The sequence below is a fragment of the Dermacentor albipictus genome, chromosome 2, assembly GCF_038994185.2.
Source record: "Dermacentor albipictus isolate Rhodes 1998 colony chromosome 2, USDA_Dalb.pri_finalv2, whole genome shotgun sequence".
NCBI lineage: Eukaryota > Metazoa > Arthropoda > Arachnida > Ixodida > Ixodidae > Dermacentor > Dermacentor albipictus.
In genome coordinates this window covers 61481132-61769489 of record NC_091822.1, presented here as the reverse complement: position 1 = coordinate 61769489, position 288358 = coordinate 61481132, and the positions used below count along the sequence as shown (strand labels likewise).

Genomic DNA, 288358 nt, shown 5'->3' with positions numbered 1-288358 from the left:
GGCAGTGGCACGCTGGTCGACGAGTCGATCATCAACCAATTGTGCCGAGCCTGGGACAGTGGCCCTGGCAAATTTGCCAGGGCACTTTTGCGCCACGTTTTCTCTGAAGAAGAGTTGCGGGGCAAGTCCCTCTTTGGAGGGAAAAGCTGCGTTCGGGGCGAGACTCGACAAAAGGAGGCCCTTGATCCCGTACGTGTGGAGGCTGTGATAGGTGCGTACGCTATTGGATTACAGTGATTTTGTTTAAAGTAACTAAAAACATGCGTGTAAGTTGCCATAGCAAGCAAGCCTATTGTGGTTATACCCACTGTGCCATTAGCAACTAGCTGAAGTATAGTAAGTGTTCCTAGTAATTTGTGTGGAATGACAAATACTTCACTTGTATTATTGCCCTTGTGGCTGCAATGTTATGCACAATTTTTAGAGGCTTGATAAAACAAATGACTGGTTGAGCTGTCGATTGATCTTAGCTGGCCAGATAGCACACGTACAGTCCTAGGCCTGCTTCTGGTTCTCATGGCACAGTTTAAACCATGTTCAGCTGTGTTTTCTATGTGCTACCTATTCCATAGCGTTTTTTTTCTTTATTAAAAAAGCCTGCAAAATTTTTCATTACTTTAATTTGGCCTCACATAGTGCTTATTGCTATCACAAAGTGGCAAATATACGTGACTCATGTTGCATGCAAGGCTCACTCTAGCAGTACCTTAGTGACTGCACAGAGAAGAGCCCCATCAGATTCGTGTGAAAGTCACATTCAGAATGGAGGTGATTTAGTTTGTTCACAGCATGTCTGACCAGCACTACTGTGATGTGTCAGCAGCAGGCTGCACCTACCTTAAACATGTTGCATGCTTTTTCCTAAACTAATTAAAGAGTTTGACAGAAAGTATTCGGTTGCAGATGCAATGTTTTCATGTTATTTTCAAGCCTTGCATTGCCATAGTGACCATTAGATAGCTTAACAGCTAATACTAATTGTAATAAATATTTAACCAAGGAGAACACAAATATTTCAGGTTTTTTTCAGGGCGATAATTCACACATAAAGGTAGTTTATAGTTTAATCTGCATAGAAGCTGATTTAGTTAAATACTTTGCCTAACAACTGGGACAAAGCTCTTGCCACATTTACCATGGCTCATTATACTGTTATAGTTCCTTATACAGAACAACCTGGATTAAACCCGAAAGCTTCAAGCAGACATTCATTGCTTAGTCTTCTGGCTTAAGTAAGCATCCTTTGCTGATTAGTTTGCTAAAGCTGCACATTGTTTATTTTATTTATTTCTTTTTCAGGATACACCTGCACAAAATTTCCGGGGGTGAGTGTGCCATACCTCAAGAATAGTCTTTCCTCTCTCCTCTCCAGAGAAATAAAATGAGTAGGATGCCTTGTTTCTTACTGCTGCGCTTGATCAGCATTACCTGGCAACATGAAGTCATTACACTGAGAACTAAATGCAATGTAAATCCCACGATAAACAATGCTATGGAAATCCCACAAAAAGACAACGCCATGGAAATCCCATGGAAATCCCACGAAAAAACAACGCCATGAAAACCCCATGGAAATCCCATGGATTCACGGTGGCCACTTTTCATTGATTGTGCAACAAATCCTACATAAGATATCCATGGAACCTCCACAGTTTTTCTGTTGTACGCACCATGAAATATCGATGGAAAACCAATGGATTTCCAACATTTTTTGTAAGGGGCAGATGCGCGGGCTTCGCAGCAATACTAAACAATATCATGTAATCACGATGTCTCAATGCATTACCGTTGCAAAAGTCATGTTAAAAGAAGTTTATAATGAACTTCGCAAATTGGGCCGTGAGGTCGAATTGGCTGCTTTACCGTCTTTTATGAAAATAAACATGATCAGGCCAGCCAAATGAGCTGTTCTCATCAACCGCGGATACCGGCTGCTGCCCAGTTCTTGCGCGATTTTAAAAAAAGGTGAGGTCACCTTTATCGCTGCCTTCTACTTGCTTTTCTCTGCTTGGGCTTCCTGGGGCTCTCATACGGTCTTGCGAGCTAGACGTCTGGCGATGCGAAAAAATATGTACGCATTCTTACGGCACTGCAAGAACGCACTGCAGACACGTACGAGACACCAAGCCATTTGCGATCCATTTGGAGTTTATGAGCACAAACACATTCTCGCTTGAGGAATCGTCGTGCTTTATTGGACAAGTTCGGGTGGCCGCGCATCACTGCAGCGCGCCGGCGAGAAGGCATGTCATTTCTGACTTCGCGTTTAGAGTCATTGACTGCGACCTGAGGTGCCTTCTTACCACGGTAAAGGCGCCAATACACTCCGACGTAACGCGCGCGCGCGCGTCATGGCGACGTTACGTTGGCGAAAACACGACCCTCTACAGTCCGGCGGCATTCGGCGCGCTCGGACGTCGTCCGGCGCCGAATGCAACCGACTGCATTTCGCGCCGACCGCGCCGAGCAAGTTTGCGCCTAGCGCCCTCTCTCGTCGAGGTAGAGACTCTCTACCTCGCCGGGCTGAGCCATCTCGCCGGCTGAGCCAGAACGAGATGGCCTCTTCGCAAGACAGCGTGCCCGACCTGTGCGGCTCCGAAATTGAAAGGTTTCTGGACGCCGTCCAGCAACACCCGTGCGTCTACGACACGAAAAGAATGGATTACCGGGATGCAGAGCGGAAAAACAACGCATGGGAGCAGATACGCGTGTACTCCGGCCTCTTGACAGGTGCGTAAATGCTTCGCACGTGTGTGTATACGTCTACGGACAAGCTATACACTCAGCGCCTGTTTGTTTGTCTTGTTTTCCCTGTTTCAGTCGAAGAGTGCCTAAAATTATGGAAGCGGCTCAGGGACCGATATACCCGTGAGTTGAAAGACATTGAAGCTACAAAAAGGAGTGGCAGCGGCTACGTGTCTCGGCGGGCCTGGGAATTCACGGAGTCCATGGCCTTTTACAAAGATTGTGGCCGTCCGAGGAAATAAGTTATGCATTTTCGAAGTGTTCACATTCATACCTGCTTAGTATTGCGTTCACTTAGATGACTATGTTTTGATGACTTGGTTTGTTGCTCACGACAATTATGTCATGCAGTGAAGCAGACGGAGTTTGCTGGGCCCTTTACGCGATCGTGATTCGTTTTGCGTTTTCCGAGTGCTCATCATTTTTTGTGTATGTGTTCACTTAAGATATAGAAGTTTGTTGTGCTTGCCTCCTCCTGCGGCCATTTATTTTTCCTCCACAGACTGTTCAGGGTACTATACAACTGTCCCTTTAATCCTTGCACGAAATATCAAATGAACACTGTGTACTTCGACTAGATTTCCGGTCTCAATGGAGTTATCCGCGTGTGGACGGCGTCTATGACTTGCACGCGACTTCTTAAACCCGCTTTCTTTTAAAAGCGAGTAAAGCGATAGTATAGTCTACATATGATACTATTGGCCCAAAAAATCCTTCGGCATTCTGAGCGAGCTATAAATCCAAATGTAAAGGGGACAGAAGCATGTCTTTAGTTGACAGTCGTGCACCTGCTTCCCTTTGCAACAATGTAAGCCTTTTCTCTGCAGAACGGCATGCAGCCTGGGGCCAGCCACTTGTGGTGATGATGGTGAGACCGCCGAGACCATCTTCGCATCTATAGCTAATACGCCGCCATCACCCTCAGGCGTTGAAAGTTTCGAGGAATCCCCACAGGAGCTACAAACGCCAGCAACGCCGCCACCATTGGCAGAACGACCGTCGGTAGCCGGTAAACACGAGGCTGCAGCGAAGCACAAGAAAGTGAAAAAAAATGACCCTTTTGAAGAGCAGTTGTTGTCTAGACTTGACAGCAAGATGTCAGAAAATGAGGCGTTTGGCGTATCTATCGGCCTCAGCCTGGACAAGATGCCCCGTAAGGTGGCACTGAAATGCAAAGCCCAGATAATGACACTAATTGCAGAAATGGAGGACGAAGACAATGGGCAAACCATCAGCATTAATTAAACTTTACTTGTGATAATTCTGTGATATTTTTTTTCTCTGTAAGTAGTGCCGCACTTTAAAAATTAGAAGTTTTCAAGAGTTGAACGCGATAGCATAAATATGCTATGTTGGCTTCGGAAATCATGGAAGACTTGCTTGCTTGTTTGTTCGCTTGCTATTTTTGCTCATAGGCAATGCCGACACCGGATTTTCCGCGATACGATCTCCTAAATGCGATCGTATTAAAAGGTAGCTGATGAATACAAATTCAATTTATGGCTGGCTACATTCCAAAGCCATGATGTCATCATGAGGCACACTGTAGTATGGAGTTAATTTTGACTGCCTATGATACACTATGAAGCCGCTAAGTTAAAGTACACAGGTGTTCTGGCATTTCGCCCGTATCCAAATGCGGCCACAGGGCCTGGAATCAAACCCTCATCTGTATTCGCAGAGCGACACTTCACCTGCTAAGCTTCCATGCCGGTTTATCAGTACAGAGAATGCAAATGTGATATGATGTAAGTGTGATATGCTGTTACCCAAAGCTGTGATGAAACATTTGGAGTGCCAGTATACGGACAATTGTTCCTATGCAAATAATAGTATATGTTGAACACTACATAGTATGTTACTGTGAGCATTTCTTTCATGGTGATGTGTATTCGATCCATTACTATCCAAGATCTTATTCTTGCGCTAAGTGTGGTATTCTGTTTTTTTTTTGCATTTTCAGCACGACATGCTTCAGAAAGTGCATTTGTTTTGCATTTCTTGTCGGTCTTTCTAATGTGGGAATATTTTACAATATGTGATAGATATCCTTACCTATTTTTAATGTCATTGTGCACCTTACAGAAAGTTTCATTTTTGCCACGCGCAAGGTATATTGAGCACCGTATACAGTAGTACAAAATGTACAACATCAGTCTAATACATAGGCAACAGTTTGCATGCAGCATCAAACAAAAGGCTCAATTGCACTATGACGATGAATATGTTATTCTCAGGTGTTTTTCCTACACATTTCAGAGGTTTGTTCAGATTATTGCAATGCAACATACTAGGCCAAGGGAACGGAGGACACAGGCTGGCAGTTGAGATAACACACACACGTGTGCGGACACAAACCACAATTTACCCAAAGCAGTAGCCAGCCACTTTAATGAACATGGACATATGTTTGACAAAGCAAGGCTCTATATACTACAAACAAATTTCCGTTCCCCTCGCGAAAGGAAGTACATGGAATCATACCTCATACACAAGTTTATTTGCCTACACCTGACAGGAATTAATTTGGCACGCGGCAACTTAGAATCTTTAAAAGCTGTAACTTAAATCTGAAACTCTCATATCATCAACCAATACACAAAACACATTAGGCCACCAGCCAACTTTAATTCTTAACCTCACCTACTCTTCCATTTCGAAAAAAAAATTTTCCTGCCTACTACTCAATTTAATGTACTCTTTCAGGTTTTTTACGTCTATACCAACTGTACGATCCCCTTCTTCCATGTACACTTGCCCCCGCCCGCTTCTGCACGCGTCACCCTCCTGTTTGTTATACCGATTTCGTCCTCCCCTTCCCCCTCCCCCCCTTTTTTTAACGTTTTTTTTTCTTGAAACCCCCTCGACAACACATTCCGAAGTGAATATGCCTTTTTCGGCGCCTCAACCCAGAGTATCGCTACAGAGGCTAGAAGGTTAGCCTTCTAGCCTCTATAGTATCGCCTTCTAGATGCCGCCGTAACGCCACCTACGTTAAGCGCGTGGGGCAGTGCCCCTTGAAAGACCATGCCGCTGCCTTTCAGTCACCCCATACATTGCACCGCAGACTCCTTGTCGCCACCTTAACTATTTCAAAATTACTCGACCTATTATTACTATGCTACTCAAGTCACTTTCAACTCATGTTTTTTTTTGTGTGTGTGTGTGTCTGTGTGTGTCTGGGTTTCCTCCTTTTTTTGTCTCTTGCGTTACTCGCGCACAGACCGCTTGACCGGCCGTTCTAATGCCTCAAAAACATGCCGCCAACGACTTCCCCTGAATACCTCCTAACCTTTCGCATCCCCAACACGCTCCCAAGCCCCCGTATTTCTTAAAGATTTCATTTTTCTCTTTCTTTTACTCCACCCCCCCCCCTTGTTGTGTCTTGGTGCCGCCCTGGCTCCCCCCCCCCTTTTTTCCATTTTTTTCTGCTTCTATTTCTTTTCTTTTCTCCCCGCGTGCCCACTCTCACGCTCTTGTCCCCTCGTCTTGAGAATGAGGCTCACAGACGTCGGACGACAGCACCTGTTCCATCTTGTAATCTCTCTCTTTAAAACCAGCCGCCAGCGACAACACCCGCACGTGACGTCACTGCACTAACCCTTTAAAACTAACACGCCGAGGATGACGAGGCCGCCTTTGACGAAGATAAGTCCTCCTATCGAAACGTTGGCCAGCCTGTCTGAGGCACTTCATCCCTGTTTACAAAATTTTATACCACAGAACACGTGTGTGTGTGTGAATATCTGAATATCTGCATTTTTGTTTACACTTGCTGCATTTTTACCTTTGTGTTGCACACAAATATATCATGTTATTACATACGTAACTGTAACTGCTCTTGGTTTTTTGTGCACTCCATTTGAACCTTATCATTAAATATCATTTTTTCTACGTGATGCTCTCTGCGTTATCTATGCATGCGATACATGTTTTTAAACAATGTGCTCACAGACCACTGCAATGTACACTTGATATAAAAAGACACGTGGTTCAAAAATTGGCTACAGCGTGCTTCTGGCTTATTTATAACAAAATAACAGCTTGTTGCTCATTAATTTGCACTTAATTGCTGGCAAATCCTACGTAAGAAGGAGTCAGTTTGAGATTAGGGACTTTGCTGTGGCCCACTTTAGGTGACTACAGCAACGCGCAGGATGAGTTCGCACCTGCTGTATCAGCCAATAACCAGAAACGAAGCACGCATGTGGGTTCCGTGAAGAGGGGACGCGGGAAACAGCCACGCATGTAAAGAAAACAGATTAATGGCTTCGCCGTAGAAAAGGCACTAGATCTGCACGCACGCTCGGATCAAAAGAGTTCGGATCTCGGATCTCAAATATCCCTTCGAACTTTTCGGTCCCGGAAATTGGGCGACGCGACACTGCCCAGCCGGTTTGATGTTTGGTATCCGCGTGCGCCTCCTGAGAATGCACGTGATAATGGCGGTAGCTTTAACACCACTTGGCCGGCTACGACCGATGTATGGTTTTATGTGCGATCGCCAGGGGTCCCAATTATGGTGTTTGGATTTCAAGCGAACCGGCACACAGCTGCATGGGAGGCAGTTTTCTCAGTACTGGCAGGGCCGCCAGTACTGAGCCATGGCTTCATGGAAACATTCTCGCAGCTTGCAGGTGGGAAGAGGAGGACATGTGGGGACGATACTCGCAGCCCAACGTAGGGGAGGGGAATTGGATTAGTTCAAAGACGAAAGAAAGTTAACGCTTTATTTGTTTATTTCAAGGTACTTTAATAAGGGGAGCACCACAGAAAAAACACATAAGAGCCAAAAATGCTTGCAGTAATAACGCGCTTGAAGAAGAGTGTTACAAATACAACTGAATGAAGAAAAAATAACGTTACTCAGAAAAAGAAAGAAAAATACAATTCTTGGTAACATAAGAAGCAGTGGATTGCATGCGTATAAAACCAGCGAAATGTGCACGTAGTTAAAATACATAAACAGCAATCAATGAGCTACAAAAAATCAGCTTGTAAGGCAGTGCTAAACATAAGAGAAATGTGGGAAAAAAAATTACATATAATACAGTCTTACAAAACCCAGCACTCGAACAGTGTTCTGCTAGGAATAAAGAGAACGCGTACAAACTATGCATGCATATTTACAGGATATTTTAGCATTGCCTGACAACCTTCAGCTGCCACGGCAGTGAGCCTTCTGCAGACATAAAACAGTCTGCTAATTCATCCCTCATTGCCATGGCAGCTGAAGTGGGGCGGTTGTTTGACGGCACTGTCTTTGTGCCAATTTCAGTGACAGTGCGGCGCCATTCTCCGTCAGACACCGTCTCGCCGCACAGCGTGTCGCTGTACTCATCAGGGCAGTAGGCAGCGTGCAAACACACGGCAAATTTGTGCAAACACACGGCAGCCTGAATCATGTTATTGAGGAGCTCTGGTGCGCCTTCCACCGTTCCAAGAAACACCCGCCAACGGGAGACTAGAATGCCGAAAGCATTTTCAATGCACCTGCGTGCCCTCGACAAGCGGTAATTGAAGACCTTTTTTCTATCATCCAGCTTCCTCCCAGGGTAGGGCGGCATCATGTAAATCCGCAAAGGGAAGGCTGCATCGCCAACCAAACAAGGTGGCCACTTCGAAATATTTGAAGGCAGCCCCAGAGTACCCTCTTCAAATACTGCCTGGAGGGGACTCCTCTCAGACTTGATCAAAGATGACCGTGAAGAAAACAAAAAGGAACATTTATTGAAAATAAATGCATGCGCCTCGAGCACAAATACAAATACTTGCATAGGCGAGCTGAACATGAGCAAACTATGCAGCTTCTTCGGCTTAAAGAAGCCTACCAAAAAACAAAAGCGGCAGTTCTAAAGCTTCAGCTAGAAGCTTTGAAGAAAAAGTAAACGTCTTTGTTGTTTCTGTGATTTTGTCTCATTCCATTTACGAAAAATACTGTGCGACTATGCGATCTCTGATCCTGAAACCACTTGCTGTGTCTGGCAATGGAGACATGCCTGGTCGCGTTGGTTGTAAGGAGGGGTGGGAGCTCGCGAAGCGGCGTTGTGTATTGCCTGGCTTTGCGCAGGAGGTGGGACAGGGTCTCTCAGCAGGTGGCCGAAGTTGCGTAGTGCAGCACAAGCTGTGATGACGATGGGAACTGATTTTGTTTTTATCTGAAGAGTCATTTCAAGGCAAGGAAACCTTCGCTTCCATACTCCAAACGCCCTCTCAACACAGCAGCGAGTCCTGGAGTGGCACTTGTTGTACCTAAACAAAGCAGTTTTTCAATTAAGTCCTTATTTTCGAACATAATTGTTACTTGGCCGGATTTTATAGTACTGTTGAAACTTCAAATCACCTGTGCTGAGGGCTGCTTTGTGTCTCCCGAAAAGGGGTCATGACATAGGACCTGCAGAGGTACCCCTTGTCACCAAGTAGGATGCCAGGCACATTCCCTTCTTCGTACTGCGCTCTGGCTCGACTATTATCGAAAATTCGGCTATCATGTGCTGAGCCGGGCCAGCTGGCAACCAAATAAAAAAATTGAAGCCGAAGCCCTGTGATTGCCTGCAAAACAAGCCACATTTCCAGCTGTGTTTAAAAACGGCTAATAATACGACGTCACACACATCCCCAGAATATTTCATTCCAAGTGCACTCAAAAGGTAAGGCACGAAATGTATAAACGCCTCCTTGATATTGCAGTTAGCTAATTGCAAAATGTGTGGTCATTTGGTATATGCGAAATCGGTAGCGTTGCTTATTGCACCATTATCTATAGCCCCGACAGTTTCTCTCGCAGCTCCGTACATTGTACGACAGCGTAATAAACATACCTGGACATTGATGGAGAAGTACCCCTTTCGACAGCGAAAAACCTCCGCTTCCTCTCCTCCGGGACTTCTGATGGGTACATGAGTGCCGTCAATGCACCCGCTCACACGAGGAAACCGTGCGATGGTGTAGAACTCCTCCATTACGGATGCCAAATCATTAGCATTTGGCAACTTCACGAGCTGCGGGAACAAAGTCTCGGCGATCATTCTTGACATTCGGGCAATTATTCTAGACACAGTTGCTTGTGAAACATTAACGAGGTCCCCGGTGACAACCTGAAATGTTCCGGCGCCGTAGAATCGCAGCGCGATTAGAAGCTGGAGCAGCGGCAGCACGGGGTGACCGCGTTCGTTGTCTTTTGGGACCAGTGGCAGCATTTCCAACAGCCGCAGCACAGCTTGCTTGGAAAAGCGGTACCGCCACGAGCATTCTGCGTGGTTGTATACTTCCATGGGATTCTGTCGATCCTTAAGCCGTGGTCGTAATGGCGACACGTATCGGTATGCCTCATCCTCCGTAATATTGCGCACACGTCCGGCGAAATCGGCAAAGTCGGCGAGGCTGCCGCAGCAGGCGACCATTACGGCTGTGCCGAGACAATTTGCACCACAGGAAATAACAGGCGTAAGGCGATGCACACCGGGGTCGTCGCCACTGCCAAGTGATTGCAGGAAGCGCAAGAAGGCTCCTTTTGTAGCTCTGGAATGGGTGACGTCAGACCTTTGTTGCAGATATCAGCGCCGCCGAAGAGTGCCGCGCCTCCTGTTGTCGATGCGTGCCCGAGTAGCGCGTCAGGTCACGTGGTCTCGGCCGATGCCTACGTGGCGTACAACTGCGGCTGCGCAGAGACAATCTGCACCAAAGGAAATAGCAGGCGTAAGGCGATGCACACCGGGGTCGTCGCCACTGCCAAGTGTACATCCATAGCGTAATCGAACTGCGTAGGTGCGCGCACTCAGGAAAGCTGTGTGTTTAACAGGGATAAGCGGGCTAGTTTGTGGTCGTTATTGGAATGCATCATGTAACCGCACAAAAACAAGGGACAAAGAAAGAACACACAAGACAGGCGCGCCTGTCTTGTGTGTTCCTTCTTTGACCCTTGTTTTTGTGCAGTTACATGATGCATTCCAAAAGCTGTGTGGTTGTGTGCCCGTCAAAAAAGCACGTGTGACAACCGGTAGTCTACATCTTATCGTCAAACAGAGGCCATTAGTTTTCGCAAGTGTAAAAAAAAAAAAAGCAATGGAAACACATGCACGGCGGCATCCTTCCTATGCGCACCCTTGTGAGCACTAAACGAGCGAGAAAGAGTCGGTCGCCCTTTGGGCGATTACCAACGTGCAAGAAGTACAAGAAGCCCAAACTTCCCGCGGAACAAATCCAAACCCCCCCCCCCCCCCCCCGCGCGCGACAATGCGCGAGCGGTAGTATATAGACGCGCGGGAGCAAACTAGCTCTAAAACAAACCGTGCAACGAAAACCAAGAGAGGGAGGCGTGCGAAAAAAAATCCCTGTATTTCCACATAGTGGCAGCACATGACAGAAAAGAAAAAGTTAGGAATTTGGCACGCTTTTTAAACGTACAGACGGCGCCGTGAATATAAGGCATTGACCATTTTTGTACTTCTTCGCGGTGCCGTATATTTACGTCATTGACCCTCAAAGGTTAACATTTGTTAGCCGGTGAAAAGAGGTCACTGGTGAAAAATAAGCAAGTACACGTGCCAATATGACTTGACCAACATATACCGTATTCTAATTCTTAAATTGTTTCCAGCGGTAAAATGAGCCTCTCAAATGTCAAAACAACGCCAGTAAAAGTTGACCGCAGCAGAAAAAATGCGATTGACACAAATGCAACTCACACTTTGCTTTTCCACAAACTCCTCGGTGACGAGTCTTGCGTCGTCACTTTTGACAGTGTTAAGAAAAGTCAGGCACGAGTAGAAGCGCCACTTCCCAGCGTAGACCTCCTCGGTGCTTTGGCCGCTTTTAGTCGTCTTTGTTTTCACTCCTGAAGGTGCCGCGTTTGTTTGCGAACCCGGTTTTAGGAACTCTGCAGAGGTTCAATCAGATGAAGGAAACATGATAGGTCAAATCTAAAAGAGCATTCCCAAAAATTAAGTAAAAGTTTCAACCACATGGTTCATATTGAACTGGTAACGAGCTGCTGACCACAAAATAAAAAAAGGGAGAGAGGGCTAAGCGCAGAAAGGACACAGCGCCCTGCCCCCCTCTCTCTTTTTTTGGTTGTGTAGCACATTGTTATTCCAAAAATGAAGTTCTAGCAAATTGTACAGACCGACAGAGTAAGGTGCCGATTCTGCATGCCGCTGAGCCATATTAATACGCGATATCTTGCCTGTTACGCAGCTTCGCGTTTGTATAATTGGCGTGCTCTATATTTCATAGCGCTGTGAATACCCTAACAAGAGCCAAAAAAGTGACGGTTGCTTCATCACTTCTGATATGACAAATAAAAATGGGGCCCCTTGGTTAACCCCCTTTCTTCTTGTTTATTACGTAACGAGGGTCTCGAATCCGGCAACACTGATGCCTTCAGGTAGCATGTGCGGGTTTATTGGCCAGTTGCCTTCACCCAAAAAGACCACGTTCTCGCGATGCCTGCGGCAGAAAGGATGTTCCACGTCCCCCGCCAAGGTCTGAGACTGATGGCGCTGGCTAACACTCCTAGGGTTCTACTAGGAAACATAAATACCCAAGAAAGTGGATAGAGAAACGGCGCTGCGGTAGCTAAATTGGTAGAACCCCGCACACGAAATGCGAAGGTTGTGGGATCGTTTGCCACCTGCGGCAAGTTGTCTTTTCATCCACTTCTATCTCCATTAATTTATCGTCTCTTTATTTCATTTATTAAGCACAAGTAATTTCCCCTATGTTGTCCTTGGTTGGTTGGTTGGCTTCTTATTATATGACTAATAAAAATTGGGCCCCTCGGTTAACCCCCTTTCTTCTCGCTCAATGAAGCTGAGGCATACAAAAGTCCAGACTCCTACAATTTTGCAGAGCGGCTGGGTGGGCCAGGTGCTTTGTAATGCAATGTTAACGCGGACTTAGTGTACCTCAAGGCGAATGTTCGAGCGTCGCAGGCCATAAATCAAAAGCCTTGGACAGCATGGGCTTGCGTCAGGCACACCGGACAGGTGTTCACTGTTGGCTGCTCATGTATGGCTGGGAAAGCAAGGGTTTGCAGCCATGTTAGTACACTACTGTGAAAAGTCGATATGGCTGTCACCTCAGAAATGACCGGCACATAGTGTACTGACCAAACAGCTCAGTGGAACAGGGGAACAAAGAGGAATGTGAAACATGTCCTGCTTGAAGATACGGGCTTTAAGCTGCCAAAACAAACTGTGGACTTCGAAAATAAGGCACCAAAACCCACACGAAAGTTTCATCACTTCGGAGATGATGTAGAGCTGATAAACCACATTTGGAGAAAACCATTTTCGGATCTCTTCAACATTCCTGGTGAGGGCAAATTTTTTCCAACACGTGAAATGAGCGAATTTGTGTTAAGCGAAATGCCTTAAAATGACAGCGGCAGCTGTTTCTTAAAACCGATAAGTATGTCTTTTTGGCACTGGCTCACATATGTTAGGAGACTGATGGGTTATTTGTTGCCACTTATTGAACTTAATGGCAATGCAGATTGTTATAGTACATTTTGGTGCCTTTCAAATACAGTACATATCATGCTTGGTTATTGCACATCATTATACATACAAGTGGTGTTAGCTGGCACAGTGCGGTTCGAATTAGTTGTGTGTAATTGCTTTATATCATGCAGGTACTTTGCATCATAGTGCATTGAATTCGGCTGCTTGAGACTCCTGTGCTACTCATCTACCAAGCAAGCCTCGCCACTCGCATACAGACCCTTTGGAACTCCCAAAAAGCTGCGACCCTTGCAAAGTATTTTAACAAAAGCTTGTTGTGCTTTTGAATGAAGGACGGACTTCCCTTGAATTTGCCACTAGGAAACAAGAATGCCCGCTATGGCACATAGCCAGGCACCTTCGCATAACTGCACCAAACGTGAAGCGGGTTTCTAAAAGGGAAAGCACAGACCTCTCGAAAGCTATTTCTGCACTTTCAAATCCAAGCCTGACTGGTAATGCAGCCACAAAGCATGGGATGAAGTACGAAGCCATTGCAAGAGTGGCGTTTATAAGGAAGGCTGGTCTGGCTGTGGCACACTCGGGTATGGTAGTGAGCAGCAATACAAATCCTTGGCTGCCTGCAAGCCCCGAGGGCATTTTTGTTGATTCCCTAGTTGAGATCAAGTGTCCCACTGTTTCCGATTGCATGGCACTAATTGAAAAGGGAAAGTATGATGTTAAGATTGTGAATGGCTAACCTGTGCTTTGTCCAGGTGGCAAAAATGGTTACTATGACCAAGTGCAGTTTAGTAAGTTTTGCTGTGGCAAAAAGCACCTGCTATGTTTATGTGTGGTCGGCTGAAAGTGATGTCATTGTAAATGTGCCTATTGACACATGGTACATTGAACAGAACATCATCATCATCATCAGCTTGGTTACGCCCACTGCAGGGCAAAGGCCTCTCCCATACTTCCTCAACAACCCCGGTCATGTACTAATTGTGGCCATGTCGTCCCTGCAAACTTCTTAACCTCATCCGCCAACCTAACTTTCTGCCGCCCCCTGCTACGCTTCCCTTCCCTTGGTATCCAGTCTGTAACCCTTAATGACCATCGGTTATCTTCCCTCCTCATTACATGTCCTGCCCATGCCTATTTCTTTTTCTTGATTTTAACTAAGATGTCATTAACTCACGTTTGTTCCCTCACCCAATCTGCTCTTTTCTTATCCCTTAATGTTACACCCATCATTCTTCTTTCCATAGCTCGTTGCGCCATCCTCAATTTAAGTAGAACCCTATTGTAAGCCTACAGGTTTCTGCCCCGTAGGTGAGTACTGGTAAGACACAGCTATTATACACTTTTCATTTGAGGGATAATGGCAACCTGCTGTTCATGATCCGAGAATGCCTGCCACACGCACCCTAGCCCATCTTATTCGTCTGATTATTTCCATCTCATGATCCAGATCCGCCGTCACTACCTGCCCTAAGTAGATGTATTCTCTTACCACTTCCAGTGCCTTGCTACCTATTGTAAATTGCTGTTCTCTTCTGAGACTGTTAAACATTACTTCAGTTTTCTGCAGATTAATTTTAAGACCCACTCTTCTGCTTTGCCTCTCCACGTCAATGAGCATGCATTGCAATTGGTTCCCTGAGTTACTAAGCAAGGCAATATCATCAGCGAATCGCAAGTTACTAAGGTATTCTCCATCAACTTTTATCCGCAATTCTTCCCAATCCAGGTCTCTGAATACCTCCGGTAAACACGCTGTGAATAGCATTGGAGAAATTATATCTCTCTGCCTGACGCCTTTCTTCATTGGGATTTTGTTGCTTTCTTTATGGAGGACTACGGTAGCTGTGGAGCCGCTACAGATATCTTTCAGTATTTTTACATACGGCTCCTCTACACCCTGATTCCGTAATGCCTCCATGACTGCTGAGGTTTCGACAGAATCAAACGCTTTCTCGTAATCAATGAAAGCTATATATAAGGGTTGGTTATATTCCGCACATTTCTCTATCACCTGGTTGATAGTGTGAATATGGTCTATTGTTGAGTAGCCTTTACGGAATCCAGTCTGGTCCTTTGCTTGACAGAAGTCTAAGGTGTTCTTGATTCTATTTGCGATTACCTTAGTAAATAGTTTGTAGGCAACTGACAGTAAGCTGATCAGTCTATAAAGCTAAAGACAAGAGCAAGCCAAAGTGCGCCAGCTACACCACAGTTGAGATGCTAGTAGCTGAGACGATGCTGCCGGCAAAACTGACTTTCATGCTATCAGTTGCTGAGCAATTGAAGCCATTCCTGACCGAATTTCAAACGGATGAGCCAATGGTCGCCTTTCTTGCCGCAGCATTAGAGGCTGTCTACGATCACTGTTGGGAAGGATCATTAGGCAAGAAATTTTGCGTGCTGCTGACACGCCGTTCAAGTTACTTAATATAGATTTGCAGAAGCCCGAGAACATAGTTTTTGTCAACGCTTTTGATGTTGGTTTTGCTGTCAAGAGCGAACTTCGAAAAGCTGCAAAAGCATCTCAACTTGCACTGCTTACATTCAAGAAGGAATGCATTTCTTTTTTGAAGGTGTGCTCGCAGAAGATTATGGAAAGGTCGCCTCTAAAATACAGGCTAACAACAGGAGTGAGTTGCTTCGATCCAGTCTGCGCTATGTCAGTGGAGGTTGGCAAAAAATGACTAGCGAGTACACTGGAAATACTCACAAAGCACCGGTGGCTGACCGGCTTAGAAGCAGAACGGGCGCACCGATCCTATGTGCAAGTCTGTTTGCCGAGCTCTGCACAGCTTCTAAAGAACTTTGATAGGATGGCACAGAGACTGGACACCTTGTGGTTTGAGCTGTGCTCACGGAACCATAAGGAGTTGCTTATCTTTGTCAAGATCATCCTCACCATGTCCCATGGCAATACTGCTATCGAAAGAGGTTTTCCTGTAAATAAAGAATGCCTCATGAAGAACCTGAATGAAGAATCTCTGATTGTGCAGAGAATAGTGTATGATGGAGTTTTAGCAGCACGTGGTGTAGCCAATGTTGACATTACAGACAGTATGGTGAAATGGTGTGTGGCGCAAGTATTCGGTGGAAGGAGGAGCTCACGAAAAAGAAGCGAGACAGGCTGGATGCATCTGAGGCTGAACAAAACAGGAAAAGGGCGGCCACCAGCATCAAGGAACTCCAACAAAAGAAGGCTCATCACTGAAGCACACAACGAGGCTTCTCTTCTCCAGGAAGAAATTGACGCTTTAAAGTGGATAAACGTGCTTGTAATCTCGCTTTGGTGCTGCAATAAACTGTTTTGTGAATGGAATCGTCTATGTGAATTGTGCCTCTGTTCGACTCTCAAACCTTCTTTAAAATTCAGGGAATTTTCGTTGGAATTATCAGAGAAAACCGGGAAAATTCAGGAAATATCTATTAAGTAATTTAGTAGACGCCATGGAAGACAGTCATGCTGTACTTGTTTAACAGAACATGGAAGTGCGATTAGCATTCATGCTTCCATTGGGGGCTACATTACGTGGAGCTGTCTAATGATGATGTGTGGTGTTTTGTGGCGCAAGGGCCAGGTTTGGCCAAAGAGCGCCATGACAGGTGGTAGTGTTATCGATGTATTGTGGAAGATGTGAATTGGCTGTAAAGAGGCCTAAAAATAGTCGCTGTAAATGGGTAAAATCTATGTACTATAAAATTATGGCGATGACTAATGACGAATACTATGAACAATAAAATCTATCGTAGAAGAATGATGCAAAATAAAAATATATAGGATGGTAAAAAAACTTGGAGCACAACTGCCTCGCCAGAGCCCTTGAAACCCAAGGGCCTAGAGGCATGTGCTATACTAAAGAGCTATCGCAGCGGCATCCTCTGAAGAGAGGACCCGCTACGAACATGTGGGGCTAAAAACATGCAGGACAACATCTTTCAGGAAACTTAGGACTGCGTTGGTGTCAAATAAAGGTTCTGGGCCGAGTAGCATTACGGGATGTAGGGGGATGTGCTGCCGGTATGCTAGCGAAAAATGTTTCCTTCTTTCGGATTCGGCTGCCCGACACTCCAGGAGGACGTGGAGGACGGTCAGCCTCTCCCCGCATCTACCGCAGGTTGGAGGATTATTTTCAGTGAGTAAATAGTTATGCGTGCCAAATGTGTGTCCTATTCTGAGGCGACAGAATAGGACATCTGTTCGCCGCGATTTTGTTACGGAGGGCCAAGAACCTAACTGTGGCTTTATTACGTGCAGTTTATTATTTACTTCTGCGTCCCACATACGTTGCCAGTGGTTTCGCAGTTTTCTTCTTAGGAAAGGCTTCAGGTCTGTGACAGGGACCGAAGCAGTAGGACTAACTGAATGCAATGAAATGGATGTGGCCATCTGGTCAGCTAGTACGTTTCCCTCAATGCCCCTATGACCAGGTACCCAGCATATAATCACATGTTGGTTTGATATATATGCTTTACACAGTGCGGAGTGGAGTTGATTAATTACCGGATTTTTGTGGCTACAGAAAGACATCAAGGCCTTCACAACACTAAGGGAGTCTGTATATATAACTGATTTCTGGAGTTTTGACTTATTTATATGCTTTGCGACCGACAGCAGTGCGTAAGCCTCAGCCGTAAAGATACTAGTTTCCGGATTCAGTACATCGGTTTCAGAGAAGGATGGGCCGACGGCTGCATAGGACACCCCGTCGTGTGACTTCGATGCGTCTGTGAAGAACTCCGTGCAGGAGTATTTGTGCTGGAGTTCCCGGAAATGCATTTGGATTTCAATCTCTGGAGCATGTTTTGTAACTTGCATGAAGGATATATCACATTGTATCAGCTGCCACTCCCAAGGAGGTAGCAGCTTGGCTGGATGCATTGGGCAAAGCTCGAGGATTGGGACACGCATTTCGTCACTAAGTTCCCTCACACGCAGCGAGAAAGGCCGTCTTACGGAAGGACGATTATTAAATAGTGTAGCATATGTCGTATCGTTAATGATATTAAAACACGGGTGTTGAGGATTAGAGTGGACTTTCAAAAAATATGTTTGGCTGATGTATGTTCTCTGCAGATGAAGTGACCACTCATTTGATTCTGCATATAAGCTTTCAATAGGACTTGTTCTGAAAGCTCCAGTGGCCAGTCGGATTCCTAGATGGTGGACCGGATCTAGCATCTTTAGCGCGCTCGGGGCTGCAGAATGATAGATCACGGTACCGTAGTCCAACCGTGATCGGATGAGGCTCTTGTAAAGATTCATTAAACATTTTCTGTCGCTGCCCCATGTTGTGTGGGATAGCACTTTAAGCAAGTTCATTGTTTTTAAGCATTTGTCCTTGAGGTACTTTATGTGTGGAATAAACGTTAATTTGGAATCAAGTATGATGCCTAAGAACTTGTGTTCTTTTTTCACAGGAATTCGCTGACCATACATTTCGATAGTGGGTTCTGCAATGAGCCCTTTTTTCCTTGTGAAAAGCACAGAAGAACTTTTGTTGGGGTTAACTTTAAATCCGTTTTCTTCTGCCCATTTGGACACTTTGTTCAAGCCCTGTTGAACTTGCCTCTCACATACAGTAAGGTTGCAGGATTTGAAGCCCATCTGTACGTCGTCTACGTAAACAGAATAAAAAATGGCTGGCGGTAATGAAGCACGAAGGGTGTTCATTTTCACGATGAAGAGCGTGCAGCTAAGTACACCTCCTTGAGGTACACCAGTTTCCTGTATAAAAGGCCGCGACAATACATTGCCGACTTTCACGCGGAATGTACGGTTGGACAAATAGCTTTCTATTAGGACGAGCATATTGCCACGGATGCCAATTCCCGACAAGTCTCTCAAGATTCCATAGCGCCACGTAGTGTCGTACGCCTTCTCCATATCGAGGAATACGGATAGGAAATATTGTTTATGTAGAAAGGCGTCGCGAATGTTTCCCTCAATGCGCACAAGGTGATCGGTTGTGGACCTCCCTTCTCTGAAGCCACACTGAAAGGGATCGAGGACATTGTTAAGTTCAAGGAAATGTACAAGTCTGCGGTTAACCATTTTTTCAAAAACCTTACAAAGACAATTTGTAAGAGCTATCGGACGGTAGCTTGCCGCCAAGCAGGGGTCTTTACCCTGCTTAAGAACAGGGACCACAATCGCTTCTTTCCATGCGGATGGGAGGCATCCCATAGCCCAAATAGCGTTGAAAAGCGTGAGTAGTGTAAGTTTGGTGTCAGTGTGTAAATTTCTGATCATTTCGTACATGACTCTATCAGGTCCCGGTGCAGAGCTTTTGCATGTGGTCAAAGCAGCTCTCAACTCTGCAATACTGAACGGCCGGTTATAAGGTTCATTCTGTCTGGATTTTTGTATTATTGGCTTACATTCTTCAATTTGTTTGTATTTCAAAAATGATTGCGAATAGTGGTTTGAACTCGACACGCTCTCAAAGTGTTCTCCAAGTGTGTCTGCCTGATCTTTCAGTGTTTCACCTTGTGTGTTGACCAAAGGAAGTGAATATGTTTGTCGCCCTTTTATCCTATTAACCCTGTTCCAGACTTTGGCCTCATCTGTATAGGAGTTGATACCAGATAAAAACTTCTGCCAACTCTCTCTTCTGGCTTGTCGGCGGGTTCGCCTGCCTTGGGATTTTACTTTTTTAAAATTGATAAGATTCTCCGCAGTGGGGGAGGCGCGTAGCATCCCCCACGCTTTGTTTTGTTTCTTACGAGCGATCCTACATTCGTCGTTCCACCACGGGACTCGCCGTTTGCATGCCAATCCATTTACTTGTGATATACATTTAGTTGCGGCATCTATTATAAAGGCTGTAAAATATTCCACGGCAGCATCAATTCCTAACGAGGACATGTCATCCCATGATATACTAGTTAAGTTACGGAATTTCTCCCAGTCTGCTGTCTCAGTCTTCCACCTAGGAGCCTGTGGTGGATATTCGTCTTCTTTAAGTGTTCTTAATAGTACGGGGAAGTGGTCGCTTCCGTAAGGATCGTTCGTAACTTCCCATTCTAGTTCAGGCAGTATGGACGGAGAAACTATGCTCAGATCAATTGAAGAAAAGGTATTGTTTGCAAGACAGTAATATGTGGGTTTCTTCTTATTCAGAAGGCACGCACCAGAAGAGAAAAGGAACTGTTCAACGAGACGACCTCGCGCATCGATACGAGAGTCTCCCCACAAGGTGCTGTGTGCATTGAAATCGCCAAGAACAACATAAGGTTCTGGCAATTCATCTATGAAGGACTGAAATTCAGGTTTCTTTAATTTGTAATGTGGGGGTATGTAAAGCGAACAAATAGTGATGAGTTTGTTCAGCAGGACAACTCGAACCGCCACTGCTTCGAGGGCCGTTCGTAGCTGTAAACGTTGACACGCTATGCTTTTTTGAATTACAATGGCAACACCACCCGATGATGCGACAGCATCATCGCGGTCTTTGCGAAAAGTAACGTGTTGTCGAAGAAAATTTGTGTGTTTTGGTTTTAAGTGTGTTTCCTGTAAACACAGCACTTTTGGATTGTGTTTATGGATAAGTTCTTGCAGATCATCGAGATTCCTGAGAAGACCTCTGACATTCCATTGGATGATTTGTGTATCCATATTTAAAGAAAAATTGGTGCTGTGTTTACGGAAACGGAGGTGATGCCTTAGGTTACAGAGCTCTTTCGAGGCCCTGTAACGGGAGTTCTGCCCTTTCTGGAGCGTTCGAGGGAGCCTCGCCGCTCCTTAGGCGCTTGGCGCGCCGTGGAGATAGGTGTAGTGTCCATTGCCTCCTGTGAGGCGCCGGACACGTGCTCTTGCGAGCAGGAAGTTACCAGCGAGGGTCCCGACTTGGAGGGCAAGACCCCTGCGCCCACCAGCCCGGAGGTCGATGGGGCACTGTGCGGGATTTGGCTGCGCCGGCTGTTGCCAGCGCTGGAAGGGGCCGGGGAGGTTGGGGCAGCCTTGGCTGCGCCAACCTTCGGGGTCGATGGCCCCTTTTCCTCGGTTGGCGGAGCAGCGCTAGCTGCAACCACCGTGGGGGCAGATGGCGTAACTGCCGACTCACTGCGTGTGGGTCGGACAGTCGCCGGAGGCCGTTGTGACGCTGCCCCCTGACGCGCCACTTCGGCAAAGCTTTTCTTTGGCAGGTATGCTACCCGCCTTCTTGCCTCTTTGAACGATATATTCTCTTTCACTTTGATCGTTACTATTTCTTTTTCCTTCTTCCAGGAGGGGCACGACCGCGAGTACGCGGCGTGCTCCCCATCACAGTTTACACAGTGGGGAGCGTTCTCACACGTTTCAGTGGTGTGTTCTTGGGCACTACATTTAGCACAAGTTTGGCGGCCTCGGCAACTCTGCGAACTGTGGCCGAAGCGCTGGCACTTGAAACAGCGGAGTGGGTTGGGCACATACGGCCTAACGCGGAGCTTGATGTACCCGGCCTCGATTGACTCGGGCAGGACACTTGAACCAAAGGTGATTATTAAGTGCTTCGTTTGAATCTCTTTACCATCTCGCCTTATCTTTATTCTTCTAACATTGATAACATTTTGCTCACTAAAGCCCTCCAGGAGCTCCGCCTCAGTCAGCTCAAGCAGATCATCATCGGAAACAACACCGCGGGTGGTGTTCATTGTGCGGTGTGGCGTTACTGTTATGTGGGTCTCCCCGAATGACACTAGTTTCTGTAGTTGCTCATATTGCTTTTGGTCGCGGAGCTCCAAGAGGAGGTCACCGCTTGCCATCCTGGACACCTTATAACCTGGTCCAAAAACATCAGTCAAGGACTTTGAGACAAGGAATGGTGATATGTTTCTCACTGCTTTGTTTGGCTTTTCAGAGTGAATGACGTGGAACCGGGGAAAATTCTGGATTTGGTGTCCGAAAAACTGAAAAACATCTTCGGTGCGCCCTCGTTTCGGAGGGCGATCAGGAAGTTTGGGGAAGGGAGTTTCCATGGGAATATATAAGATTCGGCAACAGCGCCGACCGCCCACCACGGAGCCCAACGAGGGGACGTGGCAGAGCTTGTGTACAAGCCTGCACGACGCCAGCCGTACGCCATCACTATAACCCAATATGGTGTACCCAAGGTAGGATATCCACACAAGGTTAACCCTAGCCGCCGTGGAGAAAGGAAGTAAATGGAAGAGAGAAGGAGACAGGAAAGATGTAAAGTGAGAGATAAAGACGAAGGGTTTGAGAAGAGAGAGACAGGAAAAGGCGACTACCGATTTCCCCCGGGTGGGTCAGTCCGGGGGTGCCGTCTGCGTGAAGCAGAGGCCAAAGAGGTGTGTTGCCTCCGCCGGGGGGCCTTAAAGGTCCGAGCACCCGGCATTGGCTCAACCCCCAGGATCCCCTTTTCCCCGGACACGGCTAAGCCGCGCACGGCTACACGCGGGAGGGTCCAACCCTCGTGTGCTCGGGTCCGTGGTGTCGCAACACACCAAACGCCTGCTTACGCAGACGCCCCTGCGGGGGGAGCTGTCTAAGAGTGGCCAGAAAATGCAATTCAAATGTGCAGCATGTTCTTAGCTTCTTCCAGCCAATCCCCTTCTTAAATATATGTCATATATGGTCACATAGTTCCTTTAAGAAGGAATTCAGGGATTTCACATGCCAAAACCAACATAAAATCCTCGCTACGTGCCCGCTCAAATGTGTACATCTTGAAGCAAACAAGATGCCTCTCGCTGGAACAGTCATTCCTCTACATAAAACTGTAGCCTGGCAGTAACAAACATTCAAAGGAGTCAACTCTCTTCAGAAAGTTGAAGGTGTAGTGTCGTGCATGGCTATGACGCAGGATGAACTTGGGAAAAAACAATGACTGGCATGCTCAAGCAAGCAGTGGTCACGGAGTGACTGGCACGCAGGTTTATCCCCAGAGTTAATTTTCCTCATCTGGCTTGCACGAGGGGTTATAACACTGCAATGAGTGCGTGTGAACAGTTGATGCAACTAGGCGTCTTCATTCCCTTTGTAACACAACATACTGGCAGTGATGAAGGAACCACATTAAAAATCATTAAGCAATATGCACCTATGCAATAATCAGCCTTCAGCATGCATGAAATGGGAGATGCCAAATAATTGGCCATCGTGGCACAAGACCAAAATAAAGAGAGAAGACTAAGTTCAATTCCTTTGCCATTAACATTCTCAAAAGCTGGACTTTCGCTACCCAGCAGACTCAGAAAGATGCGTTGCAGCCACAATAATGACCAGCCTTCACTGCACCTCCCTTATGAGATAATTCAAGCTTTCTTTTATGCGACAGAAAAAGAAAATCAACTTCAGCATCACTGGAGCTAATGAAAGTCAAAATAACAAATGACACTACTGTCAAAAGCAAATGTGAAGAACATTCACACCCTGCATAAACATAATTTATGAAAGCAAAATTTATTACGATCCTCAGGCTCATTCTCTTCACCTGAAAGGAAGGCACGTCATATCGCAGTCAAAAGCTACACAAAATTTTTTCATAGTGGAAGAGGTGCACAAAACACAAAGCAAGCAAGATGCTCATTTCTTGAGCTTTCTATGTACTTACCGTGGAATTTCCGAGAGTCTTATGGTGAGAAAAACTAACGAACCACAAAATGAAAACTGTTCCCACACTGCCCCATATCACTTGTGCCAGTGTTAAAGTACAGGTCACAATACCATGAGTTGAATAAATTGCCACAAAAGGGGCAAGTAAATATAAATTCTGGCAGAGGGCAATAGTACATAGTTTTCATCATGTATGCAGCCTGGTGCCATGGAATCTTTGACAAAGCAACAGATACACTCAGGTCCTATTGTGCAGAGCTACAGAAAATGCGTCATCTAAAATCACATTTGCAAGCAACATCTCGCAGGAACTCTGTTTCCAGCTCGAGTGGACCGATGATCTGCAAAGAGGCCAGGTAGACAACTTGCTATGAAAGGACTGTAAGGCCACGACGACGCCTCAGCCTGTTAGGTTTTCAAGGAGTGGTGGTGTCATAAGCTTCATGTTGAGACCGCGTGAGCACAAGAAATTGCACCAGTACCTTGTTCAAGAGAAGGGCTTGCTAACCACGGAGTGGCAGTCAGAATGGCCAGCATACTGGGTCGACACACTTAGCTATGACAATGCAATAAATACCTTTTCATTGTGAGCACAACAAAGGGCCTTCATTCCTTTGGCAAAGTGACAGAAAATGAAAAACATGAAGTAATTTACATATATACATGTGAATTTCGGAACATTCACATGCAAATACTGTACATCAAGAAGCACGCCCAAACAAATAATCTGACCCGAGCCACAACTACAGAATGTCAATGGAGGTGAAATGCAAGAGGTACAGTACAGAACTATGTTGGTGCTCTGTAAAAAACACCATGTGGCTGACATTTTTCTGACGTCCTCATAGCTTATGTTGCTTCAGGATGTTAAACATCGCCCACCAAACAAAACAAATAATCCAAAGTGAATACACATGGCAAACAAGCAGCAGAAAGATGGTTAACGATATGAAAGACAAATGAAAAAATGTTGGGATGCTCAGTCGGCTAGCAAACATTTCAACATGACCTTTTCAACCTCGTGCAGCACACATCAAGCCAAGCCCTCTTTGAGCGGCTGTGGTGGCTCAATGGTTATGGTGCTTGGCTGCTGACCCAAAAGATACAGGTTCAATCTTGGCCACGGTAGTCGCATTTCGATGAAGGCAAAATGCTAAAGGCTTGTATACTGTATGGTGTCGGTGCACATTAAAGAACCCCAGGTGGTCAAAATTTTCAGAGCCCTTAACTACAGTGTCCCTCATAGCCCGAGTCGCTTTGGGTGCATGCAACATTCCAAAAACCAAACAAAGTGTTCTTGTTGAAACATTGGCAAGCGGACTGAGGGCTGTGAAGTGTACGGGTCATGATGTGGACACGGCAGATGACTGTGGATGCTGTTTGCATTTAATTATCGAGAGCTGGAGGTTAGCTAGCACACAGCAGGCATGAATAACATCAGTCATGCATTGGATGAGCTCAGTTGGTACTTTCTCTGAATCATTCTCTCGACGTGTATCCTCACTTGAGCAATATTGTATGTGTCCCTAACTTCTGGCATAAACTGAGAGCCATGGAGAAAGGGGGGCATGACAAGAACAGCATTTTGGTTCCCTAGAACTGTTTGTATGCCTGGGAATCCCTTGTCTGCTAGAATTGTATCCCCAGGTTGCACAAGGTCAAGGAAACCAGAATCTACAGTGATGTGGGCATCAGACAGTCATACTACCATAAGCTTTAGAACAGAAACGAATCGTGCCTCCTGGTGTTATTCCCACTAAAAGCATTAGTGTATATGCCCCTTTATAGTCTGAATAGAGGACTCTCTCCTGCTGCACAGTTGCTGGCTGCTTTATACAAATTTCTGTGCAGTCAATGATCATTGTGCATCCTGGATAGTGAGCTCTAAAACTTTCTGGCATCATGGTGGGGTTAAAAAATCCATTTTGTCGTTGTTATAGCAATCATCTTTAAAACACTTTTGAAGTGTCATGATGCTGATGTTTCACTGACAGCCAGTGAAGAATAGGTAATCCCAAGCTTTAACTTCATCAAGAATAGAAGCCTATTGTCGGAGGTCACATCACATTTTCTTTCTGATGAAGTGGGCAACATACGCAGTAGCATTGCAAAGACTGTTGTGCTGACACTGCACAAATCCTGCAATGCACTGTAGACTTTGCAATGCTGTCATAGCCAGAGAAGTAGCTGGTCAGGGCCACAGTGCCTACTACTAACCTCTGGCTTGTGCCGAATGCTGCTATCACACGACTTAATAGGGTCACTTGGGTTGACGCACCGGATTCATTCACTAGGTACACGAACACTGAAAAGTTCTTGCTTGACGTGCTTGTGTCTTCAGTTTGTGTTCCCTGTGTAAAATTGCAAGAAAAAAGAAAGACATGCTGAGTTACAGCAGAAACGTAATTTTAATCACTCATAATGTGCAAGGTTATTGACACTGAATAAACATTTCAAGCATGCAACTAAAAAAACACATTTTTTGCTGTAAGTGTTACATAGAAGAATGAAAATGGGAACAAGCAAGACAGAGGAAAAACAGAGCTAGCTTACTGCTTGTGCTACACACAGATGCACTGCTTAAAATCGGATGTTACAAAAGCACCACATTTTGCTTTAAAATTTCATGCATTAAACTCAAATGCTCACCATCGAGGTTGCTGCAATCTTAAGCTCAGTAGCAACAACTGACAGCAGTTCTAAACTAGAGATTCCCTCGTACAACTGGTCTGAGCTAGCTGACATATTAGCTGTGGCAAGGAAGTTGGTATTGCTGGCTTCTGCTGCCTCAAATGAGTTGGCCAAAGCAGGTCCGGGCACAGCAGATGATGCTGTGGTAACAAATGATGCCGCAGTAGCAGGTGTTGACATAGAATGCCGCTGTTTCCACCTTCACATTTAACAGAATTTAATGTTACTGATTCTTATAAGTACACCTGACCACTGTGTCGGTCACATTTACAAGCATACATTCATTTCTTTGGCAGGGCCCAAATGCTTCATGCTAAACGGGAAGATTACAAGAATAGCAAGGGACATGCCAGAGTAATTCTTATTATGTCTGTACGTGTAAGTGCTACATAAGTGCTTTATTTCATTTCTCATCTAGCTTTTGTTTAAGACCAATGGCTCCTTTCTCCCCTCCCTCTAGTTTTCGTCCAATGTTACGAAGTTTGCACACTCTTTTCAACTTGTACTGTCAGCCTTGCATTAAGGGGGGACGCGGGTCTTGAAATCGCGAAAAATGGTCAAAAATGGCAATTTTCAAAAATTGCGTTTTTGAAGTCTTTAATGTCCCAACTATGCCTCTACAAAATATTATGGCGCAATTCCTACTCAAAGTATAAAATAAACGGTAATTTATAAACGTCGGTGAGCCGAAATTGAACGCCAAGCGCGAAGATTTGCCTCATTTTCAAGCTGCCGTAGCTCCGCGCGACGCGTACCGATCGGCGCCATCTTGGTCTCGTTTGAAAGCTGGTTTCCCGCTCTCCATTCTGGCGCCCCTCGGCACGCTGTTGACCCTCGTGCAGCGGAGGGATTGGCACCCGTTCTCAAGCGGGAAATCGTCGCGAGACAGCCGCTGATTGGGTGAACCGGGCGCCTCCTCGAGGCGCAGCCCTCTGATTGGCCGTGACGTATGCTTCGCCTTCCGCGGCCGCGTTGTCCGACTCCTTCACGTCGTCTGCTTTCGCCTGCACGCACGTCATTTTTCGAGCTCCTCTTTGTTTCCTAGTATTTTTCGTTCTGCCTTTTTCTTTATCGTTCTTCTAGATATTTTGGCTATTGGGTCGCTTCTTTTAACCACGAATTTCTTGCTTTTGCGTGCCTGGTGGCTTTGTTCCGCGTGTCACGATGGTGCGAGACGCGCGCTTGAAAGCAAGCACGCGAAAAGCAGTCGGCAAAAAGAGACGCGCATGGAATAAGAACAGCGCTACATCGTCGAGAACTACAGCTTCGGTGATGCCGCAAGCTGCTGTGCCCTTGGTGGATGCGGCAGGACTGAGCTCGCCAACAACAGCTTCGCCGGTGGATGCGGCTGAACAAACCCCGTCGACGCTAGCTTCGCCTGTGGACGCGGCTGGACAGTGCCGATCAGTGTCAACTTCGTTAACGCAAGTCTGTGCAGTGCCGGTGGATGCGCCTGGACTAAGCCCGTCGAAAATGCCAACTTTTGAGACGCTGCAAGTCGCTTCGGATTCCGTGTCGTCGGAAGCGGCTGAGCCGGCTGACCTAAGCCTAACGTTGACTTCGGCGTTTCCGCACGCCGCTTCGGTGCCGACGGACGCGGCTGAACCGAGCTCGCGTGCTCAACGCTTCGACACGGTGTTTTTCACGGAGGCGGAGTGCGCGGGGCGCGAAAATTACGCAGACAACATTAAAACTTCATTGGCGAAGCAGTCCGCGACTTCCCGCAAGTTCGAGCTAATGAACGTCGGCACAGCAAGTGAAGATGACGATCGCGGCACAGAGTACATCATCGTTGATCTCTCAGTGCTAAAGAAGATGTTTGTGTCCACAAGCTGCAGCAAGTGTGGGATGACCACTCTCCAACTCGCAAAGTGCAGTGAGAGAGAATACGGCCTAGCAGTGAAGTTGGAGCTCACATGCTCAAATTGCGATTTCGCCGAGCGGCACTTCTCGTCGCCACGAGTGCCCGGGAAATCCAACATCACGCCCTTTGAAGTCAATTTGCGGGCAATGAAGGGAATTCAAAGTATAGGCAAGGGAGCGACTGCCCTAGCAGATTTTTGTGCCACCATGAACCTCTCTCACCGAGGACTTCACCACAAGACTTTCAGGGGGCATATGGACACCATGGTGAAAGCTTGCCAGGCAGTAGCTACTGCTACAGAAGCAGCAAGCGTCAAAGTGGTGAAGGACATGTACAAGAACTTCCTGAATCCACCAGGAAATGTAGATGTCATATTTGATGGCACATGGAAGACACGTGGTCACAATTCAAATATTGCAGTAGGCTGCATCATAGAGCTATACACTGGCCTAGTACTGGACCATGTTGTGCTCTCGAGGTACTGTCGTGGGTGCCAAGGGGCACCTGATCCCAGTGATGATGGGTACGGTGACTGGGCTGTGAACCACAAGTGCATGAAAAACATCGACTGCAATGCCGGCCGGATGGAGACTGAAGCAGCTATCATTTTGTTCAACAGGTCTCTGGAAAAAAATGGGTTGCGGTACACAACTATACTTTCTGATGGTGATAGCCGCACCTTTCATGCATTGACCTCAGGAGAAGTGTATGGATATATATCCATTGAAAAGAAAGACTGCTTGAACCATGTCCACAAGCGGATGGGGACGGCTCTTCGCAACTTGGTGGAGAAGAAGGCACAAGGAGAATCTCTTGGCGGAAAGGGCAACCTCACCCAAGATAAGATAAAGAAAATTACAAACTACTATGGGTATGCCTTGCGGAGCCACAGCCACGACGTTGCAGGCATGAAAAAGGCAGTGCATGCCACGCTGTTGCACATGACCTCGACAGATGAAGCCCCAGACCACAGTTGCTGTCCTCAAGGGGTTGATTCGTGGTGTGCCTTCAATCGTGCTTTGGCGAACAAAGTGGAGCCGTCACCACACAAAAACCCTCTGCCAGGCCACGTTCGCACTGCTCTTGAGCCAATATTTGCAAGGCTGGGCGACGAGGCCCTCTTGGAGCGCTGCAAAGATGGCATGACACAGAACGCCATTGAGTGCCTACACTCTGTCATTTGGAGCCAAAGCTCCAAGAACACGCATGACTCTTTGCTGGCTGTTGAAAGAGCTGTTGCAGAAGCAGTTTCTCGCTTCAACCAAGGAATGGCAGCAACCAGCAGAGCTGTTGCAGCACAGCTTGGTTACAGTCCTGGGAGCTGCCTCATTCGTAGGAGCCTTGAGAAAGATAAACAGAGGCTGTGCAGGTCTGATAAAAGTCACACCAACGCTGAAAAGGTGAAGAAGAGGATGGCCAAGAAACACAAGCCTGACAGAACCCAGGACTACTGCCCAGGACTTTTGTGAATGTGTGGCAGATTCATAGAAAATAGCAGGTGACTTTTTGAGCTTTTTTTTTTGTCAAAGGCCAACGCAATACAGAAGTTTTCACAATCTTTACATGAACAGATTTCTGTGAGTTTGGTGTTATTGTGTTCAGTAATGACTGGGCTGCATGCTAAAGCATTAAATTTTCCCATGTGATAGGTAAACAAAAGTGGCAGAGTAAGCAAAACTTTGAATGCAATTTTCTCAGCTTTGCTTTTTTGATCAAATGCCTTTGCCTTACGGAACTTTTCATAATGTTTGCATCAACTGATTTTATTGAATTAGGTATCATTTTTTTCAGTGAAACCTCAGCTGCATCCTAAAGCTTTCCATTTTCATTAAACCAAATAGACTAGCAATTAGGTCAGGTGTAAGCTAATTACTCCTGCATTGTTTTTTTCTTCCTACTTTGATATTCATTCATGACCTATATGATGACTTTTTAAAAATTTCTTTAGCTTTAGGATGTGCAGTAGGTCCTTGGAAATGACAGCTATTCTTTAAAACTAGTTTTTTCAATTAAGAAATTACCATAATGGCCCGTAACAAAAGACCTATGTGGGATCAGTTATTTTGCGATATCTTCATTTCTAAATGAGATATATCAAATCTGAATATATATTTGGAATCAGCATTGAAAGATATATCTGCATGCGAATTTTCAGGAAGATACGTTAAGAAATAAAAAAAAAGTTTTCAAGACCCTCATCCCCCCTTAACATTGAAGTTCATTCACTCTCTCTGTGGCCATATAGTTTCATTCCAATTTTTGCTGGTCACTTCACACTGATATCCAGTCCTCAGAAGCAAGTGTGGCAAACCATGCATGATCATATTTCTACTCTACATTTCTTCAGTAGTGCCTGCAGTGTGAGATCAAAATAGGACAGGTGATGGCTATGCTGCTGTTGCTTTGCACAGTACAAAAACAAAGTTGAAAGGAGAAATAGCAAGATGGTAATCCTACAGTGGCTTTGAATTTGAGCAGGTAGGAACGCACAGACCCTTGCGCATGGTTCTCGGAGGTGGACATGCCAAGCCAGTTCTTTTGTTGTTTCAAAGAATGTGAAGCTGAGATGCAGGTAGGATGGAGCCTACTGTAGTGGCTTGTAAACATATGATCTCACATGTGCTTGTTTAGATGCGAAGCTACCTTTTTTAGTCACTTTAGTACGATGAGCTTTTCAGTGCATCATTTCCAGTAGTCAGTATTTTCCCATGGTGCAATAACTGCTTAATAAAAGAATAAATTACTACTGTCATAGTCAACCACTAGCTTATATCCTGTCGACTGCTGAATGAATGTTTGCAGCAAGACTACAATCTGTACCCAGAGACTTCCTAATTTCATCTCAACATAAAATTTTCTACTGGCATGGCTACACTTCCGTTTCTTTAAGTTTCACTCCATTACTCTAGTATGCCATTGATTCATTGTCGTAAGTATTACATGCTGCGCCGAATCCACTGTCTTGTCACACTGATATAACTTGTCCAAAGTACGTCTTTCTCAGTCTTGCAGCAATGTTTGGGCAAATAGTGGCTTTAAGACTGTTTCGTGTGTTCATTTGGTAACATCTGCTTTAGGTTGTCCTTCCCTAAGAAAAGAAAACAAGGATGCATCATAGGGAACATCGTATGACGTCAAGGATGCATCATGTGACCCTGAACGTCGACCACACTAACCTCAAGCCCAGGCTTTCGTGGTTATGCCAGTGTTTCATCCTGCCCCAGTGAATAAGCTTCAGACATTCTAAAATGTGTTGCTGGGGTTCCACTGAGTGTTTTTGCAAAGCTGCAAGGCATTGTAGTTCAGGCACTCAATGTTAAGGGGAAAGAGGAAACCACAAATGCTTCAAACAAATTGCTTATTTTTTTCATGAAACTAAAACTAAACTTGTCCTATTTGTCCTTGGCAGTACTTTTTGGTTTGCGCCGAACCACATGTTCAAGGCATTTTCTGCTGATCCTTGACACTCTCCATGCAAAAATGTGGCCAGTAATTTACTGGCCATCACAGTCAACCACACAGCTGATGATGCCTGACTGCTTCGAGCCCGTCTATGTAAACTGCAGGGTTGTCACTGACCGCAAAGAAGTGCCCTGCGCGGCACCAAGCACTGTCCGTGAGAAAGGGCTCATGTATTCCAGCTACAGAAGAACCTACACTGTGAAATTCCTTGTAGGAATAACGCTAAGTGGCATCATAAGCTATGCGTCAAGGCTTTATGGTGGCATACTGCACTTGCTTTAGCCGGGGGACCTCGTGCTCGTTGACAAGGGCTTTCCTCAAATCAGGAGTGCTCTTGTGGAGTGAGAGTTGAATTTCAGATGCCAATCTTTGCACGACCAAATGAGCCTTTCACGCGTGAGGTTCTGAGCACCTACAGGACAGCAACTGCAAGAATACATGTTGAGCAATGGATACAGTGCATGAAGCTTTTCAGGATATTGTCAGGAAGACTGTCTGCTGATCTGCTTCCTCACATTGGCAAAATCATTGACATGTGCGCAGCGCTGGCAAATTTGCTGGCTCCGATTATTAAAGACAAAGATTGGTGTGCACGCAAAAATATTAGTGGGCGTGCAAGGAAATTTTAGTGTGGCCTCTGTAATAGTGCCTTGTGCACATCCATTCTGCCAGAAAATAATGGTGCCTTAGCTGGTATTTGCAAATTCTCTTTTATTCAATGCCACATCTTAACCCCACAGAGGAAAAGAAACACTCTACAGCTCCTCATGGTTCCCTTTGTTGGCTCGCCACCCGCTTTGTTGGCTCCCAACTTGAAAGATCCCACTGGCCGCCTAGCCCGTTGGGCACTACGCATCCAGGAGTACGATCTGAGTGTATGCGCCTGTTGCGGATGCAGCGGGCGCACACAGACTCAGACGCCGTCTCATTTACCTTTAACTCCAGACTCAGCCTGTCGAACAACTTCCGCACACTCCGTGTCATCTCTCGACATCGACTCCTTTGCCACCGCACAATGTCATGACCCGTGGATCGCTTTTCTTTTCGACTATCTATCTGGATCATCGACCATACCTGTATCCTGAACCCTCTGTGCCAAGCAGTTCATTTTGCCATTTGCGACCAGCTGCTCCACCGATGCAATTACACTCCTGAAGGCTGTCGGTGGCTTCTGGTGATTCCCTGCAGCTTGAGGTCACAAATATGTGCTTCTTTCCACCACATGAACACATCACACTATGAGCGCGAACAGTCGCCGTCGAAACGCTAATGTGAGCAAGTGCGGCAGTAACAGTGAGACAAGTCACCTTCGTGCGGTATATCACTTCAACGCAAGAGCGGCGAGAACACAGTGCACACAAAAGTATGAGCCATGTGCAGATCCCTTTCAAAACATGGCGCGTGCGACCATGGAAACTATGCGCTTGTGGGCGAACTCGAAGCTGACCACATCCCTCCTTCGCAGCCTCTCCATATTTGGCACATGAGATTGAGTCGAGATTGTCAGTTTCCCTTCACTCGATGGCCTCTGTAGATGTGGCAAATGGCTTTCAAGACACAGCGGCCCCAGCAGGCACGTGCAGCTGACCACACGGCCCCGATTATAACCCCCCTCCCCACCGACCCATGGCAGACCTTGTCCATGGTGCAGATGGCTTTCAAGATACAGTGGCCAAGGCAGGCACACATGCTGCCCAGAGGACGTGCCCCACTCCCTACCCTCCCCTTGAAGCTTTGTGCGTGACAGAGCTGGCTCAGTAGGGAAACTCGTACTTTCGTGCTGCATGAACTACTAATGTGGCATGGGCTGGATCTCATGCAAGCTCTCCATAATTGTATGCCTTGACCTCTTTTGCATCAAGGCAGTTCGAGGGTCAGTCAGGCTTGTGTCCTGTAAGACCGACATGGCTGTTTGTGTGTTGAGTCCAGTAGCTTAGTGGCTCTGCCCCACAACAGCCCCCTTGTCTGGGAAGGACCGTTGGCCCGAACTTCTAGAAGCTCCCCGCCCAGTCAGCCCAGGTAGAGAGGGACTGCCGGGGTCAATGTATTGGATGATGTTGGGTTGATGTGTATATGTAAGCTCATGGACGCGGCACCTTCGGGTGCCGAGTCCTCTACCCATCTGACAACGGCACGGAGCGGTTGCGATGGTCAGCGCTTGCCGTGCATTTCTATGTTTCCTTTAGTCCGTAATAGATCACTCGTAGGTGCGTGATTTCCGAGCTCGGAAATACCGAAGCAAGAACAAGTACCAAGGGTGTCGACGTAGGCTGAAACGCAAAGAAACTGTGGAAGAACACGACTTGCCTGCTGCTAGGCCTCATAAAGGCCGATTCGCAACTTTCAGAGATGGTAGCGATGCCATGCGGCAACCGTCATAAGCCTTAATGAGGGGATGCCCGCATCGCCCGTGTTCAGTTAGTGTGGTGCGCTGGAGCAATTTTGCCTTTTTAGAGCGGTATTTCAGAGCTCTGCAGTGATCTACGCAGCTAAGGCACAGGTTGCCTTTTGCAGTGACACTGTTTTAATGGGTTACGTGTTTGATGAAATGGGCAAGACGCACAAGAGCAACAAAATGTGCTGTGTGCCCGAGTGCACACCCAGTGCAGTCAAAGGCGAGGTAAGCCTTCACTCGTTTCCTTGCGATGAACACATGAAAAAGGAGTGGACAGTGAAATTGCGCATTGGGAAGCCTGTTACGAAAACAACGAAGGTGTGCCGTGCTCACTTTGTCCCCAAAGATTTCTTCTGGGGTACAACTGGTAAGTGAATATTTGGTACTTGCATTATGTCGTGTCTCAACGAGAGGCGCATTCCGTGAGCATTTATGTGTTGAGCGGTATTTTAGCTGGAGAACATTTTCCTTCGCGGGGCACCTTGTGTCATGTTCGATAGTGCCCTTTTACTGTCTGATCAACATCACTGCTCGCTGTCAGCTGTGACGAAACGCCAGACTGCCTCACAGTCGCTGTTAGTATGGATGCGTTGAAAGTCCTTGGATTACTTGGCTTTTAGCTGCCAGAGAAACAATGGCTCCAAACATGCCTTGGTAGATAAATTTTGCTCACTTCATTTTTTTTAACATGCACTAAAATATATATGCTAGGCACCAGTGTTTTCTGCACTTTGGTTGTATCGAAGTGCAGCAGCTGTGACCTAACTTGTGCTTTGCGTTTGACTGTCTAATCTATAGAGCTGGGAGGAAATGCTTTTATTGCAGCACTTTCTTGTAGAGCTATTAGATCAAATCAGAATTTCCAGAGGCCGCTACTCGATGGTTGTGGACGCGCTCATGGACTGAGCTGGTGCTTTCAAGCAAAATGAAAAAAAAATGAAGAGGAGCAGTTGAAATGCGTGTAGTGGTGTCCAGTATTTCCCCAGAGAAAAAGCAAAATATTTAATTCGGTTGATTTGCTGGTTCGAAACTAACCCAGTCTGCAAAACTTTCCTGTGTGCAATGCTTCTGGAATATTTTTCAATCAATTCCCTGATATTTTGCCACTCTTTCTGCAATGTTATTCAGCATGTACCAGAACTGGGTGCTTGTGAATGTTTTGAGACCTATAACAGGTTCTGTTAGATAGATTAGTATTCTAGCACTACTGTTATCAAAGTTAAAAATAATAGAGAATATATTTCATGAAGGTTAAAATCATTGAAAATAATTGAGGAAGATGAAAATAATTAAGCAGATAGTTGTTAAGCATTGGCTACCTAGTTGCATAACTGTGACAGCTATCCAGTCTTTGCTAAGCCCAAGATGCACTTAGTGATGTCAGGATTCATTTGACCATTGCTATAATTTTTGAAATAGAGCTGTGAAGATCAAAAAGTGTCGCTGTGTGTGCGTTCATGAGAACTTACTATGATACAATTGTAACTTTTCAGTAGAAGTCTTTAAAAGGTATTAAAACTTTACCCCATACACTCATTCGAACTGAGTACAGATCTATGGCACATTTAAAGTTGAAAAATCTTTTTACTCCTGTTTACTTTCCCTTATTATAATCTTTTACTATGATTTCAGTGGCTGCTGTATATATTTGCCCACCTTGGTTGCATACAGAATGTGTGCCTCCAAATGACACCGTGGGAAATATGTTACCAAGACCGTGATCTCATATTTCAAAGCAACAGAAATGGGGTGACCAGCCCAGTGACAAATGAAGAAAACGGCAGCACCATCACAGTGCCTACCTGTGTGGAGCCTGGACAGCACAGATCCAGCCAGGAGCCAGGCATCGTCTGAGAGAGCCTTTCGGGCATCAGCAAGAGCAGCAAGTAGGCCACATTTTACAAAATATTAATTGACAAATTGTCTTGAAGTGGTTATGAAGTGAAGTGGTAACTTGTTTTAATGTGAGGAATTGGGCTGTAGACAGGTGCTTAAAGATGAAGATGACATAGAAGAAGGTAACAGCATGACACAAGCGTTCACTTGCAACTGAATGTTTATTTGGAAAACTGCAATTATAAATGAAAAGAGGTCAAGATAAAAAGAAAACAGGCAAAAAAAAAATCGCGATGCAGCTTCATCAGATATCCTAATCAGGCATGTGAAACACACACATACAACAGCCTAAATCAAAGTTTCGCACATCAGCACCAAACAATATACACAAGGTAAAATCAAGTTGCATCAAGAAAATCAATTTGATCGCATGTTAGGGTTACTGAGGGAGTGCTAGTGCATGTGTCACTTGTTATGCAATTTAAAGGCTTCCTTTAATTCACGCATGAATTTATTATGGTGTGAAAAGAATGGTAGTGTTCTCAAATGTTGGTGTGCAATGCACTTTCTTGCCTGGCCTGCTAGGTTAGAGCGGTTTGTACTCAAATAAATTTTATTCTTAGCACCCATGGGATATGATGCTTCTTATACACTAATTAATGAAAACACCCACCTAAATTTTGTTGCTTGGAGGGTCTTGGTTTTGTACATTTTCATTTTCTGCAAAGTGGGCAACATTCTTTTTATTGGTGAATCAGTTGTTAGCCACTAATTTCACTTGTGATGTGAATTAAACAAGTTACAGCGATTGTTTTTATTTCCAGGCAAAAAAAACTACACTTGATGAGTGTGACATTCCCATGCTGTTTTTTTTCAGGACTCCCTACTCTCAATCCACATTATGTCCCACCAAGCATTCCTTGCCCGTCACCACAGGATAATTCAGAAAGTGCAAGCCCAGCTTGTGTAAGTTTGAACTCAACTTAATGTAGCAATGTTTTCAAAGCTTCATATTGCCTGCTTCACAACTGAGTGCATAAGGCAAACCATTTCGATATCCAAACAAAGTCAGGGGTGGCTAAAAAACTATCGCATTCTCAAATGCATAACTCACTTTATCATGAGCTGTTTACAAGGAGCAGTGAGTTTGTCTAGTTGGTTGAAATGCAAAAGATTGTGCAGAGACACGAGGGCAAGCCAAGGAAAACAGGGACGAGTGCTAACTCACAACTGATGTTTATTCAATCACATGCATGAATAAATAGGAAAACCGAAACAACAAAACAAGGCTGTCATCATGAACATCATGTTTAGCTCATGTGAGTTGGCCAAAAAGCGAAATTCCCTGTTAGAGAACCGGAAGAAAGTCTGACTGACACACTTATCTCCATTGATATGCTTATGAAAGGCTTCAATGAGCTCATGCATGAGTTGATCTCTATGTCTGCATGGAATTTTTGCTTTGTAAAGGAGCGGTTTGCATTGGATCTTCTTTTTCTTATCATTTGTGCTACATGTGCCGCAATGTTTATGGAGGTTATCAAGGGAACCTCCACCGAGTAATTGTCGGCGTTCTCCTAATCTTCCATTTATGCATCGTCTGGTTTGGCCAATGTATAATGCGCCACAGGATAACGGCAACTTGTAGACAACTCCCCTGGCAAAAGGAATGAACGGGGCTGTGTGCTTGATATTGCAATCATTTTTCTTTCCTGTAGCCGACACCAAGATTTGGGTACTGAGGAGGAAATATGGCAGGCATTTCACAGTCCCATTTGTGAAACAGAGTGCTCCTCTCATGCTATGGAGACTGAGGCAGATTTGCATATATGGAGGACGCCATCATACCATTATGCCTCATCAAGTTCCTCAGTGATGGGGTTAGCAAAGCATACACCACTGTTGCTGAGGCCAAGGTGTATGGTGAACTAGTTGTGGACAAGGAGGAATGCAGAAATCACGTAGCCAAGCGTCTAGGCACTGCACATAGGAAGCTTCCAACATGACTTCCACGTGGAGAGAAGTTAAAAGGTGGCATAATTTAGAAGCTGCAGAACTATTATCGCGTTGCTATAAACACCAACAGGGGTGATCCCCTGAAGATGTATCATGCTATCTGGGCCTCATACTTTCACTCATCATCCAGCAACACCACAGGAAGCCACAGATACTGTCCAGAAGGGGTGACCGCCTGGTGCAAACACAGGTGAGCTGAAGCTCTTGGGGAGCCTATACCGGACCACACTCCAATCCTCACGAAGACTCAGGGGTTGGCTGTGCTTCCTATATATAAGTGCTTCACGGCTGAAAAACTGTTGGTTCGCTGTCTACAAGGAAAGACACAAAATGCTGCAGAATCATTGAACAGCAAAATCTGGCTTCTCTGTCCGAAGATTAAGTTTGCATCTCGGACAGCAGTGGAAACTGCAGCCGCAATGGCTGTGTTATGGTTTAACAAGGGACATTCAAGCTTTGAACACATCCTTCAAGAGCTTGGTGTACTGCCACCTGATGAACTGATCACCTTGGGCCAATCCCGTGACCACAGAAGAATTCAAAGAATGTCTGCATGCAAGACAGCTGAGGCAAGGGCTCGTCACCACGTGGCAAAGAGAGCGTGCCTTGATGACTCCATTCTCCAGTGCCGAGGACGAACCTATGGTGCTGGACGTTTTAAAGGCACTGACTGTAGAAAGGGTGCATTGTTCTATCCTGTCACAAAGTTTCATGCAAATCCCACTGTATATTGAAGAATAAACATGTTTACAACTTTCAAATGCATTTTCCTCAATTTGCATTTTGAGGCGATTCTGACATGCGGTGCACAAACTTTCATGCACTTAAAATTGTCCTATCTTAACGAAATTTTGCACAGAGCGTCTTCAAACACTCTAGAGTGCTGATATCTACATAAAGTTGCAATATACATTACAGATTTTTTTGTTTCGCAATTTGGAATGCTGATGGGGGAGATGTAAAATATAAATTTGGTACTCTCGATTTTTTTTAAAAGAGAGGTAGCATGTTATTCACCCATTAGGGGTTTTTTTCAGCAATACACTTTTCACGTGCAGCAAAATTAGCTATAATGGGATTCTGTGTGGAAATTTTTAATAAGCTAAAAAGTGTGCACAAAAACTACATTCTGTTATCAAAGTTGTTGGAACTCGAACTATTGTAGCTACAAGAAAACCAATTACAGTTTTGAAATTGGCATTGCAAACTCTACTAATACCCAAAATTTCAAAGTTCTAGGTCAAGAAATTAAAAAAAAAATTTCGAGTAGCATCTCTTCTTAAGAACTCTCAAAACAGATTTAAAGTGATCGCATGAATGTTTACATGCTCCTGTGAAACGCTAAAGAAATGTCACAAACTGACCAGGCAACAAATTTTTTTCTATTCAATCATCAACAAAGCAACTGAAAACATAATGCCATTATACCAACGAAGAGTCAACTAAAGATAATGGCATGTGGTATGCATTGCATTTCTGTGTCGATAATCATTCGAAGTTTGTGACGAAACAGGTGCAGCCATAATTTAAGAATGATATATACGTACTTTCAGTAGGGCAGTGTGCTTATATTATTTTTTCCCTAGCTGCAAGCCAACGGAAATAAAGGGGCACGACTCCCTAATTGTTGGGTGTTCGTGGACAGGACTGCTCGGCCCATATGCTACTCAAAAAGGAACAAGCAAGCATATTTTTAGGAGCACAAAAGGGTGCACTGCTTAATGTATCAGTCCCTTTTGTGCACTAATAGAATTATATGCCACCTTGATAGCCATACCCTGGTAGGTGGCATGATGCAGGTAAGCTGCCTCCTTGGATGCTACTGTGTGTATGTGCATTCTTATTCTGGCTCAGTAAATGCTAAACAATTTAGAGTCTGCTCAAGTCAATGCAAATTAACATCAGTGCAAGATGGTGCTCCTGCACAGCCATATCGAACACACTTTGTTCCTCCTTCACTTCACGATTTGCCTTGCTTAGATGTGCCTGGATGTATCACCGTGGATGTACACATCATAAAGAATTGTGGCCAACTGTCTAGAGAAAACAGCATCCAACATGGAAGGCAAAGAAACTGACATGATTACTCATCAATTAGAAAGCATTTCGCATATTCTTGCGAGTGTAGGGGACTTTCACTTTAGTCACAATGGCGAGCTGCAGAGTGGCAAGAGCAGCTGTTGCTAGCATTGTTTTTTCTTGTTTCGACACAGCCACCATTCATTGCATTTTTCTTGCACAGGTGCAACAATGTTTTGGCATAGCATACATTGACTTCCCAAGCAGCGAATATCAGACCAAGAAAGAAACACGATTATATACATATACCTCATACTCATAATGTAAAATTGACAGAGTGCTAACACACATGTATGCTTCTTATGAATGGTGTGTGCCTCATATATTTGACTAGCTTTTTTTTATTGATACCTGTCTAAGATGTTGCAGCACTTAATAGTAGATGCATCCAGGCAACCGCATGTAGTTGCCCTATGTTGCTTTCACGAAGGTTACACTTTGCCTTGTCTATTTTGCATGCAGCAGGCCTGTTTGAGAAACATAACATAGCCAAAACAAGCCACATGTGTTGTTACGTACTGCAACAGTTACACATAGTACCAGCAGTGCATGCTATAACACCAACGAAAGTAAGCTGAGCATGTTGATAGAGATTTGTGTTACTAAATGGCAGGTGTGCATGCACAGATACAAGGGGGATCGAAAAAGACAACACAAACCTTTGTTCCTGAGTGGTATTTATGTTGATTTTGCACAGGCTCTTGGACATGGCTAAAGAGCTTAACAGCTGCTTTCTTCACATTTTGTGCTACATTGTCATTGATGATGCACAGATGAAACTACAAATATGCATTGAAATTTAGTTGTTTCATATTTACAGTGTAGCTACTCTTTCTTACAGGCATATTTCATGACAGTCAGGCATACGGAAAGCTTGAGAGGCTCATCGGCAGGGATGCTTTCATGGTGTACAGTGACACTGCATACCCTTTGAGGCCACTCTGATGAAACCTTGTAGTGGTGCCTTCCTCACAACTTCACAGCAGGCTTTCAATTATGCAATGAGCCATGTGCAACAGGCCGTCGAATGGAAATTTGGCTAGATTGTTTCCCAATTTGCCTTCCTTGACTACAGAAAGAACCAGAAACTTCTCAAATAGCAAGTGTCACAGACGCACAAGGGAGGAAGAATCCTTACTAACTGCCACACTTGCATGTACAGTAGCAAGTTTTAATTCTGTTTTAGTTTAAACCTGCCTGACCTAATGTCATACCTAAGCCTGCCTGCATGGATTGCGTGCACTGGCTAGTTCTCTCCCTAGCACAGTTTCAATTCAAGTTACCGTATTCGAATACAGGTCGACATTTCTTCTCCCCAGAAATGTTACGTAAAATGAACTATCAACCTATATTCTCGACCAAAGAATCTCAACCTATATTCGCAAAGAATGCTAGCAATAGTACCAAGCTAATGAAGTCCCTTTGCCGTGCATGACGTAAGGTCAGTCCGGAGATTATCCAAACTGACTTTAAGAAAAAGTGCTGCATGTCCAACATACTTGACGGCACAAATGGTGAGGGTGTTAGGATGCGTGCGATGCATTCGAGGTTGATTTCCCGGCAGTTCTGCAGCTTATGGCACTTACTAGTGAGAGCAAGTAGCCGAGCTTATGGTAAATAAAGAAGGGTCTTGTTCCAAGTTTTGCGTTTTTCTGGAAAGGCATGGGTTGACCAAATTAAGGTTATTTCAACACATATATTCAACAGTCCAACACAGTTCAACACATACATCAACCGAGTTCAACACATACATTCTTGTAAATACGGCATTACAAAGTTTTTGCTTAACTCTTTTACCCCTACTGCATTTTATGGCGGCTCAAGTTTGCTTTGTCTACTGCAGTGTGCTACATTGCATTTATTTTTTTATGCATTGAACGCGTGTGCAGTTTAATTCAGTGCAATGGCAACATGTCCTTGTTTCATCCTTGTTTTTAAGTCAAGAGCCTTTGTTGGGTTCAGTGCTTTTCATTCAAAACATCACAAATAAACATAGGTACCAAAAAAAAAAGGAACTCAAGTTATAAATGTTTCCACCAGTGCCTCCTTTATTTTTTTTTCTCCGCCTGCCACATGAACGCTGTGGCGTCTACTGTGCCCTCTTCCATTACTCTCTCGATTTTGTCTCGAGATGCCACTTGGCGGCTCCACCATTTTACCCGCTTGTAGACATTTCGAGCTGCGCTTGTGTCGACTGTGAGCAGGAACTACAAAGGTTATTAGAAGTTTTCGCAATGACAACAAAACAAGTAATCTCTGCATGAAATAAAAAGTAATGTTGAAATAAATTGTTATTATGAGTCTTACCACGGCCACAATTATCTCCTCCGCCAAGTTGCAGACGACAGTTTTAACCTGTAGGTTTCTGGCAGCAGTAGATGAAGATCCGTCTGTTTGCGGCAACGGTGATGTTCCTGTGACATTTTACACGTCAGTATGCGCGGCTGTTGTGTACCGTTTTGTACGTTGAGACAGCAAAAGGAAGACTATGGAGTGTCCTTTCACAACATACCAGCGAACATTGAGGTACAGGAATGATGGCTGCAAGTTATTGCAAGAAAGAACTGGGAGATAAGTTCGAATTCAGATTATTCGGCCATATGCAGCCTTCATTTTTTGGAAAGTGACTTCCGCCACAACACAAAGAGACGCATGCTCAAGCAAGCTGCAGTGCCCAGTATTTTTCCTCACTATCCGCCCAACATGAAGAAGGAGCAGCCTAAGGTGAGGAGTTCTAGTGTTACACAGAAAAAAAATGGCTGTGGCTTAGGTAAGGTTAAGCCCAGGATGCGAAGCATACTAGCCTTTATTTTAGTTGTTGAACCACTGTTTAGCCTGGTGAACTGCTGTTGCTTGGCTATATTTGGTTCGGCTAGACGAAGAAACAACTCTGGCATTACTGCTTCGCCTTCAAGAGTGGAACGCGATAGCGTTCCCGTCGACCCGCCAAGGGGTGTAAGGCAATGGGCTACAGGGCAGCGACTACGCGCCCCGCATTGGACGCGGTGAGCGTCGAGCAAAGCAGCGTTCGGCGCGGCAACGAAATGTGCGCCTGAGCAAGAGACGCACGCCTTAGAAACAGCTCGTTTCTAAGGCAACACCGCATTCACTAGAGGCGCTTTTGTACCGCTTTGAAGCATCGTACTCGTGGCTCAGTGGTAGCGTCTCCGTCCCACACTCCGGAGACCCTGGTTCGATTCCCACCCAGCCCGTCTTGCAAGAGTTGAGCCAAAGCCACTTCTCCTCTGTCGTGACGTCATGGTGTCACGTGGTTTCATGGTCACCGCCGCGCCTGAGGAGCTGGGTTGAGCTCTCGTAATATGCTTCGCATAAAAATGCATGATTCCTCTAAGGCCACGCTGGCCTGCCTGCACCTGCTGAGGAAGTGCATTCGCGTGCTGCATCATCGTCAAACACAGTCGAAGTTTGCGTGAATGGGCCTGCTCAAGCGATTGAGCCCAGATGGCCCAGTGATCAGATCACATCACAATGTATGCGTAAATGGGCCTGCTCAAGCGCCTAAGCCCAGATGGCCCAGTGATCAGATCACATCAGAATGTATCTCCAGTCTGCAACGATGACCTGCCTGATACTGCTCCTCTAGCATAAACAAGCGGCAAATGCATGAACTTCATTTTGACATTACTTACATTGCAGACGGAGTTCTTTCCAAGAAGCTCCCCTTCTACAAATGTTATCTTAACATTAATTACAGATGGTGTCCCACTTTTTGAGAGCAGTAGCTATGAGATCTGACCACTTCTTGCCCATGTAAATGAGTTGCAATTTAAGTAAAGTGCTAAAACTCTTATTCTTGCTCGTTTGTGGATAGGAAATCAGGAACCTCCCATGAACAGATTTCTTCTGCCCTTTGTGCTGAGGACGAATGAACTGGCCTCTAGTGATGTAAAGTGGCAAGACTCTAAAGGCTGTGATAGGCCAATGAAAGTGTAATGTCGTTGGCCTTGGTTGGGTGCACGGTTGATAGTGTTTGTGTGTGTGAAACCTGACCCAATCTAGTGGGAAGCATGGCTACGGTTGGTATGAGGCCCTGGTACAAGTGATTGTTCAAGGCCAGTGGCTACTACTGTTTTTACCCTGCACCAACATCTGTGCGCAAGCTGCGCACAAATGACTTGTTCATAGAGCAACCCCACAATGCCATAGCACAAGGCAGGAAATCAAGTTGTTGAGTGAAAGGCACAAGCGTGCTTGCATTTCTGACTTCACTTCTTGTTCTGTCTTTGTGGTCAATTAAATGTGTGCAGTGTGCTCTGCTTTTCTAAAAGCTATAACACTAATGTGGCTGAATTCAAAACCACCCAGGGACTTACATCACGATGATCGCCCTAAACAGCTGCAGGTAAACTTGTTGAGCATATGTCTTGTCTGGGATATGTGTAGGACGTCAAGGTCACTGAAAGAAATCAAATATTGAAAATCTGCTAACTGTGGAACTGGTGATTGTTACATTCAATGTTGTGCTCTATGGCTATATCCCTTTAAGGAATTTAAGAACTTGCTATCTTTTTTGGATATGATGCATTGCAAGTCGAATCACCAGATCTGACTTGAGAATTTATTTGCTATAGAGGTTCTAATGTTAAATGTTTCTGTAACAATACAAGGAGCTCCTTGGTCTCAGTAACACAATTTTAATTTTCATTTGCTTCTGCGCCTGGCTGACAAAGTGAAGGAATGGGGACCTCTAGGGGCTTACTCTATGTTCTCATTTTAATCTGTGAATGGTAAGCTCATAAAAATGGTTAAGTGTACTAGGTGCACTGAAAGGCAGATTGTTGAAAAGTTTTGCTTGATGCAGACTCTGCCATTGTTATGGTGCCATGTAACAAAAAGAAGCACTGACGTTTGCGTTTTCTGAATGTTTGTAATGGGCTATAAACTGGGAAAGAAGTATGTACAAAATTGTGTGGTCATGTATTATGGCAAAGCAGGACACAGGACTGATGGCACTAATGATGGCAATAAGCTCCTTGACATTTTGTACTGCTGAACTTGACAAATTGAGGGGAAAATTGGTTTAATTACATGGATGAGCACTTTGGCCATATAACTGACATCATAGCAGTTTGTTCTGAGATGCATGTGAAATGCACGTGTCTGAGACGCATCATTTTCTGCATTAAAGTGTTTAGGGTGTGTGGCAAACTGTACGGAACTTTTTTGGGAAACAGTTAATGTCAGTTCTGGCCATATGCACTGATGAACACATTACGATACGAATGACTACTGTACAAAGATGCATTGCTGTAGTTTGTAATGACAACACATATTTGTGCACACTGAATGATAAGTTTGGTATTGAAGTCACGTAACACCCCCAGTAGAGAGCAGTGAAATAATTTAGGCTTTCAATACAATCTTTATCCCTAAAGTTACAAGACCAACTTACTTTCTTCTCTAGAAGTGATCCCCCAAAACTATGTTGGTAGCGGAAGTCACTAGTCTTTGGCGCATTCTACTGTGAGTGACTGTGGAGAGATGGATGTTTATCTTGAACATCCATTCTGCATGAAGCTAGGCAGAAGAGCCACACAGACAGAGAAGCTTTTTCTTGATGCGCATGGATGTGAGGCATTATTGTGGCTGCAAGTGTTTTGAGTGGCTCAAGAGGTTCATCACTGGGAGAACATTAACAGAAGACAACACAAGACGAGGGTGCCCTTCAACCTCACGGAGTGAAGACAATGCGACATCAATATTTCAAAGCCACGTGGTTCAGATGTTTTTAATCTCCGTGTGTCCATGCTGTGAGCGATAATGAGCTAAGTCACTTTACCATGGAGCTGCGCATCTAGTATATGTTAATTGAAAAATAAGTCACCTATTAGGAGCTTTCACTCTGCACTGCCTATTAGTAAATCATCTAATCCCAGCTCAGATCTGACTCATTCAGCAATTGAGTACTGGGGCCGTATTCTGTAGCAGCTCGGTCTGGCTGTTACGTCTGGATTACGTCACTCGGAGAAAGAGTGGAACGGGGCGGCGTGAGGGGAACCAATCAACGAGCGGCAGTATGCCGGAAGATCACGTCATCATTTTTGTTTGTATTTGGGGGACGGTATAGCAATTTAAGGATGTTGCTGGTTTGATTAAAAAACACTGGTTTGTATGGAACACCTGCAAATATAATTTTCAGTAATAAATGTGAGCTTGCGGCGCAGACGGCTACTGGGAGTTGTAATTTTATTTGTGTTGTTTTCTTATTTAGTCGCTAGGTGGTGTGCCATACGTTATGCAAACAACTTACCTCGCTTTGTTTACATATTGGACTTGTTTGGGCGCCGAAACTGAAATGATGTCGTCGCACAGGGACAGGCGGCTTGGTCCTCCTGTTTCAGCGAGGCAGCACGAAATACTCGTTTCATTTGTCGAGGAGCACCCCTACCTTGCAAAGGCGTCGTGTGTTGGGCCAGCAGCTGACGGCGGTGGCGCGCAAGGAGGAGCTCTGGCAGCAAGTGACTGCTTTGCTGAACGCTGAGGGTCCGGCAGTGAAAACTGCAGCACAATGACGCGGCTTATGGAAAAAGGTTGTGTACAGCGCCCGCCGCGATGCAGCCGCCTTGCACGCCGAAAGCAGGTAAGCACACTCGTTGACGGAGCTTTTACGCACCATATTCTAACAAACGCGTTAATCACAGAGGAACCGGAGGAGGCAGCCTGCCCGGACTGCGAGGGCACATCCTCTCCTTAGTTGGAAGGGCGAACGCCATCGGCGTCTGCCCGCCGTTCTTCGAGCCCGACGAAGAGGTGAATAGGCGCGTGGGTTTCAAAAGGTCAACGCCAAGTGGACGTGCTGTCACGATTCGCTCAGTCACTGCCGTTATGGCTGATGTGTGGTCGCGTGCTAGTGTTGCCGCTCAGAAGATGGCCCGAGCCCGAGGTTCACCACATGTACTAGCTTTTCCATGTCGCTCCAGTTGAGCCCTGCTCACGTTGAGTATGCCATCAATGCAACCATTGCATCAGCAACACTCAGGTCACAATTTGGCAGACGTTCCTCTGAGAACAATTTCATGAAGTCGTCCTCGCCGCCCGCCGTGTCAGCGCAGTTGCTTTCATTTTCCGCATCCACATGTGCAGACCCTGTCAGTTCTTCGCTTGCATGGTCATCGACGATATGTTGTGGTGATCTCCGGCTGCGATCGTCATTTCTTGTGTTTTCGGCGACGTCGTCCACTACAGCCGGCAAACAATTGTAGTCTGGTTGCACGCTGTCGTCCAAGTGAGTTGGCGAGTTGGCAAGTGAGTTCACTGGCTCCACAGTCGGAGACCGCTCGCAGCTCAAATTGGCACCGGGATTAGAGCTTCCCTGCACACGCTGATAAAAAAGAGCGCTTCGTGCAACTGCGAAATTCGCTCCGGGCTCAAATAGCACTTGCGCTTCCTCTTCGGGTTCACGTGCACTGCTACCGGCGACGCCCCGATTTTCCATCGCTCGCAGAAAAACGGACGTTCGGAAGGCGAAGAATGCCGCGGAGATCGTCACCAAGCAAGGACTCTCGTAAAACGTGACCACTACTACGGGAACCCAATATAACAGACACAGAATTACGGCAATCACGGTAGACAATCACAGAGCACCTATACAAAGACAGAATCTAAAAACGTGTAGGGGCACAAAAAATTTGACGATGAGTCGTTGCGTGGTGACGCTGTATGTTTTACCTTATTTTGCTTTCTCACAATACTGTCTTCATGCACCTAATGCTAAAACGTTTTTAAGCATAGCAAAAAAAAGCAGGAAATAAAAAATAGCGAAGTAAAAAAAAAAGTATATTGCTCGTTTTCTCATTTTTAAAGCCACGGGGGAAAGAAAATGCGAGCCGACGAGAACCATTGCTAGCCCACGTTCGTGCTGCCATGCTGCCATGACACAACGTGGTCACGTGGTCTTGAACGGTATCGGTATATGGCGTAGCATTGGCTTGCATCCGTAGCTCTAGTCTTTGCGAGTATGTATTCGTCGCTTGTGCTTGTGCTGCAATGTACGCGTCGGTCAGATTTCGCGATGACGACGCGCGAGAAGTCGTTAGCATCGGTGATATAAAAAATTTCAGCTCTCAAAGCATTTCAGGCTACCAAAGCAACAGGTGGTACAAAGTGCACTGGGAGGACAACCATCAAAGTGGCTTTTTTTCAAGCGCAGATCCTGCGGTTGTTTGGCGAGTTAAATTCTAATATATACATTTGTTGTTCTATAATATTTGCTTATATTTAGGCTGCGTTTGATTTTGCTGTGCTCTAATTTTGCGCAGAGACAAAAGAGGCTGCACATCAACCGACAAGGTGGGTCCCACTTCCACGCCCGTCGGACAATGAGGACAGCGAGAGGTCAACATCCAGCGCGGATTCATTGGACGAGGTAATAAAATTTCACTCTTACGTCTGGCCACATAAGTTTTGCTTTGCCTTTTGTGGCGCTCCACATGCCCAGCTCCTACAGATATCGAACAGTATAGAGCTCAACATGCAACATGCAGCCTGTTTGACAGCAGAGAAGGAAAATACTGTTGTTACATCGTTGTGTGGAAAACAAAATGTCTTCATTTTTGTTAAAGCTCTCTCTCCCTCAGTGACATCACCCTAACTTATAAGAAACTGTAGGGAAAAGGCCGCAAGCTTAGCAATTTGCATAGGTTAATTGTTCACTGATGTATAATGGTGGCGTAGATGAATTTCATTGTTTTGAAAGGAATCGCTCATAACGCACGTGGAGCTGATTCATATATTCCTAACCTGTAAACTTCAGTGCTACTGTTTTGCATATTCCACAAATTTCATTGGAAACTTTTGTTGGCTTTACAAATATGCCTGCTCTGGATGCATTCAAGTATGATGCGCTAAAAGGTATGCTTCAATCCAATCATGTTCCTTGACTGGCCCCGAAGAAGGCATGTTTTTTTTTGTTCTTTTTATACACCCCTTAGCCATAAGTCTGTTCTTTCAAAAGTCAGTGACATGTTCCTTTGCAATTTTCTCACTGTATTATTCCAATTGTAGCTGCTCAGGGCTTGTGTTCGAGATTTACGCCACTTTTTAACAATACTTTTTTCAAGTCAAAGCTTTCTTTGCCTACCTCCCAAAACTTGGCGTGGTTGTATAAATTGGCCAATTTATTGCCTCAATGACTTGGCACAAGTTGTCAGTCAGATTAAAAATTATCAATCTTGTGGTGGGATTTGAACCTCGGTACTCCAGTGCAGCATCAGATGCACTGTTCATTAGGCCATAGACACACAAAGAACTGCAGTATAGCAACCTTACCCCTCATTTCCCTCTTGCAATTTAGCACTTTGAAACACATGGCATATGTGCCATATTGCATACAATTTACTCTGGAAATTTAAACTGGTGGGTGGTAGTGGAGCAAGTGCCCAAAAAACCCCATGAAGCCATGCCTTAATTCGCAACCATTTTTGCTGAATCCCATTAAAGTGTGTATGTGTGATAAGACTGGCTGCAGTAGGAAGGCTGTTTGGTAAAGCTTTCTTTCTGATGTATGAAGGTATAGATGCTGTTATCCATTTGGTGATAACACTGTTGTGTTTCTCCACAAATGTCTGCAAGGTATGCTGTTGTGACCAAGGGTGACTGCAAGATACATTCGTCACTGAATTCACTGCATGCAGAGATGTGACATATGTCACATCTCTGCATAGGTCTTATATAAGACCACTCTGGATTTCTTACCATGTTTAGCTCTTTGTAATTGCTGGCTCATTAAATTTTGCTTATTGTTTCCACAGTGAGTGGGATCAGCACATTTTTTTTCATGTTAATAGACGAGGCAACCTAAAGTGTGCCCGCGCGGCACCAGTGCCGAGTGCTCCCCTGGCGGACCGATGGAAGTTTCGAAGGTCGTCGCTGCGCTGGTGCGCGCCCGTGTTCTGTACGGCAGGAGCGCTCATGCGCGTGGTTTTTGCGATGCCGAGTGCGACCTCATCAGCCAGGAAAGCTGGCACGCAATACTGTTGTGTTGTCGATTGCCACAGCAGCCTCGAAAATACGAAAGGTCTAACGCCGCCCGTGAAGTTCTACAAATTTCCTGGGAAGTGGTACGAGAAGGACAGACGACAAGCATGGATAACTGCAGTGCGCGGCCGAGTCAAGTAAGTATCATACTTTCGCATTCGTGTGTAATATCTTGAAAGCGGAATAGTCTGTTTTTAGTGCACGGCCGTTTGTTTAGTCGTGTCGCGTTGTTGAATTGTGGTGGCATCCGCCGTCCATGCGTGTTGCGCCGCTAAGCTCTACGACACGTGCTCGATTCCCAGCCACGGCGGCCGCATTTCGAAAGGGGCAAAATGCAAGAACACCCTTGTTACCGCGTGCTTTGATTTTGATAAAGAACCCCCAGAGGTTAAAATTATTCCTGAGACTCCCCATTACAGCGGGCCTCATAATGATTTCATGGTTTTGGCATGGTTTTGGCACTTAGAACCCCCGAATTTATTTGATTGCACTGTGCCTTCCCTTGCGATCGGCATGGACGAGTTCAAGAGAATTATTTCCCTTTTCCAAACGCTGCAACTTAAATTACTAGTTGTGCCGGTAACGAAAGGGGCCGCGCGCTACTTTTGTGTGGTAGCAGACCATATTTAATGCAAGCCGCGGTCATCGCGTGCGTCAGGAAGCGGCAGATCGGAAAGCAGCCGCTCGAGACGTGCGCGTTATGTTTGTTGTTTGCCCACGCTAAGTATCTAAGTGTGCAAGTATCATAACTTGTAGTGGTACCACTCTTGTAGAATAATATATGCACACAATCACAGGAACGTTACCTATATTATTGCCAAACCAAACATATTATTACCAAACATATTATTGGGAGTAATTTAATCCCCACAACAAAAAGGCACACATACTATTTCATTTATATCCGATGCAGATGGAAGCGGCGCCAAACAGACCAATGGCAATCACAACAGTCTTCTCAGCAGTCAGCACCACCGGGACATATGCTTTCGTACTGCAGCGACGCAGCTCTTGAGCAGCAGCAAGACATGTGTGAAACGGACTCCAGAACATGCCTTTGTGAAGTGACGGAACCGTCAAGAAGCAGCCCAATGGATCTGCAGTGATCGAGTAGTATGACAACAGAAGTTCCTGCTACCAGTGTGACTTATGTTGCAATTGAAATAAAAGTGGCTAAATTTCTGAACATGGTGCGTACCTCTAACTCGACGTCGTCTACGATCTTGTCGGACACCTGTGACACGCACTTGGCTTTCACTCTCACATCACCGTCCACAATTTGTTCAACACCGTACACGTTCGGAAGCAGACGCTCCCCTATCGTGAGGTTGCCGCCACGAAAAAAAGCTGTTGGCGTCGGCAACCTTCTTGAAACCGCACGGCAATCTTAGCATCGCTGTTGCGCAAGCAGGCGATCTGCCGCCGTCGAAAACGGAGCGCCGTGAGAACGAGCAGCGAAGAAAAGCGCGGACGGTACAACGTAAACGAAGCGGAGACTACGCCACGACGCGACCGCGCTGCTTGGCGTTTCCACATTGGGGCGCTGTCAGGAGAGGCGCAGTAGCGCCGCCTGGCCATGGTTTTCTCATCTATATGCCATATATGCTTGTCCTTTCGGTAGTACTTCTAAATCTTTGTTCTCACTTGCTGACCTTTCCCATTTTAGTTTTTTTCAGGCACTACCTTGAGAAGTGGTGCAACAGTGAAGAGGACATAACAAGGAGGCACAACATGCTCGGAAAGCTTGTTGCTGGAAAGATTGCGGATCTGATGAAAAAGAAGTAATTTTGTAAATATTATTTGTAAATATAATACATGCCTACTTTCAAATGAAATTTGTTCTTTTTATAGACTGATTGCCACATTGCAGTCCTCACTGCTGTATAGCACCATTGTTTTGATATGTGAACAATGTGCTTAGACCATTATCAACACTACCAATACACAAATACACTACTAATAGGCCAATAGAGTGCCAATAGACAAATACACTACTAATAGGCCAATAGAGTGCCAATAGGCAAGTACATTACTAATAGGCCAATAGAGCACCAATATATACCAGTAAGCCACCAATAGGCTTACACAATACCTATAGACCAATATGTTCAATAATCCCACAGCCTATTGGTTTTTCTATTGGTCATTTTTGCTAGGGAAGGGAGAGACACACGCGCCCTCCCTTTCTCCGTCGCTCTGGTGATGCGCGTACCCCTCTCCCCCTACGCGGCTCACGGGAAAGGGAAACGTATCCGGCGGGCAAGGAGGACTTCCCCTCGGCAAAAGGTAAAAAGGCATAAAAGAGCGCCACCGGGAGGGACGCTCGCTCTTGGGACGCCGACACCTGGACGACAGCACCTGCCGTATCCTGTGAGTGATCTCGTTTGTCTGACCCATCCAGACAACGAGGCAAGCCTATTTACTACTATTACTGAGAGGACATCCCTCTGCGAGTGTTCGGTACTGCTAATAGGAATAAACGTTTTTACTGTCGACACCCCTGGTTGCCTTATTCGTTTGAACCCAACGTATCCGCGATTCCTGCGCTCCGGATTGGGAGTACCACGAAGCGACTGCGTGGGGCTGGATCCGGAGCTCGCTTTCGGCCCTAGCCGCACGCAGAGTGGAACCCCCACATTTGGCGCTACCAACGTGGATCGAAATTGGCAACACGGCGAGTCTTCTGGTGTGTGTTGGCGCTAGGACTACCCACGTTTCAGCGAACAATGGCGGCTGGCATGTCTGACCTCTCAGATTTGTTCATGTTGTCAAATGTAGCGACGCAAAGTCAGCAGGCTATTGCTAACGCGGCGGCAGCTGCTGAAAACCAGCAGCTTTGGTTTTGAGTGTTTCACGCGGAACAGTCAGGCTGGCGCAAATGCCACGTGGGCAGAGGTTAACCCCAATACGAGGCGTACCACGCCGAGCCCCTCGCCGCATCGCGACGCGGACACAGAGGCACACATGCCACTAAATAACTCAACCCCAACGGCTGGCACAGCGAGCGAAGATGCTGCGGCGGTGGCCGACAGCGACAACAGGGAGGCGGCAGAGGAGCTCTTGGAGATGGAGACCGGCTTCTGGGCCATTCTTGACGAATAAAGCGGCGTCCGACTCTTTGCGTCCGAGGGCCTTCTTAAGGGGAGGAGGATGTGGGGAGTGCCCACCTCCATTTCCTCCCGCATACCCGCGGCGTCCCATTCGCACGTGGCGACGGGTCGGGCCAGCGTAGACAAGGGAGAGAGGCACTACGCGCCCTCCCTTTCTCTGTCGCTTTGGTGACACGCGTACCCCTCTCCCCCTATGCGGCTCATGGGAAAGGGAAACGTATCCGGCAGGCAAGGAGGGCTTCCCCTCGCAATAAGGTAAAAAGGCATAAAAGCGCGCCACCGGGAGGGACGCTCGCTCTTGGGACGCCGACATCTGGACTGCCTGGACGACAGCACCTGCCGAATCCCGTGAGTGATCTCGTTTGTCTGGCCCATCCAGACAACGAGGCAAGCCTATTTACTACTATTACTGAGAGGACGTCCCTCTGCGAGTGTTCGCTATTGCTAATAGCAATAAACGTTTTTACTGTTGACACCACTGGTTGCCTTATTCGTTCGAACCCAGTGTAGCCGCGATTCCCGCGCTACGGGTTGGGAGTAAAACGAAGCGACTGCGTGGGGCTAGATCCGGAGCTCGCCTTCAGCCCTAGCCGCACACAGAGTGGAACCCCCACGGTGTACACCCTGATCATGATAAACTACGGGCAGTCAAAGACTTTCCCGTGCCAACATGTGCCAAGGATGTTCTCAGCTTCTTGGGCTTTTGCTCCTACTTCTGTCGGTTTGTCCGAAATTTTGCAAACGTTGCGCGCCCTCTCAATCAGCTCAAGAAAGACGCTGCATTCCTTTGGGGCGCTGAGCAAGTTAGTGCTTTCACCGAGCTGATTGGGCTGCTTACATCCCCGACCATTCTCGCTCACTTTGATGCATCAGCTCCAACAGAAGTTTGTACCGATGCCAGTGGCCACGGTATTGGAGCTATCTTGGCACAGAAACAAGGGCGGGAATGTGTTATTGCCTACACCAGCCGCCTTCTTTCCGCTGCGGAGAGCAATTATTCCATCACCGAGCGCGAGTATCTGGCTCTCGTTTGGGCAGTGGGTAAATTCCGCCCCTATTTGTACGGCCATCACTGATCACCACGCTCTGTGTTGGCTTTCATCCCTCAAAGATCCTTCAGGCCGCTTTGGCTGCTGGGCTCTGCACCTTCAAGAATACAACTATTCATTTGTATGTAAGACCGGCCGGTTACATCAAGATGCGGACTGCTTGTCGCGCCATTCTGTCGACCCTCCTGACGTTTCTGCGGCCGGCATACCTGTCACCGTTCTCTCTCTGGCTGCGTTTCGCGACATTGGAGCCGAACAACATCGGGACGCCTCCTTGCAACACCTTATTCAACGGCTCACTTCGACGACGCCCGGTCCTTCCCTTCGCATGTTTGAACTTCCAAGATGGTGTATTGTACCGCTCTAACATGCGCGCGGACGGCCCTGCCCGACTCTTCGTTGTGCCTGAGCAACTGCGTCAGACTGTTCTCGCCCAGCTTCATGATGTACCGACTGCAGGTCACCATGGCGTGTCACGGACTTATGACCGCGTTCGTCGGCGCTTCTTTTGGCCTGGTCTATACCGTGACGTCTGCCGTTATGTCGCTGCATGTGATCGTTGTCAACAATGCGAAAAGCCGACCACACTCTCTGCTGGTCGCCTTCAACCACTTGACGTACCATCAGAACCATTCTTCCGTGTAGGTGTTGATCTTGTAGGCCCTTTTCTTACGTCTGCTTCGGGAAACAAGTGTATTGCTGTAGCGACAGACTACGCCACCCGATATGCAATCACACGGGCTCTTCCAACAAGCTGTGCAGCCGATGTCACCGACTTCCTCCTAGAAAACGTCATCCTTCACCACGGCGCCCCTCGATAGCTCCTCAACGACCAAGGCTGCTACTTTCTTTCTAAAGTTGTCAATGACATTCTACACTCATGCGCGACTAAACACAAACTTGTTACTGCTTACCATCTACAAGCGAACGGCCTAACTGAGCGCCTTAACCGCACCCTTACTGACATGTTGTCCATGTATGTCTCCGATGACCATCGCAACTGGAACGTTGCGCTGCCGTTCGTTACTTTCGCGTATAATTCGTCTCGCCATGATACCGCAGGCTTCTCTCCATTCTTCCTCATGTTTCGCCGCAACCCTACGTTACCTTTCGACACCGTCTAGCCTGCTAGTCTGAATTCCACATCTGAGTACGCCCGTGAAGCCATCCCCAAAGCACAAGAAGCATGCCATATTGCTCGACGTCGACTTGTGGAGTCGCAGGACAATCAGCGGCGCTTATATGACGGCCGCCATCATGATGTGCATTACACACCAGGCGCCCTGGTTCTCCATTGGTCGCCGTCGCGACGCGTTGGCCTCTCGGAGAAGTTACTTTCATGCTACTCCGGCCCTTACCATGTCTTGCGTCAAGTAACTGACGTCACGTAGGAAATCTCCCCTCTTGAGCCAACAGTGGCTCATCATCGCTCCGACGTGGTCCACGTCGCCCGTCTTAAGTAGTATCACTCGCCCGCCTCCTAACCAGCACTGAGCCGGTGCTTCAGCCGCCGGGGGTCATGTGACACGCTGACGAAGATGTTTTAATCATCGTCGGAAGACGACGATGTTCAGGTCTTCGCACGCTGTCTACCATCATGTCAGCTGCTATATTTATTGTAAATATCCTGTAAATACACATCCGACTGTTTTTAACCCCGTAACAATATATTTGCTGGTTTTGCATCTGTAAACCGAATGGGCAGTCAATATACAGCTTTCTTTGAGTTTGTGCATGAAAATGTGCTCCATCAGTTCGTAAGGGACCTTTCGTGTAATGCTAGCACTGGTAATGTGCTTGATCTGTTGTTTTGTGATGAACAAAGCATTATATCAAATGTACGTGTTTTGCCTGGTGTAAGTGATCATAATGTTATTGTAGCTGACACTATCTTTCGAAATGTGTGTGTATAAAAAAAAACCTCCTAGAACTGTGTATGCATATAATAGGGCTAACTACGCTGCACTAAAATTAGCACTTGAATCTTATTTTCCTACTTTTGACACATTGCCTGATGAATTAACCATGGAAGAGTTATGGGGTTACTTAAAAACAAGCTTTTGGAACTGCGAGATTACTTTGTTCCCCTTCGAACTCTGTCTTCCAAACGTGCAAAAGATAAGCCATGGTTTCACTGTCGACTCCGTTCCTTATTACGAAAAATTAGAAGAATCTACTGGCAGATTGAAACTAAGAAACCGGATAGTCGTCACATACAGTAAGTCAGTAAGTTGAGTTAGAACGTAGCTGTAGAGAGCTCGCTGGATCTGCTAAACGCACATACTTTGCGAACTTGGGACAGAGATTAGTGGACGATACTTAGGAATTTTGGAAATATGTTAAGAGAAACGGTAAGGATGACACTTCTGTTTCACCCTTGCACTGGTCCGACAGAATAGTTAATTATGATTCAAGGTCGACATTTTTGTTAAATACTTTTCATCAGTATTTCAGTCTACTCATACAAACATTAGTGGGGTTAATAGAGTTGATATCCCTGTCGTAGCCGACGAAATGTCTGAGGTTGTATTTAGTGTGACGGGCATCGAGCGATTATTACAGTGTTTGAAACCAACAAAAGCGTGCGGTCCTGATGATATCCCTACATCATTCCTTATAAATTGCTCTGGCTGTCACTTATTTCAAAATTCCTTAACTAACAGGGTTGTTCCTGTTGATTGGAAACTAGCGCGAGTGGTGCCAATTCATAAGAGTGGACAGAGGGACAGAGTTGAGAATTACAGACCAGTATCCTTAACTAGCATTGTATGTAAAGTTATGGAACATGGAGCTGCATAATGTCTCATCTTGAAAACAATAACCTTCTTCATCCAAGTCAGCATGGGTTTCGGCAGGGTTTTTCGTGTACGACACAATTGGTTGCATTCACTCATGAGCTAGTCTCAGCAGTCGACAAGAAACAAATTGTTGATTGCATATTTCTGGATTTCAAAAAAGCTTTTGACGTCCTTATGCATAGTCTACTGATCACTAAACTTCGACGTTACAATTTGGATGAGAAGGTTATCGCATGGATTGCTGAGTATCTTCGCTGAAGACAGATGTCAGTGGCTTTCAACGGATGTTCCTCTGAATATGTACCTGTGACTTCTGGGGCACCCCAGGGATCAGTTTTAGGACCACTTTTATTTTTGTTCAATGACATCACTTTGGGCATTATTACATCATCATTTAGCATGTTTGCAGATGACTGTATAGTATATAGGGTCATCAACAGCGAATTTGACCAACAAGCACTACAACATGACTTAGATTTGATTGCCACATGGTGTGAAAAATGGAAAATGTCACTGAATGAGAAAAAGAGTGTCCACGTCACCTTTACCAGGAAGCACTCATATGACAGCAATCATTACACTATACATAATGCTGCTCTTGAACAAGTGTCAGAATATAAATACTTAGGTGTATTTTTTTCTGCTGATCTAAGGTGGAACAGACACGTTACTCATGTTAGGAACAAGGCTGTTGGAGCATTAAGTTTCTTGAAACGTAACTTTAGTAGCTTGCTACAGAAACTTGGGGAGCAACTGTACATATTTCACACATGTCCGCAGTACACTGGAGTATGCGTGTGTTTGCTGGGATCCATATACTACAGAACTTGTAGATAAAACTAGAAAAAGTGCAGAATAGGGCAGTTCGGCTTGCCCTTGGCAATTATGACAGGATGCTTAGCATGACAGAAAGGAAAAAGGCATTAAATTGGCATCTTCTTGAATACTGTCATCGAAATCTCGGATTAAAATTTCTTCATAACATATACCACTCTAAAATGGGGATAGCTGAGAACTGTATTTTCAGCCGCCCACATGTTTCTAAAAGGTGAGATCACAAATTAAAATTATGTGAGATTCCTTTTAAAAGCGACGCTTTCCGCTACTCTTTCTTTGTTCGTACTACAAGAGATTGGAATACTCTACCACCTGATGCTATCTGTATTTGTTCAAATGATGATTTCTTCCATGCTTTATGAATGTAATTTTGAGTGTTCATTTACACGAGTTGTACCTTCCCAGCTGTAATGCCTGAATGGCGAAGAAGGTACCAATAAATAAAATAAAAAAATGTTTCATTGTCATGATTTTGTTTCTATTGTGTTATAGCGTAGTTGCGCCTTGTTAAGCAGCAATTACGAGCATTATGTGAAATCATGCATGCAAGAAATGCAATGATGAAGCTACTCTTGAGTTTAAACAAAGCAGTAGTAAGCATGAGTGTCTTCTATTTAAAGAAATCCTGCTCCAAAAAATGCTTGACATGTCTCGTTTGTTGTTATAGGTTTCAAGAAATATGTGCTATACAGATTGCCCTGAACGACATTTCAGTTGCTGTGTAACTTATGCTGTGTTTGCATGTCACACATGAACAAACATCTTCAGCTTTGGAACAATGCATACTGTACGGTAAAATAGGCATCGCAAAGCAGTATTCAAGAATGCAAGATTGGTTGCCGTTCACCTTGGAAACAACTTTTATTTTAAAAAAATTCCCCGGCGAGACAATTTTCAAAAGCACAGTGAACAAAGCAAATAAAAGGAGTAACATAATGGCACATGGTTATTTGTCATTGCATGTGTATGTGTCATGCTCAACATAGACAAATCATGTGCTTTTCACTACTGCAGTATGCAGCATACTATGATTAGCCGCATGTGAGCACATGCAATGTCTTATGTTGAAGTGCATGGCCTATTTACTTTCATGAAAATAAAAATAAAACGTGTTACACCTGCACATGTCTCCGCCTCATTTGCCAGCGAATGCGCCGACGCACACTTTGCAGGTAGGCAACGTGCAAATTTCTGGGCAGCCGAAACACACCAACTATGGATTCGCGCACTGCACGGCCTCTTTGAAACAAAGCTCAAGAACGCTGTACAGGGTGCGCCTGCGGTGGTACCTATATTTCAAGTGGCACTTGTGCCTTGGCTGACTTCTGTGCGCTGTCGCCATGTGCACCGTCGTCTTCTGGGTCGTCTGGCAGAGGCACGCCTGCTGCAAGGCAGAGGTTATGCGGCGCTGCACAAGCTGCAACAATAGTGGCTGCTTTCTGAAGCAAGTAGTAGAGCGCCCGATACCTCTGCAGCCATCGGAAGCGGCTCTTGACAACTCCTATGCACCGCCCGACGGCATTTCGCATTGATGCATGTGCCTCACTATAGCACCCCTCTGCCATGAGGCAATTTGGGTGACCAGGCACAGGAATAATGATCCATGGCTCTAGCGGGTACCAAAAGTCCCCTGTAAAGTGTTCCATGTCAGTGAATGAACATGGATACATTAAGGCACAATGCAAGAACACAGTCTATGCCAGGGCCCTTTTAAAACAGCAGTGGGTCTTGGATTTATTGTTGCAATATCTATCAAACATTGACCTTCCCGGAAAGTTGTAAAGAAAGTTCGACTCATTATAAAGAAAAAACCCATTTCACCTGTCATCTTGGCTGCAAATCTCATTCTCAGATTAAGTTGGACATGTAATATTTATTTCATACTCGTGGTTTTCCGCTCCATTCATCCATTCGCCCCTCTCTAAATGTACATCCTCCACCAAAACTTATTATTAGTTCTTCTCTCTTCAGAAGTGTTATTTTATAAAACATTTCTAAGGTCTACTCTCGAATATGCTGCCAGTATCTGGAATCCTTACTCTACCTTTTGTACCTCTTCTCGTGAAGGTACCCAAAATCGAGCTACCCGTTTGATCCTTTCTAATCACTCTAGCACCACATGTCGCTGCAACAAAAAAAATCACAGACATTGCGGCACAAAGAAAAATAGCGCAACTTGCACCATTCTACAATATATACTACGCCTACCACTAACGTCAATGCCGAAAGTTTTACGCATACGCTTATTCCTTCATTCCAAGCACAGCGACCAGGGAACTGGCTCCCTGAGTCCATTGTCACCAACCCTTTTCCATCATACTTGAAAACTGCCATTTCGACGTGTTCTGTAGAATTCCACCCCTGCCTGTAACGCTCCACGTGACATCGAGTCTATTGAAATTAATAAGTAAATAAACAGAATAACATGTCAGGTGTTGTAAACATGCTGGTAAAAATATCTGCCTTCTAAAAGAGACTTGTTTCTCTCGATAGTCGCTGCAGGTTCATGAGGTACTGCTGCATTCACAACACATTTCTAGCAAACCATGGTTTCTTAAAGCATGCTAGGATGCAAAACTATTTGACTGTGTATGTTTTACATGTGGAAGAAGCACTGCTACTTCAGGTGCACTTACCAAGTAAGACTTCTCCATGAAGTAACAGGCCACGAGTGAGGCGGCGGCGAAATGCAGAATGCCTCCAAACGAAAGAATTGTGGCACGATCCCGGAAACCGTGGGTCAATTGCCAGGATATTCAGCTTCGCATCGCACACCTCATAAGGGAAAGCGAAGAGAAGGTGTCAATGCCACTGCAACAAATATCTGGACAAACTTTTGCTTACAACACTACTTGCCAATCAGTTACTGTTCAGTCAGCCAACACAATTACAGAAAAGGAGATATCAACATACACACTAGGCAGTTGAACTAATGATACCAGCATGACAACAATGTCATCTTAACCTACAAATGCAACGTTGGCATGTGTACACGTGCTCATGTATGGCGTGCGGTCACAACACAATGTGCAAAATAATTCCTTTGGTTTCTTCTGTCCATATTGTATAAGATTCTGCTAGAGTGCCACCTGTTTTTTTTTTTTTTAAGACAAAGTGCCTATTACAAGCAAAAGAACGCCGAAACAGCATGTGCCGTAGTAACAGCTAGAGCAAATGGGTGTCCACACATTCTCATTCTCCCTCACACCATTTTCATTGATGGGATGCTCTTTTTCACGTTTACTGTCTGTTGGCCACAATGCTTTAGTTTTCACAATGCTTTAGTTTTACGTCGAATAAGAATCACAAGGGTTCGTCTTTTGTTAGGATCGCTCGCAGACGAAGACTCCCTTCACTGCTATGGCGTCTACTCTGGTTTGTGTTGCGCGTAATGTGTTTACATTGTAGCATCGAAAAGGCTCTTCAACTGTGATTAGAGAGCACTGAAAAAGTGCGGCCGTGCTCTATTGCAAAGATCAAAGTCGTAATTCACATACCCAACACAAACGCTACTTTCTCGAATAAGAACGCAAGCATTACCAGCAATTGATGAAAAATAACGAAACGAAGTTTTTTACAACATGCACTCGCGCAAAGACATATCAAAAATATTTGTCAATGAACAATACTCACGACCATGCAGTTGAGGGCGTAATACCCTTTACCACTCCAGTACGATTTTGTTTCGCCGGGGCCGAGCTTCTTAGGGCGAATGATAGCTATTAGACTCCCGTCCACACATCCCACAACTCCTAGAATTTTTCCACAGCGATTCCGTTTCACCGAACCGAGATTCTTAGGGCAAACAATGGCTATTAGACTCCCGTCCACACATCCCACAACTCCTAGAATTTTTCCACAGCGATTCCGTTTTGTTGGGGCCGAGCTTCTTAGGGCGAACGATGGCTATTAGACTCCCGTCCACACATCCCACAACTCTTAGAATTTTTCCACAGCTAAGAAAGCCGGTGGCTTTCTATTGCGCCATGGATGGGAACCCAACCCATCCTTTTCCTTTGCCCACAACCGTAATGGCCTTGGCGACGGCTGTAATGATCCGGCTGACCGAAGGCTGCGACAGTGCAATCGCTTCTTCATTCCCGACGCACTGTTGAAAGCTCCCGGTGGCAAAAAAACGCAGTGCGCACAGCACTTTCATCGTAGTGTCGACACCACGAAATCTTTGAGGTCCGAAATGTTCTTCCAGCTCATCGCAAAGACGTCGCACTATGTCTTTGGAGAGCCTAAAATGCATTCTAAACTCTTCTTCGGCCATGCCGAACGCGTCGCGTCGTTGTCTTTCGGCGCTCGCCAGCAGCACAACCAAAGGAGCCGCCATTGCCGTCTCTGTCTCATCTCGTCTAGGTGCCGGCTCATCAGCTGGCGCGAGACTAGCCGGCAGCCACGGTTGCCCTAGCAACCCTAGAACATCATGATCGCCGCCGTGCGCGACCCTCAAGCGAGCAACTTCTCCGCGGTTCCTTTACAGATGATTGACAACCTGTGTGACAGCAACAAAATTTGTCGCCCCGCCCACCAGGGATGACGACAACGAAGCGCCGACCAATGGCAACAGCCAGAGCGAACTGGTTCCAAAGTGAACCGCTACAGAATACGGCCCCTGGTTGTTACTAAAAGGTGGAAATCCCACAAAAAGCTGCATTGACGCTTGCTCACGCTTAGTGAGCAGCTGTGGTGGTGTTTCATATGTTCCGCACGCAAACAAAGTGAAAGCGTGCAATATGCAACAAGAAAATGCAACAAATGGGTTGGCTGCAACTTGGTTTGGATAAGTTTGGTTTTAGACAATTGTTTAGCTTTGTTGCAAAGCTTGTGACGGTGCTGGAGAACATGCTACAACAAGGATAAAAATGCATTGTGAAAAAGGTTCACATCTCATGTATAAGGAGCCCCCTGCTAAAAGCTGTCTTGGCAAGAAGTTTGTCACATATGCAGCGTACAAGGAGGTACCCAAAAGAAACCGGGTTCCTATAGTATGCATTTCTCTCGCTAGGCAAGCATCAAGCAAATTGTTTTGAGTCCATTGCACCCAGTGGCTTCTCCTAAAAAGGTTTTCTTGGGCATAGACATTTTTTTCGTAGTTTTGCATGCTCCTCATTTTTTGTAATGGCCGATTTAGGTGAACAGCGAGTAGCTCTCAAATTTTGTTTCTTGTTCGGAAAAAATGCCACAGAAACTACTAATATGTTAAACACTGCTTGCAAAGGAAAAACTCAACTATATGAGTCGTTTTCTCGGTTCAAAAAAGGACGAATGTTGATTCATGACAAACCTTGCTGCAGACATCTGTAAGCTTTACATACGAACAAAAATGTCAGAAAAAAGTTACAGGCCTGCACAGCAAATGCAGCACAGTCACAGCATAAGCTGGAGGAGCAGCTTCATAGGAGACGATCTCTTAACTTTTCACGAGAACAAACTGAACTGTCCGACAGTCGTCAACGGCGAGCTGCAGCACGTGCTGCTCTCTTCACAGCAGCAGCCCGACGTTGCATGGGTTGCAGTTCACTTCTTCAGTAGCAGTTTGTACCTTGCTGCGAGGAGGCGCTATAATGTGTAAAAAATATTAAACACAGGTATCGAGACTGCACAGTGCACATGTCAAATCCCGTGACATCTGCCACAATACAATGCAACTGCTACTTCTCATGACACCTGGTAGAATACAACAGAAGTGCAATACAAAGTTTGCATGTATCAACGTTTTGCGGAGCCAGGATCCAGCAGACTTCAGCAGCAGCAGTAAAGGAAGAGAGTTAATGCCACACAAATATTTCAGAACAACTTGCTAGAGCAACAATACAAGCTTTTAGCTGCCCTGGAAGATGCCACCAAAGTTGATCAAGCTTTGCGTGTGCGACAGGTTAATGCACAAGATGGTGGTCATCCTGTCCCAGTATCTCAATAAATAACGGCCGAACTGTGGCACTTTTTGACTTTGTGGCTTTGCTAGATGTATAAATGTTGGTGAAAGCAAATGGCAACTGTAGCTCAAATGGCTTTTCCAGTTGCATTGTGTGCATCCATGTTATGAACTTGATGAAATATTGTGTCGTACAGCTTTGCCTCACTGATCCATTGCTGAAGTATAACATGCTCACAGTGCTGACAAATATTCTTAAGAATACAGCATGCCCTTATAGTAATCGGCACATTGCTAATGCCACATTCCATCCACTTCATTGCAAATCTGAAGTGGGGTTTCAGCCATCCAAAGGCATTCCTGATATTCTGCGAGATTGTTAAAATTTGTTTGTTCTTCAGAACTGCTTGCACTAGCAAACGGTTTGATCAAATTCGACCTGAGGTGGAATGCCTTACAATGTGCCATGGTTAGTGCCTCGGGCAAGACTCGCAACAGTGCAAGTGTCTGATACTTGAAGCAGTCTGCCGCTTTGACTTGTCCAAGCATACTGCGAAGCCATAGGGCGTTTGCGTGGGCCGGAGACCGCATTACCTGATTAGCTCGTCAGTTTCGAACACTGCTGCAGCACAGGAAACGATTTCATGCCTCCGAGATATGGAGCGTGCGTAGGGTCTCAAAGATGTTCTGCTCTACGTGCTTCCTTTGGAAGACGCACAGCGGCGTGCGCTGCGCATTTCGCCGTACAAGTGCTGAAGTGCAACTGACACTAACATGTAAAAGCGTCAAATGGAGTTCAAAGTGTCAGTGAGGCCAGAGCAACGCCGCTTGTTAGTGTAGTTGGTTTCCTGAAAGTGGGTCCTGCAATGACACCAGGCAGACTTGATTGATGATGCACGTGTGCATCGTGGCATGTTCGCGGTGGCCCAACACGGATGTGTCAGAGCACACACTTGTAGCTTACCAGTGTGAGTAGTATCATGCTGTACTTAGATGAGAAGATCAAAATCACAGTAAAAGGTGAAGTCCAAACAAAGGAGGTGGATAGTTTTATGAAGTGAGCACCCATGGCAAATGAATGCCTTATAGGAAATAAAGTAACAGCATCAGATAGCAACCAATAATTGATTCTTTGGAGTACACTCAACAAAATACAATTATGAAGAACATGTGGGGCATGTGTAATGAAACCTGGATAAAACAAAACTTTTTAGGAGCTCTTGCAACATACTTGCATGTCATAGCTATTTCCGTTCTGTGAGGACAACATTGGGTCCAATTTTTTTCACATGTGGGTGTTTGAAAATTTAACTTGCGCTCAATAGAATTCACCCACAAGGCAATTATGCCCTCATTATGTGATAATGCTACACGTTTTTCATATTAACAGATTCATTATCAAGACTATCAGAAGAATCTTAGTTGTACTGGCGCGTCGCCAAGATGCAGATCATAGTTAGCTGCCGCTAACGCTTGGGCCCTTAAAACAGATCTCATTGTCCCTGTCAAGCAATGAACTGATTACCATAACCAACGAAAAAACAGAATCTCACAGTCTGTGAGAGTAGCACTGTAGCACAGTAGCACTGTGAAGCACTGAACCAATCACCATAACGAAACATAAACCAGTGTACAAGGATGGGTCAGGATAGCAAAGCAAGGAATGCTGTACAATCCACGTTACCTAATAAGCAGTACTTGTAAACAGAGATGCATGTGTGCACGCTGATTGTATGCATCATAGCTATTTAAATTATTTTTACACCAAGTATATAGTTACGTAGCATTGACCATGAAGAAAGCAGCTAAACTGTGACTGACAAAATTAGCATTTTATTGGGCGAACCTGTACCTTGAATAACAGGCTACACTCAAAGAACAATGATAGCAGGGAACACAGTTGGCGATTGGCGAAAATTTGATCTGCCAGTCAAGCGCATCGGCTTTAATACGAATCATCAAACTTTCTAGAGTAATTGCTTGTGCCCATGTGACTTCCAGAAAGTACTGCACAATTTGCATCATGTATACTATCAGATTACGGAACCTTCGACTACAACAGACAATGCATAAATTGATAACATTCCAGTAAGTTCCAATCACGCAGGTGCACCTTCCACTGAGTGACACCTATAAGTTATTAGAGGATGACATGCAGTTCTTGAGAAAAGGATAAAGAATTACACATGTCAACGACCCCTTCTTAAAAAGCATTGTTCTGGTGCTACAAATATGAGAGCAAGAGACTAAAGCACATGCAGTGGAGAGAAATAAACAAACATGCAGGTCATCAGCAGTGCTGCTGTGATTGCGAAACGCTTTCTGGTGCGACCTCGTAGTCCAGTGCGACAATATGTCGTATTATCTTGTAGGGTCAGAAACAGCGTTGCAACAGCTTCTCGCTAAGTCCTCGTCGGAGTATTGGGGTCTAAGCCCAAACACAGTAACCAGGTTGGTACTCGACATAGCATCATCGAATATTGTAGAGTCGGCTGTTGGTCTTCTGCTGGTTCTTGATCCACATGCCGGCGAGCTATCATGCTTCTTCGGAGCACCGTAGGTATGTGGCGACGTTGAGATTCTCTTCGTCGGTGATGTGCAGCAGGATGGCGTCAAGATTCATCATCGGGTTCGTGCCGTAAACAAGCTTGAATGGCGTGATTTGCATCGTTCCTTGCACCGCCATTGTGATATACTGTGTCGGCTTCCAGTTTCGGTTTCGAATCGTCACGTCAGGGTGCCACTCAGCGCCAAATGCTGTAAGTATACCTGCTGCGTTTCCCCTCGCTGGAATGAATTCATGCTTTGTTTGGTCCCCGACTCGAGCAGTCCAGCTCTTCTTTGCGGTGCTTCACGCCTCGGCCGTTAGGCCTCATGCCGTAGGTCCCACGTCTGGCCACCCCGTCGAAGCTACTACAGCCGTGTTGTAAGTGAAGGTTACGTATGGCAGGACGGCAATACATGTCTTGTGTTCGACATCGACGTGCATTGCTAACATGTTGGCAAGAGTATTGCTCAGAGAATCCGTTAGGCCCTTCGTCTGTGGGTGGTAGGCAGTGGTCTTCCGGTGACTTTTATGGCTATACAGCAGTATGGCTTAAGTAAGCTCACCTGTGAAAGCCATTCCTGTCAGTAATGAGGACTTCTGGCGCACCACGTCATAGCACGATGTTCCTGACAAAACATTTTGCTACTTCTGCTGCCTTACCTTTGGGCAGCGCTTTAGTTTCAACATAGCGGGTAAGGTAGTCGGCGGCCATGACGATCCACCTGTTTCCAGATGTTGACGTTGGAAAGGGTCCCAACAAATCCATCCCAATCTGCTGAAATGGTTGGCAAGGAGGCTCAATCGGCTGTAGTACACCCACTGGCCTTGTTGGTGGTGTCTTGCGTTGCTGGCAGTCATGGCATGTCTTGACATAACAGGCGATGTCAGCAGTCTGGCACGACCAACAGTACTTCTCTTGTATTTTTGCAAGTGTATGGGAAAACACCAAAAATGCCCGGCTGTCTGATTGTCATGCAGGGCGTGCAAGTCTTCTGGCCGGAGTGCTGCTAGCGCGATGAGAAGGTAGTTTGCACGAATTCAAGAGAAGTTCTTTTTTATGAGGATGTCATTGCCCAAGCAAAACGAAGGCAGTCTAGGCTAAAACACCATAGGGTCAACGTCGGTCTTGCCTGCTAACTACTCCATAAGGCTTCGTAACTCCGGGTCTACTCGTTGCTGTTCAGCGAAGTTACAGTTACAGTCGTACCCAATTATATCGAACTGCAAAAAAAAATGCCTAGCAGTTCTATATAGGGCATAATTCAATATAAGCCTGCTCAAGAATTGACTGTCATAAAAGCACACACCATTTGTAAAAACACTTTATTGATGAAACTAGCTTAGTTTCACATGAAATAGCCCTGTATTTTCTTCTGCTTGGGCAATTTCGATGCCTGTGATGCATGCATTTCTCCACATTATCTAATGAGTTGAAGCAGCCAAGGCCCCAACCTTCTACATTTGCGCAGAAGCGATGGACCAGTGCGACTGCACAAATCACCTCGGCTGATGTTAGCAAAGGATCATCGTTGCTTTCCTCATTGTACGCACTATGACTTGTGCTCGGTACAATGTCAGCAATTTAGCCTTCATTTTCAAGCTCTCCCGTGGTCGTGACACCAGGTGACTAACTTGTCGACCGTTGATCCGTCGACGGCTTCCGGAAATTCCGATAGCTCGCTCCAAACTTCGGCGACACTGGCAACGGCTTCATCAGAATTTTTAGTCATCACCGGGCACGCGGAAGCTGGCATGTCTGAAGCAATTTCAATTAAACCCCTTGTACACGACTGGCTTGACGTCGTCATGCATACGCGTCGCGTGCCACGGGCACTGGGTTGCAAGTTTGTCCGCTTTAGTCCTAATCTTCCCTTTATTCTTCCTTCAAGATCATGCTGAGAGTGCTCCTCGGAATCTTGCATGCTGCGGCGACATCCGACTTCTCACTGCGTTCGATTCGATTCGTAGTTTCGAGCTTCACGGCGAAAGGCAAATGATGTCGCTTTGTGCTAGAGAAGGCCCGGGCGCCACGGGCACTGGGTTGCAAGTTTGTCCGCTTTAGTCCTAATCTTCCCTTTATTCTTCCTTCAAGATCATGCTGAGAGTGCTCCTCGGAATCTTGCATGCTGTGGCAACATCCGACTTCTCACTGCGTTCGATTCGATTCGTAGTTTCGAGCTTCACGGCGAAAGGCAAATTATGTCGCTTTGTGCTGGAGAAGGCCCACAAGGTGAAAACACAATGAAGCAGAAAAGCAGCGACAGCACTCGCACTTCAACCATAGAAGCACCATCTTGCACGATGAGGGTACACGAGCCTCTGATAGGGTGTCTGAGCAAGCACTGCGGGTGGGCCAAGATAATTTTTTGCAGGGGGATGTCGACGGCTCCCACAACGCGGCGTGGTTACGGTAGGCAGAGCGAGTGGATGGAGCCACACCGCCGGGTTTCCCTGCTGCCACAAGGGAAACTCAACTTCCAGGGGCACTTTTGCACCGCTTGACATTCAATATATCGGGAGTCGCTGCTATTTTTGTTCGGTGTAAGCACAATTTTTGCCATATATACTCATTGTGACTACATCGTGTTCAGCAATTCTTCAACACACAGGATAATTCGATGTAAACGGTTCGATATGGTAGGGTTCAAACGAAGGCGCTGTCGTGCTGTTTGTCATCCTGGTGGCAGGTCAACAGGGGCACGTGACAGGCAGTCGGTGTCGGAATGCTCTTTCCCAGACAATACACCACGGTGATCTCGAATTCCTGGTGTCTTGAGACTCCATCAGGCCAGGCGGGCTGGAAGGTCCTTTATGTTTGCCAGCCAACACAAAGCATGAAGGTCGCTTACTACATTGAAGTGCCTGCAGCATATGTAAGGCCGAAATTTCCCCGTAGTCCAAATGATTGCAAGGCACTGTTTCTCCATCATAGAATAATTCGCTTCTGCTTTTGACAGTGACCGACTAAGGTAAGCTATGACACTTTCTACTACGTCCTTCCTATGAAATAGCATGGCAATGAGGCCTACGCACTTGCATTAGCATGGATTTTCATCTTGGAAGTTTTCATTAAAGTGTGAAAGCACTGGTGGTGACTGCAGCTGTCATTTCATATCCTCAAATGTGTTGTCCTGCCATGTTTCCCTTTTAAAGTCAATGTCGGCTTTCATGAGATGAGTAAAGGGTTCCACAACTCTTGAACAGTCTTTTAGAAAGCGTGTGACTACATTTACCTTAAGCGCATCAGGCATACATTGTGTGCAACACAGCAGTAAATTTTGTTCTGGAATCCTCATGCTTAGATTCCAATGGATGCCACCAAATATGTTCACATTCAACATGCTGCTCAAGCACATGTGACTGATGACACAGCGCCAGGACACACCATTCAGGCTGGCTATTTATAGATACAATGATAGATCACTATTATAGATTATAGGCTATTTATAGATACTATTTAGCTAGCAATGACTGCAAGGTATGTGAACAAACAAACAAAAGGTCACTATTGCACATTTTTTTTTTTTGCCGCCGTGAGTAAATTCTGTGCAAATACTGTTATTAAGCTTTTCTGTGATTAGTGTTTGAAGTGTGCTACTGACATATGGAACTGATGTATATGCATTACGATTTACAGGTTTCCTGCAAATGGGGACACATTCAAAAGCCTGTCCTTCAATTTTCTCTTGGAGCAACCGACAGCACGCATGTTTGTTAAAAACGTGCTGCTTTGTGGGAAACAATGCTACCCATTTATGTAAGGTTCACTGACAGTCAAGAATGGAGGAAAGCGAGTACTATTTGCTCTTGCACCCCTTGTACATGGCGAGGCCACATTCAGCGAAAAAAAGAAAAGCAAAACTAACAACAACAAAGAAAGGATCTTTCAGCTAATCTATACATCAAATTAAATTTTTAAGTACAGTAAAACCACGTTAATTCGGCCCCCGTTAATTCAGTGAATTTGTACGCGTCTTCTGGTCCCGTCAAAAATGTACATAATCCTATGGCACGAAACTCCTGTTAATCTGCACATATTTGGTCATACTTCGGTTAATTTGCACACTTCGCGGAGCTCAGAGGTACGTGAGGCATATAGGATTGGGTGGCACTAGGGGGTGTTCAAATCGCACTGCCAGCGATGGTATCTCCGATTAGCGTGCGCCGATTGCAAAAGGCCATGCTTGCATGTGCTTGGAGTGCCAAAAGGCTGGAAATACGTCAAGACCGCCATGTTTATTTTGTTGCTACATAATAGACAAACCTACAACTAAAAAAAAATGGCGGCAATGATGTACAGGCGCCGACAAAAGTGGTATACTCCACGCAGCGGGAGCCAGAGCAATGGCAAACTGCATCGCAACGGCATCTACAGGCAGCATCTGGGATCAAGACAGCCAGTGGGTGCCCTTTATTATCTGCAGGCTTGTCGCTTGACTCGTGTCAATGTAGATGGCGTCGTGATGCAGTGTGCCGCTGCTTCGGCTCCCGCTGCGTGGAGTATACCACATTTGTCGGCGCCTGTACTTCTGGCTTTGCAGTCGCTTGTAGCACTTGGCACTACTTCTGCATCGCTACGGTTATCGGCACGGTAGTTATCGGTCTATGCTAGCAACCCTAATCCATACATACACGTTTTTTCTTTGTATTGCTGCCCGCGATTTCCGACGTTGTCTTTTGCTTGTGTAGTTGTATGGTTGCGGAGTTGTGCAAATATTTTTCGTTGATGTTTTTATCGTGTTTATCGGTTTGCGTCAGATGCGTGTGTGTGGATGCCAGAACTTTTCTTGTGTGTGTTAAATTTTGTTTGCGGTTTTCTTTTTTTCCATTTTACTGTGTTTTTTCTTGACATTGTGCATGTACCCATCGCTTCGTTGCCACGCCTAGCAGTGCCGCGCCACCATGTGCTCTCATGCCCCGCCGAAGCGGGCAAAGTATGAGGCGAAGGATTTGGCAGCGAAAGTAGAAATATTGAAAGCCATGAAGGCAGGGGTGCCTCGGCAGGTCATAACGAATAAATTCAACATGAAGAGAAGCACTCTCAGCACGTACGTGAAAAAAAGAAGCGGATATTCTTCAGGCGTACAACAACGACAAGTTCGCTGACAACAGGAAGAGCTCTGCTGGCCTTGCTGGGACTATGCCGTTTTTAATAAAGCTCAGTTGATAGTCCAGTCGTTGTGGTGTGAACCTCTCCTCTTGTCTTTTATTTTTTTACTGTTTTTTTTCCCTTCAACTATGTACCAACTAGCCTGGATTTCAACCCTTCTGCAAAACAGGAAGAGACTGCGAATGGCAGCGCACCTGAAACTTGAAGTGTTGTTAAGATGGATTGCCGATTCGTGCGACACACAGCTTCCTTTGAGTCGCCCCCTTATCTCTGCGCAGGCTGAAAAGTACGCGCTGAAGCTCAGCATCGAAGACTTCAAGGCATCTGAAGGCTGGATCGACAGATTCAAGAAAAGACACGGCCTGGTCTTCCAAGGCATGTGCGCACAGTGAGAAAGGGGCTGTGAATGAAGGCGATGTTGAAGACTGGAGGGCCGGATTAACCGCACGCCTAGCTGCATGCCTAGCCTGCAACAATTTTAACGCAGGTGAGACGGACCTCTTCTACAAAGCCCTGTCGGATAAAACCATCACATTTAAGGGGGACCGTTGCGTTGGCGGTAAATGAAGCAAGGACAGAATAACGGTTTTGCTGGCTGCCAACGTGACTGGCACGGAGCGGCTACCGCTATTGGTAAGCGGGAAAGCAGAAACGCCGAGATGCTTCAAAAGCATAAAGAAACTTCCCATAGACTACCGCTTGAATCGAAAGGTGTGGATGAGCTCAGCGATATTTCAGGCCAGGCTGCACGAACTGGACTGCCGCTTTTGTGCAAAATTGCGCAAAGCGCTAATTTTTCAAGACAACTGTAGTGCGCACAATAATGTGTCAGGGCTGACAAACATACAAACAGCTTCCCTGCAGCCTTTGCATCGGGGAATTATTCAGTATGTCAAAGGCCAATGCAGAAGACAAGTGCTTCAGTGCATGTTGCCCTGTATGGAGGCAAAGAAAAAGTATGATGTAACTCTGCTCAGTGCAGTGCACATGGTGGCGCAGTGTGTGGAGCAACACGCCGCCCGCAGTAATTGTGAACTGCTTCTGACACAGCGGCTTTGTCCGTGACAGTGATTCTTTGGAAGTCGGGGATGCGGATGTTAACCAAAACAGCGAGGAAGATGGAGAGTCGCTTCGACAGACTTCTGCCTACGGACGTCCCGCTGGACGAATACATCCACATCAATAGCGACTCTGCCATTGCCGATCGCTTCAACGACGACAAAATACTGGATTTACTAGGCGACGAAGAGCCGGACTCTGATAGCGAAAATGCGCCCATCATGGATGCGTGTGAAGTGCCGCGCCACACTGCTAAAGAGGCCGATTACGGCCTTAAAGTTTTAGAGGACATCTGTGTCGTTTCTCCCAACAGTCTGCGCTGACTGCACCACCTACAAGAACTCGGAAAAATTGTGCTTTCCACGCAAATTTCTCGTGCACAACAAGCAACAATAACCAGTTATTTCATGAAGTAAAGGTATGTTGATGTTTTAGGCATTTTTTGCGTTATTATTGTCGAAACCTCATTAATTTGACATTCAGTTAATTCAGACATTTTCTCTGGTCCCATGAAATCCAAATTAAAGGGATACAGAATAAAAATCGAAGAAGATAGAGAAAGCCCCACAATTGCATTCGTAAGACACGATTGCTATAGTATATAGCCATTATTCGGGTTACTTTTGAGCAGATGGTTTTATTTTTGACTCTCTATGAGCGGCAACCGCGTCACTCGCAAAGCGCTCCCGACAACAAGCCGGCGGATCTGACGTCACACCTACCCTCAGCAGCCGCGGAGCGAGCTGGCCGGCTGCGCAGTTTTGTTTTCCTCGCGCTGCGCAGTGCAAAATGCAAAGTTCTAGTGAGAGCGATAGCATGAGCGGAACTTATGACTCCGACTTGGACGAGCGACCTACTGAACGACCACGAACGATAAAGGCGTATGCCTACGATCCGTCCACGTCGTCAAGCGAAATTGACGACGACCCGCCGCCGCAGTCCCCTTCCGCGGTGCCGAGAGAGTCTGGACCAACAAAGTGGTGTTTACACTGTGCAATCCATGTACACGCGTTCGCCTCGAGAGATCAGCGGCGGAATCATAGGAGGAAACCAGATATAAATGCCGTTCCTGGGGCTCGGATCGCAAGCTCGCACCTGTCACGAATGAGTTAGCGAGACCAAAGGCACACGCCTCATTGACAGTGTTGCATCCGTGGCGGTGCGCCCAGCGTGATTCGCTCACGCAAACGCTTTGCCATGTTTGGCTTCAACAGAGCGAGGGCGCTTATGCCTCAGGCTATGCAACGGACGGACGGAAAAAACTTTAATGGAAAAAGGACCTGCGAGATTGCCAGCCCGGGCTCAGGCCACCCGGGCATTGTGTGCGGTGAGGCATAGTCAGGCTACGCAATGTCAGGCGAAGTAAGGAATTTACTCTGCGTTCTGCACAAAGCGGCTTGCTCCGCCCGCTTGGATGGGTAGCTGCTAGCGCGTAAAACATGAAAACCACCAATGCACAATACAGGTGCCGTGAGTACACACAGTACAAAAAAAAAAGAACGTAGAAATCGTTGAAGATATTGACACGTGTAGACCTCCCTGTACCTACGCCATCGGAGCAGGTGTGGCCGGCGGCGTGAGCACAACAGTCGGCTGCCGACTCACGCGCGGCAGGTGCTTGATGCGCGCAAGTAGCTGTTTTGAGAATAGATACGATGAAGCAACGGGTGAGGATTGAAGCCAGGCATGTGCAGTGACTGAAATGCGCCTCTGTAAGCAGGGATCTTCTTGTTATTCACGGAGTGAACGAGTACATGCGCAGCGGTTTCAGCGTCCCATGGTTTCATCGCAGCCGAGCACTCCTTTCCTTGGTGCGCACGAGATGGTGCCACCAGTCCATGTCGGTGAATTTTTTTTCGTCAGCCGTCGCTTCAGACGATGCAGATTTCGATTCATTCTGGCAGAATTGGCCAAACATCTGGCTCAGAACGTCATGCAAACGACAAATTACGGTGATACGGCACCTGTGCGCAAAACTACAGCGTGAACAAGTACGCGAGAAAAAGACTACCGCTGCCTGCCGTTTTCACATGCGCACAGCAGACCCTCGGCATTTTGCGGCGTTGACACGGCTGCTCCACACATCAAACCACAAATCCACGAGATGAAAGACGAGGTTTTCGAACAGATCACACGAGCAAGCGGTACGAATAGGGCGGTCGAAGAAAGAAAGCGCGTTGCTGCAAACGTCAACTCGCCCCTTCGCGCGCTCAATGTGGACGATCGCTCGCAATGGGCCTTGAGGTGGGTAAGCGTGATGTGACATCCGGTTTTGCCAGAGCTTTCGGAGGAGGCCGGTAGGTGCTGTGATTTGAGAAATATTCATTAAAATAATTACTTTTCGCTCTCTTCTCCTCAGTAAGAGTGTTGTTTTGGTCGCTCTCGGTGCGACAGCTATCACTGGAGACAGAAATTTCGGCGACAAATTTTTTATTCACTATCCCTTTAACAGGGCTTTACTGTATACACTTTTAGTGTTGAAAGAAATTTGAACAAGCACAGAATACTACATAGAATAATTTCAAGGACGGTTCATTTGTCTCACTCCAAGTCTTTGATTTGGTACGTTTGCTCATGCAATGAACATATTGACTATACACAATAATTTCAGATCTCTGTTGTGGAAACTTTTTGTAATTTTCTAAACTGTATTGGTAGCTTGGACGGCAAGCACATAAATATTCAGTGCGTCACCAAATCAAGGTCCACAAAACCTTTAGCCCTGTTCTAATGGCTACTAGTGATGCAAATGATGGGTAAGGTTTTACTCGCTATGATGCATGCTTTAGGAACAGTACAGAACTTGAATGTGTGAAAATAATCTACATATTAAAGGGGCCCCGAACCACTTTTTACCGAAGTGGAGAAAGGCATTTGAAGCGAAAATAGGCTACTTCAGAAATACTTTGCCACAAAAAGTACTTCAATGCATTGAGCAGAAGGGGAGTTATTGGGAATCAAACACGGCCTCCGCTGTGCTCCCATTCCTTCTTCAATGCCTTGCACTTCGAAGGCTATGGTAGAGTGGCGCATGCCTTCTAAATGTCACCGTGGCAAGCAGTTAAAATTTCATATTGGGTGTTAAGGCAGATGCCAAGAGTTTTGATTTTGATGCCTATAAGGCACTAAACGTAAGCCAAAAGTCGTTGTCCTCAGCGATACGCAGTGCACTCAGCCAGTGGACGAGTTGTGGCGGCACCCCGCAGCAGCCGGAGTATCAACACTGCGTAGTCGACCGTAGCTACTAACAGCTGCCACTCTTGGGAATGTGCTTTCTTACGAAATAAAGTGTCCAGAAGAGATTAAGGAGCAGGCTTCTGTTTGAAAGGAGAGTGTCTGAGAGAAAGGTGATTTTGCACTTCGCCTGTCAGCTACACACACTGTGTACTACAGCAAAACTTAGCCAATATGTTCACAGCAGTGTATACTAACCGCGAATTATGTTATTTCACTAAGCCCGAGGGGTGGTACAGGGACCCTTTAAGAATTCTGCACAACAGGTGTTCAGAAATAAAATTTGTGGATTAAACATGGTGTGCTGTTCGGAATCTTTTTTCTTTTTTGTTCCCCTATGTTGACATCACCACTGATAGTTGTAGATGAAGGCAGATGTGGCATTCCACCCCAGAAACTGTTGACTGCAGGCCTCATTCTCTAGCTTATGGTAGGAGATGAGGCCCTTCTGTTGAAACCATATCTCATAAGCACTTATTCTTGACGTGGAAAGTTGGTAATGTTTAATTAAGTGTATCTGCTATAACACGGTGTTTCTGATTATCCATCAGGGTCTTATGGACTTCAATGTATGAAGATCCCCTCACCAGCAAATTATGTTTTGAACACCCTTCCAGCTCAAAAAAATTTCCCGTGGCACAAGTCACTCAATCTACCAGGTAAGAAAACACAAACACCAGTTCTGATATTCTCTAACACTAGTGGTTGAAGAAACAAAACCGTGTCCTGGTTTCTGGCATCCCAAACAGGCCATAAGAGTTCTAAAATTGCACAAAACCAGTCAAATGCAGAACCATGGGCTTGCCATTGCTTACTGTTAATGGTGATGCTGTGCAGCATTTTGTTACAACATGCAAACTTCAGCTAAGCAACGTTCACTGAAGCCAGCGTGAAGCCGAATCCACACAATGAACTATGCTCGGCTACTGGCTCAAGCGACTTTTCTGCTAGGTCCTTTAGGGTTTGCTGTAATGCTGGCTTGGGTGTACTTCCCCACTCAGATCTCCACTTGCACTTTTTTAATTTCCTTGTCTTCAAAGCGACTGAAAATGGCAGCAAAGAAAAGAAAATTTATTTCGTTAGACGAAAAGGCTCGATCAGTTGCCAAGACAGCAGCCGGAAGAATCAATGGGAGCACTGCTGAGGAATTTGGCATCTTGGCAAGCTCTTTGTTGACAATACTGAAATCGGAAGGGAAAACAAGCCAGCTGACAAATGAAGACCTTGACAAAGCAGTTTTTATGTGGTTTTGTAAAACAAGGTCGAAGAAGACCTTGGTCAGTAGAAGCATGATTCAGCAGAAGACAGTCAGCTATGCCTGCATGTTAGGCGTCGGTGATCGCCAGGCAGTGAACAGGTTCAAGGAGTGCCATGAGACTGTCGACAGCATTATGTGGGGAGTCCACTTCTGTAGACTTTGAAAGCACATCATTGTAAATCATGACTAATACCACTAGCATCCTGAAAACATACCCGCCATGTAAACTACATTGCAGACGAGACCGGACTTTTCTATGAGATGTTGCTAGCAAAGACGCTTGATTTGAAGGGGCAGCGGTCCTACAAGGAGAAGCAGAGTAAAAAGCGCATCACCTTTACATTTTGCACAAATATGAGCAGGTCTGACAAGATCATGACGTAACAATGCAACTTCTGAGTGTGAGCAAGCCACTGCTGCTACTAGTGCAAAAGAAGCAACAGCAAAAATAAGTCATTTATGCAAATAAACTGCTGCCAGTTTTTTTTTTTCTTTAGCTGACTTTTAGAGTTTTTTTTTACTGCCTTTCCGTGACAATAACATTCCCACTAAAACGAAATTTTTGGAGCGTGCCATTAATTTCACTGCAGTGGAGTTAAACTGTACAATGGGGGAACACTGGAATGCGTACAGAGTCCGCTGAGGTTGCATAAAGTAGGCAAAGCTGCATAAAAATAAAATCCAAGGAGGCTGCATAAGGCTGCAGGTGTTTGGTGGAGGGAGATGCAAAGGGGTAACTGCTTTTACAGTAAATGTGTTTAGTCAAGCAATCACTGAAAATCTGCCAAATCTTGTATTTGCACTTTCGCATTGTTCTACAGATGTAAACGTACATGTACTAATTTGCAATGTGGTGCAATGTTAATTCTCCAGATTAGGCAACAAGATTGCTTCACAAGCTTATGAGCATGAAATGCCAGCCTGGGAGGTCCCATCCTAGAGAGGAAGTATAGTGGCCTATTTCTATGTTCATAAACATTGTGAATAAGTGAGCTAAGGTCAATAGAACCATTTTAAGCAGTTTGCCACCAGCTAAGGATACAAAAGCCTCATGACATGATGCCATGCGAGAAACACTGCAGCCCATGCTATGGAGAGAAGAAAATTTAAAAAGCACGGGTGGGGGTCGGAGTGGCGAAGTATGCATGCAACAGCCCTCAACAGGTACTTCAAGAGAAAAAGCACGCTTCCATAATAAATGACAGCCAAAACCAAATGTGCACACATTTTTATGAATGAATATGCAATGAGGTGCATATGCAGTCTCCACCAGTGGGCATCACAGCAAATCCTAAGTACATTGAGAGAAAATTATGAAAGAAACTTCAGTGTCCTGCAAGGATTCCAACTTGTACCCAGGATTCCCAGACAAATATTTTACCTCTAGGCCATTCTGCCGGTACTCAAACAGAGAATAGAGCCTAAAGTGTGAGCTCTCACCATCACCTGCTATGATTGCTTCATGCTCGCTTAGCTTCTCTTCTCCGGTGAATCACAAGGATATTGGTGCCCCCGTCGACTCTTGGTGCAAACCTACTTTTGCAGCTGCAGCCAAGAAACTTGGACTCAACAGACTGCTGAGCAGAGCAGCACAAACTGCAGCTCGCCTTCGACGCTGGGCAGACAGTTCAGCTTATAGTTGCAAACACAATGTTGCAATAACTAAAGAATAAAGAATCCTCACAGTGGCAAGGGCATTACAGCAAATGTCAATGCTACTCATGTACCGCACTAACAAAAAGTGTTTTGTGACAAAGCAGTCATACAATGTGGCCTGGCAAGCACTTGATCTTTGAGGCACGAGCTGCAGCACCACATATGCTGGTGTACAGGGGATGCTTTGACCCCTCAACTAAAGCCGCTAATGCACTATACCAAGCATGCGGTGGGGAAGAGAGTGCAGGCCACCTTATCTTGCACTGTAGGAGTCTCTCCATGTCACAAACTGTGGTAAAAACCCTTCCATGGGCATTGGGATCCAGTGATTCAACCTATGAGATGTCGATCACGAAACAGACTTCAACAATGATCGTCTTACACATGCAGACGACCAAGGTGTAATATGCTTGAAAAGAAATGTGAAATGTGATATTTCAGAGTCCTTAGGCTTCATATTATTTTTCTCCTTTTGGATTCTTTCATTTCTTGAAGTTTATTGTCCGTTCTTTCTTTCTCTTCAGGTTTAAATGCTGTGCACAACTGTATAGCTGGTTGCAGTGGCGTAGCCAGAAATTTCGTTCGGGGGGGACTCGCTTAGCAACTTGGCCTCCTCCTTATAGAATTAGTCGAGGGATCACACACACACACACAATAAAAAGCAGGAGTTCTGCAAAATATACTACAGCGAGTCAAATGAAAGTGAGCCAATGCGAATATATGACTACTTATTTAAAAGTAGTCACCATGAGTATTTAGACACTTGTCCTACTAACGAGTCGCGTAATTCCCGTCTCAAAAAACTCCTTGGTTTGATGCCTCTAAAATCTGTAAATGACTACACGTCATCTTCCGACACGAATCTGGTTCCCTTGAGCAGTTCTTTCAAATTTTACAAAATGTGGAAGATGCAAGGCAACAGGTCTGGGCTGCATGAGGGATGTTGCAGCGTTTCCCACTTGAATGTTGCCAGTTTTGCATGAACCACATCAGCAACGTGGGGACGGGCAATGTCGTGAAGCAAGATGTTCCCAATGCTCAATTTTCCACGTTGTTGTTCTTGATTGCGACATGCAGCCGATCCGACCTTTCACAATATCTAACACGATTTAGAGTCTCTCCAGGTTTAGAAAATTCGATCAATAATGGCCCCTAACGATCTAAAAGGAAGTCGACACTTTTCCGGCAGAAATGGCGGCTTTTGTTTTCCTTGGGAGTGGTGAATTCAAATGTTTCCACTGTAAGCTTTGCCGTAGTGTTTCAGGCTAGTAGTAGTGGCACCATGAGTCATCCCCGGTCACAACTGCAGACAAAAAGTCGTCACCCTCATCGTGATAACGGATTAGATGAGTCAAGGCAGCGCCGAGCTTCTCCGTCCTCTGGCGGTGGTTCAAAATCTTGGGCATCCATTGCGCACCCAAGAGCCGATAAGCGAGATGTTCATGAATTATGGTGTGACCCGAGCCGTGAGTGATGTTCACATGCCCTGCCACTTCATCGATGCTTATCCTCCGTTCTTGTCTAATCACCCTTTGCATTTGTCTAAAAAAATATAAATTATGGGGTTTTACGTGCCAAAACCCCTTTCTGATTATGAGGCATGCTGTAGTGGAGACTCCGGAAATTTCTACCACCTGGGGTTTTTTGACGTGCACTTAAATCTCAGTACACGGGTGTTTTCGCCTCCATCGAAATGCAGCCGCCGTGACCGGGATTCGATCCTGCGAGCTCGTGCTCAGCAGCCCAACATCATAGCCACTGAGCAACCACGGCCTTTTCAATTGTGTGGGGGGTGATTGCACGGTGACTTTGGCCCGGCCATGGATCGTCTTTGTAACTTTCATGTCCTTCTTTGAACAGCTTGCTCCAACGCTTCACAGTGGCCAATGAAACGCAATGTTCAGCGCATACGACAGCCATACGACGAATAATTTCTTTTTTAGAAATATCTTCATTTGTCAAAAACCTCACGACACCAAGCTGTTCAACTTTTGGAGTGTCCATTATGTCACGCAGCCATGTTCAACCCAGTGTATGAGAGCATTAAAGAACATTTAACCTCGCCTCTGCATGTCACTTGTAAATGAGATGCGTATGTGCTGCGCACATGCCTCAAAAATAATGAACCAAACCATATTTCGCGGGGCGGGTTGTCTCACTTTCATTTGACTCGCCTTCGTACATTAGAAATGTGAAGATACAATGGAATATACAAATGTGAAGATACAACTTGATAAAAGGCAAGAAATTGTCACTGGAAACAAAGTTCACTGCGCATACACACAAAACCTCGCAACAAGATATTTAAATATACGTCTAAGTCTTGAATAAATCTACGTACCTAAGAAAAAGTCACTGTATATAATGCGTCAAACAAAGCAAATAAACAGGTCACGCAACCACAGATTCACAGATCACAGCACCCCCCCTCCCTCCACACCCAAAATGTATCGCGCGCGACGGAAGGTCGCGCGCTTCCTGCGCGCTTTTCTCCCTTGCGCACACAAGACTGAGCCACCATTGTCGGCTCACCCCTTCCCCCCCACGCTTTCACTCGTACATAGAGCATGCGGCGCGCCGTCAGGATGTTATCGCCCTTGGCCTTTATTTATATGGAACATGAGGGCAACGGCAGGAATGCGCCTGGAGTCTTCATATAGCTGTTATTGCAATATTATAATAGTATCCGGCAACTGAAGCGTCCTGTGGCCCATTACTTTCCGCAAAAGAAGTAATAAAATCGAACTTTCACCATGTGACAATTCGCTGCGCCGCAACAATGTCTTCTTTTTTTCTTTTTTGGGGCGGACGGCGGCGAAATAGAATAACGCAAAGGAAAGCATGTTGGCTACAATCGAACGCCTACTTTCATACGCATACTGCTCGCTATCCTACACCGGCGAGAAATTTTCCGCAGAGGTTGCGCTCAAGCGAACGTGTTGCAATCCGTCGAGTCCCCGCAGTGCTGGCGGCGAGCGACTATGCATTGTTTCTTTTTCTCGTCTGCTAGCCAGAAAGCGTCCAAAACTCTGCCAGGCGAAAATTCAGCTGGCCAGAGAAAAACAAACGGGCATCCAAGTGTACTGCGCGGTTGTCAATGCAGCACGAGAAAAACGCATGCGCTCTGGCTGGATCGGCAGCCCGCGGGTTGCGAGAGGAAAAAAAAAAAGAAGAAAAAAATGAGGCTCAATGAAATAGGCTCAATGTATCCTCGCGAATAAAAGTCTAGGTAGAAAAATAAATAAGAGCTTAGTTAGAATGGTGGCTTTAGTGTCTTGACATGGATGCTTTGGCGCAGGTGAACAAAAAAATCTTCGTATTCTTTTCTGTGACCTGACGGCACAAATGAACCACCACGCTTTGTCTCATCGAACCTCGCTGCGGGCTTTGTCAACTTGTCTGATAGTATGTTGATTTGGCTTGTCTCGTTGTATGGCCCGATGGACGACTTTAGAAAAGTCGATGCACCTTTGGCATCAAATGTTTACAACAGCATCAATAAACCCACAAATTTCCGGAATTGAAAACCTAAAGCACGACTTTGGTAATGTCAATGCACCTTTCGCATCAAAATGTTATGAGAACTTTATACCCACAATGTTTCAGAATTGAAATCCAAGCGCTCCGTAGATTCCGCGGCCTCCGCAAGATGCCGAGACGAGCCCGCTTGCCATCAAAACGCCCTCGAAATTTTGTGCTCAGTGGGGCTCTTTGCATTACGATATGTGACTCCCGATGCATGGGCGTTGCCACGAAATCCAGCCCAATTTCGCAATGTTCGCGCTAAAATCTCTTTTCGAGCGTGAATTAAGGACATTCTAGACAAAATCGAGCATGATTTCCGGCGGCGGGAGTTGTTTTGGCCGGCGGCGCATGTCAGCTCGAAAAAATTTCGGGGGGGGGGGGGGGGGCTGAAGCCCCATTAGCACCCCCCCCCCTGGCTACGCCCCTGGCTGGTTGGCGAATGTGCTGGACCAATTCCACAGGTTGTCACTTTGTGCAAGACACTCGGACCATATTGCCATTTGTGTGATTGATGCAGGGTGGATTTGACACAGTGAATGAAGGGGAAATGGGTCATGATTGCCAGGGCGAAAAAGTTCAATACCGGCAGTGCTCAAGAAGACGTTTTAATGGCATCTCGACAATAAGCTGGGGCCTGTCACTATGCAAGCAGACGAAGATGGCACGCGAGAGTGTGTGCGAGAAGCGATCGAGAAGTGAAGTAGCTCTACAATGACTTGTGCTTCAGGCACAAAGGTAATGCTGTGTGTTTTAATGGCAGCTGGTAGACACAATGTATTTATCACACAGGCTTGGGAACTGTTGGACTACTTCCCAGACAGGTTCTGGAAAATACAGTTCTGCAAATGTCAAATGTTTGTTCGGGCTGCGAGCTCAGCCCAAAGCCTGGTTATGAGGGTTACGAACAATGGAAAAGATGTCATTGTTGCCAGAAGAACAACAGCAAATCTGGTTAAATAGAGGTAGACGCAGGCCTTGTTCTTTTTGAAAGATCCTCTCGAGTGGTGAAATCTCCGCTACACAACCATCTTGTGTGACCACTACAAGTGGACATTCAATGCCATAAAAAAAGCCTGAGCTTATGGCTTTATTGACGAGTAAGATTGCACCAACCACATTCAAAAGCAAATGGGGACAGCCCAAAAAAACTGCATGCAAAAGCAGAAAACTGAAGGGTGGAGTACAATAGGAAAATGCCAACTCACTGCTCACTTTGCTGACTTCGTCACCAGGCTAAGCATCTACATGGTCGGGCACTGAGGTCTCACGAAGGGAACGTGGATGTGATGCCATCATAACATCGTACCATCACATTACATCCACTGACCAGTGCTCAAACCACAGATTGACCAACTAGTGATAGTCATGGTGCCAGCCCAATGCCACGAATACCAAAGGTGACCCTGACTGGCTTGCAGAGAGATGTGGCATAGGCTATATTGTCTGTTTACCAGCACATTGCCTGACTGGAATCTCATGCAAAGGTGTCAAAAGAAAAAAATCCAAACCTCAAATGAAAGTTTGCATTCGTTGCTTTGGAGTTAGTTCTCAAAGAGCAGCCCTAGCAGCTGCCGCAGAAGCTGTGTTGTGTTTCAACACAGGGAACAAGTGTGCAGTGGCATCAATTTTGGGTGAACTGAGCATGAATGTGATCACCACAGGCTTTGAGAGAGCAAGAGAGAAAGACATCGCATGGCAGTGCCGTCTCAACCAAGAGGCATGCAGCTTTCGATTGTCTCAGAAAAGGAGTGGCAAAGAAGCACAAAGACTATGCATTCGAATTATGCAGCTGGGGCATTTCAAATGATTCTGTCAAGGTTTGTTTTACTGAACAAATTCTGAAATATTTTTTCTTGTTTTCCCAATATCACTATATTGATTCTTTTGCAGGTTTGGAGGAATGATACTTCAGGTTGTGCTCATGCTAACAATGGAATTTTCTATTGTCAGAACGATAAACTATTGTAGATTGAACTGATGTTATTTATTTATTTACAGTGTTAGCCTGAATGATTTATCAGGTTTAAAAGCACTGCTTATTTGCAAATATACAATGCACAAAGATGGGTAATACATGAAAAGATAAACACACTCGCCAAGTTTAAAAAGCCCACCACGTGGCTTGGTGCATGCTAGATGAAAGGCCTGTGACAGTATTGTACAAAATGGTGGCAATGCAGGAGAAGAATTTTTGTGTGTTAGAATATGCGGAGTGTTTGTCAGTTATCAGCGTTCAGCGTGCATTCATATGCAAATACGAAATAGCTGCACGTGGTCAGTCGAGCATTTTGCATTGGCTTGGCCAATTTTGTGATACTGGTTGTCTGTGTAAAAGGAAAAGCATTGGGTAACATGTCTCAGACGAAATCGTGGAGTGCATGAGACAGAGCTTTGTGGGCTACCCACAGAATTCAACCATACATGCAAGCCATGAGCTGGGCATTCCACAGAAAACAGCATGGAATATTTTGTGGCGGCGTTTATAGTATTTCAAACCCTATCGTTTGTAACTGTTACCACACCTGAACCAAGATGATAAATATCCTCCAATTGGAGTTATGTGTCCGAATGCAGCAAGCTATGGATGATGATCGTCAATGAAAATGATAATGTACGCCTGTGCGCATGAGTTAAAAGACTGATAAAAACTCTGGGCATTTACTTGCAGGGTGTAAAAGACAGAAAACATTATTTAGGCAGGTATCTATGCACCTGTAAGAAACTGCTGTTCAGTGGTGACCCTGTAGAGTTAGACCCGGCCCTATGGAAGCACAGCTGGCTGATCAGTCACAAAGTAGGAGCTGAAGAGAACACACTAATGCTGACATTACACCTCATTGTTAGTGCTTAATTTGTGGCTAGCCAGTGACAAAGGCATTGCACTAAACATTGAGACAGTGCCTCAACAGACAGCGCTTATGCGGCAAACAGGATAGCAAAAGGTGGGCACGATGTTTTGAGATGAGGCAGGACTGCCTTCACCTGCATAGTGAAACCGCGCTTGTTATTTGTGCATTGTCTGCTCTTACTTTCTTAAGCATAAGTTTTCCTCTGGTTTCTTAGTCTTTTCTAAATCTGGAAGGTCTTGCTAAATGCATGTGTATCAAAATATACCCTCCATCATATTTATTGGTACATTTCATCTCAACATAGTCAACACATTTCCAAAACCGTAGGACACTAAACGTGGTTCAGTGCAAGCGAGCGCTGCAAATTCAACTATTTGTATGAAACAGCTTGCTCTTGCTGCTCGCAAGGCTAGAACAACTGCAAAGTGACTGAGTCATTCACTCATTGAGTTTTCTTTTTCTTTTTCTTTTTTTTTTGCAAATGCTGTACAGTGTCAGGTCCTATGCAAACAATGGTGGAAACCACGAGCTTTAGCCTGGCATGCATGATACATGACCGTGCCTCCATAATTTTTTCCATTCTTTCTTTCCTTTTTTTCGTCCTTTGCCACCACACCCATCTTTTCTGTTTTGTTTTGTTCTAGTTGTTCATGTGAGAATCTGCTACTGCTATTTCCTGTGCTTTCGCCTTTTCTGTGGCAGTCACCGGCATTAATAAGTCTCTCTTGCCTAGGTGTACATCCTGATGACTTGGTAGAGCTGATGATGATGATATGTGGTTTTTAATGGCGCAAGGGCCAATTATGGCTAAAGAGCGCCATGACAAATGGTAATTTCAAAGATGTATTGTGAATGGTGTGGACAGTGAATTCATCATGGTAGGTGTGACATGGCTGTATAAGGGCCTAAAAACTGTCACTGTAAATGGCGTAAAATATATAGGTACTAAAACAATGACACTGATTAGTTAGGGATGTGGATGATGACAATTGTGTTTTGGTAAAAACATCACTAGAGCATCAAGACGGCCCTCGAATACAAGGGCTGTTAAACACGTGTTAAAATTTCCTGGTTAAGTTATTTTTAGGGTGTTGGTTTTGGCTAAGAAATCTAAGATAATTTGCAGATTAAAAAGCGGTTTATCACCAAGAAAAAATGCAGGGTGAAGAGGTATGCTTTCCCGGTATGCAAAGGGAAATACTGTTTCCTCTGTTTTTATTGCAGGGAACATGATAAGAACATGGAGGACTCTCAGGCTATTGCCGCACTTACTACTACAAGTCGGAGGATCCCCCCCAGTCAAGAAGTAGGAGTGAGTACTGTAAGTGTGTCCTATTCTTAATCAGCAAAGAAGTACTTCCTTCTACAGTGCTGTTTTATCACTTATCCAATTCTCTAGTTTTGGTTTTATAATGTGTAGCTAATACCCTTGTAACACTGGCCGTTTTAATGTCATTCAAATCGAATGGCATTCGGTGCAACGAATATAATTTGCCCGTGGAGGTGCTACACTCGAAAAATTAATGTCATTCGGTGGCAATGTCAATGGCGATCATTCCGAAAAAAAAAAACGAAAAAAAAACGGGGCAACTAAAGTAGAAGGTAGGTATAATATGCTTATAAGCAATGCATTTATTTTAAAATATTTTTTGGGACGTCGCCTCACTTAAAAAATATATATATATATTTTAGTAGTCCGTGTACAAAAAGTTGTTCTATTTCAGACTATGTGGCCACTATAAGCCAAAACAAGGCTTAGCTGCCTGAGTAGCCGATAAATTGAAAACAAAATGGCTGACATGGCAACGCTGGACGACGATGCTAAGTTGCAGCAGGTGAAGCGATTAGTTGCTGCGTACTTTGCATTATGAGCAAGGTGTAATAACCAGAGGAAGCGATTAGATGTTCTAATAGACGCACAATCAAGACAGAGTGACGAAGTCAAGCAGCGTATTCAAGTGAACTCTTTCACTGTTGCGGCTGTGATGGCCAGTTCTCTCATTGTTCACCGAGAGTGTTGGACATTTCAAAGAAATGAGCGCTGGTTTGAAGACACTTTGCCGAACCTTGGTGAAAATCACTTCAAGCAAGCTTTCCATGTATCACCACCTACGTTCAGGTATTTGGTGGAATCCTGCAGATCTTTCTTGGAGCGCCAAACGACACAATTGAGAAAGCCGATCTTCGTGGAAAACGACTGGCGGTGGGATTGTACAGATTGTGTTCCAGTGCAGAGGACTGAACCATCGCGCACCTTTTGGCATTGGTAGATCAACGGTGAACGTGCTGTGCAGACAATTCTGCACGGCTGTAATTGAACAGCTTGAAGGGGAGTGGCTTCGCATGATCCGCCGCCAAGAAATGAAAGAACACATGAGGGAATTTTTTGCTCCGAGTGGCTTTCCTCAGGGTATTGGCACTCTTGACGGCTGCCACTGTTGTGTGTCGCCACCGAAGAAGAACGCCGTGGATTACCACAACATAAAGGATGGTAAGCACTACGAAAAGGTATTCTTTTTTTAGTTTTATAACAGCATTTCACAAACACAGCTTGGGCCTTGTGTCTATCGTTTGGGAAATATTAAACTTTTTATGGGCGTTTTACTGTCCATATACAGAGAAAACTGTGTATGAAATTGAAAGCTTATAATAATCTTTCAGTCTTTCGTTTTTGTTTGTTATCCAAGTTTTTAAATTTGACTTGTGACAGGTTGCTTCATTATATTTCTTGTAGAGCATATTTTTTCTTGGCATGGCACACAACTATTGCTACTTAGTAGCGTTGGTCTCTTCAGCAGCACTACGGACACAAGTGACTTCTACCATTTGGTCAGAAAATTACAATGCAGAATACGCTGAAGTGAAGTGCAGCGCATAATCATACTTATGTATTGCTTTTTGTGCAGGTACAGCATCATAGTTCTGGCGATGGTGGATCATATGTACCGATTTCGATACATAAGTATTGGAGCGCCAGGCAGATGCCACGATGCCAAATTGTATGCAAGGTCAAGACTGTCTGCGTTGGTCGAGGGCGCATATACTTCTCATTGCCCGTGGCTGTGATTGAGGATGTTGAGATGAAGCCAATTATTCTGTGTGACCAGGCATTTCCACTTACTACCAACCTCCTGAAGCCATTACCAAATGCCTTACCCGACACACACGAAGCTGCTTTGAACTATAACCTATCAAGGACGAGACGCATTGTTGAAAATGCATTTGGAAGGCTAAAAGCTCGCTTTAGGTTTATTATGAAGAGAATGGAGTGCACCTTGCCCAATGCAAAGCATGCAATTAGGGCATCGTGTATTTTACAAAATATTTGTGAAGGTCTCAGAAACACTGTGGAACAGCAGTGGGAAAATGAAGCCACTGCATTTGATGCTCTGTATGAGAAACCACCACATACTACCACTGCATCCACGGCGACAGGTCATGAAGTCAGAGCTGCCCTTGCGCAATATTTCTGGAAACGGGCACAACAAAACACACAATGAACTTAAACATCAGCAGCTTCGCAGCTCCCCCGGCTGCCGAGAGATGAGATTAAGATCATTGTCCGTCCCCGAGGAAGGCTCGACATTTCGAAAGCGGACTTGGTGCTGCTGGCGAGGGCTCTGACCATTGCCGCGGCACTAACCGACCAACAAGCATCGGAGGACACGAACTGCCCCAACAAGGTACAAAATATTATTGTGATTTCGATTCCAGTGTCATCCAACGCTGCCGTTTATGCTGGCATCCAGAAAATTCACACAAAAGTCGGCGCATTCGAGGTCTCTGCATACTTGGCCGCGCCGGAAAACACTTGCAAAGGGGTCATCAGGAACGTTGACCCCTCGATAGAAGAGCCTGCCCTCAGAAGCATGATTATAAATCAAAGGAACCTGACCGCCATTGAGGTCAAGAGAATCAAAAACACGCATGTCGTTGTGATCCTCTTCGACGGACTTCGAGTCCCAAACAACGTCACGTGCGGAACGGCCTTATTGCCATGTTCGCTTTACAAACGACAAGTGGACGTTTGTCGCGCCTGCCGCCGGGTCGGGCACAGAGCCAATGTAAGCCACAGCAGCGAAGAGAGAAGTAAATGCCACAACTGCGGAGAAGCGCTCCCAAACGGCACTGCAGAAGTACACAACTGCACCCCGAAATGCAAGCTCTGCGAGGGCAATCACCCCACGGGCGACTGATCATGCCCACAAAGATTTCACGTCCCATATGTCGTGCGACGAAGCTGAAGAAGACGAAACCGCTCCGACAGAGATGCCAACCTGTACGAGGTCAATGACCCAGCGGCCATGCAGCAGGATCTGGCAGGTGGCTCCATCCCCAAGCAGCGCTCCCACTCCAGAGGGCGCTCCCGCTACAGGGGCCAATCCCGGTCGAGATCCAGCTCCAGGCGGCCCGGCAAGAAAATGACATGGGCCGACATGGTCGGCAACAACGGTTCTGCACCGCCAACTTCAAAGCCAAGTAAAGCACAGTCAGAGCATGTGGCAGACCCGCGAATGCACACACTAGAGAGGGAAAACAAAGCTCTCATACAGGAACTAGCTGAACTCAGGGGAACACTAGCCAGGCTAGAAGGCCGTATCTTAACAAACAACACACCGACACCCATCCCTCAATCTTCAGGGACCATGGTCGCATCGTGTAGCACACACAAACGCAGGGCCGTCGTCATCCAAACCGATGAGACACCCGACATGGACGCGTCTATGTCTGATGTCAGCGAGGCTCCTTCTAACGCCTCCGTCAGTGACAACAAAGCTAAGAAGCGCAACAAGAAGAAGAGCGAGTACAGCGTATTTCCATCGGCAATTACTGAAATTAAGGAGGTACTCACTGAAATCTGCGGCAGACTCGACCACCTAGAAAGACCAATCGCTCATTCTAAAACCACGAAAATAATCCCCACGCCGGACCCAGGGCCCATGTCTGCCCTGGGACCCACACCTGCGCCGCCTGCAACCTCCAAGCCGCCAGGCTCAATGAGTGAGCCCAGCATAAATGGGGCCATGCCAAACCAGTACAATGGCTAACGCACCAAAATATTTCAAGATCTGGCAATGGAACTGTAACTCATTCAACAAAAAGAAATCTAACCGAACGCAATTCGTCAGATCATGTAAAGAAAAGCCACACGTCATCATCCTACAAGAATGCGGGGCGGAAAAGAACATTCAAAACATGTCCTTCTCGGAGCACAGGGTTTCCAGGCCGACCCTGGACCCCGAGTTCAAATAATCCAGGGGCACTGCCACTCTCATCCGCAAAGATGTCAGCTTTGTGGAAAGGGGCACCCCGACGTACAAGAAAGGCCAGCAATCCATGCTCACAGAAATCATCCTGTTGGGCCCTAAAGACCAACCTTTACATATTAAACGTCTACAGTTCCCCGACTGACAGACTCAGAAACTTTAACAAACTTCTCACATCAGTCGCGTCGCAAGCCAAGGACAGGCCACTGATTGTTGCCGGGGATTTCAACGCGCACAACACCGTCTGGGGCTACCCCACCAATGACAGGAAAGGAATTAACCTTGCCGAGTGTGCGGACACCCTAGGCATGCAACTCATCACAGACTCAAGGTTTCCGTCGTGCAGAGGCAACTCGGTTCAGAGGGGCACCACCCCGGACCTGACATTCCTCAGAAACGCTGACGGGTCGTGAGACAACCTGCAAGAGGACCTTGGCAGTGATCATTACACCCTCGAAATCAACGTCCGCATCACACCCACTTCTCCCAAGAATTACACCTACGTCGACTGGGACCTCTTCAGAAGAATGAGAGGTAATGCGGACAAACAAGGAGAAACCTTCGAAGAGCTCCTGGAAAATCTGAAAATTACGGTGGCCAATGCCACTAAAGAAATAAGCGTGGATCTGGAGGTGCCAGCCATGGACTTTAGACTCGCACACCTCCTGGTGGCCAAGAGAAAGATGGAAACAGCAGAAGCTAAACAGGAGGCTGAGGTTTAAATTAATGAAAATCAACAAAGCGATCGAAGAACACTCCAGAAAGTTGAATGCGCAGCAATGAAACGAAGTGTGTAATGAGGCGGGTGGTAAAATGAGGAGGGGCAGCAAGTGGAGCCTTCTTAATTAAGAACCTATTCGCCGACAACAACAAACCGACCAGGAGTTATGCCCGACTAACGATCAAAAGGCTTGTTCATCTTCACACGAAAGAAGGCACGAGTCCACGGGACTTTGCTGACGCCCTGGCAGACATCTACCTGCGAGTAGAGCGCAAATCTGTCCCATGCGATGACCCGACATGCGAGAATAAGGGGTCACCTCAACTATCGCTGGATCGTCCTTTCGAAGTTTCAGAGATTGTGCACGCCCTTCATGAACTAAATGGACGCTCGGCCCCCGGCCCAGACGGACTAACAAACAAACTACTCAGAAATCTAGATGACAAAGCCATACAAATCATCACGAGCAAAATTAACGAGGTATGGGCTGAAGGCCGGGTGCCGGACGAATGGCGAACTGCCAATGTAGTCCTCATCCCCAAACCCGGAAAAACACTTCATGCAGAGAATCTGAGACCCATCTCCCTTACGTCATGCCTCGGGAACGTCGCAGAACATGCCATCCACAATAGAATTGGAGAGCACATTAAACAAGACGGCCTATTCCGCCACAATCTCATAGGCTTCAGAAAATCACCTTCCACACAAGATGCCATGCTACTCATCAGGAACGCTGTCATAGACAACAAATCCAGGGATGTAAAAGGCATCCAGGCGCTCGACCTAACCAAGGCCTTCGACACGGTCAGGCACTAGCACATCCTCAACGAAATCTCCACTTTAGATCTCGGAGTGAATTTCCACAATTTCGTAAGGTCGTTTTTGGATAACCGAACGGCCACCATAAACGTCGGACAAATCAGAAGCAGAAAGCACATGCTAGGTAACATCAGTACCCCACAACGGTCAGTGCTTTTGCCACTTCTTTTCAACATCGCAATGCATGATCTCGCAAACAAACTCTCGAAAGTCCCGGGGGTAGGGCACGCGATTTACGCCGATGACATCACCATTTGGTCCACGAGAGGCCCGCTAGGCACTCTGGAGCAGAACCTACAGCAAGCGCTAGACACCACGGAAGCTTTTCTTGCAAACACGGGACTGAAGCTCTCCCCCAGCAAATCGGAGCTCCTTCTGTGCAAACAAGGCCCCAGGCTGAGACAGCCCCTTAGCTCTCTCCCCGTTCACCTACACACCAGGGATGGAGGAAATATCCCCAGGTGTAACACAATCAAGGCCCTGGGCATGGTCATAGGGGCTTACAGCAATGACAACACGGAGGCACTAAAACACATCACAAAGAGCACCCGGAACTTCACCAGGGTCATATCACGGGTCGCTAGCAAAAGGGACGGACTGAAAGAGGATAACCTCATGTCAGCATTTCACGCCTTCCTCATCAGCCACATAACCTACGCCACCCCCTTCCTCAACTGGAAGAAGACGGAGCTGAATAAAATTGATACACTAATCAGAACGGGACTGAAAAAGGTACTAAGCCTCCCTAGAAACACTAGCACAGAACGACTCCTCCAATTGGGGCTACACAACACAGCAACCGAACTCTTTGAGGCACAGCGAAACTCCCAAATAACTCGGCTCTCACTCACAAGGGCGGGCATCGAGGTCTTACTAGAAGCAGGCATACAGCCCCTCTTCATGCCACCAGAGAAGTCACAACTATGCACAAACGCCAAGAGATCAATAACCGTTGATCCCATCCCACGAAACATACACCTCACCCACAACAAAGGGTGGAGAAAAGTGAGAGCGAAGGCAATCTTTGACAACATCAAACGTAACAAAACGCAAGTCCTCTTCGTTGACGCGGCCAGATATTGGAATCGAGGTGCCTACGCGGTCTCTGTGGTGGACGCCCATGGCTCACTCATCAACGCAGCCACGGTAGTAACCAACTTCACTCACGAAGCAGAAGAAATGGCCATCGCGGTGGCCCTTCAAAGCTGCAAAGGAGCGTCAGTCATTTACTCGGACTCAAGAACAGCTATTAGAACCATCTCGCCGGCCCTCATCTTTAGAAAAGCAGCTACGGTTATCAACACCATCTTCTTCCAAGAAACGGGAGGAGGCAACCTCACGTCCCCACACATCACATGGTTCCCGGCCCACATAGGCAACATTTCCGGACCTCCTGACTGTGATTTGAACGAGCAGGCACACCAACTAGCATGAGAGCACACATTCCACGTCTGCGGTCCGCCCTCTCACTTCAACCCAGCCTGGAGGGACCTAGACAACAAAGACCCGCTCGTATCATACCAAGAAATCACTTCAAATCATAGGTTATCACGAATAATTTTTCCTCCTCCTCTCCCAAAGCTAAAAAAAGCACAGGCCGTCACTTACACACAGTTGCAGACTAGGACATACATCACACAAACAACACTAAGCAGGATCAATCCTGACCTTCCTACTGAATGCCCACACTGCGGCCATGAATACAACAACTTCGAATACATGCTCTGGCTGTGCCCTGCCAACGTGAGCACGGACTTTCCTGACCAGTCTTCCTGGGACTCAGCGCTCAGAAGCCCAGAGCTCATCGTTCAGCTCAAGGCTGTCCAGAGGGCCCGGGCCGTCGCCGAAGGACTCTGTCTACCGGCCCCGACCTGGGTGGAGCTGCCGGATTGATTTCCCCTCAGGACCTAAATAAAGTTCGAACTCGCTCACTCACTTGCGAGCCCTCACTGCCGGACATGGGCACCAGTGGCGACGGGTTCTCACTGGTGGTGGCCGAGCCCTGTGTTGTCGACAAAGTTTCGGCGTCTACAAAGACCCCATCACCCACCGAGGCGTCCTCTTCACTACCAATATCGTCACTACCAAAATCGACCCCAACAACATTGTTCAGCGGCTGCTGCAAGCCATTAAACAGCAGCCTTGTGTCTATGACACAAAACGACTAGATTTCTGCGACCAGCAGCGCAAGGTAAACGCATGGGAGGAGATCAGGCAGAGCAGCGATCTCGCCATAGGTGAGCCGTTTACGACTGCTTGTGTTCGCCTTTGCATGTTTGGCGCCCAAAGCGAGCTTCTTTCTTGTGGCATGCAACGTCATGTTTGCTTTTTGTGTCCCCCGTTTTCGTTTGTAGCGGAAGAACGCCACAAGCTGTGGAAGTGGTTAAGGGACCACTTCATCCGCGAGCTCAAAGTCATCGAGCTCGCGACGAGGTGCGGCAGTAGAGATACATGCCGAGGCAAGCGGAGTTCGCCGCTACCATTGAATTTTACAAGACGTGTGGTTGTCCAAGAAAGTGAGTTGTTTGGTCTTCATTGTTGGATGTGCAAGCTACGTGGAGTTACCACTGCATGCATGCGTGTTGCGTGTGTGTGTGCGTATGTGCACATGCAGAGAGGCATGAAGTGGCTGGAAGAAGTTCTGTTCTCACGTGCTTGCTGTTGAGAAGCATACATTTCACGGGTCCTGTGCTCTTCATACGCGCCGGGCATAATCTGGCCCTGCTTATCATATTCCGACGCAGTGGCGCCTCCATACCAGAGCACGAGGCCTTCGCCTCCACTTTGTTTGGCTCCTTGCAATCGCATGCACTGCTGCGCTTTTTTACAGTTAGCATTAGGAGAAAGCTGTCGACATTGCTCGCCTTTTTTCCAAATTTCACAGCTTTTATGCAACTGTTAAGTGGGGAGACCAAATCGACAGTATAATCGCATTAAACTTAAAAGCTTTTTATCTAGTACATAATGCAAAAGTTACACTAACAATGTGATAGAGCGAACATGGAATATCAGACATCTGATACGTGAATTCTTCAGATTTTGATGCTTAGTCAATTGTGCTGTTGCATGTGATTTTGTGAGTGGATTTTTGGATCCTGTGGAGAGGTGGCCAGTGCTCCTGGAGGATGTAGGCTTTACTCACCGAGGCATCACGCAGGCAGCACCAATAGTTTTGCTTTATGAGGCGGGTAATGATGTGGAGGATCGGCTAGTTGCTTCAGCATTTTGTGGATTTGAACAGCCCTACTCATGGGGATGAAGACAAAGACAAAGCAAAATGCATGCATGCTATCAGTTACATTTGACTCAGTCAGCGCCTGTGAGTTTGTCTTACTTTCGTCCCTTTCTGTAGCACTGTTCCACTTGACAAAAAAACACTGGCACTTTTACGCAGTAAAATAAAAGTGAAAAAGAAGAGAAGGCGCAAATTAATTCAATCGACCATTTTTTTTAGCACAACTAGCAATGTGGGCTAGGGGACCTACCAGGAGAGGAAGATAGTGCCTCCACTCCAGAGGCAATTTTCAATACAATGCAAGATGTAACAACGCCACCCACTGGCAACAACGACATTACCCTGGAATCCCCAGCAGCAAGTCCTTAGGAAGCTGTTTGCCACAGAGATTGCACGGTGGCCGAGCCACTCTCAAAACGATCCTAAATGTCACAAACTTGCGATTCCTTTGAGCAGTAACTCCTTTCCCAACTTGGCGAGCAGACGACTGAAAATGAGGCATTTGCACACTCTATAGCCATGAGACTTTATAGCCATGAGACCATGAGACTCTATAGCCATGAATCATGAGAATGCCAAGGGCAGTTGCTTCTAGGTGCAAGGCAGGAATAATGAGGCTCATCGCCGAATTTGATGAATTTTAGTTTTAAACATGCCTATTTGTGCTGTTGGCATACCTGCCAACCTGGCGAGATCGAAAATCGGGAGACTTTTCTTTCGCACCAACAGGGAGGGTTGCATTCACTGTTTCAACTTCCGGTGGGACCGGGGGGCAGTGTTCAGGCAGTGTTCGATGAGTCCTTTTGCAGGGTCCTTGCAGTAGCAGACTTTGCTCACTTCAAAAATTTGTCCAAGTAGCTTTCCTCAAAACATGGTCCAGACTGATAAACCTTCACCAGCCGTTGGTGTTGGAGGGTTGTGTTGCACATTGACGAGCGGAATTCAGTCCTAGTTTTTCGCGCCATGCTAAAAATAATCTCACACTCTGCCTTGCTATGCGGTATCACGAGTAAATCGAGCATCATCTTAGCAACTCGGTGAGACATGTTTTTCATCAGTGTTTTTCATTTTTCCAACCATAGACCAGTGCACGTCCCACCTTTCTCCATTTAGCATGTCCTCTTGAGGACTGTACACCTGTAGTGTGGCAAACTCAGCTTTGAGAGCTTCTAAAACGTCTTCAACAGATTCATTGGAATCTAGGGGCAGCAGCTACCTTTGCACTACTATGAAATTTTTTCCAGTGACTCTACAAATGGCACTAAACAAGAACAAAGATCGCTTCCAGCTGGTATTGTACCCATTTTCACACGCAGCGAGGTAACGCCTTCACTTTCTTTCTTTGCACAGGTCCAAAAAATGGGGAAGAAAGATTCTTTGTAGAAATACTAGGCCTGGGAAGGACCTTGATCCAAAAATCTCCAAGTGTATGTCAAGGGTTACTCCTCCACCCCAACACAATGGGTGACTCTCCTCGTCGTACGTGAATGAGGGTTACGGTGAACTGGCTCGAGTTTTGTGTCGACACGCCGTTTGTCCGCAGACACGATGATGGGGGAACTAGCACTTAACAGCTTCGCTGTAAAAATTTCACAGCATCCCTAGTTATCTTGTCCTCCTGGGCGGATCCAACACGTGACAGTGCTGCTGCTCCGTGAGAGCAGCAGGAACTAGGCATGCAAGTGGTTGAAACGATGACTAACAGATGGCGCTGTCCCACTGCTGGAACGTTCGCAGTAAAATTGAGTAGAAGAACGGCTGAGGAATATGGAGGAAAGTAAATGGGCTGGGAGAGTGTTCAGGTATCTGTACAGGCAAAACATTGATTCACAGTGGAGGAAAAGAACTAGGAAGCTTACCAGCAAGTATGCGGCCTGTGGGGTGGGCAACACAGCAACAAAGAAGGTCAAGCGGAAAGTCAGAGAGGCTGAATTAATCTCATGGGTGGCGGCAATGGAAAAGAAACCTGCCATGAGTAACTACATAAGGGGAAAAAACGAAATTAGGAAAGAAACCATTTATGATAACTCAAAGGGAAGCTCATTACTTTTCGAAGCAAGATCGGGATGCCTTAGAACACGCACGTATAAAGCGAGATATAAGAAGGAAGAAGAAGCATGTGCTTGCTGCGGTAAAGCTAGGGAAACGACGGAGCATATTTTATTAGAATGTGAAGACGTCTATCCAGCGGTCGATTTAGGCACCACTGGCCTCCTTGAAGCCCTTGGGTTCAGCGGGAGCAGTGGTAAAGCAAACAGGTCCGCAATAGACATCAGTAAGAGGCGATTGGAGGATTGGTGGAAGAAAAGTAGGGAAACGAGAAAGGACGGAGATGTACAAAAGCACAGTTCGCAATAGGGTATCAGAAAATTTGGACGTGGTAGTTCATAGTGTTTTTTTTTTTTTCATTGGCTAACCTAGGTAGGATATTAGGCAGCATAGTAGCAAGAGCTTGGTGGCGCAAGCCACCACGCCGTTCCAAAGGGGACGCTCGTAACATCCATCCATCCATCCAACGTTCTTTGTGACTGCTGCCACTAGCAGCGCACGTTTTGATTGGCGATAGCCAGAGCAGAAAGGTGCACGTTTTTCTGTTGCGTCCGTCCAATTTTCTCAAGGTACCTATCAACAATTTGAGAGGCGAGTTTCCAAATAATATTGCGATCAATGCGTGATTTGCTTGCTAGTATTAGCTTTTATAAATATTCTTTTTTTAGCGTGTTTTTTTTTGGCGACATCTCCCTTTCTAAGGGTGGCAAGAAAAAAAAAATAGCTTCGGAATGTCGGACATTTCAAGATCGATGAACAGATGATTATCTCTTTGTTGACCCATTATTGCCCTTTGTTGCATATCTGCAACACCCAGTTCAGCAGCTTGCAGTTTGCGAGGATCCTAATGCATAGTTAAAAATTGTCTGTACTATTGTCGATCGAGAGTTTTTCATTCCACCAACTTACTAGTTTAGTGACTTGGGGGCCAAAAGACGTTTCTGCAGTTTGCAAAATGGCAGCACCCACGTTGTCTGCAAACTTCACAAACAAGGTATTATAAACTTATTTTATGAGCTGTTAAGTGAACCTGCGCTGCTTTGTTCACTTGATGTATGTAGTGAACACGCTAGAAACTAGTCTAGAATGCAAAAGCTTGCTTTACGCCTGCTCTGTTCTAGAAGATAATTTTTGCCCGTGGTGTGTTACATATGTGGAACACTGGGCAGAAAGTGCCATAATTTCAGCTGTTGCAGATATGCAGCATTGTTCTTCAGCATGAAATGCATCCTTTATATTGTGACGTGCATTCATGGAACTACCGCTAAGGTCTCTGCTTTGATATTGGTCTGCTCAATCTGCTTTATTATGACTTTTCAGTCATCCACTGCCATTTCAACTTCATTGCCCTATTCCGTTCCAAAAGAGAGGCAGAAACGTTTTGTTCATGCAAACCTGCTGAATGTAATCGACACTTATGAGTGTGATTTTTCTGCTGATGAGGGAAGTGAAGATGAAGTGTCTGGAGGCATCAGAGACAAAGAGGCCGACTCAACTGAGGCTGACAAGGCTGAGGCAGAAGTTTCAAGAACGACATAGTTTCCTGCAGGGGATGTGAAATCAAAGTAACGCGAAGAAGCAATACAGATGGCTGAAAAAAGAGTTCAATAATGAAGCAGTGTGTTTTGAGAACGACTCTCCACTGCCACGTGCAGAGACATGAGCACTAAGCAATACTTTGATGTGTTTGTTTCCTGATCCATGTTGAAAGCTGCTGTGAATGAGAGCAACAAATATTACTTTCAGAAACATGGAACCACCCTAAACCTCACTGTTGAGGAACCAACATCTGTGCTGGGGATGTTCTTCAGGATGGGACTTGTAAACATGCACAGGGTTCATGCTTACTGAGAAAGTGGAAGCTGATACAAACTGGCAGCCCAGGTTATGTTCCGAAACAGGTTTGAGAATATAACAAGGCACTTGCATTTCCTTGACAATGAAGTGACCACTGAAAAAACTGAAGACAAGTGTAGGAAAGTGTGTCTACGGCTCACTTCTTTGCACAGCAACATGATCAGCTTTGCCCAAGAAAGAAAGTCAGCAGCGGACGAAATCTTCATCCCTTTTCGTGGACGTTGTTACATCAGTCAATACATGCCTAATAAACCTAAAAGCAAATAGGGCCTGAAGCTTTGGGTGCATACTGGAGAATCAGGTCGGTGCTCTGATTTTTATGTATACCAACACTGCAACAAAAGTTTTTATGGCTACCAGGAAGGCAACTGGCTTGGGTTGGGAGCTGGTGTTGCGCTCCAGTTGTGCACAAGCCTTCCGAAGCGAGACATTGTTACTGACAACTGTTTTACTGGCGCTCACCTTGTCGAAGAGCTAACAAAAATGAGAATCTCTTACATTGGCACCATCCATGAAAATAGACTCAAGTGCAGCAAGTTAACAAATGACAAACTGATGAAAAAGTGAGGTCGGGGTACCTGTGATACTTCAGTTGCCTCCTGTGATCAAAAGACAATGGTGGCCATGAAGAGGTATGACAACTGCTTTGTAACTCTCCTTTCCAACTGTGTTGGTGCCAATCCGGTTACCTCTGTGAAAAGGTGGAATAGCAAGGAAAGAAAGCTTGTCTTTGTACATTGTGCAACGATTATTCCTACATGTAACAGATCAATGGGTGGCGTGGACCTTCTTGACAAAATGCACTTCTCATATCGTTTTCCCATAAGGTAAAAATGCTGGTATATGTATTTATTTTGGCAGACGCTGAAAATGGCTGCTGCTAATGCATGGCTCATGCAGAAGAGAATCCTTCAGCAGCAGGGATCTTCACTCACACCCTTGAGAGAATTCCTCTCCGAGCTCGCTACAAGCCTTATCTTGTACAAGAGACCACCAGGGCACCCTTCGATTGACAATGTCACACCACTCAAGAAAGTGTGCTTAAATGTCCTCCTTGACATCAGAACAGACAGCAAGGAGCACTGGCTGGCTCATATGGAATACACAGCGGAACCACTGCAAGGCATGCCCAGGAGGGGTACACATGTCTTGTTCGAAGTGTCAGGCGATGCTTTGTTTGAACAAGGATTGCAACTGTTTTGTAAGTTACCACCAGCAGGCTGCAAACAGGCCTCCTTATGCTTAGTAGTACTAATCTAAAGATTAGAGTTTCTCATGACGATGGAGACAACAAAGTAATCACTGGTAGCGAAACGAGGGCAGTCCCAGCCTGACTTTACGGTGACAGTGTGGTGACAGCAACATGAAAGTTGAACAATTGACAACAGCCAACAAAGTTGCCACAGTGGCATCATCAAGCTGTTGATAGCTTAAATTCACAAAGCACCTTGTGTTCAAATGTACAAAATGTGGCCACCTAGTAATGGCCAAGGTAGCCAGCATTGGCAAAAATGTAGCATGTAACATTTCTTTATGCATTGCACAAGTCACAACTTTAATGTCATGCAATGTATACATAACATAGCTCGGTGAACTCCCTCAAATGTCAGCTCATTAAGACTTCGACCGATCCATGAGGCCAAGTTCATGTGAGTCTGGCTGAGTAGAATTTTGGCGAATATGAGTCCGAGCAAGCTCAGCTAAGCCAAATATTTGTGCATATGAGCTGGAGCTAAGCTTGTGCTTCCAATAGGGGAGAAAAAAAATTTTTTCACTTTCTCTTTTTCATTCATATGACACAATGAACTAGAAGACCAACAGGTTTTTAAAAGTTTTCTACGCTCTTTATTTGTTCGATAGGTCATGATGAGCCGTGGTAGAGGCAGACAAAAGTGGTCTTTTGAGTAGGAGTATGAGTTCAGTATATTTTGCCTCCTCAACCTATAAGGCTGCTGTGAACCATCCCATGTAGAACCATGCTGCATTGGTCTTTTATTCGTTAATAGTTTTGTACTTTACCTTTCCTGCCTGGGCCCAGATAGAGAGGCCTGCAGTATTTTTCAAATAAATAAACAAACAAAATTAGGTGGCATTAGCAAGCTCGTGTGAATGGCAGGTTTACGCCCTCACAATTTTTAAGTTGACAAAAGTGTTAACGGAAACCATTGTGAGCAAGGTTAAAGACCTAAAAGTTAGCAATATATTCTTCCTAGGTTGCATAAAATTGTGCGCCAGAACAAATAAGTACTTTGTTCTGGGTACACAGTTTGTGTCATGTTGGTTGGTCATGCACCTGCTTTTTGTGCGTGTGATATCTTGCAGCCACAACCAGCAGATGACATGCCTGAAGAGGCCTTTCTGAGGCATGGAGTAAGGCGTTACAATTGCAAAGTGCAACCAAGAAGAAGATCAAGACTGCAGCATTTCCGTCACCGGCTTTTGCAAAACGTTTCTTATCTCCAAAATGTCATACAAGAGTTATCTGACAATCGCAATCTAGCAAATGAGAATGTCACCCCACTGCTGAGTCTTGGTGGGGCAAAAAGAGACTTGCTCATGTGTCAACTGACATGTAAGTCTGGGTGCAACAGTGTTACTCACTTACTCACCAGAACTCAGAGCGTTTCCACTTAGTGAATTTTTATTCCCCTGAAACATACTGATATGTACGAGCTGTTTTCAACACATGCCTCCCGAATCCAAAGACACTGTAAATGGTATCAACCCACTGATGGGGCTGCTGGCTTTTTAAAGGAGGCACTGACTGCATTGGCTATGAAGCTAAACCAACGTTCACAAAACGGCCGCTCCAAGTATTGCAGTCTGGTTGTGGATGAGATGGCCATTCAGAGACATGTGAAGCAAGGTGAAAAAAAAGGTTTCATGGATATGTTGACATAGGCATTGATGTCAATGATGACAGCTTTCCAGCTGCCAAAGATGCATTTGTTATCATGCTTGTTGCAATCAATGGCAGATGGAAGCTGTCGATTGGCTACTTTGTAGTGGATGGCCTCGGCAGTGACCAGAGGTGCAGTTTCGTGCTGCAAGCTGCTAGCTTCGCTCACGGAAAATGTGCACACTGAGTTTGACCTGCGATGGCACTGCAGTCAATTTGTCAGTGCTGCGGAGCCCAAGAGTGTGGTTACTCCAAGTTATGGCTATTTGGACGTACCATGCATATTCATGAGAGAGCCCTGCGTGTGTGTAAGTTTGAAGCTGTACTTTGATGAACCAGAGAAGAGTTCTAAAAGTGCCAAACCTGTGAATGCATGGATGAACACAAAAGCACATGAGCAGGAGTTCTGACCTGCGACTAAGGTTTACTTCTGCGGAAGAAGTGTGTATATTCGTGCTTGAATACAGCACATACCGTATTTACTCGAATCTAAGGCACACTTTATCCCCGATAAAACAAGTCCAAAAATTGCACGTGCGTTAGCATCGAGTACAACCCTAAATCTGTGTTACCATATCGCCATCGGCATATCAAAATGGCCGCCTCGTACGCACTTCAAGCCTAGCTGCCGTAGCTTCCTCCATGTGCTGTAGTATGTATGCTTAGGTTAGTCCACCATCCGTCTTCCCCGTTTTCTGAATTTGCTCTATCAGCATGGAAGCGCCGACTGTGAAGACAGCCGAGTGTTCATCATGATGCCACAATTAAAAGGAAAGTGATCATGAGTGCGGAGACAGGCAGAAATCGAGCCGCATCACTGCCATTTGCCCTTCGGAGTTCCGCCCTTCGAGGTTCCCAAAACTTGCGTGCGGGACTGGCACAAACAGGAGAGGCATTCTACTCCGGCATCTGCTACTTAGGCACAGCCGCGCGGCCCCTATCTTGAAAGTGATCTGTGATATGGAGACAGTCTACGCATCTAGGCGCACCGCACTGTGTTCTCGTCGCTTAGTTCACATTGAAGCGAGAGGCTGCACAAAGGTCAATTCACTCGCTTCTGCTACCACACCTCCTCCCTTCCGCATTCTCATATAAGTTTCTGCGGTCATTGAGTGAGACATGTTCATGTTTGCTTGTGCGCACGTGACATCATGCTTGTTAATTTAGCTCGGAAACGAATGTTTAAAAGTTTATGCGGCTGATAAAACTACTATCCTTACTTTTCGTATAGCTGCCTACTAATTTGCTATCATAATCGATGCTTTGCCTTTCAGGCGAAACAGCGACTCTTTATTAATCGCAACTTTAGTGCATTGGGATTAAATCTCTGTTTCTTGAACTGAGAGAAAGTTATATTTCTGTATGGAATAATGAGGTGCCTGGTACTGTAAAGGACTTTCTCGTTTTAGGTCACGGCAAACAGGTGTGCATTACAATTGAGGGCCCACTGGAATCAAGTAATTACGGTATGTTAATATTAACAGTTGGGGGGGGGGGGTTGAAGGGATACATTAAATGAATATAATCTGAATGTTACAAATACTCAAGGCATGGTGCCTATGCACATAAGACTTCATGAGCACTGTGTTTAAGCATAGTTACTCTGCACATGGAAGCGGGCCACCTTCAGCAGTTGGGGTACCCTTCTGCACTTGCCTCAGTGACAGAAGCCTTCGAAAGAGATTGATGAGAGTGCACAACATCAGTGACTGTGGTGTGTGCTTGTTAGTCCAGTGATAGAAGACCAGTGGTTATCCTGTAATGTGTTTACGCACTCAGCTGAAATTATGCTGCTGATATAGCTTTTTTTTTGGTGCCACTGTGGATGTCCACACTCTGCAGAAGGGCAAACATGAAAGAGATTCAGAATTGTTATGTGTAAGAGCACCAGAGTCCCTGCATGAAATGTGCAAAACAGCTTTCACATTGCACCTGGCCTGCCACAATGTTGGCCAGATGGAAAAATGTCTCAACATAAGACTGATAGAGCACAGGTACTCTTTAAAAAAAAGGTTCTGGTCACCTGTCTTTCCATTGCAGAAACAAACCCTGAAAGTGCAATTCAGGCAGCCAGAGACTTTGCAACTCTTTTATCAAAAAAACTGAAAGGTGTGCATCTGGTATATCTTGAAGAAAAAGAAGTTGCCTTCCGCGAGCTAAAAAAGGAAGAGTAGATGAGAATGCCCGCCTTCCATGGCATTCAGTCTTGGCATGCCTGAGTTATCCAGGTCAACGAAAGCATCTCCTGAATTGTATGTGGCATGCATAGCCGGGTCTGCATGGAAGAAACTACGCGTACATGAATGAAGGCAATCTGCATTGTCGAATCATTCGAATAAACGATCGCAGCCCAGAAACAAAATCTGTTTTAATGAAGCAGTTCACCATGACCTTCACAATTTTTCCATTTCACTAAAGATTATTTGGGATATGTTGCTTGCTTATTAAATTTTTTAATCTTTTTTGGTACTCCAAACTGCGTATCGAATTCCGATTGCGTTTTTGTGGAGATGAAATGTGCATAACGTCTGTGTGCTCTCCGATTCCGCAGCGCATCAAAGAACCGCACATGTACAAAACTGATTCCGAATCATTAACTACAGTGCCTCTCACAGCTAACTTGCTGTGTTGGGACATAAAGGACTAGGTACAATATCATGCCAAAATTGAAAAGGCGTACGTGATCACAAATGTCATACAATCTTCAGACCTACCTGGAGCACTGAGCCTTGTGCAAGGGCCTCATTGGACTGGCCGTAACTACTAGTGCATCAAAATTATGCAATATGTTTTAATGACTGTGAAAGCCAAAGTGGAGGGGAATAAGTGGACAAAGTTTAAGAAATATAAAAATTGCCTTTTCTTTCAAATTGTTGTCAGAAATTTCTATTGTTCAGTGTTTTCTTGAAGTTCGCACGATCACATCTCTATATTGAAAAGTTATATAAACATAAGCATTAGCAGTTTGATAGATAAGTGTGCTTAGAATATAATGCAGAATTATTGCTGCTCTGCCGCAAGCCTTTTTTGAGAGAAAGACCTGTAAAGTAGACATAAAACATTTCCTGGGCCAAATTTGAAAAATTTTATAAATATATCTACGCTACCCAGGAAAACCACAAATAACTAAACACAAATAAGAACATGCATATATTTAGCCAAACAATTTTGAGCTACTTAAATATATTCTGTGTAATTTATAAGTTGGCCAAAACAGCAGAGCAGGTAAGTGCGGCACTCCTCCTCTTCGTCATTATCAATCCAGTCTTTGAAAAACTTTTGGCAGCAAAACCAGTTGCATAAATCTTCTTTTCACTCATCAGGCAGCAATATATAAAAATTTGAAATTATTTAAGAGGCCAACCGGCCATCCTTTGTTCGATGTTACATGGAATCACCCAGCAGCTCTTTAATACACATAAAATATGTTTTAAATTAATTTATGGAGTATCATGTGCCAAAACCATCAGGCATGCCGTAATGAGGGACTCCGGAATATTTTGGACCACGAGGAGTCCTTTGCCGTGCACCTAAACCTAAGCACCCCCATCGAAATGTAGCCGCCGTGGCCAGGATTTGATCCCGTGACCTCGTGCTCAGCAGTGCTATCGTGAACTAGAAGAGGGCAGTGGAACGAACGAAGGGAGGAGCGCCTTGCTACCACATCACCGGAAGTGTAGCCCAAAGCAGTGGCACTCTCATCGACCACTCTTGAAGGTGACTGGTCTCAGCATGCACGGCCAGTGCATTTCAGTGCTGTGTTTCGGGTGTGCTTTTTCGTTCCGTGCGGTTGTGTTTTGCATAATCTTCTCCTGCGAATGCGCCCACTCAATGCATCGATGAGTGAAAAGCAACGCCTCAACCACTGCTACACCCCAGGGTGTAGCACAGGATACGCCCGAACAGAAACTGCAAAGAAGCTGTCGCTGTTCAAGGCGCCTGCAGATCCTGAGCAGACAAGCCGCTAACCGAAGACTGCGCGGAATGTGAACTGCATTTTGAGCAACACCTCATTATCAGAGACTATGTGCACTGCATAAATGACAAAGAAGTTCGCATTCCACGAGGAACACCTACACTTGCGCCGGACGCAGTCCCCACAATTCTGCCGAACCTGCCAGCTTACCTAAGCAAAAGGCCCACTCCCAAGAGAAATGGAAGGAAAAGGAAGGGCAGTGACGAAGACGCGCTTCAGAAAAAGGCATAAAGGCAGGTTGACGAACCTGCGGTTGGCAACGAAGTTGGTGCGGCTGGCTCCGCGAGTGTTGCCGCGCTGATGGATATGAAGGTGCCTGGGAAGCGTTGGACGCTACATGAACTTCATGACGCATACGGAGTATGTTTCACTTCATGTACCCTCGACTCGACTTCAGGTGAGGTGACAGTGGAAAAGGCCATGTTCATGACTGCAGACAGTGCCGGCGCTTTGCAGTCAAAGACGTTCGTGCTGGGTAAGCAGGTGGCTGGCGCGGCAGTGGCAATTCAAGATGCGGTTAACATCTTGCAGGAAGCACATGAAATGCATATCTGCAAAGGCGCAGCATTGCAGCATGAAAGCTACCTGCTGACCAGCCTTACAGTACACTTGAAAAGCCAAATTGTGCACAAGTCAGGAACAGCCTATAGCACTAACTGCCAAGGAAAGGCAGTGAAAGAAGGAACAGCTTGCGTCGTTTGCAAATATTTGTGAAAAGCCTTAGTTACACACCAGTCACGTCTCAAAAGGCATGAAGGAACAAAGAACAGTAACGGTAACCGCAGCGGCGTTACGAGGAAGCTGCAAGCAAGCGCACGAAAAAACCAGCGACTAGTATCAAAGCTTCAGAAGCTCACACTGAACCTAAAAAAAATGAAAAGTGAGTGTGCTAGAACAGTTGAGGAAGTACTCACTGAAAAAATAAGCTCTTTGTCTCCAAAGCAGCAGCTCGCTGTCAGGCAGTGTTCTGAGGCAGCCAGAAGGAAAAGTCCACGGGGCACGAAATATGACAAAGATTGGGTGCTGGTATACATTCTTCTCAAAATGAGAAGCCCGAAGCTCTATCTGTAGAATAATTAGGACTCTGACCAACGCTATGGAGGTCACTTCGCGAGTGCGACTACAAAAATGCGTGAGACTCTTTCGGGCGGCGTATAGCGGCCGCACACGCAGGAGCCTCGAAGGAACGATTCTCACTCGTCGGGGTTCGCTTCAAGACTGAATATTCATTTTACAAAAGACCGCAGTGACTAAAAAGGAAAAGAAAAGAAAATACAAAATCCAAGTTGTCCGTTGGCCGCACCGACGCCTTCATCCTTCTCAGAAGTGCCAGCCATTTGCGCCCAGCAGGCGGTCTGCCGAAAACACAGGGCACAGATCAGTTTGCGGGTCGAGGCGCCAGTCGGGACGCTAGTCGGGACGCCAGCCCAGCAGGCACCCCTCGTCCGTTCGCCGGCTCCCTCTTAGTGCAGCGACAAGCCCCCAACCGTGGTTGCAAGAAATGTGCGACGGTCGCTAGCAATTCTCAACACTATCAATATATGAGGAGGCAGAAAATCTTGGCTCTGCCAAGTGAAACAACCCTACGCAAGTACACTGCCCTGCACAGTAGCGGCTACAGGTTTAATTAAAAGATACTGGATATTTTGAAAAAGAAAGTTGCTCAACTGGACGTGTTCCACCAACACGGTAGAATAATCATAGATGAGATGAAGCTGGCTGAACATCTGTCAGTGACAACAGGTGCAAAGATTGAAGGCTTTGTTGACTTGGGACCATATACGCCAGGAAAAGAAAAAACATTACCATGCAATCATGGCCTCGTAATATTGACACGGGTACTTATCTTTATCGGGCAACCACGTTTCGCCGCCTAACAAATGTTACAGCACAGCGCGGGACGCGCCTGCACTTATCCGAAGTTTCTGGAAATTTATCGATGCTTCTATCCACTTTTTCTTGTCGCCGAACCTTATGTTATCTGATTTCATCGCCTGATGCGAATGGTGTAGAACTCTGCGGAAGGCACGCGGGTCCCAACGATTAGTCTGGAACATTCGACGATTGATGTATAAAAGCCGCGCTTGACCTGTTGATCAGATTTTCGACGATCGCCGACCGTGTTCGCCGCTATCGTTGTGCTATAAGTGTAGCGTGTCTTGTGGGCAGAGGTTCGCCCAATAAAGGTTAATTTTGTCGTTCACAGTATTCCTACTGTGTTCTTCAACGTTACCATCACGTGACAATATTCATGCCACTTGTTGGTAGCTGGTCTCAAGTTATTGGTGTTTTGGGGAGCAATGAGAACGTGAAAGGTGACCTGTTGGCCAAAATTGTACTAGAGTCCACAGTTCTAACAGAAAGAGCTGGTTTCTTTGTGGACTACATAACGTGCGACGCAGCATCCTGGAACAGGAAAATAGTGGCGCACGTTCAACATTCAAGCAACGTCGAAAGAAGTGGTCTGTAAGAAACCACAGCCTGTCGACAGTGGCCGTTTTTTGCATTTTTTTTTTTTCAGATTTTCCACACCTGGTCAAAAATGTCCAAAACCGGCTCGTCACAAATTTTGACACCCCTGAGGGTTCTGTTTCCATGCAGTTTGCTCTAGAGGCTTTCAAACTCGACAGTAATACTGTCACAATGAAGGCAATGCCAGGAATAACAAGCGTGCATATCAGCCCCAACAATTTTGAAAAAATGCGGTCAAGTTATGCTTTCCAACTGTTTGGCCATGGTCCTTTGCGAGCATTTTTTCTGTACCAGACTCAGCTGGAGAGGAGCTGCGGTAATACTGAAGCCACAGGAAGGTTCATGAGAATGAAGTCCCTGATTGGTGTAATGACTGCAAGGTAGCCAGCAGAAGCACTGAGACACTCTGCAGGTGTTGAGAAAATAAAGGAGATGCTTAGTTTCTTGGACATCTGGCAGCAGCGTGCTCATAAGAAGCATTTCCTCAGTGAGTCAACAGCAGAGGGCGTAAGAGTCACCCTGACAAGAACTCTTGAGCTCCTTCGCTATTTGCACGAACAAGCTGGCGATAGCTACATGTTGAAGTCCCGGCTTAGTCAGGATAAAGCGGGGAACTTCTTCGGGATCGTTAGGCTGTCATCTGGCTGCAACTCTCACCCGACGCCGCAACAGTTCGTGCTCACAGTTCACTGTCTGTCTTTTTATAACTTGGCTCGCAGTGTTGCAGGTGGGAATGCGGACAGCAATGTCATCAGTTCTCTTCTTGATACTAGGGACAAGGAGGAAACCGCAAAGGAAAAGCTGGTTTACACAGTGAAGCTCTGCACAGAAGAGCAAGCGGGACCTTCGGGCTCATGTGACAATGCTGAAGCAGTGTAGCATGATTACCATGTGCAGCAAAGTGACTCTAGGCTAATTTATTATATCTCTGGCTACGTGGCTAAGAAATGTGTGCTTCCAAGCAAGTGCTCTGTTTGTATCGACAGCCTATTACTTCCAGCAGAGCACAGGCGCCGCTTGCATGCTGCAGCATTTGCAGCACAATGATCAAGGAGGCTTGCTCTACCCCTCGCTTGAACTGTTTCGTTTTATAACCAGGCTAGAGGACATTTTCACAAGTTGTTTCAGTGCACGAAAAATACACCGTGAAAGTTTGATGGACATCTTGCACATGATACATTGCGCTGCTCCCTTAAAGCTTTTATGTAACCACACAGCTGCATTTTTTGTCAAGGGCTTGAACAAGTCCAATATGCTGTCAAAGCAAAAGGCAGCGGAACACCTCAAGCTGAGCAGGCTTAATTAGTTACATTTGTGCAGCCCTTGCAACCATGTATTGCAAGCGCTTGCTCTCCTTGTGTTATTCTGAATAAGATGAAAAGCATGTGGAATAAAATTTGTCAAGCACTGCGCGCAGTTTCGCACTTTATTTTTCTTGTTGGCATCGCGTTTTAAATCTTGCTTACCGCGAGCACGTGTATGAAATAATGTGCAAATTAAATCAACCAATTCTTTTGCATCTGTCCCAAATGGCAAATACTGTAAACGATTCTTCTTGAAAATCGCAGAATTGTCCCACAAAGAACCTCTGCTTTGCGAAATTTCGAACTCTCGAAATATTCTTACCCGTGTTAGCGAAATGCTGAGGTCGCGAAAAATAATCGACTGGCTTTTGTCTGCTTCTAGTTCTGTTTACAATGAAAAGTCCGAAATCGTAGGGTCAGTTCAATAAAAGTCGACGCTGATAAAGTTGCCTGAAAAAATAATTTAAATAAATGGCAAGCCAACAGTTGAATTATGTTGAGACAGCGCTGGTATGTAACCAAACAAGCCTTCCATTCTGGTGTGCCGTGTACGCTGCAGAGGCGAGCTTTCAAGAGTGGTCGATGGCAGCGCCGCCGCTGCAGGAGACGCCGCGCGCGTCAAGTGGAGAGGCGCGGTCGTGCCACGGGAAAGTATTCTAGTACATTGTAGCAGTGCAACACCAAAGCTACTAAGTAACCACAGTGGATTACACACCACATGATAACTATATTCCATGCACTGTACTACACTATGAAACTTGAAGGTCCAATATCACAAACACAACGGCACACTCAAGATAATTTGTTAATTGTCTGGCGGCCCTGTAGCCTGCAAAATTTTGCTACATGTAATTGTGAAGCCCCCTCTCCAACATAATTTTTTTTTTAATATGAAAAAGAATCAGGCATTGCAGAAATGTGTTCCATGCCAAGTTGAACCAGCCTGACGGCCATTTGAGACAAATACCCTCATGGTGAAGGTGACGGGCAGTCTTCATCCCGGAGCATGTCCACGGAAGGTGATGCAGGTCTGTCTCACACACTCAAGCTAAATAAAGCGTTCGAATGAGCTCACCTTCAGTTGTCGCCAGTCACATCTCTGAGCAAGGTTCTTTTGGAGGCTGCAACAGACTTACCATTTCTGCCTGAAAATAAGCCAGGAAAAATGTTAGAAATTCTATTCCAGTGCCTCACATTGTCAGAACCTTGTGTTCTTTGAACTGATTGAAGCTGAGGGAGATACATGAGCACAGTCTGAATGGAAGATGATTGAGCACTGCTCTGCATAATTAAGCATCACTGTTGAACCATGCAACATCAAACGAACACACAGACTCAGATCCTTTCATTGTGCTAAAGACAGGCCTATGATTGCAAGATTTGCACACATTAAAGGTAAGGAGCAAGTGCCGTCAGTGTACTTAAAAGTTTGTTTCATAATAAATGGTGTCAGATAGAACATTGGAACATGTCCTTGAAAATAAACTTTTACAGCTTTGAAAGTTTATGAAAACCTATTAATTTGCTTTCGAAGCCTGTACGAACCCTGCATAAATTATTGCCATTTCAGAGAATGCGCCATGGTACACTTTGGCCATCAACACATCAAGAACCCCCGGTAAAGAATTGATTGTCTAAGAGTAATTGCTGAATTAAGTTGCGATTGCGGTAGTTGCAGTATTGCGAGAACAACGAATATTAAACTGCATTAAGCATTTTGAGCAAGGGATTCAGGGAAGAACACGTTCATCACAACAGTCTGTCCTAGAACTCACAAGAAGCACTGGAAACTTGTCCACGTAGACACCCAGGTGTGCACCTGAATTACATTCCAAGTGTCAGGACAATCTTTCTCACAGCTTTCATGCTTTATAAATATGACAAGTCCATGTAAACTTTCATTTTACAAGAGCTCTGAGCTGCTCCACTCATGTACCATATACAATTGCCATTTCAGTGGGGTTTGCATCGCCAGGCATTCAAGAAGGGTCATTGTCACGGTCTGAATCGAGAACTTAGGTAAAAAAATTTATTGCTTGGCAGTGCAACTCCTGAAGAGAACAGTAAACAGAGCAAATTGGTACTCATTTATGTTTAAGGGACAGTGGGAGAAACTGCACAGGGCGAAAGAGAAAAATCGGACGACTGCACAAATTGCCGATTCTCAACTTATGTAATTTATTGAAGCAATTCACCTTTAAATAGGTGTCATGCTCACAGCATGACAGCAACAGCACAGCAGTACCACCAAATACAAATCATCATCATCAGCCTGGTTACGCCCACTGCAGGGCAAAGGCCTCTCCCATATTTCTCCAACAACCCCGGTCATGTACTAATTGTGGCCATGCCGTCCCTGCAAACTTCTTAATCTCATCCGCCCACCTAACTTTCTGCCGTCCCCTGCTACGCTTCCCTTCCCTTGGAATCCAGTCCGTAACCCTTAATGACCATCGGTTATCTTCCCTCCTCATTACATGTCCTGCCCATGCCCATTTCTTTTTCTTGATTTCAACTAAGATGTCATTAACTCGCGTTTGTTCCCTCACCCAATCTGCTCTTTTCTTATCCCTTAACGTTACACCTATCATTCTTCTTTCCATAGCTCGTTGCGTCGTCCGCAATTTGAGTAGAACCCTTTTCGTAAGCCTCCAGGTTTCTGCCCCGTAGGTGAGTACTGGTAAGACACAGCTATTATAGACTTTTCTCTTGAGGGATAATAGCAACCTGCTGTTCATGATCTCAGAATGCCTGCCAAATGCACCCCAGCCCATTCTTATTCTTCTGATTATTTCTGTCTCATGATCCGGATCCGCAGTCAATACCTGCCCTAAGTAGATGTATTCCCTTACGACTTCCAGTGCCTCGCTGCCTATTGTAAACTGCTGTTCTCTTCTGAGACTGTTAAACATTACTTTAGTTTTCTGCAGATTAATTTTTAGACCCACTCTTCTGCTTTGCCTCTCCAGGTCAGTGAGCATGCATTGCAGTTGGTCCCCTGAGTTACTAAGCAAGGCAATATCATCAGCGAATCGCAAGTTACTAAGGTATTCTCCATTAACTTTTATCCCCATTTCTTCCCAATCCACGTCTCTGAATACCTCCTGTAAACACGCTGTGAATAGCATTGGAGAGATCGTATCTCCCTGCCTGACGCCTTTCTTTATTGGGATTTTGTTGCTTTCTTTATGGAGGACTATGGTGGCTGTGGAGCCGCTATATATATTTTTCAGTATTTTTACATACGGCTCGTCTACACCCTGATTCCGTAATGCCTTCATGACTGCTGAGGTTTCGACAGAATCAAACGCTTTCTGGTAATCAATGAAAGCGATATATAAGGGTTGGTTATATTCCGCACATTTCTCTATCACCTGATTGATAGTGTGAATATGATCTATTGTTGAGTAGCCTTTACGGAATCCTGCCTGGTCCTTTGCTTGACAGAAATCTAAGGTGTTCCTGATTCTATTTGCGATTACCTTAGTAAACAGTTTGTAGGCAACGGACAGTAAGCTGATTGGTGTATAATTTTTCAAGTCTTTGGCGTCCCCTTTCTTATGGATTAGGATTATGTTAGCATTTTTCCAAGATTCCGGTACGCTCGACGTTATGAGGCATTGCGTATACAGGGTGGCCAGTTTCTCTAGAACAATCTGCCCACCATCCTTCAACAAATCTGCTGTTACCTGATCCTCCCCAGCTGCCTTCCCCCTTTGCATATCTCCCAAGGCTTTCTTTACTTCTTCCGGCGTTACCTGTGGGATTTCGAATTCCTCTCGACTATTTTCTCTTCCATTATCGTCGTGGGTGGCACTGGTACTGTACAAATCTCTATAGAACTCCTCAGCCACTTGTACTATCTCATCCATATTAGTAATGATATTGCCGGCTTTGTCTCTTAACGCATACATCTGATTCTTGCCAATTCCTAGTTTCTTCTTCACTGTTTTTAGGCTTCCTCCGTTCCTGAGAGCATGTTCAGTTCTATCCATATTATACTTCCTTATGTCAGCTGTCTTACGCTTGTTGATTAACTTCGAAAGTTCTGCCAGTTCTATTCTAGCTGTAGGGTTAGAGGCTTTCATACATTGGCGTTTCTTGATCAGATCTTTCGTCTCCTGCGATAGTTTACTGGTATCCTGCCTAACGGAGTTACCACAAACTTCCATTGCACACTCCTTAATGATGTCCACAAGATTGTCGTTCATTGCTTCAACACTAAGGTCCTCTTCCTGAGTTAAAGCCGAATACCTGTTCTGTAGCTTGATCTGGAATCGCTCTATGTTCCCTCTTACCGCTAACTCATTCATCGGCTTCTTATGTACCAGTTTCTTCCGTTCCCTTCTCAGGTCTAGGCTAATTCGAGTTCTTACCATCCTGTGGTCACTCCAGCGCACCTTGCCGAGCACGTCCACATCTTTTATGATGCCAGGGTTAGCGCAGAGTATGAAGTCTATTTCATTTCTAGTATCGCCGTTTGGGCCCCTCCACGTCCACTTTCGGCTATCCCGTTTGCGGAAGAAGGTATTCCTTATCCTCATATTATTCTGTTCCGCAAACTCGACCAATAACTCCCCCCTGATATTCCTAGTGCCTATGCCATATTCCCCCACTGCCTTGTCTCCAGCCTGCTTCTTGCCTACCTTGGCATTAAAGTCGCCCATTAGTATAGTGTATTTAATTTTCACTCTACCCATTGCCGATTCCACGTCTTCATAGAAGCTTTCGACTTCCTGGTCATCATGACTGGATGTAGGGGCATAGACCTGTACAATCTTCATTTTGTACCTCTTATTAAGTTTCACAACAAGACCTGCCACCCTCTCGTTAATGCTATAGAATTCCTGTATGTTACCAGCTATATTCTTATTAATCAGGAATCCGACGCCTAGTTCCCTTCTCTCTTCTAAGCCCCGGTAGCACAGGACGTGCCCGCTTTTTAGCTCTGTATATGCTTCTTTTGGCCTCCTAACTTCGCTGAGCCCTATTATATCCCATTTACTGCCCTCTAATTCCTCCAATAGCACTGCTAGACTCGCCTCACTAGATAACGTTCTAGCGTTAAACGTTGCCAGGTTCATATTCCAATGGCGGCCTGTCCGGAGCCAGTGATTCTTAGCACCCTCTGCAGCGTCGCAGGTCTGACCGCCGCCGTGGTCAGTTGCTTCGCAGCTGCTGGGGACTGAGGGCCGGGGTTTGATTGTGTTGTTCATGTAGGAGGTTGTGGCCAAGTACTGCACCAGGGTGGCCAATCCTGCTCTGGTGAGGGAGTGCGTTACCGGTTCTGGTCACCGGGATCAGGCCACACTCCAGGCCTGTTTATGCAAGTTTATCAACACGCGGATTTTTTTTTTTAATCCGGTGGAAAATTGCCAGCACCGGGATTCGAACCACGGACCTCTTGCATGCGAGGCGGGTGTTCTACACCCGGAAACACTAGTAGGAAATACTAGTAGGAAATACTAGTAGGAAATACAAATAATATAGAGAAAAAGTGGGAAGAAAACATGGTGAAGGCAGCCTTGCAGCACTCTAGGGGTGATCATTATTGCACATCAAAGAGGTAGGACCAAAAGAATGACAGTGGTAATAATGCACACATAGGCGAGGTACTATATGCAGAGGCCTGAATGTGCAAGCAAAAAGTACGTATAATCTGCTAAATTTCAGTGACTCACAATTTGCACTTTCACTCACACAGTGAGGCTGTACTGTGCAGACAATATTAATGGAAAATTGGTGCATCATATAAAATGTTGGTGCACTGTCGTTGGCATGCCTGCTCAATTTGTAGTTGGTAGCGAGACCTTTGATACATTTTACATTATCCCATCTTCATGTGCTGCACAGCAGACTCTGCAACCCAGAAGTTTTATGCTGTTTGTGTCACAGCACTTGACGTACAATATTTTGTCTCTGCAAACGGTGTATACAGAAGAGGACGCAACGAAGCAACGGAAACAGCGGTGGCAATAGCAATGAAGCAGGGTTTGCAACAACTTATCGAGTTTTGCACAGCTCCATTTGTGAGGTGGGTCGAGTGGCAATTGCATGGAAAAATTACACTGCAATCAAATTTCAATTCTGGTACGGCCAACATGTGTATGGCAAACTTCCAAGCCAAAAACACACTTGCGTGTGCCTCTCGTACATAGCTATGCCATCACTATAATCCATCCTATGCAACACGAGTTCAAAAGATAAGAATTGGCCCAAATGCTACCTACAGGGTCGCTAGTGTGATGTCAAAGATTGAATGTGTGTTGTTTAGCGGCGCAAGGGCCACGTGTGGTCAGAGCGCCATGCCAGTGTTAGCGACTTTGCAATGGAATGATGAGGTCTATGAAGTTGATGTGATGTTGCTGAAAAGGGGCCTAAAAATAGTTGCTGTAAAGTGCATAAACTCTACGTGTATGTAATAAGGTTATGGTTATGACTAATGACGTGTATTATGAGCATTAAAACACATTGCTAAACAATGACGAGATATACAAGATATGTCAGATACAAAAATTGGCTAGAGCACTACTGCCTCACCAGAGCCCTTGAAACAAGGGCTTGGAGGCATGTGCTATATAAAACTGCTATCACAGCAACATCTTCAGCAGAGAGGATGCACCATGAATTTATTAGGCTAATAACATGTAAGACATCTTTCAGGAAACCTAAGACTGTATTGTTATCAAAAAACGGTTCAGAAACGAGAAACATTACAGGATGAAGAGGGATGTGCTGCCAATATGCTAGGGGAAAATGTTTTCTCCCAGATTCGGCTTGCAGACACTCTAGGAGAATGTGGAGGACGGTCAGCCTCTCCCCACATCTACTACAGGTCAGAGGTTCCTTTCCAGCATGCAAAAATTATGGGTTCCAATTGTGTGTTCTATGGAGACAACAGAGTATGACATCTGTCTGGCGTGATTTTATTGCGGAAGGCCAAAAACCTAACCGTAGCTTTGTTACTTGGACCAAAAATGGATGTCGACAGAAATACTCACGGCAATAAAAGCAAAAGACGCTTTGGGTTCGAACAAAGAGAAGCCCTAATTGTAGTGCTTTGCAATTTGGCTCAAAGAGCTTCGAAATAAGGTCAATGCTATGATACATCCAGCAAAACGTAATAACATACGAGCAAAATTTACGGACGCTTGTTGTGACAGCAGGAAAACATGGTCCCTAATTAACAATCCTAGAGGTGGTGATGTAAACGCTAATCGCCATGTTAATCTGATGTCTTTTCTTCAAATGGTACTGCCACCAATGATTTTAACTCATTTTTTTTTTAAAAGTGTCTGGTGTAGCGAGACCTCTTCCAGATATTTGCACATTGCAAACTAGTATTTCAGAATCCGCCTTCCCGTGTTTACGGAACATGTGAAATCAATCCTTTTCAGTCTAAAACCAAATATTAAGCCTTCAGGAATTGATGGTACTTCAATATTGGGGCTGTGCAGAACTTTCGAAGCAACTACTACTCATTTTAAACAATATTATTACCACTGGTATCATTCCCGATAATCTGAAAAGTGCGCTGGTCATTCCTCTTTTTAAAAGTTGCGCATGAAACAATATCAAAAACTCCCGGCCTATTTCAATCCTTTCATGCATTGCGCAAATATTGGAAAAACATCTGCTTAAGACAGTGAGAAGTTTTTTAAACAATCATGGCGAGCTATCTCCTAGCCAGTATGGCTTTGTGCCGAATCTGGGTACGCAGTTGCTGCTTGAAGATTTTTCCGATACACTAAACTCTGTATTTGAACACAATCAGAATGCTTGTGCACTGTTTCTCGATGTCTGCAAAGCGTTTGACAGCGTCTGTCATAGTATACTGCTATGACAGACGTATACTACTAACCAAACTTTCTTTTCTAGGCTTTCGGGGTGCGTTTCTGCGGCATCTGAAAAACAAATCTCACAGGCACCAACTTCTGCCTACTGGAAAATTTCGCAGCAACCTGACCAAAATTAAAGCTGGCGTCTCCCAAGGTTCAATTTTAAGTCCGTTATTATTTAATTTATATTTCAACGATTTATCTAATGTTGTGAATGTCAAATTATATCGGTATGCTGATGACACTGTTCGTGTTTCATACGCTCGAAGTTACACTGACGCCATCTCTTACAAATGGCAACAACTAAAGTGATGGACTGGTTTCAAAATAATGTAGTCCATATCAATGCGTCCAAAACTCAACTAATCCGTTTCCACAACCCTGGCAAGCAAGTTACCCTATCATCCCCATTACATTTGCACACATCACGTTGCAATCCCTATTCGTGTGACCCTGTGTAATACGCTTGTTCAATTAAATACCTTGGAGTGATTTAACCTGCATATTTGTCAAAAACTTCGCACAGTGTCTTGTGTTTTGTATAATATTAAATTTTACATGCCATTGTCTGTCCAAAAGCTTGTAGTACATGCCTTATGCTACAGTATAATCCGGTATGGCATATCTACATATGGTCATGGCGCTCAACATTTGGTAAACAGGGTCAATTCCGTCCTTCGTGGTATTCTGAGGCACGTTGCTTACGATGTCTCCCCCAAATCTTATGTGTTCAACACTTTGTCTTTACCTGATTTCAATTCTTTGCTGCTGGAAACTGTTGTCTTAAAGCTTTTTTGGATAAGCCAGTATAAAACTTTTTACGTGCCTGTTCGTTGCCTGAGACCAAAGAGTCCTTATGTTACATCCCGCTGCAAGACGAGATACGGTTGAAGACTCCGTAACTATTATGTCCCAGCAATGTTTAATTTACTTTCCCAAAGCATACAAGATGTGAAGACGAAATATGGTCTCAGAAAGGCTCTTAGACACATTAATGCATGATCGGAAGCCTGTCATGTATATGTGTTTTTTTTTCTCACTGTTGTCACCAAACCATGGTGTAAGAAGTATACAGAGGTGTTGACACTCTCCCCTCGCAGCGTGCGAGAGCGCCGCCCGCTCGTGGCCACAGTATGTTCGAGGGTGGCGAGCCAGGAGAGGGGGCGTGGTCACAGCTGACATAGAGGACGCTGTGAGATGCGGTCCCAAATCGTGGCAAGCTGCCACGCGTGTGCTGCGCTACCTCACAGTTTTTGCTGGTGTGGCTGCACTTCCTTGGTGTTTTGAACACGTTTTTTTATTCCCCTGTTTGATGGCCTTGTGTTTCGCTTTCATCGCCATAGAGCCTCACCTCTGGTGGGCAGTGCGCAGACGAAAGTCGCAGCGTTTTTTTTTAGGCCTGTTTGCAATGGGAAGAAAATGTTCCGTCCCGAACTGCAATTCGTGCTGCCGGACTTGCATGGAGCGTGTGCCCCTATTCAAAGCTCCGTCCGACGATGTTTGTTTGGAGCAGTGGCTTGTGCGATTCCGAGGGCAGACTGGACTTTGACACCTACCGACCATGTCTGCGCCAAGCATTTTTCAGAGGAAGTGATATCCCGGACATATTACACAAAGCTCAATGGAAAAGTGCTGCTTAATGCCGAAAAGAGGCCTGTACTGTCTAAAGACGCAGTTCCCACCTTATTTCCATATTGCCCAAAGTACCTCACACGGCCAAACAGACCTCGAAAGCAGCCTTTTAACACAGAATTTCCTGGGCGAGCACCCAAGTGACGTCGGCCGAAAGTTGACAAGAGTGCGACGCAGCATCTGCAAGCTTCTTTGCCCGCTGCGACACCTGTGGACTCGGAAATAGCCTTGGAGCCAGCGGCTAAGCGACATCATCTTCAATATGCTGGGAGAAGGAACTTCAGTGTGGCTTGATAACAAAAGACATGTTCCTCACCAAGAGCACATCTGAGGACCATCGAGTCACATCAAAATCCACAAAAGAACTTTGCAATGCTCTCCTGCTTGATTACAATTTTAAATATGTCTTGACAAGCAAGATGAATCAAGATCCAATTGAACATTTCTTTGGTAAGGTAAGATTGGCTGGAAGCCAGAGTGACCACCCGTCAATGCCTACTTTCTTGCAGCTGTACCAAACATTATACATTTACACCCTCCTCAAGCCTCCTAAATTTGGCAACTGCAAAGTAGTTGAGAGAGAGAAGCCACTACTAGACATATCCGATTTCAGGGCCCTTATAAATCCGAACAATGTCACATCAGTAAATGACTTCGTAGATGAGGTGAAGCAGAAACTCGACAGCCTTATCTGTGAAGAGGATTGGGAATGTGATGATGTCCGTTAAGAGGCAATTCAACAGTAGCAAGCGATGCCGCTGTGTGCAGCCGGTGCCTTCGGCGCCGCACATGCCCAACATGTTTTCAAAGAGACCAAAACCCCGTGCACTTCAGCTGCTGCCACGCTACTACGCTACGGAACTTAGATGCGAAAACGCTGTGCTTCTTCGCCCGTTCCCACGGCCTGACACAGGCAACAAGCAACACCGCGTCTTGGGAAATGGGCTATAAGTGCTTCGCGATCCGCATGACATCATTAGCTGCTGTACAGCAGATACTTTCGTATCAGTAAAGCATTAGGCCTGACACATGAATGATTTTATTACATGTAAAGCATTTTCTTAGCACTTTCAGTTGCACTCATGCTACTAAACTCGAAAATCGAGCGTGGGCAGTGGAATCTGAAGGCGCCAGCCCACTGATCTGGGCCCGCTGGTCGCGGCGCCATCTGTCGTCTCGCAGTAGAACTACAGGGTGCGCCCCGCCGTGGCCGAACATACTATGGACACGCCGGCGGACGCAGTGTCAACATCTCACTATATTCGTACACCATGCTACAAACTAATAACGTGTTACTGATGGCTCTGTCGCTGTCTGCCAGGCACTGCCATTCAAGCCCACTGCAGCTTTGGCATGCCCGATTCTTGAATTGTATTATTCTCAAGCCATCAATAAAGTATTATTATTATTATTATCACGCAAAGTTTATTTGTTTCCCTGCCCCACACGCATTGCCAGTGGCTTTGCAGTGTCGGTCATAAGAAAAGCTTCAGATACGTGGCAGGGACAGCAATAGTAGAATGAACAGCTTGCATTGTAATCAATAATAAGTACAGGATATAATATATAGTAATAATAATAGGATATCAATAAGTACAGGATTTCTGTGCTTGCAGAGTGGCAACAAGGCTTTCACAATGCTTAGGAAGTCTGTATATATAATTGCTTTTTGGAGTTTTGATTTCCATATATGTTTCACAGTTGACAATACTGCATAGGCCTCAGCTATAAAGATAGTTGTTTCCGCATGTAGTACATCAGATTCTGAGAAGGATGGACCGATGGCTGCATAGGACACCCTGGCATGCGACTTCGAAGCATCTGTGCAGAACTCTGTGCAAGAGTGCTTGTACTGGAGTTCTAGATAATACATTTGGATTTTGAGCTCTGGAGCATGCTTCGTAACTTCTAGAAATGATATGTCCCATTCTACCACCTGCCATTCCCAAGGAGGTAACACCTAGGTCAGAAGCATTAAGTGATGTTCGAGGAGTGGGACATGTATTTCATCGCTAAGCTACCTCACACACAGAAAGCAAGGCTGTCTTACAGAGGAACAATTATGGAAAATTGTAGCACATGTCATATCGTTAACGGTATTAAAACATGGATGTTCATGATTAGAGTGTATTTGGAAAAGATATGAGAGGTTGATGTAAGTTCTCTACAGATGGTGTGACCATTCATTTGATTCTGCGTATAAGCTTTCAATAGGGCTTGACCTAATAGTGCCAGTGGTGACGCGGATACCTTGACGGTGGACGAGATCTAGCTCTTCTGACGCAGTGTTTTTGTTCGTCCACAGTCGCTCTCTGTGCTAGTATCAGGGGTGGCACTGCCCAAAGTCATTTGGGAGCAATTTTTGGAGCAAGTAAAATTGTGTTTTGGAGCAGTTTGGAGCAGGCCAATCTGAATTTCGGTAGAATAATGAAATAAGGAATATGGCAGCAAATTTCGAACTCATGACAAAACAGAATAAACCAACACCAGCGCTATACTGTACTGTTTTAAGCAATGTCTTAAACGGAATTTTGAAGCAGGTTATCCCTATACCTGCCATGGTTGCTCAGTGGCTATGGTGTTGGGCTGCTGAGCACAAAGTCATGGGATCCAATCCTTACCACGGCGCCCGCACTTCCATGGAGGCTAAATGCAAAAACACCCATGTACATAGATTTAGGTGCACGTCAAAGAACCCCAGGTGGTAGAAGTTTCCAGAGTCCTCCACTACGGCGTGCCTCATAATCAGAAAGTGGTTTTGAAACCCCACTGTGAAGGGTTGGAGCAAACGGTCCAAAGGACGTGAAAGTTGCAAAGACGATCCAAAACTGGGCCAACGCCACTGTGCAATTACTCCCAACACAATTGCAAAGATTGATGAGCTTATCAGACAACAGAGGATAAGCATCAAATCAGTCATGGTTCGGTTCACACTATAATGCATGAACATCTCGGTTATCAGGCCTTGTGTGTGCAATGGATGAGCAACATCTTGAACCACCGCCAGAAGACGGGAGAGTTCAGTGCTGCCTTGACTCCTCTGATCTGGTATCACAATGAGGGTGACGACTTCTTGTCTGCAATTGCGACCAGGGACAAATCATGGTGCCACTACTATGAGCCTGAAACACGATGGCAAAGCTTACAGTGGAAACATTCCAATTCACTACCCCCAAAGGAGGCAAAGGCCATCATTTGTGCCTGAAACGTGTTGTTGGCTTTTTTTTGTATCAGCAGGGGCCATTACTGATCGAATTTGCTAAACCTGGAGAGAGTCAATCGTTTCCAATATTGTGAAACGCTGGATTGGCTGCGTGTTGCAATCAAGAACAAATGACATGGAAAAGTGACGAATGGGGTCATCTTGGTCCACGACTATGCCTGTCTCCATGTTGCTAATGTGGTAACTGGCAAAGTTCAAGTAGGAAATGCTGGAACATCCCAGACCTGTCACCTTGGGACTTCCACATCTTGGGGCAATTGAAGAACATCTCCAGGGAACCTGATTCGTGTTGGACGATGATATGAAACAGTCAGTTATAGAATTCTTGAAGCAGCAATCCAAGGATTTTTACGAGACGGGAATCACATGACTCGTTAGTTAATGGGACAAATGTCTAAATGCTCATGGAGGCTACCTTTAAATAATGTACCCTGTTTGTCATATATTCGCATTGGCTCACTTTCATTTGCCTTGCCCTCGTATGTTTTGCAGAACTTCTGTTTTCTATATATGAACTCTGTTGAGACTATAATTTCGGTGCAATTACAATACACGACCAGTGACAGCTGCTCCTGCACAATATACTGGAACAAAGGAGAGCGTCATTGAGATTTTTCCCTGAGCATTGCCGATGTATAAAAACATAAACAAAGTTCTTGAATGACAAAAGTTTCATTAAAATAGTTGTCCTCAACTTGTTCATTTAATGGCCTTTACATTTTTCATATCAGCAGCATGACTTCTTTGCTGGTTTCGAACTGATATACTTCATAAGTTCGTGTGATATTTTCTTTACTTATTAAATAGAGAAAAATACATCGAAGCATTGACATCAGTTATTTCAGGCGCAATTTTTGGGACATATGAGTATATTCGTTTACAAAAAAAAAAGAAATACATATTTTACTTGTTTTGACAGTGCGCAGCATTCATTCTTTTGCAGCATCTTTGGCAATGGCAATGCAGTTATTCATGTATTTGATCCCTCGACAAATTCCATAAGGAGGCCGAGCTGCGAAGTGAGCCCCTCCACCGAATTAAATTTTTGGCTACGCCACTGGGCACATGCAGTGGCGTAGCAACAGGGGGGGCCGGGGGGCCGTGGGCCCGGGCACAAGGGGCCTGGGGAGGGGGGGAGAGTTGTCATATATGCCTGAACACACCCCTCTTTTCGTCGGCTTGACTGGGCGCAAATTGCAAAGAATGTTCCAGTATCCAGTAGCCTGAGTTCATGCACCCGATGCGCTGCGCCGCAGAATTGTCGGCTGCAGCTCTATCAACACCCCACGACATAATTGCAGGAATGTGTGGGCTAAAAATTTTAATTCGCGAAATGGTCGCTAAACTACTCGCCTTAGCGGAACGTTTCATGTGGGGTGCGCCCGTGCTGTGCGTTCATGCTGAGAGCAGGAGTCGCTAAACATACAGTGAGGCATTGTAAGGCGTTGGGGCTCTTGCGTCCCTCTTCCGTTCAGAACGTGCAGCGAAGACGAACAAAGACAGCAGCAAGAGGGGGTTCAACCAGCGCGCCCGGCGCTCCATTTACGGCGAAGCGTTCGTTGAGAGCGACGTTGCATAAGTGGTGCCATCAAAAGTCGCGAATGGCAATTCTCTGGATCGTCTGCAGACTCGCTTCGGCTGAAGAGTTTGGTGGCGTATGACTGGACAGGCTGTAGTCGCAGGCCTGCCGTGATGACCGGCTCGCATTTAGTTCCCCTCTCCTGCTCCTTCCGAGATGCCGCTGCGAAACCTGCCGTTTTCACGCTTTCCTTCTTATCCTCGAAAGTTTCAGAAAACTGTTGTTGCTGTGTGACTTCATGTCGCAAGTACAGCGTCTGTATCTGCTGCACAGAATTTTATAAAAAATAAAGGTGAATTTTGTAAGGATATTTCCTGATCGAGATTCTATGAAGTTATGTCTTTTTGTGACTGCTAGGAACTCGGTAGCGCGAAAAATATGGCAGATAAGTAATAACTATATCCTTAATAATCCCGTAATTAGTACTTATAGAGGAAGCACTTCAATTCAAGAATTGAGGACTCAAAGTCATATTATTAACTCAAAAAAAACTTCTTAAACAAAACCGTTTTGGTTTCTAGAGCCTACAGTACTTTGGCACTGCGGGCGGCGCCCAGTGTATGGCAGCAGCAAAAGAAATATGAAATAGTAGACTAGTGACGTTGATACCTTAATCCTCTCCATTGCGAGTGCAGACCAACAGTAGTGCAAGCTTTCGCTGGCACGGGCTTCATCGCGGCCTTTTCTTTCTTTTTTTATGGTGACGCCAAGAATCGACGCGACGCATGCTCTATTCTGTTCCCAATCTTGCGGTGGTACCGCAGCTCGGATAATCACGTTTGTCCGTATAACAGCAAATGAAAACAAGGCTTTATTGATCACCATGAAGAGAACTCGTAATTGTCATAGCATTGGCGCCCGCGCAGCGGGGAGGCAGGTAGCGTTTTCTGATAGGGTGGGGAGATCAGCGTCACTGACAAACAATTTAATTTTCGTTTTCGTTCAGGGCTGCCCACAGACAAAATACTGCGTGCCATAGTACCTACGACGATTTTGGTGAAGTTATTCTTGGGCAAGATATGAATGTCGGGCTTCAATTTTGCAAATGCAATATTGCCGCTAAAATTGGTAATTAAAACTTTATTGTAAAGATATTTTTTGTTACTTGTGACGTGAGTCAAGTTTTCCACGATGCCGCATTTGTATTCGCTGCCAAGCCTTACAGTCTGACAGAAGATGTGCACATGGGCTTATCACACGTTATCAGTGCAGCACCCTGTATTATTTGGCGCAGGAAAAACAGCGTGTATATCTGCTGCATTCGCGATCTCTGGGAAAGAAAGCGAAGGAGAGGGGGACCCGGGGAACGTGCGCGGTATCCAAGGCGGCTGTACTGGTGCTGAAACCCGGAAATTGTCGATATCCTCGCCTTCCTCGACTACATTAAGAAGGGGGGGGGGGGGGGGGAGGTGCCAGACGACCTAGCTACGCCACTGGGCACATGCTCACCTTTAGGCAGCGTCCACAGCAAAGTCCGCACTGTCCATACCCTGGCCAAATGTCCTGGCACATTCCACGCTGCCAAACCATTCACAAGGTCACTATGTCCGTCTTTTCTACACGATGCCAGTGAACTGAGAATGTAACTGAGCTATATAGCAGAAGAACACTATGACGGGCACGAAACGTAAGATTGACATGACTGAAAACCACCGAAATACGCACCATCAATATTAACCGAGTCAAAACAAAACACCCGGCACATGTTCATATACAGCACACACACGGCGCAAAAGTTTAGACTGGCTAGTCTTGTCTTGGCTGTACCACAAAACACCTATACAGCTGTACGGCGACGCGTGCCATGGCCGTGTTTTTGAAGCCGAACTACAGTGCCCCTGTAGACACTGTAACCGAACATAGAGTTCCTCACTATAACACCTAGAGAGAAATCTGGTGCCACCGTGTATGGCAGTTTCCTAAGGGGTTCTGCGTCGTCATCGGAATGATGGTATATGTATGGTGTATGGAATGGGGCAGTGTGTCATCTGTTCGGAAAAACAATGGGAAAACTGGGACGCTTCTGTGATGACGCCCCCAGTAAGCGCTGCGATCGACCGGCGTGCTGCGCGCGCTAAATTTAAACATGTTGTGCAAAACTTTCCGCGTTTATAAACTAAAACGCTTTCAAAACAGAAGTGAAATTCTTGTAATTTGCAAACAAAAAAATAAATAATTCAAACTGTCAAGATACATCAGTAACGCCGTCTATGCTTTCACGTTTCCGACCACAGATCATGCAGTGTTCCTGATCGTCTGCACAGCCAATGACTCAGCGTTTCGGTTGCAGAAGACAACCAGACACACTGGTCTGCTCGTTGCGCTCGGTAAGCACGAATATGCCTTTTAGTATTTCGAAAGACACGAGGATGAAAAGCCCGGAAAAAGCACCTGCACTGTGCCTGGTCGGTTGCACGGGATTCATTTCATTAATGTATCAGCCAGAAAAGCGGTCGCCAGGTTTCACTGAAGAAAAAAAAACAGCTCTATGACGAACGCAGCCGCTAACGTTTAAATATTTTGCTCTGTAAGAGGGCGCCGCAGGGCAAGAATACTACCATTCAAGGCTAGGTGGCGCGCGCCGCCGCCGCCCTATTCAAAGGGTTGAGCCTCAATCATCCAGCAACAAGGTCCCTGTGGGAACAGCGACAGGACCTGATGACATACCTATGAAATTGTTAAGCATATTAGGCCAGAAAAGTAAATTAAAATTACGGCAAGTTATTGAACAAATAGCAGTAGGGGGAGATGTTCCACAGGACTGGAAATCAAGCAGAATGATATTAGTTTAGAAAGGTAAGGGAAGCAAGGACAACATTAAATCCTACAGGCCAATAACTGTCACATCAGTCATGTACAGAGTACCAGTGCAGATGGTGAAAATTAAAATGGAGGAATGGTCAGAACGTGAAGAGATCTTGGGAGAAGTGCAGAATGGATTTCGAAGGAACAGAAGGCTAGATGATAATTTATTTTTTATAACACGTGTTTTAACAAATGCACTGTACAGTGCATAGAGATAGCGGCAGCAAGGCAGAAACCACTATGGATAGCTTTTTTAGACATTAGAGGAGTCTATGATAATGTAAACCGAGAAAAGTTATGGAGCCAGTTGAGGGAATATGGTCTAGATAGAAAGGTGATTGGGTTCCTACAACAAGTTTATACAGATAATGAGGTAGGGATAACATGGGAGGGGGAAACTACAAAGCCAGCTAAAATAAGAAGAGGCCGCAGGCAGGGCTGTCCGTTGTCGCCCCTGCTTTTTATGATTTAAGGCTAAACCCCATGAGCGTGATTTTGTGCGCGACAGCGACGAGCGACGGGTTCGCGCGACGGATCGGGCCGTCGCGTGAACAGATCGCTCGGTCTTGTCGCGCGATCGCTCGGTTTTGCCAATCTAGAATTCGTCGCTCGTCGCCCGGAAGTGCTATGAGCGACTAGCCAATAGCGCGAAGCCGGAACTGGATGTACATAACTCCAGTGCTTCCGACTGTCGCACGGAACGAGCAAACGATTGAATTTTTATACGTGCAAGGATAAGAACCTACTGCAAGACTTTCAGAAATATTTTATGCTGCTTTTTACAGTAAAATACATCAACTTAAGTTAATAAAGTACGCGTCACGCTAGTTTCGGCGCCTATATTGCTGCCCTCATACCGGCAACACTGGGGAGACGTCGCTCGAAGTCATCGCTCGCATGGGGTGCAACTTAATTATTGTAGGCGACGAGCAAACGCGACAGCCATCTCCATCGCGTCGCTTGTCGCTGTCGCGTGCAAGATCGCTTGCATGGGGTTTATACTTTACATGAGCCAAATGGAAAAGAGACTAGAACAGAGCAGAATAGGAACCGACATAAGCTATATTCTGAAAGGGCAGAAGTTAGCTCAAGTACTAGCCGGACTGATGTATGCAGATGATATTGTACTGCTGGCCGATACCCGAGTAGGGCTACAGGAACTAATGAGCATATGTGGAGAGGAGGGAGAAAAATTGGGACTGCAATTCAGTAGAGAAAAGTCTGGGATAATAGTATACAATGAAGAAAGGGGGGTACCATTGGAAATACAAAGCACTAAGATTGATCATGTTGAAAAATACAAGTATTTGGGCATATGGCTAAACGAGGGCGAAAAGTACTTGGAAGAACATGGAAAAATTATGATTGAAAAAGTGAAAAGGAACTCAGCTGTAATGATACACAAGGCACTATGGAACTGTAATAGGTACGAGGTGGTTAGGGGCGTATGGAAAGGGGTTATGGTACCTGGCCTCACACTCGGAAATTCAGTACTGTGCATGAAATCGGAAGTTCAGGCATGCATGGAAACAAGACAGAGAAGTGTAGGTCAGGTTGGCCTTAGGAGCGCACGGGAACACCCCTAATGAGGGAGTGCAGGGGGACATGGGATGGACGTCATTCGAAGGTAGAGAGGCAATAAGTAAGCTAAAATATGAACGGAGACTCCCAGCACTGGAGGAAAAAGGTGGGCAGGAAAAGTGTACAAATATCTATACATGAAAATTTTGAACACAAAGTGGACACTCAGAACGAGGAAGCTGAGGAATAGATACCTACAGCCGAGGGAGGGGGTCCAACGTGGTTCTAGTGGGGGAAAGGAGGTGAAGGAGACGGAAAGAAAAATGTGGGAAGAAATAATGCTCGGAAAGCCAGCGCTATCTATGTATAGGTCGCAAAAACAGGAGATTAAGAGAGAGCTCTTATTTGATAACTCGCGGGGCAGCTCACTATTATTCGAAGCTAGGACGGGGGTTTTGAGAACGAAAACATACAGGGCTAAATTTGAAAACGTGGACCTTTTGTGCACAGCTTGTGGAGCCGAAATGGAGATCGACCACAGAGCATATAGTGCTGAGATGCACAGAGCTTCGCAAGACCCTGGCAGAGGGAACAGTGGCAGATATGGAAGGGGCATTAGGTTTTCCCGGGCAACGAGGGCAAATAGACGAGAAAAGAGTGGCAGTAACGAAGGGGAGGCTAGAGGATTAGTGGAGGAAGTCAAGGGAGAGATAATACCATAAATCGGGAAGATAATGTTTTCTATACTTTTTTAGATAGTTATTTTGAGGGGAGGAGGGGAGTGAAAACTAGTTTGAGGAGAAGGGGATAAAAAGAAAGGGAAAATAAATAGGAGGGGGAGCAAAAGGATAGGTGGCGCCAGCCGCCGCCCGTTGCAAAGGGTGTAGCCGCCATCTGTCCATCCATCCATCCATCCACCCATACAGCCAATGTTCTCAATGTGCCCGATCCATAGAGTTAATATAACCAACTCTAGAGGAAAAGCTGGCCCAAAAAAGCATAAAGTTTCTTTCAAAAATTACTAGAGGGAACTCTGGCGCTGCAGTCGTTGTCCTACCATGGGAATGATGGTACAGTGTACTAGATAGGGGCAGTGTGTTCAGACGGCGGAGGGCGCCACGCACTGCTTTGAAGCCGAGAGCGTAGAGAGGTCCCGGATGTATGCGGCGACGCTGCAGTCGCATGGGCTGTACGGACGCGTTCTCCGTGTGTTGAGGCCAGTTTCAGCGTGCTTGGCATGTGCTTGCTCTGAAGGGCTCTGACGGAATTCCTCGAGTTTCTGTCTCGTTGGAAGTCGCATGCAAAAGGATTGCCATTTGTTGGGCGTGTTGGTAGACTGACTTGGAAAGCATATTTAGCGCCAGCGAACTAGGACAGAAGGGAGGTGACACCACAATGCGCTAACTTCAACTTGATTTTCACTAAACACCCGCCTATTTAACTGTGCATGGGTAAATAGGTGGGTGTTTCCTTAAAACCAAGTTGTTGAAGTTAGCGCATTGTGGTGTCGTCTCCCTTATGTCCTTGTTAGCTGGCGCTAAATATGCTTTCCATTGCAAAAGGACTTTGCGGCTTGAGCAAGTCGACGGCAGATAGGCTCCGTGTGACATTGAGCAGCACTTTGGCTCTGTTAGAATACTTGGAAGGAGAGGGTTTTAGATACCTACTGACATCTAGACTAAGCCAATAAAAGTTGGAGAACTTCTTGTGAGGTAGTCGTGCGGATCCAACGATCACCCACCGCTGTCTCAATTTTTGATTGTTGTGGATTGCCTTTATATAGATTCGCGAAGGCAATGCAAACAGGGAACACAGAAGTCAGTAAATATTTGGTATCGCTACTTCACTCACCTGATAATTCCGACAAGGAAGGGGACGTTGCATAACAATTGACGAGTTTGTTTAAGCTGGAAATCTGACGCTGGTAGAGCAAAGGCTAAACAATACTCCGGCAGAGCACCGAGCTTATGTGGAGGAAAGGCGCGATGACCGCCTCATCCATTATATATGGCAGGGCGTGTCGCGTAGAAATTTTTTATTCGTAAGAAATGTGAGGACTGCCGCTCTCTTCTTTTGCAGAACTCTAGTGTCAGTAGCAGTCTCAAAATTCATGAAATTTGTGACAGGGGAGGATTGTTGTATCCCTCCAAGTTGCTTTTCGAAGCACTAAAGAAACTTGAGGGAATATATTTACAACCTTCTTCAGCAAAAAGGAGCTTTCCAGCGACAGCATAGTTCATGTCATGATTCTAGTGAGAGCTTTAAATTTGGCTATATAGGCTGAAAATTACATGCTGATAATTTCACATCAACAGTTATGCGTTTTTATGTCCTAACAAGGCTGCACTTTTACGTTAAAGGTGTTTTTCAGTGAAGAGAAGTACGACGAAAAAAGAAATTGCACTTAAAGTTAGCTATACTGTTCTTAGCCGGCTGATGCAACATATGTATGCTGACCCTTAATTCTTTGTGTTTTTCGTCTGAATGCACAACTTTTTCTGGTGCATTCAAAAAGCTAATATTGTGAATATAATTAAAAATGAATTAGGTAATTTATTTGCGCATATTAATTCCGCAGTAGGTCTCCATTGTTTGGGTAAGAATGTACTTGCACTGTTTTTCTGTGTTTTGGCATGCTGTGTGTAGTTTTGCAGAGATCCCTTTTACTTGGCGTCATTCCTACCTGTTTTATTCGTTCCATAGAATGTGTCTCATACTCGCACATGAGCCTGATGTTCGGAAACCCTTCATGATGTAAATAAAAAAAGAATTTGCGAATAAACTGTGCAAATGTAGTTGCGGGGCGCTCGCGAAACCGAATGAAAGAACGAGGGACAAATGTTTATCGCGAAAGAAGGTAAATGACAAGCAGGGAAGCTCTTTCACTTTGGGCTATGTACGTACATATTGTTTTGCCTTTTCTCCTACAACAGCGGCTGAGGAACTAAGCGCTTGACGTTGGGTCGCGGATGCCGCGGCCGCTTTTTTATGAATGCGAACCGCAAAAGAAAATGTGCGCACCTGGAATCCGAGTTAGTTTAAATCAATTCGATGTCCTTTACTACGACGTTATTTGCAGCCGACTTTTCCGTTCGAATAATTTCTAGTTACGTGGCAGCGTGGCTCAAAACAAATTTAACGGCTTTACGCCACTACTTCGGTGTCTGAAAAACCTTTGCTGTCAAGTTAATAAATGCGTCTAATGGGCGTTGAGATGCGCTAGGAGTGCACATACAATTTATCTCTTACATGAAGTGAGTTTCGGGGATGCATCTTAACACCCGCCGATGATTTGCACGCCTATTTGATTGCGACAGAAAATGATTATCAAAATATTAGCATGCAGCGCTGGCGCTGTGCCGTACGTTCCGTACAGCCCATGTTCTTACAGCGCCATCTCGTGCTATGAAGCGCCTCAGCGGCGAGGGCTTCCTGAACACACTGCCCCTATTCTAGTACACTGTAATGATGGGAAGTACATGGATTTGTCTGATCTTCGTGCTTGTGGATTCAGACGTTCTTGTGGCTTTGTATATTACGCTATATAAATCTTATTGTCCTCTATTTCAGCGCAATCTATATTCTTCGAAGTGCAGAAGTCGCCTGGAACGCGTACAATTGCTATTAATTGCAACGATGAGCTTGTCCAGGTGGCCAAATCGAAACGCGCCAAGCGTCTCAAGGCACTGGCATGCCCGCGATAAATTCATAAAGGCGTTTCATTTGCTTGGCAATGCATGCGTCCATGGCTTAATGCTTTCAATATCAGGCTTCTGTGCTGGAGTCCCTGTGTTCGAATCCTGCCGTCGGGCAATTTTAAAGATGTTTATTTAATTATTTGTTACGCAATACACTGATGAAAATGACGAGTTTACAAAAAGTCACAAAGCCGTTTGAAGCCAAAAGGACGAAGTTTATGCAAATCCATGTACTTCCCATAATTCCCATGTTGAGTCAACCGCTCCCATTGCACCTCCCGTAGATACTAGCGGCAGAGTTCCCCCTAGTAAATTTTGTAGGAAACTCTGCAAAAAAGTGGGAACCGTTTGGGCAACGCCCTAGTGTTGCTAGGTCGAATTAAGAAGTCGAAAGTGAGGCGGCTCGCGGACGCTCCTGTGCCCGAGGCTTCAGCGACTTCGTTCGTAGCTAAGTACATTTTTATCTTTATTAGCTAGTGTTTTGAAGTGTTTTCTTTCGCATAGAAAAGGGGCGCAAATTTTGAATTCTTGGTAAGAGTAGTAAACGTACCGGCTTTGTCTAGGTCTGGCGGCTCCCCCGTTAGGCCTAGGTGGTAGGAGGGACCTATTTGATAGGCTGATAGCTAGCTCTTCGGATTCTTACATGGGGTAGGGAGTGATAATTCTTTATTTTTGTTTGGGATAGCGGTCGAGGTCGGCTTTGCTTGAGTGATTTGGCGAACTTGCTCGTTGGGCCTAGGGACGTAGGCCTAGCGATGAAATCGAAGAACGTGAAGGCCGCGGGGGACGGGGAGCAATTGCAGTGCGATGAGTGCCTGCGATGGTGCTTCCTCGACGGGACTAAATTTCAGAATTTAGCTGACGCGGAGGGGTCTAGCTTCACGTGCAGGTCGTGCGAGGGTGTCAGGGAAGCCGTCCAAAAACTAGAAGGGAATTGGGCGGCTAAGTTCGAAAAGCTTAAGGCAGACCTGAGGGAGGAGAAGGAGAAGCGGGTAGCACTGCAGGCGAAAGTTGACCATTTCGTCAAGGTGGAGGCGGCCCAGGCCGCGCATTAGTAAGGACCGCGGCTGAGCTTGAGGAAGAGAAAGAAAGGAGCGCCGAACTGGAAAGGCGGCTCGATGCACTTGAGACGCGGGCAGCGGAGAATGTCGGGTCAGGACATCAAAGCGGTGGCAAAAACTCAGAAAGTAGGGTAGACCCTACAGGGGAAGTCGGAGGCAGGGAGCCAGAGCAAGCGGTCGTCAGCTCGCCGCCGGTGAATCGGCGTAGTTATAGCGAAGCAGCGCAACACGCCCCGAGTGAAGCGACGTTGCAGCCACAGGGGCGTCAGCGGGCACGAAGGGAGAGGCAGCGGACACAGGCTGGAGGCGAACGGTTCGCACGTAGAAGGGTCCTGGTGATAGGGGACTCCAACGTGGGGAGGGCTGAACAATTAAGACGTGATGGCGAGAGTGAAGGCGGACGTTCGAGTACAGGTGGAGGCGCAAGCGGGCAAGGGCATGGCGGAAGCAATGACCAAGGCGCGGGAAGTGGTAGGGGACAGCACGGAGAGCGGCAGCTTGGTCATTATGCATGCTGGGCTCAATGACTTGCTTAAGAGAAGAAGCCAGGACCTTGAGAGGCACATCCAGACCTTGACCTTGAGAGGCACTTGAGAGGCACAGGACCTTGAGAGGCACTATCCCAGAGGTCCAGGGCCAGACTCACCAGGTAGAAAGGAGGGTGGTTGAGGCCAATCGGGTCATTAGGAATCTGAGCGGAAGACTCGGCTACAGCGTGATGGAGGTCAACAGGGACGTGTACGGAGCCGGCTTCCGGCCTTTTGTGCAGGACGGCATTCACTACAGTGGTGCCCCTGGCAAAAGGATAGGGGGCAGGATAGGTCGTCAGGCAACAGCTTATTTAGGGGGACCCAAAGCCCTGAAAGAAGCAGTGTAGGCGTGGACGATTCGAGGCAGGAGCCACAAACAAGCAAACATCGGTACTGTAGGAGAGGCAACAGGAATAAGCACCAGAGCCAAATTAAGTCAGACATAGGGTTCATTAACATGCAAGGTGGCAGAAATAGGCTACAATAGGAGGAAATCGAAGAGCAACTAAGGCAGGAGAACTTAATAGTTTATGGGTTTGTAGAGACACGTCTTAGGGACATGGAACAACCGCCCTGCAACCCTGATTATGCATGGGAATACTGCAACAGAGTGCAGGGTAGCAGAAAGGACGGGGGAATGGGAGCACTCATTCATAAAAATACAAATTGGCAAAGGGTCAAACAGGAATGTAAGGAGCATTTATGGCTAAAAGGAAAAGTAGCAGGGGCGAAAACACTTCTAGGCTTTGTATACCTTTGGACAGGGTCAAATGATAAAGAGGAAAACAAAAAAATGTTGGACTGTATAGCAACGGACATCAATCAGCTAGGAAAAGGATGTGAGATAATTGTATTAGGAGACATGAATGCGCATGTTGAAGATATGGATGGGTACACAGACTCCACAGGTAACATGCTGGTGGATATGTGTGAGAGGCTTAACTTCATCATCATCATCAGCCTGGTTACGCCCACTGCAGGGCAAAGGCCTCTCCCATACTTCTCCAACTACCCCGGTCATGTACTAATCGTGGCCATGTTGTCCCTCAAAACTTCTTAATCTCATCCGCCCACCTAACCTTCTGCCGCCTCTGCTACGCTTCCCTTCCCTTGGAATCCAGTCCGTAACCCTTAATGACCATCGGTTATCTTCGCTCCTCATTACATGTCCTGCCCCTTGCCCATTTCGTTTTCTTGATTTCAACTATGATGTAATTAGCTCGCGTTTGTTCCCTCACCCAATCTGCTCTTTTCTCATCCCTTAACGTTACACCCTTAATTCTTCTTTCCATAGCCCGTTGCGTCGTTCTCAATTTAAGTAGAACCCTTTTCGTAAGCCTCAAGGTTTCTGCCCCGTACGTGAGTACTTTTAAGACACAGCTGTTATACACTTTTCTCTTGAGGGCTAGTGGCAACCTGCTGTTCATGATTTGGGAATGCCTGCCAAACGCACTCCAGCCCATTCTTATTCTTCTGATTATTTCAGCCTCATGATCCGGATCCGCGGTCACTACCTGCCCTAAGTAGATGTATTCCCTTACCACTTCCAGTGCCTCGCCATCTATCGCAAACTGCTGTTCTCTTCCGAGACAGTTAAACATTACTTTAGTTTTCTGCAGATTAATCTTTAGACCCACCGTTCTGCTTTGACTCTCCAGGTCGGTGAGCATGCATTGCATTTGGCCCCTGAGTTACTAAGCAAGGCAATATCATCAGCGAATCGCAAGTTACCAAGGTATTCTCCATCAACTCTTATCCCCAATTTTTCCCGCTCCAGGTCTCTGAATACCTCCTGTAAACAGGCTGTGAATAGCATTAGAGAGATCGCATCTCCCTGCCTGACGCCTTTCTTGGGATTTTGTTGCTTTCATTATGGAGGACTACGGTGGCTGTGGAGCCGCTATAGATATCTTTCAGTATTTTTACATACGGCTCGTCTGCACCCTGATTCCGTAATGCCTCCATGACTGCTGAGGTTTCGACTGAACCAAACGCTGTTTCGTAATCAATGAAAGCCATATATAAGGGTTGGTTATATTCCGCACATTTCTCTATAACCTGATTGATAGTGTGAGTATGGTCTATTGTTGAGTAGACTTTACGGAATCCTGCCTGGTCCTTTGCTTGACAGAAGTCTAAGGTGTTCCTGATTCTATTTGCGATTACCCTAGTAAATACTTTGTAGGCGACGGACAGTAAGCTGATCGGTCTATAATTTTTCAAGTCTTTGGCCTCCCCTTTCTTATGGATTAGGATTATGTTAGCGTTCTTCCAAGATTCCGGTACGCTCGAGGTCATGAGGCATTGTGTATAGAGGGTGGCCAGTTTTTCTAGAACAATGTGCCCACCATCCTTCAATAAATCTGCCGTTACCTGATCCTCCCCAGCTGCCTTCCCCCTTTGCATAGCTCCCAAGGAGTTCTTTACTTCTTCCGGCGTTACTTGCGGGATTTCGAATTCCTCTAGACTATTTTCTCTTCCATTATCGTCGTGGGTGCCACTGCTACTGCATAAATCGCTATAGAACTCCTCAGCCGCTTGAACTATCTCATGTATATTATTAATGATATTGCCGGCTTTGTCTCTTAACGCATACATCTGATTCTTGCCTATTCCTAGTTTCTTCTTCACTGCGTATAGGCTCCCTCCCTTCCTGAGAGCATGTTCAATTCTATCCATATTATAGTTCCTTATGTCAGCTGTCTTACTCTTGTTGATTAACTTCGAAAGTTCTGCCTGTTATATTCTAGCTGTAGGGTTAGAGGCTTTCATACATTGGCGTTTCTTGATCAGACCTTCCGTCTCCTGCGGTAGCTTACCGGTATCCTGTCTAACGGAGTTACCACCGACTTCTATTGTACACTCCTTGATGATGCCCATAAGATTGTCGTTCATTGCTTCAACACTAAGCTCCTCTTCCTTAGTTAAAGCCGAATACCTGTTCTGTAGCTTGATCCGGAATTCCTCTAGTTTCCCTCTTACCACTAACTCATTGATTGGCTTCTTATGTACCAGTTTCTTCCGTTCCCTCCTCAAGTCTAGGTTAATTCGAGTTCTTACCATCCTATGGTCACTGCAGCTCACCTTGCCGAGCACGTCTACATCTTGTATGATGCCAGGGTTAGCGCAGAGTATGAAGTCGATTTCATTTCTAGTCTCACCATTCGGGCTCCTCCACGTCCACTTTCGGCTAACCCGCTTGAGGAAAAAGGTATTCATTATCCGCATATTATTCTGTTCTGCTAACTCTACTAATAACTCTCCCCTGCTATTCCTAGAGCCTATTCCATATTCCCCCACTGACTTGTCTCCAGCCTGCTTCTTGCCTACCCTGGCATTGAAGTCGCCCATCAGTATAGTGTATTTTGTTTTGACTTTACCCATCGCTGATTTCACGTCTTCATAAAAGCTTTCGGCTTCCTGGTCATCATGACGGGATGTAGGGGCGATGACCTGTACTACTTTCAATTCGTACCTCTTATTAAGTTTCACAACAAGACCTGCCACCCTCTCGTTAATGCTATAGAATTCCTGTATGTTACCCGCTATATCCTTATGAATCAGGAATCCGACTCCTAGTTCTCGTCTCTCCGCTAAGCCCCGGTAGCACAGTACGTGCCGTCTTTTTAACACTGTATATGCTTCTTTTGCCCTCCTAACTTCACTGAGCCCTATTATATCCCATTTACTACCCTCTAATTCCTCCAATAACACTGCTAGACTCGCCTCACTAGCTAACGTTCTAGCGGTAAACGTTGCCAGGTTCAGATTCAGATACATTTGTTCAGGTTACATTTGTTCAGATAGATTTGTTCAGGTTCAGATAAATTTGTTCCGTATTCATCCACAGGGCATAGCGTTTTGCCAGTGTGGCTGTACAGCTCTCACAACGATCTACGGCTCAGATTGCATGGCGACGCAAGTTTTAGTACTTTCATATACAGAGTACAAAATGTTGCATTCCCACAAATCTCCAAGTGTGTTGTATGCTCAGTTACATTAAGAACTAATGCATCGGCACGGCAGTTGAATTCATAAACTGTTTCCGTTCCCACGATTCCCTTGAAGTGTGTGGTATGCTCAACGACACTAATGAACAATGTATCGGCGCGACGTAATGCTTTGCCATTAAAGTCATTTGGGAAAACGCCTCACGTCCAAACGTATTCCCCTGCGACTATCAGAATTTAATATGAAACCGCCGAAAAACAAAAACAAAAAAAGCAACAGACTCGCATCGGCACGGCAGTCGAATTCATAAACTGTTTCCGTTCCCGGCAATCTCCTGAGTTGTGCCCTATGCTGACTTTGATCAATGACACTAATGAACAATGCATCGGCACGATGTAATGCTTTGCCACTAAAGTAATCCGAGAAGACACCTCACTTCCAAACGTATCCCCCTGCGACTGTAAAAATTTAATATGCTACCGTCGCAACAAAATAGCAACAAACTCATCTTGGACACGGCTTCTTCGCCTTGCCGGCCAGGCATTCTGTCGATTGCGTAGCCAGCTCGGCTAGGGACGAACGGAGCTAACAACTTTCTTTTCCGTAGTACCTAGGCGAAGAGAAATCTCAAGGACCGAAAGTCCCCACATTTCTCTCTCGCGACCACTGCTCCTCGCGCATGCGCAAAAAGAGCGGAGAAATCCATTTATGATGTGCTCGTTCGGCATTCCATGGGCATTCCCAATGAGACGTTCATTTGAGGGATCGCCAGTCGAACTCGGTGAGGTAGTCAAAACCCTGTGAGCAGTCAGAACCGGCCCCGTGGGTAAAGCTGGTGATGCGCCTGACTGACCGGCACTTCGTTACATTTCATACGGTGGAGATGCGCCGGGCTAACCGGCGCTTCTTCTTCGTTACATATATTTTAAATATTGCTACGGAACAGTATTTGTGATGACAAAGAGGCGAGCAGGGTGAAGACGACGACGACGATTGGAGGCTAGCGCGGGCTGTTGCCTCTGGGCCAAGTGCGGCGTATTGCCTTGTAAATATACTTGTACATAGCTTTTCGTCGCCGTCTTCGTAAGTAACAATATTATGATGAAAAGGAGGTAGCTACCTAACATTTATTTCTAATGACCTGGATAACCTATGCTTAGAGAATGAATATGCTGCTCCATGTTCACCTCACTTCAAATTGCTTTGTGTGCTGTTTCGGCCCTGAGAAAAAAAAAAAAACCTGCAGATTCCAATGACCCCTTCTGCAGTGTCTTTTATCAACGGCTTGTGAAATGCACGTGAATGATACGTGTCTCAGTATCGCTTCTCTTTACAGTAGGCAATGCTAATGACGCATGAAAAAAAAGTCCAAATAATTCACGACGTTTATTAGGGATAGAAACATCACCAGTTGCGTACAGAGGCCATATATATATATATATATATATATATATATATATATATATATATATATATATATATATTATTCACTCAGTGACCGAAGTGACGCCAAGCCAGATTCACTCGAAATTAGAATCAATGGCAGTCATGCGCAGTGACGTTCATACTCGAACTCACTGTAAAAAAAAGGCTGCAGTTTTGCCGCAAAGGTGAAACAGTATTAGTGAGAGCGAAGTATAATACAATTACTCGAAGAGTCTTAACGTATCAATCCGTGTAAGAGCCACATACATGCAAGGGCATCCACTACCTCGCAGCCAATATTATAAATAAATAAAAAAAAAATCGAACGGAGGTGCACTCGCGTTCAGTCAACCAATAAAAGCTCTGTTTCAGTTTGCAATACAGTGTACACTACAAACTGGGGGTGAGAGAGAAAAAGTAGTCGATGGGACCGCTTGACAGTGCTCTTGAACCCATGTAACAACACTGACGGTTGCGGCAGGAGAAAATAACAGGAAAAGTTTAGCAATATTAAAGTACAATATGTGCAATGCAACGCTGATTCCGATCGCGCTAAACAGCGCGATCGGAATCAGGGTTGGGCAGCATAGGGGTTACCCCTATGCATTACCTGTACTGGTTAAGCGAAATAGAGATGCTACAACAATCAAATTAAAATGGCTGAAAAAAAAAACTGGCCGCGGGATGGGCACGAACCCACACCTTCGCATTACGCGCGCGAGGCTCTCACCAATTCAGCTACATCTTTTCTGCGGTATCTATGTTTATCTATCAGAGCTAACCGAGGAAGTGTTAGCCAGAGCCACTACTCGGAAGCCTTGAAGGCTGATATGGAACATCCTTTCTGGCGCAGGTGTCACGTGTACGTCAACTTTTCGGCTGAAGGCAACTGTTCAACAAACCCACACATGCTACCTGAAGGCATCGATGCTGCCGGATCGAGAATCTCGCTATGTAATCAACGAGAAGGATGGAAACTGAGGGGCCCCATGTCTATTAGTCATATGATAAGAAGCTCGCAAACAAAGACAAAAATGACAGCATAGAGGAAATGCCCCCACTCCCCGGGAAAAATGAAAACTTTCCGCCTGTGATTCGTACTACTTCGTGCGCTGGTATACGCGTTCAGAGGGCTCAAACGGTTTTTGTAATTGCATATTACATGCAATTGTCTTAGAAATAGATGCTTTCTTTCTCTTCTTTACTTAATTTTATTTTTCTAATGCCGTTCATGATTATGCATGCACTGCGGCTGTAGTGTCGGCTTTCATTATTCCAAGTTATTGTACGGCTTCCTTTGCAGAACAAATAGTTTTCGTGTTCTTCAAACAGCATGTATCTCTCGTGTGTATTTCTGCGCATACAGTTTTCCATCAGTAGGTCTTGCGAAACGCAGACGGAAAAACATACGTAAACTTTCTGCTTGCCGCTTCGAACAAATAAAACATATCTGCCCCATCCGACACCCTGTACTCAGACTTACGGGCAGTGTTCTCTAGAAATAGAAGAAAAAAACTGCAATTTAACATTCCATTCATGTTTGCGCCTTCCTTGCGCAACAATATGCGGAGTAATTGGTACGGTTTATTTTATTGCGGTCCGACCTCGGGCGCCGAAAACAGCTTTCGGTAGCTATTGTATACGGTAATCATTGGCCCATGAGCCGTGTGAAACTTCTTGTTCAGTCCATGCTTACCAAAAAAAAAGAAATAAAGAAAGAAAGAAAATGGCGCGGTAGCCTGATTAGTGGCCACATAATGGATATGGTGTTGCGCTGCTGAACTCGAACTCACGGGTTCAAACCAAGTTGCGGAATACGGCGGCAACGAAATGGAAAAACACTCGTGTACTTCTGTTTAGGTGCAGGTTAAAGAACCCCATGTGGTGAGAACTGAACAGGGTGCCTCATAATCATATCGGTAGACGTAAAACGCCAGAATTTGTTTAATTAAAAAAAAAACGCAGCTGCGACCTTCGGCTTTTGTTCTTGGGGTGTAAAACGAAAGAAATTATTCTCTAGTCTAACTTTTGAAACAACAAAAAAAAAAACGTGTTACGCGTGTATTATATTTCATACCTAAATGTAATGCCGTTCCCAACTGTACGTTCGCTCAACTAAGCAGCTTCGGCATTATAAACTGCTGCTTTCTTTTATCGGGTGCGCTATCATAAGGACAACAGTAAAGCAGTTAAAGGAACGGCATGCCTCGCATACACGTAGAGATATTCGTAGATGTGATTTGTTCGTTGAAGCTGTTGTGTGGTACCACATTGGGCTCCCAGTTTTAATGTCTTGCAGACACGGTGAGACTGTGCAAAAATTTTTTTCCTTGCCTGACTCAATTTAGCAGATCTACAGGCTGCCCCGAAACGGGGCGTTTATATTGAATGACAGCAGGGAACTTGTTCGGCAGAACCGATTAGCACCCGTGCGTTAATTATCTCAGGAACTGGTGTGCCTCTGCACAGCCACGACTCTACAGCAGCACAATCATTAAGAGTCCTCACTTACATCGGCCCCTCACCTCCGAGGCTTCAAAAGTGCTGTTATGCGTTATATTCGAACGGAAACGGTTATTATATAATTTCTGAAGTCGAATATGATTTGAATAGCAAATACCATTCTATTAGATCAGATATTGCTACTTCATTTCGCATATCGGCACGTTGAAGGAGATGGCAGACGAGCCACGGAAATTACATGCAACAACTCCCCCCCCCCCACCCGATTCAGTCTGAGTACAAAGGCAATATCTTTTACCTAACACTGTTGTTCATATTAACGTCCAATATTTGCCTTGATTGTTTTGCTCGGAAAGTAAATTGTTTCTCCTGGGCCCATAGTGCAGCTTTTAAACGAAACACGCTTATTCCGGTCGTGAGTTTTCCCTTTTTCAGTCAGTGAATTTAGAATATTTGATAATTTTTCTCTTGCATATCTGTCGTGGAGATATATGTCTATGTACCCTTACATTTATCTAGAAGTACATTGGTCATCTGCATCTCCTCGCGGCACACAATTAACAAAGCTGGTTTATTTCACTGTAGTATTGTTTCCTTTGACCATTGTCCGGATCAATATTCCGCCAACAAGAAGCGCACGTACAATGACATGATATGAATAAATATTTTTTACCTAGCTTCATGTTGCAGATAGGCGGCTTCTATGACAATAATTGCGTGTTATTTTTAGAAAACAATGTTAACAATTGCAGTTCGCATGGTTAAAGCCACAATTTGTACCGACCGACAAGAGTCGCGGGCGCACCAAAGCAAGTAACTCCGTAAGAGAGAGAGAGAAATAACGTTTATTTGCACCCGCAAAAAGAGCCCCAAGGAGGCAAGAGTCTTCCTGTCTCCTCGGCTTACTCCTCCCCTTTCAGCTGGCTGATGCTCCTTGGAGCTCAGCGGTGTCCAGGGCCATGCGGATGACTTCTCTTTGGTCAGCTTCCTTTGAGCTGGTCATTAAAGTCTCCCAGGATTGTCTATCCCTACCTGGCTTATTGTATCTAGGACATGTCCATAGTATGTGGATCATGTCCGCCTTTGCCCCGCAGTGTTTGCAACTCATGGCCTCAATGCTATCGTGCCATCTCTTCAGAATGTAAGGGTTGCAGATCACCCCCGCTTGGAGTTGCCTCCATGTTATCTCTTCCTGCTTACTTAGTTTCTTATGCGCCTCTGGCAGTGTTTTCCTTCCCATTCTATAATAATCGAGAATTTCGCTGTAAGTGTTTATACCTTCCTCTTTTTGTAGGGGCTCCCTGGCTATAGAGGCTGCATTGGTGGACCGGTAAATAAGCTCTCGGGCCAATGCATGCGCTTTCTCATTGCCGGGCAAGCCTTCGTGGGCAGGAGTCCATATAAGGTTCACTAATTCTTCTGGAATTGGTCCTTTCTCCAACATGTTGAGCGCCTCTTTGGAGATTCTCCCTGCGGTATAATTCCTGATAGCTGTTTTGGAATCTGACACTATGATTTTCACCCCTTTTTGAGTCAAAGCTAGGGCTATGGCCACCTCCTCTGCAACCTCCACACTGTTTTGCGGGGTACTGCAGCTCTTTGAGTTCTCACCGTTAACCTGTGTCGTCACTGAGACAAAACCTCGTCTGCTTTCATATTCTGCTGCATCCGTGTAGAACACCCCTTGCTGTTTATCTAGTGATTTTTGTAACGCTTTAACCCTGTCTTTCCTCCTGTCCTGGTGGTGAGTGGGATGCATATTCTTCGGGAGTGGTGGTATGCGTATCCTGTCTCTGATTTGTGACGGGATGGCTCCCGTGTTTCTTACTTTGTTGTTAGTTTCGTATCCTAGTTTCGCTAGAATTCTCAGACCACCTCTGCTTCGCATTAGTCTCTGTTGCTGGGAGACTAGTGTGGCTTCGATCAACTCTTCTAGGGTGTTTGAAATGCCCATGTTTAGTATCCTCTGCGTAGATGTGCATGGTGGCAGGTTTAGGGCTGTTTTAACTCCTTTCCTAATAAGGATTTCTATTTTGTTTTTCTCGGCCCTTGTTAGTTTAAGGTACGGTGTTGCGTATGTAATCTTGCTGATCGCGAAGGACTGTATTATCCTTAATAGGTTAGCCTCCCTCATGCCTGCATTCTTGTTGGCGATTCTTCGGAGGAGTCGGCAGGTTTGGCTAACGCTCATTTCAAGCTTTCTAATCGTTTCTGTATTTCTTTCATTGTCCTGAATGTGCATGCCTAGCACACGTATAGCTTTTACGTTTGGAATCGCGTCCCCATTAACAGTGAGTTTTATCCCGTGGTTATGGATTTTCTTTCGCATGTTCTGTGGACTGATGAAGAGAGCCTCCGACTTCGTAGCTGAACATTTAAGTCCGGCTTTTTCTAAGTGCTCTTCAATTATATTGACGGCCTTTTGCAGCGTTTCTTCTATGTGGGCGTCACTGCCTCTATTTATCCATAGGGTGATGTCGTCCGCATAGATCGTATGTTCTAGCCCCTGTACGTCCTTAAGTTTGTGCGGGAGTCCAATCATTACTATGTTGAAGAGAGTGGGTGAAAGTACAGAGCCCTGCGGTGTCCCCTTATTACTGAGCACTATCCCTTTCTCCTCGTTACCCCCTAGACTGACCGTTACTGTTCTGTCAGTCAGAAAGTCCTTTATATACTCGTAGGTACGTCTCCCTACGTTTAGGTTATTCAATTGTTCTAAGATTGCCCTGTGGTCTACGTTGTCAAATGCTTTGGCCACGTCTAAGCCAACGATGGCTTTCGTGTCCTTCGTTTTGTGGTCGATAATTTGCTCTTTAAGCTGTAGCATGACATCACACGCAGATAGGTGTGCTCTGAAGCCTATCATTGTGTCAGGGTATATGTCTTGGTCTTCCAAGTATCTGCTGATTCTAGATTGTATCACATGTTCCATTAGTTTCCCGACGCATGACGTGAGGGATATTGGTCTGAGGTTTTCGAGACTGAGCTTTTTCCCCGGTTTTGGAATTAGGACTAATTTAGCCTCCTTCCATTCTTTGGGGATTTTACCTTTCTCCCAACACTCTTGCATAAAATTCGTTAGGTTTACTATCGACTTGTCGTCTAGGTTCCTCAACATCCGATTGCTGATTCTGTCCGGTCCTGCAGCTGTTTTCGTTCTAAGTCGATTCAACTCGGCCCTGACTTCTCCTACCGTGACGGGGCTGTCCAAGAGGGGGTTCTCTTCGCCTTTGTAGTCCGGCAGCGTTTGTTGCGGACCACATTTAAGATATCTATCCTTAACTTCAGCGAACAATTGCCTATTACTACCTTCGTACTTATACACTAGTTTCTGCATGTTGCTACGCGTCTCTGATTTGCTGTTTTGGGGATCGAGTAGGTGCCTCAATAGTTGCCATGTATTTGATTTACCAATTGTGTGATCCATCTGTTCGCATATGCTATTCCAATTTCGTTTCGTGAGTTCGAGTGCGTATTCTTCAATCTCTCCGTTCAGGTGCGCTAATGCCCTCCTAATGTTTCTATTGCTTCTATTCTCTTTCAATTTTTGCTCTAGCTGCCTCTTTTTCCGCCATAATCCGACCATTTTCCGGTCTACTACCTCTTGCGTTTCGTCCGCCTCCACCTGTTCGGTGGCCTCTTCAACCGCTTCCAAGAGGGCTTTGCTCCAACTGCTTAAATCCTTGAGCTCCACTTTTTCGGCACATTTCTGCCTAAAGAGGTTCCAATTTACCGCTTCGAACTGCGTGGGTTTGGGAGTTGGTATGCCGTGTTCTACCACCGTCTCTATTATTCTGTGGTCGCTCCCCAAGTCCTCTCCCGTGTTACACCATCGTGCGGTTATGTGTCCCCCTATGAGAGTAAGGTCCGGTGTGGTGTCCCTGGAAACGCTATTTCCCTTTCTAGTCGGGATTTGAGGATCTGTTAGTAGAGTTAGGTCATGCTTGGAGATAGTATCCCATAATTCTCTGCCTTTTTGTTGCGAGGTTTTGTACCCCCAAGCCGTGTGTTGCGCGTTAAAGTCTCCGACTATGACTATGGGGCTGTTCCCTGCAATGTTTTTGGACCTGTCGATGAGCTGATCGAAGCCACAATTCTTTTTTTGCTTAGGAGAGCTGTATACGTTGAGAACGTATAGGCTTCTATCTTTTCTTTTCCTCGGTACTAGTTCAATAAGGACGTGATCAATCGTATTTGTGTCAGTCTCGTGGAGTACTGCTGCTAAGTTTCTTTTAACTAAAATAGCTGTCTGCCGATTCTCTCCTTGCCCAGTGTAGGCTGTGTAGCCGGCCAATTTTGCATTTTTCCCACACTCTTGCAACGCAATGACATCTGGTTTATCGATGTTAGTTAGGAATGTTTGTAGGACTGCTCTCTTTTTCAGGAAGCCCCTACAATTCCACTGCCAGATCGTGTTATTTTGCCAATGCATTTTGAATGTTAATTAATTGTGTTTTAAACCAATCGAATTCCGCTTTTAAAGCGAAGTCGCGTTTCTCAAATTCTGCTTTGAGGGCGATGTCGCGCTTTTCGAATTCCGCTCGAGTTTGTTCCATGAATTGCATCATAGCTCCGTTCATCAGGGTAATATCCTGAGTAACTTTGTCCATCTTGCTGTCTGAGTCTGTCTCTCCCGTTCTCTTCTTTTTGAGCGGGGGCCGATCTGTTTTAGGTTCTTGGTCCCCTACACTCTCTTCCTGTCTCGTACTGTTTCCACCCTTCTCCCTTTTCATCTCCTCGATTATCTTTAAAAATTCTTCCCTCTCCTTTTTCCTATCCTCAATCAGTATTCTGATTTGTTCTTCCTGCCTCTTAATAAGCGCTTTTAGCTCCTGGTTTTCTCTATCCTTTTCTGAATCCTGGGAGACTTTGCCTGACCAGCTCACCTTGTTACTTGTTTCCTTCTGTTGTGTCTGCTGTTGCGGCGTCTGTAGCCTCGGGAAGGACTCCGAGCGGCTCCTGGTCTTGCTGTTCGATCTCTCGCTTGGCCTGCTTTTACGAAGTTCCTCTTGGTTCGCCTCATCGGCCGCTTGTTTTTGCTCCCATCGTCTCTTCTTCACGATGTACGGGGTGCGGAATAAATTCCTGCACTTCTTATCCCCGGTGACGTGGTTTTTGCCGCAGAGCTGGCACTGCGGCTCGCATTGATGTCCTTCTTGCGGTCTGGTTGCCCCACAGCCTCTACACCTCGGTTCGTCATTGTCACACACGTCTGATCTGTGGCCGAGTCCGCCACACTTGTAGCATACTTCGTACCTCTTCTTGTATAGGAAGCACCGTAGAATAGCGCCCATGAAGAAAACCGTGCGTGGAACTTCCTCGTCGTCAAAAGTTAGGAGGAAAGTTCTGGTTTTGCCCATTCTTCTTGCTTCTAGGATTGTCGGGTTGTCTTCATCCTCGTTGAGGTTGAGTAGGACATCTTTGTCGGAGTACATTTCCTCTATGCCGTGAATGACTCCACGCCCACAGCTTTCTGGTGCGTTCACGTACGTGACGACCCCGTAATCTTTGTCTCCGATTCTGATCTTCTCTATCTTGCTTATTTTTTTAGCATTCTCCATCGATAATGTGTGGTAGATAATCGTACCTTGTTTGGTGTTTATCACGAAGCGGTCTCCCTTGGCTTCTTGTAGGCTGACGCCCGCGCTTTCGCGCACTGCTCTTCCTAGGCTCACTTCCGGTGCCTTCTGAAGCACCGAGAGGCCTTCTCGTAGTCGTAGAGTCACTTTCCAGCCCGTGGCAGGCAGTCTCGGTAGGTTCGATGCTACCGATAGCTCCGCTTCCTTCTTCCCTGCTCCCTTCTTGAGCGCGTCGCGCCGAGCGTCCGCCGAGCGTCCGATCGTCGTCTCCGCGCCAGCTGGCACGGTCTTCTGCCTCCTTTTCGCCAAAACGGTGAACCATCCTTCGTTGTCGGGTCCCTTAGGATCCTTTTCGTTGCCTTCCACCGTCACTTCCATGTCGCCGCTTCTCGGGGAGCCGCCGCTGGCCTGGAGCTGTCCGTCGACGCCGTCCACGGCCGGGGCCATGCCGAAGCCGGGGTGAGGCTTAGCGTGGCGTTGTGCTCCGGTTACAGTTTTTTAGCCGTAAAATCACTAAAAATCGACTCACAGGCACAAACAATTCTGTCCACAGGGTCCTTGTCACTTCCGAAAATCGATTGTAGCACTATCGCAGATCATTTTGCCAGAAAAACCACCAGAATCCTTGGTTGTTCGCGGAGCCGGCGTAAACATGTCTTCACTCCTCGACGCTACCTCTTGACGCCAGTAACTCCGTAAAAAATTTTACCGCAGAGACGTTCTGCGAGAAAAACTGGGCGTCCGCCAGCGTCCGCGAAACGAACGCGCGTTCGCTAGCAGACGACGCACTTGACAACGACAGCAAAATTGAAGGCGTAATGTTGTATGACCCATGCCTCAAATATGTATGCGTAGCAAAAACGTGTCAAAAGAAATTTGCACTTGAAATAAAGCACCATTATAAGAGCGTACGCGCGCAGTCAGTCTCAGCGCCCGCAGCAAAATTACGTTGAATGTGCCGTGAAGCGCGCCTCCGCCACAATCCAGTTCGCTCGCAGCGCCCTCGCGCAATTTTTCCACACGTGGCACCTCCGCGGGGCAGCGCCGTTCATCTCACTCGACCATGAAGGAGATTATGTGTAGTACACTCAAGTTAGGGGTACACCGTGGTTAGGGGCAAGCCCCGCTCCGCCGTAGCCTTCGCAGTGCAACGCATTGAAGAAGGAGCGAGAACGCCGCGAGGGGGATCATAGGCGATGTTTGATTGTCAGCAACTCAGCTTCTGCTGAACGCAATGACTTACTTTCTGTGGCAAACTATTTTTGAAATAGGTTACCTTCAAATGCATTTCTCGACTTCTGTGAAAAGTGGTAAAGGGCCCCTTTAAACAGGCTCGCGCTAGCCCACGATCGAAACTGACTAAAACTGAAAGCACAAGAGCTGTTGCAAGCAGCTGATCATGAAATGCAAGGTTGTTTATTACACGGACTTTCATGCTACTGGGAGATTGCATTGAGCTACCGTTGGAACATACGTTTGAGTAATATCAAGTGATTCAGCACCAAGAATTGAACATGGCAAGGCCGCGTCACGCAAATTGCTTTCCACAGCGCAGACGAGAAATGAAGATTTCCAATGGAAAAAGTGCGAAACGTCTAGGTTTCTGCGTGGAACGACATTAAACAGTTAAAGCTTGATTTAACGAAATTATGACCAAGCTCAAAATATTTCGTTAAATCGAGAAGTTCGTAAAATCAACAAATGAATGTTTCGCTCCTTCGAAATCTAAATTGTAACGTAGCGACACGCAAGGGCTACCACGGCATTGTATTTGCCGCTAATCCAGTCATCTGTCCCATAAACCACGAAATAATGAAAGCAACCACCGCCGCCCCTACCGAGGTGGTGTTGAGTCGGCTGTTCCGTGTAAGTGCGTGGCATGCAGCCTCGTCAAAATAAAGCTATGGATGGGACCATGGCGCCTAGATGTCTTAATGAGATAGCGTTATAACGCACGGTCCAAGAAGAACCCGTATGTGTCAAAATCAGAAAGAAATCACCGCTTTTTTACACATTTATTTCAGGAAACACTTCGTTAAATCGAGTTCGGCCAAGTTTGTTTCGTTAATTCGGGTTGATGATAACATTGAATCTGTATGGGTACCTGCCAGCGAATGTAAATTTCTGTGTTAGATCGGGAACTTCGTAAAATCAGGTTTCGTTAGATCGAGTTTTAACTGTACTCAAAGGGCGCCTATAACGTAAACTTACCTCATTCTCACGTTATTATTGCGATGGCTATTGAGTGGACACTCCGGGTGCATCGCCGCCATCGCGTCATCGTGAGGTTCCTATAAAGTCCAAGTGTGATACCGTCGTGATCGCGGGCCGTGTGCTGAATGTGCGAATGAAAGAGTGAGAGGGTGAGCCGACGACGATGGCTCGATCTCGCGCGCGCCAGGGAGGAAGGCGGGGAAGAAACGCCTTCATCGCGCGCAAGGTAGAGAGGGAGGGGGGAAGTCCTACTCCGATGGCGGATGCGTACGGCGCGCACCCTACCTTCAAAGCGATGTGCGACGGGGACAGAGCGCGCCGAGTGCTGATAGCTTCGCGCACGCTGTGTTCGTGCCGCTTAGCTCACGTTGAAGCGAGAGGCAGCACGAAGGTCAATGCGCGCGCTACTGATGCCGCGGTTCCTCACGCCAGCGTTTCCATAGCTAGTGCCCGCGGTTATACAGTGAGACGTCTTCATGTTTGCTTGTGCGCGCGCGACACCATGGTTGGTAATTTATTTAATAAATGAATGTTCACAAGTTCGTACAGTCGATAAAACTATCATCCTTATTTCGTACAGCAGCCTGATAACTTGCTATCGCAATCGAGGCATCGCCTTTCGGGCGAAACTGCGACTTTTGCCTATTTCCTGACATCAAACTTACGTAACCGCCGAAGCAAGCACGGGCGGTGACCCGCACGGTTGTTTCGACAGCCCAATCAAACGCTTTCTTCGTTTAAAGGAGGTGACTTTTATTTGGTATCAAAGCGAATAGCATTGCCTACCACGACGAAGTTTACTTATCCATTTGGCCGATGAGAGGCGAGGGGCGTGCACAACAGGAAAGGGTTTCGGTGGGGCCGAGTCAGTGCAGTGAATGTGCATAATCCCGTGAGGGAGAGTGGTGCCGGTGTCTCCGATTGGCCCGTTCCCCATTGCTTGGCTTGCGATGGGGCCCAAGAAATGCCGCAAAAACGGATGCTCAAGTGAAGAAGATTTGGCAGAACGATGTCATATAGTTGCCCAACGGGCTCGACACTGTCACTGTGGTTTTTTTACGCAAACAAATCAACGCTCGCCGGCAGTGCCGAGTAGCCAGTGCCAAAACGATCAGTGGACAGCCATCTTCTTTCTATTCCTTTCTGAGCGGGGCAGTCCCCGGCTATCAGCTTTCACTCACCAAAAAAGAAAGAAAGAAAGAAAGAAAGAAAGAAAGAAAGAAAGAAAGAAAGAAAGAAAGAAAGAAAGCAAACAGTTCAGTTGGTACGGCATACTATAATGCATCTTTAGTGCGTTCATGTCAGTCACGTGATGAGTCTGCACGTTTTTTTTTATGTCACGCGACAGACAGACGAACTGTGTGGGGCCTGCATATATTTTCACCAATTGCGGAAGGGTAATGACGACAGCAGCGTAGTGTGGGAAAGTAATATATCTTTTGTTTGGCCTAATCATGCATATCTGATGTGTAAGCGTATTCTTGAGATGGGAAGTTTTCGCGGTTTTCGTGGCATCTCGTGATTGACAGGCAAACTGGGCGTGGCCTCAAATATGTTTGACCAATCGCGGAGGGCTAACGACGGAAATAGAGTAGAAATAGATTGAGCATATTGACGTTACAGCGTCCTAGCTGTGCAGCTTATTCCCACGACGTCATGTACCACTTCTAGATTTTAGCTTACGGCGTGAAGTCGGCAATGACATACTTGCACAGATTCTGCAGGCGTCAGTTTCCAAGTGTTATTTTTCAATATTTTCATACAGAAAAAGAATAGCTGCGTAATTTTACATCTACAAATAGTAGAAAGTTTAGGAATAGGGGCCCCAAAGAAATAGCGTCGAAGCAACTGCGCATGGCCGAGACGTAAACTGCGTTTGGGTTTTGCGTTGGGAACGCTATTTCACCTATCTAGCGGGAGCCCAAATAGTCCCCAAAAAAGCTTTGCGTCAGCAAACATGGCGGCACCCATCGACGCTACGGCTCTAACCTAGCAACAAACTGGGTTCGATTCGTGGTAACGCGTGAAGTTCGCAAGCTAGGAGAAGTGACTGCGGTTATCGCTTTCTCCCGATTAGCGTGTGTTATGAAGATTGATTCATTAGACGCCGCTGATTCCGAGTTCGACTGTGGACATTATGGCTCGTAGGCCTAACACGGCTAAGCTTGGCTGGTGAAGGCACATAAAGTTGGTTTGCTCAAAACTAAGCGCAACAAATTGTTTGCTGCTTACAGAATAACCTCTGAATTGTAATTAAACGCGAATACACGCAAGTCAACATTACTATTCCCATCATAAAATGGTGCATTTTATTTAATTACTTTTAATAGCTTTTCTTTGACGCCGTGGTGGCGCTGTCAGCGCAAGGCGCTATCCGCAAACACAAAGACCTATTCTAACACTCTTCACTCCTGCGTGCCCCAACGCTAACACCCGCAAAGCTCTTCGGGGCCCCAAACTATTGGGGCCCCTATTCTAACACCCGTGTAATATTACGCAGCTGTTTCGCCGCGCGCTCGCGCGCTCCGCAATGTTTTGTGGGCGAGTGTACGCTATACGCGTTGCAAAGTACCAATGTACTGTTTCATACTACACAAATGTGTACCATTTTTTTTCGTCTTTTCCTTCATTAAGTAGTGCTTTTTACTTGCAGTTTTTTCATGTTTGTACGTTTCCTTTAACACTGGTATATCACGCAGTTAACAAACTTTATTTCTAGAGTTACTTATTCTAACTGTTGTGGACAAGTTATTGCTGCATTACTATTACTATTTTTTGTGGTTTTTATGTAGCCATGTCAAAAGTGTTGTTTCCTGCATTTTGTACTCCTGGGAGCTGGGAACTATTCAAGCTGACTTGTCAGTTTTTATTTCCCGCACTCCCTCACTTCATGAGTGAAATAAACATTATTATTATTATTATTATTATTATTATTATTATTATTATTATTAAGATAGTCTGCTCTTTCTTAAGACAAAAGCAGGAACAGTACATAACTCCTAGCGTATATGTTTATATATTCAGTCCTACGCAGAAAAATAGTAGCTGCGTAACTCCACCCATGCAATGAACTTGTATAGGACTTTCAGACTGACTGACAATCAAATTGGTTAGAGTCAGCCTGAAAGTCCTAATCAATTTCTCAACCAGACAGGCAATTCTGTCGAAATGTTTGACTTCAAATGAACTTGTATACAATGAACTTGCATGGAACGCTTGTATTAAAACCATGTATTTAGAGGTGTACGTAAATCGCAGCATATCTTGTGTTGCCAGTGGCGTGGCCAAGAATTTTTTTTTTTCATCAGGGAATGAAAAAGTTCACTCGAGCATTATTAAAAAGACGCAGAAAATTTTGTAGCTCAGGAGTCTTTACTGTTCAGGGGATGTTGGATAACACAGCATGGTGGCGAGATACTATCAAAATGGTAATAGCTAAAGTTTCGCCAAAATCAGTTAATGAAGAAGCACGAAAGGCAATTGACAAGCGAACTCGACAAAGAAAGTTACATCTGTGTTTTACTTTTATGCCTTGCTCCACAATCGTCGATTAACTGTTACGTGACAGTATCAATGTATATTTGATGAAATTCAAGCAGTTAACATTTATCGCCGAACCCTCTCGTATTCTGGGACTTGAGATCTTCGGCTGTCTTGGCATCATAGAAAGCTCGCAAGACATGCGGTGGAGTTGCCGACCACAGAGCAGCGGAATGCACTTTGAAACGCCCGGTTGTTCTCGAGAAGGTGTTGAATACTGAAAAAGAGAGTTAGAGGCATCTGTAATCTGAATAGCATCAGATTCATGTCGGTATATTCCACTAGTGTCCCTTTCTTAGAAATTCGAGGCTTAACCCGCATTGACCTTTCTGGTATCATTCGCGAGGTGTCTGTTAGCGCTATGAGCATTGTCGATCCCCTTATGTTCCCGGAACCCAGATTCTAGTGAGTAAACAGAAAATTTGTAAACTTCCTTTCCGCTCGCCTACCTAGAACGAGAATTCTTAATGTGCAAAATATTCAGAACGGTGTTCCACATATGACTTGGCCATTCATGTGGATGGAGCGCCCATTTTTGTAAGCGTAGATCACAGTTTCGATACTCGTTGTATAGTGTCTTCCTTACTTGAACATTTTGCGAACGTGTTTTGTTATGGTTGACTTGGCGGCTTGATGATTATCCCTTGTTCCGTTTCGCCTCCGACGTGCGGTATAGCCGGCGTGGATGCAACGGACGCCGGGGCTTCGTTCACAGCGGCGGACATTTTGGCCAGTTCAGCACTGTCCCAACGCCTCCTGCTAAGCGCGTCCAGGCATGTTTCAATGCCACGTGTCTTCGTGTGTGTGTGTGTGTGTGTGTGTGTGTGCATGTTGGTGCCCACGCTTGTCAAAGCGCGGTAGCCGGGGAGAAAAGCTCCCCAACTGTGAAGCTAGGAGGTCTGACCGGCGCCGGCCCGGCGGATACGTCACTTCTTGTCACACCGAGCCGTTCCTTCTTGCCCTCGACTCCGAGAGTATAAAATCAGCTGCCCCCGGACGCCAAGAGAGAAGCTTCGATTTATTCAGTCGAGTAACGTGGTCTCCCGTTTCTCCACTTCGGTCGACCTGACCGGCCGCTCTTTTGCGATGCTAGAATAAACAAGTTGTTCTGTTAGCAGTCGACTCATCCTTTGCCAGGACCTTCGGATGCTTCCAGCTGTGCCCCAGGCCGCCAGGCCAACGCTACCCTTGGGGCTTGCGACCCATTTGCAACACCCTATCGTAGAGGAACTATACTTGAGTTGAAATTGTAGCAAAATGCTATGCTCGTGAAGATGTTCACGATCCACAGTTTTTATATGCGAATGACCCAAACTTGCATTCAGTACATTGTATAGCCCCTTATACGTTTTGCGTTAACCTTCACCTGCGCCTGTTTTCTCAGTGGGGTGCTTATCCAACTGTTGTTTTCATAAACGTGTCCCGTATACGCTTTTACTAGTGTCTTTCTTCACGTGCATTTTTTAGTTTTGATACTTCGATGTATAAATGTGAATACATCTCACGCTATGACTAACTGTTAAAAAATTTTCCACCTTCTAACCAAATTTTTTTCTCTTGCGCACCTATATAGCGTTTGCACGTCCGCCTGTGAGAAAGTTCCATGTAGTTGTTTCAGGAGTCTGAATAAGATGCGCTTCCCTAACCCGCTAGAGAAATCATATGAATGACAACACCGTTTCGAAATTCAGCGTAGTGAGGAAATACAAGGTCTGACTCTCACCTCCATCGATTTGGGCGTTCACGGGCGATGCTCCTCTCAGGAGCGCTGTCTCCATTGCAAAGGCTCTGCGGACAAGCAAACAACGCTGTCAGGCGTCTATTCTACCACGGAGAAGAGGGCGCTGGCCCATGCGCCTCAACAGCTGTCTTCAGTCGCGCGATTCGCCAAAGGCCCTTCGGCAAAGCCGGCTTCTCCACTGAATAGCGTGTTATGAGAAAAATCCTGCATCACTAATTTCGTTCGCTGTGTGTACGATTTGATAACTTGCACGTTGAAAATTGTTGTGTGAGCGGGTTCGAGTGTCAGTCAAATGTCTAGGCGTTTGCGGCATGACAATGGTAGGCACCGTTTGAAATAAACGAGCAAACGTAAATACCGTGCTCGCCAGTGATCATTCACTTAGACTCCGCTATTGGCATTCAAGTAAAACCGGGCTATGCTCCTAGCTGTAGGCAGAAGACAGAAAGTTCATCAACCGAGCGTACAGAAATACCAGGCTGACTAATAAGTGATATGATTAATTAAACGAAAATGAGACATCCACACAATCGTAGCAGTTGCTACAAAGGAAACCCTAATGGGTTCCTCGAAAGAAAAGCCTCGCAGTTGAAGAAAAATTCGCCCTGGTCCGGGACGATTGCTACGATTGCAACGACTAATTGCTACGATTGGGTGGATGCCTCATTTTCGTTTAATTAATTAGTTCTCTCCACTTGCGAGTTTCTGCAGAACTATTACGCCAATGAGCGAGATCAGTCAGTCCAAGAAATTATTTGTGGGTCCATCCCCTCCAGCTCTCATATACGAGGCTTCGCCATTGTCAGATTTAAGTTCCCTAACTGCAGTAGTGCAATTTGCAGAACGCAGTCGCTAGATGAGCTTGCACGGGTCACAAACACCATGCTTTTCCGAGGAGCGAGTTGTACAAAGACACAGGAAATAATAATGATAATAAAGAACTCGCTTAAATTTACGAAAGGCAGCTGGATGTGGAAGGACGGGAGAAATTTCCTTTATTGGTAGACGAAAATAACATTTAGCCGAAAAGGGGGGGTTGGCGGAAGGGGCGGGTTCTCGAAGATTACCGGTGACTCGGAATATCACGGGAAGCGAGCAAACAAAACCTACACCAGAGGGGTCGAATTTGAAACCCTTTGGTTCCGAGAGTCTAAAGGCCAGAGTACGCGCACGTATGCCTGCGAGTGAGAGCTCGCGCCAACGCGCCTAACGGATGCGCACACGTGGTGCACGACAGATCGCACGCGTCGACACCCGTCTTGTGGGTTCGAGCCGCCATTCCTCGCGAGACATGGAACGCGCAAGGCGCGCGGGCGCAAGCTTTCGCGCGCCGGCAGACATACGTGTAGTTTGGCTCGAAGAGGAAGCAATGTTTCGCAGTGGCCTCGCGCTGCGTTACGATCGCAACGTCCCCGAGCGAAGTGTTGATGGTACACCGAGAGCTCCCGGGAAGGGGTGAAAGAGGGCGCTTTTGGAAACGCGCTACGCCACCACCTGTACTGCACTTCAGTTGCAGGTTGTGGCCATCAGCTAGATTAGGCGCTTTTGCGCCAAGTATAGCTGTTCGGGCGTCGTTACATTGGCTTGTGGAGCGCTGTAGCCTGGTTACGCGCACGAAATTAACTCCACTCCGATTGATATCTGGCCTGGGCCAGTAATCGGACTCGGGTCCGCCACGTGCGAGACCCGAGCATATTATCGTGAGACTAATGTCGTAATTGACGGAACCCCGGAAATGCGAAATTTACTCCAAACTTGCCGGCTCGGTGACTTGCTCCGCAGCGAGAATCTTGGAGGCCCTGGTCTAAGTCATTGAGTAGAGCGCGCTCACCACTTGTCACTGTGATGCTATCATGTGGAGCTATGCTCCGTGCTGGAGGTTTCAGAGGCGATGTCGCAGCTAACAATACCAATTTTATTGGGTGGTACTTCACAAACTGTGGGCTTAGCTTGTAGAATGCTCGTCCTCCGTGCTATTATTCTTGCCTTGGCTGACATGTGCTTTTTTCTTTATCAGCGTGCGTTATATAGTGCGAATGGGCGACGTTTTCGCGTTCCAGAAAGTAATGAGACGACATAAACGGCTACCCTCTGTAATATTGAGCTTGCGTGCTCTGTACCATTTTCCACCTCCTCGAGTAAATCTTGGCCTGAACGAAGAAGAAAGCGCAGAATATGCCTATTCAACGTGTCTAGAAACTGGTATGGTTATTTGTCCAATGCTAATGAACATCTACGGCCATGTGATGCATGTGCGCGTAGTATATGTGCTGCATTTGCACCTATAGTGGGATACAACTTTAGAAAAAAGGGGGCGTTTACACCTCCGAGGCGGGTGCACACGAGCATCCACCAATGGGCGCGCACTCTGGACCGACGTCATGCGCCGGACGGCCGGTGACTTCGCCGCTTCGGTCATCTGGGCGAGGCCTCCCCTTTTTTCTAAAGTTGTATCCGACTAGGTCGACACACTTGTAGGCTTATTCTCCACCCCTTATCTAATCCGACATGCCCGTAGAAATACAATATCTTGACGAATATAGCATGTTAGATAAGTTAGTCGATTTTTGTTCGGTGTATAAACACAGCAAACCTCTCACCCATCCGTACAGAACGAAGAACAGCTGGTCGGGCTCGATGAAAACAGAGTCGCTCAGACGTAACAAATTTTCAGAAGTCTTGCTTCTTCCTTTCAGCCTACTGATGAGATTGTGATAGGCCTGCGCCATCCAGAAATGCCAGAGCGAAGAAAAGAAGAATGAAAAATAATTATCGAAACGTTGAGGAGTAGTGCCTGTGCAAGCTGCACTGTGAGATAATATATCAGTGGTGTCACAGCGGAAATCTTCGGTTAAGTTTTGACCACATGGGCTGCTATAAGGGAACCACAAGTACAACTGCACTAGATTTTCGGGCATACCTCTATACGGCCGGTGAGGTCGCCATTTAAGCCTAGAATGTTGGCCGGTAAATGAGATCGACAGAAAGACGTGCTCAATCTGCCTAATGGCAAAAAAAAGAAAAAATAACTTCCGCAGAGACCGAAAAATGCGACATTTGCGTTTCATGTACGTACTGAAGTTTCTTGAAATTACGGTGATTACACCTGGGATTGCCGCCTATGGGTTCGTATATCTACACAAACTTTATTTGCCGATGCGTAGGCACGTACAACAACAACAACAACAACAACAACAACAACAACAACAACAACAACAACCTCGGGTCTATGTCTCACACCAATCATGCCAAGCTCTCCAGGTTCCGTAGTCCGCCTCCTAAACTCTTTATAGCGCCTAAATATATATTACTCGTGTCAACAAATCCGACCAGAGCCGCCTATGTGTTCCAGAGAATGGAGCAAGGCTTGCCCATTGAGCACTACTGATCCTTTCGTGAAGAATTCATTCAATCGGCGTTGTGAAACGGCGATTGTCACAGGTAGACAAAATGGAGGAGCCATTCAGCTGGTTCTCTTTTCGGTTTGGCCAATGCTACCCATAGCTTTTGCAGCATTTCATGGAGTTTGGATGGCTGGGGGGATGCATCATCGTGCTCGAAGCATCGCGTTTTTTCTGTTCTTTTTTCTCTTCAGTGTCCTCGGTAAAGGCCAATGCCACAAAGTCTCATTTGAGCACTGTTTCTGAGAAGTCGACACTGAGAATTTACACCTGTCACGGGAAGGCTGTGAACCTAGCGACCACAAAGACTTCCATACCGCGCTCCAAACCAATTTGCAGCGATGCGGAGTCCCCTCGAAATTGGTTTCAGAGGAAACCTGCCAAAGCCGAAGGTGCTAGGTGCTCCCAGAGGAATCGGAGTAGCCACGTGATCGCGTTTCTGTCGGATCTCGTTTGGGCTCCCAGGTTGAAGGTGGTAGCATTTCCGAGCGCTCCGAGATAGGGAGCCTACATGCAAGCTCTGTTTTAGGATAGCGACAACACCAAAAGTTTGACCGCTAATTTGATGATTAGCCATCTTGATTCCCAATCTCTGTAGAAGTGGCAGCGCATTCCTACTTATTATTATTTTTTGTAACGCTCTGATGGACCGATGTTGGCTCGCGATCTAGTAAATTTCCTTTAGTTTTATACCAATGCGCACACGAGTGAGGCTAGCTTAGCAGCACTCTTTGAGGAACTATCAGACGTTGTTCGGGGTATTATCGGCCTTAGTGAGATCAGAAGACCTGGTGAGGCTTATACATTGCTAAATAACGGTCCTGTTCTCTGCTATAGAGGTCTCCCTAATACGAAGCATTACGGGGTAGTATTCCTAATCCATAAGGACATAGCGGGCAACATTGACGAATTCTACAACAATAATGAGAGGGTAGCAGTAGTCGTAATCAAATTTAATAAGAGGTATAGCTTAAAGGTAGTACAAGCCTACGCTCCAACATCCAGGCACGACGATGAGGAAGTAGATCAATTTTATGAAGATGTTGAATTAGTGATGAGAAAAGTGCAAGCTCGGTATACAGTAGTAATGGGTGACTTCAACGCAAAAGTGGGGAAAATGCAGGCGGGTGAACAGGCAATTGGCAACTATGGCCTTGATTCTTGAAACGCTAGAGGAGAGATGCTGGTAGAATTCGCAGAAAGGAATAAGCTGAGAATAATGAACACTCTCTTCAGGAAACGTAGCAACAGAAAGTGGACCTAGAAAGGCCCCAATGGTGAAACAAGAAATGAAATTGATTCCATACTTCCTGCCGATCCCAGCACTGCAGGATGTAGAAGTGATAGGTAGGGTAAATTGCAGTGGTGATGGGTTAGTGAGGGCCAGGATTCACCTCAATTTGAACTGAGAAAGTGTAAAATTGGTCAAGAAGAAGCAAGTCAACTTAAAGGCAGTATGGGTAAAAGCAGACAAATTTAGGTTGGTACTTGGAAACAAATATGCAGCCTTAGAACAGAAAGCTGATGATGGTGATGATGATGATGACATGGAGGTAATGAATGAAACCGTAACGAGGCGGGATTCAGAGGCAGCAATTGAAGTGGGAGGCAAGGCACAAAGCAACCAGTAGGTAAGCTATCCCAAGTAAGACAGGACCTAATAACAAAACGACAAAGAATGAAGGTATCGAGCTCAACAAATACCCAATTAGTACTTTTGACGAGATCACCTCACACTGTAGGGACGGCAGGAGGTTTTTCTCCGCCCCCCCTCCCCCTCCCATTGAAAGCTCAACCGAGCTCAGGCAGTCACATTAAGAGTGATTCAAACTAAATCTTATCCCACACCTTTTGTGCTTAACGAAATTGACCAGTATTTTCCGGCGGAATGTAAAATTTGTGGACACACTCCGTGTCTATTTGATCATATGTTCAGGCCAAAGGGCTTCGGATCTCAGCAGTGAGGAGGACTGGAGTCGGCGCATATCCAGCCAAGTCCTTCAAGATCAACTCCTGGCCGTCCGGAGAGCTGACGACATCGGGAAAGCCTTTGGCATACCGGCGCCTACGTGGGTGGAGCCACCGACTTAGCCTGGGGGCTTTTGCCCTCGGGCCCTAGTTTCTCTGGATCAAAATAAAGTTCTTGCCAGGCCATGCCAAGAGATAACACAGAATTCGCGATACTGTCAAAACTGATCAACAAGGCGAAAATAGGTGATATTCGAAACTATAACGTGAGAAAGGCTGAAGAAGCCGTAAAAAATAGACGCAGCTTGAAACCAGCGAGAAGGAAACTTGGCATAGAACAAACCAACATGTATGCACTGAAAGGGTAATATCATCAGCAATCTCGAAGGTATAATAAAAGCAGCGGAAGATTTCTATACTGAACTGTACAGTACTCAGAGTACTCAGGAGCCCTCGCATGCTGCTGTGCAACAAAGTGCGCTGGGGTTGAATTCCGTCCAAGTGGGGACTTCGAGCATTCAACGAAGCAACGTGCTTTCGTACCTTGTACGCAGCCCCCAGACGAAGTACTTGCATCATTGGGCGCCTGTTCGGCCAAGCATTGGTCTGCAAAAAGCAAATATATAAAGCTGTGAATATCCGCTTTATCTGCGCTAAGTATCGCAGAACATTAAGAGCCCGGCTAAATTGGAGCAAGCTGCCCGCTGTTGCCTATGTATTGCGTATGCTGATAGCCGGTGGACACATATTTACTCACCATAAGAGAGGGAGCCCTCTGTACAGAAATAATCATGTCTAGAAATTAGGGGCAACAACAGCCTGTACACGCATGGCTGCTACGAGCCAGAACAAAGCCCCGTTTCCGCGGCAGGAGGTGGAACATCATTTTGCACCGCAGGCGACTGAACACCATCGGTTACCGTAATTTTCACTCACTACACAGCGCGTACGCGACCGCTAGATACAAACAAACCTTGTGTGGTCTTGTCGGACGGTCATGGCAAATTTAACAATTACAGATGTTCCACATCGGTTGCCATGACCGTGTGTGGCACTGGCTAACACTCCGAGTGCTTGGTTCAATACACATGCGCAATAAACCCGAGGAAGTGAGGGAGAGGGGGGGGGGGGGATTGGGGAGACAGCTGCCGGGGTGGGGCGGATAATTGGTAGAGCATTGCACACATCATACGGAGATTATGGTCTATCTTCCATTGGCGGAAAGCTGTCGTTTTTTGCGCTTTCATTTATCTTTTTCGTTTTTTTCGTATTTTCCCCACATTTCACTTCAAGCAGTTATTTCCCCTATGCCTACCCTGAGTTCATTGTCTGTTAGTGTCATATGGTTGCTAAATACGAGAAAACAATTGCATCCTTGGGTTTCTTTCATTCTCTTCTTCTATGGGCTCAACAGGTTTGATTTGCACTGTGGATATAGCTATCGCGTGACCTAAGCGAAATTACAGTAGAAAATAGCTATAACGAAGTTGAAGGGGAAGCCGAAATGACTTCGTTACGTTCATAACTTCGTTATATCTATTATTGGCCTGCAGTGCAATATATCCCCACTGGGCTGCCCAAATTTAAACATGCACACAAGATGGCCTTGCGGCCTACGGAGCCGCTACACGGCCACATATGCGATGAAATTTTAATGAAAAAGCAAAAGAATCTTCAGCGTGCGCAAATATGACTTATCAGCGCGTGGCGTGATATATTTGGCATGCAAGGGTCGTGTATTTTTGGTTTTGGAGACACGTGTAATTTTTTACATCTATTGGCAAGGCAATATTACTTTGCTTAAACAGCTTTTGAAAGACGTGGATCTCTTTGGGGATTTTTAGTTATTTTTAGTTAGACTTCTAGTTTTTCGTTTTTTCGTTATGTCCTGTTTTGTTATAAAGAGGTTTGGTTGCATTGCTTTCTTCGTAAAGATACATATTTATTCGCTTACAAAAACTATAGTGTTCCATCTAATATCCGGAGTGTAGGTGAAAAAATATATTTCGCATTAATTAATTTCGCATTCTAAGTTACACGCACCACTGCCGCTCAAGGTTACGCGATATTTCATGCTGAAAGTCTTATTATTGACTACGTGTGATAAAGTAGGCAGCTGAGGTTAAGCATTACTCCAGGTTGTAATATAGAAGGTAATTTTCTGCCTCGTGTGTTGTTTGCTTTATACCATCATGTGTGAAAGAATAATAGGGCACAACCGTGAGACCAATTCGCTTTCCTGTCGGCAGTGTCTTGCTTCTATCGGAAAAAGGCAGGAATTTCGCTGGCATTGCGATAAAAAACAAGCGCCGAAGTCGAGTTAAGCTGAGCCTTTGCTCGCTTGTATTTTGTAACTTCTTTAAACGACTTTCGATTGCTCGTGCGAATTTCAACGTCAAAAGAACGTTATAAGGCAACGAAAAGAAGCGAGGAAAGAAGCGAGTGACAGACATAAGCGCTTGTGCCTGCCCATCACTTCTTCGATCTTGTTTCCGCTCCCTTTTCGCTCTTGCGTGGCAATAAACCAACCAGCGCCATTCTGCCCTCTATATAGCGCTAATGTCTGCAACTGCTTTTCCATCTAGATCTCTGACACATAGGGGAGTATCGTGATACATCACTTTCATTGACTCCTTTATAAAGTCCTATAATCATTCTGGTTGACGGAAAAGACAATCGGTGAGCGCAGGACAGAGATTCGGGTGATGTCGAAGTAAGGTATTTGAGGTAAAGCCGGCTAGAACAAGTATACAGTATGTATCACAAGGAGTACTTCCACTGGCCACGAAGGCGAACAAACGCATTATCGTTTCAGTGTATTTACGGATACCATGATTACCATCCGAGAAGACGGTCAGGTAGCTAGGTATAGTAGTCAGGATTCTGAGACACGCTGGACCTGCCGCTGTACTATAGATAGTGACCGTCACATTATGTCAACAAACTGACTACATGTACATCGTAACGTCTGTCCACTCATTGTTAGATTGAGTTACCTTTCAGCGATATGTTTCAACGCGAACGTAACGGACGTAGCACAGATGAAAAGGCCAAGGCCACGACCGTTGCAACGCCTGTTACACTTGCGCTGCATAGTTTAATGGGACACTAAAGAGAAATACGAGTTGAGCTGTAATAGTAACCTGCAATGCCACAACTATATATAGTACCATAAAAATCATGAGCCATTCTACTCTGTGAAGCATATGCCACAGAGGTGAAACATAAATTTTGAACATAAGTACGGACTCATTTAACACGTTTTCTATATACATTCGCGTGGACGACGGGACCGCCGTCCCGAGGAGCCGGAGGAAACTAGACACGAGTGACGTTTCGACTGAACCGGCACCACGGGAGAGCGGGAGGAAAGGAAAGGAGATAGGCAAGCGCCAGGAACGCCGACAAAGAGAGGGCGGTGCGAATGTAGACAGGACCGACCGAGTCCAAGTGTAGCGTCTGCTCTAATCAGCTTAATATATGATACGGGTTGTATTTGTACCCAAGATGGCAAACTTATTTTTGCAAGTTGGCGGAGTCCTTGGAGCCTGCTTCACCTCCACCGCGGGTCGGCCCGGTATTGTACTATCTTCGGGGTTTGCCCACGGTTTGTGGTCAACGTCTACCGCTGGAAACAACCCATAAACCGCTTCGCTGTAAAAACCACTCTTACCATGATACGAGGCTTGGTAAGCCGGAAAGGCCAGAGAAACAAAAGACAGGTGGCGACGCCGCGTTGGAACTACCGCACTAACTCGCCGTGACGCCATTGATTTTGACGGCGTCTGTTAGTGTCTCGGTAAAAATGGCCCGCATTGTATTCTATAAGAGATAAAGATCGAGTTTGACAAGTTTCGCGAACTTTTCCCCAGCCAACAAAGCCCAAATGCAAAAAAAAGGAAAGCTTTGAGTTCCACGACGTCATACTGACGTACCGGTGCTAGTATTTCGGGGCGAGAAAGAAATTAAACTTTGACCTTCATTTTATTCATTAATGATCGAGGTATTGCCTAATATTACCAAAAATAGAATTTCAAAAAAAAAATGTCTTTATCGGTCTAAACTGACTTAGTGTTTCTCTTTAGTGTCCCTATGAGATGCTCTTGTACCGCCTCGCCGAGGTTGCTGTGATTCCCGAGATGTATGTATACGTTTATGAAATAAGCATGCGGTCGAATTCCCCAAGTGAGCACCACCACGCGCAGCGAGGAAGCAGTGTCTGTAGAAATAGTCCCATGGTTCTGATTCGGCGCGATCTGACACGGTTCAAACCGGGCGGTCCAGACCGTTGACGGTCGGAAACTGGCTGAGCTGCGAAATGGGCCGCACAGAATGGATCAAACGAGCGGCTCGAGCGTACCGCGTTGGGTGAGCGCTTGAAGCCCGGCAATCCTCTCCCTATACACTCGGCCAATAGGTTCCACCGAGAGTTCGTCGTCACATCCATCTGGGAACTGAAGCCTCCCCTCCTGTAGAAGGTCAAGCCTGTGCGGGTGTTAAAAGACTGGCATGTATACGTCTGAAGCGGCCAGTCGCCTGGGAATATTACGTCAATTTGCGGCCTTCTTTCACGTTCGGAAAAACACTTATGTAGCACGTATTGAGCAAGAGAGAGTTGCACCGGGAGTTTGTCATGTCGTTCTACAATTTTCTTATTGTCACTTTCCATATAGTTATGATACTCGCGGAGTTCATTAATTAATTAGGACTAATTTTGTAGTTGGGTGGTATGCAAAAAAAAAATAATCTGATTCTCTGCAAGCGACGGCAAACAACATTACCTTGGTTCTGTCTAGCTACGTGGCATTCGCATATATTTAAACTCTGGCTAAAGTTAGCTGGGACCTCCCGTAGAAAAAGTAAACATGTGCATTTTTCACCAAACTTACCGTGTTTGAAGGGCACGCTGCCTGCGTGAGCATACCTTCTTGCGCTACAAGGCCTGAACCCGTGCATGTACATACGAGTCGCTTTCTTTAGTATACGGCATGCTCAATATTAAGTTTTATTGAATATTCAAACGCATCTGTTGTACACATCAGAATTCTAGTCCTTGAGGTAGATAATTCAGAGAGGCGGACATGCACGAGAAATCGAAAGACATATTCAGCTAATTAACAATAGTGCTCTGTTGAACTTATTAATGAATTACTTTACGGCATATATCGCAATTTACGAATCGTAGCCAGTGAGTTTGCAAGGCGTATGAAATAGGAGAGAAATTTAAAAATGAAAGCAGTTTGCAGACATGCGCCATCAAATGCGCTGTTTCTCCACTTACTCTTTGATAAAACCTTCTTTAATGCGTTGAAGAACAAAGGTAACTGGAACATCCACGTATTTTGTGCCACACTTTGGGATATAATATTCCGAAACTGGTGTCATCCTTGAGATTCATTTCAAGTGGATAGGTTTTGCAAGCTCACCGGCTACAATTCGTAAATTGCAATATGCGCAGTGAAGCAGTTAATTAGGAAGTTAACTAGTGAATCTACGCTAATTTATTATGCGTTTCGATTTGTAGTGCCAGCAAAGTCCGCCTCTTCTAATATTCCAGCGCAAGGACAAGAATTATGCAATTTGCCCTAAGCAGTTTTTTTAAAAATTCCGTAAAACTTCAAAATTACCACCTCGTGTAGGAGCACTCACTGCTGCGTGAGATACAATGGCTTCAGCACAGAAGCAAGGAAAGCTGATTTAGCTGGTTCTCGTTTTTGTACAGAGAGCGCGAACTACAATGACACTAGATACACTGTGAGCGTCATATTTCCCCTTCAGCTTCTTCATCTGTATATATTCATAATCATGGTCAGCGTCATGCGGTTGAGCGTGTGGCCTGCTGAATAACGCGTTGAGGTTTAACAGCTGACTCGGAGGAAGCAACGGGTCTCTTTCGTAGGTGTTCTAGCCGCAGCGTTCGTCCAGTTGGCGTTTTCCCCTATATAGCGATATATGTCCATGAACACAGCAATAATAACAAATTGGACGGGGCGAACGCCACGTATGGTAGACTGCAGGGGCAGGTACGCGGGATGCTAGAGATACGAGGAGGTTACGAGCAGTACCTGAGGATGAGGCGCTGGCTGAACGAAGGCTGGTTGCATGGCCGCAACATGAGCAAACGAGATCGATGGTGTAGGATGGGCACAGCTCGCAGCGCGAGACATGGAGGAGAGTTCCTCTCTGATGTCTCGCAGCCCAGGAACCAAAGATTGAGTGTGAGCGACGGTAGGAGTGAGTATGGCCACGCGCTTGTAGCTCTTCACGTATGAGAGCGCGAACGAGCATACGCAGGTCCGTGTCCGAGGAAGGACGTCTGTCACCGGCGTCAGGGTGTAAACGGATGGCCTGCAGTGCGTCCAGGTGTTGGCAAGTCGCGATGACATCGTGAAAGGTCGTGGGATTCATGATTGCCAGTGCGTTGAATGCGACGTGTCCAATGCCTTTTAGGTTGTGACAAACGTGATCAGATTTTCTCATAGTGGCTTGAGCACGGTGGCAAAGAGCGAGAACGTCTTCAATATAGGATGTCTATGTTTCGCCAGGAAGTTGCGCACGCCCATCGAGCTTTTTCTTGACGACCTCAGAACGAACGTTTGGAGTGCCGAAAATCTGCCGAAGATGCTTTTTGAACGTCGCCCAGTCTGGTGGGGTGCTCTCATGATTAAGAAACCAGGTCTTGGCAACATCAGTGAGGTAGAAGGCGAGGTCTCCAAGATTGTGATAATCATCCCACCGGTTATTGTCACTCACTCGGCCGTAATTGTCCAGCCAATCTTCAACGTCGTCAGCCAATCTTCAACGTCGTCACCACGGAGGCCAGCGAACATGATAGGGTCACGCTGCCGAGTAGTGACGGTCAAAGAGGGAGCGGCCGGTAGGGCAGAGACGGTGACACCGGAGGCTCCTGGTGGCGCTTCATGGGCCATGGCAGTGGAAAGGCGGAGCAAGCGGTGACCTGAACGAAAGTCCAAGGATACCCTAAGGCGTAGAGGAACAAGACATCGAGGGCAACCTCCACCACTTGCGAGGCGGCTGTTACACCTCAACGCTTTATTCAACAGGCCACGCGCTCAAGCGCAGGACGCTGGCCATCATGATGAATATATACAGATGAAGAAGGTGAAGGGGAAATGTAATGCTCACAGCACTAACAACTGCTTGCCGTGGCCTTTCTGACAAACGGTAACGTTGTGGTTGGCGGTACGAATGAACCTTATGGGCACAAAGATCTTTTCTGCAAAATGCGTATTTCCATTAGCAGTTAAGAGAAACTGTGTATGTTGTCCTGAAACTGATAATGTCTCCAACCAAAAAGTGTAATTTATTCAGCCCACGTTCCCCGTTCACCTCGGCTCCTTCCTCAGGGGTTAACTATTTACTGACAGCTTCATAGATGTTACTTTAAGGATTCGAAGTGGCCCCCAGAACGCCGTGTTTAATAGGCTGCCTTTTTTTGTTGATTACTGATTAAAATTATCATCATTTAGCCCAACCTAGTAATTAAGTAAGCATTCTCTGGAAATGTTCCACTTTGTGTATGTTCTTTCGTTCGTACCTTCATGAAGGAACGCTGGAAGGAGGCTTTCGATGATGGCCTTTCCGAACGTGCCTATGTGCATAAAGCTGAAATGAGAAGAGCTGAATTTCGGCATTTGTTCCGTTCCGACGGATCATTTCAAACGTACGAATGGCTTAACATAAATATAATACCGATGCCTGCCTCGCTGAAACTACGTTTTCCTTTTCCAACCTGGTATTTGTGTCACCTAGCGTCATAACATTCGACTAAACATTATAATAAAAGAAATGAAAGCGGGTCTCATTCACTGTGGGAATCGGTGTAAGTGAACCTTTATGTGTTATTTGCTTTGATTTCCGGTAATCAGTGGTCATGTCGACGGTGAATGTTTAATTTCTTCAGCGTTTAGTCCAACACACGACTGGTGAGTTGATGTTAAACGTTACCTTGCGGGCGCCATTGCTGTTCGTCTGGATAGCTCACAGAAAATACAGCGGGATGTGTTTCCTCGAGGCGTTGTTCTGCACCTTTGTTCAAAACCTCCGAAATGGTTAGCATTGCCATTATCTCACACGGCACATCGCATCGTGGCAGAAGTGTTGAACTTTAATTGGATTATGAGGGTGTACGTGCCAAAACCACAATTGGATTATGAGGCACGCCGTAGTGGTGGACTCTAGATTTTCACCCTCTGGGGTTTTTTGACACACACATAAATCTTCGCACACGAACGTTTTTGTACTTTGCTCCCGTCAAAATGCGGCTACCGCGGTCGAGATCGAACGCGCGACCTCGAGCAACGACAAAGCCGCAAAGCTACCGCGGGTAGTACACAAGTGTTGATTTGACGTGCGACCGCTTCCGTAGTGCCGCCCAGACCCTAGGATGCGCTTTAATGCGGCTTTAAGTGTTCAAGTTGTACGTCAGTTGTCCGCTTGACAAAGCAGCATGGCGTTTATTTTCAGAAACATCAGACACGTACTGTACCGCGAGCCTTGGCATTAATTTATCCAGTTTGTCCGCAACAGCTATCTTGTCCAGAAATAGCGTTTCCTTGCCTCCTCGCGTCGCCTTTTCCGTCACCCGCCCTTCCCCTTATACGGGAACTGTAAGCGAAGAGTGTGAAGGCTGTGATTCACTCGTTTCGTGACGGCGTTGGTTATAGCCATCCTATGCTTCCTATCCCTACCTCCTCTCTCTTCATTCTACCTACCTCCCCTCAGGAGTGTTGCATGTTAGTAGAAATGTAAACGCTGCAGTTTCTGCATTACTATTGCAGGGTGTCACGGATAAGTATGGCTGTCGATGATGATGATGATGATGATTTATTGGCATCCCCTTTGAAAAGAGGCGGTGGCAATTGGTCACCTAGTCTGCTTTGTTACTCAGGTATGATATACATTCTTTTTATTCTAGCATTTTTGTACACATCTGGTTTATCTTTTTTCTCTCCCTCAAAAAATTATCTACCTTGTGCCGCTATCCATGCTTGTAACGTATCCGGTCGTATCAATCTGTTCCTTTCTTTTTTCCACGAGTAATCTAAACGTCTCTTGCTTATCCCGATTGCTGAACGGTTGATGCTTCCATCCAATTTAAATCCAAGCGCTCCTGGACGGTGTGCGTTACCTACGGGTACGTTACCTAAATGTGAATCTCTTCGCATTCCATTTGTTTGTGCTCAGTGGTTTCCGGATTATCGCTGCAGCATGCACATGCACAATCTAGTTGCAAATATTTGTCCTTAGGCAACCAGCTCGAGCCTCAGATAGGAAGGTGATTCCCTTCGTGTCGTCGTACAAATTTTCCGGTCAAATTCCAAATTCCGGTCAAATGTCCATGACATTTTTTTTTCATTCTTTGCATTCAGTTCACTGTCCCTGTTTACCAAACTTTCTTTCTGGTGACTCCTGCGTGTCTGTCTGCACTTTCAATTACTCTGTACTTTGTTGCCAACTTTCTTGACCTCGTCCTCTGTGTCCACACTTTTCAGGTACAGATACGTGTTCACTCTAGGTGTCAAGAGGGCATTATGGTGTCGCCCAGGGAGCTCCAGAGGGCATTGTGCACATGCGACGCGATGGAAAGACCAAACGAGTTTCTCGCGTCACCTTTCCTCTCTGCCATGCTCCTCGCATGTATACGCACGCTCTGAACCACCTACCGACGTGGCGTGCAAGACAGCGACAGCAGCAGCGCAAAAGTCGAAGAGGCAAAGAAAGCTTCGCTTTGCTAGTCGCTAAGCGAGTGTAAAGCAAGAGATGCCCTATTGTTGCTAACCCTAAAAGGGAAAATGATGCACCGATGCATTCACGTACGGTAATCTAATTTATGCATCCGTACAAGTGCACACTTCGTCCTCGATGCCTCACCGAATTCGCCTGAATTCTGTATTTACTCATGTTGATTAACTTGCCTCAACGACAGGTGCCTACCGTAACTTACAATGACGCACGCAATGACTTGGAGCTGAAAAACGATGCAAATAAAAAAGTGGCAGTTCACCCGAAAGGCGAAGCATCATTTGCTATAGCAAATTAGTGTACAGGTATACGTGAGGAATGAACCTGGGGCAGAAACCTGGAGGCTTACGAAAAGGGTTCTATTTAAATTGAGGACGTCGCAACGAACTATGGAAAGGAGAATGATCGGTGTAACTTTAAGGGATAAGAAAAGAGCAGATTGTGTGGGGGAACAAACGCGGGTTAATGACATCTTAGTTGAAATCAAGAACAAATGAACATGGGCAGGACATGTAATGAGGAGGGAAGATAACCGATGGTCATTAAGGGTTACGGACTGGATTCCAAGGGAAGGGAAGCGTAGCAGGGGGCGGCAGAAAATTAGGTGGGCGGATGAGATTAACAAGTTTGCAGGCACAACATGGCCACAATTAGCACATGCAGGGTAGTTGGGGAAGTATGGGAGTATTTTTGTGACCTTTGCCCTGCAGTGGGCGAAGCCAGGATGATGATGATGATACGTAAGGACAGTAGCTTTATGGGCTGTATAAACGCGTAAACATTAGCTTACTAACTAAATTAACAAGCATGGTGTCACGCGCGCACATGCAAACAAACGCATCTCTTCTGATGAGCGCGGACAGTCACTGTCAAAACGCTGGCCTGAGGAAGAGCGGCAGCAGCAGCAGCGAGTGAATCGACCTTCTTGCTGTCTCTCGCTTCATTGAACTAAGCGACGAGAACACAGCGCACACGAAGCTATGATCCCCCGGAGTACCTATAGACTCTGCACACATCGCGGATCGCTTTCAATATAGGGTCCTCGCGGCCTCGCTCAGCCGCCGCCGATGTTGTAGGCGGTTGCAGTGTGGTGTTCAGTGCTAATCGCACCAACGTCGATAGCCGTCCTGAAGTGGTTTCTGCCAGGTTTGATTTTTGTACGTGCTTACATGCGCGTCCGTTCATGTGGTGCGCGTACTGCTAAATTTGCGTGTGATCAGCTGTAGTCAACGTTCTTAAAAGCTTTTTTTTTGTCTTCGAAATAGGTAAGTCAACACTAAGGCCAATCAGTTGTATTTTTCTGGCCATCTCTTGCCTTTACCCCTGACACTGCTATGGCGCACTTTTTCACTTTGTACACTGCCTGGAGTTCTATACATGATCAGAGCGGTCGCATTCAGGAGGGAGCTTGTATGCTAATGAACCGTCCTTTGCGCGCGCTGTAAAAACTACATGCGGCCAAAATTAATTAAGAGCTTCCACGGCGACATCTCCTATAACCAATGTGTTTATCCTTGTTCCATGAATAAATTTATACATTTGCTCTATAGAATACAACACCAAGTACGCGTGTGATGTCCGTTACTGCTGTGAGGCGCAGGGTTTGGGGTGTATCCGAATGCGTTAACGCACTCAGGCCTACACGTTTTGCATTGAACATTCTCGTCAAGCGCCATGCTAGGCCGTGCGTATAAGTTCGCATTGCGGTGGAATCCTGCCAATTACGCTGGAACCTTTGACGAGTGGCGTACAAAAGCCGACGCGCTTGACCAGCAGGTAAGATTTCGACGATCGACTAGTACGTGTGCTCGTCGCTACCGTTCTGCTGGGTGTTGATTGTGTTGCTGGGCACAGTTTCGCCCAATAAACAGTTAGTTTCGTGAGTTCCATTGTGCTGCTCCTGTTGCTCGCTGTCACTACAATGTGAGAATGTATAGAGGCATTGCGAGTAAACTATATATAGCACATTTGCAGAAATCGCGCATACATTGCAAGTGTACGCGAGCTTGAAATTACTGCATCATGTTGGGGCTGCTTGGACGACCTGGGAGATACAGTTTACAGAATTGTGTTACCTTTTTCTGGTGCTGAATTAGAGCGTTATAAGCATTTCTTTTAGCCTGCGGGGCTGAACCTAATTTGCTGTCCTAAATAAGATAATCATTTGCGAAATCGCTAAAATGTAGCTTTCTAGAATGCAACACCATTCTGAAATCGGAAGATTTTGGGTCTTAGGTGCATTTAAATACAGGAATTGTAGCTTTCCCAACCAAAAGCTTCCTCTCAAGGCAGTGGCGCCACAACAATATATGACGAAGGGAATAAACAAAGCGTTATCTTTATTCCACTTCCATTTTGTCGATCGGTGGATTCGACACGAAATTGCAGGTCACCGTGAATGCATGGGCCAAGGGGAGTTATCGCCAATCAATAGTGGTTACTAATTTAGGCATGAGCTACTGTAGTGCCAACTTTCTTTCGTTAACATTTCAAAGATGAGTGCAAACGTCCCAAGTTTATTTCCATCCATGGGACAGAAGTAAAAAAAGAAAGCGCAATATAACTTACGGAGCTTTACGTGCATCCCAATGCCGGACAGTGTGCTGTGAAGGACGCCATGTAATTCCTACTCGAGGGTCCGTATTCACAAACGTACGTTCTTTACTCTAGAAACGCTAACAACAGATGCAAGCCAACCACGTCATTGAACACATTATTAGTGAACGTGGCCAGCGACTGACAAACAACGCTGACGAAAGGAAGTTGGTGCAATCGGCCCCAGATTATAGTTTTCACAAGCAAGGGTTATTAAACTCGCACCTAAACCCACGATTGTTTTGCCACCGCTTCAATGCATGCCTCGCAAACCCCAGTAGAACCCCAGCCGTTGTGCTCAGCTGGAAAACAGAATGGCTACCGGGCCACTGCGAAGTGCGAGATAATTCCGCATAAACTAGCTTGGTTTATTTTGCGTTCTTAAGCACAATATCGTATTCCAGAAATGTCCCGGCAATTGTAATAAAGATTTTCGACGTGCTTAACCATGATCATACAATTTCGGCATGCTCAATGATGCTCGTACTGCAAAAAATGGACAATATTGAATCTGCCTACGCGGTCTTACCTTTCTTCACCAATAAATTCAGAGTTAACAAGATGGACCGGCAGGTCTGAAAAGAAGCAGCGAAGCCCAAGTGAAAACTTTTTTTTTTTTTACAGTTTATCAGCACTCTCGTAGACATTCGTATTACGGCTTTGACACACTGAAAAGTTAGCAAAAGAAGCACGAAACAAACAGCAGCTTGACGCTGTCAGCTGCAAGATTCTTTTTTTTTAACAGAATGCACATCATATGTCGTCACTTTAGTTAAATGTCATAAATAAGAAATAACTATAAAGTAAACTTTATTTTCATCTAGCCCTTTTTGCCTCTTCTTAACGTTTCTATTCAAAGACCACTTGTTGTTGAAATATGTGAAGGCAGGTAAGTTTTACAAGGCTGGCATTTCCCCCTCTTAAGCACATGCAACTAGCTAGATTCTACGAGGCTGAAGGCACCTTTCAGCAATTAGGACCTTCTTTTTTTCTCCAGAAGAGTTTTGGTTGCCCCTCTTAGAAATTGGCGGTTTACATTTCAAGCATACGCTATGAATATAGGTGTATGATTGACTTGAGGTTTGTAGCAATCTTTGCCGGTGTGTACACGGCTCACCTACAAGAAAAAAAAAATCGTCACTTGGCATTTACGAGTAAGTGAGGGTCACCGCTCTATTTTTTTATTTATTTGTTTATTTATTCTATGACAGTTTATAAAGTTACGTTGGCGGGCTAGATACATTGCTGCCTGACTAGTACGCGCTACAATGAAATTTATTCCTTAATCTATTTTCTTTATGACAATGTCTTCGCTGCCGAAGACAGTGACGGCAATACTTTCTTTGCACACATATTGCACGAAGGAAGCACACAACTGCTAAGAAAACGTTGAACATTGCACATTGCCAACGTGATGAAAGGCAAATGATATATATATATATATATCATTTGCCTTTCATCACGTTGGCAATGTGCAATGTTCAACGTTTTCTTAGCAGTTGTGTGCTTCCTTCGTGCAATATGTGTGCAAAGATAGTATTGCCGTCACTGTCTTCGGCAGCGAAGACATTGTCATAAAGAAAATAGATTAAGGAATAAATTTGTTTATTTATTCTATGACAGTTTATAAAGTTACGTTGGCGGGCTAGATACATTGCTGCCTGACTAGTACGCGCTACAATGAAATTTATTCCTTAATCTATTTTCTTTATGACAATGTCTTCGCTGCCGAAGACAGTGACGGCAATACTATCTTTGCACACATATTGCACGAAGGAAGCACACAACTGCTAAGAAAACGTTGAACATTGCACATTGCCAACGTGATGAAAGGCAAATGATATATATATATATATATATATATATATATATATATATATATATATATATATATATATACAGTGAAAGCTCGTTAATTAGAACTTCAATAATTCGAATTTATGGATAATTCGAACTATACGATTTGGTCCGGCCAAGCTCCACAGAAATCTATGTATTAAAAAGTCCGTTAATTCGAACGCGAGGAGGTTCCCTCACGGATAATTCGAACTACGCTCGCCTGGCACACGGCCAGAGAAACGCGCCTACTGCCTACACACAAGGCTGTATTGCCTCCGAAACGGAGAGAACGGCGAGAGAAGGCAAAATCGGAAAAAATCTAATCGACGCGGAGTCAGCCAGAAGGCAGCGGCGGCTACTGCCCTTCCGTTCTACGTAACCTCCGAGACTTCTTGCCCGTTGCGAATCTCGGAGGCTTCGCAAATATTGTACAGCTGCTAATGTTGTGCGGAGATGGCACGGCAAGCACCAAAGCACAGCGAATCAAGTACGTCGCAGCTGCGCTTGCAATCAAGAACCAACGAATCATGACCTTCGCCACCTTCACATGTTCAGCATCTTTGTCTCGGCAGTCTTCATCGGTTGTGCACCTCTGTTTTCAGCTTAGGAGGTTTCGGCCGTCGCGATTCATTGTGATGGTGTTAAGCCTCGGCTAACGTTCGTTTCGGTGGACATCGGTGGTGTGGCACAGTCGGACCCAGAGCTTCGACTTGAAGATGGCGTGTGCCCGCGGCACACGCCATCACTTTCTGACACGCCAAATTTCTGACATGCCCTACTGCTTCCAAATCGCAGTGTACTGTTGCTCTCCTTCACTTTCGTTAGTTCGAACTTTCGTTAATTCGAACTGAAGCGGCTTCCCCTTGCGGTTCGGATTAACGAGCTTTTACTGTATATATATATATATATATATATATATATATATATATATATATATATATATATATATATATATATATATATATATATATATAGTTCCTGTGTTTTACGAACCAAAAGCACGATTCGATTATGAAGCACGCCGTTGTGGGTGAGTCCCGATGAGGTTTGACCACCTTGAGTTCAATAACGTGCACCCATTGCACATTACGCGATTGTCTGTACATTTCGCCCCTCATCAAAATGCGGTCGCAGCGACCGGGAATCAAACGGGAGATAGAATCGATTCGGCAGATGAGAGCTTTGTCTAGCCGCAAGCATGTGGCCTTTTTTCCCAGGTCCTCAGCCATCTTATGTAGCACATTCATTTATTTACTTATCTTATTTGTGTATTTATCAACTAATTATATATAAATTAATAATTCACAGTACCCACATGCCTTCAATAGGCGCTGTGGCAATAAAACACCATACATGTTCATGTCTAAACTATTACATCAATAAGCGACTGTATGAACACATCATTAGAAGTTATTTTGACAATATCACTCAGTAACCGATTCCAGGCTTGAGCTGTATTGCGGAAAAAAGACTTGCTAAATAAGTTAGTTTAACGTAAGGTTTCTTTTTCTCTGAGTTGTTCAACACTCCCAGACACGTAGTCAGGCATGTGTAAATAGTTTATGCCATCGATACCTATTCTTGAATAAAAATACCATGCAACACTCTTAATCTATGAAATATACGTCGTTACTTGCAGCATGTGCCACTTGATTTTCTCTTTGACCTTGGTTACACAAAAATTTCTTGTGTAATATTTAAGTACAAACCGCGCAGTCCTACCCTGCATCCTTTCTAGTTTATCTGAGTTCGTTCGGTTCGAAGGATCCCAAACCGTGCTGGCATGTTTGAGTATTGATCGGTCATTGGAAAGATAGAGTACAGCCTTTCCTTTTATTCGAAATTGTTTTGCATTTCTTGTCATAAAACCTCGAACACGAGATGCTTTGGCAGTAATATGTGCTCAATGTGACGTGTCCAAGATAAATCAGTGGCGAAATACACTCTCATATATTTAAATTCTGACACAGTCAGCAGTTGCGTGTCACTGTCTCGAAGAAACATGTCTCAAACAAATAAAAAAACAATTGCGTCATAACCTCGACCTCGTCGTCAGCAGCACTAAGCAGCACTAAGCCAGCACGGCGGGTAAAGGCAAGAAAAATATATAAGGCAATAAGCACAAGAGCAATAAACAGCTGCATGAGGAACTATATGAATATTAGGAATCAAATGCATCGATCCACTTCAGTTTGCGCAGTAATTAAAATGCTGGGCGTCTAGTGCACGACGTAGGGCTCTTTAACCATAAGGCATGCAAAGCTTATTCATGGCGTTATTAACTTTTTGAAGGTAAACCCTGGCAATGACAGAAAAAACGATAATGCATTAATTTATTAAATTGGGCATTAATGAACGTAACATATTAGTTCACCATATTTAGACCGTGCACACACAAAAAGAAAGAGCAGCTCACATAGAATATTTGTGCCGAACGCCACTTTGCCTGTTGTACCAAAGGTTACATCTCTCCATCTGCAAGCAAATGACGGGCAGTTAGCAAAAAATAAAATAAAATGAAAGCTAGGTTGAGACACGACCACTGCAGAATTTGACGACACAAAGCAGTCACTAGTTGCGATGCTTAGTGCATGCACATAATCTACAACAGAGTACATCGATCAAAAGAGCAATACTTGCAAAAAGCTGGCAAGTGGTATAGGTGATCCGAATTTTGCAACTTGCACTAATGAAGGCGGTGTGGCAAAATGTGACTGCTCGAAACTTTCTTGCTAAAGCACGATTTCGACATGATCGAGTAATATTTGTCACGAATGACGAGCGTGTCGGACTAAGTACCGCACTGCTTGAAGATCGCATCGTTTGCAAGACGACGCGCTGTATTCTGGCTGTATTTGTAAAGACAATGACCACACAAGGACTATTCAAGGCCTAAAATAGCATATTAGAGGTTCTTATGTTCAGCATGAGGCACAATAACTGAGAGGAGAAGGGACATACGAATGTATGATGGTTTTGTCTCTGTTCTTGTGAGCCCATAATATGGTACGCACTTAATGACACGGTCATCCGAGTGTCCTTATTTTAGCAGTGTAAGTGACATTAGAGGCTCCCAATGTGATAATAAAAAGGGGGGGGGGGTCTCTTAGCGTGGTTTTTAACGTGAAATTTCAACTTGAAATCGCTGCCTATGAGCCACTCCAACCGATAGCGACTGACATTTTTGCATGAACTGTGTGACGTCATAAACTCAGTGGCCATTGTTGTGTCGTCTTTTGTGAAACATTGCGAGACTCCGCAATGTGATTTGCACAGCACGATGTGTCACCCAACGGGGCAGCAGGGACGTCATCGTTGAAATGTGCCCTCGGTTCCTTCCCTAGCGGGATAAAAAATGACAGCAGGGGCGCTATGACGTAAAGCTATGCTATTATGTTTTTATTCCAATCTCCTGACGTCATATTTGTGAAACCGCCGAAGCAAGCATCGAGCGGTGACCCGCAGGGTTGTCTGAAGAGACCAATAAAACGCTCTCCTCATTTATAGGAGGTCACTTTTGTTTGCTTTAAAAATGAATAACATTGCCTACACTGAGCTGCTTGTCTTATCTAAATGGCTGGCAAGAGGCGAACAGCACGCTCAAGTGGAGAGGGATTCGATGGGGTCGAACCAGTGCACCGAAAACCGATAACCGCATGAAGAGGGTGGTGCCGGCACCTGCGATTGGTTCGCTCTCCCTTACTTAGCTTGCGGTGGCTGGTAGAAAATCGCGGCGGCATGCAAAGGAAGTTTAAGAATGCTGCTAAAACGGATTCTCAGCAAAGAAGAGTTAATAGAGCGAGGTTGTAAACGTGCCGAAAGTGCTCGAAAACGTTACACGGCTACGCAAAAGTTTATCGTACGCAAATAAACCCATGCTCTCCGGCAGGTGCGAGTAGCCAGTGCCAGAGCGATCGGCGGCAGCCATGTTTTATTCCTTTCGGAACGGGGCAGCCTGTGGTGCTTCAGAAAAAAAGTTCAGTTTTGTTCGGCATATTAATGCATCTTTAACACGTACACGTCACTTTGACGCGGTGAGTTTTCGCGATTGTGTGATTTCGCGTGACAGGCAGGTGAAGTGGGTGCAGCCCTAAAACTTTTGACCGAGGTCTACCGAGGTCTAACGGCGAAAAGGCGTCGAATCGGAAATAACTCTCTTTTTCTTTTGTTCGTTCCAATCATGCATAATCAGTGGGTACACGGCATATCAGATGAGGAGCTATTGCGGTTTTCGTGACGTCGCGTGACAGACAGGGGAAGTGGAGGTGGTCCAAAAAAGTTTTTGACCAATCGCGGAGGGCTGATCGCAGAATTGGAATAGAGAAGTTTGGAATAGCTTTACGTTATATCGCCCCAGCTTCCGCAATTGCTTCCGGTGCCCGCAGGAGCATGGTCTTTATTATCAGCTTTCTTCACTCCCAGGAAGCTGTTTCCGGGGGTGCGATTACGTTTCGTCACCGCTTAGTCTTGCCAGATTTCTGTATGGTTTAATTGTGATAAAAAAAAGTCGAAATACAATTTTTCTGCCCCGTCAAATGAGCTCAAATTTTGTCCACTTGCTGTGAGACGGGTGCGGTTTAACGTTCAATCTCGATAGTTCGGTGTCAAGGCCTAAACGTACTCTAAGCAATCATTATAATTGGTGTATATTTATTGAAAATTGCCGACCAGTGACGTTATTTGTCGAAACGTGAAATTCCTCAATATTGTCAAATTCTGTAATACCGGCATTTTGAGCCACTCAAACAGCACGTAGCTGCCACTAGCTGGGCCACTCAAATGTTACAAAATGGTGAATGTGACAATATGGCGGAATAGGCCAATGCTCCGAACAGAAGCCCTGTGTAAGCGCTTTGTAAACCTGGTTCTGGAAGGTCTTGTCCAACATTGTGAACAACGACGTCTGGGCCCCCAGTGTAAAGCAACAATTTTTTTAAGAACTCAGTCCTGTCCCATTCTTATGAGCCGTCGCTGCTCTGGGGCAGGCAGCTCTGTTGATAACGAGAATGCTGACCGCTTGCGAAAGATGACGAAGGACGAAGAAGATTAGAAAAGAATTGCTGCAGTGTTCTGATAATTTCATGACTTGTGGCCGTTTTTAGAGGCCGAAGATGAGTGTTTCTGTAAGCGAAGCGCACTGCGACGAGTTGAATTAGCGGGGCAGTGCTCAAATGTGACGATAAGTTGACACACAAAAAATGAGGCTCAATTACTTTAGAAGGGCGAATTGTTCTTTGCAAACTTTACATAATCTGCCTCTCGGGAAAATTGTTGGCTAATTACAATAAAAACGGAGCGCAATGTTTGACTTAGTAACCTCCGTGGCCAAACTGCAGCGCCGGTACGTTAGCGTAACGTCCGAGATTTGAAGGGTAGTTACGCATGCTAGGATAAATTCGACGTGAAAAGTCCTTATAAAAAGTTCAAATGGAGTGGCTTGCTGAAGCCGATGGAACGAAAACATATAGCATTATCCCTTACGTCTTTGCAACCGTACTACCTATGCACTTTACTTTAGAACCGTTATAGTGCCTAGAACACAGTATCGTTGTGTAGCGGAAAGAAGCCATTATTCAACCGCACTAGTGTCAAGAGCGCAGGTGGCCCTATTGTTTCGCAACGCATGACGCAATCGGAGCTAAAGTTTAGCCTAGCGCGCAGCGTTCAGAGAAGCGCATCTAGACGGCGCGTTTGTCTGTCCGAGCCAGAGTGGTAGCGTTTGAGAGCTGACTAAGCCATTGTAGCTATAATCCAGCGAACTCAAACTGGTGCTAATCAGTAACTATAAGGCCCAACAAGTGTGAAATTCATCATAGAAATAAAACGCTTACTCGGCTATATGGCTCCCCCTGCGTTCGACTCGTAGCGATCGGAAATAGCGTGAAGAGACTCGGGAAGCCGAGAGAAGGCACACTCAACCCCTCTGACACCGTCGGAACGTGCCCGTCTCCACAGGGAGAGTATGCGCCAGGTATTGGGGCAAGCGCAGGAGTCCCAACCACTTACGAGAGCCGCGGGCTGGAGCAGCGCAGGGCAATCTCGGGCGCCACCAGTAGGGAGGGACGTCGGAGGGGGTTACTTCTTTACCATACTGCCCAAATACCCTCTGCAAAACAAGCGACGAGGCTACTCCGACTTCGGAGTGAGCACGACTGCAAAATTCGAGCGTCAGACACCCGCTATCTGTAACATAGCTTAGGCATGTAAGCTTTTTTTGTGCGCGAATAAACGCTACTTGCGTATTTCGTTAAGTCATTTCTGTGTCCTGTTGGCGAATACACTCTGCAGCACGCACCAGAACTTTCACGTATCCGGCTGCGTCCTTGATACAGCCTGCCCAATTTATCGACAGGGAAAAAAGCCTACCAAATCCCAGTAGGTTAACGTTGTTTTTTTGATAAGCTATGGACTAGTGCCGAACAGACACTGTGAAAAGACGTGACGTCACGGAGAGCTGATGCGGGAATGCGAAGGAGGCGCGTCACCCACAATTTCTTCTTTTGCATATTCGTTGGTTTCTCGGGCCTCCGCTCATAAGATCCACCCTCTCAGAAGATGGTGACTTGGAAAGTCAAATTGCACTGTGCAGTAAACAAATGCTCAATAGCTCAACATTTCTGCTACATCCCTAAAATACCGGTGGTGTAGCCAGAAAATTGTTTCGAATGAGCACCCGCTTGACTGACAACGCAGGGTGGGGGGAGCAAAGGGGAAGGGGTGCTGGGAAGGCCGTATACTACTAGGAATGAGTGGGGTAGGGGGCGGAGTGGGGGGCACGCGCCCGGTGTGCCATCCGCTGGATGCGTCACTGCTCGAATCCTTGGGAGTCGGTACCTAACAAAAATTGCTAAATTCTTTGGTTCAACTGCAGTCAGGACGCCCACACTTCGACTGTGCTTACCCTGGTTGGTCTTTCGTGAGCTTGAGCTCGACATGCGTCACCATGGTGAGAGCGATCGTCATTAAACCATACTTTTCAGCCTCTTGCATAACGGGAACCTTGAATAAAGAAATAAAGTGTCGCGTGGTATCCCTCAGCAACGTTATATAGGGAAGTCTTGCAATCCCGAAAAAAAAAGAAAGATACTTACGTATTTGTACAGATTAGCGCAGTCGATGCTTCCGAAACAGGTGCTTTCGATGGGGCCAAGGTTGATACGTAGTTCGGACATCTGCGACGCATCGTACAAATGCGGCGTTAGACTGTGATTACTATATCACAGTGATTTCGCCAGCTAGTCGCGCAGACGAGCTGGCTTGAGTCTACTGAGAGAAAAAAAGAATAACGCCACACCAGTTTAAATTAATAATACGCTTAATGTGGCACTACGGGGGGGGGGGGAAATTTTATTACTTTTGTTCTTGCGATGATGTCGCTATACAAAGAGATTATGTGATGTGATATCGTCTTCGAATTCGTCTTTGCCATCGACACTTCGCAGCTTTCGGCAAGTGTACTGACGGAGCCGTTTTTGGCGTCTGGCGTACATAATATGTGTGTAGAACAGTTATTAGTTCGCTTAGAGGCCGGTGATATTTCAAGTGCTTTGTGAGCTAATGAAAGCAGAGGGCATTATTTAGATGGCCTGCCTTATCATCACTGTTTTCTTCCCTCAGTACTATTACAGCCACTTCTTTTGCTCGAAGGCATATATGAAGTAATGAACCTAACTGACATAAGGCTAAAAACAAGAAAAGATAAAGAAGACCCTCCATTAGTTCCTATAGCTCTAGCATGTGCCATGTGTTTGCTATTTGCAGTGTTCTACTCTACCACTAGCAAATAAGCCTTACTTTCCGGATTGAAACAAACAGCGCTCGCGACGCGCCACTGACCTTTTTTTCAATGGTCTCGTACGCTTGAGGGGAATCGATGCTGTTGCGGAAAAGCTCCAGCATTGAGGGTATGTACACGCCTTTGATGTCGTTGATTGTCTGTGAGTAAAAAAAAAAAGAAAGACAAAATGCATGTCCGTGTTTCGGATGCCTTCTGCCATGTTGCCCATCCTAGCGAGTATTCGCGTGAAGTTCCTGCATGACAAGATGAGTCTGTATGTCCTAACACGAACCGCTCCCGTTGTCGCATGTGCAACAGACTCGCAGTTCTTTTGCAGGGGGCGCCGTCTTTCTAGGTGCAAGCTACAAGCTTCACGGTATGCGATGCCTAACCACAAGGAACGTTGCTCTGCCGCGGTTTACGTGCTGTACCAACAAATGTGTTAGTTATACCCACAGAGCCCTTTGCAGACGGGCGGTGACCCTTTCTTATCTTCATACTAATAACTTGCCATTTCTCACTCTGGTGTCTACCATTCCATTCTTTTGCTTATATCATGTATTCTACCTCTATCGATGTCGTCATTGTAATAATAATCAGCAGCTTACTTTCGATCCAATCAAGGTCTCTCCCAGAGATCACCAATCGGGTACCCCTGTGCTGCGTCTTCTGGCTCTATCATATGCCTGCAAATTTCCTCATTCAATCGCAGCACCTAGCTGTCTGCCTTCCTTTACTGCGATCCCTCTATCTCGGCACCATTCTGTAAGCCTAACAGAGCAATTGTAATCTGCTATACACATTACATGACCTGCCCAGCTACATTTATTTCTCGTAATCTCAACTATAGAATATCGGCCACTACCGTTTGATCTCTAATTCACACCACCGCTGCCGTCTACAAGCATCTTAAAATTTCAAGCTTCTTTCTTTAGTTCAATGTTTCTGTGCTTCCTCGTTTGAGAACCGGTGGAATGTACTGAGAGTACGATTTTCGTTTCAAGGATAGTGTCATAAGTTGCGGTCATGGCTTCGTAACGCCTGCCGTATACACGCTCCACCACAATTTTATTATTCTGTGTGATTTCCATCTCGTGATCAGGGTCACTTCTGACTAATTGGCTTAGTTAGATGTACTATTGATGAACGATAGGACGACCTTTCATTTGCCTTGCAGATTACTGTATGCAATCTTGGTCTAGGACGCTTGAGTCACCGCAGTTCCATACTGTTTATGTGACCAAAAAAGAAAAAAAGTCGTCAATCGACAAAGCAGAGTGTCTATCGGGAAAGCTAGTGAGTTGACTGCAGAAACGGCTCTGGCTGTTGGCCGATAAGCACTAATAAATAACGGGTTGCACGTGTAGAATAGTGTGATGCGATTAGAAGAATGTAGGAGAATAGCAGGAGAGCCACAGACTCAAAGTTGCCTGAGAAAGCACACAAGCGGCGACAAGACTAACAAATTCACATTACATGACCTGTAATGTGAATTTATGACTAACAAATTCAGCATGAACATATATCCTAATGTGAGCAAAACCACGAGAGTTTGTCTCGCCAGCGACTGACGTTTGGCATGTCAGTGCGTTTTTTCGGCCATTCTCCTAATGATCCTGCCTTTGGACCTGCCGCGAAGTTTTGGTTGCAAGAAGGACAACTTTAACAGGAGAATAAAGAGAAAACTATAGGTTGAGTTGCGTTGGTAAGTCATCCGTTTAAATTACCAAGCGGGGGCACTCTATTGTGAGAGGAAGCTCTGTCAGATCAGTGACGACACAAGAACTAAGGACGGGTGGCAACGCCGCCTCGAAGTTTCCATACAAGCTCGCCGTGACGTGACACGATTCTGACAGCGCCTGCTTGGGTGTTTTTTTTGTATCGCTATGGATGCACTGGATTGTATTCTAGAAGAGCCGAAAACTGAATTTGGCGAGTTTCAAAAACTAGTACTGAGCCAAAACACCTGAAGTAAGAAAAAAAAAGTTGTTTTAAAATACGTGAGGTTAAAATGACGCCCCGACGTGGTTCCGGCGCGAAATGAAAAGAAAAGGAAAAAGGTAACGCTGGTGCTCATTTCTTTCTTGCAATAAAGAATATATTACCGCGAAATTAACGAGGTTCGAAAATACGTAACCACAACTGTTTTAGTGTTTATCTTAGTGTACCTTTAACGTCGATAGGGGGTTGACGCATGCAGTCGGAATGCCATCACATAACTTAGCGACACGGACGTAAAATAGCCATTTTGCTCGGCTATATATAGGCGAGCAAAATGGCTGTTTCAGCTAGCCTAAAGGCTAGCTGAAATGTCAAGCCAACAGGTAGGTGGCCGACTCTCGCTCTACACTCGAGTGACAGATTCGCTGTCGATTTCATCTGACTAGATTGCTTGTCCACCACATAGCTGACCAGCCAGCGCTCCAACATCAAGGAGCATATCTGTTCGATACTTTTGCACAACATCTACTAGGGTGATTTTCAGATATTCATTTTTCAACAATGGCTGCGTTTACATGAATGCGGCGCACAGAAACAGTCTCACTTTTGCTCTCTTCCTCGATGCGACGCGCCAGTATTTACATGCACCGCGCGAGTTGACTCACAAGTCTCGATCTACCCACTTTCCTGGCGTATTCGCTTTCCTGGCGCATTAACCCCATTTACATGGGTTCTACGCGCTAGAAATACGATGCGATGCGCCGTTGTCACATTCATGTCAACGCGACCTACCCGCGGAGTGCGCGAACATGCCTTCTTTTGGTAAAGCGTATTTTATCAGCTTCGGGACGTTTACTAGATGCACACACGACGTGGTATCTGATGCCACGAAAACTTTAATCTCCGCGGATACTGGTAAACAATGGCAAAAAGGGTGAATAATGAAACTACAATCGCAACAGTTACAGATACGTGTGCAATTGAGAAGAAAAAAAAAAGCAGCTTCAGTTTTCCGACGGATGATGTTTGTAACAAAGCAATATAACTAGCTAAGTGTAACTAGCTGACTCGCCAATACAACATTGATTTTGCGGTTAGCCAAATGAAAGTTATAGCGACGGATGGCTAGTTAATAGTAACCGTGGAAATTTCTGCGCGAACGGAAAGAAGGGGACACCGCGCAAGAAGACGCTGTTTCAGATTGTAGTCTCACGTGGTGCATGCATTCGCGCAGTGATTTCGTATAATGAAAATCCCTCCCCGTTTCGGTGCTCTAGACGCTTCGGCCGTTCACCCATTCGCTAAACCCTGGATGAGCGTGGGCTTCCCATACCAGACCTGCGCCCCGGGGAGAAAGGATGCGCCGGAAGGCAAGGCGAACGTGCACCACACCTTCTGCGCGGTGCCGTTCGAGATGCGTTGCGCGAGCAGTCCCAGGAAGTGGAAGCGGAAGAGCGAGAAGGTGCCCTCGGCGCAGAAGTGCTCGACGCGGCCGCCGTAGCGAAGTGCCAGCACGTCTTGCACGAACGGCTCGTCTCGGACTTCGCCAACGGCCGCCGGAAGCAGGGACAGTGCGCCACGCATCACCAGGAACGTCATCGCGTCCGTCCTGTAGCGAAGCGCCGGACCATAAAAGCACGATTGCGCAAAGCTTGGCCCTGTTATTGGCCAAACACATTTCCACGTGAAGGAGGATCGGAACGGCTTGTGTATACCTTTATATAGGGAGAGGAAAATTAAGTACTATACTTGTACCAGAAAAATAAACTGTTTATTTTAGTTAGAACCAGATTAGCGCAGTAATTAGTAATCTAGTAATTGGCTTGTTGAAATATTCATAGGTTAAAGGTCATTCAAGCACTTCAAATCCCAAGTGTGAATTTTTGCGTCAAGGTTTCTACACCTAAATCAACATTTTTACCCAACGCTGGGTGTCCAGCAACTTTAGCGAATCTTGTTTGTTTAACGTGTTTTATTACTGTTTGAAAAATTGAAATGCGTACTCGGCTAATTAATAAAGATTAACTTATTCAGTTCTGACTAAATCCCTTATGACATATACTGCAATTACAAATTGTAGTGCGTGAGACTGCAAGTAACATCCACACGAAAATAATTGTGTGGATGACACTCTCTACGTCATATGTGCCGTCAAACATGCGGCAAAAATGCACTGTCGTTCAGCTACTTTCACAACAAAACGTCGTATATGCATTGATGAAGCACGAAAGCGGCTGGAATGCCAGTGTATTTCTCCGCAAAGTTCGGCAATTAATATGTCGAAAGCGGTGTCATCCTGAGAATTTGTTCCAAGTGGATCTGCCTTGCGAGCTTCCTAGCTAGAATTTGTAAACTGTAATATGTGCCATAAGGTAACTCGTTGGAAATTTTATCGGGTAATTTTTTAATTAGTCGATTATGCGTTTAAATTTTTTGTGCAAATGATGACCGCCTCTTCAAGTAGACCAGCTCACGCACTAGAATTGTGCTAGCTGCCACAGGCAATTTAAAAAGTTTTTGAGAGTGTTCGTTTGAAGACCTGGTACAGAGCGTCGGAACTAGCTTTATCCAAGCTTAAAGGTTAAAAAAAAATAACTGTTGCAATATACGGTCATGACATCTGTACGGCGTCTGGTCATCTGCCATCTTCTTCCACCAAGATATCTTTTAATGCTAACTACTTGACCAATTAAAGAAGGCGGAATAATTGAACAAATCAGACAAATAACAGCTTGGCTAAAGTTGTTGGGACACTCAGTATATGATACGTTGGACATTACAGTGTTATAAAAATGCCCTGGTAACAACTCGGGCATAGAGGGGAAGAAGGGTGGAAAGAGAGAACTCCAGTTTCAACGTGTTGACAATGTAATTTGTGTTTTGCCAGAGGCCTGACGTTGTTGTCTACTGAATAGGCGGTCACTTGTGGATGCTCTGGTACCAGGTACTATAGATGTATTTTTGGTCTTGCCGGGGACGCTGCTTTCAGTTATTGTGAGCGCTTGATGCTCGCAGTGTGATTTTTTTTCAGGCTGGATATGGCTCGTTAACGCCTGGTCATGAAATGGTTGTTTTCCAGACGCATTCATGTTAGCTGAAGTACGTTTAGGGCTGACGTATGTCTCTCACTTTTCAGAGATGTGTGGCAGTCGCAGGAAGAATCTTGTACATGTAAATGAACTTGATTTATAAGCCTTATATTACGGCTCTTTCATTGTCAGCACCAACGCTAGGAGCACCTGCCGATGCTTGTTCTCTTCTGACTGGGCAATGCATGCACAGCTTTTGTTTGAAAATATTGCACCTGATGGGGGGGGGGGTGTTGGTGTCTTTTTTTTAAACTGTAACCGAATTGAAAAAAAATCACTTGAAGCACGAAAATACTGATTAAGCTGGATTACTTGAAGAGGCGGTCCTTCCTTCCACTGAAAATCAAAATGCCCAGCTGACTAATTACAAAATTTCACTGATAACTTATGAAAGGGGCTGGCAGAGGGAATGGCACACTGTGGTATAAAATTTTTTAAACAGGGATGAAGTACCTCAGACAGGCTGGCCAACGTTTTGATAGGTGGACCTATCTTCGACAAAGGCGGCCTCGTCATCCTCGGCGTGTTAGTTTTAAAGGGTTAGTGCAGTGACGTCACGTGCGGGTGTTGTCGCTGGCGGCTGGTTTTAAAGAGAGAGATTACAAGAGGGAACAGGCGCTGTCGTCCGACGTCTGTGAGCCTCATTCTCAAGACGAGGGGACAAGAGCGTGAGAGTGGGCACGCGGGGAGGAAAGAAAAGAAATAGAAGCAGAAAAAAGGGAAAAAAAGGAAAAAAAGGAGGGAGGAGCCAGGGCCGTACCAAGACACAACAAAGGGGGGAGGGGTGAAAGAAAAAGAAAGAGAAAAATGAAATCTTTAAGAAATACGGGGGCTTGGGAGCGTGTTGGGGATGCGAAAGGTTAGGAGGTATTCAGGGGGAGTCGTTGGCGGCATGTTTTGGAGGCATTAGAACGGCCGGTCAAGCAATAGGTCGAGTAATTTTGAAATAGTTAAGATGGCGACGAGGAGTCTGCGGTGCAATGTGTGGGGTGACTGAAAGGCAGCGGCATGGTCTTTCAAGGGGCACTGCCCCACGCGCTTAACGTAGGTGTCGTTACGGCGGCATCCAGAAGGCGATACTCTGGGTTGAGGCGCCGAAAAAGGCATATTGACTTCGGAATGTGTTGTCGAGGGGGTTTCAAAAAAAAGACTAAAAAAGGGGGCAGGGGGAAGGGGGGGGGCGAAATCGGTATAGCAAACAGGAGGGTGACGCGTGCAGAAGCGGGCGCGGGCAAGTGTACATGGAAGAAGGGGATCGTACAGTTGGTATAGACGTAAAATCCTGAAAGAGTACAGTAAATTGAGTAGTAGGCAGGAAAATTTTTTTTCTTTTTCCTCCGAAATGAAAGAGTAGGTGAGGTTAAGAATTAAAGTTGGCTGGTGGCCTAATGTGTTTTGTGTATTGGTTGATGATATGAGAGTTTCAGATTTAAGTTACAGCTTTTAAAGATTCTAAGTTGCCGCGTGCCAAATTAATTCCTGTCGGGTGTAGGCAATTAAACTTGTGTATGAGGTATGATTCCGTGTACTTCCTTTCGCGAGGGGAACGGAAATTTGTTTGTAGTATATAGAGCCTTGCTTTGTCAAACATATGTCCATGTTCATTAAAGTGGTTGGCTACTGCTTTGGGTAAATTGTGTTTTGTGTCCGCGCGGTGACCATTGAGTCTTGTATTGATTTGTTGTCCGGTCTCACCTATGTATTGTTTGCTACAAGCGGCGCATTCTAGACAGTAGACTACATTGCTTGATGTGCAGGTGAAAGCCGAAGTTACCTTGTGTGTGTAATTCGACGCTGTACTTTTTACTGTAGTAGTGGATTGAATGTGTTTGCATGTAGAGCACCTGGGGCGACGACAGGGATTGGTTCACAACTTCTTCTTTTTCTGTAGTTTGGCGTGCACAAGAACATCTTTAAAATTAGTGTTGCGTCTGTAGGCCACTCTGGGAGGGTCGGGAAAAATCTTCTTAAGTTTCTGGTTGCTGGTGAGAATCGGGTAGTATTTACTTAGGATGTTATTCACGTTTGGGAGTGCGTTTGAGAATTTAGTAGTAAGAAGAGGCGTTGTTGTTCTTGTGATCTTCGGGCGGGGCTTGAGGACCTCGGCTCGATCAAGTTTGGTTGCAGCGATGTAAGCTGTTTGAAGGTCACTGTTTGGGTGGTTCCTGTTTGATAGCGTTTCTTTAAGGTGATCGAGTATATCTATGTAGTCTTGGTTTTCAACGCAAATGCGACGTAGTCGTGTGGCTTGGCCTTTAAAGATGCCTTGTTTGCAATGTCTGGGATGGTGGCTGGTATATTCTAGGTACTGTTGTTTGTCGAAAGGTTTCCTATACAGCGTTGTCTTTAGTTCACCATTGTCAATGTATATTGTTGTGTCCAGAAAGTTTATGCGCTCAGTTGAGGATTCTGGTGTGAATTTTATTGTTGGGTGAACAGAATTTAGAAAGGATACATATTTATCTAGACTGTCTTGGCTATGTCCCCAGATTATGAGTATGTCGTCTATGTATCGTAGGTATGTGTGGGGCTTGGTAGTGCAGCGCGATAGGAAATCTGTTTCTAGAATCCCCATAAATATGTTCGCGTAGGTTGGTGCAAAAGGCGTACCCATGCTTGTACCATGTATCTGTAGGTAGTAACTCTCTTCAAATTCGAAGTAGTTATGTGTGAGAACTAATTCAAGGAGAGACAGGTAAACTTCAGTAGAGTGTTGTGCACTGTGTTTAGACAGCGTTTGTTTTATCGAAGATAAACCATCAGGGATTGGAATGTTGGTATACAGCGCCGTGACGTCTAGTGTTGCGAGAATTGTGTTGTGGGGTAGTGTGCCTTTAGTATTAATGTCTTCTATAATTCTCAGCAGGTGGGGCCTATCTTGTACAAATGACGGAAGTGTTTTCGGCAAGTTACCAAGGTAGTGGTTAAGGAATGTACATTCCTTAACCACTACCTAGAACAATAAAATTCACATCAGAATCCTCAACTGAGCGCATAAACTTTCTGGACACAACAATATACATTGACAATGGTGAACTAAAGACAACGCTGTATAGGAAACCTTTCGACAAACAACATTACCTAGAATATACCAGCCACCATCCCAGACATTGCAAACAAGGCATCTTTAAAGGCCAAGCCACACGACTACGTCGCATTTGCGTTGAAAACCAAGACTACATAGATAGACTCGATCACCTTAAAGAAACGCTATCAAACAGGAACCACCCAAACAGTGACCTTCAAACAGCTTACATCGCTGCAACCAAACTTGATCGAGCCGAGGTCCTCAAGCCCCGCCAGAAGATCACAAGAACAACAACGCCTCTTCTTACTACTAAATTCTCAAACGCACTCCCAAACGTGAATAACATCCTAAGTAAATACTACCCGATTCTCACCAGCAACCAGAAACTTAAGAAGATTTTTCCCGACCCTCCCAGAGTGGCCTACAGACGCAACACTAATTTTAAAGATGTTCTTGTGCACGCCAAACTACAGAAAAAGAAGAAGTTGTGAACCAATCCCTGTGGTCGCCCCAGGTGCTCTACATGCAAACACATTCAATCCACTACTACAGTAAAAAGTACAGCGTCGAATTACACACACAAGGTAACTTCGGCTTTCACCTGCACATCAAGCAATGTAGTCTACTGTCTAGAATGCGCCGCTTGTAGCAAACAATACATAGGTGAGACCGGACAACAAATCAATACAAGACTCAATGGTCACCGCGCGGACACAAAACACAATTTACCCAAAGCAGTAGCCAGCCACTTTAATGAACATGGACATATGTTTGACAAAGCAAGGCTCTATATACTACAAACAAATTTCCGTTCCCCTCGCGAAAGGAAGTACACGGAATCATACCTCATACACAAGTTTAATTGCCTACATCCGACAGGAATTAATTTGGCACGCGGCAACTTAGAATCTTTAAAAGCTGTAACTTAAATCTGAAACTCTCATATCATCAACCAATACACAAAACACATTAGGCCACCAGCCAACTTTAATTCTTAACCTCACCTACTCTTTCATTTCGGAGGAAAAAGAAAAAAAAATTTCCTGCCTACTACTCAATTTACTGTACTCTTTCAGGATTTTACGTCTATACCAACTGTACGATCCCCTTCTTCCATGTACACTTGCCCGCGCCCGCTTCTGCACGCGTCACCCTCCTGTTTGCTATACCGATTTCGCCCCCCCTTCCCCCTGCCCCCTTTTTTAGTCTTTTTTTTTGAAACCCCCTCGACAACACATTCCGAAGTCAATATGCCTTTTTCCGCGCCTCAACCCAGAGTATCGCCTTCTGGATGCCGCCGTAACGACACCTACGTTAAGCGCGGGGGGCAGTGCCCCTTGAAAGACCATGCCGCTGCCTTTCAGTCACTCCACACATTGCACCGCAGACTCCTCGTCGCCATCTTAACTATTTCAAAATTACTCGACCTATTGCTTGACCGGCCGTTCTAATGCCTCAAAAACATGCCGCCAACGACTCCCCCTGAATACCTCCTAACCTTTCGCATCCCCAACACGCTCCCAAGCCCCCGTATTTCTTAAAGATTTCATTTTTCTCTTTCTTTTTCTTTCACCCCCCCCCTTTGTTGTGTCTTGGTACGGCCCTGGCTCCCCCCTCCTTTTTTTCCTTTTTTTCCCTTTTTTCTGCTTCTATTTCTTTTCTTTCCTCCCCGCGTGCCCACTCTCACGCTCTTGTCCCCTCGTCTTGAGAATGAGGCTCACAGACGTCGGACGACAGCGCCTGTTCCCTCTTGTAATCTCTCTCTTTAAAACCAGCCGCCAGCGACAACACCCGCACGTGACGTCACTGCACTAACCCTTTAAAACTAACACGCCGAGGATGACGAGGCCGCCTTTGTCGAAGATAGGTCCACCTATCAAAACGTTGGCCAGCCTGTCTGAGGTACTTCATCCCTGTTTAAAAAATTTTATACCACTGATAACTTATGCACTTTAGCGCATGCAGATATTGCAATAAACGATTTGAAGCCAGCGATAGCACAAGTCACATCCACTTGGAATGAATTTTGAAACTAGCACTAGTTTTGAGATAAACGCTGTCATACTTGCGGAAGAAATTCCTTGTGTTTCACTTACTTTTCACATATTCAAGTTGAAAAATTACATAAACAGCAATGCATTTCGTCGCAGAATTCGTGGAAGGCTCTTTCCAGACATGTGTTCTCCCGGGATTTCGTTCCAAGTGGATTTGAATATCCAAGCTATCACCTACAATTCGTAAGTTGCTATGTGTGCGCTAAGTAATTAGCATAAAAGTTAAATTCCAAAAGCTCGTTAATTAGTCCGAATTTGTTTTGGTTTCTCGTGAGCATGATGTGCGCCTTCGAGCGTAATATATTTCAAGAGGTGCGATTTCGTTATGTTCTGCGGTGACAAAAAATATTTCTTTAACGATAACAAAGACACCCCACATAACGCGTTACGCGTACGTGCGACAATCACTCGCATCTGCGGCATCAAAGCTCACAAACGGTGCGTTACCGCACAAAATTTGTGGTAAGTAGTGCATTAGCCCACATCCAGGGTGAGCGGTTGGATGTAGACTTACTGCGGGAGACCGCTCGTAAAAAAATAAAAAGTTTTATCACGACACTCTGTGTGTCGATTGCGCGTCCACTGCACGTGTGCTACACCATAGTGCTACACACATGTCAAGTTCATAGCAAGGCAAAACAGCGTAAGTAAATATCATTAATGATTTTTTTTCGAGCGACGTTCCCTACCGCATGCTACTGCGACTACAGTGTCGGGTACAAAGCGAGTCGGGTGGCTTGAAAGAAGACTTCCGCCTTATTGCATTGTTCGTTGATTCGATGTGACTTAAGGCTTGGCTTTTCACAGATGCCATTTGTTTTTCCCAGTGAGCGCCCTATATACTAGTTATCATTTAATTTATTACGTTATTTCACTGCGTAACGACGTTTTATACATTTCTCAGTTGGATGACAACGTTACCCTTTCGTGAAACATCCCTAAATAACGAAGTTTGACAGAACAGATTTGCCAACTGTCGTATGCATTTCAACATATTTCGAGCCCTTAAGAATTACCATGAAGGTTGCAAAGCTGCAGTAATTTATCTACTTTCAACACAGCAAACAGCGCAAACAAAGACACAAGTTTGTTGTTCGCTTGTCTCTTTGAATGCGCTCGTTCACCTTGTTTAAATTTAACCTTAAGCATCGAGTCTCACCCTCTCTCCAGTGATCGTGAAGAAAGCAGCGCGAAAGCTTCAACATGAAGGGGAAAAGAACAGCAGGAGCAGGCACTGAACTAACGATTAATGTTTTATTTGGCCCGAAGTTTATTTTGTATGCACGCAGACCTTAGATTCGACACCTCTCCTGTTGTTCTTCCCCGATTCCTGTAGTGTCTCTCGCGATGTTTTTCTCGTGGTGCAAGTGCATCGATCTCGTCTAGTTATCAATTCCTGTCACTGCGAATCTCGCTCACATGTTTGTCTTCCGAAGGAGCTCCATCAGATTGTCGACGAATCGTTTCTTGAAGAGGACGATGGTAATAGGCGTGACGGGTTCCTCGTAAATATCCTTCAAGACAATGCGTAAAAACTCCTCCCAGTCCCACTGGAAACAAGAAAACAATCTTTCAGAACATCTCGCCGTCATATCTGCGGAGGAGAGTGCTAAACGGCTGCACGAATGAGCGGCCTGTTATGTTTCTAGCCTATGACATCTACAGGATGTCCCACATAACTTGAGCCAAGAATTTAAAGATGAAAGGCGCGTCGAAAGCGAATTGAACCGAACACTTACTATTTGAAATAGCCTATAGTAACTCAGACAATATATTGTTTTCCACATACCTCACTAATAAAATAAGTTTAATTACCCCACCTTTCTTTAAATATTGGCTTAGGACCCGAAGTATGATATGCAGATTTGTAGAGCACCTTCAGAAACCACCGGTCTAGTTGTTTCCTTTATGATACGTCCCACGTAGTCCTTTTTTCCGGGTTGCAAAGGAAGCTCGCGAAATATGAAAAAAGCCACGTGACGGAGCGCTTGCGCAGTGGTATCGTGCTGCTCGTGAGGAGCTGTTTAGCGGTTCCCCTTCGTCATCTTTCTTCCTTGGGCGCCAACGCAATGTCTCGATTCCGGTAACGTGCTCAATCTGCGCTATCATAGCGTCAAGCATCCGTTCTGCAGCGCGGCAAACTTTTAGCAGTACACGTTCGCTGCTGTATTGACAATACCGACCTGTATATTGACTGCCGCGTACTGTTTCCTGCAATTATTAGAGGGAACTCTGACGCTGCCATAGCTCAGCCACCATGGCAGTTATGGGTAGTACAAGGATTTCTCTGGCCTTCGTGCTTGGGGTTTAAGACGTTCTGGTGCCTTCGTTTATTACCCTTTATCTGGACCGAAATTGGCCTAAATTTAAAAGCAATTTATACTTTTTTTAACGCAGATGGTAGTAAGACTCCACAGTTATGCATAATCGCAGCTAATGGCAGTGGTTCCGCTTCACCATGCGTTCATGCCGTGATGGTTTCAATATCAGGCCTCTGTGCTGGAGGTCCTGTGCTCGAATCCTGCGGTGGGACAAGTTTAATAATGGTTATTTAAATATTCATGACGCAGCACTTTCTTAAAACTGATGAATTTGCAAAGTCACGAGGCCACTTGAAGTCAGAAGGAAGAAGTTTAGGCAAACCCATGTACTAGTCCTCATTACCCTGCTCCCTGAACTGCCCTGCTTGCAGCTTCCGTAGGCACGCAGTTGCCTCTAGTAATTGTACGAAACTGTTTGGTTTATAGTAACGTGGTCACGCGCCACGCGTGGCGCAGTTACGCCGCGTCACCTGAGTGTCAGCGTAGTCAGCGTGACCGGTGGCGTTCGGTGCGCCTTGACGGTGTCGGCGCGACGATAGAAAAACGTCCCATCTCGCGCCAGTGCCGCCATACTAGAGTGCATGCAGCGCCAGTTCGGCTGGCTGGCAGCACGCCAGCCTACATTGCAGGTGCGCCAAAGAGACCGTGCTGAGCTTGCACCTTCGCTCAACAAAAAAGCACTTGCTCACCGCGCACTTATGGGCATTAGCTGGGGCAACAACTCATCGCCACGCTGCCGAGGTCCACGCTCAGCGCGTCGACCAGTGCCAAACCTTCGACGATCCTGCCGTCGCCGGAGTGACGTATCCAACTTCGCCAGCATGCTGGAAACGCCGGCCTGTGTAGGCGCTTTAACAAAGCACTGGGAGGTTGACGTTATGGACGCCTCGTTTTGTCATTTACGCTTTCAGAGGGCCTTTGAATGGAAAATCTTTCTTCGATTAGATTTTCCAGGAGCGTGTTTAATCAAAATTTGTTCGCTCAGCTAGATAACGCCCAGGATCGACGTGCTCCGAATTACTGATTTGCTTTAGCCACCCAAGATCAGTTACCGAAAAGTTTTCAAACGCAGCTTCGTTAACTGTGCATATAAGCCAGTTTAAGGTTACCGATTTAGACACTCTAATGATAACAATTATATCATACTAACATATATCCGCTTATTTAAAAAAAATTGGTGCAGTTAAACAAAAACAGTAGGCATACTGATGTTGTAGTACGCTTCCGATAAAGCAAGTGCGAAAACTTAGACGGGTGTTCTTGACGCAAATCAAGTTTAAGAACTTGATATATGCTTGCTGTTTTTGTTTAACCGCACCTAATTTTAGGACTTACACTAAAAAAAATAAATCTTTACGACATTATTGTTATCATTCGGGTGTCCAGAGCGGTCGCTTCCAGATATGGAGTAAGGTAATTAGATATGGAGTAAGGTAATTTTATGTATGAAGTAAGGCTAATTTTTGCGTAATTAGCGATATACGTTCATTAACTTTTCAATATCTGATTTTCTAGGTAGCTAAGGAAATGAGTAGTGTGGAGACCGTCCTCTACATTACTTAGCAGAGCGAAGAAATGTTTCTTAAACAACCCCCTGTAAGAGCTACGCGAACAAATATTTTGCATTTAAGGGCTCTCTGAAAGCGACGAGCTATGGAACGAAGAATGATAGGTGTAACGTTAAGGGATAAGAAAAGAGCACATTGGGTGAGGGAACAAACGCGAGTTAATGACATCTTAGTTGAAATCAAGAAACAGAAATGGGCATGGGCAGGACATGTAATGAGGAGGGAAGATAACCGATGGTCATTAAGGGTTACGGACTGGATTCCAAGGGAAGGGAAGCGTAGCAGGGGGCGGCAGATAGTTAGGTGGGCGGATGAGATTAAGAAGTTTGCAGGGACGGCATGGCCACAATTAGTACATGACCGGGGTAGTTGGAGAAGCATGGGAGAGGCCTTTGCCCTGCAGTGGGCGTGACCAGGCTGATGATGATGATGATGAAAGCGTAACTGACGAAAAAGGACGTCTGTGTGACGTCGACTTCACCGCGCCTTGCCTTACATGATATTGCTATTCTCATTAATGCGATGACCCCATGGCAGGTTCCTCACGGTCGGCTAGCTTTCGTTTTTTCTTCTGCTTTGCCCCGTCGAAGGCAAGCAGTTAAAAGTTTTAGCGTATCTACGCAGCGGCGAACGTGTGCCGGCCAAAGCTTGCTCCACCGCCGAAGGGACGCGCTGGCACAGAAGGATGCTTCTTACGGCAGCTTCTCACGGGGCAGTGCCAGTGGTGATGGTGCCATCGTGACGAACTGCGGGGCGGCGATATTGATTTCATAGGCGCTTTTCTTTTTCGCGTCAGTTTTGCTTTGCGATAGAAATAATGCTGTAAATGCAGCGTCATTTGTTGTTGTATCGGAGCGTTATATATGACAGTAAATAAACTTCATGGCCCATTTTGGTCTCCGAGAGTGTAGGAGTGAGCAAGGAAACGCACGCACACACAAAGTACGCACGCACAGATATGCGTGAGCCGCGCATGCGCACTCATACACGCATGCATGCTGACACACGGACAGTGACAGGCGCACGCGCATGTACACACGCAAGAGCCCACATAGCTGGCGCACGCGCACGCAAAAACCAACGCGCGCACACAAGCAGACACACACATGCACGCAAATGCAAGTACGGAGACACACTCATGCATGCACAAACAAGCATGCGCACGCGCGCTAAACATGTGCCCACGCATAATCGCTATCTCTCTCCCTCACTGCTGTACTTAAAATACCTGCGCGTGTAAACAGACTGAATGGCACTCATTCTGCCGTTACCGTTCCACCGCCTACTGCAATAAATCGCTTTGCAGTTTAAATTAGACGCCTCATCTTCAAGTAAATGAGCCCTAGCTGGGTTGGGAGAGAGAAAAGTGATTTGCTTTTGTCGTGTGACTTCACCACTAATCTCTGGTCAAACCACTGCCTTGACGCAGCACGAATATTAGGATGCAGTGCCGCAAATGCAGATGTTTGAACGGGTACCCTCTCGGCGCTGTTGGTTGAAACTTTTGGAACTTGGCCGATATTTTGGAATATAATTTCTTCAAAATTGTCCCTGTTCAGTTACGCTGGTGCATTGTCGTGAATTTCACAGAATGCCGATGGGGCCATGTCAGGAATACCCGGGTATGGGACATTACTGATTACAAACTCAACATGCACATTTGCAAACAGATGCATTGTAATGCGTATCATAGAGTATTCATAAGAGGAAACAGCGGTCGGAGTTGTCCGTTGAGGGTGTAAGTGGGAATGTTATCTTCCGTTACACAGCGTTAGAGAAGAGAGGTGACATATTTTTTACGACAGTGAAACAGTAAGTGAACGCAAGAGCGAAACACAAGAGTGGTTCAGGGACGCACTTTTTCGCCAATCACAGCCTTCTGTAGAATATGTTCGTTGAAAGTATAGACATGTTGTCAGGCAGTATAAACGGACAGAAATTGGGCAAAAGGAGCACCATGGGATCAAGAATGCTGGATATTCACGGGGAAAGATACTTGCAAAAAAAAAGCCACGTTTAATCTCTGCATCGTGCATGTTGTAGATATGGTTAACGGAAATACTAAAGCGGCTTAGCAAACAGATACAGCGAGGATTTCTAGTAATCGTTTAATGATTTACGTGCATGCAATAGACCTATGTATAGCCATGGCATTTAATAGGGCAGCATAAAAAAACAAAGCCGTTTTATTCATAGGGCCGGCAGACACGCTAATAAATAATTGACGGAAACTCGCCCAAGCACATTTGTCAGCCGTGAGTCTGGGTGAGTGACTACGAGCATGGGTGAACGCGACGTAGAATGTGACGTCGTGGCGGTTAGTGCGACTAGACGTGAATACTAACGCGAGTGATCGCCAGTGAGTGTGGACATCATGCGAGCGTGAACATGAGAGAGTGCCAACGAGCGTGACTGTAAAAATATTCATGAGTCATTGTGAGAGAAGGTACGTTGCTTATGTTGCCGACATATAAAAGCTGAAGAGCTGCGCTCTCCAAAACTAGCTCACCACTTCGCTGTCGGCAATGTCTTTGATGCTGCGCACTGCTAAATCCGGAGCGGCGCATATCTCTTCGTCGGAGTGCTTCATCTGAGTGGGCGAGAGAGAGAGAGAGAGAGAGATTCGTTCATTTTTGAGATACGTCGTCAGCTTGAAGTTCGAACGCAATTTTTTTCCCATAATTGCACTGAAAGCCAGCATTACAGCCAGGACTACAATATTACAATAGGACTACTAAGCATAAGAGAGAATTTACATTCTCGCATTCGCCTATATTTGTTTTTCGCAACTATTGACGAAAAGAAGTGCCTTCGGAAATGAGGGATAAAGAGGAGCATGTAGGCGGGGTGGAGGGAGGAGGGGTGGTTGCTTGATGGCTGCTCTCAAGACTGGCTGGACATTGCATTCGCAAACAAGTGCCGACATTTCCTCCCTTCCGCTGACCGCTTCCCAGGACGCCTCTGCATAAACGTCAGGAAAAGCCAAGATGCTGGTTTTGCGCCTACGCCCGAATATGCACCGTCATTTTGTTCGGCGAGGCTCCGCGGTTTCTTTGGAGAACGACCGGCAACTTGAAGAAAAAAAAAAGACGAGCACAGTCTACTACTTTTTTTTTTCTCAGAGTTTCTGAACTGCTTTTCGACATTGATTGATATTGTGTGTATCTGGTGAAATTATTGTTTCAGCTTTCGATGCCGCTGCAACTTGTTTCGCAGAGGTTTCAACCAATCACCTATACGGCAGATGCACGTTGTCAATAGAAAACAAACAAGAGCATAAAGCCGGCTGCGGTGTTTCCGTCTATTGTACGCCACAACAGTGAAGAAATAATATCTTCAACCGATCTGTTTGTTTGATTTGGATACACCGGTGTCGGTGCGTACGCCCCTTCACTTGTATTTGGTCGAATCGCAGACAGTTAGGCTAACAACAACAACAACAACAACAACAACAACAACAACAACAACAACGACGACGACGACGACGACGACGACGACAACAACAACAACAACAACTACAACAGCAAAATGGTGCCGGAGAAAGCACAGGGAAAATTTGAAAATTTGCTACGTTTGTGTCAAATCTAAACAAATAAGAAGGTAGAGCGAAGTGAGAGTGAATGAGAAGACAAATTGCCGCAGGTGGTAGTTGCACTCGCACCTTCCTCGGTATGTTTGCATGCAGTGCCCTACCAATTAGGCTACTGCGACGGTCATCCCCCCATCCACTTCCTTGGGTATTTGGGTATGCGTGCAAGATTACCCCTGAGGGTGTGTATCACCACATAATCCGCAGGAGTCACGCAGTACGCGAACTTAGGAGCACGCAAGTGGCTAAGAAATCTGATAATGCTACCGTATGGCATCTTGCGGCTGTCAGAGTTGTTGCAACAAAAATCGTGTCCTTTGGATCCTTTTAAACGGCTCGCTCTCAGCTAAACTTGGGGCTTCGAGGCATTTTTGGTGCCACCAGTTTAGTGACGTCGCTTTAAATTGCTCTTACGCATTCTTATACTTGAATACATTCTTAATAATATTCGTATGCTGCCTACTTGCGTCAGTTTGGCCTCAATGTCCAGAGCTCTGCGTAGCACTGCCGTGTAACTGCGTGGATTCTTGGCGTCTTCAGAGTCCGGTGGGCCCTGAGCCAGCTTCTGCAGGAAGAAGAGCAGCGCTTCCTCCTTGTAACGGTACTTGTCCATCTCGAACATGTCACGGATGGTGTCCGGCTCTGTCACCTGCATCATCGTTCGGGGTCACAAATAAATACGCTGAAGCGCGAGCAAAGCAAACTGGGCTCAGAAGTTTGTACCTCTCCGAGAGGATACAAGTAAGTCGGAAATTCACGCCAGATGCGCTAAGGGCTTTCTTTTTTCTAAAGGTGAAAAAGCTCACCAGTGTTAACACAGCGGCAAATACGATGTTTTTTGTTACCTCGGAGATCACGTAAAATTTCTTTAAACCTAATGATGGCCGTCGTCGTCACCATCATCATCATAATTGTCATAAGTGTCAATAATTTTATGTCTATTGCAGTACGAGTGCATTGCCCAGGGATCTCCATCACTGCTGTCTTGCGCCTGCTAACTATTTTACGCCTGAAAAATTCCTAACCTAATGACACTCTTCTTCTCTGCCATCCTCATTTATTCTCACCATCGGTCTGCACGTTTCACGATTGAGCCAACTAGACAATTCTTCGCGTCTGCTATATACATCCTATACTAGGAGAATGCCAGCAAACTTGAAAGTAGGAAAAATTGAGAAGCAGACATAGACAAACAGACAGGAAGGTGGTAGGACAACAACTGAGCTTCATTCATGAAAACGACGTCCCCCCAGTTCGTACTGAACATGCGCAAGGCACAACAAAACAAAACCCTGGTCAACACCTTATCTATACATGTCTACACTTATCAAGAAATAAGAGCTCTTTCTTGGTAAGGAACACAGATGGCGTGCTTACACACTTCTTTATAGATGCGATAGGCTTCAATCAGCTCTCTTTCCTGGTGAGTCAGCCTTCGCCAAGATCGAAACGTCACTGAAGATAGGATTACAGCCACACTCCTTACAATGCAGCGGAAGGTTACTTCCTGTGCCTGTGGGTATTAGGTTCGCATGCTCACGCATGCGATCACTCACACAGCGACCTGTTTGTCCTATGTAATATCTACCACATTCCAAAGGGATACTGTACACTACACATGTGTCGCACGTGCGGTGCTTCAGGACATGCTTGGTATTGCACGTACTCTTTCGCGAACTGTGCTGCCAGACCCTCATGTGAAGTTTTGCAAGCTTGCAAGGCGCAGAACAAACCAAACTGACGTCGTTTCTTGCCGCAACCTTTTTCAATCAATGTGAAATGCCATGTACATACGGCATAAGCACTAAGTTCTTTTTTATTTTGTCCCGCACTTCGCTATCCCCCCTGTTTTTCACTTTCAAACCCTTGTACACAGATTCAGCCACTGCAGTGATCAAAGTCTTTGGATAGCCTGCCGCTAACAGTCTCCTTTCTTGCTGGGTGGCACTGTCTTGTATTAGATGCGTGCAACTCTTTTCCACCACATTCGACAAGCACAAAGAGGCTATGCCACGCTTTACCAATTTCGAATGAGCGGATTGGTACGGTAGCAACGTGTTTTTAGTTTTTGGATTATACACTGAGCAAATGTGACCTTGAGTGTGAAAGTTTAGACTAAAATCTAAAAACCTGATGGAATTTTCTTGCGGTGCCTAGTGGGTGAAACTAAGATGTCGAGAGATTACATAGGACAAACAGGTCTCTGTGTGAATGATCGCATGCGTGAGCATGCAAATCTAATACCCACAGACACAGGAGGTGACCTTCCGCTGCATTGTAAGGAGTGCGTTTGTAATAATCCTATCTTCAGTGGCGCTTCGATGTTGGCGAAGGCTAGGACTCACCAGGAAAGAAAGCTAATTGAAGCCTATCGCATCTATAACCTTGGCCCCGAGAAGTGTATAAGCGTGCCATCTGTGTTCCTTACCAAGAAAGAGCTCTTATTTCTTCATAAGTTGGACATGTATAGATAAGGTGTTGACCATGGTTTTGCTTTGCTGTGCCTTGCGCATGTTCAGTACGGACTTGGGGGACGTCGTTTTCATGAACGAAGTTCAGCTGTTAGTCCAGCCACCTTCCTGTCTCTTTGTTCGTGTCTGCTTCCAAATTTTTCTACGTTCAAGTTTGCTGGCATTCTCCTAGTATAACCATGTACCGACTAGCCCAACAAGCTACTCTCATAAACTCATATACATCCTACTGCCGTCTTTATCTCTTTTATTCATACGCCTATCATTCTGCGTCATAGAGCTCGGTGCGTGGTGCTTAACTTGTTCTTAAGTTTCTTATCTTTCTACCAGCAGTGCCGTGGTTAGTACTAGTGGAGTGCACTGGTTGTACACGCTTCTTCACAGAGAGGCCAGTAAGATGCCGCTCATGATAACAGCAATCATGTCTCCTTCAGCAGTTTCTCTCCTTCGCTACCCTTCCCACTCGCGCTCTCTCTCCCCTCCCGAATACGCCTACCAACTCAGTGCAGCGAAAGCTACGGGTCACGTCCGCACGACAGATGAGCGCCGCTAATCGCCTTTCGTGTGAAGCTGCCTGAGCGAAAGCTGCATAAAAAGTTCGGTGGCCCACAATGTGCGAGCCTCCCTCCATTATCGCAACACACAGTCGGCTCTTGTCATGTTGGCGCTGTCGTTCCTCGACGGCCGACCAATCGACAGCGTATACCTTTGGTGATGTCATCTGGAGCACCTTGTTGACATCACAATGCTCGAAGCAGGCAGCGGTAAGGCCAAGGCAGGAGCACGGGATTCTTTTTTGAATTTTTGGCGACCCTGCGGGGCGTTGCGCTGCTGCATTCGCCAGAGAGGATGGTCACGGCATTATCCACGCAATGAACACGTTTGTTTGAAATGTGTTAAGAAAATGTCAGAGGTTGTTTGGGGCCCCATAAGTTTTGAATTGAGCGCAGTTTGGAAGCTAAATTCGGTAAATTAGTTGATGGCACGCAACTTATTTGATGGAACGGACGAATTGACTCGTTCTTTACGGACTACAGTGGCCTTTTACATTCTGGCACCGTCAAGAGGCAAGAGATAAGTGTGACTGCGTTCCAACACGCGCCGTAGATGGCCAAGTAGACGGCTAAGCCTACAGCGGCACTCTGAAGTCTCGTTGCATTTCTGACGATTACGCCAAAGAGGGATGCTTCGCGAAAGCAGCATCGAAGTCGAAAACGATGCACGCCACTTTTCTGTCAAAACAAGATGGTGGCTGAGCAGGTCGCTTAAAAACTCCACAGAAAGATCACCTGCGCTAAAAAAAAAAACGTAGTCACGCTTTCCCATACACTTAAGGTAAGTCACGTGATGTTTTTTATACGTTCGCAGTAGCTAAGAATTAAAATAACGCGATAATGTGTGCTCGTTTCAGCATTTTTCTTTGTCGCCGCCAGGTGACATCACATAGCAGAGCACATTCGAGATGGTACAAGACGCGTTCCATTACTTCGGCTCGAAGCTGCCTCGGCGGTCTCTTTAGATGCTTACGTAGACTTTCTATGATTGTGGCCGGAACTGGAACTCACCCAATGACTACCTTTGGTCTGACACTCGCCTGACGGCTACCAAACCACACGTCAAATAAAACACAGATGATTAGTGAGTTATTGCCACGTGGGCAGTATATGCGATGCCAGAATGGGTTCCAAGAAAAGGGAGGCGCACTCGAGGAAGGCAAGAAGTTAGGTGGGGCGATGAAATTAGGAACATTACAGGCGCAAGTTGGAATAAGCTAGCGCAAGACAGAAGTATTTGGAGATTGCTGGGAGAGGCCTTCGTCCTGCAGTGGGCATAAAAGTAGGCTGGTGATGATAATGACGATGATATGTGATTCGCTTCCTAAGTTTTCATCCAAAGAAAACAAAGTTTCACAGGAAGATCGGGGCTTTAGTGGAGCAACAGTGGTCGACCAAGACATGCATCCAGAGCCAACATGCCGGCTACAAAAGTTTTCTTTGTCAAGGTAAGACGAAGGCACCGCCTTTCGAAAACGTTTTGAAATCTCCTCTCCAGAAGCCAGTGTTTCCGCTCCCGAGCCATCTCTATTATTCGGCCCCGACTGCTGAGTGTATGACTGCATTTACCTTCGATGCTAGGCAAAGTATTACTTGGGATGTTGAGTAGGAAAATTCAACAGCGCAGCTGACGTTTACCTGTATGTAGCGCTTTCCTTCCTTGACCTGCAGAGCGATCCTCACGAGCGGGAAGCTGCCGTAGATCTGCGCCAGTTTGGCGGCCGAGAAGGAGACGCGGGGCAGTGCGGCGTTCGACACCACCGGCCACTCGGCCAGTCCCAGCGGCTGCGGGATGCGCTTCTGCGCCACCTCAGGCAGGGAGACCTCCTCTCTCGACGGGGACGGAGCTGCATTAAAACCTCAGCTACATAGCACTGAAGCCCTTGATACAGGTTCAGGTGTTACTTAGCCATGACAGAAATTTGGACACACAACAAACAAGGAAGAAAGAACGCAAGCAAGCAAACAACGAACCTGCATGGGAGAACCGCGTTGATGGAGTCTTCGAGCCGTACAGACTAAGCGTACGCGTCGAAAAGACTCGGACGCGGAAGAGGAGTAACAGTGAAGGACAGCTTTCGCGCTGGAAATTGAATTAGCCCACAGCTAGAGTTTAGAAGAACTTCTTGCTGGGCGAGTTGGTGTGTGGCTATGCCAGGAAGAGTTGGGCGTATAAAAGGACGAACACAGGAGAAAGACGAGGTAGACGGAACGAGCGCTCTTTCTGCCTACCTCGTTTTTCTTCCTGTGTTCGTTCTTTCTTAGGCGAAACTCTTCTTAGCATAACCTTGAGTTCCGGCGAGTTCCACAGCAAGTACTCCACCATGTAATCCATGGACAGGAAAACGACAGCTTCCTGAGCCTTCGGTTTCGTATGGTGCCAAGCACTTCCTTCCGAAGTCTCTCAACAGTAGTTCTTCGAACATTTGTATTGTATACTTTCATAACTTGCACTATAATTACTGTCGCTGAGCACATATTGATTTTACGTTTTATTAAACTCCGTACATGATGCCATCTTGCGCTTATTTGATGGCATCTCATAATCTGACAGCATCTCAGCGGACCCATTCGAGGGTCTTTATGAGCATAAAGCGAGATAAAAATGAAAATTGCATTGTTTCTGCACTTCAACAATACCTATAAAAATACCGTAAGGCATGGCTCACATTAAAACACTTTTGCCTACATGGTGGTTACTTGAAAGCCACTAAAATATGAACACACTGGTGTCATCGCATCTCTATCGCATTTGATTTGGAATTACATAACTAATTTCACTATTCATCACGTCCGTGACCCCGTAATCAGTAGCACAATGCCACAGCTGCGCTTTTCCGCAGCAGAAAGCAATCGACGGAAGCTTTTTACGGCAAAGCCAAAGAACTGTTCCGAACTGAACCTATCTACGAGTACACGTATATCGTTATGGCGTAACAAATTTTTCAGAAACAAGTGAACAGACAGCTATCTTTGTGATGTATTCAAAACTTCGGAGTACTTAAGTTGAGGGAACGCTCCACTTTCTAGCGTCCCCTGATGTTGGAATCTGGAATAGTTTTCTGGAATCAGGCTTCCCCGCGTAGCATGTGCGATGCCGGTAATATTCGCGGCACTGCCCAGCGAAAGACTTCGGAGCGGGAGAACCGACATGGACTAATACGATCGTTCCAACGCGCCTCCATTCGGGTGCCTGCACCCGCGAACAATTCAGGTGTCGGTGTCAGGCGTGGGGTGACATATTCGCTCGATTTCCTCACCCCGTGAGTCATACTTACTAGATTTGTCAGCGCCCATCAGTACGTTCCATTATTTGCAATTCGGCTCGCTGGCTTATTCTATAGAAGACGCAATAAGTGCCCTTGTGATTGCTTCCAATTCTGTGATGTCGTTCTTTTGTCCGAATTTCACGCTTGAGACCACGCAGGGTACAATATTGGTGTGCCAGAAGGCACCATGTTCTGGAGAGTATGTCAGGGTACGCCTGTAAAGATGTGACCCGTGACGTGGCCTGCGGTTAAGATTACATATATAGCCGCAAATGTGGCAAGTTGTGGTGACGTCCAATATGCCACGCGTAAAAAAAACACGCCAGAGCAAGCAGAGCATCGTTACCTAAGGCAGCTATGCTCTGAAAGGGTTTGAAAGAAAGAGACATTCGATACTGCTGAACACCATGTTTAGTTTTAAGAATAGGCGTTTGTGATGAGTCAGCATGAGATTTTCTCGGGGTCAACAAAATGCAGTGACATTTGATGACGCTTTAAATGACTGTCTGGTGCGAAGAGCTTTTGACACCTTAGTTGTTTCGACCGGACACTTTTAGGCGTTTGTTAGCTGAGACACCACAAGTTTTCTGAGCTAACATACGTCAAATTAAAGACAAGTTATGCCTTCTATATGTATAACAAGCTAACCTAACGTATATTGTTGAGAGTCATATTAAGAAGCAACCTGTGTTTGATTTTTTCTCTAACTAATTTATTAGTAAGGACAAGCTAAGTATTTGTTAACGGTAGTGATGGTGGTATATATGTTTTACTTCGTATACGCTGGTATGGCGTCCCCTCTTGGTAGTTACCATGTGGGGAGGAAAGGTAAAGGAACTGGATTCTGAGGAGGGGGTGAGGTTAAAACTACGTGATCAGCTGTGCTTCTTGAAGGTAGTCCTTGATGGAGTTCAAGGTGCACTTTCTGTGTTTCAGCTACCCGCTTGGCCTTATCATCAGCTGCTGCAAATTAGCCAGCGGGCAGGAAGCTTCGGGACACATTCCCGTCGATGGAAGGTGTCTGCTGCTCGTACTGCGATGCTGCATCTTAAACAGCAGTCCCCAATAGCCTGCCGTCACAGCGGCACCGGAGCCTCTTCTTTCGCGGAAGAGCGCTAACCTCGCCTGCACAAGGACCGCGCCGGTTCGCGACCTGCGCAGGCAGGCTTTGGCCACTCGTCCGTATCCTTGCGGGATGGTGGACAGGTCCTTCCGACAGCAGGCCTTTAGGCGCAGCCTTACTTTGTGTTTTCGCCTTTCCTTCTTCGTGTGGCGTTATATCTCCACTGTTTGTGGGGTTAGGGCCTTGTGCGGGGGTGTACACTAGATTCTACTGCACGGCTAATTTACTGGAATCCTAGTGTGGCTTGCGAGCTAGTGTAATGTTAGCGTATGTCCGCGTGCTTGCAGCACACGCGTCCGCGACGCAATCTTTCTTACTGTCCGACTCTCTTTCCTGTGATACGCACAGGTTCTGACGGCCTCCTGCGAGTCTGTGTACATGTCGATTCGCGTTGGGAGCTCTACCCCAACGAATGCTTCTGTGAGCGCTGCTTTGGTCGCTTTTAAGTACGCTTCTCTCGTACTAGGTCGCCCGTGCAGGACGTCTGCCTTTGCCGTGTCATCCTCGAAGCAGTTCCAGGCTATATCAGTCCTTTCATCGATAACTACTGGTTAAATGCATACGCCCAGTGTTTTAACTGCTTTGATGGGGTGTTTATCTCGGCGAGGTTGCTTAATTTATTGCTAGTTGTGTGCCTCAGGCCTAGCATGAAAGCGGCACAATTTACAAAGGCGATAAGCAATAAGCGAGAGCCAATCACAGCGCATGCAGGTTGTGAGTTCGCTACGTTAGGCCAAACCATACAGCGACACAAATGTCGTAGACTGCCCTACCGAGACTGTCTGATACGTGAGCAGAATAGTGGGTTTTAGTAGCTGGGGGCAGCACTGCATGCAGTGGCGTGTCAGCGGAAGGCCGCACCTGCTTTTTCAAATTTTGCTGAATTCCCATTACAAGTTGACAATGAGCTACGCTAAATATAGAGCAGCGGAAGAAAAATCTAAACCAACCTTTTTTGGTGGGCTCTGACAGCTCGCATTGACATACTCGCCGTAAATATACTTGTCGAAAGTAAAGTAGCAAATTATTGTTAATGATTTACACACGGAGAAAAAGAAAACTGGAGGCTTATTTACGTGGCCACTAAATACACGCATCTATTTTCATCCGTTATTAAGGTTGCGTTAAAAAAACACTTTGCGGTAGCTAGGACAATATCAAGCTGAATTATCACAGTACTATCAATGAGTCTTGTTGTTGTGTTTGAAGTCATTAATGTTTATGTTAACATTACTAATAGACATGCGCGTTGTGGTCACGCTCGCTCTTTACGCTTAAAAAAATTAAATTATGGTGTTTTGTGCGGGCCCGAACCATGATTGAGTAGATTAATTTTAGCCATTCAGGATCTTAAGAATGCACTTGATGAACTAGGCACGAGTGTTCTGGCAGGTGCTGGAAAAAATAATAATAAACTTTTTACCGTGACTCCTGCAGACGTGGAAATGCGAGTATATCTTCTTCAAGAACGGGTCGGCTGAACGGCTGAAATCTGCAAAAAAGAAGAAACAATTAAGAACGAGGAGAAACGCTTGGTTAGCAAGGAAGCCAGCACTCGTTAAGTACCTCAAACGTTATGTCACAGAAACTAGCAAAATATATGCCGCGCCAGTTGGAGGAACGAAATAAAATTGTGTCCCCATCTGCAAGGCCTATAGCTGCGTTCACATTCCAGGCACACATGCATTGAGTTTATGGCTTAACCTGTCATTCGAGGCAGCGCACTAAACTTGGCTATAAAATTTTGCCTCAGATTTGGCCGACCTCGCGTGAATTCTGTAATATTTATTCTAATATAGCGCAACATATAACGTTTGCTGCAAGAAAGAAATGAAGAGAGACGACATCGATAACTTCAAAATTAGTTTATTGCCTTGCGGAAGTGCAAACGCAGGTTATCTACATCATCGGGTGCAGCAAAATTTATGCTCATAAAGGAGTATTAGTATTAGCAGGGTCCGACCTTTCCTTTATATATTGCTATGCGGGATGTTTCACATCACTTGAACCAAGGATTTAAAGAACAAATTTGGTTAGTGGAACCAACGGCATACGGCTCGCCGTCCTGTAGCGCGCTTTTTAGAGTATTTTTTATATTAAGCTAAATTAGTTACATAACAGATGAAATATGCAAACTTTTGACATTAACTTTAGGGCCAAGCGCGTTTCGTTGCGTTGTAGAGGGGGTTCAGAAAAGGCCAATCCAATTTCTTTGTGGAAAATTGCATGCTGCGCGGTGATTTTTTTGCGGTTTTTTAAGAAAGCCTGCGAACTACGGAATAATAGCACGTGACTGTGCTCATGCGCTACCGTACTGCAGGGCTCTCAACCGCGCTTCGTGCGAAAGAACCCTGCGCGCGGGCCGTGGAGAAGTGGGCGGCCGTGGCTCTAGGCATCGGCTTCACAGTGCGTCAGCATCTTTGTCGGTGGCACACAGAAAGGGAGCGCCGTCGTTCCAGATAAGCCATAGGCTCGACGCACGATTGAGAGCGCTGCAGTACGATGGCGCATGAGCGCAGTCACGTGGTTTTATTCCATATTTCGTGGGCTATGCTTAAACGGAAAAAATAAAAAAGTAAGATCGCCACGCAGCATGTCGGTCGCCACAAAAAATGGGATCGGTCGTTTCTGAACCCCCTCCAGAAAGCAACGAAACGCACTTGGCCGTAATGTAATTAAAAATTTTGCATTATTGATCTTAGTTAACTAATTAGCCGGGTATAATAAAGTACTCTAACCAGCAGCACATGATGGCAAAGCACAGGCCGGGGCTTCATCCAGCTGTGGTTGACGACTTATTTAAAATTCTCGATTCAAGTTGCGTGAAGAATTCTGTGTACACACATGATGTGTTGTTGGCACGAGGACACGACTGCTTTTTATTGTATGGACACTCCAGGCGCATTACCGCCGTCGGCGACGTTGTCTCCGTGATGTTCTACACAAAGTCCAACTGCGATAACGTCGTGCCCACGGGCCGTTTGCTGTGTGTGCGAGCGAAAGCATGCGAGGGTGAGCCGAAGGTGGTCACTCTGTGATCCCTAGAATATAGGGACCACATAGTCACTCGATCTCGCACGCGCATGGGAGGAAGGCAAGGAGCAAGCGCGCTGTCTTTCGGAGCGCGCAAGGCACCGGGCGCGTTCTACTCCGCCGGCGGCTGTAAACGGCGCGCCTGAGCGCAGGCCACGCGGGACCAATCTTCAAAGTGATCCGTGACGGGCCGAGGGCTCATAACCTCCGTGTGCGCTGTGTTTTCGCCGCTTAGTTCGTGTTGAAGCGGGAAGCAGCGTGAAGGTAAATTCGCTCCCTGCTGCTGCCACTCTTCCTCACGCCAGTGTTTTGACAGCGAGAGCCTGGAGTCATCGAGAGAGATGTGTTCATGTTTGGGGCATCGTGCTCGTCATTTCAGTTAGTAAGCAAACGTTTACGATTTCCCACTACCAGAGAGAGGTATTGGCGTAAGTAGGAGAGGAGCAATCTGCCGCGCCAGATCGCCGGGCTGCGCGACCATGCAAATATTCCATCAGTAAAGACGCCTCTTCCACATTTATTTCAGCACGTTTGCATAGTGAACGTATGAGCAGAATACTTGGCAAACTAGCCTATAGCGTGCAATGCGTTTGTGCGTAGATTATATGCATGTTGTGCTTATATACCTTATATACAGCATTGTGCGATTGACGCGCCCTTTCCCTCTGGTAGCATTCATCGCAATAAACATATCGGTTAGCACTCCCCATTTACACTATCCACCAGTTACACACGTTTCGGTCTCTCTCTCTCTCTCTCTCTCTCTCTCTCTCTCTCTCTATATATATATATATATATATATATATATATATATATATATATATATATATATATTTATTTCAGTAAATAGTTAGTTTTTAATTGGTGTGTTAGTTTAGATGGTTGAGTAAGGTTAGTAAGCGGATAATTGAGTTATCAGTTGGATGATGAGTTTCACTATATTATATTTAAATGGCTGCTTAGCTTTTAGCTTTTACTTAGTCAGCTACTGAGTCATTAGTTCGTTAATTATATTCTTAGGTCAGTTAGTTATGTTAGTTATTATTTAGCTTGGTTAGTTATTAGTGAGTTAGTTAATTAGAGGTTTCACTTAGGCCAGTTCGCTATGAGTTATGAAATTATTTTAGTTAAATAACACGTACGTTTCGTTACCTTAGTGAATTAGTAAATTTAGACTTTTATTTGTGTAGTTAGGCAGCCATTAGTAAGCTAGGTCAGTTGTCCGCGCTGCAGTTACTGTATAAGCTCACAAATGGGCACATAAAAAAATTAAATTATAGGGTTTTACGCGCCCAAACCACTTCCTGATTAAGAGGCACGCTGTAGTGCAGGACTCCAGAAATCTTGACCACCTGGGGTTCTTTAACGTGTACCTAAATCTAAGTACACAGGTGTTTTCGCACTTCACCCCCATCGAAATGCGGCCGCCGAGGCCGGGATTCGATTCCACGACATCGTGCTGAGCAGCTATATAACACCATATCCTCTTACCAACCAGGGCGGGTAGAAATGGGCACATGGTTAAGACGCCATTAATGACTTGGACAATATTCAAGCACTGCCGCAGGCCCTACTGAAAGGACCACAGGTTGAGCTTCATTTGAAGCTGTTCGCATTGTTACACTTGAGTGGACTGTCCTACATTGACTAGTTTATACTGTAGTCATTAATGCAATACCGATGCAACATGACATAAGTACACTTTCTATACGAATAAGAATAAAATGAAATCAATGAATTTTGGCGCGTAAGCAGAAAGAAAGAAGGTGTCCGCCAATCATGCTGGGATTACTGACTCGTGGATCTCAGTAATTCACGCACCTTGAGAGCTGCTAGATGCTGGTAACTGGATTTGCGGAAGCTTCTGGTCACCCCGCATTTAACTGCAATATTTCAAGAGTTACTACTCAAGAGTTACTCAAGAGTTACCCGGCCCTACGATTCTCACAGGAGATTTTACTGCTCACCATCCGCTTTGGGGGAGCCTGAAGATGGACTCCAGGGGAAGGCGAATAGCATCCTTTGCCACACAGCACGACCTTTACTGCCTCAACGATGGTAGCTAGTCCGACATATTTACGCGGGCCTACCTACAGCAGCTGCCTAGACTTGACCCTGGTTTCTCGGCTTCTTGAAAGAAACGTGCAATGGTTTACAGACATTGAAACACATGGAAGCGACCATATTCCGACGTACCTGAAGATCAAGGGACTATCGAAATACTCCTCCATGACGCTCCGGCGAATTGACTGGTCGGCGTTTCGGTCGCACATGGAGGGAGTATGTCAGCAAGGGAACCCTTCAAGTCCGGAACACGAAATTCAAAAAGCCATGCAAGAGGCTACGCGTAGTTTCCAGCCTTTCCCGAAATACGCAGAATTTGAAGCAGAACTGCAGCGACTACGAGCAATTCGCCGGCGGGCTGAACGAAGATACAGGAGAACTAAATCCATCCATGATCTCCGAGAGGCAAGGCGGATGCAAAAGAAGATTCAACGTCGCATCGATGCACTACAATCTCGAAGATGGAAACGTTTCTGTGAGTCCTTGGATCCACGTCAGCGATTATCTCAAATATGGAGAACCGTGCGTGGGCTTCGCGTATCACCACAACAGCGTGTCCCTTTCAAAGCCCTCGCTTTGCACCAAGGTCGCAGCGAAATTGACATTGCTGAAGAATTTTGCTCAAGACTTTCCAGCTTGCAGTTCCAACGCGCAATTACACCATGTGCTACTCCTGTGCCACGGGATTCCCACATGGATGTAATTTTTTCGCTGGAGGAGCTTGAAGCGGCACTGGCGACTTGCAGGCGCTCTTCGTCACCTGGCCCGGACGGGGTTACCTATGCGGCGCTCGCCAATCTTGGGCAGACAGCACGACTCATGCTACTAAACCATTACAACGAGTCTTGGCGCAACGGTTTGGTTCGACGTGACTGGAAATGCAGCCGCTTGGTTCCACTTCTCAAACCTGGCAAATCACCGTTAAACTTGTCATCGTACCGCCCCATCGCTCTGGCCAGCTGCATAGGGAAAATAATGGAACGAATGATTTTGACTCGCCTGGAATGGTACCTGGAAAGTTACAACGTGTACCCAGATGCTATGGCTGGCTTCCGGCGTGGGCGTTCATCCATAGATAATGTCATCGATTTGGTTACATTCGTTCAGCATCAAAAACGCCGGAAACGACTCACTGCTGCATTATTCCTAGACATAAAAGGCGCCTATGATAATATAGCACATTATGCCATTATAAATGCTCTTACTGAAGCCGGAATCGGTGGCCGCACTTTTCAGTGGCTGTGCAGTTATTTGACCGACAGGCATTTCTTCGTGATGACCGAGGATGGCACCACGACTCAACACCAAATGTGCCGTGGAGTACCACAAGGCGGAGTGTTAAGCCCGACGCTTTTCAACCTAGTGCTCGTTGGCCTAGTCCGATCCTTGCCCAACACAGTTCAGGTATCAATATATGCCGACGATATCTGCATTTGGGCGTCTGCCGTAACACGGCTGCAGGTACGAGCACGGCTGCAAAAGGCAGCTACGATAACATCTCTGTACTTGCGAAAACAGAACTTAGAGCTGTCTTCAGAGAAATGCTGCCTTGTTACATTCACTCGGAAGGATATGAAGCGTTACAGTGTAAAGGTCAATGGGCAAGCAGTAGCAAATGCACGAAAACACCGCTTTTTAGGGGTAATTATTGACCGAGACCTATCATGGAGCCCGCATGTTTCATACCTGAAGAAGAGATTATTGACAATAATACATCTCCTCAAATTTCTCGGCGGAAAGTCATGGGGCACTTCGGTGCGGTCAATGCTGCAGCTGTATAACGCCTTGTTCCTCGGCTTCGCAAGATACAGCCTCCCTGTGATTGGCAACACCTGCAAAACAAACCTGCGTGTACTCCAGGGACTACAAGCTCAGGCCCTAAGGACGTGTCTCGGTCTTCCGAGGTGTGCGTCTACAGCGGCAACGATCGTCATAGCTCGAGATCACCCAATATCAACGTACTTGGCAACCGACGCTCTCAGGGCGCATATTCGGCACGTTGCCCGATTACCTTCTCACCATCTTGCCGCTCTACCCACAGGAAGGCCACACACAACTTTCAGTCGTTTAATTGATGCCAATCGCCTCTCATTGCCATCGAACTACATGCCTGCAGCAAGACCATGCTTACCTTTATGGTGTCTGCACAGACCTGACATACGCCTCACCATCCCAGGAATCATGAAGAAAGCCAACATGTCCTCGTTTGCCCTTAAGCAGGCCACGTTAGAACATTTACATGAGGTGCACAGTGGCCGCGTACACGTTTACATCGACGGTTCAGTTACATCTGCAAGCGCAGCTGCCGCTGTGCTGATACCAAGAAGATCCGTCAAGATACAGCTAAAGACGTCACATGTATCATCAACGAGAGCTGCTGAACTCGTAGCCCTGCGTGCGGCTCTTCATTTTATTAAGGAGGAACCATCCCAGGCATGGTCAATCTTCTGTGATTCCAAGGCAGCCCTACAGAGTGTACTCTCAGCACTGCGTCATGGATCACATGAGCAGCTCGCCGCAGAGATCAGAGAAGTCCACCATCGACTAGTTGACGAAGGACACGATATAATATATCAGTGGTTGCCTAGTCACTGTGGCATACATGGCAATGATCGAGCAGACGCAGCTGCCCGATCTGCCCATGACGGCGTCAACTGCGTTGCCATTCCTCTTTCGAGAGCCGACGCAGCGAAAAAACTTGCCACACTTGCGCGTGACCTGACATTAGCCCAGTGGAATTCATCCGATTTCACAAGTGCACGCCTCCATACTCTGCACCCTAATTTACAGCTCCATATTCCGTCCGAGCTTCCACGACGTGACTGCACCCTTCTTATCCGTCTATGGCTTGGAGTAGCATTTTCAAATGCCTATTCTTTCCTTATCGGAATGGCCAACAGCCCACTGTGTGACTTCTGCGGGTGCAACGAAACGATCGAGCATCTTCTTTGTCAGTGCTCTCGTTTTAACCCACAAAGAACTGTCTTCTCAGCCACCTTAGACAAACTGGACAATCGCCCTATGACAGAAGACAAGATCCTTGGAACCTGGTCTACGCGAACATCAGCGCGATCCGCTATGAAGGCGCTGCTGCGATACTTGAAAGACACGGGACTTTCTGACAAATTGTGACAGTACACTGTGTGGCGCAGGACTGTACGGTGACACTGCGTAAGACTAGGAATGCCTTTGCGGGTTGCGTGACAGTGCCCACAGAAATAGTTCGTGTGTACGTGCGTGTGTGTGCTTAGGTTTTTTTTCCTTTTTTTTATCCTTCTTTCTTTCTCACCTATTGCATCCCCTTTCCCTTCCCCCAGAACAGGGTAGCCAACCGGAGATAATCTCTGGTTAACCTCCCTGTCTTTCCTTTGCCTTTCTCTCTCTCTCTCTCTCTCAAGAGTTACTAAAAGTACTTCTAGTAAATAAAGTCTGCTGCTGATGACTGCTATGAGCTAATTACCTTTCAAACGGGCCGGTGCCATATGCCGCCACCACTCTAGCAAACTACTTAAATTCCTATCCAATGGCAATGTATCTACATGTATTTTACGTTCTATCGCCACTCATCGCTGTGTACAACGAGCTGATATTTACATTATCTTGCGGCCATGTACCAATTTTAATTTGACATCATTCGGTTTCTTCTCTAAATTTATGTTCTAGCAATATTAGAAACGTTTCCTGGTCCCGTTCTCAGCGCCAATATTTATTTTCCCATTGCTGTCTTTAAACCCAGGCATTTCATGGAGATCAACCCTTCTTTTATCTGCTTAGGATGTATACTCTGACAATCTAACACGGTGCCTGTAATTTCCGTCGCTCTAGTTTTCCCGGTTACGTACAGGTGTGTATCCATGGGACAACTTCTTGGGCGTAAACAGAACAAATGTCCTCCAGCGAGGGCTACGAGAACTCTTTAATGTGGAGTTTGATATGGTATTATAGTAAACTGATTCTCCGAATAACGTAATTGCCAGCATCCCGCAGTTTACAGAGTGTAACGCTCAGCTGCTTCGATAAAAAAGAAACATGCAGTGCTGTCGATCACCGTGAAGGGTTCTCAGCATCTCTTGCCAGAGCAACAGCCTCTGGGTCTCCTGGAAAGGGCGGCTGCTCGTCTGGCACAGAAAGGCGTCGGCTTTCTTGCAGGGGGCCCTCTCGTACTTGATCAGGTCCGAGATTTCGCGGCCTGCGACGAGATTCTGTTTTAGGCGTTGCATGCGGCTGCATATAAACCGGCTGGTTGTGACAGACAATAAGATGTGTGACACATAGGCGACGAGTTTGTCGAGCTACATAGTTTCTTACGATGGTGCCTTGCGGAAAAAAAAGAAGGAAAAAGAAAACGGACGGTGCGACGCTGTTGTATGTGCGAGAGTGCTGGTTTGGGGTGATTTCAGGTTGCCGTGGTCATGGGAGAGCCAGGACACTTTGAAGGCGAACCTGGTTACCACCGTGCCGTCTATCTAAATAGTTGAATTCCATTCAATAGTTCCTATTGAAGCATCAATAGGCGTTGACCCGAAACCTTTTTTATCGAATTACGAGGATTTGTGCTTGGAAGTACGACTGACTATATAAGAAAAGCAATGGGGCCAGCGGGCCGACAAAGATGTAAGAGAGATGACTATGTACGCGCTTCGCTGTGTGATAGTCGCTCGTCTGTTTTGTTTCTTCGCCCCTTGCCTCTGAACTGAAAGAGTGCATTGACGCGCCCGTTATGAGACTTGTATAGACGATGGCCCCATATCTTCCTCTAGGCAATACTAAAAAACTGTATGGTGATCTGCACCGCTCTGCATCCGTCGCTTCAGTAGCACACGTAAGGAGATACGGTATGCAGCGACATCATAGTAAACATTGAAGAGAGGATCAACACACACAGACAAACACAAAACGTCGTCAGGCCTATTCTGGCTCACTCACGCTTCGCATCCCGAACATTGCTGAGTGGTCTCGAATAAAGGTAGATGGTTAAAAGAACAATAAAAAGAAATTCAAGGTTGAGCTAGAATATAAGCTACACTCGCGAGACACTGATTACGGTAGTCGCGCAGAGTTGGTAGGCCAGTAAAAGCGGAAAAATGAAAGATGGGTGGGCGACAATATCTTGCGATTCCCGCACTAGCTTCCCGTGATGTAATGGATTTTAACAACTGGTGGGCCAATATAAAATTTCTTGAATACAAATCCAGTACGAGCAATAAGTATTAAATGTCGAATCAAATATAGAATATTCAGCGCAGCCGCATGCAGGCATTTACAACAGGAATATTTATTTTTGTGCAATTATATGTACTGGCTAGTTCAAGAAAGACAGCAAACCATTACTAAGAAAGAGTCAGTTTTAAGCACAAGATCTGTAATTGTCAATAAGATGCTGCAGGACTAGCCTCTTAGCATCCTTAGAGCCTGGTTGTAGACAAGCTTGTCAAGAATAAATTGCTTCCACCGCGAAACCGAAAACCAAACTTGCAATATGCGTTTTGTTTCTGCATTCCCTCGAGTGGTTTTGTCCTTGCTTCACTTCTGATAAATTGTGATACTTCGTTTAACAGAGGGAGAGCAGTAAGAACACTCTGACGGTCAATTGTTACGAAATAGTATGTGCTGTCAATCACCGTGAAGAGTCATTACGAATACGAATCATTCGTGTGTCGCTTCCCCCCCTCCTCCCCCCCGCGCCTTCCCGGTCCGACAATGGAAACAAGTTGTGCGTGAACTCACCAGTGCTCCTTTGCACACTTCCGTTTCATGTTTGTGTATTTGTTCTGAAACTGCACTTATCTCATCCCCATGCACCCTGGTTCCTGGCTTTCGAAAGCGCGCAGTGTGTGGAGCGGACCATAAAGGTGGTTTTTCCAGCTTTTTATCTTTGACACAGTAATCGCCTTATTTTGATCCCATTGAGAAAACAGTGGAAGTTGTCCACATTGTGTTATCTCTAGTAGCGATTCTTTCACTTTGTTTACAGAACTTTGCTCTCGTAAAAGTGGTGCATAATGTTTCCAAAACTTGCGAAACTTGCGAAGTTCCAAAACTTGCAAAACTTTCGGAGACTCCATGAGATGGCTACTAAACAACGGTCTGAAAAAAAAAATGGCTTCGTGGCGTACTTGTGAATGTCAGTCCAGAGGTTCGCCGAGACATACAACAAACATGAAAATTGCTTGTCAGTCCCTTTAGCGTCGCCCACCATGTGCAAAGGACTGATGCGCGCCGCCAATCTGTGCGGAATGAGGCACAACGATCAAGCGCAACGGATAGCAACAGCTCGTCCCGCTATCGTACCGGTATCGAAGCACGCTGCCGACGAGCAGAGGTACATGGCGCTCTTGTCGACTGGCGGCTGTTTCTCCTCCATGCGCTGCGCGCGGAGCTTATCCAAGTGATGTCGCTGCTGCGAGGCACGCTTGCTGGCTATCACTGTGGGGCGATGCAGAAGGCGAACATTCGTCAGTTAATGCACGTCTACTTGCCGTACAGCTACGCCCTCATGTTATTTTTTTTTCAATCAGAACGCATAGTAATCACACTTTGCCACATAGGACCATAGTTTGTAATGAACCTTCGTTTATACCGCGGCTTTTCTTCTTTTTTAGACCATAGAAAATTTCTAGACGTTGAATTTCAAGAATTGACATGCCAGTTATCGCTGTGCTTTAATCCAGAAAACGGCTCTTCGTTAAAAAAAAAGGTTAGTGGAACAAAGGAAAAGTATTTCCCAGGAGCGCACATCTCGGAGCTGGAGCCATCCTCAGAGTGGCTTCCATGTGGGTGCCCTTCGCTAGCTCATTGTGTGGAATTCTTAAATTGCAGTATGTACGGGGAAGTAATATTATGAACACGTGATTAGCGAAGTTTTGTAAATTAGTCGATTAAGCATTATTTTTTTTTTTTAGTACTCGCGCAGACAATATTTCTCCGCCTCTTCAAGAGAGAAAGTTCTAGGACTATAAGAAACACCTGAAACTCTGGCACCTTGTAAAGCCGACATCACCACGTCGATCTCTCCAGATGTCCTAACGCAATGACAGCGGAACTTGAGAGGGAAAAAAAAAACACGGAGATTTGCTTTCTGTCGATAACTTCGGTTTGCTCGTTGTGATGGCGGAGAAGCTGAGGCGTTCTCTAGTTGTATGCGTGGTGAAGAGTTTGTTGGCGTCCACTGTGGCCGGAAAGGAACAACGCCCGTTCACCATTCTTTCATAGGGTGCCCGTTAAAGAGCTCCCAGCTGGTGGAAAATGCATCCGGAGTGCCCCGCCACGGCGTCTGCCACCAGTATGCGCGTTTGCTTCGGGTCGTTAAACCCGACAATTTAATGTTATTTTGTACCTGACGCTCGAGGAATTTATTCTGCTTACGTGGTATTCAGGTTTCTCATAGGCGAGTAGATTTGAATAAGGCACTGTGACAAAACAAGCACTTAGAAAGAAACGGTTTGCTCCCAAGCTTCAACACGAAGCATCAGAGCATATCGAAATAACATCGAAACAGTTGCGAACGTTGAGCGCAAGGTTTGAGCTATTTGGGAGGTGCGATTTTTTGTGCTCCAGATCGCATAGCACGTATTATTGACTTTTTTTTCACGTATCATCAAGTCGAGCTGACCTTTAATCTGCAGGAGCTGGATCGTAAGCGGCAACAGCAGGAACAGAAGAACGACAGCGGTGACAACCGCAGTAACGTACGGCTCGAGCTGGTTCCGCTCAGGGTAGTGCACCACCGGACTAAATGAGAGAGAGAGAGAGAGAGAGAAAGAAACGTTTATTGTACGAAACAGTGTCCCGAGCGAGGACGGGTATCACCCTAAGGTGGGAAGGCTTTTTAGTCCAGGAACCCTCTGGCTTCGGAAAGAAAAGAAACAAACAAGCTTTGCTCCGGAAGTTCATGGCAACTTATCGAACGTAGGCAGGATTTCATCTGAGTTAGTTTGTTAGGTGCGTTCCACTGTGAAAGGGAACTAATGGGTATAGAGCCCACGCATTTTTTTTGTGTGTGTGGCAAGGGTAGAATCGGCCGGTATTGCAGTGGATGACCTATGAGGCGGCGCAGTTCACTAACCTAATTCACATCTGTGCACATAATTAACATCTGTGCAGTGCATTAACATAATTTCCTTCGGCGCTTGACGCGGGAACTTGAGCAAAGAACCACACGCTAGAGTGTTCTCGCTAACCGCGGACAACACTGTACATGTTTACTGTAGCGTACAGCTTAAGATGTACGGACCGCACGGAAAACCTAAGATGGCTCGCTGAACTGTCAGTGACGTAATATTTCTCCTGCTATCAAAAATATTTCACTTGCTTTAGTGCAAGGAAGCGTCATAACAAAGACACGAACAGAGAACCACGGGGTGAATAAGGTTGGGCCATCGAATATGCATAGTGTAGGAGTTGAGGAGGATGCCGGGATGAAAAACTTGAGGTTTATTTACATTATTTACAGTGAGACGACCAAGAAATTAACAGTCATAGTCATTACGGACCGGCAGCAACTCGGACGCTGCGGCCCGTGGCAAGAAGCTCGAATAGATCAATGAAGGAATGCTCCAGGAATGCTCTTGCTGCTCCCGGTCTCTAGTTTTAAGCCCTTCGGTGTCTCGAAGACACGTCACGTTCGGCCAATCTGTGAACGCCATTTTCGGCCAATCGGCGAGCCCGCTCAGGTGTCGTCATTTTCGACCAATGGTAAGCGCCCGTGCGATTGTGTCACACCTAGCGGAGAGGGTCGCTCCTTGGGCCACAATTGTCCGAGTGCTTACTTCTCTCTGCGGTATTGCCTCGCTGGCTTGCAAATGCCCTCACAAAGGCGGATGGGGGGATAGCTGCCAGGCCTTCACGGTGAAATACAGGCGTCTTGCTTCGGGACCCACGTTACCTGGAACAGTGCTAGGCTCTCGCTACACTTTCGGGAACTGCGTTACCTGGAACCGTGCCAGGCTCCCGCTATACTTTGGGGACCTGCGTTGCCTGGAACTGTGCCAGGCTCCCGCTACACTTTATGGGAAGAGTCAGGCTGTGAATAGCTCCAGATGCGGCGTACGAGGGGGGGGGGGTCGCCAACGTGCTTGCACGTGCCGCGCCTCGTGAATGTGATATACGTGCTTCTGCGCTCCTTAATTAGCTGTGGTGCGATTCGATGTGGTCTGGTGAACTCGAAGGAGGCTCAGGAAAAGGTCCCGTATCCAACAATAGCCCGCCAAGTAGCGAAACATAAGTCTCATGCCTCAACACCTATTTTCACGCCTGCTAATTGGCGGGGGGAGAGGGAGAAAAACAGGGGATAAGAAGTGGAAACACTATTACATTCACCTATCCAGTTCACATTCTCTCAAATGTGGCACAATGACCTTCGCAGTCGCACACGCGCCACATACAGAGCATTTGGCCAAGGACATAAAAGAAGAATTTCGGAAAGCGGCTGTCTGTCAAGGCGTGCCTAGACAGCCATTGATCATCACTCTCGCCAATACAGCGGGCCCGCACAAAGCGGGGGGTAAATAGACTGTGGCACGCTGCAGTTCTCACAGTCTGTGCCGCACGCACTTCCAATAACATGGCGATAGTGTTAAGTAAGTAAAAGCCACGCCAAATCCTGCCTGACTGTTTAATACGTTAGCATTAGGAGTGGCAAAGTGGAAAAAGTGTATGTGAAGTGGGGCAATATGGTCACGTGGTGTATATATACATACACCACGTGACCGGCTTCCCCCACTATATATATAATAAAGAAACTTGGGCCCTTCGGTTAACTACAAATATATATATATATATATATATATATATATATATATATATATATATATATATATATATATATATATATATATATATATTGAGAGAACAAGGGCAACCGAGGGATTCTATTTTTGTTAATCATGATCACATAAAATGAAGCGACAACGAAGCCAAGGAAGGCACCGGGGCACTTAGCCGTGGTTGAAATTGAAATGCAGAAAATGGTGAAGAAGACGGCGAAATGATGAAAAAATCATTTGCCACCGGTGGGTTCCGAACCCACAACATCTGCATCACGCGTGAGTTGCACTGCAATTTGCGCTACGGCCACGGCTACCAATCCGTACCCCCCCCCCCTACGCGCGCGCGCACACACACACACACACACAAACACACACACACACAAACACACACACACACACACACACACACGCACGCACGCACGCAAAAACCCTCCACGGTTGCTTAGTGGCTATGGTGTTGGGCTGCTAAGCACGAGGTCGCGGGATCGAATCCCGGCCACGGCGGCCGCATTTCGGTGGGGGCGAATTGCGAAACACCTACTTTCGCATTTGAAGAGGCAGGACGTATGTCCAGTGAGCGCCCGAAACACAGTCTGCAGTGTTGTAGGCCAAGTCAGCATCATGGTTACGGGATCTCAAAAACGTGTTACGTAGTGTTAACGCCTTTTCACGCATTTACCGATAACTTGCAAGAAATTTTCCGGATGTCTCGTGGTATGCTGAATGTAAGCTCTGGACAAAATAAATGTGGTAGGCAGTAAAAGTATATCCTGTACCGATGGATGGAAACAACCTTAGGAGCTCGCTTTCACCCTTAATGCAAAATGCATTCGCAGGTTCGTGACACAAGAAACACGAATCCGGGATCCCCAATGTGCCATTTGCAAGGAAAGAGGTTAATGAAGTGTCTCTGCTGTGAGATCGAGGCCTTACAGGCAAATACGATAGCTAAGTAGTGATGGGCGCTTGCTGAAACTTTTCGTCGCTGACACCGGGGTCGGCTTTACACTAAACTCACCTTCATTAGAATTTAACGACCATACAGTTCTCAAAGTGCGAGGGTCTGAGCGATAACACTTACAAGTCGTTTGGGGCCATGGTAGGTTGCAGAACATGAACTCTCGTTCTTCTTCTCCTTCCGATGATGATGACGATGATGATAATGAGCCTTACAAACAAGCTACGTACCCACAATGGGGAACGAGCCATGAATTATGTGGAGGAGGAGGAGGAGGAAGCACACTTCATTTCTCTAGAAAGAGTAATTCAGCGGTCAGGCCGGATGTCCTCATCTTCTATTGGTTGATGACGATCTCCGGCCTGCATGGTTGGCACCCCTATTTCAGGGCACCACTGAGCGCGGCTGCTCGCCGGGCATGATCCACCAGCCTCCATTGGAGGCTAGGGTTGCCGCTGGAGAGCAGGCTCCCCCCCTGCTCCGCACTCGGATTTTCTATTTTGTGGAATGCATTATTCGTATTGCACTCTCATGTGATGTGACAAAGTGTGGGTATTGCGCCACATCACGGGCATGTGTCCCTATATTGACTTGGGAACATATTGCTTAATATACGCAAACTTAAGAAAGTTCCTGTCTGAAGCTTTCGCCAGTAAACTGCCTGCTGTTGAGTATTTTGGGGTGGGGGGTATCTGATCCTCGTCCCTCTATGGTAATTTAGTATGTCAGAGTACGTTGGGATCACTGTCATGAAGTCCTCAGGATCTCTGTTTAGGTCCGCTCGGTTTGTATGCTTGCGAGCAATCCTATCTACCATTTGATTTCCCTCAATTATGTGGATGTATGAAACGCACGGATAGTAGTATCATAACTACAGGAATGACACGAAGCACTAGGAAAGGTGGATCTGGAACAAAATTATAGCCGAGTAGTCAGACCATATCAATGCACGATTACCCTTAAAGGAGATAGAAGATTTCTTTTATTCTTTTTTGATCTTTTATTGCGATAACAATTATAAGGGCGCTCGAGACGCACTCCCGCCGCTCACGCCGCCATCGTGCGGTCCTACGGTCGACGGCGCATGCGCGGGTACCACGCGTAGGCTTTTCAGAGACGCAAATTGCGTTTAGCTGAAGACACGGCTGTTTCCTGCCTGTACGATCGCGCGTACCATGATGTGGGACGACTACAACAGTTACTGGGGGCGCGTCTCACCACATCTACGGTATGAGATGCCTGGTAGCTGTCAGGGCGCTGTTTCTCGCACCCAGAAGCAGTCGTCTTGCGTGCTGCGTCGCCCCGATATGTCACAGCCCCGGATAGTTAGAACACCATTGAACAAGACCCGTGAAACAAGAGAGACCTTAACTAATTGCGTTTTTCTTTTAATGAGTGTGAATTACTAAGACTGTCCTAGCACAATGCAAGCTCTACCCACCGAAGACCAAGGTCTGGCCGACGGGAAGAACGTCTCTCATTCTATTATGAGCGGGAAAACAGGGACAAGTTGTCTGAGAGCAACATTGGAAAGCAGCTCCTCCCTGCGAGCCAATAAAGCTTTCTGGTAAACTTCGGTTCGTTTTACTTTCGCTTAGACTTGGGAACAGAAGCTATCACGTAGGTATTTTTGAAGTAACGATATACTTTTCTCAGTATTTAGTACTCTATCTCAGATACGTTTCTGAAGTAAGTATTTAATGCTCTCTTCAAATACTTTGTGGCATGGTATTTAGTAACTTATCTTTGATGCATTTTTAGTAACTTGTACAAGCCTAGTTGCAACTCAGAAACGCCTTCGGTTTATACTTGCAGCATTCGAAATTATCCCCCTGGACATAGGAAATGATGTGAAATATTTGGGTGTGATAATTACCAGTAAACGTTCCTGGAGCGCCCACGTTGATTACGTCTGCACTAAAGCATTGAAATAATTTTTTCGTCCAAGAAAATTGAAAGGTCTCCTTCTAATGTCAAACTGGAAGCGCATCTTTCCTTGGTTTGCCCAGTGCTCGGCACATGGAACATGCGTTCCATGTCATCCATACTGCAAACTTGGAGCGCACTGAACTTTTGGTCACTCGCTTTACTCTATGGGAATCTAATTATTTTAATTAAATTTGGAGTTTTACGTGCCAAAACCACTTTCTGATTATAAGGCACGCCGTAGCGAAGGACTGCGGAAATTTCGACCACCTGGGGTTCTTTAACGTTTTAGGAATGGCCGGACGGGGTGGCAACGTGCCAGCTTTCAGCCCGCTGCACATGTTCCAGTCCGACCAGACGGGGCGCACTTCAGAGAACTGCGAATAACCGGCCGCCACGTGGCGCGGGGTCAGCTCAGGAATGTGCTACAGAGTTCAAGAAAACCCCTCTGACGTCGGCTCCGGACCATTACGGACACGAATATGTGAGCCCGCCTCCTCCAAAAGGGTGGGTCATCTACGGTGACGTCAAATGATGACGTCGAACGATGACTGGACGAACGTTTCCGTCCACTGGGAATCAAGGGGGGGACCAAATGCTTATAAGCAGCAATTGTCGGCTGCTAGTGTGTGCTCGTCGTCGGGAGCTGAGTGCTCCTTGTCATGCTAGAAATGTACTCGTGAGCTGTGTGCTCGTAAGCTGTTTGCTGTATGTTAGTCTTGCGGGCTCCATATGGGAGTCACGCTAGACTGTCGATGTATGTCTTATTCAAAATGTAAATACTGCCAGTAAATCCTGCTCGTCTAGTTCCTGCCAAGGTCCTTCCTACAGCTACTACTGCCAACCCCAATAACGTGCACTTAAATTTGAGTACACGGGTGCTTTCGCACTTCGCTCCCATCGAAATGTGGCCGCCGTGGCAGGGATCTATCGGAACGTAAATCTACATCATCGCTAATGAGTACGTTGAAGTGACTGTAGCTGCAGTCGCTACATCACCGTACAATTGAAAGAGTAAGGTTTTTTTTACCTGCTGTGCCGCACAATATCGGCATAAATCGTGAAACTTACTTGTTACCCGCGCACACGAGGTGTTCGAGACCTATTCCATCTAAAGTTATATAGCCATACATCACGCCAATGAACCTGTTCTAGCATTCTAATAATTTTCTACATTCATGGTTGCAACTCTTACTGTACAGCTGATGATTTTGAAAATCGCCAACTAACACGCGAACCCTCTCCTGCTTATAGATAGATAGATAGATAGATAGATAGATAGATAGATAGATAGATAGATAGATAGATAGATAGATAGATAGATAGATAGATAGATAGATAGATAGATAGATAGATAGATAGATAGATAGATAGATAGATAGATAGATAGATAGATAGGTAAATAAATAAATAAATATGACAGCACAAGGATTGATGCATGCCCTTAGATAAGGGCTCAGCTTTGTAATCAATGTCAGTGCAGAGGATAGGCTTATTGACGTGTTCTAAGGCGGAATTCGTAATGCGGAGCCACTTCGACTCTTTTTGCGATGTTGCTGTTTGTATCTGTCTTGCATGTTTAGCCATGGCGCGCCGGTAGCGCGCAGACAAATGATAACAGCACGAGGCATGCCATCGCTGCGACGTACTGTGGTCACTGTCGTCACACACACGCTCGCAGCACACAAGCAGAACTGCCGGCTTTACATGGACAGGTTGTGCCATTTGGAAGAACATGACGCAATATTAAAGAAGGCTAGGTAGCCAGCTACACACGAAATGCTTCGTGTAAGATTAGTTTCGTAAGAGCGTGAGATGTGTATAATATTGTTACGTGAAGGACGAGTCAGTAAGACGAGCAACTATTTACAGGTTATATTTACAACATTGGTTGCAACGCTGACCGGTTAGATTCACAGCGCGAGCCCGGTTCGCTCTTCCTCCTCTTTTCTGGAGTGATGGCGCCCAAGCGCCTCGTTCAAACAATCAAATACCACACGCGTGTAGCATAATCCCCCGGCGGCAGAAGCGACGTCCCGGAGCGTCTAAATGTCATAATTGGAAGGGTGATACTGCTTCAGTCGTTTAACGTGCAGGATATCACTGGACTGGGAAGCAGATCGGGCGTCAGGGGCGATGTCGTAGGTGACGGGAGTCACGGCACGAAGCACTCGGTATGGGCCTGTGTAACGAGACAGCAGTTTTTCTGACAGGCCGACCTGACGCGACGGAGACCATAGAAGCCCCAAAGAACCAGGCGGGAAGTGCACGTCTTGGTGTCGCCGGTCGTAAAAACGCGTTTGGCTCTCTTGGGATTTCAGAAGGCGGTCACGGGCGATTTCCCTTGTGTGGGCACAGCGGGCGATGGCGTCGAGTGCATATTCCCTGGTTCATACCGCGTGAACAGGGAGGATTGTGTCGAGGGGCAGTGCTGGTTCTCGGCCGAACAGAAGGAAAAATGGGGAATAACCGGCTCTGTCGTGGCGCGAGGAATTATAAGCAAATGTGATAAACGGTAGAGCGAGGTCCCAGTCAGTGCGGTCTAAAGAGATATATTTCGCGAGCATGTCTGTGAGAGTGCGATTGAGACGCTCCGTGAGGCCATTTGTTTGCCGATGGTATGACGTGGATAGCTTGTGCCACGTAGCACAGGACTGCAGGATGTCCGCAATAACTTTTGATAGGAATGTCCGGCCACGGTCTGTGAGAAGTTGTCGCGGAGCTCAATGTAATGAAATCACGTCGAGTAGAAGATACTCGGCGACATCTGTGGCGCAGCTTGCAGGATGCGCTCGGGTGATGGCGTAGCGCGTGGCGTAATCCGTGGCCACAGCGATCCACCTATTTCCAGAGGTAGAAAGAGGAAAATGGCCAAGTAAGTCCAAACCAACCCGAAAGAATGGTTCCGCGGGAATGTCGAGTGGTTGAAGGTACCCAGCAGGGAGCGTCGATGGTGTCTTGCATCGCTGGCATTTCTCACACGCAGCTACGTATCTTCGAATGAAGGGAGCAAGCCCTGGCCAATAGAAGCGTCGGCGGATCCGGTCGTAGGTACGTGACACACCCAAGCGACCGGCAGTGGGGAAGTCGTGAAGTTCTTAGGGATCGCAAGGAGTAATGCAGGGCCGTCGGGGTGAACGTTGTGGCGGTAGAGTGCGCCATCTTGAAGTGTGAATAAGCGAAGGGAACTGCCGGCAAGGGACGATTCCAGGCGGTCCATGATGATACGCGAGGACGGGTCACGGCGCTGCTCGTCGGCTACATGGATGGAGCAGTGGAAAAACAGAGGGAGCACAGGCGTCGGTGTCAGTACCAAACGTAGAGGTCGCGTCACCGACTCAGTAGGGAGAGAAGCAATCTGCGTCCTGGTGTTGGCATCCCGACTTGTAAGTCACTGTGTAGAGATATTCTTGTAGTCGGAGGGCCCAGCGACCGAGCCGGTAAGTAGGATCGTTGAGCGACGAAAGCCAACAGAGCGCATGAGGGTCTGTGATTACTGAGAAGGGATTGCTGTATAAATATGAGCAGAACATTGAAACAGCCCAGGCGAGAGCAAGACATTCGCGCTTGGCAATTGAATAGTGGCGCTCTGCAATTGTCAGAAGCCGGCTTGGGTAGGCTATAACGCGGTCGTGTCCGTGTTGGCATTGCGATAAGACGGCGCCGACCCTATAACCACTGGCATCGGTTCGGACCTCTATAGGTTCGGACGGGTCAAAGTGGGCCAAGACCAGTAGATTGGTGAGAATCGTGATAAGGCGTGAAAATGCGGCAGCCCGAGGGTGAACTGCACGTAGAAGGCACGTCTTTATTCAGACGTTCAGTGAGTGGTCGAGCGATTGCTGCGAAATCTTTCACGAACCGTCGGAAATAAGAACAGAGCCCCACAATACTCCGGCCGTCTTTGACAGACTGAGGTACAGGAAAAGCCGCTACTGCTCGAACCTTCTCCGTGATGGTTTGTACTCCGGAAGCATTGACGAGGTGACCTAGCACTGTAACCTGTCGGTGCCCGAAGTGGCACTTCCATGAGTTCAATTGGAGCCCAGCCTTGCGGAAGACGTCAAGGATACCTGCGACGCGCTCAAGGCGCGTCTCGAATGTAGGAGAAAACACAAGGACGTCGTCGAGGTAACAAAGGCAAGTTGACCATTTGAAACCTTGAAGCAGAGTAGATGATCCGTTCGAACGTGGCGGGTGCATTGTATATACCGAACGGCATAACCTTGAATTGATAGAGGTCATCTGGAGGGATGAAAGCGGTCTTTTCTTGGTCTTGCTCATCTACGGAAATCTGCCAATAGCCAGTTCGAAAGTCGATGGATGAAAAGTATTTGGCACCGTGAAGACAACCAAAAGCGTCGTCGAAATGTGGTAAAGAGTTAACGTCCTTTTTAGTAAATGGGTTTAGGTGGCGTAATCAACGCAGAAACGCCACGTGCCATCTTTCTTTTGACGAGTACGACCGGCGATGCCCAAGGACTCGACGAGGGCTCAAAAATGCCTCTGGCGAGCATCTTGTTTACTTCCTGCTGAATAACTTGCCTCTCTGCCGTGGACATGCGATACGGGCGGCGGTGAACGGGAACAGAATCAACAGTGTTTATGCGATGCTTAACAAGGGATGTCTGATCATTGTTAGGGGTCGATTGTCAAATATAATAATAATAATATTTGGGGTTTTACGTGCCAAAACCACTTTCTGATTATGAGGCACGCCGTAGTGGAGGACTCCCGAAATTTTGACCACCTGGGGTTCTTTAACGTGCACCTAAATCTAAGCACACGGGTGTTTTCGCATTTCGCCCCCATCGAAATGCGGCCGCCGTGGCCGGGATTCGATCCCGCGACCTCGTGCTCAGCAGCCTAACACCATAGCCACTGAGCAACCACGGCGGGTGATTGTCAAATATGTCGCGGTAGGAAAGCAAAAGGCGATATAGACCGGCTGCTTGGTCAGGTGCGAGGTCCGGAGTGACCATGGGGCGTAATGGACCGTCGAGGTGCAAGGCACCCTGCAGGTGATCAGGAGGATCAGGAGACGCGTCGGCTGCAAGAGCAGTGACGTGGTCGTCTGTCACTGACCGGAGCGCGGCCACCGCTATGCCTTCCTGAAACACTTGCTTCGTTGACATAATTGATAACGGGGAGACACATCCGATTAGCGGCAATGGTTACGACGGAGTGTGGCATAGAGATGTCGCGCGCCAGGAGGACCTCCCGAATAGGTGCGATGACATAGTTGCCATAAGGCGCGGTTACCGTTGAGGCCAATTCGACGAACGTTAGGGCTTTTGGAGGTAAGCGAGCAAACGCTGTAGTGCAGAGGGTGGTCAGTTGTTCGGGGTGAACGTCTGAGAGACGAGGAAGCTCGAGGCGCAGCGTATCGGTGGATCAGTCGATGAGGGCAGAATGCGTCGTGAGAAAGTCGAGCCCGAAGATTAGGTCATATGGGCAACTGGTCAGCACGGTGAACATTACTGGAACTTGGCGGCCAGCAATTCCTATGCGAGCAGTGCACATACCCCTGACGGCAACAGTGGCGCCATTTGCGACGCGTACGGCTCGAGTGATGGCAGGCATAAGAACTTTTATGAGCTGACGACATAGGTTATCGCTCATTATGGACAGTTCGGCTCCGGTATCAATTCATGCCGTCAACGGAATGCCATCTACGTCTACTTCAATTAGGTTCGTGTTGATGTGGGGCGTCAACGGAGGATTTCGATAGGACAAACGTGATCATCATCATCATCATCATCCTGGCTACGCCCACTGCAGGGCAAAGGCCTCTCCCATACTTCTCCAACTACGCCAGTCATGTGATAATTGTGGCCATGTTGTCCATGCAAACTTCTTAATGTCATCCGCCTACCTAACTTTCTGCTGCCCCATGTTAGGCTTCCCTTCTCTTGGAATCCACTCCGTAACCCATAATGACCATCGGCAGCTTCCCTCCTCATTACATGTTCTGCCTATGCCCATTTCTTTTATGCGAAGCATATTACGAGAGCTCAACCCAGCTCCTCAGGCGCGGCGGTGTCGCCTTGAAACCACGTGACACCGTGACGTCACGAGAGAGGAGAAGTGGCTTTGGCTCAACTCTTTCAAGACGGGCTGGGTGGGAATCGAACCAGGGTCTCCGGAGTGTGGGACGGAGACGCTACCACTGAGCCACGAGTACGATGCTTCAAAGCGGTACAAAAGCGCCTCTAGTGAATGCGGTGTTGCCTTAGAAACGAGCTGTTTCTAAGGCGTGCGTCTCTTGCTCAGGCGCACATTTCGTTGCCGCGCCGAACGCTGCTTTGCTCGACGCTCACCGCGTCCGATGCGGGGCGCGTAGTCGCTGCCCTGTAGCCCATTGTCTTACACCCCTTGGCGGGTCGACGGGAACGCTGTCGCGTTCCACTCTTGAAGGCGAAGCAGTAATGCATGAGTTGTTTCTTCGTCTAGCCGAACCAAATATAGCCAAGCAACAGCAGTTCACCAGGCTAAACAGTGGTTCAACAACTAAAATAAAGGCTAGTATGCTTCGCATCCTGGGCTTAACCTTACCTAAGCCACAGCCATTTTTTCTTCATTTCAACTAAGATGTCATTACCTCGCGTTTGTTCCTTCACCTAATCTGCTCTTTTCTTATCCCCCCTTAAGTTACACCCACCATTCTTTTATGCGAAGCACATTACGAGCGCTCAACCCAGCTCCTCAGGCGCGGCGGTGTCGCCTTCAATACCACGTGACACCGTGACGTCACGACAGAGGAGAAGCGGGGCTCCAACTCGCGCCGTCGCTCGCGGCGTCGCGGCGGTATATAAGCAGCTGCGCTTGCCTCTGCTAGACATTCACGAGGTGAGATGCCTCCTGGAGACTGAGCTGCTCGTTGGAATGAGAAGCGAAGGTTGCGGCGTGCTACAGAGACTGATTTTCTAGGTGGCTTTGGCTCAACTCTTGCAATATGGGCTGGGTGGGAATCGAACCAGGGTCTCCGGAGTGTGAGACGGAGACGCTACCACTGAGCCGCGAGTACGATGCTTCAAAGCGGTACAAAAGCGCCTCTAGTGAATGCGGTGTTGCCTTAGAAACGAGCTGTTTCTAAGGCTCAGGCGTGCGTCGCTTGCTCAGGCGCACATTTCGTTGCCGCGCCGAACGCTGCGTTGCTCGACGCTCACCGCGTCCAATGCGGGGCGCGTAGTCGCTGCGCCGTAGCCCATTGTCTTACACCCCTTGGCGGGTCGACGGGAACGCTGTCGCATTCCACTCTTGAAGGCGAAGCAGAGTAACGCATGAGTTGTTTCTTCGTCTAGCCGAACCAAATATAGCCAAGCAACAGCAGTTCACCAGGCTAAACAGTGCTTCAACAACTAAAATAAAGGCTAGTATGCTTCGCATCCTGGGCTTAACCTTAGCTAAGCCACAGCCATCTTTTCTTCCATAGCTCGTTGCGTCGTCCTCAATTTAAGTAGAACCCTTTTCGTAAGCTCCCAGGTTTCTGCCCCGTAAGTGAGTAGTGGTAAGACACAACTGCCATACACTTTTCTTTTGAGGGATAATGGCAACCTGCTGTTCATGATCTGAGAATGCCTGCTAAACGCACCCCATCCCATTCTTATTCTTCTAATTATTTCAGTCTCATGATCCGGATCCGCGGTCACTACCTGCCTTAAGTAGATGTATTATCTTACCACTTACAGTGCCTCGCTACCAATCGTAAACTGCTGTTCTCTCCCGAGACTGTTAAACGTTACTTTAGTTTTCGGCAGAATAATTTTTAGTCCCACCCTTATGCTTTGCCTCTCCAGGTCAGTGAGCATGCATTGCAGTTGGTCCCCCGAGTTACTAAGCAAGGCAATATCATCAGCGGATCGCAAGTTACTAAGCTATTCTCCCTTAACCCTAGCTTATCCCCAATGCTTCCGAATCCAGGTCTCTGAATACGTCCTGTAAACACGCTGTGAATAGCATTGGAGAGATCGTGTCTCCCTGCCCGACGCCCTTCTTTATTGGGATTTTGTTGCTTCCTTTATGAAGGTCTACGGTGGCTGTGGATCCGCTATAGATATCTTTCAGTATTTTTCATACGGCTCGTCTACACCCTGATTCCGTAATGCCTGCATGACTGCTGAGGTTTCGACGGAATCAAACGCTTTCTCGTAATCAATGAAAGCTATATACAAGCGTTGGCTATATTCCGCATCTCTCTATCACCTGATTGATAGTGTGAATATGGTCTATTGTTGAGTAGCCGTTATGAAATCCTGCCTGGTCCTTTGGTTGACAAAAGCCTAAGGTGATCCTGGTTCTATTGGCGATTACCTTAGTAAATACTTTGTATGTAGGCAACGGACAGTAAGGTGATCGGTCTATAATTTTTCAAGTCCTTGGCATCCCCTTTCATATGGATTAAGATTACGTTAGCGTTCTTCCAAGATTCCAGTACGCTCGATGTCATAAGGCATTGCGTATACAGGGTGGCCAGTTTTTCTAGAACAATCTGCCTACCATTTTTCAACAAATCTGCTGTTACCTGAACCTCCCCAGCTGCCTTCCCCCGTTACATAGCTCCCAAGGCCTTCTTTACTTCTTCCGGCGTTATTTGTGGGATGTCAAATTCCTCGAGACGATTCCCTCTTCCATTATCGTCGTGGGTGCCACTGGCACTGTATAAATATATATAGAACTTCTGAGCCACTTGAACTATCTCATCCACATTAGTAATGATATTACCGGCTTTGTCTCTTAACGCATATGTCTGATTCTTGCCTATTCCTAGTTTCTTCTTCACTGCTTTTAGGTTTCCTCCTTTCCTGAGAGAATGTTCAATTCTATCCACATTATACTTCCTTATGTCAGTTGTCTTACGAATGTTGAATAGCTTCGAAAGTTAGGCCAGTTGTATTCTAGCTGTAGGGTTAGACCATTTCATACATTGGCGTTTTTTAATCTGATCTTTCGTCTACTGCGATAGCTTACTGGTAGCCTGTGTAACCAGGCTGCTGCTGCTGATGATGATGATCCTATCTAACGAAGTTACCACCGACTTCTATTGCACACTCCCAGCAGAATGTCGTTCATGGCTCCAACACTAAGGTCCTCTTCCTGAGTTAAAGCCGAATATCTGTCCTGTAGCTTGATCCGGAATTTCTTTATTTTCCCTCTGACGGCTAACTCATTGATCGGCTTCTTATGTACGAGTTTCTTCCATTCCTTCCTCAAGTCTAGGCTAATTCTAGTTCTTACCATATTATATTCACTGCAGCGCATCTTGGCGAGCACGTCCGCATCTTGTATGATGCTAAGGTTAGCGCAGAGTATGAGGTCTTTTTCATTTCTAGTCTCGCCATTCTGGTACCTCCACGTCCACTTTCGACCATCCCGCTTGCGGAAGAAGGTATTCATTATCCTCATATTATTCTGTTCCGCAAACTCTACTAATAACTCTCCCCTGCTATTCCTAGTGCCTATGCCATATTCGCCCACTGCCTTGTCTCCAGCCTGCTTCTTGCCTACCTTGGCATTAAAGTCGCCCATTAGTATAGTGTATTTAGATTTCACTCTACCCATCGCCGATTCCACGTCTTGATAGAAGCTTTCGACTTCCTGGTGATCATGACTGTATGTAGGGGCGTAGACTTGTACTACCTTCAATTTGTACCTCTTATTAAGTTTCACAACAAGACCTGCCACCCTCTCGTTAATGCTATCGAATTCCTGTATGTTACCAGCTATATCCTTATTAATCAGGAATCCGAGTCCTAGTTCTCGTCTCTCCGCTAAGCCCGGGAAGCACTGGATGCGCCCGCTTTTTAGCACTGTATATGCTTCTTTTGTCCTCCTAACCTCACTGAGCCTTACTATATCCCATTGCTGCCCGCCAATTCCTCCAATAGCACTGCTAGACTCGCCTCACTAGATAACGTTCTAGCGTTCAACGTTGCCTGGTTCAGATTCTAATGGCGGCCTGTCCGGACCCAGAGATTCTTAGCACCCTCTGCAGCATCACAGGTCTGACCGCTGCCGTGTTCAGTTGCTTCGCAGCTGCTGGGGACTGAGGGCCGGGGTTTGATTGTTGTATTTATAGAGGATGTTGGGGGCAAGTACTGCACCAGGGTGGCCAGTCCTGCTATGGTGCGTTACCGGTTCTGGTCACCTGGATCAGGCCGCACTCCAGGCATCTTTATGCAATTTTATCAACACCCGGATTGTTCTTTTTTTATCCGGTGGAAAATTTCGCGGCACTGGGATTCGAACCACGGTCTTCTTGCACGCGAGGCGGATGCTTTACCTCTACGCCACCGCTGCAATTTTACGAACGTGATGCAGCAATATTAATGCGTACCAGTATTTAGCTAGGTGCCCGGGGTCATTTCCTGCTACGTTCCGTTCATCTTTCCGTTTCGTGTTTCCCAAAAAGGTGTACCGCCATGTAGGAATGTATACGTGAATGTCTGCGAATGCACAAAGTTCCGTACGCTTACTGCAAACCCTCGACGCGATATTTCGTCAGCCAGCATGTTAGTAATAGTTAGTGCATATATTTGCCCAAACTCCATCCTTCTCGCTTCAAACGGCTTCGTGACTTTGTAAACTCCTCATTTGAAACAAGGCATTGTTTCATAAATAATTAAATAAACGTCAATAAAATAGCCGGGCCGGGGGATTCGAACACACGACGTCTAGCATAGAATCCCGATATTGAAACCACTATGCAACAGACGCTTCTTTTCCTTTTCTTTATTGCCACATTGAACAGCACAATCACATAAAAAGATACCTTCGGGGCGAGCGGCCTCTAAGAACTGGCGTTGCGCGATCCCGTTATTATTAGAGCCCGAATGGCTCCCAAGAGTTGAAACATTGTTAAACGTGCTCGAATATTACGCCACTGACGCATGTATGGACAAGCATCATAGAAGGCCCTTAGCAATTTTTTCACAGCAAGCGAGAGCGTTGAGACGCTTCACGCGTTTCGAGAATCAAGCGTCTTTCCTTTCTTAAGATCACTATCAGCGTTTCGATTAGACCTTGCCGAGGTGGTTACAGTGCAGGCGAGAGCTAGCACGAGAACGAACGCGCAGAAAACGCAAGCAACCGGGGAACTACGTCCGCAACAACAGAGAGAAGCTTTTCAAGAGGACACGTTGGAACGGAGGTGAGTGTGTTAGTGGGCAAATGATGAGAGAAAAAAAGCACTACAAGATTTCTTTAATTTACGAAAGACTGGTCGTAAAGATGAGCTTACTGGGGATATAGTAATAGTGTGCGTCGTACTACTGCTAGCGGCTTCTCTCTTAAAATACCGCAGCCTTGGTTTCAAAGATAGAGTACAGGCTGCATGAGTAATGATGCTACATGCTATATGCGGGGAGAAATGATACGTGCAAAGAATGGTATACGTGCTATATGACTGTGTTCCAATACTCGCCGTAGACGGCAAAGTAGATGACTAAGCGGACAGCGGCCATCGTAAGCCTCGTTGGAATTCTCACGAAGACGTCACAGTAGACGGCTTTGCGAAGACAGCATCGATGTCAAAACAATGCAGGCTACTTTCCTGTCCAAACAAGATGGCGTCAGAGCAAGACGAAAACCGACAGGGAGGCTGTCTGCGCCCAAGAAAGCGTAGAAACGTTATACTATGCCGTTAATGTAAACTACCTCATGTTTTTTATAGGTTCGCAGGCACAAAGACTTAAAACGCAGAAACAATGTGTGCCTTTCTCAACTTTTTTTTGTGGCCGCAAGGTAGCATCACATTGCAGAAGCGTCTTCAATACGTCTTCCAGACGGCTCAAAACGCCTTCCATTACGTGCCTTGAAGCTGCCTTGGCTGTCTCCTTAGCTGTCTACGTAGGCTGTCTCTGATGCTGGCCAGAATTGGAACACACGCTATGACAATTCCTCACTAGGGGGTTTCGTAGTTTCTGCCCTAATTTTTGGAATAGTAAGTCCACCACTGTACACCGTATAGCTTTGGCGTCGCGGAAATAGTAAGGACAGCCATGGACGGTGCGCCCTACTTTCAACTGCATAACCCAAGCGTGACGCCTCATCGCTCAGGTGTGTTGCAGAGTCACCCCAGGATGAGTTGAATAAAGTAAGTGCGGGATTTAAATAGTAATCGGAGAAGATAGCGACGAAGAAGCTATGACGCTAGACAAGAACAACCAGCTTGTGTAGACGCTTCTAGCACAACGCAATGTTAGCTTCACTAAAATCGCCCAGTGGCTGAGCCTGTGTATAAGCATTTGAGCCGATCAGCCCCACAAAGGGCAAAGTAGTGCCAACAGAGAAATGGTGTTGTCTTGACTAGCTCTGCGTTATCACACGCGTGGTGCCTTTTTTATTTCTTTGTTCCCCACTACGTCACCTCATTGAAGCTTTATTTCAGTAGTTGATATTTAGGCTCTTTCCCTTTTTTGCGTGTTTCTTTAGAAAACACAGAAGTAGCGAAACACGGGGTGAAACCAAGAAAAAGGACGAAAATTGCGTGCCATATTGTTTATTCTGACGACGACTGCAGCAACGACGACTACAACGACGACGGCACCAAGAAAACGACAATTACTGCAGGTAAATGAAGCAGATAAGTGATGTATGTCGCATAAAAATTCTGCTGTCTTTTATGTTCCCAAATTGTGTCATTTTTATTGTTACTTTCATTTGTCCATGGTGTTTTTAGTTTGCATCATCTTCTGTGTGATCCATCCCTCATGTGGGCGTGACCCACGTATATATAGACCGTTTTTTCGTAGGCACCGCCATATTGTGAACGCAGTGGCGCCGCCTATGAGCAGCGCCATACTGGCTTGGGTGAAAGCGGTCTTTTGCGTAGCAGGTATACGCTCGGCGGTAGGTTCTGGTGTTTGTTTTCGCGGTCGTGCGGTCTGTTTAGTATGACGCGCGTATTCTACGTGGTAAACGGTTCTGTGAGACGTGCTGAAGTGGTTTAAGGCCGCATGGCCGGAATTTCTGCTGAACGTTGAGGTGGACGTAACACGCAGCGCGATGTGTGCGCGCATATTTGAGCCTATAATCAGCCTCGGAGATCAATTGTGTATTTCCGAATGTTCCAATCACTAATGTGACCTTGGGCGCTATAACGTAAAACTATTCCAAACTTTTCTATTCCAATTCTGCTATCAGCCCTCCACCATTGGTCAAAAACTTTTTTCGACCACTCCCACTTCACCTGTCTGTCACGCGATGTCACGAAAACCGCGATACCTCCCCATCTGATATGATGTGTACACACTGATTATGTATGATTTCACAGAAAAAAGAAAAACAGTTATTTCTGATTCGACCCCTCTTCGCCATTAGCCTTCGGCAATTGGTAAAAAGTTTTCGTGCTGCACCCACCTCCCCTGCCTGTCAGGTGGCGTCACAAAACCGCGAAAACTCACCGCGTCAAAGTGACGTGTATGCGATAAAGATGCATTAATATGCCGAACAAAACTGAATTTTCTTCGGAATAGCCGCAGGCTGCCCCGTTCCGAAAGGAATAGAAGATGGCTGCCGCCGATCACTCAGACGCTGGCTACTCGCACCTGCCGGAGAGCATGGGTGTATTTGCGTATAATAAATCTTCTTGCGTGGCCGTGTAACGTTTTCGAGCACTTTCGACACGTTTACCCCCTCATTCTGCCAACTCTTCTTTGCTGAGGGTCCGTTTTAGCGTCATTCTTGAGCTTCCGTTGCATGCCGCCGCGATTTTCGACCAGCCACCGCAAGCTAAGTAAGGGAAAGCCGACCAATCGTAGACGCCGGCACCACCCTCTTCATCCGGTTATCGTCTTTCAGTGCAGTGGCTCGGCCCCATCGAATCCCTCTCAACTTGAGCGTTCTCCTCGCCTCTTGTCCGCCAATTAGATACGACAAGCCACTCAGTGTAGGCAATGTTATTCGTTTTTCAAGCAAACAAAAGTGACCTCCTATGAACGAGCAGAGCGTTTGATTGGTCTGTTCAGACAATCCTGCGGGTGACCGCCTGGTGCTTGCGTTGGTGGTTACGCAAATTTGACGTCAGCAGATTGGAATAGAAACATATTGGAATAGTTTTACGTTATACGGCCCCTTATTGCAGTATTATCCTCTATTTCTAAGCTGCGGTTTAGGAGCCATGAAACATACGCTACGATCGTAACAGCGTGGGTACCGTTCTGCTACAATAGGAGTTGTGCTGTTATAATTTGACAAGCGTCCAAACTGTTCGCTGCAGGTTACATTACGTGACTACTTGGTTGGATGGATGAGATTTCCACCCATGAATAAAATAATTTTGGCTAGTTATAGCAGCATACCTTACAGTCTGAATTAAGCTTGTCCAGCAAAGCAACCGTTTACGAACTGCGCGAGCGTCCTAAGCAGTAGTAGGTGCTGGATTACAGATATCTTTGTTCTATATAGCGCATGGTCCCAGCATACGGCATCAGTGGTTATATATTCATAAAGGTTGTGCGGTTTTAGCCCGTTTTTTCTAGATTTTTAGAGAAAGGCGATGATAACCGATTTTTTTTGGTTGTATTCGTTCAGTTTTCTACGACGCACTCACACGTATTACAGAAATTTTGTGCCCAAAAATAGCCATCGCATTGTTTTTATGCGAACCCTCTCACATAATATGGCTGTATACAGGCCAAAAAGGCAATGCCGAAGCACACAGCTTATATATGTATCGTGCTACCTCCCCAACCGCAGTGATCGCTGTGTTGAGCAGCGCCATGGGCCTCATGCAGCAAGGCTAGCGTAGATATATGGTAATTTCAAGCATACTAGACTTGAAATGCGTGAGAACGAGGCCAGTGTATCACAAATATTTGATAGCGCTTGCCGCTCAGATGTTTCGTGGTTGCCTTAGGTTGGCCGTGCACGAGCGTGCGCTCTTATGTTTTGTTTTACTCCCTTCGCCAATCGATCAGACAGTGAGCTGATTTACCATTTAAGGCTGGTAATACAGAGACGCCGGTTTTCTTTGTTGAAATAAAATCGATATAAGCAAAATAGTAAACACATACAGGCACCGCGACTGATAATGCGCGTACACCGCGGCTGATTGTGCGCGTCACATTTTTGCGCCCCCAAGGCATATTTCTGCCTACAGTAGTTACCGATGCACCGAAAGGCTTCCCTGACGACCTTATATGAACGGACATGGCGTAAATTTCACAAAGTAAGACCTAAAACATCTCGAAATCGTTCCGCAGCACGCGACAGCAATACCTTCAAGCAGCGCCGCGCCGGATCGCCCAAGCAAGAGAGGAAGAAAGGCTCTCCGCGCGCCCTATCCTGCGACGGGGCGCCAGCGCTCCGGCCGGTGCTGCTTCAAACTGGATTTTTGCTTTCTTTCTTCCTCGGGGAATCTAGCAACTTAGAGCGCTATTCTAATAATTTCTAAAACTGCTTTACTGGAGATTGCTTGAGGACGAGTCATTAAAGTTCTGTTGCGTTAGAACATACATAACACTACTTGTGTGCACGCTTTCGCCATTTACAAATGGAGGCTGCAAGACAGTTTGACCCCACAAAAGAGCCTGACAATTTGAGCGGTAAAAGAGAATGGGAAGGAGCAGCTTTTTGTCAAAAAGTGACACGCAGCATGCCTAAACATATAAGGGTGTGCAGCGAACGAGCCTTATTAGTCTTACCAGAAATTCACCACATGAACATGCATGTGTGCGTGGTGAATGCATCAAGCTCATTTCTAGTTTAGAAAAGCATTAAAAAAGACTTTCTTCTTGTAAGTATCCAAGACAAAACTTTTTTTTCTTTAAACCACACGAAATCGTGTGGCAAAGACAGGCCGCCAGAAGTTGCCTAGCGTCGCATGCGCAATAATTGCAGTGGAGACGAATGCCCGAGTTGTACCCGTGCATCAGTGGTCCTTCTGGCACCCCCCTTATAATGGTGATGGGGCTACTGAAGCTGGTACTAATAGATGAACAGACGTCAGTCACATGCAGGCAGCAGGTTTCCTGTTATAAGGAGACGAGGCTGAAGCACAATAGCAGCGAAGAACGGCACTAGTTGCACCTAGACATCGGCATTTAATGGGCGAGCACGTAGAAAGGCCTGAAGGCTCAGAAGATCTGAGCACATATATCCACCCGACCCACGACTTTGAAGGACAAATATCAGCATAAACTCAGTTCAGACTACTCTACACTATGAAAATTACTGTGTCCTAGCCGCGACTTCAGTACATCTTCGGCTGCGAAGCAATGCTTTCCAGCACTTATAAAACAGAGGTCCAGGTAGCTTCAGCAAGCTCTTGACTGTCGGCATAAAACGCGTAATGTATCTCTTATTGAACTCGTTATTGCGACAAATATCGGTAAGCTGGGCGTACGTGCACAAATCTTTTATCACAATAAGAACTTTGTACATTGTTCGGCGACCGGGACTCGGCCCCTTGCGCTGCGGATCAGTCTTACACTGATGCAATCGCCGCAGGAAAGGCCAATCGTGGACAGTATATTGTGTTTTGAGTTTCTGGCCCCTATCGGCAGCAGTTACAAAACGGGGCCTTACTACCCATAAGCCGATTAAAAGTGTATCACTTGCTCATAAGACGCTAAAGAGCACGCCAAGGGACAGTGCAAGTTCTCAAATGAAAAGAAATACTGATAACAGCTTTCTCTACCAATGTCGCTGTGTATTATTATTCTCTCGGTGGAAGTGCCCATCGAAGTTAGGGTACTTTTTGAGTAGTCTGAGCACATGGCGCCACTGTTGCGCCACTTGAGTATAATAGGCGATGCCACTGTAAAAAGAAAGGGGTCATGGCTTCCGGCAGCAAATTCAAGTCCATTCCAGTCCCCACCAAAAAATCGAACTTTTGGCTGTGGCGCATTAGATGTATGCGTAACCCTGAAAGATGAGGATGTCTGGAGGGCCGATGAGGAAAGCAGGGGTGAGAGAGTGCAACGTTGGCTACCACGTGTCGTTCATTTTGGTGTTTATACTGTGGTATCAAAATGAGTGCCTTTGGGCGCGTGTTCGTCGACAGCAAAGAATACTTAACTTTTTTGCGCTGAAAAACCGAGTGACGGACGAGAAGGCACACAACGGAAGAACATGTTCTGAAGGAACCGAGGCCTTCACTTAAGCGGGGTTCATGTAGGAGCCCGCATTCAACCGATGAGGAAATACGCAGAGAGGTTAACACGAGAAAAATGATTTATTCTCGTTAGTGCAGGATTCCAATACGGGCACGAGAAGAACACTGCGCTCGTGGATCGACAGCTATGCCTTCATACCTCGGCGAAATATTCTCGGCATCGCGAGCGAACACAGGCCTAGAAATAAGCACGACTAAGAACAAAATTTGAATGACAGTCCTTACTAAAAGAATAATTGTTGAAAATAACAAATTAATGAACAAAAACGCCGCTGTTGTCAACTCATCTATTCCTGGCAAGCACATCGCTGCACTCAAGGGAGGTGCCATGGCACGAAAATGCGACACACGCCACTCGCATACGCCCATGCGCTTCAGCGCAAGCGCACCGGGAGCCGTGAGAGGGCGGCGCCAAGCAGTTCCACGCCGAGGACATACCACTAACGTACACGCAAAACCTACAACACTATCGAATTTTACGAAGAACACTACCGCTGCCCCATAATGCTCTGACGCGACATGAAGCCGTAATATGGCGAAAACTCCAAACAAGCAGATATCCACATTTGAGTCTCTGTACCACGCCATACACCCTGCGCTGTATTCCTCCAAATGCCCACACCATGATAAATGCGCGACGCTTTACCACATGGTATGGGCTTACGCAAGCACACCACATCTTACACCCATAACACAACCCACCACACAGCAATGGGAGGCAGCGCTGTCCAGCTCCGACTCGACGGCCCAGCTGCACCTGGTCAACCGAGCGGGGAGAGCATCTAAGGCCGCTCGACCCGTGGACCGAGGAGACCACCCACTGCACAGCGGAGGAGATACCAACGCTCGTGTGCTCCTTTCTATAACATTTCTCTCTCTCAGTGAGTTCTAACCGTAGCGTCAACCTACAGTTTATCTCTTATCGGGGACTGCTGTCACTCAAAAGTGATCTTCGCGGTATTGTCAACTACAGGCGCGCTGACTCGGCAGCCTCGCCGCGGTGTCAGAGTCGAGCACGTCTCTGTGTGTTCATTGGCACCGTCCGCCAGAAAGAAAAAAAAAGACATCTGAAGGTTTTTTATATGAGATCTCCCTGGTATCGATGGCAAGACATAACTTACATGTCCTTTTTTAACAGCGAGCCATACTGTTTATTGTGCACTCACCGACCGCTCACCTGTCCCGCCTATGCCTTTTAAGTATAATCCTGAACATAAGCATTCATTCAAATAGACGGAATGGTAGAGGAGCGTCGCAACGAGCCGAGACAGCTCCCGCCTGAGAAACCAGCTCATGTCCCTGCGTGTTCCTCAGTCTCCTGGTCGCCAGCTAGACGGTGTGATGTTCTCACGGTGACGGTGCTTAGCTGCTCTGCGCTTTAGAGTAGATACAGCAGTTGCGCACTGCGCAGCAAGCCAATACGAAGCTAACCCCCGTATTCACAAACGCACCTCGACTTGACCCTCCACTCGAAATGCTCCTTGAGGGCGGTTTTTCATTTCACAAATCGCCCTCCACTTGAAACGCGCCTTGAGTGAAAGAAAGCTCGAGCGCTTTACTCGAGAATCTCAAGGTAGCCTTGCAGCTACCTTGAATCGCTCCTCGAGTGTGCGTAAACATGGCTGCCTTGCGATCTGTCGCTCGCCTCGTCAGCATTTTCCGATGGACGCCAGTTGCCACCGTAGCTTTTCTTGGGTTAACCGTGCTGCGCATTTTCAAGGGCTTCGTTTTAGGGACCGTTGCAGTCCTCTAGAGAGCTTCGGCACCGAAATTATTCCACTGCAGTGCCGAGACAAATCGGCCGTCCTGTCAAGAAGACTGCGAGCTAGTGCAGTGATTGTCGTCTTACTCCGTGCATGAGCCAGTTGATGACCTGCACACTGGCATTCTTCGTGCCAGTGCTCCGAACCTACTAAAGGCGTCAGTGCATTCACGTGTTTCTTGCGGCTCATCGTAGAAATCAAGCGCGGCGCGATACATAACTGCGGCGGACTTCGAACTTGCAAAAAGAAAACAGCTACGATGATTCCTGTCACCAGTGGGTGTGTTGCCTGTGTGCGTGTGTCGCTTGCGCGAGCGCCGGCCGTCGCCCCGTCGGCGCTGTTTGTACTCGGGAAGATCATCACTGCCTACGCTAATCCAAGGACGGCGAAGCAAGCAAAACGAGCATCTTTGTAAACGAGCAGGTGCGTTCACTTTAATTTTTGCAATTTTCTTTAATTTGATGCGGCTAGTTGCCCTAAGGAAAATAAGAAATGGAGTGTAATTTCGCGCGGACCGTGTGCAGTTGGTGCAATTTAAAGTCATAAGCAATAATTACGTAATCCTTGCTTCAAACCATTCAGTTTAATTAGCTTGTCCCCTATGAAGATCCAAGCTCAACGAGGAAGTCACCAACCATGAAATGGCATTCAGAATTATACATGCACGTATACACAGGTTAATGTAATGTTTCGTTCGAATAAAAGAAATAGAATAACAATACAACAGAGTAGAGTTTTGTGCATCACATTATTTTTTATTCCTATAAATAAAGGTGTAGCAATGTAGTGACAGCACCTAATACAGACAGTGCTAGCAAGTGGTAGCAGGTATATCTCGCACACCTTTATTGCGAACATCCCAGCTCTCTATAGGGTTCATTATGTAAGTGTTAGATCGCTGTTGTCGGTCTTGCTGAGCAAGCGGTAGACTAGCTGAAAAATGTTTCTTTCCAAATAAAAATAAATAAAAACAGTATGAGCTAATTAATGTAAACAAAAATCGCGCTCTAGAACACAAACTTCTTAAACTAATGTATTATTACGAAATGTAAACTAAAGAAAGCGAATACAGTACCTAAGCTAGTTTCATGGACCTTCTTTAACATCATTGTATGTTTATTACCAACCCCTTCTTTTTGCAGGAACCAGGTTGAAAACACACGCACGAAGAGCAACTGCCTTTCCAACTGTGCTGTGTGTGCTGCGCTTGCATTGGTGTGCAAGTGGAGGAGAGGTCCAGTTAATGTCCTGCTGCACGATAATAGCCGTCGAAATACTCTGCTTAAGACATCTATCATTTTTCTGATATCCTACCAGCTCAAACGTCACCACTAAAAGCAGCTTCACTGCATGTATTTGCCTTCATAGACACGTTGTAGCTGAAGTCATTGTATTTTTCATCCAGATGGCCTTTCTTCAGTCATACTTATTAAGTCAGTATGTACCCCTTAATAATTTCTGGTCAATTCAAGTGCCAATTTCTTTCTAAAACAATATATTAACATTATTCTCGCCTTTTTGTACTTTGATAGTATGCAACACAGCGTGAGCTCTGATCCTACAAACAGAAGCAGTAATGAAGGAGAAGAAAGGGGGTTGAACGAGGGGCGCGATTTTTAATAATCATATCATGAGAAGCCAACAAGCAAAGTCACCAAAGACAACATAAGGGAAATTACTTGTACTTACTAATTGAATTAAAGAAATGATAAATTAATGGCAATGAAAGTGGATGAAAAAACAACTTGCCGCAGGTGGGAAATGTAGTTCTAGTAGTAGTAGTAGTAGTAGTAGTAGTAGTGGTAGTAGTAGTAGTAGTAGTAGTAGTAGTAGTAGTAGTAGTAGTAGTAGTAGTAGTAGTAGTAGTTAGTTCTAGTAGTAAAATATAAATACACAAGAAAGTCGATGGGAAAACGGTGCCGCGGTAGCTCCATTGGTTAGAGCATCGCACGCCTATGGCAAGTTTTCTCAACCACTTTCATTGCCATTAATTTGTCATTTATTTAATTCAATTAGTAAGTAGAAGTAATTTCTCCTCTGTTGTCTTTGGTGTCTTCGCTTGTTTGTTTCCAAGGATATAAACAGAAGGAGTAGTACTGCTGACAAATATATTCTAGAATAAAACACCATCTCTGTTCAAGACCGTATTCTGTCGGGTGTAGCCACCCGACGGCATGCAGTGGTAAATTCTTGTAGAATATATGCTGTTTCTACCCTGCATCTAGCTTCAGCTTAAGATAAATTGTGACGGCCCGAACAATGAGTTTCTTCCATTGGATGCGGATGACAGTTGGCTTCAATGGGGCTTGCAGAACTTCAGCAATTGACCGAGGTACAACACCCAGGGTAGCAGCGTGTCTTGTGGGATACCAAAATAGGCCAAATGGTGATGCAGACTGTCACAATGACACTGCTGAAAAAAACAGTATAGAGCGGATTACTACCGTTATTTCAGAAAAGCTGAGATAAACCATCAAAACTATGGCATATTTTTAATCTAAACTTGCTCATGCTAAAGTAGCTTCAGCATTCCACAAAATACTGAAGTGTTGGCTACAAATACTACGAAAGTGTTGCTTCACAAATTGTGCGCAGAAAGAAGATCCTGTCGCAGCTGCAAAGCACCACGGGCAACTGATGACCTCGCCCATCGTATTCATGCGATTTAAAACAAAAATTATATGACAGCTGAAGGGGAATAAGAAATTAATTTGATTTCATTAACATGGCTGTTTCATGTTTGTGGTTCTAAATAACAGGGCGTCCATTTCGCCATTTTGTGAATGTGGGGACACGTAACATGAATATTTTTACAAATTTTATGAAAATAAGCACAGACTAATTACCGGGTAGGCTAGTCAAGTACTTCTTCAGCACCTAGCTTCTTTCAGGGAAGCGAGCTGGTGCAATTCCAACAGGCAGGCACCATATCAATCGATGCTTTCAGGTCTGCCAGAAGGAAGCCTTGCTGTGCAGCACAGGCGTTGATTTTTAGATCAGCTGGTCCTTCCAAGCCCCACATCCTGCACCAGAATGCCAAAGCTTTTATGTAGACAGGGCGCTCGCGCGCTAAGTAAATTCAGTATACCTAAGCAACGGAAATGAAAAAACGTAGCACAACTAAAAATATGTCGGCATTGCGTGAACTTGAAAGCCCAGTTTATGGAACGTGCATCAGCTGCTACCACATAGCACACTGAAAACGTTAGGACGAAAAAACAAATGGCGGTGATGAAGTACTGACAAGTGAATTTTCGGAAGATTAAAACATTGCGTAGCGTATATGTGAAGTGAGGAAGCACAGGAAATGCAGGTACCAGTGCTGGTTCGTTGACCATATGTGCTACAAGTTGAGCAAGCCGACTGACCACCACGGCTTCTAAAACAAAGTACAGGACTCAAAAGACGCTTGTTTTTTTTTTCTACCTGCCGGAGCTATGCACTCAACCATATACGCATTCTGCCACATGTATACTATAACTGCTTCTCCTCTACCGAAAGATTTCATACGCGATACTGGAATGATCGTTGGATGCAGGCGCCGATCCGTACCTTCTACATTATCGTTTAAAAAAGCGAAACCAACAACAGATTGTCGTGCCGAATCTTCCACAAGTTCCCATTAGCAAAAAAAAAAAATAATATATGTTTTGGACAAGCTTATGCCGCCTCGAATATGTTTCAGGTACTAATTCATGCCCGCAGCATGAGCAATTGGAGTCAATCAGGCTTGTGTACATCGGAAACGGCTTATCGACAGCACAGCGGCAACCTCAAGAAAACCGCATTGACATACTGTGCTTCCATGAAAGAATGGCTCACTCACCCATATTTTCTGTCCTGTTGTTTCTTTCAGCAAACTCACAGTACCACTCGGTCTTGAAGGTAAACAAAGCTGCCCATCGGCCGTTCCATCTGTGGCCTCAGAAGTCATTCAAGCTCGGTCACCATGCGCACAAGGACAAAATCACCCATCTTAACCGCGATTACCAACCGCAATGTCTGTCACCAATGAAACACTAGGAAAAAAAGAGCAGCGGACAAATGCCGGCGCAAATTATCTTGGTTCTCAGCCATGCGCCATGCTCTCAGCTGTTGGGATGCGATTGTTGCCAGACCTGAAACACAGCTCCCGCTTGCTCTTTCAGACGAACGCTCATAGTGGCAGCGTTGCCGAGCTAAAGTTGTGCATTGCGCCGTGTAGTTGTTTGATTAGGAAGACAAATGAACTGAAACACATATTTGTCTTAAATAATGGGCCTTTTAATAAGCACATTGAAGAATAGTCTCGATATCAGACGCTTTTCTCGGTCGATACACTTCACTTGAGTCGAGGGCGCATTTTCAAGGCGTTCCTTGGCGGAGGAAAGGTGAAGTAGTGTTCATGAAATGCAACGGAGCCTTGGGTGAAGGAAGCCCCGTCGCCTCGACTTGGCTGAGTCGAGGAGGAGCTTCAAGTGAAGGCGTGTTTAAGAATACGGGGGTAAGTGTTGCATCGTTGCCCATATTACATAACATGCACGAGCGCAACGCACTAAGTACACATCGGCAACACCACCGCAGAATCAGGCATTTCATCGCTCGCAGCATGGCGTAAGTGTAAACCATTAAAGCGACGTGCATTGGTCCTCTTCTACTAGCGCAGGCAGGGGTTCGGAGATGGCGAGCATTGTGTTGTCCACGGCAGGTGCTTTTGTCACGTCTTTCTTGGCGGAAGAACGACCGTTGATCCAAAGTCCCACGTTGAAGAGGAACGCGATCAGCATAATCCCTGCCATGAGCTGAAAGAGGCCGTCGTACGAGCCAAGTCCATCGCGGAAGGCGCCTGCAAAATACGAGTTTTAGAGAAAAATAACCCTCGTGAATAGAAAAGCAAATAATACAAGATTCAAATTTGTGGGACAGAAACTGATGGTAGTAAATTTCGGACCCAGCATAATTTCTTGGATTGCAATGTGCGCGCCAACGTGAAAGCTTAAGGAAGGTTATTTAGACAAATTAGGCCTATATAATAATAGTAGAAATATTGACACGCGGAATGAGAACACGCATAAAGTTGCGCTCAAATTTCGCGTTAGGGAGTGTTGTAATCGTCGGTGAATTTGTAACTTCGGTCTGGCTTGAAAGGTTTTTTGTCTTTAAAAAAGATTGATACAGCTCGCAAGGCAAGTCGGATGTCTGAATGCACAGCGCAACGGTTTCCGCAGTTTCATCGCTGAAAAATCATGAGAGATATCAAAATGAAGCGATCAGCAGCAAGGGCCTTTCCGCTGCGGCAAAACACCTTGATTCTACGCCACAACCGAGATACTTGAGCATAGAACCAAGTGAAAGAGCAGCCGTGAACCTGCATGCAGTGGCCATCTTTGCTTATTTGGACGGTGTTGCCAGCACAAGTAACGGATTCTGGAGTTTAGCGCCACCGCTGCGAGGGGGTTGTTGCCTGCTATCGCCATCCCTGGTTTCTTTTCCATCCTATCGCGGCTGTATTCGGAGCTTCTATCTGTTTTGTCAAAGGAGCTCGCCTTCCTCGGCGACGAGCAATTCCTTCGGCAATGGTCGTGCCCATCTGTGTTTTTCTCTCACGGACGCCCGAAGCTTCTCTTCCCGGTACCTTGGTTTTCGTGGGCGAATGGATCGGTTCTTATTGGCATCAGTGAACGCAATTATCTTGACTGATTTCGGTGTTTGCTGCTAGAGCATGCAATGTACATGTGTATACTCATCTGCCGCATAACCATACACGTTTAGACATGTCTGACACATAGTTTGCGCGTCTTGTTGCGTGAATATCATTGACTATGTAAGTTTATGAACTCAATTTCGTGGACTAGTATAAAGCGTACCAGATCAGCGTCTTCCAGGCCGTGTGCATAGTATACGTTGGATTGAAGTACTGTAGAATTTATTTGGGTTATGGATGAATAAGCTTTATGTGAACAAACCGCTCAGGTTGACACGATAGCTATAAGTTATGAGACGACTAAATGAAACGATAACACATGCTACGTACACTGCGAACAAAACAAGTGCACCAATGTTTAGAATATCATTGGTGTTTTAAAGGCAAAATTAGTTTTACACATTTGTAGGTAAATCAGCAGAACGTTTTTTTTAATTCGCCGACGATTACGATACTGCCTAATGTGAAGTTTGAGCGCAGCGCGCACCGAGGGACCTCAAGGAAGTTATTCATCCATTCATCTATACGTGTTTTCATTTCGCGATACACTGGCTGGCGGGAGCAATCGGTCTCGTGCGGCACATGGAGTGAAGTGTGGCGCGACTGCCTCGCTGATTGGGACATCATGAGAGGCAGCGCATGGGTGACGCGTGGGCGCGATTTAAAGCCACTGGCGCTCGCCACAGACATACAATGTACCTCCGCTTATGCAGCGCTTCGTTTCCATACAGATGACGTGCGCTAGTCAGGCAGCTTCTTGTATTCGTCATCGCCGGAAAACCCGTCTTGCGCGGCACCACGCTTTTTTAAAGCAAAAGCATTACTAACTTCGTCGAGCCGAGTTTTGCCGTCGCCATGATTTTACCTTCAGTTGACCGCAGCTGTGCCGTAGCCTTGGCAACGCATCACGTGACTCGCCACGCCGGGCTCTGCTGACGTCGCCGGCTTGGCGCATGCGCTCTCCGCAGCTGGGTCGCCGCTTGACCACGTGAAACACCGCGCCTAGCTAAGAGGAGCGCCGCGCTCGCCTAGTCAGTGAGAGATTGGCCATGGATTAGAGAGGGGTCGGGCTGTCTTTTATAAGCGTTGCGCGGGAGCGGGAAGCTTTGAGCCGTCGTCGCCAAGCGGCGTCTGACCACCACGCGGATATCGCCCGGCGAGCTGCTTCACTGGAGAGGGTCCGGAATGCAACAGCCGTCGCACCGTCGAACACTGCGTGTCTGCCCAAGCATAATTACACTGATGTCTAGCCACCGACCTAGGCACAGCCGTAATACCTGGCTTAATGATGATTGTATACCTAGTAATTACAGCTAAATCAAACGTTAACGAAGTGAAACCGAGACTTAACCAGGCTAATCCAAGCTTTCGCTTTGCATATCCAGGGTTAGCTGAGCAAAGCCGCTGCCATTTTTTTTTCTCACGATTTCGCCATGCCCTCCTCCTCCGCTTACCGCCTCATGGTTCCGCTGCGCCATCCTCCTCTGCTTTCCTCCTCGCGCTCTCTTCACTATCAGCGTATTTTATCTCTCCCTGCGCTCTGCGTTCGCTTTCATCTTTCACTGTGCTCGTTCGCTAGGTTACGAAGGACGGGACAACGCCGACGCTCGCCGCCGGAACGGGTGCGTAAGCGCTGCGCTCTAAAATGTAGCGCTTTAGACTTACCCACCACGGGCGGCCGAGCGAAGCCACCCAACGCAGTGATGAACGCCAGGACGCCGTAGGCCATTGGAAGGTTTTTAGTCCCGAGTTCTTTAGATAGTGTTTCGGACGTTCCAACCAGCACGTAACCTCCGGCCAGTCCAAGAAGAGCAGACACGGCCAAGAACACGAGCCTTTCTGAGACGCACGGAATCAAGGCGGAAATGACGGCAAGCGTGATATAGCAGAGCGTAAGCAAGGACGCCGTCGACGTGACTCCATAATCAGTCAAGAAAGGTACGAATAACCGGCCGACGGTGTCCATGGCTGATAAGAGTAACAGGGCGAGGACCGACTCGTTGTACGATATGCGAATATCCTCGCCGAGGTCGAACATGACCGTGAGATAAGAGTCCAAAAAGAAGGCAGAGGTGAAGAAGCTGAAAGTGTAAAAGTACATCCGTGGTGCGCACAGAACTTCCTTCAGGCTGCTCAGGGCAGAGGATGGTGCTTCGACAGTCTTCTGCATGTCTGCCGGAGCAGAAAAGCCGATCGTACTTATTACAGTACCTCTCCGCGAAAATTCGTCGTTAGAGGACGCTCTTCTGGACGCAAACATGGATCCGGTCACGCTCAGCATGGTTCCCCTTCTTTCCAGTGCTGTATTCCTTGGTGAAACTGTCGACGCGATTGAAGAGACTCGCCGGTTCGCTGCCATTTCTCTGACGCTTCTGGAGAACGTACTTCGCCTGGATGCTATGGAAGGACGGTGATCGGGCACCAGCAGCCATGGTTTCACAGAGATAGAGGGGGTGGCATTGACGCTCGACGCGGTTCCCTTAGCAGCTGGTACTGGACTCGGGATGATCGTTGTATTCCGACTCACTCCATTGCGGTTCGTGATACTTATCGCAGTAGAGCGCCGCTTTTCGCCCGCTGAGCTGTGGCATACTTCCATGGTGAGTCTGTCGCAGGGCTTGCCGTTGTTTCGTGTGTCCAGAGAGACAGGCTGAGCGTCTCCTTTTGCGACCTGCGGATTTATTAATGCGCTCGTTACGACTATGGTACACAGTTAGGTGGTATGGATTATGAATCGTGACTTGAGAAAAAAAAATAGACTAAGCATTTGAATGATGCCTTGTACTTCCTTGTTAATATGTTTGTCAATAGCCTTCCCCTTGGGAAATGTATTGTGTGCCCTCGCGCAGAAATATAAACCAAGAAGGAGGAATCGCTGCACTTGGTTTCCCTATTAAGTAATAACACCTTGGTCTGAAGCACAATTCTGGCTGTCCAATGGCTAGCAAAAAGCTGTCTTTTGGCTCCCTTCTCACTCGATAAGTATTTTAGTGCGCGTCACTTGACCAACACCTTTCTTGAGACGTTTCTTCTGCGCAGTTTCCTCGATACTGCCGTAAACCCCATTTTGCGCCGTCTGAATGTGTGGCTTTTGATTGGCCTAGACCGTTCATTTGTAGTTTACCTGTCCAAACGGTGCGAGAGTTGAGCGTTTCGCCCTCAAACATAGCCTCTACGCAAACGACATCACCCTGTGAGAAACCGGGGGCAGCGGCGGGGTTATTCAAGACACGCTGCAGCAAGCCATAAACGAGTTTTCATGCATACGTAGAACCGCGCTGCCTGGAGTGCTCCCCCATAAAAACCCTCCCCCCTCCCCCCCTCCCGCCTTTGAGGTGCAACTCCTTGTGCATCAGAAGGGCATACCTCTAGTACCTAGCATTCTTATTCTTGGCTTGCGCGTTCAACAAAACGAAAGAAACCCAGAGATACTCAAGTAGTTCTCGACTCACGTACACCAAACCACTCGCTCCATTGCACGCATCGCAAATCGACATCACGGCATGAAAGAAACAATCTGATACGCCCGGTAATCACCTGCGCCCTTACGAGCATCACATATGTCGCCCGGTACCTTAGCCTCAGTGCAACTGACAAGCTCAATTTCAATAACATGATCAAGAGGGCCTATAAACAAGGCCTACATTTTCCCATTTCCATCTCTAACGAGAAACCGGACGCCATCGGCAGTCACAACACCATATACAAGCTTAGTGAAGCTCAGCGTATTAGCCAATACGAACGACTCGCCAATTCCACCATGGGCAGGCACATTCTAGGAACCCTAGGCATAACCTACACCACCCAATTCGGACCAAAAGTATCCGCCCCTCCGAACATTCGCGCTCAGCTAGTTATCCCACCCATACCTCACAATATGCACCCTGAACACAATCAGAAGCGACGTCCAGGCAGAACTACACGACTACAAAAGCGCTACGACCAAGTCGCAGACGTAGCCCACGTGGACACAACGGAATACCCCATCCAGAATGCCATGACGGCCGCCGTACTCGCGGGCTCGCAGTACCGCCTCGCCGCGACCGCATCAATACTCATCGCTCAACCCGAAGGAGAAGAAATGGCCATCGCTTTGGCCTACGCCTGTAACGATGCACACTACATAATCAGCGATTCCACAACGGCCATTCGAAGTTACACAAGAGGACTGATAGCACCCCAAGAACAGAAGATACTCTCCGGCACTCCTCCCTGAAGGCAACACCGCGTCCAGATAATGTGGGCCCTTGGTCACTCGGGTCTGGCTGGAAACAAAGACGTCCACGATGCCACCCGAGCTCTCGCACATGGAGTGCATCACCCTTCTCCTGCGTCTTCCAATCCTGATGGGCACTCAGTTCTGCATCGCAGTCACGCGCGGGACCGAATGGTCAGGTCCAGGGAAATCCTCCTCCACTACCACAGAGAGTGGTTACGCTACCCCCTCCCCCCTGCACACAAAACACCAAATAAATCTAAATCCACCACTTGGCGACTACTCCAGACGCAAACTTTCCCAAACCCCGTGCTACACAAGCGCATTTACCCCACTGCATACTCCCCACTTTGCAAAGTGTGCGAGGACCGCGCTGACCTCGACGAAAGTATCTGGGCATGCCACAAAGCCTTACTTACCAACACCCACCACACTAACACTACGCGCATCATAACTACGGCCGAGCAGTGGGAGACTGCTGCTCAGCTTGGACCCAGAAGAGTAGCTCTGGGCCGTCCGGATGGCCGAAGACGCCGGCAGAAAGCAAGGACTGGCCGCCGTATGAGGAAGAGGTGACTGGGGGCTAGTCTGCCAACCCCCGCCACCCCTGGACCTCATCAAGGACACAATAAAGTTTTAGGTAGTGACTACAGTGACGGGGCCCGGCACATTAACATCTGCACTACAGTGACGGGGCCCGGTACTTTAACATCCACACTACGGTGACGGGGCCCGTCGCTTTAACAACAACACTACACCGACGGGGCCATCACTATAAAGATGTCGGTATTGGGGGCGAGGACCATAGAGTTTCCTACAAAATTCTTGTAGGAAACTCTATGGCGAGGACGACTTACGGAGTCGCCATCTGTCGGAAGCGCCTCACATGCGTCGGCGTTAAATAAAGGCTAAATAAACATACTACGCGGCAGCCCTCCTGAACAATGTTGCAAGTACTCTCGAAATGGCAGTATTTTACCTTTAAAATAATCATGTTAGACAAACAGAAAGCACAGAATGGTTTAGAAACGCTATCTCTTTGCCTACTACGTACAGTAAGCTGGGACACTGAGAGCGGTCGCCGCAAGCGATTCCACCGAACCGGTTTGCGTGAAACGTAAGCAATCGCTGAGGAAACTATGTCGAATATGTTCTTATAGTGGGATGGCTGTCTGTGTAACTAAATATAGCATAACAGAATGAAGCTGCAATGCAGCGATCGCACGGGTTCGCGGTGACCGACTTCGCGTCTGCATGCATGTCGATCGCTTTCGCTCCGAGCACATTTTCGCACCGCGCCGTGAGCTTTATGCCGCAGCATATGAACATTTGACAGCACGCAAGCAACCATTGTTGCATGGACACTATCAGAGCTGTTCAAAAATAATTTCGTTACAGCTAGGGTCTTCGACGCCTACAGCGACTTGTGATATGTTCCGTCGCGATGATTCAGTCTTAATTTTCTTTTTGTTTTCTTCTAAAGTCTTGGAAGCTTCAATATCATTATTTCTCAAATTTTATCGAACTGCATGTTTATCGGTCTTGTAAGCGATCAATTACCCGCTGCTTCTTTTTCCTAATTCAGTAGAATATTCATTGTGTGGTGCTACACAAGCAGGAACATGTGCCGTGCCTTTTTTAATGTGTTTTTACTGTTCCCCTTCCATTAGAGTGAACTTTCTTTCTTTATTATAATCATCATAGGTGTTACAGTGCATACGCAAAAGATTGTACATTCATGGACAAGTACCCGTTGCGGTCGTTCGATCCGTATGTGTGCAATCAATGTATTCCATTACTGCACGGAAGTTGCTGACATCGTGAAAATTCACGTGGTGTTGTGGACAGTACTGGAATAAAATACCGTGGTCCGTGAAGCGCTTGGCATCCCCATAGGCGCCAGCACCGAGAAGCTCATGCAGCTGGGAGTTCACAACACCTTCGATGAGGTTGGGTCACAGAAGTTAGTCCAGGTTGTCAGGCTCGCTTCCTCGCCTGCGGGGAGGTGGATCCTGGAGGCGCTGGACTTTAACCGAGTCAGGGAAAGGCGGTGGGTGCTCGTCGCGTGGTCGCGGGAGGCCGTCACGGTCTCGCCGTTCCCGCGCAACGTGCACACGCAACGCAATGTAGGCACACGCCGGGCCCGAGCGGCCGCACTTCTCGGATCCGTCGCCGACGATCCACGATCAGTCGCGTTCGTCGACGTCGCCCAATACGGTTCGCCCGACCGGTTTGCGGCGGCCGTGGTGGATCTCAGGGGGCAACCTAAAGGCTGTTTCACATGCTGCGACTGCAACGACGAAAATCGGTGCTGTCGCACGCGTCGCAATGCGATTTTTAGAGGGCTCATTTCACATGATTGCGATTTCAACAATGCGACTGGTGCGACGCACAGGGTTGCTTAGTGCCAGGTTTCGTGGCACGCGCTGCATAATTCTTTTATTGTAGTGAATAAAACGTTTACACTATAATATTATTGTCTTCTCTTGATTGTAAGCAAATAATATGTACTTTTACTCATTTAAAAACGTTAGTTAAGATTTGTCTTGGGGTGCGCGACGGCGGTTTCTGTAGTTCAGTGCGACATCGCGCACGTAATCAGCTGTTCGCAGGTGGTTCAGCGATGTGTGTTGTCTTATCTACCTTCTATGACCGTTTCGTTCTGCCTGTGCTACAACAATCTGCAAGATGACCTATCGACAAGTTCATATAGCTACCCTCACCGTATATGCAGTATTCGGAATTCGGCTGCCACGAAGTTGTCGTGTCAGCCCAACAAGATCCTCACGCTACCCGTGCTCGGCGTCAGCTTCTGGAGAAAGGATGCGTGTATATTGCCTGTCATTGCGCATATGTGGTGCCTGCTCCTAGCCATATTCTTACGCCAAACGCAACAAGAAGCACCAACCCGAACGCCCGCGTGTGCCCCTGAACGAAGCCTCAAACGATCTGTGTGATTACGACGTGGAGTGAAAATTGTGTTGTGAAATTCAACCTTAGCGCTAGCCTGGTTCATCCATCGCCGTGCTTGCGCTGCGAATATATATATGGGAGCCCCCTCTCAATATTTCTAAAGGCGCAAAAGCCGACGCATCAAATGTTTCGAGCAGTTACCGACACTTTTGTAGAAACCAGTACGTTGTAACATAGCATTCTAAAAGACACGCTTCTCGTCCACTTTGTTGTCCCGTGTCTCGCGCTGGTAGTATACTCGGAACTTCTAACAAGAAGACCATATCAATACGCGCTATCCATAATGCAGGATCGTAGGTCCATGGCAGACGCACTTGCCGTAGAATTTTTCAGCTTTCTGCTCAGCCTCGCACGCCTCTCACGGTTAGCCTGTTTTGTGGAAATAAATATTATTATATTATTAATGTTATTAGATATTATAGTTTCTTCACTGTAGCTTATAGCAATCATCCAGATTTCTTAAGCTAGTCATGCATTCAACCTGTATTAGATCAACATTGGTACGACATGCTTATGGGAGCCATTTCAAACTAGATTGCTCAGCCAGAGAAAGTACAAATGCAAGCCTCAATGTTTATTCCAATTTGGTATTCCTAAACATTATATTGGCAGAATTTTATGCCTGCTTGCATTTCCTGCAATTCAATGTTCAGAGCTGGAAAAACTGATTCCTTTTCTTGCTGTCGAATGGCTGCTTCAATGCCGATAGCAAGCTATAATTATTCATTTCGAAAGTGTTAAGCAATGACTATATGTCTAAGCTTATCAATGCGTTTTTGTTCCACGAACACAATTAAGTTTTCTCTCTCCCTCCCATTGACAGCCATGGAATGAAACCGTTCACTTTCATAAGTATCAGGATGCAAACATTCTGAAATTTGTCCTGAACATTTGTCTGCGTCCTATAGTGTGCATGTTTGTATTAAGTTCTGAGGTTACAATCGCAGTGATCTACACATATTGTTATATTGCAACAAACAAATTTATTTCACTTTGTTTTCAAATCTACAATGTGGCCATGCAGTAACGACTGCATTATTAAGCAAAAAAAGAAAACTGCAGATTCAGTGTACGTGTTGGAATCTATGCGAAGTGAAGTTTTTGTCAAGTGGTCAATTAAATGCTGTTAAAGTAACTGCGATATATACAATTTGTCTTATTTTCAACAATCCAACCTGTCATCTTTTGCAAGGTTTGCTTATGCACCGCATAGGTCACAACCTTAATGTCATGTAATCTATATGCATTACACTGTTCACAAACCATACCGAAACGCAAAAGGCAGTTAATGTAGATGCACGCTGCGAGACATCAACACAGTGACGTTTGTTGAGCAAGGAATGGTGCGAGGTGTATGCAGATGAATGAATGACGTGCTTATGTACTTATTTATTTATATACCTCGCAGGCTGCAAGGTTGGAGTATTATGCAAGGGGGAATAAAAAAGTTGTTACAAAAGGAAGAAGGGCACAACATTAAGAAAAAACCAGCAAAAAAAGCAGTACCACTACATTGCACCAACTAGCCCAACGTGTTTTGCTGGCGCAACATTATACAATACTTAACAAACAATAACAGAAAAAGTTACTGCCCATGCACCCTGTACAGACGGTAAACCAGCGAAGCTGAAATGTGCAGCCCCGGTTTTTATCACTGGGTTAATTCCAATGGCTTATTCAAGTCTTTCTATATTATTGGTTATGTCTGTGTTTCTTAATGAGGTTATGCACATGTTTGGCTTGGGTTTATCACATTGTTTATTTGGAATGCCGCACACTGCACTTTGTAAGATCACCATCTTCGAAAGTGCAATGAGCAGCGGTTCATTGTGTTAATCCAGGTGGTCCATCGAAGTCTTTCTGAATTATGTTACGCATTTGTGTTTTGTAATGTGTTAATCATAATGTTTATGACTCAGTTATGCACTGTAGTTACCAAGTGACACACCGGGGCTGCACATTTCATTTAATTAAATACAGGGACACATTTTTGAACCTATAGGGAAGTCTGAGAGAGACTTCTGGATGCGCGCTCTGCTGCTAGAGAGAAACGACATCACTATCGGTGTAGCCAATGGCCCGCCACACCTTTGCTGCAAGATAATTATGACATCATGATCTTGTCTTAACCCCGTCCCACTCTGTGTCCCTTCCTTGCAATAATGCGTAGATAAATGTTTATGTGTTAAATGCATAAGCATTTCTATGTCTACCCAACAAGAAATGTCTCCGTCCCTCATGTAAGACGAACAATGGCTCACAACCCCCGAAACAATGGCTCATACCCCTACGCTAGGGTTCTTGTGATCGGACCATGAGTGTTTCGCCTAGGCATATACAGCTTAACTCTAAAAAGAATGAACACCTTTCTGCTAGATACCAAGATAATCTCATGAGGTGTACTAACAAATGAAAGTTTATTGACCATGCCGAGTAAATGCTGGTCGACAAGCAATAAATCGAATTTACACAAAAAGCAGAAGCAAGATCTGATGTGTGTCCATACAGATCCCACCAGGAAACGCATCCATCTCTGAAAGTGTAACAGCGGCCATGCTGACACAAGATTCTCCCAGTGTATTTGCATCTACAGCATCCATAATTTCTCTAGGCAGCCGATCTCCACAGAATGCTAGCTTCTTCCTCTACAATGCACTCTCCACATCTGAGCGTGCATTGTAGAGGAAGAAGCTAGCATTCTGTGCAGATCGGCTGCCTAGAGAAATTACGGAAGCTGTAGATCTAAAAATGCTGGGTTAATCTTGTCATCACGGCCTCCGTTAGAAATGGATGCATTTCCTGTCAGGAAATGCACATGAATTTTTGCTTCTCCTTTTTGTGTATGTTCAGTCTATTGCTTGTCAGCGAGCATTTACTCGGTATGTACATTAAACGTTTGATTGTTAGATCATCACGGTTTTCTTGTTTGTCCTATGTGTTCTTTGGTGCCATTTGCAGCCAGGCTATTTGTTTTTTTTTTAGACTGCAGCAAGTCACTTTAATGGCCCTCATGATACCTTATAAAATCTTTTATTTGGCCAATGTAGCAAGAATGTACAGTGTGAAGCAGTAAGAACAGGGTATGCTAACGTCTACTTAAAAGGTTTATTGTGAAAATTTAGTGATCTATAAAGGTTACCACAAAGTAGTACAGCAATAAAACCTGATAAAGACTAGTGCTTGATGAAACCAAACGTAAAAGCAGGAAAGGGGGAAAATACATGTAGATATACAAGTCCAGGGAAAAAATACAGTGATCACCAAGTGTGCAAGTGGCTACCTTCCAGGAAACTCGTTTTATTCCCAACGGCATGGAACTGGAAGAATGTGCTTGCATTGCATAAACAAGCTGTCAGTCTGTCTATTGGAATAACAACAGTGTATCTTGAAAGGTGCTGGCATGCAGGATTGGCAATTATAATGATTTTTTCCTGCACTTGGAATTTTTCTCTATTTTCTTTCTGTAGCATTTTTATTTATGTTTGGCTGCATCAAGCACCAATTTTTATCTGTCCTTCAAAGATGTCTTTCTTTTTCTGGGGAAAACTCGGGGAAGGCAGGAGTTGGAAATTCAAGACGATGAGCAACATGAGAAAAAGGTGAAAGTAGGAGCCAACGTTTCCACACGTGGACCTTGAAGAAGACAAGTCCACTTGTCGAAACGTTGGCTCCTGCTTTCAACTTGTTCTCGTTTTGCTCATCGCCCTTTTACAACTCGCCACATTTTTATAAATGAACCTCAGTTGAAAGTTAGTCCTCATCCATATCTAGTGTCATCCTGTTGATACTGCTTCATGCTATGCACTCTTGCAACATTTGTGTGTGTGTGTGTGTGTGTGTGTGTGTGTGTGCGTGTGTGTGTGTGTGTGTGTGTGTGTGTGTGTGTGTGTGTGTGTGTGTGTGTGTGTGTGTGTGCACACGCGTGGATTTGGATGCGAGATCGGGCCCTTGGGCAGAGGTATCATTCCTCTCCTGTGTAGCCTTATGAATTCATTAACTATACTGCAACAGAAATGCGGTGGACAGGAACGAAGTGAACACACAGAGCGCTTCGTTCTTGTCTGTGGTCTATCTGTTGCACTTTAGTTAATAATGAATACACACAAACTCATCTAGTTTTCAGTTATTATGTCAGGCTTATAAGCCCGCTTGTGTCCTGGAATATCTGCATGGCTATGTATCCTGTAATTTAATTTCTGGCCATGTGCTGGCAAGTTGCGTGTTAATCTCCTGATTTTCCTGACAATCTTGTGTGATGTGCAGGCCCAGACAGTTTCTGGTGAATCCATGCAGGGTGTTGTGCAGGGTGTAATCTGCATTTCAAGTGCTGCTTTGATTGCTTTCCGTTCAGCTTTTCTAGGTGTAGGATGACCTGGAATGGTACTCACTTATATGGGGTTTAGTTTTATGTAGTGTCATACTACTGTTACACTGCTATTGCCAGATCAGTGTACTATATGTGCCTTATGTTTGCTTGTATCTTCATGATTAGCAACCTCCTCTGTGTGTTTGGCAGTTGCATATAGTCTCCTGGCCTAATTGTTTGCCCCCATATTCCATGGTATGGGCCTGTTGTGTTTCAAGTTCAGGTACTCCCGAGGTTGTGTTTCTGAAGGGAGGGGTAGTCGTCTTTGCATCTCATATGCTAGCTGGCATAGTATCTTGGGATGAGGTTCTGAGCTCTTGAGACAAAGAATTTGTGCTGCAGGCTGCAACTCTACTCCGTCTAGGTGCTTGTTCGTTAGCTCTTTCTCATAGAGGTCTTCAGGCATGGTACAGTTGGAAAGACCTGTTATTACTACCCGATGCCTGTATTCGATGAGTTGTCTTTTTTTGTGTGCTGCTGGTAATTCATACCGTACCATACCTTGGACACAAGCACAGCATCTGCGATTTTCTATAGTATCCGCTCGCCCACCCCCGTTATTTCGAGATTATTCTTTTCACCAGGTGTGGAAGTTGCGTCCAGGCAGTGGCGTAGCAAAGTTGTCTGGCACCCGGGGCCCATAGGTCTTCTGTCACCTCCCCCCCCCCAGGGTGTAGCCGGCGGAAAGAGGGGTGTCTTCAGACGAATATGACACCCCCCCCCCCTTCCTAAGGCCCCTTGCACCCGGGGCCCGCGGCCCCCCGGCCCCCCCCCCCCCCTATTGCTACGCCACTGCGTCCAGGCATTGCATAATTGTTCCACCCACATGCTGGCTCTGCCGTCATGGGCTTACACTAGCTGAGGATTTGTGGATGTTGACTTGCGGGCATATTTGTCCAGCTATGTGGATCACAATGTGCAATCTGGCGTAGTTCTTGATTCTAGTCTTTCTTTTCTTTCTGACGTCGATATGAGCTGACTTATCAGAAAGCGAGAGGCCAGACTAGCTAAGAAAGTCTCCAGTGTTGTCGAGGGCTTGTTGCATCATTCTTGATTTCTGTATAAGATAGCTTTCCCACAGACTGTAATACACCATAGGCTGTAGCGTTTCTTGTAGTATGCCCTTGTTGTTGGTGTGTGTGGGCTAAACGTACCTCCAACTCTCACCTGGAATTTTCTGTCTTTCAGAAAGTTAGTTTAAGTGCTCTACCAGAAATGTTTTTGCTCATCGTTCCTCTTATTAGAGCAGCATGAGGTACTGCTGTTAACCCTTTAATGACGAGACATATAAATACCGAGAAAACATGTTTATTGTTCTATCTAAATATGCAAAACACGTCAAGAGTAAGCATAATCAACAAAAAGAAAAAATATTTTGCAGAAATTTTTCAGCAATAGAGGGAAAACCCCAGGCAGGAAACTGGAAGTGGGCTTCACCCCAATGAAGCCACCTAGCTTTATCTTCAATTTGTATAGACAGCTCTTATCATATGTGAACCATAGGTGCCCATTTCATTTGCTTTACATCAGATGTGCGACACCACTGCAGCTGCATACGTTGCATTGGCCTGTCTCCTCTGAACTTGCTTGCACAAGACAGTGAGTCGCGTGCCAAACTTCTTCCTCGTCCAGTGTTCCTGCTCTAAACCAACAAATGACGCTTGCTGCCTGTCATTCAGTGTTGGCTGAAGACATTTAGCTAGAAACTTCGTACTCTATACCAAAACTCGACAAGAAAAAAATTCTTTTTTGGTGTGTTGCCTGTAGGCAACACTTGTCAATAAAGGGTTAAAAGCCTCTTCACTCTGTTCATTCTTTCATAAGCGGTATTACACAATGTCCTGCAATAAAGTTTCTGCTGCTTATGGCCCACTCATATCTGCCAGAAGGGACAACTCTTGAAAAAGGTTTTCTTTGTGCTATGTGTGCGACGTAGTATGAGCATTCATGCCTTGACATTTAAACATCTGTAGAACCAGCTTCTTGACAGAGTACTTGCTATACCTGATCATGCTTACTTGTGCAGTGCTGTTGAACAATACATATTGATGCAATGAATATTTACACACTTGAATTATCACGAAAGATGGTTGTTTTACAATTCTGCGCTTTGCTTTCTATTGGTGTTAGATTTTGCATAAGCATGCCCCCCGTGCAATAGCATTTTGAAGTGTAAGGGTTCAATAGAAGGTGATGAACTAAATCTAAGTGCAAGAGCTTTTTTTCGCACCTATGACTCCCATCGAAATGCGACTTCCATGGCTGGCAAATCAATCCCTCGCCTTGTGTTAGCAGCAGAATGCTATAGCCACAGTGGCAGGTGAACAAATTGAAGAACAATATTTCTGTCTATAATTTTTTTTCTTGCCTGTATGTAAGTAAAGTTTGGAATAAGTTTGTCATTGCAAAAAAGCCCAGTATGTGGTCTTTTATTGAATAAACCACATATTGTGTATAGTTGAAATGCAGAAATTTGTTCTAAAATCCTCAGGTGATATATGTTCTTGCAAGTAGCATGGTATTTCATTACTTATAAAGATAGTAATCGCAGCGGATATCGTTATATGCGTTTACACACTAATATATGTGATCACAAACTTATTAGAAACTTACTAGAAACATGTAAGGCATGAATGTTTCTGCACACTTGATCAGCTGTGAACGTGCAAGAACTGCTTGTACTGGCTGACTTCACTGCACAGTTTTGACTTACTTTTCTTCAGCGTGTCGTTTTATACTGTTTTAATTGTCACTGTATTTACTTGCATAATTGTTGTGCTGTACTATCTACTACTGTACAGTACTACTGTACTACTGTACTACTATCTACTATCTACTAGCTGTACAGTTAATTACCTTGCAGAGCAAGTGTTCATATAGATGCAGTAAGGATACAAAGTCCGCAACATAGTCAATGTTTATTGGTTTCTGTGCCAGAAAAAAAATTCTCCAGAGAAGAGGTGCAACTAAACGTGCATGTAATATTTTATTCAAGCCACGGATTTAATGCTATCGTAGCAAATTCATTACGATAGCCTACACTTTTGCTCTGTCAAATTTAATAAGAGGCAAGATAAGCTTTCAAGATGCATCGGGAAATTCATGCTTGAAAACCGACAAGAAAATGCAACTGAACGGTACCGCGTTCAGCGCAACGTTGAAACTTCGGGTATTTTGCTGTCTTGTCATTTGCCCTTGCCGAGGTTGAAATAATTCAAGCGGCTCCGTAAGCGCGATTTTTGCATGCTACACAACAAAAGAAAATTGTGACGACCTCGTCGTCTGCTAGGGATCGAACACCTCCTAGCACTCACAACTCGCAAAGGCGTACGAGGCAAACGTGAAAATGCACTTCATTTGCTGTGAGCGTGTCAACAAACGCATAGCAATCGGAGAATGCAATCTGCGGTACAAGTTTTTTATTCTCCCTTCGCGTACGTACCGAATTCGACGATCCACGTCTCCGCGCATTGCACTTGTCGTTCGAGACGCCATTTTCCAAAACAAACCGGCGAAATAGCTCCGTTGACAGCTCTCCGCGCAATTTCGACGGAAAATCGCAGCGATCGGTGCGACGGTGCGACCAACCGGTTGGTCGCAGCCGAAAATCGGGGGGTCGGCACTGCGACTGCGATTTTCATCGCAAACGACGGAAATCGCACTTCCGGTGCGACGAAAATCGCATCATGTGAAACAGGCTTAACGCCGCGTCCGTGAGGGGGCAGGTGTCCGGATTGCGGAGATCCACTTGCACTTTAGAACACATGCTCTGGCGGTGTCCCTCGTTACGGGACCACGGTCATCTCACCACGGAAGAAGAGTGGGAGGAGGCGGTCAGGCATGGCCTGCCCGTCTCAACGTCGGAACGGCTCGCGGCGGCCCCCTTCCTCTTAAGAGGGGTTTCGGAGTCGCTCCTCAGGACCTTAATAAAGTTCACTGCCTGCCGTGAAGTGCTCGAAGTTGTTCGCATAGAATGTTTGAAAGAAGTGCGGCCATTGACGTCGCTACAGTGTTGATGTAAAGCGCCGGGCCCCGTCACTGTAGTGTATATGTTAAAGTGCCGGGCCCCGTCACTGTAGTGCATATGTTAAAGTACCGGGCCCCGTCACTGTAGTACAGATGTTAAAGTGCCGGGCCCCGTCACTGTAGTCACTACCAAAGTTTTATCTCTCTCGCGCACGAAGCGTTTTGTAAAGTCTGTTGCTTCTGTGGACCGAAGTTCCTCCGGCTGAATTTTCAAAACTTGTATTCGCAAGTGCTGCTCGCGATTGGTCACCTGATTTCACTAATGTTATATACAACGCCACGATTGGCAGGCATTCACTCTCATGAACAGCATACTTTAAGAACTACGGGCCAAAGAGTGGGTGAAATTTGCTCTTAAGAACTATTCTAGCCTAAGATATTTTTGTGAATACGGCCCCTTTTGTTTACTTGCATTTGTACTCTTGTAAGCGATCTAGCTCGCGTGATGCTCGCCGACGATGGCGTGTGATAAGCGTGTCCTTCATGGGCAGCTGCGAAGGATTGACATTGGTGCTTTTAAAGCGTTAGCAATCTTTGGCGAGCTCTCTAGCCCTGTCACGCAAAAAGTGAAGTGCCTTGTATCCGCACAAAAATGCGTAATTTGCAAAGTCTGCGTGTTTTGCAAATGCGTAATTTGCAAAGTTATGATCTTTCTGATACTGTAAATGTAGATAATTGGTATCTTTTAAGCCAGAAGGAACAATAACACAACAAAATTAAATGAAAAGAGAATACACATAGAGATACATAGAGCTCCTTAGAAAATGAATAGGGATGCTTATAGCAGGGGAGGATCAACTGATGTTTAATGGGTCGGCCAAGTGAAATTGGGGAGTGGGCCAACTTAAATTTGTGGGTGGGACAACTTGAAATTTGTGGGTGGGACAACTTAAATTTTTGGGGTGGGCCGAGTTAAATCTTCGGGTGGGCCAACTTGAAATTTCTAAGAGGGACCACTGAAGCTTGTGGGTGGACCAACTTAAATTAGGAGGTGGTCAACTTGAAATTTGACAGTGACCCTACTTAAATTTGAGGGTGGGCCAACCTAAATTTGGTAATGGGGCAAATTAAATGTGGAGATGGGCAAAGTGGAAATCTGGGGGTGGGCTAACTTACATTTGTGGATTGGCCAAACTGTAGATTGGGTGTGGGCTAACTTGAGATTTTGGAGTGCCCGAATGTCCAACAGAACGCTGCTGAGCGCCTTTCAAGTTATGAACACCTCGCGGGTAAGCGAGCGCGTTGAGACGCTTGGCGGGTTTCCATTGCGCTCACGAAAGCGCCACTTAACGCAGGCGAGAGCTTACATGCACGAAGAACGCACAAAACTAAGCAAAACTAAGCAATTAGGCAAAAGTAAGCACAAAAGAATTCACAGCCGAACCGAACAATGCTTACGCATTAGTAGACAATTCTTAGAATTTCTGTAGCTTTCTTTTTCGTATTACTACTGCATCAGGCCACAACAAATATCACCATGTATTCGGTTCTGTGCGGCGCGTTGGCGCACATTTACGCACAAGCGTAATTGGCCGGCTGCGCAATCGGCGAATGTTTGTTTGCAGCGCGAAGGCAGAGGAGGAAGAGGAGGGCTCCTGGAGCGGAAGAGAATCGAGCTCCGGGTAAAGTACGAAGGAGCTCGCTGAGCGTGCGGCAAAGCGACACCGCCTTCAGGAAAGTCTAGGTAACGTTGAGCGAAGTGGGGAAGGAGAAACGGAGCTAAGCGCCGCGGAGGAGGAAGGTAGGCGGAGGCACGCTGGGTTGACTTCCTCGGGCAGTGGCTACAGGTTGTGCTTGCGATACGGACGTACCCCAGGTTCGTTTCGCGATAACGTCGTCCTCGCGCGCCGTGCGTGCGAGTGAAAGCGTGCGACCATAGGTGGTGCGACGGTGAACCTACGATGGAGGGTTGAATCTGGCGTGCGCAAGTGGGGAAAAGACGGTCGAAGCGCGCCGTCTTCGGTAGCGCGCGTGGAACCGGGGGAGGGGAGAAGGGCGTTGTACTCCGGTCGCGCGCACTTCATATTGAAAGCGATTTGCTTTGGGGGCACAGTCTCGGTGAGCCGATGGCCCGTAGCTTCGCGGGCGCTGTGTTCTCGCAGCTTAGCTTGCATTGAAGCGATAGACAGCACGAAGGTCACTTCGCTCGCTGGTGCTGCCGCGATTCCTGGGGTCGCGGCGATGCACTTTCCCCTCACGCGACGCCTCACGCACTATTGCGGCACCTGGTGTTCCCTCTCGACCGCTGTGCCCCTCTATTGAGGAGCGCTCGTGCCCGGCGTTGCGGCTCAATCGGTAGGACTGCGCTTTGAAAAGGATGAATGCGGCGAGAAAACCTTGCAATTTTCTACTAACGCGTAAGCATACTTCGCTGTCGCAAGTGCCATGGGTAGACTCGCATAAGCTAGGAAAAGCAAGTGATCAAAACTAAGCAAAAATGAAGTCACAGCCGAGATAAGCAATGCCTACGCATTAGTAGAAAATTATCCGAATTACTGTAGCTTTCTTGGTAAACATCAGGACTCGTATTTAAAAGAAGCTGTTAAGCTCGAATTGTTCGTAAGAAAAAAATAATAATATGCAGCCAATAAGAATGCTCGACATATTAATATTACGTAGACCGACCAATAGAACAGCGTACTGACGGACGAAAAGCTTTGTGAACTCGGTCCCGGTTTTGATTTTCTGGGTGAAATTGGCGATAATTCATTATGCCCCAGAAACAATCAGCATGCCTTTTTTCGTATCTGGAACAGGTTTCCTTGAAATGTGTGGACTTTTTATTTAGTATGAACGTTGTTATTGCAATATATGTAAAATAGGGCGCTATAACGTAAAACTATTCCAATTCTGCTATCAGCCCTCCAGATTGGTCAAAAACTTTTTTCGACCGCGCCCTCTTCACCTGTCTGTCACACGAAGTCACGAAAACCGCGATACCTCCCCATCTGATATGATATGTATACACTGATTATGGATGATTTGACAGAAACAAGAAAAACAGTTATTTCTGATTCGACCCCTTTTCGCCATTAGCCCTCGGCTATTGGTAAAAATTTTGCGGGCTGCACCCACTTCACCTGCCTGTCACGCGACGTCACAAAACCGCACAAACTCACCGCGTCAAAGCGACGTGTACGCGATAAAGACGCATTAATATGGCGAACAAAACTGAATTTTCTTCGGAATAACGTCAGGCTGCCCCGTTCCGAAAGTAATAAAAGATGGCTGCCGCCGATCGCTGAGACGCTGGCTACTCGCACCTGCCGGAGAGCATGGGTGCAATAAACCTTTTTGCATGGCTGCGTAACGTTTTAGAGCCCTTTCGGCACGTTTACCACCTCATTCTGCCAACTCTTCTTTGCTGAGGGTCAGTTTTAGCGTCATTCTTAAGCTTCCGTTGCATTCAGCCGTGATTTTTGACCAGCCACCACAAGCTAAGTAAAAGGAAGCCGACCAATCGCAGACTCCGGCACCACCCTCTTCATCCGGTTATCGATTTTCAGTGCTCTGGGGCCGAATCTTATAACGGTTCGAAATACGAACCGTTCGCTCCGCCACTTACGTCACTTGATGTGCCACTACCAAGCCGGCGGTGCTAGAAGGGGAGGACGCGACCAATAGATGAGAGGGTGCCACCTCTGAAGTGTACGTCACTATATGACGAGCTAATCGAGGAATCGCAGAATGTTTCTGCTTGCTAAACAAATGTAAAATATAAATTAAATATTATACGCCAAGTATTGAAGTATAAACTTGTGATGCCGGGCGTTTACGCAATGCAGAAGTGATTTATTAATGTCATTCTTTTTCATTCTCAGCCCACAGGCAGTATCGCAAGCGTAAATGAGTTGGCCCCGGAGTGGGCAAAGCGCAGCGCTATGTCGTCTGCTACCAGGAGCTCGCACGATGCATGCAACAGGAACGCACTACCAGCACTTCTCAAATAGATAGCGCGACAAAACCGTGAACTGGTTCTTAGGGACACCTTTACTAGCCGACTATATCAATTTTCCTTCGTTTTTCGCCCTTCGTCATCGGCTCGGACATGACTCGCTCGCCGCCGCGCTGCCGCTATCCCTGCGATCTGCCCCACGGCGCGTCGCGTGATAGAAGCAATGAAACTTAATTCGAACATTACGGTATACGAGCCCTGCATTTCCTGCGCGAAGTCAAATCGAAGAGTGTGGTGCTGACGGTGCGCGCTGTGCCGTGAAATTGAGAAAAAAAGTATGGCACTCCCGAAATAGAGAAAAAAGGGCAGCCAAATAAGAGAGATCTACAATACCTTCCCGTCCTGACTGCATAGTTTTATCAGCCGAACGAAGGAAGTGCTGAACCAGCCTAGGTTGAACCCTTCTGACTGCTGAACGGCGATCTGCGAGCTTTTCACACTGGCGATAGCACTGGGAATTCGATCTCACCATGCATGCAAATATCTCCTTGGCATTGACTTTGAAGCTGAGGTCACGGGAAAGCTGACCCAGCCCTTCAACGGGCCGACACAGTAATTGCGAGAGCAACTTTGTGGACAATGTCGGCAGCAGAGATCTAGGCGATTCCGACGAATGCTTCGCGTCCGACTGAGTTCTGGGAGCTGCAGGCCGGTGGCAATGAACCCCAGCGCGCAATATTCCTTCCTCTGCGTGGAATGGCCACTCGTACGCTTGCACCCGAGTCTCCTCCATTTGATAGCGTAGCCTGCAAAAGGTCTACTTAGAAAGCCAGCAAGGGCGATGCAACTCATTATCCGTCACTTCTTCGAAAGCGTATCGCATTTCCAGCCGTGGTCGACACCGAAAGAGCAACGCCAAGCAGACGACGAAGGCAAGTAATAGCCTCCGAAGCAACCAACGCACGCGCGCGCGACGACCGCGTGTCTCCGGGGACGCGCGACCGGCGTGCGCGGTCAGGGTCACAAGCCAACAGCCAAGCCACAGCAACAGAACCCAAAGCGGACTACCCCTTCGCCGGTTCCTATGACCGGTTCGCTTTGAAGATGATTGACATATGCGTGACGTATTCGAAAATTGCGATACCACCCCGCTGCCTCTGACGACCTGTGACGTAATCAAAATTTTGGCCAATCAGATGAGGCCAAAGGAACGGTTCCCCAAGCGAACCGTTATAAGATTCGGCCCCTGGCTCTGCCCCAGTGAATCCCTCTCCACTTGAGCGTTCTCCTCGCCTCTTGTCAGCCAATTAGATACGACAAGCCGCTCAGTGTAGGCAATGTTATTCGTTTTTTAAGCAAACAAAAGTGACCTCCTATGAACGAGGACAGAGTTTGATTGGTCTGCTCAGACAACCCTGCGGGTGTCCGCCGGCTGCTTGCGTCGGTGGTTACGCCAATTTGACGTCAGGAGATTGGAATAGAAACATATTGGAATAGTTTTACGCTATAGGGCCTATGGTTTCACTGAATGCTGATTTCATAAATTTCTGTATTTCTATTCACATCCGTATTACTGTAGTGTGCATCCTTTACGCAAATTAAAACTTCTTGGCATAATTTTTTACATCGTTTCAGTTGTTAGGTGCAGCTACATAATATTTGTGCGACCGATAATTTTCATGTTATTTAATATTTTGCTATTTATTGCTTCAGAATGTGATTCTATGTTTTTCTCATGATTGGATTTAAACCAATTTATACAACGCATTTGTCAATCTTTCAGACGACTTGCCTGGACTGAAAAAAGAAAAGGAAGGTCTTAAATAACGATTATTATTCATACAATAAAGCAAGACAATATTAAGAAAAGAAGTTTCGTTGTGGCAAGAAAAAGGGAGTAAGTTTAAGAAAAGGCCCAGACGCCGCGGCCTTACTTAAACAGCTCAAGCATGATAAATATTCATTTGTTCCCAGATCATAACTTTTTCTGTTATCCGATCAGTATGCGATAACCCTTCGATAGTTGGCTCATCCACCACTGAGGGTACGCGCCCTCTCTTGAAGGCTCATAATCATCACCTGCAGCATTCTACTGTGTGCAATGGCGGAGAGGGGGTGAGCGAGAGAAAAGATTACGAAGAGTGAATATGTGGGCGATGGGCACTAATAATCGCAGCCGCTTGTAAACATAACTAGAATGGCAATGTCTCGTACATCTACGCCACTTATATAAAGTTATAATTTCACGCGGGGAACGTGGCCTACGAGCGTATCATATTTTGAGTCATAACCAAAACCATGCCAGTTTCTTTAAAAAATTGTTTCATGAACTACACCGAGAAATGACCTACCCTGCAACTGCCGCACATCGGGGATATCGTTATCTGGCCGGCTCATTGCGAAAGCCCAGCTACGCGATATATACGAGCAGCGGATGATAAGAGCAGATGATGGCGTAATTATGGTATTGTCGTCATACCGCTTAAAACTATTATTTCGAAGCCACTTGTAAGCGTATTCACCAAAATGCGAGCGGATCACATGATGGACGCCTTAGGATGGCGACGCGTAAATGAGCTTCCAGAGACGCTGCTTCCAAACATCGTGGAGTCAGTCGATTATTTTCCGTGAGCGGTACTTCTGCAGACTACCGATTCGTGAGCTTATTCCCTATGGGTACCCAGTTGTGGCTTTTGAGGAGAGTGAAAACATTTATTACCCGTAATCCCTAGCTCGAATTGTGCGCGGTACAGGACTTCGCGATGACTGAAAGACACGATGCGAGGAAAAGCGAGGAGGAAGCGTGACGTGGCGCAATTAAGGAAGCAAATGTTGGCGCAACATGACGTCAAGTAGCCGTAAGTTTTAGTCAAAGCGCGCTCTTCCGAAATGACAATAGTTGCGAAATTAAAGTTGCGCACGTTGCAACGAAGTGTATACGTCACATGACTCAGCCGAAGTTACGAAATTGTATCGGGAGAAAATGTGCGCAGAGCAAGCAGCTCGCCAAGCGCTCAACAAGCGCGAATCGATTAAAACGTACCGGGAACGAAACAAAGTGGGTCGTCTCGCGTTGAGACGACTTCGGGAGAAACGCGAGAGAAAAAGTTCGGCAACCTGTTACACTTTTGCAGCACGGGAATGCGAAAGCCTGCTGCACACTCGACAATGCATTAAGTTATACAATCCGAGCGGTCAGGCTTCTTGCAAGACATAACGAGCCGAAGGGTTAACAGCCGCAACTACGTAGATAACAGCCGCAGCTACGTAGAGATAGCTCTCTACGTAGCTATCTCGCATTGTCGCGTTGCTGCTTTCGCAGTTCGGCTGCTTCGGCCCGTCTTTGACGCTTAGCTGCGGCTTCGCGCACTCGTATAGCGGGAGGCTGATTCGCGCCAACGACATCTTCCTTCGACTTTACGTTGCATCCTCTCAGCAGGGGAAAGCAGCACTCGCGGTCGAAAGCCTTGCTCCCGCCGCTTCGCATGTCTCACCTCGTTTCTCGCTAAGGCGAGCATCCTCGGCAGTAGCATACTTGCGAAGGGGGTATGCAACGGTTTATTGACGGTTCGGATGCTTGTTTAGAGCTCGGTCTTCATTCAAACGCATACTGCTATGTGTGTTGCTTCATCATCATCATAATCATCATCAGCCTGGTTACGCCCACTGCAGGGCAAAGGCCTCTCCCATATTTCTCCAACAACCCCGGTCATGTACTAATTGTGGCCATGCTGTCCTTGCAAGCTTCTTTATCTCATCCGCCCACCTAACTTTCTGCCGCCACCTGCTACGCTTCCCTTCCCTTGGGATCCAGTCCGTAACCCTTAATGACCATCGGTTATCTTCCCTCCTCATTACATGTCCTGCCATGCCCATTTCTTTTTCTTGATTTCAACTAAGATGTCATTAACTCGCGTTTGTTCCCTCGCCCAATCTGCTCTTTTCTTATCCCTTAACGTTACACCTATCATTCTTCTTTCCATAGCTCGTTTCGTCGTCCTCAATTTGAGTAGAACTCTTTTCGTAAGCCTCCAGGTTTCTGCCCCCTAGGTGAGTACTGGTAAGACACAGCTATTATATACTTTTCTCTTGAGGGATAATGGCAACCTGCTGTTCATGATCTGTGAATGCCTGCCAAACGCACCCCAGCCCATTCTTATTCTTCTGATTATTTCCGTCTCATGATCCGGATCCGCCGTCACTACCTGCCCCAAGTAGGTGTATTCCCTTACGACTTCCAGTGCCTCGCTACCTATTGTAAATTGCTGTTCTTTTCCGAGACTGTTAAACATTACTTTAGTTTTCTGCAGATTAATTTTTAGACCAACTATTCTGCTTTGCCTCTCCAGGTCAGTGAGCATGCATTGCAATAGGTCCCCTGAGTGACTAAGCAAGGCAATATCATCAGCGAATCGCAATTTACTAAGGTATTCTCCATTAACTTTTATGCCCAATTCTTCCGAATCCAGGTCTCTGAATACCTCCTGTAAAGATGCTGTGAATAGCATTGGAGAGATTGTATCTCCCTGCCTGACGCCTTTCTTTATTGGGATTTTGTTGCTTGCTTTATGAAGGACTACGGTGGCTGTGCAGCCGCTATAGATATCTTTCAGTATTTTTTACATACGGCTCGTCTACACCCTGATTCCGTAATGCCTCCATGACTGCTGAGGTTTCGACAGAATCAAACGCTTTCTCCTAATGAATGAAAGCTACATATAAGGGTTGGTTATATTCCGCACATTTGTCTATCACCTGATTGAAAGTGTGAATATGATCTATTGTTGAGTAGCCTTTACGGAATCCTGCCTTGTCCTTTGCTTGACAGAAGTCTAAGGTGTTCCTGATTCTATTTGCTATTACCTTAGTAAATAGTTTGTAGGCAACGGAGAGTAAGCTGATTGGTCTATAATTTTTCAAGTCTTTGGCGTCTCCTTTCTTATGAATAAGGATTATGTCAGCGTTCTTCCTTCCGGTACGCTCGAGGTCATGAGGCAATGCGTATACAGGGTGGCCAGTTTCTCTAGAACAATCTGTCCACCATCCTGCAACAAATCTGCTGTTACCTGATCCTCCCCAGCTGCCTTCCCCCTTTGCATATCTCCCGAGGCTTTCTTTATTTCTTCTGGCGTTACCTGTGGGATTTCTAATTCCTCTAGACTATTTTCTGTTCCATTATCGTCGTGGGTGCCACCGACTTCCATTGCACACTCCTTAATGATGCCCACAAGATTGTCGCTCATTGTTTCAACACTAAGGTCCTCTTCCTGAGTTAAAGCCGAATACCTGTTCTGTGGCTTGATCTGGAATTCGTCTATTTTCCCTCTTACCGCTAACTCATTAATCGGCTTCTTATGTACTAGTTTCTTCTGTTCCTTTCTCAGGTCTAGGCTAATTCGAGTTCTTACCATCATGTGGTCACTGCAGCGCACTTTGCTGAGCACGTCCACATCTTGTATGATGCCAGGGTTAGCGCAGAGTATGAAGTCTATTTCATTTCTAGTCTCGCCGTTCGTGCTCCTCTACGTCCACTTTCCGCTATCCCGCTTGCGGAAGAAGGTATTAATTATCCTCATATTATTCTGTTCCGCAAACTCTACTAATAACTCTCCCCTGCTATTCCTAGCGCCTATGCCATATTCACCCACTGCCTTGTCTCCAGCCTGCTTCTTGCCTACCTTGGCATTAAAGTCGCCCATTAGTATAGTGTATTTGGTTTTCACTCTACCCATCGCCGATTCCACGTCTTCATAGAAGCTTTCGACTTCCTGGTCATCATGGCTGGATGTAGGGGCGTAGACTTGTACAATCTTCATTTTGTACCTCTTATTAAGTTTAACAACAAGACCTGCCACCCTCTCGTTAATGCTATAGAATTCCTGTATGTTACCAGCTATATTCTTATTAATCAGGAATCCGACTCCTAGTTCTCTTCTCTCCGCTAAACCCCTGTAGCACAGGACGTGCCCGCCTTTTAGCACTGTATATGCTTCTTTTGGCCTCCTAACTCACTGAGCCCTATTATATCCCATTTACTGCTCTCTAATTCCTCCAATAGCACTGCTAGACTCGCCTCACTAGATAACGTTCTAGCGTTAAACGTTGCCAGGTTCATATTCCATTGGCGGCCTGTCCGGAGCCAGTGATTCTTAGCACCCTCTGCTGCGTTGCAGGTCTGACCGCCGCCATGGTCAGTTGCTTTGCAGTTGCAAAGCAACTGACCATGTGTGTTGCTTGGGTGATTTCAATCAATATACGAGCCATTGCATTTTTGCTTGCTTACGGGGGTATAACCCATCGCTGATGATGATAATTGTTGTACCACTTGACTAGACGCAGCCTTAAGGGAGTATTACCCATTGCGACGAGGCACTTAAGGCTGTCGCCTTAAAGAAAAACGCAGTTTCGCCCGAAAGGCGAAGCCTCGACTGCGATAGCAAATTAGTAGACAACTATACGAAGTAAGGATACTAGTTTTATCGGCCGTGTAGACATGGAAACATTCGCTTGCTAACTGAATTAACAAGCGTGGTGTCAGCGCGCACAGGCAAGCATGAACACGTCACACTCGATGAGCGCGACAGTCGCTGTCAGAACGTTGGCGGCAGCAAGCGAGGCAGCAGCACCGAGCGAAGTGACGTTCGTGCGGTCTATCGCCTGAACGCAAGAGCGGCGAAAACACAGCGCGCACAAAGGTGTGATCCGTCTGCAGACACCTTTCAAGATCGGCGCGCGCGACCGCGCGCGTCAGTGCAAAGTGCGTACTTGTTGGCGTAGTCGAAGCCACTTCACCTCCTTCCCGCACTGCCTACCCGATTTCCTCCATATTGACCCTTTTCATGGCAATCCTGAGGGTGCTGCCATGTTTAATCACGTGGTAACGCGTCCACTGTTTACCTCACCTGTCTCCGTTGCCTCTGTGTTTGCCATGTACGTACATGACGCCGGTGCGTTTCCGAAGGTCCTTGCTTCGCGAATATCGTAGACGGTCGCTGGGTGGACGACACGCGAAGTTTTGGCTGCAGCGTCAAAGGACATGTAGCTCATTACGCTGTGTCCAAACGGCGGGAGTAGCGCAAGCGGTGCTTGTAATAAAAGCGGTGCTAAAAAATGTATTTCAAGCAATGCTAACTTTTCGCTTTTGGATTTGTACAGTGTCAGTGTATTTAGCTCTTCGTTTCTTACTTGGCAAATACCTTTAAACAGCTGCTTGTCACGTTTCTGACTCAGTAAAGTCACCGGGTGGTCACTATCCGATTGCTTATTTTCTGCCTGATCGCACGCGAGTGTGCCAAGTTGCCATTGATTTGTGCTTGTTGGGCACAAGGCTTGTAACGTAGGTGTTCTGTACGTTTTTATAGCTTGGAGCAAATCTTATTATGGCTAGTGACTCGCTCGCCGTGTGTACCGTTACGAAACGTTCAGCTTCGGACATTAGTGTGCTGTCGGTGTAGCCGCCGTCACCTATGCTTCGGCATACTGATTCAAGTGCGCGCGCGTTCAAATATTCTCGATACGTTGGCGACAGAGCTAGCTTGCGTAAGTTTGCGTGTGAGTTGGGGTGAATGTGTGTAGATTACGCGCGAGAAACTTGCTATATGGCAAGAAGCTGCGCTACTCCCTTTGTCACCATGTAACGAGCGGTACTCACTCGTGCAGACATTCGGGAGTTGAAGTCCTTTTCTTGGAGGTTAGCACGCTGGCGGATGAGTGAAACTTTTTTTTATCCTCGAGGGAAGCCGTGCATCACGAAGAGCCGGCAACACAGATAGTCCTTACGTAGCAGCGTTCCTTGAACTTGGACACACAGATTAACTTCATTCCTTAATATGCCAGTCACAAAACCCAACTAGTGCACACGTCTTCCCTGCACCGCTCCACAATTTACAGCATAAAGGAACACAGTGCGGTCGCGAAAACCCAGTTGCATTTCCGACAGCTGATCGTGCGCTTTCACTGAGGCAACATATGCGACGCGCCGCCGAAAGCGCCATGTCCTTTCTCGGAGCAAACTGCTTCGCGAAAAGGGTCCATACGGCGCGCGAGATGGCGCCGCGATCGTCAGTTTCCCTGGCGCCCGGTCGCGAAATGCGCAGTGGATGGTCTACACTCTAAAAACTGTTTGCACCGTTTGGGGTGTATATTTGTCCAACAACAATAATCGTCATCTGCCTTGCTTGCGTTTCCTTTCTTGAAAACTCGGCGCTCGCTACTTTCCTGTCGAGAATGCTGCGTCACACTGATAAGGCGCATGCCGTTCGTGACTGGGAAGTACCGGGCTCACAGCGTTAAAGAAAGGAAACGCGGGCAAGACAGATGACGGTTATCGTTGTGGGACAAATATACACCCCAAAGGGTGCAACTGTTTTTAGAGTGTAAAGAAATGAAAGACGCTTGATTCTGCCGGAGCACTACGCCGCCCCCTGTCTCTCCCTCCCATCCCCCTCACGGCCCTTCACGCGACTGAACACGGCGCGTTTGCTCTCTGTTTTCGTTCACGCACGTCAGGTTGCGCCGTGATCATTGGCTTCCCTCGCGTGCTCACTCGCACACACAGCATATGGCGCGCCGGTGCCGACGCCGCTGCCGACGTTAACGACGATGCCAACGGCAGAAATGCGTCTTGATGAGTGTCCATATAATTGCTATCGCAATAATAACTTTAGTAGAGTTTGGCATAGCTCAGTGACTTCAATCATACTGTGTAAGGTTCTTTTTTATTGGGGCAAAAGAAGAAAAAGAGAACAGACGCATGGATCATGTTGAAAACAATAAACGATCCTGAGACGATCATCCTTGATTGTCACCACTGCTGAGACAAGGAGCATGCCTGTATGCGCTTTTACCATAGGCCTCATACTGTTTGAATGCTGAATGAGATAATGATTGATTGGCGAAGGGGCAGCACTATGTTACAGGCCTTCTTGCGCGGGCATGGCTGTAGAAGGATGTTAATAGCTGAATAACGCAGCGGTGCTAGAACAGGGAACGCTGTTGCTGCGACACACCACTTGTTCATTGGCTTAAAAAATATGTGCGTGTGCAGGCGCGTTTCTGCAAGCTATCGCTAGCATATCTACAAAAAAAGTTACACTGACGCCTGACTTCGTGAATTCGGGTGACGCGCAAGCGTATGGGTGCTATAGTGGACGCGAAGCTATCGGCTCTCGCTGCACCTAGACGCCTACGCTGTCCGCATCGCATATTCAACACAGGTCTCGCACGGCCGCGCCATACGCAGGAGCGCCGGGTGGGTCACCCCCTTGTAAACATTCGCTTACTAACCAAATTACCAAGCTTGGTGTCAGCGCACACAGGCAAACACAAACGCATCACACTCGATGACCGCGGTCTCTCGCTGTCAAAACGATGGCGTGAAGAATCACGGCAGCAGCAGCGAGGGAAGAGCCCTTCGTGTTGTCTATCGCTTCAGTGTAAACTGCGCGGCGAGAACACAGTGCCCGCGAAGCTACAAGCCATCGCATCGGCCCACCTAGACTGTGCCCCCGATGCAGATCGCTTTCAGTATGAAGTCCGCGCGACCGAAGTACAACGCCCCTCTCCCCTCCCCAGCTGCACCATGTGCGCTATGGAAGACGGCGCACTTCGACCCTCTTTTCCCCCCTTGCGCACGCGAGATTCAGCCTGCATCATAGGCTCACCGTCGCACCATCTATGGTCGCACATTTTCACTCGGACACACAGTGTATGGGGCGTGAGGAAGATGTTATCGCAAATGGACGCTGCACGTCCGTATCACAAACAAAACCTGTAGCAACTGCTCGAGGAGGTCAACCTAGCGTGCATCCGCCTACCTTCCTCCTCCGCGACGCTTAGCGTCCTTTCTCCTTCCCCACTTCGCTCAACGTTACCTAGACTTTCCTCTAGGCGGTGTCGCTTTGCAGCGTGCTCAGCGCTCTCCTTCGAACGTTTCACGGAGATCGATTTTCTTCCGCTCCAGGAGCCTTTCTCTTACTTCACGTCCTTCTCGGCTTCAAACAAACATTCGCCGATTGCGCAGCAGGCCAGTTACGCTTGTGTGTAAATGTGTGCCAGCGCGCTCGACAGAACCGAGTACATATCGATATATGTTGCAGTCTGATGCAGTAGTAATACGAGAAAAAAGCGACAGAACTTCTGAGAATTGTTTACTAATGCGTAAGCATTGTTTCGCGTGGCTTTGACTTCGTTTCTGCTTAGTTTTGCTTAGTTGCTTTTTCTAGCTTATGCGCGTCTACCCATGGTCTTTCCCGTGGCAAAGAATGTTTAGGTTTTATCAGACAGTTGTCAGATTTTCTCGCCGCATCCGTCCTTTTCAGTGCAACATTACCAATTGAGCCGGAACGCCGGGCACGAGCTCGTAAGGAGCACAGCGGTCGCAAGGGAACGCCAGCTGCCGTAGTAGCGCGTGAGACGTACGTTGTGTGAGGGGAAAGTGCATCGCCGCGACGTCATGTTACCCTCGCTCTCGCAAGCCTGTGTTATGTGCGCGTTCCTTGTCCACGGAAGCTCTCGCGTGTGTTCTGACTGCGCCTCGCTAAGGCCCAATGAAAACGCACCAAGCGTCTCAACGCGCTCGCTTGTCCGCGAGGTGTTCGTACTCGAAGCGCGCTCAGGAGCGTTCAAGTGGACTTTGGGCCCATCCAGAATGTCAAGTGGCCCACAACCAAATTTCAAATTGGCCCTACCCTACATTTCATTTGTGCCAACCACAAATTTCAAGTAATCCCACCCCCAAATTTAACTTGCCCCATGCCCAGACTTAAAGCTTCCTTCACTCAAATTTAAGTTGACCCACCCCGAAATTTCTATTTGGCCCAGCCCCAAGACTCAGTTCGCCGACATCCAAACTTCAAGTTGGCCCACCCCCAAATTTAGGTTGGGCCGCTGCCAAATTTAAGTCGGGCCACCCTCAAATTTCAAGTTGGCCCACCGCAGATTTCAACTTGGCTCATACCCAAATTTAATTTCGCTTATGTGACAATTCAAGTTAGCCCACCCCTTAATTTAAGTTGGCCCACCCCACAATTTATGTTCGCCCTCCCACAAATTTCAAGATCATCTACTTGCAAATTTCAAGTTGGCCAACCCCCAAATTCAAGTTGGCCCACTCTGAATTTCAAGTTGGCCTACACCCAAAGCTCAGTCAATTGGCCCACCTGCCCATTTCAAGTTGGCCCAATCCCAAATTTTAAGTTGAACCACCCCAAAATATGAGTTTGTCCAACCCTACTATAAGCTTCCTCGTGCATTTTCTAACGAGCCCTTTGTATCTGTATAGGTATTTTTTTGCACTTTATTTTCTTGCTTTAAATTGTTCTTCCTCATCTCTTGAAAATTTCCAGTCACCTACATTTGCACCGTCAACGATTAGGTGCCTTAACTTACAAATCACGTATTTTTGGGAAGATACAAGGCATTACACTTTTAGCGTGGCGTGGCTTGGGAGCTCGTCAAAGAATGCTTTGTCATTAAAATAAAGTGGTGCAGGTAAGATGACTGCGAGGTGCCTCAAACTCGGTGCTCCGCGCCAATGGAACACATGCAGTGGCAAAGCAAAACGTGACAGTATAAGAGGAGCGTTTTGATCATGACGCGTAAGCTTGAACTTACATCGAAATATGTGTCCCTATCGTCTCCGACCTCGAACACCTTTGCTCTGCCGAACGGTTGCCAGCGCTCAACCGCGCCATGTGGTCCCAGCGCCAATAAAAAAGTGGAGGACGCTTAAGCTTCGCCTTCAAGAGTGGAACGCGACAGCGTTCCCGTCGACCCGCCAAGGGGTATAAGAGAATGCGCTACGGCACAGCGATCACTTACGAGGCGCCCCGCATCAGACCTTGCGCCCACCTATCACGCGGTGAGTGTCGTGCAACGCAGCGTTCGGCGCGGCAACGAAACGTGCGCCTGAGCAAACGGAACGAACCAATGAACTCGGTGTCTCGGAGGGGAAACGATCTACGCCAGCCAAACGTCGTGATCGGCATGGGCAGAGAGATAGATAGATCGTAATCTAAAGAAAGGAACGGCGCTTGATTCTGCAACCCGTGTAGGAGCACGGCGAAGCGTCGTCAGGGGAGAGGGAGTCGGGGCCGCGACGCGCCTGGCACCGGTCCCCGCACATCCCCAATGCGCGCGTGGCGCGCCACCTGTCGGGGCAGCGCCGTACATTGAGAGGAGGGGGTCTTCTGTGTTTGCCGCAAGATGGCTCTGAGTGTGCGGTAAGCGCAGAAGAAATGTAGCGGAAACGTACTTCGCTACTCGTGTAACTGCGACTTCTGCAAATTACATGCTCATAATTACCGATATACACCGCAGTATAACTATCTACGGCACGTTTCTAAGGCAACACCGCATTCACTAGACGCCCTTTTGTACCGCTTTCAAGCATCGAACTCGTGGCAGAGGGCAATTCAAACGTTCGAGGTCTCGCCTCTAGGAAAAAACAAAGTCAACTGTACCGGTTGTTAAAGGAAGAAGATCTGGACGTTTTGGCTGTGCAGGAGACGAAAGTGGAAGGAGAAGAGGAGACGGCGAACATGCTGCGGGGGTTCGCTGCACGGTACCATGCCGTTGTGAGCCCCGCTATCGGCAGGTCCGGTGGGTGCGTCCTCCTTGTTCGGCGGAATCCAGGACTGTCAGTGCAAAACGTTTCTTCGTGTTCTTCCGGAAGATTTGTGCTGTGCGATTTCACATATAGTGATATTGCATGGCGTGTTATGTGTGTATATGCTCCAAGTGTGGCGCAGGAACGCGTTAATTTCTTTTCTAACCTAAGACAGTATTTGTGCATTGATAAGCACCTTGTTTTGGTTGGGGATTTTAATTGCGTTTTGAACTCAAGTGATAGGTCAACTGGAAGAATGGTTAGAGACAAGAGCAGTGATGTGTTGTCACAAATGATTGCAGATCATGAGCTAGAGGATATTGCAGAGTGCCTGGAGGGCTCCCGAGCTGTGAAGTACACTCATTTTCAGGGCAACAGCCATGCCCGCTTGGACCGACTGTACCTGTCAGTGGATACGATCCCAAAGTGCCACAGTTATGGTGTTTCGCCAATTTCTTTTACTGATCACTGCCTTGTAAAATGTCAGATAGGATCAAGGAAAGAGAGCAAGAGTTTTTCATGGGAGCAATGGAAATTGAATTCCAATTTATTAAGGGATGAATCTTTCAATGCAGCTGTGATTCGTGCAATTAAGAATATCCATGAAGATAGTGGGGAAAGAATAGGAGAGCAGTGGGAAATCTTTAAACAACAGATAAAAATTAAAGCGATAGAAAGATCCAGCATTTTATTGTTTGAAGCCAAAAAGAAAGAGAAAGAGCTTAAGATGATTTTTGAAAAGCTAACAGCGCTTGAATGCGAAACGCCAGGTGTGTATGCCGTAGATCTGCGTAGTATCAAACAGAAACTGGAGCTTTATGATGAGAACTGTTATCGCGGAGCGCAAGTGAGAGCAAGGGTAGATGCGATGGCTATAGATGAATGTCCAACAAAACGCGCACTTGGACTCGAAAAAAGTCGCGCCCGGCGGAACCATATAGATGTCATTGAAGATAACGGGATAGAAATGACAGACAATGACAGCATAGGACGTGCTTTTGCTCGACATTACGAAGCGCTTTTTGCTTCTAGACCTGTGAATGCAGAGAGGTTTAAAGAAGAATTTCTTGAGAGAATGTCACGACTGCAAGATGACACCAGAACAGAGTTGGAATCGCCCATATCACAAACTGAAGTAGAAAAGGCTATAGATAACCTGAATCTCGGCAAGTCCCCAGGGCCTGACGGTCTGAGCGCTTCGTTTTACAAGACGTTGAAAAAAGAATTGTCTCATCTGCTTACAGTCCTTTTTAATGAGGCTTACGAACTAGATGTCCTGCCCCGGTCTTTTGGGGAAGCACATACTGTAGTATTACCAAAGACAGAAGAGACAGAGAAGTTAAAATTGGTTTCCTCATACAGGCCTATATCATTAACTAATTGTGATTATAAAATCTTGATGAAAGTGCTAGGAAAGCGGCTACAGAAAGTAATTAAGGAATTGGTTGGTCCTCACCAAACATGTGGAATTATGGGGCGTTAGATTGTGACTAATATACATAAGATGCGGTGCGTGATGGAGTGCTGCGACATTATGCAAGCAGGGGTAGCAATTCTACAACTGGATCTCGAGAAAGCGTTTGATTGTGTACCTCATGGTATTTTGCTTGACATCCTAGACCACATTAATGTCGGATCCATCATTAGAGATGGGGTAGCTTTGGCGTACCGGAACTGCACTACGCGATTCATTGTTAACAAATCAGTGGGGGCCCCCATTAACCTAAAGCGTTCTGTACGCCAGGGCTGCCCACTAAGTCCCCTTCTGTTCAGTATATACATAGAAACAATGTGCCTAGCGATCATTGAAAGCAGCAACATTCACGGCTTCAGATTAAATGCATGGGAAGTTAAAATTCTGGCGTATGCGGATGACGTCGCAGTTTGTTGTACTGATAAAGAGAGTATAGCTGCAGCTATCGCTGTAGTGAAGGGTTTTGGCAAGGTAACTGGAAGCATGGTAAACTGGGGAAAGTGTCTTGGCTTCTGGCACGGAGAATGGCCTTCCACCGCGGTCACTTTCGTCAATGTCAAGTGGCTGACGACACCCGTTAAATATCTAGGCGTCCCGCTGGAATATTACAAAAATAACGATGAGTATTGGCAAGATCAAACAAGAGACACACAGATAAAAGCGAACAAGTGGAAAGCTGGACATCTGTCCATGTTTGCAAGAGCTACAGTCTGCAATCTATTTTTTGTCGCAAAATTATGGTATGTCATGCAGGTATTGCATTGTTCAAGGGTACATATACAGAAGTTGCACCGAGTATTCGCATTATTTGTGTGGGCTTCGAATTGGGAACGATGCAGTCGAACGAATTTGTTCAGGCGAGTTAGAGAGGGAGGTTTGGGAATGACGCACCTTTTTATACGACAGGTAGTAAACAGGTTTTTATTTTTCCGCGACTTAAGCGACCCTTTCTTGCGCACGGTGTGTCAAGTGAGGCTAAGGAGCGCGTTACCTGGCTATGTAGTCTGCACAGACAATATGAGCGGTCCTGTTTGTGAATTTCTTAAAGAAGTTATTTTAAGTGTACGGTGTTTGTCCGTTAGATTTTCAAATGAGTACCTTTTTTCAGTGAAACGTAAAACATTTTACAAAGATGTATGCGATGTAGTTCTCCCTGTGCCAATGTACAGGGCCATATACAGTGGAGGTCAAGGGCAAGACGTGCTTAAGCGGGTGAAAAGAATGCAAGTAACGCCAGAGACCAAGTCTTTCTTTCATGCGAAGCATATTACGAGAGCTCAACTTAGCTCCTCAGGCGCGGCGGTGTCGCCTTCAATGACCTTTGACCCCATGCCATACCACGTGACACCATGACGTCACGACAGAGGAAAAACGGGGCTCCAACTCGCACCGTCGCTCGCGGCGTCGCTCAACTCGCGCATGATGGGCTGGGTGGGAATCGAACCAGGGTCTCCGGAGTGTGAGACGGAGACGCTACCACTGAGCCACGAGTACGGTGCTTCAAAGCGGTACAAAAGCGCCTCTAGTGAATGCGGTGTTGCCTTAGAAACGAGCTGTTTCTAAGGCTCAGGCGTGCGTCGCTTGCTCGGGCGCACATTTCGTTGCCGCGCCGAACGCTGCGTTGCTCGACGCTCACCGCGTCCAATGCGGGGCGCGTAGTCGCTGGCGGGTCGACGGGAACGCTGTCGCGTTCCACTCTTGAAAGCGAAGCAGAGTAACGCATGAGTTGTTTCTTCGTCTAGCCGAACCAAATATAGCCAATTAACAGCAGTTCACCAGGCTAAACAGTGGTTCAACAACTAAAATAAAGGCTAGTATGCTTCGCATCCTGGGCTTAACCTTAGCTAAGCCACAGCCATTTTTTTTAAGCTTCACACGGGTACGTTGAATGTCAAAACCTTTTTAGAAGATCGTGGGTTTTTCTTACCCTGGGGCTCGGATTGCTTGATCTGTAAGAAACCAGAAACTATAGTTCATGTATTTCTAGATTGTTGGGCGGGTGTCTTCTTTTGGGATGTACTTCAGAGGACTATCAAAAAGGACTTTCCTTTAGATCCACAGGGTATTAGATATTTATCTATAGAAAACGATGATGGACTGCCATTCGACCTTATTATGCTAGTTGCCTTCACTGTCTATGGCGCGCCCGTATGGCGGGGTATCACTGCGATCCGGATGCTCGGCCTGCACGAACGCTTTTCCGAGAATGCATGTCGAGATTTGTGGAAATTCAGAAAGCACAAGATTGTGTACCTGCGTGGCTGTCAAGGGTGGAACCCTTGACCGCGCTCAAAGAATTCTAAAATAGTCAGCCCTATAAGGCTGACACTTGGTGCTGAAAACTTGCAAATTTGTCTTGTTTTCTCAAATGTCATTTGTTGTTTGATATAGAAGTACAAAACAGGCAATAAAAAAAACCTCGTGGCAGAGTGGTAGCGTCTCCGTCTCACACTCCGGATACCCTGGTTCGATTCCCACCCAGCCCATCTTGGAAGTTGCTTTTTATTTATGAAGTGCCTGCCGTGATTTATCGCTCACGGCCAACGTCGACGACACCGGTTTTTCTGCGACACGAGCTCTCCTTAACGCTATCCCCCGGATCCTTATAATTTCCCCCCGGTTCCGCCTATGCAACGCCGCCCATGCGCTGCATGCGGGTTATGGGCTTCCGGTGCTGGTGCGGCTGGAGCGTAAATGGGTTAGAGTTTACCACATAAGGGGACTGCGGCCTGTGTCCAGCGCAAACCCCCACTGAGGCGTTTTTTCATGCAGGAGACGCCAACCTCGCCTTCACCTGTATGGAGTCTAGAAGAGTTGACTGTTGGGCTAGTTGGTCGTCCATATTTGAAGTAGTAACTTAGCGCAAATAAAACCACAGACACAAGGAAGACAGACAAGGACAAGCGCTTGTCCTTGCCTGTCTTCCTTGTGTCTGTGGTTTTATTTGCGCTAAGTTACTACTTCAAATATTCACCTGTATGAGCGGCCCCGCGCTGGCCGGACGCGCCTGGGCCTCCGCGCTGGCTCCGGTTTGTCTGCGAATTCCGTCTGTGCATTTAATTAGCACTGTGGATAACCATAACGAATAAATCTGAGGATAAAAATTGTTAGGCTTCCTGCATGCTCTTTAAGCTAACACTTTGAACAGAAAGTCTGACACGATTAAGCCTGAAATTGCGCTGCTGAAATGTTTGCTATTAATGCATAACGAAAAAAATTATGAAGAGCCAACCGCGCTTACTATTCAAGAATGCGCTGAGCATGCGTTGGGACTGGTTATTTGCGGCCCGATATAGCACTTCTTATAGGGGGTGCTTCCCCTTACTACCGTGTTTTACCCGTGCGCGGAAGTCAGCCGGTACTGCGAGCGCCACTTTGTTAATAAAGACGTTCGGAATCCCGTGTAGCGCCTGCAGCCACCTCTGGGCGCCGACACTGTGACCAGAGGGGCAGCGTCTCAACGACGGCGTCTGAAAGCGCTAGCTGTCACGAGGGAAGAATGCGAGAACGCTCACCTTACAACCGTGCTACCATGCGGTATTGAACTATACTATGCCCTGCAAGCGGTTCCACCGTACTGTATTTGCGCCGTTTTCCTCGCAAGCGTAACTGGGCAGCTCGTGAAATTGGTTGTGTCTGTTTGAAGTCACGGAGCAAGCGAACGAGAAAGGCGCCTGGAGGTGCAGAGAATCGTGTGGCGGGGAAAGTACGAAGGAGTGCGCAGAGCGCGCGGCAAAGTAGCTCCACCTACGGGAATGTGTAGGTAACGTTGAGCGAAGTGGGGATGGCGAAACGAGGCGAAGCACCGCGGAGGAGGAAGGTAGAGCGGAGGCACGCTGGGCTGGCTTCCTCTGGCATTTGCTACAGGTTTTCTTTGCGATGCATGCGTATCCATTCGTCTCGTGATAACATCGTCCTTGCGCGCCGTACGCTGTGTGTGCAAGTGAAAGGGTGCGACGGTGAGCCAACGATGGCGGCTCAAGCTCGTGTGCGCGAGGGCAGAAAGCTCGCCGTATTCCGTCGCGCGCATGACACCATCGCACAGGAAGGCATTGCACTTCAGCCGCGAGCGGTCGCGCGGGCTTTATCTTAAAAGCGATCTGCTTTGGGGGCAGTCTACGTGAGGCGACGGCTGCGTGTGATGTGTTCTCACCCCTGAGATCGCGTTGAAGCGACAGAGAGCATGAAGGCCACTTCGCTTGCAGCTGCTGCCGCGATTTCTCACGCCAGCGCTATGACAGCGAGAGAGAGTGAAGTGTCCATGTTTGCGTGTGGGCGCTGACATCATGCTAGGTTATCATGCTAGGTTATCGAGAGACGCTTCAACGTCTCTCGATAACTAGCGAGGTCACCGTGCCGGTCCAGGGGTACCTGGTAGAGGGCTCGGATCTACAGCGCTGTGTCGTTTACAACGTTGACGTTGGCTAGGACCAGACTGCTCTCCAGCGTGAGCTCTACTGTCCTACTCACCGTGTCATTCAAGCGCGTTATATGGGAAAGGGGCGCTCTTGCATCGTCACCGTGCGGGGCCCACCAACTCCTCGAGCCCACCTGTACTACTATGGCTGCATTCTACGACCTCGGCCATATAAACCCAGTGTCGTCTATTGTTACAAATGTTTCCGACCGGGCCACATGCGCCGATCCTGTCCATTTACAGCGCCAGATGAAGCTGTATTAGCTGGTGCAGTGTCCTATCGATGTGGACTCTGCAAGACCGACGACCACGAGATCACTTCTCCAACTTGTCCCACAAAGCAAAAGGCCACTCAGAAGGTTCGTCGCGAGATTCCTAAGCAATGGCCTCAGCATGCTGCAACACAACCAGTGCTGACATCTAACAGGTTTGCGGCGCTCCAGTGGGATCACGACGACTGGCCAGAGCTTTCCGAGCCCGATCCGCCTGCACCCCAGTCCCAACAGACTTACAGTGACAAAGTTCGCAAAGACTGCCGTCGCCCGCTGGTTATACAGAAGCAGAGCGGGCCGGAACATCCGCGTGATGATATGGCAGCAGTTGACAATCAAATTGCCCGCCTTTTAGCGGAGGTATCCAAGCTCCGACAGCACCGTGAACCACTTGCGCGTCGGCGACGTGCAGTGGAATCTCACACCACTACAAGTATCGATTCCGCTGCATCATTGTCTCTGTCACACCCTGCTGTATCGGTCGCAGAGTCTACCAGATCTTCAGCTCCGTTGCCGGATAACTCTACAACATCCCTTTTGCGGTTCATGGTCAGCCAGTTATCCAACCTGACATCTGTGATTTTGCAACGTCTGGACTCGTAATCAAAATGGCGGGCACAGGTGTTTGTGGCGTGCTTCAATGGAACTGTCGAGGGCTCTCCACGAAAGTGGGGGAGCTTAAATCCCATCTACGTATGAACAAGCTGCAGGTGTGGGCCCTCTTACTACAGGAGACCAACGCCTTGCCTGCCATTCCGGGTTTCAGTGGATATGTGTCTCCTCCGATGAGTGACCGTCGCGTGCACACTGCTGCCCCTCTAGGAAAGGCGGCAGTGTATGTTGATACGCGCTATCCTCAGGTCTGCCTTCCTCTTGGAAACTGGTGTAACTCATATCAGGAGGTAGTGGCAGTAGCTGTGAAGTTACCCAAGGCAACTGTTGTGGTAGTGTCATAATACATAAGACCAGCCGGTGGCTCTTCTTCAAGAATTAATCTGGGCTGGTTAGTGAATGTCCGTCGCCAATACC

General features: G+C 46.3%; 3 protein-coding genes, 2 long non-coding RNA genes and 1 pseudogene across 9 annotated transcripts; 2 read left to right on the top strand and 4 right to left on the bottom strand.

The window, feature by feature from the left end:
* Positions 1-8454: 8454 nt before the first annotated feature.
* On the bottom strand, positions 8455-99663 carry LOC135909050 (putative nuclease HARBI1). 5 transcript variants are annotated; one of them, XM_070533635.1, is made up of 9 exons: positions 42417-42833; positions 41696-41761; positions 36688-36734; positions 35981-36038; positions 25984-26117; positions 11433-11623; positions 9567-10420; positions 9089-9297; positions 8455-8997 (listed from the first exon to the last, which is right to left on the bottom strand). In XM_070533635.1, the coding sequence occupies exons 7-9, from the start codon at positions 10146-10148 to the stop codon at positions 8691-8693; spliced, it is 1098 nt and encodes a 365-aa protein (XP_070389736.1). In that variant the 5' UTR covers positions 10149-10420; positions 11433-11623; positions 25984-26117; positions 35981-36038; positions 36688-36734; positions 41696-41761; positions 42417-42833; the 3' UTR covers positions 8455-8690. The 5 variants fall into 5 exon arrangements, with proteins under 5 accessions (XP_070389736.1, XP_065296973.1, XP_065296975.1 ...); XM_065440901.1 differs by lacking the exons at positions 35981-36038; positions 36688-36734; positions 41696-41761; positions 42417-42833 and adding an exon at positions 99549-99663; XM_065440903.1 differs by lacking the exons at positions 25984-26117; positions 35981-36038; positions 36688-36734; positions 41696-41761; positions 42417-42833 and adding an exon at positions 99549-99656.
* An 8767-nt stretch (positions 99664-108430) lies between these two features.
* On the bottom strand, positions 108431-125756 carry LOC135908993 (uncharacterized). Its single transcript, XR_010566524.1, has 2 exons — positions 125343-125756; positions 108431-110766 (listed from the first exon to the last, which is right to left on the bottom strand). It is a non-coding gene; the product is annotated as an uncharacterized lncRNA (long non-coding RNA).
* A 26871-nt stretch (positions 125757-152627) lies between these two features.
* On the bottom strand, positions 152628-222792 carry LOC135909051 (uncharacterized). Its single transcript, XM_065440904.1, has 21 exons — positions 222719-222792; positions 219483-219601; positions 218162-218296; positions 215919-216059; positions 208197-208265; positions 204020-204228; positions 199820-200005; positions 198277-198357; positions 193298-193428; positions 185100-185316; positions 181826-181924; positions 181081-181161; positions 180891-180988; positions 176406-176464; positions 172680-172725; positions 167349-167416; positions 164151-164275; positions 160334-160396; positions 157022-157141; positions 154404-154468; positions 152628-152897 (listed from the first exon to the last, which is right to left on the bottom strand). The coding sequence occupies exons 1-21, from the start codon at positions 222733-222735 to the stop codon at positions 152801-152803; spliced, it is 2226 nt and encodes a 741-aa protein (XP_065296976.1). The 5' UTR covers positions 222736-222792; the 3' UTR covers positions 152628-152800.
* LOC135909059 (U2 spliceosomal RNA) lies at positions 163226-163401 on the top strand (annotated as a pseudogene).
* Positions 222793-235609: 12817 nt separating the features above from the next.
* On the top strand, positions 235610-241821 carry LOC135909058 (uncharacterized). Its single transcript, XR_010566546.1, has 3 exons — positions 235610-235670; positions 236954-237091; positions 241716-241821. It is a non-coding gene; the product is annotated as an uncharacterized lncRNA (long non-coding RNA).
* Positions 241822-247807: 5986 nt separating this feature from the next.
* On the bottom strand, positions 247808-251371 carry LOC135909052 (monocarboxylate transporter 9-like). The gene is made up of 2 exons (XM_065440905.1): positions 250749-251371; positions 247808-248225 (listed from the first exon to the last, which is right to left on the bottom strand). The coding sequence occupies exons 1-2, from the start codon at positions 251362-251364 to the stop codon at positions 248008-248010; spliced, it is 834 nt and encodes a 277-aa protein (XP_065296977.1). The 5' UTR covers positions 251365-251371; the 3' UTR covers positions 247808-248007.
* Between the last annotated feature and the right edge of the window lie 36987 nt (positions 251372-288358).

Bases quoted from the DNA above. Each gene is read 5' to 3' on its own strand.
- LOC135909050 (XM_065440901.1), bottom strand. From the start codon at position 10,148: ATGGTCGCCTGCTGCGGCAGCCTCGCCGACTTTGCCGATTTCGCCGGA. The intron at 9,298-9,566 runs GTATGTTTATTA...CTTGTTTTGCAG, and splicing joins ACTTCTCCATCAATGTCCAG to GCAATCACAGGGCTTCGGCT. The intron at 8,998-9,088 runs GTGATTTGAAGT...TGCTTTGTTTAG, and splicing joins CAAAGCAGCCCTCAGCACAG to GTACAACAAGTGCCACTCCA.
- LOC135909051 (XM_065440904.1), bottom strand. The intron at 198,358-199,819 runs GTAGGCAGCATA...TCGCCCACTCAG, and splicing joins TTGAGGCCAAACTGACGCAA to ATGAAGCACTCCGACGAAGA. The intron at 164,276-167,348 runs GTACGAACGAAA...ACACCCGCACAG, and splicing joins TCCAGCGTTCCTTCATGAAG to GCTTGACCTTCTACAGGAGG.
- LOC135909052 (XM_065440905.1), bottom strand. From the start codon at position 251,364: ATGCTGAGCGTGACCGGATCCATGTTTGCGTCCAGAAGAGCGTCCTCT. The intron at 248,226-250,748 runs GTAAGTCTAAAG...CGTATTTTGCAG, and splicing joins CGCTCGGCCGCCCGTGGTGG to GCGCCTTCCGCGATGGACTT.